Source organism: Podarcis vaucheri (assembly GCF_965113315.1).
Source record: "Podarcis vaucheri genome assembly, chromosome: 11".
In the NCBI taxonomy this organism is placed as follows: domain Eukaryota; kingdom Metazoa; phylum Chordata; class Lepidosauria; order Squamata; family Lacertidae; genus Podarcis; species Podarcis vaucheri.
In genome coordinates this window covers 64,089,622-64,335,336 of record NC_138749.1, presented here as the reverse complement: position 1 = coordinate 64,335,336, position 245,715 = coordinate 64,089,622, and the positions used below count along the sequence as shown (strand labels likewise).

The window sequence follows — 245,715 nt, the reverse complement described above, 5'->3', positions numbered from 1 at the left end:
CCCAAATTTATCTCTTCTTCTTTCTTCTTTGGCAATCCCTCGTAGCCGAGTAAGGCTGCCTTCCATAAACACGGTTTTAACAATGAGTCTGCAAGTGACTGTGGAGGCCAATTCTGGATCCACATGTCATTCCAGAGTGGGGACATTGGTTTCCGGGCGGGAGTTGATCACGATGTGGATTTGCCAAGCATGCCTTTCTCTTAGCAAGTTTCTCCCTTTTGACCGGAGTTCAAGCGTCTTCAAAGTCCATGACACCTTTGGTAAAGGCTGTTCTCCAACTGGAGCACTCGCAGGCCAGTGTTTCCCAGTTGTCAGTGTTTACACTTCATTTTTTAAGATTTGCCTTGAGACAGTCTTTAAATCTCTTTTGTTGACCACCAGGATTACGCTTTCCATTTTTAAGTTTGGAATCGAGTAGTTGCTTTGATCATCAGGCATCCGCACAACATGACCAGTCCAAAGAGTTGATGTTGAAGAATCATTGCTTCAACACTGGTGATCTTTGCTTCTTCCAGTACACTGACATTAGTTCGCCTGGCTTCCCAAGTGATGTGTAAAATTTTTTGGAGACACCGTTGATGGAAGCTTTCAAGGAGTTGGAGATGGTGTTTATAAGTGGTCCATGTTTCACAAGAATATAGTAAGGTTGGTAGTACAATAGCTTTGTAAACACGCATTTTGGTTTCTCTGCGAATGTCCTGGTCCTCAAACACTCTGCACTTCAGTCGGCCTTGCTAATCTCCAATAGGCACAGGATCAGCTATTTGGGATGTGTTCATTTGTTTTTAATATTTTGAGATTGTCTTGACTACTCTTGCTGTTTTGTCCATTGCCCAAAATTTATGTATTACATCCAGGAACCTACAACTGTCCAAATTGCAGTGTGTCTGTGTTATTTAGTTCCTGCTTTGTTAATAGTGTTTTATAGATCATAATTGTTTTAATTATGATTGATTTGTTAATTAGATTATATGATTTGTGATGCTCTATTGTGTTCTATAGAGCCAGTGTGGTGTAGTGGTTAAGAGCGGTAGACTCGTAATCTGGTGAACTGGGTTCGCGTCTCCGCTCCTCCACATGCAGCTGCTGGGTGACCTTGGGCTAGTCATACGTCTCTGAAGTCTCTCAGCCCCATTCACCTCACAGAGTGTTTGTTGTGGGGGAGGAAGGGAAAGGAGAATATTAGCCGCTTTGAGACTCCTTTGGGTACTGATAAAGCGGGATATCAAATCCAAACTCCTCCTCCACTTCTTCTTCTTCTTCTACCCGACATGGGCGTCACAAAAACACTTCACACCGTCTCGCTGATCATCCCCTATCACAAACGACAGGGGGGATGATCTGTTCCTGAACATGGCCCTCCACACCAGCTGAGACCTAGGACCAACCGGCTAAATGCCAGATGGCCCAAAATACCCCAAATGAACATCTATATGACTACATACAGGAAATTATTTACAACCTACCTCCTACTCTTTAACCCAAATCTAACTATAATCCCACTAGTCCCCACCCACCACACTCTAGATCAGTGCAACCCCATTGGTTTGTTAAACAACACGAAGTGAGAGACACAGGACAACCCGGACAGGTTGGCAGGGAATCACCCTACATAATAGATAAGCAAGATGGCTAACTTAAAAGCATTTACATTAAATGTGAGAGGGTTGGGAAACCCCATCAAAAGAAAATGCAACACCTCATACATAAATACCATGAAACCACACATCACCTTCCTACAAGAAATACACAACCCACCCAAAAGGAGCAAACTCCTGAACGACCCCCGCTTCAGTCAACAATGGGTTGCACCTGGCTTAGGGAAGGCCCACAGAGTAGCTATAGTACTCAGTAGAGACCTGAACTTCAACGCCACAACAGTCCTAAAGGACAAAAGAGGCAGATTCATTTTTGCTAAGGGGACACTAGATGGCAAAATTAAACTGACAATCGGCTCCATATATGCCCCAAACTCAAAACAACTAGAATTCTTCCAGAAGACACTAAACAAGTTCCTCTCCTTCTCTGAAGGGGAAGCAATCCTAGGATGTGACCTCAACCTAATTATGAAAGGCATATCCCTGAAAAACATTCACCTTACAACCCCATGGGCAACCTTCCTCTGAACGAAACCCCCAACAACTAGGGACTCTTACAAGTTACTAAAAATGTTAAAAAACAGGGTCTCTATGACATCTGGGGGTGAGCAAAACCCGGGAGAAACCAGCCATACATTCCAATCCGGACGCCATGGTACAGTGTCCAGACTGGACAGCATTCTGCTCACACAGGGTCTGATCCCCTCAGTGGAATCAACAAACATAGGTAACATTAAAATCACAGATCACGGCCCAGTAGAAGTCACCGTTAAAATAGGAGAGGGAATACAAACCATCCCATCATGGTCCTTCAGTCCCATCCTAACTACAAACAAACAAATTAGTCTCACAAAAACACTCCAAAACTACTTCAAGGAAAATGATGTACACAATATAACAACCCCCCTCTTATGGGATGCAATGAAAGCGGCTTTACTAAACATCTTCCAGGACAATAATGCCCACTTACACCACAAAGAAGTCATAAAACCTACTTTCAGCAGCCAGAAACATCATAACCAGACACTGGAGAGACCTGTCAGGAGTAAGCATGGACCAGTGGTACCAAATAGTATGGGAAACAGCCTTACTAGAAAAATTAACCAATAAACTGAAACTGACATGGGGACAAATAGAAGATGCCTTCACCCTGGTATGGCTCTCCTTTATCACATACACAGCCCAACAAGACAATGACAAAAATCCACCAACAGCATACAAATCAATATGGCTAACCTGATCCAAAACACCCACCCACCCACCCCCACTCACACATGAAAACAAAGGTCACTACAGCCAACCACAAATGAACAGTCATACCCTAGGCCAACCCCAACCTCTCTCACCACCAAAGGAACACAAGTGAACAGCAGAGGACCTGCACAAGTGACGCCGACACCAAACCCTACATATAGTAAGTAAAATAGAAACATCACCACCTGACCCCACCCCCACCCATCTCTCCCCCCTCCACCTCTTTCCCCCCTTTTTTCCTAATGTCTCAACAAATGAAACTAATTTGTAAAAATGTTACATTACACATACTTTTGTAAATCAATAAAATCTTTAATAAAAATACATTAAAAAAAGAAAAAAGAAAACTCTTGACAAACGCCGGCTGCCTCGGCCTGAAGCAAGATGAACGCTGCACCCCATAGTCGCCTTGGGCTGCAGGGTCCATTAGTTTACTTTTACCTTTATTATTATTGCTATTTGTTGTTTGTCATGTCACAACAAATGTGATTTGTGCACAGCTTTCTGCACCTGATAATACCCATTAATATTGTGGTACTATGCCATCTCCTCCCTGCTTTGGATAAATGAAATTGCACTATAATGCAGTTCTGTACAAGGAAGTTCAAGAACAGAGATACAAATCTGGAAAGGTTGGGCTATATGTGAGTACTTCTAGGAATTGCTGTAATCCTATTCTGAATTAAGATTAAAAAAGGATGTGTACAAAAAATGGAAAAGGGGGGAAACCACCAAAGAGGAATTCAAACAAATAGCCAGCACGTGTAGACACAAAGTCAGAAAAGCTAAAGCACAGAATGAACTCAGGCTTGCTAGAGAGGTTAAAAGCAACAAAAAAGGCTTTTATGGGTATGTTCGTAGCAAAAGGAAGAACAAAGAAACAATGGGGTCACTCAGAGGAGAAGATGGTGAAATGCAAACAGGGGACACAGAAAGGGCTGAACTACTCAATGCCTTCTTTGCCTCAGTCTTCTCCGATAAAGAAAACAATGCCCGTCCTGAAGAATTTGGAGCAAATGATTCAGCAAAGGAAACACAGCCCAGAATAACTAAGGAGATAGTACAAGAATATTTGGCTAGTTTAGATGTATTCAAGTCTCCAGGGCCAGATGAACTGCATCCAAGAGTATTAAAAGAACTGGCAGATGTGATCTCAGAACCACTGGCAGTCATCTTTGAGAATTCCTGGAGAACAGGCGAAGTCCCGGCAGACTGGAGGAGGGCAAATGTTGTCCCTATTTTCAAAAAGGGGAAAAGAGAGGACCCAAATAATTACCGCCCAGTCAGTCTGACATCAATAGCAGGGAAGATTCTGGAGCAGATCATTAAGCAAACAGTCTGTGAGCACCTAGAAAGGAATGCTGTGATCACCAATAGTCAGCATGGATTTCTGAAAAATAAGTCATGTCAGACTAACCTGATCTCGTTTTTTGACAGAATTACAAGCCTGGTAGATGAAGGGAACGCAGTGGATGTAGCCTACCTTGATTTCAGCAAGGCATTTGACAAGGTGCCCCATGATATTCTTGTAAAGAAGCTGGTAAAATGTGGTCTTGACTATGCTACCACTCAGTGGATTTGTAACTGGCTGACTGACCGAACCCAAAGGGTGCTCATCAATGGTTCCTCTTCATCCTGGAGAAGAGTGACTAGTGGGGTGCCACAGGGTTCTGTCTTGGGCCCGGTCTTATTCAACATCTTTATCAACGACTTGGATGATGGACTCAAGGGCATCCTGATCAAATTTGCAGATGACACCAAACTGGGAGGGGTGGCTAACACCCCAGAGGACAGGATCACACTTCAAAACGACCTTGACAGATTAGAGAACTGGGCAAAAACAAACAAGATGAATTTTAACAGGGAGAAATGTAAAGTATTGCACTTGGGCAAAAAAAGGAGAGGCACAAATACAAGATGGGTGACACCTGGCTTGAGAGCAGTACATGTGAAAAGGATCTAGGAGTCTTGGTTGACCACAAACTTGACATGAGCCAACAGTGTGACGCGGCAGCTAAAAAAGCCAATGCAATTCTGGGCTGCATCAATAGGAGTATAGCATCTAGATCAAGGGAAGTAATAGTGCCACTGTATTCTGCTCTGGTCAGACCACACCTGGAGTACTGTGTCCAGTTCTGGGCACCACAATTCAAGAAGGACACTGACAAACTGGAACGTGTCCAGAGGAGGGGAACCAAAATGGTCAAAGGCCTGGAAACGATGCCTTATGAGGAACGGCTAAAGGAGCTGGGCATGTTTAGCCTGGAGAAGAGGAGGTTAAGGGGTGATATGATAGCCATGTTCAAATATATAAAAGGATGTCACATAGAGGAGGGAGAAAGGTTGTTTTCTGCTGCTCCGGAGAAGCGGACACGGAGCAATGGATCCAAACTACAAGAAAGAAGATTCCACCTAAACATTAGGAAGAACTTCCTGACAGTAAGAGCTGTTCGACAGTGGAATTTGCTGCCAAGGAGTGTGGTGGAGTCTCCTACTTTGGAGGTCTTTAAGCAGAGGCTTGACAACCATATGTCAGGAGTGCTCTGATGGTGTTTCCTGCTTGGCAGGGGGTTGGACTCGATGGCCCTTGTGGTCTCTTCCAACTCTATGATTCTATGATTCTATGATTCTATTCTTGCTCATCAAAATAACAATTTTGCTAACTGCACAGATCCATAGAAATACATGATGTCATGTGCCATTTGCAGATAACTACGTCCAATGCAATGAACACCAAGAGGATCTTGTGGCAGAGGTGATTGGAGTAGAATAGACTCAAGCTTGTAAAGATATGACAGAATATATGATCAGGGGAGTAGGTACAGAATCAGGGAACAGGCAAGAGTAAATTCATCAGTTCAGGAACTGAAAAATGCTGAGTCTATGAAGCAGGAGCTTAAAAAGGAGAACAAGGCACTTGACTTCTGGCTGGCATTTGTTAGAAGACTAGGAGCAAGGTTTACAAAAATACAAAGGAAATGAGCATGTGTTCAGAAAGACATGGTTTAAATAAACATGATATGCAGTGGTTACTGGACTTAATAAGGAAAAGATAAATAAGAAATGAAGTGAGAATAAGGCAGTGGTTCTGAGGATGGAACAGGATTAATAAAGTCCACGAAATCCCGTTAGGATAGTTTGGCCATACAAAGAGGCTGCCCAAGACTGGACCATGTATGCACATAGCAGTAATAAGAATTGTAGGCTGCATTCCTACACAAACCCATTGGCTTCAATGGGCTTACTTCTAGTTACAGACATCTAGGAGTGCATTTTTAAGATACAAGGACATGTAAACCATCACGCTAGGGACACAAAGATTTGTCCACGAGAACACACAAAATTAGTAGAGGACACCAGGCCAATGAAAAAATGAACACTGAGATACGTGAAGACAGAAGAGACTGTCCTGCTTTATACATAAGCAAATGACATTCGGATCTGCTTTTCTTCTGTATTTGCAACCTAGAAATACATAACACTGACAGTGAATACTGATCTCATCTGTTTACAGGTATATAGCTACAGCAGTGAAATAAATATAACTAGCTTTTTTCATCTGCTTCCCCAGAACAGTGAAATCCATATTCCCTTGGGGTGTTAGAAGTTGTGCTACTTCAGAACTGAAAAGGGGGAGGGAACCATAAAATGGTAATTTATGCAAAAAGTATGTGCCTCTGTGTTTTCCCATCCAATTTATGCAAAGTGATTATTGCAAGGATGCCTTGGCTCAGGAGTGAGACTGCAGAGCAGCTCCCACAACAGCTCTCACCCATTGCCACTTACTGTCAGGAATTTAAAACTGGCACTCCTTTCCCTCTCCTATTCAAGACAGATGCTTTCTCTCTCTCTTGTGATGCTCATGAAGTTGTTGATCCAACCCAAGTGTTTTTGCTGCAGCCTAGTGGTTTGTTTTCACACAGACATTAATAATAGTAGTAATATTTTTATTAATAATAGACACATTTGCCAAAATATAATCACCAGAATACAACTTAGTGGAACCAACTGATTAAAAGCCAGAGTGCTGACTAAAAATAAATCACTTACATGCCTACTCAGAAGTAAATCCCACTTAGTTCAGTGGGTCTTATTTCTAGGTAAATACGTATGGGATTGCAGGCTTACCCAGTTTAAATTTTACTTAACCAGGACTACGAAACCTTACTGACAGTGCAATCCTGACTACGTATTTTTCGCTCCATAGACGCACCTAGTTTTTGGAGGAGGAAAACAAGAAAAAAAATATTCTGAATCCCAGAAGCCAGAACAGCAAGAGGGATCTGGCTTCTGGGATAGCCTCTTGCTGTCCTGGTTTATGGGATAGCCGCGCGCAGCCTCTCCCGGGCAGGGGGATGAAGGCTCCGGCTGCGCGTGGCTAAGCCAGAAGCCAGCGGGAGGAAGGATCCCCCAAGAGCCGGGCTCCCTTTAAAGAGCGTGCAGAGCGTTTGCGCGGCTCCTTTCCCCCCAGCCCTTCTCCCTCCCAGGGAAAAGCCCCCCAAGAACTGCACACACGCTCCATGTGCCTCTTTAAAGGGAACGCTGAGCAGAGCCTCCCGCCTGCATTCGCTCCATAAGACGCACACACATTTCCCCTTACTTTTTGGGAGGGGAAAAGTGCGTCTTACAGAGCGAAAAATATGGTATATCTATTCCGCAGCAAGTCATCTTGTGTTCAGTAGTTTCCTCCCAGGCAAGTGAACAGTGACAGATTTAGAGTGGTGCCTGTAGGGGAATCTGCACAGGGCCAAAGAAGTGCCAAATTTTATATTTATACAGGTACCTAAAAAAACCTGTACCAAAAGGAATTATTGTGAAAATGAGAAATATTTTTTTGGGGGGGGCACCACATTTTGTCCTTGATCACGGTACCATATGACCAAAGTGAGATTTGGAATTCAGATTCAGTTACTTTTTGAAAGGTAATCTGCACACCTTCATGTCCATTAAATTATACAATAAGGCAACTTAAAAGGAACTTCAATCTTTTCTTCTAAATGAAAATTGAAATGCAGAATGCTCTGTAGCGTAACAATAAAAAGCATAAATCACAATCTCACTGTTGTGGAAGATACAGACAGAAAGTAAGATGCCGATTTCAGGCAAGTTGCCTTATTTTTAGACAACAACTATGTCCCAGCTGAAATATGCATTGTGTGCCAACTTGGGAAAGCATTTGAGAAGAAAAACCCTGTGCACATCTCTGCAGCCTGCGCACAAGAGCCTTTTCTGCAGCTTATGGGAACCAAACATGCAGCGACCAGCAGCAGACCCTGGGTCAGCCTTGTTTCAATGTCAGGCAGGATGTCAACTAAGTCCAAGGTCGCCAAAGACTCCTGTGGACACAGGGAGAACACCTTTGGTTATAGTCTACTACAAACTAGCAGACACGGGGCGGGGGGCACATCTTTCCTTCACAGTGGATACTTTGTAGTGCACCAGCACTTGCTCTCTACCCACCCAAGGGAACCCTAGTGACAGATATGTTATACAAAGATATTCACAGGGTGAATTACCTCAGGAAACAAAGCAAATGATTTCATACTAGGAGGAAGAACTACAGAGCTAAGCATCAGCTCTATACATGTGCAGCATTTTAGCCTAATAATAGAGGTAAAAAAGCTGTAAAAACTGTTTTATTGCACATCTGTTTGCAGATAATTTTAGGTCTCTGTTAAAGAAAGTGTAAGTTCTCAAACTACCGTGTCACAGGCAATGCAGATCCATAGCTAAGCTTTGATTATAGTGTCATTAATAGACCACCCCTTGTGATGTTTGGAGCTGCTATGGGTTTTTTCCACGCACACACACACACACACACACACACACACACACACACGAGGAACAGAAATGTTCTACAACTTCCATGAGAAAGCAAACTAAACTTTAAAAATCTGCTCATATAAGTAAACCTGTTATTCCAGGGAATAGCTCCAACTTTTTGCATCGTACTTAATTATGAACGCATTACTAGCCACTACAGAACAGAGCTCTATGCAGAGACTTTTGACCTTCCTACAAAAAATATATAAAAGGAAACAGCACTAGACCAGGGTGGACATAATTTGGGAAAGTGAACTATGGACTGTGCTCTTTATTGTTCCAAGCTCTTTAAAAAAAAGAAGTTTGAAAGGGGGAAAATCTGCACACATCATATAGTTTTCATATTTAATTCCATGGAAGTGGTATACCACCACATAGGGTAACTGGATTTCATAACAGTAATAAATAAAAAATGAGTGATTCAACATGGTCAAAAGGCACAACTTTTGCAGTAAATCAGGTCGGAAAACTGCAGCTAAGGTGACAGCAAAAGGAATCTGAGTGGAGAAATTTGTAGATCAAAGAAACTAAGACTCTTAAAGGCTTCTTTTTTCAACTATGCTGTTGCTCTTAAAGGTCCAGGAGTCATATATGTATTCCATTTAACATGCTTTGATCATCTGAACACATCTTCATTGGCTGAAGTGTACATAAAAATAAAATCCAGCAAGGGGAAAAACATGCAGAAGAGCTGATCTCCAGAATTATTAACTAATAAGAATTGAAGGATTAGTTGCAACCAACTTTTCACAAGTAGGAGATTTCAGATTATTCAATCAATATTTTAATAACCCAATGAAGCATCACAAAAAGGAGCTATATCCCTCTGTACATGATTTTATTATTTACATAATACAATATAGCATAGATGCCGGGTAGCATGATTATGTGCAATACATAAATATGAACTATCTGTACACATTTGTATATCTAATAACTCAACTGAGGACAAAGTTTAAAGCAAAACCTGATGCTTTCAATGAAGAAAAACTAAGACTGAACACTGCAATAGAAGTCAGAAGTAGTGCCCTGTGTATACACAACTATTTACAGATGAGGACAGGCATTACCACTACACTACTCTAAACTGTACTTGTTTATATAAAAAAACACAAGTTTCATACATCACAAAAACCTTCCATTATAACACAGAAGTGATATTACCAGACAAGCATCAGTGAAGTATACTGCCTTTTCTAGAGTTGTTATTGTACAATGCTGTAGATAATGCAGCCCATGCAATACACCCAAGAACACTATAGTCCTACACCCAAGTACTATTAAAATAATAAAGCAGCCCTCAGAGTGGTTCCAGGTACCACTTAAAGTCTACAGCAGCCATATTGGGTATGGTTTTTCCATGCAAAATGGTGCAATCTCACTACATTTGAAAACTATAAAAATTAAAAGCTAATGTTCTTTTGAACCCAGAACACATTCAACTTAAGATGTATATGACAAATTAAATGCTTGAATACATTTGCAAACTAGGTTCATCAGATGCATGTTACTTGACAGAGCTGCTGTGGTTATGTTTATTTTTTAAATGTAGCATTTTGTTTGTAAACTGTAAAACAGTCTTGTGGTTTTGTGCTACACAAACTTATCAGCTACATAAAGAGTAAGAAGCAGACAAATCTTCTGTTGTAGGCTAGTTCCAAAAGTTCTGAAAATGAAGTTTCCTTTGGGAACCAGTTTTAATAGTTGAGCAATTTTCATCAGTTCCAAGGATTGCACTGTTCAGACTGAAATTTCTTGGTTTCATTCAGTAGGTAACCTTAAACTGCAGCTTATGGCACCTGAACACCCGTTCTCTTTAGAAAGTGGCTCCTCTGCAGCTCAGTTTCAAAACAATGAATTGTGGAAATTAAAGAGGACAAAGTTTAACTATGGTAAAAGTAGACTCATTTTTTCCTGGTGTATAATTTAATCAAGCAGGCACGTAGCACTATCCAAGGATGATATACCTCAATTACATTCCCAAAAGGCAAATCTGCTGCAAACATGCAGATTTTATGCATCTGTTTGGCACATGTGAACTAGACAACTCTGTCTTTTGTGCATGTCTGTTTTCCAGTGCAGGTCTTACTCTTTCAATTCATTTTGGGGAGGGCATGTACACATTTTAAAGGGCTGTATCTATCCAATTCTGCCTGTAACACCCACAACATCCTAAAATATCAATCAATAAGATAGACTAAAGTAAAACTCTGGAGAACATCAAAGGAAAATGGCCATGCATCTGCTCTTTAATGTTTTCCTAGGATATTTTAAAATAAAAACAAAGAAAGTCAGTCTTTTCACAGAGTAGGTTAGTTTATATTCTCTGGATTTTTTCGGCCACAACAACTGGATTCTCTTTTCTGATTTTTGCTGCAGCTTCTGCTTTGTAATCATATGGGCAGTTGTGCTTGTCAGAGTAACGGTGAAGTCCACAAAACAGATTTCCACATCGGCAATCAAACCCTGTAAAAGCACAAAAACAGCATAAAGTCCTGTTCGTTGAAGACCTAGGTTTCGTCATGTGGAATAAAAAACTGAACTCCCGTACATACATACATCTGTGCCATTTCAAAGTGTCACAAAGTTTCAAAGTATGCAAGTCCTCAGCAGTAACTATATTTAAGACTGGATAAGTGTGGATAACGCAGTGTCCAATAGCATACCTGTAAGGCCAACCTTCTTTCTGCACATAAAACATCTGTTCTTCTTTGGTTTAGGCATTTCAGGTGTTTTCTCTTCATTCTGAGATGTACTAGGCTGACTAACTGTAGGACTGGGTTGAGTAACAACTGAAAAGAACAAAACGGGCCAAAGTTGATTAGACGTGGTATACTGTAATTCTAAACTGTTTTCATCTCCACATTTTAAATTCTCTTCTTTACACACCTCAGTGTTGGTAGTTTATTTATAGAAAGAGATGCTGAATTAATTTTTGGAAGCACCTATTCCTTCATCCTCCCTGTCTCCTTTTTGTAGTAAAGAAATCATTAGAATGGTTCTCTTATTATGTTAACCTGAAAATGTAAACTTCTCTCCCCCCCCTTCTGCCTATAGCAACCTATGACCCACGAAAAGCTTCCCTGGGGGGTTCCCCACCTTTTGTGGGGCAGTGGCTTCTAAGTTGTCACAGTCCTCATCTTTTCCAGAAGTCCTCTGTACCCTTCCATATTATTCAGGATGCCTCCCCTTCAGAGACTTTTTCAGGGGTGGGGTGGTGGTGGGGATAGTAAAGCTTCATTCCATTAAGTTAAATTTCTCAAGTTAGTTTAGGATTCAAGCAATTCAATCTTGACAGAAGCACCAAGTGGAGCCAATAACCTTCTGGGCTGGTTCCCAAGTAATGGATTGGAGAAGACTTGTGTGCTGGAGATTACCAAGAGTAAAGATGCAGGTTTCGGAATGGGTTTTTTATGGTCTCACTCAAACTTTCAGCAAACTACTACTCTTGCCACCACAAAAAACATACATTGGCTGAAAGGATGTACCTTGGAGGTTCCTCTTTCCTATTCTCTCCCCTAGAATCACCATCACCTTCAAACAGAATCTGCATCAGCCCATAGCTGCTCCAGAGAACTAGGAAGGTATTTTTGGGTGCTCAACACCTTAGTGTGGTATGTTTCCATCTTTCTGTGCACACAGTATTCAGTGTTGCTGCACTATCATCATTTATACTTTTTCTTTTTTACCTAATCTATGCAGTTAAAAACGCCCTTTCATTTAATGCATTATCTGTTTACTTACACTACAGATTTAATAAGCTTACTAAAAGACACGTCTGTGGAAGATGGGTGGAACAACACACATCATACATAGGCCATAGCATATTCTATCGTTTTATATACTCCCACCTAGTTTCAGAACATTAATATGTATGCTACTTGATTCAAAGAAATATAGAAATAATTGTGCCATTTAAATATCTTTCAGCTTGCCGTCTACCTTCACATTTATCAGGAATATACATAAAAAGGTCCCCCTGATGTATAAAGCTGTTCATCATTAAGGTTGTACCTGCTGGGCTGGCCTTTTCACTTACTTCTAAATGAATCCCATGTCCAAATTCACCTTATTTAGAATTACATTTTATGATATTATACACCAGCAAGAAATACTGGCAAAAGAATCGAACCATCCTAATATCAAAGCGTTCAAACAAAATCATATAGCAAAAATACATTACTAAAAACAACTTTTAAAAGCCTATTATAAGAATAGTTCATCCAAACACTTAATGTAAATATATACCCATTGATTATGACTTCATCACAAGAACATTCAATAGTGGGAATATTGAATGCAAATTAATACAAAAACACTCATGCAAAATGCTCTATGGATTCCAACCTTGTGAACTTATTCAAATTTAGGAAATATTTCATAAACACGTTACAAGTACCAGAAGTTACTTCAAAATGTCAAGTCTTTAAAAAAGGCCTGAATAACAATGCATGGAGGTATATTATATTCAGAAATAATCATTTCAGTGAAGTTGGTATACAAAACAGATATAAAATAGGGATATAAAAAACAAAGATACTTAAAAAAACCCAACCTTGTTTGCAAGATTGTTGGATTTCTCCAGTGATCTAAAGTAACTATTGAAAGTTGTAAAGACTGGTGAACTGCAGCACGTTAAAGAATTCATTCAAAATGCTTAAGGAAAAAAACGCCAACCATTTTGTATGGTTTTCTTTAAATAAAAAAAGAATAGCACATTCTCACTACTCAATTCATTTTCGCTGACGGGACTAGCAACATTAATCTACTTATAATAACTGTTGGATGAACTCTTACAAGCAGTGAACAAATTGATCTAAGGATGATAAATCTTTTACTTTGCAATTTTGCCTTTTAATGCTAAAGAACCAAATACTAAAGAGAATATGGCATAGTTTTTCTCATTGGTTACCAAACGTCTACACCTGCCAGGTCCCACTGAACTAGCTGCACTTAAGCGACTTTAAAAAAGGCATACCTGGCTCTGTTGTTTCTGTTTTCGGAGTTACTTTCTCCTCTCTTGAAATGCTCATTTCTGTCATTTGCTGTGTTACAGGCAAGGCGGCAACAGGCACATTTCTGCTTGCATTCAGTGAAATGAGAGCAATCTGTTAGTGCTATTAGGAAGACTAACACCTTATAAAGCTAAAACTTAAAAACCCCGGGCTCTTCTTTGACAATTATGACTGAACTCACTGGTGATAAAGTTTGATGTATAGACTGTAATATCTAAGTGTCCTTGTAATCTAACCTTATAGCAAACTAAGGCATTTACATCAATTCCCTCATTGTAAAGCTCAGAGCCTTTTTGATTGCAGAAATAATAAACTCTGCAGTTATTTCCCCTACAAACTAGCTGTAGCAGAAACTGTTATAATAGTAACAGGCTTAGAGTGTCCCTTACATACTCTCCCAGAATTATTTCATTTCACTATCAGGCTCTACACAGCTCTTACCTTGATTTGTCAGATGTGCTGCCAGCAGCACCTTCACAGTTGTTTAAACTAGTATCTGCTCTCTGGACAGATGCAGAGTCTGAGGTAGGACTGTTGGAACCACTTGATGTTCCTGTATGAAGGGGGGAAATATAAGCATATAGATTAGAAATATAAACTTCGTAATATGCAGATACTACAGCTGTTAAATACTTGGAAGTCTTTTTAATGAGTTAGTTTGGCTTATACACAAAAATGCCTCAAAGTTACTAGAACAGTACAAATGTTTATATCTGAAATGTGACAGTATTCACAGCTAGCATTTCAGTTATATTATGTTCCTCCAGCACATACCCATTGGACTGATTCGGCCACTGTTTTGCTGTCTTTGAAGATGTTCTTTATAGCAGACAGAACACATTCCGTTAGTTCTAGGATTCCCGTAAAATCCACATCCTGTGCTACACAGCATGGGCCCTGGGGTCTGGTTGGTCTCCTGAGCCATCTTGTGCTGTAAATAAACACACACACAAACTGCTTTAGAAGTTGCTATAAGATCATAATTCACATGAACTAGCCATTACATAAGATAACATCACATAGCCATATTTCCACAGTGGACATTCTCTGTGTATAAGCACAGGCAACCATAACAGGAAAAGGGACTAAAGGAATCCACTCCAAACAGAGTAAGGGAGGTAGGAGGCAAAAGCCTGTTTCCACTTGAACTTTGTGAAAAGACACCACCTTCCCCCCAAATGCAGACCGGATTGTGAGCTACACCTGTGTGATTCCTTCATCTTGTAAGTCAAATTGGCAGGAATAAGCAGGAATGCCACCTCAACTGTTGAAGCTGAAGAGAGGTAAGTAGCTTGCCTATTGATTATCTTCAGCCTAGGGCCTAAAAAGGAGAGGGAAGATTGGATTCATATTCTCCAGTCCCAAATTAACCTCACCTGGATTGCTTTACTACAGAAAAAATGTTGCCTCATAGCTTAGACGCCTGAGGGCCAATGTTAAGTGCATACAGGCATCAATGCAACCTGCCCACAATGCACTGCTTTCAAGTAAGCATATGGCAGAGGTGAATCTAAATGTATGTTCCATTGATAGTCATTCGGTGCTGAAAAGACCACATCCAGAAGGATCATCTCAAAGGTCACCCAGTCCAACCCACTGCAATTATGCTCCTTTGACTTAGACTTAAGGGTCCTAATCCAGCAATCTTTACTGGAGTGTGGAAACATTCTATCTGTCTTTAACTGTGACTCCTACAACTGCAGAGCATTGGACTAGATCAGGCATGGCCAGACTTGGCCCTCCAGCTGTTTTGGGACTACAATTCCCATCATCCCTGACCACTAGTCCTGTTGGTTAAGGATGATGGGAGTTGTAGTCCCAAAACTGCTGGAGGGCCAAATCTGGCCATGCCTGGACTAGATGACTCTTCAGGTCCCTTCCACTCTAGGATTCCTGCATTTTGCTCTACCTGCTCCACTTGTGGAGTGGGATGCAACAAGAACAACGCTAGAAGCAAAATATACGAACTATCAAAATAGTTTGTGGTTCTGTTTCCCTTTATTCCTGTGGAGAAGGCAGACCAACATATGCTAATCATAAAACCCTGGAGTGTGTTTTGTCACTGAAAGGGACACAAATGTGTCCTGAACCTTTCATAGTGATTTTAAACCTTCAAGTCTATTCAATAAAGCAGAACAGTCTTATGCTTCTCTATTCATGCCTATTCTGGTTATTGCCTATCAATAGATCTCACAGCATGGGGAGTGCTTTTAGGCTCAAGAGACACACCGCTTTGTATATTAAAAACAAATTATGGAGATAAGGATGGAGTACTATTCTTGGTAGACTAGCTCAACAGGACTTGAGAACTTGGTCCTGTTATGAAAATGCTAATAAATATTCATTTTTTTAAAAAGAGAGAACTTGGGCCTGTAACCAAACCAACCCCATGCTAACTGAGAACACCATGTGTTTAAATTATTTTATACAAAATCATCTACTATTTTAATAAGACAAAAGCTATTAAGCTTTAGAGTTTCACTTGAAGCAGGCTTTTTGGAAGATGTACTGCTTAATATATTCATTAAAACAAGCCACTCATTTTACAGCAACTCAGCAAAATACCGTGACTATCAAAACAAACTTGAACAAAATTTCCTGCTTGAACACGGGTCATGTTTTAGCAACATAAACACTTCAACTTCATTACCATATAAGCTATGCAAGACTGATATAAAAATATAGGATCCATAACCTCTGCTCCCACAGCACTACATTAATTGGATTGTAACGTGTAACAATGGTCTACTAGAAAGAAAAGCATTCGAAGACCTCAACAATGGAAAGGCAGCATATAAAACTGTGAAATGAATAAAAATGAAAAATATTCACAGAGCATATTTGCATGTATACATTTTAAACAGTATGAAACTTCCAAAGCTTGAATTTACATATCCTGAATAATCATGCTTTTTCTACACAAGCATCTTTAAGAAAATCAACTAAGAATGGCTTCAGAGTTTATTCTTGTTCTAAAAGGCCTGAAGACAAGAGTCTTGTACCATACATACGAGTGGGTCACTTTTCCACAATTGTTATAATATAGCATTTTAGAAGATATGCTCAAGGGGGACAGAAAAAGAGGGCCTGTTTCACAAAACAGTAGATAATATTTGCTGAATAAATATCACAAGGCAGACTTCAGGCACACCTTCACCATAAAGTCCACCCTAACTCATTAAAATCAGCTTGTAATTTATAAAGAAACATTTGTTTGGGAGAATATGTGGTCACAAATTTGACCTGTTTTTCCTAAACAAATGTAAAATCGACACCGTAAGCTACGTAAAACTTATCTGTAAAAACAAAGCTGTGCCATTTTCATTTTTCTAGTTTCATGTAAATTTTGCAGGCATCCAATTAAAAAGCCCTAGAATGACATCATCAGTATCAAAGAAGTTTGCACCTGCAAATGACTAGCATGGAAAGCCAAACAAATCTTTACAGAAAAACAATGTTTGTTATTGGGTATGAATTTCATAATTTTAAGCTAGCTACCATTGTTTAGACCTTTAGCTTTTTTACTGGAATATTGGGTTCGAATACTATCACATGCACGTCGTCTGCTTGCTTTAATATTTCTCAGAAGCCCAAGTCACATGGTGAGTGCATTAGCTTCCGCTTGTCACAAGGCTGCAATGTGACAGGCTGAGCTAGAGGCTCAGGCAAAAGCTCGTCAACAGGGGCCTCTGAAATCAGCTTCTATTTATATCTCCAAAGGCTGCCCAGCTCCTGTGCAGCCCACAGAACTGAAGCAGCAAAAATGTACCAGCAGGAAACTATAAAAGCAGCTTAACAAAGGACACTCAATTAAGAGAAACATGTCAGGCTGATGACTATATCGAGAATTTATCAGTGATTTTAGCCCTGAGCAAGGGTAGTAAGAACAGTTAAATGGCCCAGATGACTGCAATTCTGTCACTCCAGAGCACACACTACAAACTGTATGTGCACCAGATGGTTCCTCCTGAACTATGCTTATTTGGGTTACCGCTCTCCAGCTCAAGAAAGCTGCGCTTGCTCAACTGCATGCCTTGCCTTCCGAGAACTGCCCCGTCCATGTTGGTTCCAAAGGCTACAGACACGCTGCGTGGCATTCATGCGCGTAACACGGGGAACATGCCCCATGTGCAATCAAGGCCCCAAGGCTTCCCGATACTAATGGCTTCAGTTTAAGCAAAGCTGACAAACCACGACTATGTTTACCAATGCTTCCTTCTTTTAAGTGCAATTTAATTAGGAAGGGGGCAAAAAAGGAGAGCTCCTCTGTGGAAAGTGAGGGGTAAAGGCACACAATGAAACAGCGGAGGAGAACCAGGCCGGGGGGGGGGGGCCTGGAGGCCTGAGAGGGGACAAAGAAAGGGAAGGGAGGGAGGGAGGAAGCGCCGAGGGAGGCGGAGAGAGGCCTGCCGGAGAATCCCTGAGAATCCCTGAGTCACGGCCAGGCCCAGCCCAGGGGAAGAGCCGCTCGCGGCCTCCGGGGCCCGGGAAGCCGCCTCTGCCCGGGGGGGGGGCGCGCGGGAGAGGAGCCGCCTGGGTCCCCGCGCCCCCCCGCCTGCTCTTTGTCCGCCTCCCTCCCCCCCCCTCGGAGGGTCTTCTGCCAGCCCCCCCCTCTCTCGCCTGGCTTTTGGGGCGGGGGTCGCGAAGGAGGCCCCTCTCCCCCCCCCCGAAGAGCCGAAGCCCGGCTGCCCCTTCGCGGCCCTTTGTCCGCCGCCGCCTCCTTGGCGCTGGGGAGACGCGGAGACACAGACCCCCCCTAGCCGGGAAGGGGGGGGCAGAAAGGGCGCCGCTGGGTCCGCAGCCCCCCCCCCGCGAGAGGGGAGGGAGGGAAGGAAGGAAGGAGGGAAGGGGCGACTCACCCGCCTCGAGGCTCCCGGCCAGACTCGACCCAGAGGACAAAGGAGCGGAAACCAGGAGGAGGAGGAGGAGGAGGGAGGCCGAGGAGGCCGCCGCCGCCGCTATCCCGGGCTCGGGCGGGAAGACAGCCCCGCCGCCGCCGCCGCTTCCTCCCTTTGTTCCTGAAGCAGCAGCAGCAGCAGCAGCAGCAGCGGGAGGAGGAGGCGGAGGAGGAGGAGCCGGGGGGGCGGGGGGAGCAGCTGCTTCCCGGCCGCGCGCGGAGGGCCAAGGGCGCCGCTCCCGCTCCCGCTGCTGCCGCCGGTGGTGCCTCTGCCTCTGCCCCGCCGCCGCCGCCGCCGCCGCCACCCGCCTCGGGGCCGGAGGAGCCGAGAGAGCGCCTCGCGCGCACAAACCGCCGCCGAGAGAGCCGGGCAGGGAGGGAGGGAGGGAGGAGGGCGCGCGCGCGTCGGCAGCCCAGGCGCTTCGAGGGAGGCAGGCGGGCGGGGGCGCGCGCGGTAGTGACGGGCTCGATGACGAGGCGCGGCACGTCACCAGGCCCCGCCCCGCCCGCCCCACGCCGCCCCTCCCCCTCCCCCGGCCGGGATCGCGAGGCTTCGAGGCGCCGCCGCCGCCGCCGCCCCGAGAGGGATTCCCCCTTCTGCTCCCGTCTCCGCAAAGGAAGGGATGGAAGGCAGGGGGAAACAGCTGCGAATTCCCGCGAAATCTCCCTCCCCCTTCGCGAGGAGAACCAGGAAACCCCGAAGCAGCACGGGGCGCAGCGGGACCTGGAGGCGCCTCCGAGAAGACCCTGCGCGTCCCGTGGGACATTCCCCGGGCATTCCTGCACATTCACCGAGGCGCACTGGCTTATCTGTGGGCAAACTGCGTGGTGCCCGGGCAATCTGCACAACTGTCAGCGTATGCAAACTCCCCTTTCAGGTCCACCGTGCCCTCCCACCTCATTTCTCTCCACACATTTACATGCCAGCCTAATCCCTGGAGAAAAAACAAGACTGCCAGGATACCCATAATAAGGAGATCAGCTTCCATCAAATATTTTAAAAGATAGATACAGTACATATTAAAGGGCATGCATGGCGCTTAGAGACTTTTCCTTGAGCACGGCTAGTCTTGCTAATTTAGTGGGGTCAGAAATTTCTTTTTGGATTTAATACATGCTTGTAAATTATCCAAGGACCTCTTATTGTTCCAGTTCTTGTGATTGGTGAGAAATGCAGTTTTAGTAGTGTCTTGTTTACTGAGCTGGTCTGGCTGTGGCCACGGAATCATGATTGTGCCATAGCAGTGCTCAGCCTAGGACCCCCTCAGCAGGCCAAATGTCTTTTGAAAGTGTTGTTTGAAAAAGGCTTCATCCCAGTGACGCTCTAATGTTGCTGTTGACAGCTGAGCATTTCTTGATCTTGCCTAATATTTGCTTCGATAACCAATTCCAAATTATTGTATTTATTTCAGCATAAATAAAAGTCCCTATATTACTACCTCAACACATTGTAATTATAAATATTTTCTCTTCACTGTATACTCCTGTTAAGTGGCCTGCTGTTATTCGTTAGACAAATAAAATGTGAATGTTTAAATAGACAGTAATATAAAATGAATGAAAAACAAAATGGATCTCTACACAACAGGGAGCCCAGTTGAGGCTTTGAGCCATTTGTTTTGTGCTTGCTGAACAGCTGTGACCTTTACCCTACATAAAGTTCACACAGCACATCAAGTTGCACATATTCTTGTTTTGCTGGGATCCTTTTTTCAGTAGCAATGAGTTTAATCAGTGTTAATATCTGCACGCTAGAGGGTTTTTTTTGGTCCTTTTAGTGCCTCAGACTACGAGTTTAGGCTTGTGGGCCTTGCTGTGAATGAGTAAGCTTGTGCTGCTAAGATGTAAACAGGGATAAAGCAGTTGCCTCTTTCACTCAGCTGCACTGAAGGGGCTCTCTTACACTACAGGAGGGATACGAGAGAAGCTGCTTCCCCAAGGTCAGCTGTGGTGACTGGGCAAAAACAGAACCGTACTTACAGTGAAATGTTTCGACTGAATAGGTGCAGCAGAACCTTTTAGATTTCTGGAGGCTTAGATCCTAAGGTAGGTCTGCATAAAGGGAAGGTTTTCTGTTTACACAGGGGCAAGGTGTTTCTGATTTCCTTGCCTGCTGCTTCTGCAAACTGGTTTTCAGAGGGTTGGGGGATTCTCTAGAACAGCATTTTGGAAGGTGCAAAGGAGGACAGCAGAGCTTGGGACAAAACTCCCATCTGTCTGCACAAGCAGATAAGCCCAAGCCCAGTCCAGGACATTTTTCTGCCAGAGGTGGAACAGTCAATGTCCCTGTAATGTTCTCTTTTAATGAGGATTTGTTAAAGAACTAAGTACGAACAGGTCTAATATCCTTTAGGTGCTACTTCACTCTGGCTTCTTGCCCTACCCGCTTGGTTGGGCCTAACCTCAGCTAAATATGGGAGGTGCCCTTAAAAGTAGAGTCACATTTATCCTTACAGCCCTCTGCCAAATCAAGCTGTGCAGTACTCAGGACAGGTGTTCCCAAGCTGATCCATGGACCACCCACGGTTTGCAAGCTTCATGCAGGTGGTCTAGCAAGAGTAGTGGGTGCAGCAGCTGCTCCATCATTCTTAGAGCCTGGGGGTCTGCCTGGAAGGTGAGGATCAGTACAACCAGAACCCCTTTTCTGTTTTCTAAAATTATTATTACCCATCCTTCACTAGCAGGTCCCAGGTTGAGTTGCAGCAATTCAAAATTAAAAACACTTGGAACAGATTACAATTGCAGGAATACGGTTGACCCTGAAAACATACATCTCAGGTGTCAAAGGCCAGAATAAAGAAATCTGTACATTTTCTAATACAGGCTTCCTCCACCTCAGCCCTCCTGATGTTTTGAGACTATAGATCCCATCATCCCTGACCGCTGGTCCTGCTAGCTAGGAATCATGGGAGTTGTAGGCCAAAAACATCTGGAGGGCCAAGTTTGAGGAAGCTTCTTCTAATATGTCTGTCACTGTATCTGCACTCAGCTGTGGTTTTTTATTGTGCCAGATCAGTCTTCCTCAACCTTGGCCCTCCAGATGTTTTTGGCTTACAACTCCCAGGGCCAGATGAACTGCATCCAAGAGTATTAAAAGAACTGGCAGATGTGATCTCAGAACCACTGGCAGTCATCTTTGAGAATTCCTGGAGAACAGGCGAAGTCCCGGCAGACTGGAGGAGGGCAAATGTTGTCCCTATTTTCAAAAAGGGGAAAAGAGAGGACCCAAATAATTACCGCCCAGTCAGTCACACATCAATATCAGGGAAGATTCTGGAGCAGATCATTAAGTAAACAGTCTGTGAGCACCTAGAAAGGAATGCTGTGATCACCAATAGTCAGCATGGATTTCTGAAAAATAAGTCATGTCAGACTAACCTGATCTTGTTTTTTGACAGAATTACAAGCCTGGTAGATGAAGGGAACGCAGTGGATGTAGCCTACCTTATAGAATCATAGAATCATAGAATCATAGAGTTGGAAGAGACCACAAGGGCCATCGAGTCCAACCCCCTGCCAAGCAGGAAACACCATCAGAGCACTCCTGATTTCAGCAAGGTATTTGACAAGGTGCCCCATGATATTCTTGTAAAGAAGCTGGTAAAATGCGGTCTTGACTATGCTACCACTCAGTGGATTTGTAACTGGCTGACTGACCGAACCCAAAGGGTGCTCATCAATGGTTCCTCTTCATCCTGGAGAAGAGTGACTAGTGGGGTGCCACAGGGCCCGGTCTTATCCAAGGTGTCTTGGGCCCGGTCTTATTCAACATCTTTATCAACGACTTGGATGATGGACTCAAGGGCATCCTGATCAAATTTGCAGATGACACCAAACTGGGAGGGGTGGCTAACACCCCAGAGGACAGGATCACACTTCAAAACGACCTTGACAGATTAGAGAACTGGGCAAAAACAAACAAGATGAATTTTAACAGGGAGAAATGTAAAGTATTGCACTTGGGCAAAAAAAATGAGAGGCACAAATACAAGATGGGTGACACCTGGCTTGAGAGCAGTACATGTGAAAAGGATCTAGGAGTCTTGGTTGACCACAAACTTGACATGAGCCAACAGTGTGACGCGGCAGCTAAAAAAGCCAATGCAATTCTGGGCTGCATCAATAGGAGTATAGCATCTAGATCAAGGGAAGTAATAGTGCCACTGTATTCTGCTCTGGTCAGACCTCACCTGGCGTACTGTGTCCAGTTCTGGGCACCACAGTTCAAGAAGGACACTGACAAACTGGAACATGTCCAGAGGAGGGCAACCAAAATGGTCAAAGGCCTGGAAACGATGCCTTATGAGGAACGGCTAAGGGAGCTGGGCATGTTTAGCCTGGAGAAGAGGAGGTTAAGGGGTGATATGATAGCCATGTTCAAATATATAAAACGATGTCACATAGAGGAGGGAGAAAGGTTGTTTTCTGCTGCTCCAGAGAAGTGGACACGGAGCAATGGATCCAAACTACAAGAAAGAAGATTCCACCTAAACATTAGGAAGAACTTCCTGACAGTAAGAGCTGTTCGACAGTGGAATTTGCTGCCAAGGAGTGTGGTGGAGTCTCCTACTTTGGAGGTCTTTAAGCAGAGGCTTGACAACCATATGTCAGGAGTGCTCTGATGGTGTTTCCTGCTTGGCAGGGGGTTGGACTCGATGGCCCTTGTGGTCTCTTCCAACTCTATGATTCTATGAACTCCCATGATTCCTAGCTAGCAGGACCAGTGGTCAGCGGTGATGGGAATTGTAGTCTCAAAACATCTGGAGGGCCGAGGTTGAGGAAGCCTGTCCCAGATAAATTCATTAATAAGCTATTGCCATTCTTTTATTTATTTTATCCAATAAAGTTAACAGGAGGCTAGAATTAAGATGTAAAACCCAACAGACACATCAATTGCATTAAATATTCATACTGATTTTTAATGGTATTTGTATGGCTTCTATTATTTCTTCTATTGCTTTTTATTTATTGCAGTTTGACTTCTACAGTATTCAAATTGTAACACAATAAAATACAATAGAAGAAATAATGGAAGCCATACAAATAAAATTAAAACCATGCAGCATCTAGCACAACCCATAACAATTGGCATAACAGGCAGAAAAACCATTCCATGGTCTGCCAAAACTCCCAGCAATTGTCAAGTGGTCCATGCCAGGGGGAGGGGGAGCTTTGGAAACCATTGCTCTAGGAAAATAGGAAGCTACTGCTTTGAAACACCCCTAAAAATATTGTGCACCTCAGAAGGTAAGTTTCAATTTTGGGCTGAAGAGACCACAAGTGGGACACCATTACAGGACCCCATGTTCCAAGCAAGCTGAGTTGCAAAAGCACCCAATGAATTCATAGCATCACTGTAAATATATCTGTCATTCTGCTTCATTTGTAGATTTAAAGATACAAAAGCACATCAGATTTCTTTTAGCTGTGTTGAACCAGGCTTCCTCAATCTCAGCCCTCCAGATGTTTTGAGACTACAATTCCCATCATCCCTGACCACTGGTCCTGCTAGCTAGGGATCATGGGAGTTGTAGACCAAAAACATCTGGAGGGCCGAGGGTGAGGAAGACTGTGTTAAACTAAGATGTGATTACCTCAGCCTCCGCCTCCCCTCCCCACAATTACTAATGGCCTCGGCCTCTTGCCAGGAGAGCTTTAAAAGAGGTTAATCTCTTTTACTCATCTCACCTGGATGGCAGAAAGAGATGCATTTCTAGAAGCTATTTCCAAACATTTAGACAAACTCTTACTGGCTGACACCATGCGAGATTTTGTAACACTCATCCACTGTCAGAAAAAGAAGATAAGCAGTCGCAAGAGCACCTGGTAAACGCAATATCTTCTTTCACACAAACACCTGCCATCATCTGCCAGGGATGCTTTACTTGAGACTCCTGCATTGGATGATCTTTGGTTATTCCTCACAGCAATAGAACCGGATATAAAAAGCTTGTTTCTGGTCATCAAGCACAAGGGTCACATTGATAGAGAAATACTTAAAGAATATTTTTTTAATGTAATTGTGTTTTGTGTAAATTATAAAAATTAAAATTAAGACATGATCTGTTTACAAACAAAACATTGAAATTGCTACCTTTCTACAGGTAGGACAGGGGATCACAGGAAGGAAACAGGTGGAAAGGGAGCCAGGGTTGGGAAAAGGCTGAGAAACACTGCATTCGATGACCCTTAGGGTCCCTTCCAACTCTACAATTCTATGATTCAGGGATTTGTAAATTTAAAGAAACAAAAGAACACCAGGTTCTTTCTAGAAGTGTTAAACATGTCTGGAATACAGGATTTGTTTTTATGTTAATTTTCAAGCCCAACACAAGCACAAGTTGGCGATGCTTTTCACTGTACTAGCAATTAGTCCTTGCACAGCCAAGAAACCTCCTGTCACAAGAACGTTTCCTTCTACCTTGCACACTTCACCTCCAGCAGCCGCTTCACCTCTTTGCTGGGCGGCTGCGGCTGCTCCACCCCGTGACATGCCCCCCGCTCTCCCGCTCCCTTTCCCACGCCCTGCCCGCCAATGGTGCTGTGGCTGGGACAACGGAGGTGGAAGAAGAGCAGGGCAGAAATACCTGAGAGGGCCAGGGAGAGGGAGAGCAAGAGGGAAGTGAGGCAAAATACAGGGAACCCTCGATTTGTGTGGGGGTTGCGTTCTAGGTCATTGTGCACTTGCATGAAATCACGTGAAATGGAAATGCACTGTTTTGCTCCTGCCCCACCCTTTTAGTGATGTCCTTTTTGATGTTTGTGGGTGACTTCTGGGTTTGGCACTATGTGTTTGGCACTGTGTGCACAATTGTGCACATATCTGTCATGCCTAAAATGGTGGTTGCATGTATGGGACAAACTGCATCTCATATTAAATCGGTGTGGGACACAGCCTTTGGCTGCTGGCTGGGCTTTCTGCCTTTGGCTTGGAGGGGCTCAGAAGTTGAACATACCTGTGCTTGGAAAATCCCTTATTTTGGCTGCTGATCCCTTATTTTCGAGGCTGCTGGTCCCTTATTTTCAAATCTGTAAGTTGACAGTTATGCCACAAGTGCTACGGCTACCAAGAGTTCACCTCCAATTCCAACCTCCTCTTTCATTACTCCGTAGCAGCTCCTGAGGCTAAACCTGCAATGTGGACATTTTAAAGTGGGGTTGATCAGAACAAATGTTCAGAGGTCATTTCCTTGTACTCAGGAACAGGTGAAACAAGCCACCGTTGGCAGGACTGGCAGCAACTGCAGTAGGTATGCTCTATGCAGATATTGTCTTCTCTTGTTAACTTTGCTGCATTAAATGTGCATTCTGTAGCTGACCTCCTTTGCAATGGTTAATTTTGGGTTTTTTTAATATGATATTTATTGAAAATTTTTGAATTACAGAAAAAAAACAAAGCAAAAAAAGAAAAAAGAAAAAACAAACCACACCAAACAATACAAATTCAAAAAACAAAAATACATTGCAAACAAACAAAAATAAATCCATCATTCTCAAATCCTCAACTCTCATTACCTTCTTTCTTTGACCTCCTCCTCCTCCCTTTTTTTGTATCCTGGTTAATAATTATCACAGCAAATCCTTTCCATATTTCATAGTATTCTGTCATTACATTACCTTAATCTATTTTCATCTTATCTTCTAGAAAACCTTAAAAACTTAAACCTTAAATCTTCTTTTTACCGACTTTTCACAACCATAATATTCTTATCTAATTCTTTAAACATTTTTGCTAGAGCCAAGTAATTTCGTTCCAACATTTTTCTAACATTAATTTTATAAAACAATCCTGGTAATAAAAAGAGAAATAAAAACAATCCGATCTTCATCCAGCGTCCCTTCCTCCTGGTCCCGGGTTTTGTCAGTCCTTTTTATCCCATCGATCTAGCGCATTAATCTGGTAACCTAATATCCAAGGCCCTTAAATCTCTTCCATGTCCCTTCCGCAGCTCTTCTTCATATTCTCCTTTCACTCATGGGAACTCCAGCTTGGTGATGTTTTTGACCCTTTTCAACAAATCAGCCCCTTTTCCATAGTCCAGACTCAACTCCATGTGGTATTTAAAAACATGTTTCAGAATCCCTCCAAAATTGAGAGCCCCCACAGCTCCAAACATCTCACGGCCTATTGCCAGACTCGGAAAGTCCAAACATCCCTGCATAGGGGGGTCTATCCAACCCCCCATTTCCAAACCAATCCAAACTTTATCTTTCCAAATCTGGCTTTTTCCAAGTTCATTTGTCAAATCCAAAAGCTCATGTACCTGCAAGACCGCAGCTCCCTCCATCTCTGGCGCCTAAGATTCAGCAACATCCTCTTCTCTCATCTGCTCTGTCAGGACACACTCCTGATCTAATTCCTGGGTGGGCTCCACATAGTTTCCCACTGCCTGTTCGAAAATTCTGGCCGCATTAGTCATCAAATCCATCTTCTCACTTAACTGTTCCAGTAGGGCACTTGTTTTACAGAGAGCACACAACAGAGCCTCTGAATACACTGTCCTACAAGGTCACAAGTCCTTTCCCACGATTGTAATCTGAGACAGCTGCAAGCTCCCTGGTATTAGTTATAGTTTCACAGTCTCCCTCTAGGGGGAGAACTTCTATTTGTTCTTGCAATAAAGTATCCTTTTTGAGATATTTTGTCAATATTTGTTCCTTTAAAGTGCGAAAGGAAACAGTGGAATCACTATGTTTCTCTTCCTTTAACTATCTGTCAAAAACGTTTGTCTCTGGTCAATGAGCTTCAAACGTCAGTCCTGACACCCCGCTCCAGGATCAGGACGGTGGAAAGTTACTTTACTTTAAACTCACTTCTGCAGGTTTAAACAGTCCAAAAAAGATCCCCCTTCTTCTCCTGCTGCCGAAGGGGGGTTCAACAATTTTAAATGATGAAAGCCAATCCTTTAGAAGCGATTTTCTGAGCTCTAGTTTACGTTGTCTTTGCTTTATTCTGTCTACAAAGAAACGGAAGGCTGACTTCCTGTTTAGACCTTCCTGTTTCAGTACCAAATTAAAGTGAATTTTTAAGTCCAATTCCTTTCTGCTCACAAGTCCTTATTTAAAGTCCGATTGTTCAAAGTTTAAGTACTCACGGGTGCTTATTTTAGAAGCCAAATTGTCCCAGGAAAAAGACAGCGCTCTCCGGTAACGGCTATGCGGCTTCGCTCCACGGAAATAGCAGTTGACTCACAGCACCGCGCCACTTCCCCCTCTTCACTTCGGAGCCCGTTAGTGGGTTCCTTTGCGGGTTGGGGGGGCGCTAAGGGTGCCCGCCAAGTCTCATGGCAACAGGCTTCATCCGCCTGTGATTTTTAGCAGGGTCCCTGCTTCGCTGTAGCGGAAAAGACCCGTTTCACGCAGAGCTAGTCCCTCCAGTTCAGAGGGAAGTCCTGCAATGGTTAATTTTGAAATCTTTAATATAACATTTTATTTTCCTGTTAATGTTGCTTTGAATGTATATTTGACTTTATTCAGTCATATTTTAGACTACATGGTTTTATTTGCTGTTTTAGTCTGTTGTAAATTGCTTTGAGATTTTTTTCTTAAAAATATAAAGCAGTAAAGAAATGGAATGAATAATAACAATATTAAAAAAATACCAGACCACTCCCGTTTTTGTTAACTCAGAAGCAAATAATGTGAATTAAACAACCCAAGGTATGTGATGAAAACAATTTTAGATCCTATGCAGCACAATCTACCTCTTTCTACCTGGCCTCCTGGCCAGATTTTGCCTTCATGAGCCCACCAGCAGGGGTTGCGCTCAGAGAAAACCAAGGACACAGTTTGCATTCACAGGCAAAGTCTTGAAATATTTCTGAAATGTACCATGAGGGAATTCCATAATCAGAAGACAGTCACCTCTTCATACTCGCATCTCTCTCCTCTCCTGCCTCTGTTCTGTTTATCTGTCATTATTTTTAGTTGCATACATTAACATTTGTTCATATTTGCTGTTTTGCAGGTCCACTCAGTGGCGTAGCGTGGGTTGTCAGCACCCGGGGCAAGGCAAGTAATTTATGCCCCCTAACCCGGGGCAAGGCAAGTAATTTGCGCCCCCTAACCCCTAACCTGCCACCGCTGCCAGCTTCTTCTTGCTGCTGCCTGGTCTGGTCTGGTGTGGTTCTCTCCCGCGCTCAGCGCTGCGCTGGGCGGCCGCTGCACTGTCCCTCCCCCAGATAGTCCCTCGCTCTCTCTCCGCACCGCACGCCTGGCACCCCCCCCCACAGTGGGCGGCGACCCGGCGGCTCGGATCAGATTCGCACAGCCAGCACTGCAGTGAGAGAGAGTGAGTGAGCCAGGTAGGGGCAGAGAGCTGCGAGTGCGAGTGCCCCCCCCAGATGTTGCGCCCGGTGCGGCCAGCCCCCCCTGCACCCCCCCACGCTACGTCACTGGGTCCACTATACTAAATACCTTGGGTTTTTGCTCATTTGTGTTTAAATGCTGCAGCCTTTTTAATGTCATGATGGATGGAAAATGTTGGTCTGTGGATGGATTCTCCATGCAGAGACAGCAAAACAGGAATAATGAGATGGCTTTGCTGACATTCCACAGCACAAGGAGCACCTGGTGTCATGAGCATACATTTTAGCATTTTTAAAAGCCTACTTTTGGATGTGTGCTTTGTTTTTATTTTTTAAATGAAATAAGGACAGAAGTAAAACGGTACAAGGGTTGACCATTGACTTTCAGATTGCTGCAGATTCCCTGCTCCTACCACTGTTTAATTCCTCTAGCTAAGAGCTGGAATTCTCAATAACTTTTGTATGTATGCATTTTTGTTGTTGTTCTGACATTATTTTCTTTTTTCTGATTTTCCTCTTAATTTTTATTACACTCTAGTTTTGGGCAGATAATTAAGGATGTGTAAAAGTACTGAGGCATTCCTAGTGAGCAAGTTCCTTTTGCTTATGAGCCAGCAGCATCTGTGTGTACTGTTTATTTATTATTACATTAATATCCTATTTCTCATCCAAGGAGAATGAGAATAAATTGGCATTGATTCAAAGTGTTTGAATTTATTTTATCAAAAATATAAGTGGGTTGACTATATCCTGGATACCGTTTATTTATGATCACTGGAATTTTTGAACTAGTCACAAAGTATTTACCAAGGACTGACCTGTTGTCTGGAACTACACCCTGAACCTATTAAAAATGTATGTTTCTAAGCAGCTAAAGGCTTCTAAATAGACCAGGCATGCAGTGATTGGAAGAACCCTCTCCAGCACCTGGGGCGGCGTAGCCCATTTGGACTGCGAATGTGGCATCCCGCGTGTGCGCAGTCCGTACGGGATGCCGCTCGAGCGTGGTGGCCGTATGAGCTGCTACTTGCACAGCGCCCATACGGACTGTGTGCACCCTCGGCCACTCTACAGCTGGGGGAGGCAGGGGCCATCTTGTCACCCCTCCCAGAGTGGCACCTCCACCCCCCTTACTATGCTCCTGCAGGCATGTCCAAAGTCCGTTACGAGGGCCTAATCCGGTTTAATCCTAAAAATCCTAAAAAACCTTAACTCTTCACTTCATCAAATCTGGCCCTCTTTGGACACCACTGGAGTAGACAATGGAACCTGGGAATCTAAGTGCCACAAACCAGCTAAAATGGTTATTGGGCTCTCTGTTTCACTAAAGTGAACTGCCGGCTTCAGAGCTGGAGACAACCAGTTCAACTCTACAATGCAGAAGGGTAATTATCACAAACAAAATAATAATAATAATAATTCCTTCCAGTAGCACCTTAGAGATCAGCTAAGTTTGTTATTGGTATGAGCTTTTGTGTGCATACACACTTCTTCAGATACAAGGCTGTCTTACTTTGGGATTCAGCTGGATACTGTGGCACAGACTTCCTCACTGCCTGAGGGTAAATTGATGGCCCTATATGACATTATTTTGGAGTTTTTGCCACTGGAGAAGGTTATCTTGAGACAGATTCAGTCCCTATCGGGTCATATGAATTTCGCCTGCAGGGTGGTTGCTCCTGGTTGCCCCCTTTGTGCTCACCTGTGCTCAAGGCGGACCTCAAGATGTGGCTGGAATTCCTGAAGGAGTTCAATGGAGTATCTCTGTGGCAGGATACCTTGAACCTGCACTGTGATTTCCAGGTCCATTTGGACACTGCTGGATCCTTGGGTTTTGGGCTCTTTTCCGTGGCCATTGGTGTGCACAGCCATGGCCTGAGCACTGGCAGGGCACAGTCATTGCCTGTGACTTAACGTTTCTTGAGCTTTTCCCCATTGTAGTAGCCGTGCAGATGTGGACCATGGAGTTCAAGGACCGGCGGGTCCATTTCTAGTCCGATAATCAGGCCGTGGTGGTGAGTGTTTTGGCAAGGCAGTTGTCACGCTCCAGCAGAGTCTCTGCCCTTTCGCACACGTTTGTGCTGCGGTGCGGTGCCTCAGGTTCAACATTGTGTTTTCTGCCCATTTTATTCCTGGTGCTACTAATGATATTGCTGATGCCCTATCCCATTTTCAGATGGAGCGCTTCAGATCCCTGGCTCCGGATGTACAGCAGTTTCCGGAATATTTCCCTGTTCAGCTTTGGAACCTTGGCAGCAGCTAGTCCTTAGGGAGTAGTGGCATCTGTTTCTTCTTCCACATTGCAGTCCTAGAAGAGGGCCTGGATGGACTTATTAGCGTTTCAATCACGGCACTTGACAATCGACAATACTTTGTTGCCATCCATGCATCAGGTGTTGCAGTATTTGGCTCACCTGTGGAGCATGGGGCGTGCGGTTAAGTCCATTAGAATTCAATCTTCTGCCATTTCATTTTTCTGTAAATCCCTTTATTCTAAAGATCCTTGTGCAAAGTTTCTAGTGCACAAGGCTCTGGAGGGTTGGGGCAGATTGCAGCCACCTAAGTCGCCAGGTAGGAGGACGGTCACTTTTGACCTTTTATCCAAAATGTGCAGCAAGTTAAGACTTGTCTGCTGGTCCACTTATGAAGCGAGACTCTTTTCAGCGGCTTACTCTGTTGTGTTTTTTGGTGCACTGCGTGTGGAGTCAGCACGAGGAGGCTTCTCTAGGGGCTTGCTTTTGCAGGATGTTCAGCTTTCTGAGGGGGAGCTGGTTCTCACCATCTAGAACTCCAAAATGGACCAGTTGGGCAGAGGTGCCTTAATGAGGCTGCCTGCCACTGGTAAGCATGGCCCTTGTCCAGTTAAAGATGCCAGGAAGTATTTGTCACTTTGCCCGCCTGGGGATGGTCCCTTCCTGATTCACAAGGATGGGAACCCGTTAAGGAGGCATCAGTTTTCTGCAGTGATGTGTAAGGCCATCACAGCTTGTGGTCTGCTGGCCAGTGAGTTTGCACCTCGTTCCTTTTGCATTGGTGATGCCACCACTGTTGCACACTGGGGATCAAGGGTTTGGGAAGTCTGATGCATACGGGGTTATTTACGGAAGCAGTGCTGAGGTGCAGTTATTAATGTTGTTTTGTTCATTCCTAGGTCCGTCTGCCCTGCACGTCTGGATAGTCGAGCACAGCATTGTCCACTGGGCCGGCAGGAGGGCAGCAGAGTCTGGATTCAGACCCAGGCTTGGACTTCCCGACCACGTGAGCGTCTCCTGGGTATCCAGACAAGGAATGTGTTGGGAGGAGCTTCTCCCGATGGTGCAGGCGAAGGTGTCTGCGGAAGGCACACCTGCGGCGATGGTGGTGGGGCAAGAATGATTTGCCGGAAGCTCCCGGCTTGAGATTGCGGACCTGCATGCAGGAGGACTCGGAAGAGTTGAAGGCAGCTCTTCCTGGACTCAAAATATTTTGGTTGCAGCTGTTGCAGTGATGTGTTTGGTGAGGTATCCAGTGCCCAGCTGCCACTGAGAGTGTCAGGAAGCGTGTCCAGAGCACTGTGACCAAGAAGGTTCGGGCCTTGGGCGGGACAGTGATCTGTCACCCGGGCATTACCTTCCATGATGCATGCTTGGTGGGGTGCATCTGTGACAGTGGGGTGAAGGGATTGGTTGCAGGTGTGCGTGGTTGGCGGTGAGAGCAGGTGCTCGTGTGGTGTATAGGCACTGGTTCAGGTGATAGGGATGGGAGAACGGTCTCGCCATCCCTATGTGAAGGGTATTCCGTTAAAGGAATCCAGGGACTCAAGTTGGCTTGGTCAACCCCCGAGAGGGGGTTGTGCCCGTGCCTGAGTCCAGGGGAGCATCTGGGGAGTGGACATAGTCCGTTCCCGGGCTTTCCACCTACCACAGGTGTTCACCCTTGGCTGACCTATGATAGATTTCTGGGTCAGCACTACCTGCAAGGGTGCAGGGAGCTAGTTGAACCAGAGTCTATGCAACCACTTACTTTCTGTAATCAATAAAATTGTGGCCTAAATTCTGCCAAAAACCAAAACTAAAATTTGAGTCAAATGTGTGTTTATTTAGGGGGGAGGTCTCTGGGTCTGAACACACAAATAACCGCAATGCAAATAAATGTTATTTATTTGTTTAGAAATTAGAGTCCAGTAGAGAATATAGACATAAAAGAGAAGTTAGCAAAATAGCTAGGCAAATTGAGTTCAGCAACAATACAATTTGGCCTGATACTAGTTTTGGCTACAGTATTAAAACTGTTATTATTATTACTATTCTACTTTTTATTGCATTTCTCTACCGCTTTATAGTTTAGAGAAAAAAGTCTCAAAGAATTTAGATCCTACATTAAAACATCAAATAAAACAATCCAGCATAAATTTGATTACAGAAGAAAATGAAATGAAGTATACATTAAAAGCCACATAATCAACAGGAAACTAAAATGTTATCTTAAAGATTTCAAAATAAAAATTTGCAAAGGAGACCATGTACAGAATGCACATTAAACACATCAAAGTTAGTAAAAAAAGATATCTTAACATTTCAACAGAAACATTCTGAAGGAAATCATATATAAAATGCACATTTAAAGCAGCACAATTAGCAAGAGAATAAAATATCAAGCTATGAACGTATCTGCTGCTGTTGCTGCCAATCCTGTCAATGATGGTTCATGGTGGATGACAGCTGTGGAAGTTCAGGCACTAAGAGACAGCCAAGATGGTTAGTAACATGGATTTATATTCAACAGTGTAGGAAAGAAGAAGAAGAAGAAGAAAGGGAGGAGGAGGAGGAGTTTGGATTTGATATCCCGCCTTTCACTCCCTTTTAAGGAGTCTCAAAGCGGCTCACATTCTCCTTTCCCTTCCTCCCCCACAACAAACCCTCTGTGAGGTGAGTGGGGCTGAGAGACTTCAGAGAAGTGTGACTGGCCCAAGGTCACCCAGCAGCTGCAGCTGCAGGTGGAGGAGCGGAGACTCGAACCCGGTTCCCCAGATTATGAGACTACTGCTCTTAACCACTACACCACACTGAAGTCACAGGAACTTCATTTCTATGTGAGTCATGGCCATTTCAGTAAAAGTGATAGCCAGGCATTTATTGTCCATGCCTTCACTGTAAAAACTGCCCAGTTTAGTATGAATTATTTGTGAGAAATAAAAAAAAAATTACCGGTAGGTGATATCAGCTACAGGACTTCCCGAAATCTGGTTAGCCTAGCGCAGGCTTCCTCAAACTCGGCCCTCCAGATGTTTGGGACGACAATTCCCAGCATCCCTGACCGCTGGTCCTGCTAGCTAGGGATCATGGGAGTTGTAGGCCAAAAACATCTGGAGTGCCAAGTTTGAGGAAGCCGGGCCGAGTGTGTCTCGTAAATGCTGCAAAAAGTCACCCCAGAGTAGTTTTGGAACGGACAACCACATGGAATTACGCAGAGCTGTCTCTGGACTGTGGCGAGATATTTAGAAGGACAATTTGATTTTGTCCTGTGGTAGGGCGGAAAAGGTTTTTAATTGAATTAGCTGAATGAAGTTAACACAAATACATAGCTCAGTTAATGACAGAGGTTGTCTTCCTTGAAGCTGTATTAAATCTGTTGGGAAGAAAGTAAACTGTCTTTGGGAAAAGGGTATATATTTAACATTTGCTACTAGTTCAGTAGTCAACTGCAGTCAAGTGCCAGGCCTTAAATAGCAGCTACAACTTTCTTGGGATTTTTGAGAATTATAAAAATAGCGCAAAAATATTTGACACTTACTGAAAGGCAAAAAATAGGATTTTTTATTATTGTTATTGAATGCAGTAGCCCGAAACCAAGCTTTCATTTCTAACTGCATCAGTTATAACCGCAAAGTTTCAGTTACCAGAAGTAGGATTAATATATTACTTTCATTAATCAAGAAAAAATCAGACACGGCAATCATGTTCACAACTCCCACATTCTTCCTCCTGTGAGATTGCTGTTAAAGAGCTGCAGATTAGGAAATATTCTATGTTGCCATCAAGCTATTTGGCACATAACTACTAACATTCAATTCCCCTTTCCATCAAACTGCTGGTGGTATTTTCTACTCATAAAGAAAATATAAAGGGGTTTGGGGAGGAGAAGGGCACTCAGATGTGTGTACACACCTCTCCACTCACACATGTTAATATTTGTGTTCTTGACACTGCAGTTAGTGGCCAGAGACCCAGTCTGAAGACTCACATTGCTGTCAAAGGATCCAGAAGGCCCTGATTTTGTCACTTTGAGTCCCATGTGCTATCATCAATACATATTGATTCAACTTGGCAGAAAGGTCTTATTTTATATATTTTTAAAAATAAAATTAAGCTTCTAATCCTTGTTATTGTACAAGAGTGAAGCAACTGTAGCTGTTTTTCCCCATAGCCTACTCCTTGTCCCAAGTTCAAAGAATAGTGGGCTACATACTTTGTTCACATTCTCTAATACAGTAGGCATAACCAAGAAGACTGTAAATATGTTAATATATTGTGCTAAGTAGGGCTTTGCTATGGATCTAGCTGGATCCCAAACCCAGCCAGTTGGAAGGGGGGCGGGGGGGGGGGTCAGGGCTTCACGTGAGTTGCATGGAGGCAATCCTACATCACCCTGGTTCTGGCTGGGCCTCCCAGAGTGATCTGGGACTGCTGGGGATAGGACATCATCAGACAGGAATAAACAGCTTTGCCTGTGCACACCTGTTTCCACCAGGGAAACAAGATTGAACAGGTGTAATCCTGCTGGCTTCAGGGGTCTCCTTTGCCAGAACACACTGGGGAAGCAGAGCCCAGCAGGATTGGATCCTTTGCTCCCCTTCTGCTCCCTGGCTGGATGTTTAATTAGGGAAGTGAATGAGCAGTGGTGATCTCATTGTGCAACCTGGACCCATCGAAGAGCCATGCCTTCAAATCCTCATTGCCACAATCTCCATTTTCTCCTCACCTGTTAGATCTCCAGGAGGAAACAGGAAGGGTTAGATCTGGCCAAGCAGTCTTGGTTGCTGACTTCTTACAGTAGACACGGGTGGCACTGTGGTTTAAACCACAGAGCCTCTTAGGCTTGCTGATCAGAAGGTTGGTGGTTTGAATCTGCGCGATTGGGTCAGCTTCCACTGCTCTGCCCCAGCTCCTGCCAACCTAGCAATTTGAAAGCATGCCAGTGTGAGTAGGTAGATAAATAGGTTCTGCTGTGGCAGGAAGGTAAATGAAATTTCCGTGCGCTCTGGCTTCCATCATGGTGTCCCGTTGTGCCAGGAGCGGTTTAGTCATGCTGGCCACATAACCCAGAAAGCTGTCTGTGGACAAAGACCGGCTCCCTCGGCCTGAAGTGAAGTGAGTGCCACACCCCATAGTTGCCTTTGACTGCACTTAACCATCCAGGGGTCCTGTACCTTTTGCCTTACAGTAGAATAGGCTCAGCTTTTGTACTATTACTTATATGAAAATGTCACAAAATAAAATTATGGAAATGTTGTTTGGTTTCATCTATGGGTGCCAAATTGTGAGTGGAGTTTATTTCTGAAAATGTAAAACAGAGGGGAAATGTACAAAGTTGGAGTCATACTGACTTGTGAATTGTACAGTAGGTGTGCAGCAAACTATTTCCTCAGATTAAGTTTGGAATGTATTTTTGGAACTTTTCCTGGAAGCTGTTCAAAAAAGATCACAAGCACCTGGGTGTTTTCTTGATTGTCTGTGTATTTGCATCTGAACAATGATAATCTACTAGATGATACAATTGCATTATATGCTCCATTTTTTAACCTGCTTATGAAGTAACTCATAAGACAATGAGAACTTGTTTTTCATAGTTCTACACAGGCATCCTTTGTTTGAGATGAGTTTTACACATCAATTATTTCTATGGCATTTTCTTTTGAATTGTTTTGAAAATTCATCTGGAGTTGCATTTTAATACAGCTATTGCTAAAAACATAGTAGCATTCAGAAAGAATGTCCTGACCCACCCCGGAGTCAGGCAGCTTGGATCAGCCCCCTCTGTGTTATCAAATACAGATGCCTTGATTCTTCCCAAAGGCAGCACGATTCAGGTCCCAGGTCCCCTCTGCAAGCCAGAGACCATCTGGCTCTTTACTACACATGACTTTTGTGAAGATATAGATGGAGGTATAAAATAGCTCCAAAAGGGGACTTAGTCTTGATATTATAGGCATTCCATCTTGGTTCCTTTAACTATTACTACTACATCTATGTACTGTACCATAAACAGACATATTCAGCACAGGAAAGATGCATCCTGGTTGCTAGGGGAAAGGAAGGTCAAACGATGGAGATTCAAAGGACCAAAAAATCAGACAGAAGCAGGAAAGAAAAGTGCACTAAAGAGGAGTTTCTCTTTAGGACCTCAGGGATTCATGTACTGCAGCCTGGAATCTAAACAGCTCATTGAGCAATCACAGCTGTACCTTCACTTGTTGATTTCACTCATCTCCCATAAATCACCTAGAAGGCTACCTACACATTTTGTTTCATAACAAAAAGTAAGGGCTACTTCCTTCCTTCTTAACAAAAAGAAAGAAAGAAAGAAAGAAAGAAAGAAAGAAAGAAAGAAAGAAAGAAAGAAAGAAAGTTCAGAGTCTACGTGGTCAGTGGTCTCTGGGCACTTTGCAGCAGCACCCTGTGTATCTGCTTCTTGGCAGCCTGACATAACAAGTAAGAGGAAAATGAGATTGTAAGAAATTATAACATTTAGGAATCATAGAATCATAGAATCATAGAGTTGGAAGAGACTACAAGGGCCATCGAGTCCAACCCCCTGCCAAGCAGGAAACACCATCAGAGCACTCCTGACATATGGTTGTCAAGCCTCTGCTTAAAGACCTCCAAAGTAGGAGACTCCACCACACTCCTTGGCAGCAAATTCCACTGTCGAACAGCTCTTACTGTCAGGAAGTTCTTCCGAATGTTTAGGTGGAATCTTCTTTCTTGTAGTTTGGATCCATTGCTCCGTGTCCGCTTCTCTGGAGCAGCAGAAAACAATCTTTCTCCCTCCTCTATGTGACATCCTTTTATATATTTGAACATGGCTATCATATCACCCCTTAACCTCCTCTTCTCCAGGCTAAACATGCCCAGCTCCCTTAGCCGTTCCTCATAAGGCATCGTTTCAAAGGAAGCTTTGTATATGACCAGCTCTGTCTAGTATATTCTCATAAATTTTTATTTGGGGAAGAAAACATTTCTAAGATTCACAACATAATTAAATGCCAATGTTTATGTAGTGATTTAAGAAAACAGGTTCTTGAATTGTGATAATTTGGCCAAGTGGTGCATTACTTTGAAAATAGACCAGTTTTGATTAGGTAAATAGTGTTTTTGTTCCTCTATATCAGTTGCTGTCCACCACCTGTTAAGCTGGACTTCCCTATATCTGATGCATATCCCACAGGACCAGTATGTGCTCAAAGTTGGGACCTATTTTTATTTATTTATGCTCTTGTAAATATACTGTATTCCAAACATGGTGATTCATATATGATGCAAGTCATATCAGCCAATGTTGGTAGCTAATGTGTGAAGTATTATGTGAGGTGGTAATGTTATGTTTGCTGTATTTGCTCTGTCTCAGCTGTTCCACACATCAAAGTAATGAGCTGATCTTGCAGGTGGAATTGTGAACACAAGAGGCCACATCCTAGCAGTGTGTCAGGCCCAGCCTCTGTGGTTCAGTTCATCTTGGACACTGATATTTGTGTCATATACCTAGGCACTCTGTACTGTGATCCATCTTGATGTTCCTATCCTCACACCTCACAACATACAGGGAAGGAGAAACTCAAGAAGCCAGGATCGTCATTAGCAGAGCCAGCAGTCAGTAGGGATAGGGGGCAAAGCTCAATTCAGTTTGTACTTAAAAGGAAAGTTAACAAAGATGCATTTTCTAAAACAATAGGCAAGGTGAAACACAGCTGTCCTTCAAATTTTATATATGCCTGAATTTTGCTATGCAGTGCTCCACTTCAGGTATGCAAAACTGCAACTGCAATGAGTATGAATACATTTATTAGTGAAAATACAAAAATGTTGTGTATTAGGAGCAATTGTTTCTTAAAGATGTGTATATTAGCCAAATTTGCAGGAAAAACGTTGACAAATATTCATGAAACATGGAGAATTGAACTTAAGAATGGAAAAGTAAGAATGGGAGGGAAACTGAACCTGAGAGATTCAGCTTGCCCTAGCAGTCCACCCCTAGCAAAGACTGCAGGGTAGCAGACATGACTGAATAAATACAGTATTAAGTAGCCTGGGGAGCAGGCTTCATTGGTGTCTGGATAATACAGCATGATGAGAAGGGCAAGAAACAGGCCTTGCAAAACAGCTATCAGGAAAACGAAAGGGAGTGGGGGAAGAGAGAGAGAGTAAAAATGAGCAGGTTGTATATATTGCCTTCTTCTTGGTGGGACAGCACATTGTTCTGCTTCCACACACATGAAAGGAGAACTCACACTGAACAAGGAATTCAGCAAGGCAAAAGGCGGTCCAATTGGTTGATGGCTAGAACTGCTGTTATGTTTGACTAATCTAACAATGATCTCTGATGCTTCACAGGGCCATTTGTGCTTTTGATGTACTCTGGTGTTAGACCTTCCAAGCAGGCTTTGTAAACCCCACAGGGTATGGTTGTGTGTCGGCTGTGATTAGCTTTCATTAGCAGAAATGGGGGATTTGCCAATTTCACCTCTAAATTCTGTGTATCCTTTTGGGGGTGTTGAAAGAAGAAAAATCCAATATCGGTCAGCCATTAATGTTGCTAGTTCATGGTTTTCTCTAAAAGATGTCAGGTGGGTAAATGAAAACAACTGGCTATGAAATAAGAGGGAGAAAGAGAGGCAATCCATGAACTATAAATCTGTTTTAACTCTCCTTACACCAGTATACAAAATTTTATGCAGAATTATTCTGATAACATCTGTCATGTAAAACTATTTTAAGGCTCCAGAAATCTAAATGCATACAGAGGGATGAGATGCAGTTCCATAGATTAGCTTTGCATTTCTTGCTAACTCTGTTTCACTATAGGGAATGAAATGGCTTCGAATACTGGTTTTAAGGCTTTAATCAAAGACAGGTCCTTGAATTGACTTTAATAGCCTTCATGAGCAGAGTTTCAGTTTTGTAGGATACATTCTGTTTATAGCTTTAACCCCAGAGCATTCATTTTTTGCGGTTTGTCAAGATCTCTCTATCTCCTTGAAACAAGCATCCATCTGAAAAGTGTAATATTTTACAAGTGCTATTCTTCCCTCAAGCTTACTTTTTCAGTCAACACATGTATAATCAGAGAGGACTCAGAGTAGGTCAAACAGATCTCTGACTTAGCCTGACACTTTACAGGCTTTAGAGGAGATCTAAGCCAGTTTCACGAATTAAAATAAACAACAACAACCCCCATAAATGTCCTCTGAGATCCACATGTGTTTAAAATAACACCACTGGGGGAAGCAGGGATGTGGCTGTGGGATGTGCTTTACTAGAGCTCTTTGGCCTCAGCAAGCAACTGAATTGGGTGAAGACGTGATTGGAATATGAAAGGACAACTGACCCAACTATGGTTGAACTGAATATCCCTTAGAATCATAGAATCATAGAATCATAGAGTTGGAAGAGACCACAAGGGCCATCGAGTCCAACCCCCTGCCAAGCAGGAAACACCATCAGAGCACTCCTGACATATGGTTGTCAAGCCTCTGCTTAAAGACCTCCAAAGTAGGAGACTCCACCACACTCCTTGGCAGCAAATTCCACTGTCGAACAGCTCTCACTGTCAGGAAGTTCTTCCTAATGTTTAGGTGGAATCTTTTTTCTTGTAGTTTGGATCCATTGCTCCGTGTCCGCTTCTCCGGAGCAGCAGAAAACAACCTTTCTCCCTCCTCCATGTGACATCCTTTTATATATTTGAACATGGCTATCATATCACCCCTTAACCTCCTCTTCTCCAGGCTAAACATGCCCAGCTCCCTTAGCCGTTCCTCATAAGGCATCGTTTCCAGGCCTTTGACCATTTTGGTTGCCCTCCTCTGGACACGTTCCAGTTTGTCAGTGTCCTTCTTGAATTGTGGTGCCCAGAACTGGACACAGTACTCCAGGTGTGGTCTGACCAGAGCAGAATACAGTGGCACTATTACTTCCCTTGATCTAGATGCTATACTCCTATTGATGCAGCCCAGAATTGCATTGGCTTTTTTAGCTGCCGCGTCACACTGTTGGCTCATGTCAAGTTTGTGGTCAACCAAGACTCCTAGATCCTTTTCACATGTACTGCTCTCAAGCCAGGTGTCACCCATCTTGTATTTGTGCCTCTCATTTTTTTTGCCCAAGTGCAATACTTTACATTTCTCCCTGTTAAAATTCATCTTGTTTATTTTTGCCCAGTTCTCTAATCTGTCAAGGTCGTTTTGAAGTGTGATCCTGTCCTCTGGGGTGTTAGCCACCCCTCCCAGTTTGGTGTCATCTGCAAATTTGATCAGGATGCCCTTGAGTCCATCATCCAAGTCGTTGATAAAGATGTTGAATAAGACCGGGCCCAAGACAGAACCCTGTGGCACCCCACTAGTCACTCTTCTCCAGGATGAAGAGGAACCATTGATGAGCACCCTTTGGGTTCGGTCAGTCAGCCAGTTACAAATCCACTGAGTGGTAGCATAGTCAAGACCGCATTTTACCAGCTTCTTTACAAGAATATCATGGGGCACCTTGTCAAATGCCTTGCTGAAATCAAGGTAGGCTACATCCACTGCGTTCCCTTCATCTACCAGGCTTGTAATTCTGTCAAAAAACGAGATCAGGTTAGTCTGACATGACCTATTTTTCAGAAATCCATGCTGACTATTGGTGATCACAGCATTCCTTTCTAGGTGCTCACAGACTGTTTGCTTAATGATCTGCTCCAGAATCTTCCCTGCTATTGATGTCAGACTGACTGGGCGGTAATTATTTGGGTCCTCTCTTTTCCCCTTTTTGAAAATAGGGACAACATTTGCCCTCCTCCAGTCTGCCGGGACTTCGCCTGTTCTCCAGGAATTCTCAAAGATGACTGCCAGTGGTTCTGAGATCACATCTGCCAGTTCTTTTAATACTCTTGGATGCAGTTCATCCGGCCCTGGAGACTTGAATACATCTAAACTAGCCAAGTATTCTTGTACTATCTCCTTAGTTATTCTGGGCTGTGTTTCCTTTGCTGAATCATTTGCTCCAAATTCTTCAGGTCGGGCATTGTTTTCTTTATCGGAGAAGACTCACTTGTCTCACTTCCTGAGGCAATCTTGTTCTGACTGGTAGCCATGCAACAAGCCTGCTGCGATGAGAGAGGGGAGCCATTGGCCCTGCAGTTCTCATCACCCCAAAGCCACTAGGCATGCTTGCTGAGGCTGATGGGAGTTGTGGTTTAGCAACATCTGAAGTGCCCTAGCTTAGATGAACCACAGGGAGAGAGAGGGAAAAAATGGGCAGAGAATATTCAGAGGCAGCTTCAAATACCCTTTGCCCCCCCTTGCTGTGAACCTGCTACCTTCCATCTTCTTAGTCTACTCACTGCAATACCAGGGTGATTAAAAGGAAGTCTGTAATATGCCTTCAAAACAAGACACCCCATCAGGCTCACATAGTTGGCTCTCAGGTCATTCTAGATGGCTGTCTAGAACAACATGTTTGCTTCTGCAGTAGAATATGGAAGGCATTTTCCAAGATCATGCGCTTCTGTTCCTTGGACTTGTAGATGCCAGGGGCAAAGAGCTCTACTGCAGCTGGACAATAGTGCTTTGTGTGTTCTTATTTTACGTTGGTTACCCAATGGGCGATGAAAGTTCAGGGTTTCATCCACATGAATATATATTATAGCTGTAGGCAGTCTATGACACATTATAGTGAGAAGGTTTGCTTGGAGGCAAAGGACTCTGGCAGTGACTGGACCACTTCAGTATTGACCCTTTCACTTCAGGTTCACTGTATTACTTGAAGCTTTATTAAAAGTGTGACAAATGTTTCTCTCTAACACATGCAATCAATTAGGTGTAATTATGCTAATTTTATTTAACCTTGAAGCAGAGGTTTCTTTTCCCCTGTTTGAATGATAATGAAACTGCTGAGGGCTTCTGCAGTTTAGAATTCCCTGAGAGGATTTGTTTCTCTGTCTGTTAGTTTAAACACTTGTAATTGTGATGCTGTGAGCTTGGTATTTTCTATAAATATGTACAGTAGGGCTGGGCAGTGCCCACAAAGTCTGACTTTTATATGTAGCTTTGAATTGTTTTTCAGCCACCCTGCATCTATACAATTCAACCCATTTTGGGGGATCAAATTAAACCTGTTAAAATTGAATCTCTACATCCCCTTCATATAATGTGAATCTAAAAATGGCTATGACTTTTTTTCCTTTTCACAAAGGTGGATTAAAATTGCAGGCATGGCAGAAGCTCCAGAATATATGAAGTCTGCCAAATTGTAGGCAGATATATCCAGAGTTTTTTGTCAGAGCACCTTTGTTTGATTTTTTTAAAACAACAGAGAACTATGATTGTTTTTCATTGTCTGCCAGAAATGAATGCAATTTGCAGGCATGGCCATCCCTTCTGAGGGGATGAAGCCTACCAAATTTCAGAATGATAACTGCAGTGGTTCCTGCACAAGGGCAAAACATTTTGGGGTGGGTCCAATAGGAATCATAGGAGGGCAGGTGATAATGGTGGAAATAAGAGCATACATGCCCAGGAAAGACTGAGGTGAGAAATTGTTATGCTCCAGCAAAGACTGTGTAGTAGTAGTAGTAGTAGTAGTAGTAGTAGTAATAATTTATTACTTATACCCCGCCCATCCGGCTGGGCCTCCTCAGTCACTCTGGGCGGCTTCTTTGATGGGAGACTGGCTTCTACGCTGCCACCCCCCAATTTTGGGGCATGCAATGGTGATTGCTCCATAGACTTCCTTTAGAAAAAGGCAGAGATCCACATGAAAACCAAACAGTTTTTAATCCCTTTCCCCAAATCACCGTGCTTTGACTTTCTAGGGGAAATGATTCATGTGATTCATCAGTGTGAAAGATGCTCCCACGTCTCCAGGCCCAGCCTCTCAAGCTCCGGGCATGAACTCAGCCAGCGTTCTCAGGAGGTCTGTTCCACACAGTCTAGGACCTGGACCTTTAGTGTGATGACACCTCCTTTTTGGAGCTTCCTTCCGTTACATATCAGGCAGACGCCATCTTCATCGTGGGTGTGTTACTTACAGCAGCTATCTAAGATCTTTCTTTTTCAACAAGCCTTTTTACGTAAAGGTTTTTATCCTAATGCAGAGAGGTGTCCAAATTAGGATTGAAGTTGTTGAGCTTTTTTAGGATTTTACCCCAGGAAATAAACTAACTGCCACAGGGGCTGGACTGGATTAAACTGACCAGCGGGCCACAAAATGGACTTCGGACATGCCTGCCCTAATGTATGTATAAAATTTCAATACATAACAATATTTATTACCTATGTGACACTTGTATTTATCAACATTAAAAATAGACTGTTTCTAGCCATGGATAGAGACAAATTTTACACGGAGTTCAAGCCAAATTTGGAAGAAGTTTTAGCATTAGGGGTTCATTTAATGTAGCTCGTACAACTATTACACTGAAGTGGAATTTGAAGCAGTATAATAATTTTCCTCATCTCTAGAGTATCTGAAAGCACAGAGATTTAATGCCCACCCCTTTTTCTTCTCTTGATATTGCAACACATACTGTTTATTAGATGTAATTTGGTTGGGCTAATGCTGCCTGGATAGCTCAGCTGGTTGGACTAATTTTAAATTTGACCTTATGTTAAAGCTAATTATTAAGTTACTTTCTGAAGAATTTTACTTACCAAAATGCCCTGGAGATTTTTTTTAACCCCTAAGTGCTGTTTACAGCTTAACAGTATGAGAAAGTACTATAATATAATGAATATTAAATAGTTTTTAAAATAAGCTCACTTTGAATGCTAATAGGGTTACATTTTCCTCCAGCAACCAATGCAAAACAACCACAACCTTAATCCTGATTTAAAAACAAAATGAAAGCACTCCCTCCATTGTTAATATTTTATAAAGCAGATGTGGTAGCCAACGTGACATGAGAATTAATTTAATTAATTGTTTGTCCAAAACATTGATTTTTAAAAAATCTGTAATATATGTATGTGAGCATTTTTAAATGTGTGCATTGCATATTGTGCACCATGCCTATAAATGATAAAATAATTGTAATTTATTGCTTGCTGTGGATCCTTTTCTTTGCTGAATAATTTTGCAAGTGAAGTTAGTTTTACAAGGTGAGGAAGTCAATTGCAACATCAACCGGTCACAGTACAAAGGTAGGAAGTGAAGGTGAAGGCATTGTTTAGGATGCTCTGAATGGCCTCAGCTGCCACGATCAGAAGCAAGGGTTGTCTTATAGCAACATCTATTAAGACTGCAAAGAATGCTGCCAAGAAGATGAAGATTCCTCTTCTCACAGTCCTTTAAAAATGGTCTAGACAGGCATTGGGGAATAATATGCAACAAACAATTTTTATCTGGCAGAGAGGTGAAGTGGATGAGCTAACAGCCCTTCTTTGCCTTTAATTTCTATGATTCATATTTCATCAGTCAGAACTTGCTATCAAGACAAGGGATCTTGTGCCGGCCAAATTACTGTCATTTTAAAGCTTGGCTTGCTGTCAGCAATTACTTCATATGTGCTGAAGACTGCTCAATAGAGCAGTTAACCTGTGGCATGCAAGCCCATCTGAGACTGTAAAGCTGAAATCACAGCTCCCTTTCAGGAAGGGGAGGGGGACACCTACAATTGATTTCTCAAAGCAAAGGCAAAAAGAATGTGCTTAATCTAATCCTAATTTTGTGTGCACAACACTAGTAGTTGCATAGATGTAGGCAGCTTCTGCATTGGCTTCCGTGTTTGACCTGAAGGTGACACCTGGGCTTGTATTCCACAAAGCTGCCCCATTCGTGCAAGAACGTCTGTTTGGACAAGGGAACTTAGTTGGGTACAAACTATGGTTTCTAATTTCAGTTCAGCCATGAAGCTCAGGAGTTGGCCTTGGCCCCTGCAGATTTGGCTCCTTGCCCTATATACTTCAGGGCACAGCCCACAAGACATTTTGCATCATATAAAAGGATTCAGACCTCTGGGCAAATTGTACTATGGTTGGTGACTGGAGTCCTACTGTAACTGCACTTTGCAGTACGCCCGACGGGGCTGTAAGCCAAGTTTTTTTTTTTTTTTTTTTTAAATCAAGTTTCCTAAGCCCAGAACAAAAGATCTGGGGCTCCTACCTATACCTCCCCCAGATCTTGGGCAGGCCTGTAAAGTGGCCCATGTATACGCATTCCATTCCTAACTGGTTATACAGTGGTACTTCGGGTTACAACTTCGGGTTACAAATACCTCAGGTTGCAGACTCCGCTAACCTAGAAGTAGTACCTCGGGTTAAGAACTTTACCTCAGGATGAGAACAGAAATTGCGCAGCTGCGGCAGCAGGAGGCCCCATTAATAACAGTTTCAGGTTAAGAACGGACCTCCAGAACGAATTAAGTTCGTAACCAGAGGTACCACTCGTAAGTGTCTTTTTAAAAAATTACACAAGAAAATAGGGAGTTCCTATCTCGGATATGCCCTGCATCAATGCCTTACCTGTAGTTTTCATGATTGTGCCCAATAGTATCAATACTTAAGGGCATTCATGCTTCTTCCTGTTCAGCTTTATTTCAAAAAGAAGAGAGAAATGGGTAGACTGTAAAGTGTTTTGGCACCTCCTTATTGACCACTCACTGCTACATTCAAACATGGATAATTTTCCCACATAGTACGCCTGACAGTTCTTCCTTTCTTGCAAATAAAATAGAAAAGATAATATGAGACATCATGAGATCTTACTCATCAGAGAATGGTTAGGTAGTGAAATATATTGAATAGCTAATACTTCCTTGAAATTAAGGCAATTTAAATTCAGAGGAATTTTCTACTGCTGACTCAAAGAGGTCAATAATATATATGATAAAGTCACAACAGGAAGATGCGCAGCCACATATTTGCCCATCCCTACCTGTACTTGACTTTATTAACTATAAAGGCCAAGGACTGAACTCCTATGTAAGGTTACATCTGCACTAGATCCCATAAATCACATACGGAAAAACGTATTCACCAGCACATGCTGCAATAGCTGCCCAAGAAGGAAGTTGCTTACAACTAAATCTGTTTTCTCCTCCTCCAAATTTCATCATACTTGAGAATTTTGTTTTGATTTCTGAAACCATGAGTAATGGTCCAATATGAATGCTGTTGATTGTCATCTTAATTCTTATGCCTTTTGCTCAGCGCTCAGATCCAGCCCTACCGTCTGACAGAATGAGGCAACCAGAATGAGGCAGATGCTGGGGGCAGAACAGCAGTGGCATTCTGGAAGACAGAGTTTTATGTGCCATGTAGTGCGCCCTGTCTCTGCTGCTCTCAGACGCACTGCCCTGTCGCCAGTGTTGAAACAGCATTTGTTTTAGGGCTGTGAAGGCAGTTCACCCCCCCCCCACAGGAGACTGAGCTGAGGGGCTAAAAAGTATCATCATCATCATCATCTAGATTTATATGGATAAGTACTCGAAGTTAGGCACCAGCCAGATGGGCAATTGAGATGTCGCAATTATGACTTCACAGCATGCGCAGAACAGAAGGTGAGAAGAGGGAGGGTGCCAAATAAATGTTCAGGGCACCAAAATTTGTCCTCACTTAGGGCACCATATCACCCAAGTCCGCTCCTGGTTGAAATTAAGTCTCCAGAGCCAGTCCAGTGAGTTTCTGTACATGGGATGGCGGAGGAGAGTCCCATGTTGCCACTTTGGGCAGCGGCAAAATGTTTTGGGTTTGCCATGTCAGGCCTTTGGGGAGAGGCAGTTTTGAAGGTTGCAGTTGGGAGGAAAGGGCCTGCCCGCCTCTCCCCAGCTGTGACCCCCACCTCCCCCACTACATTTACGCTTTAAAAAAGCCTTCTGTTGGTTCCCAATTATTATGTCCAAGGGAAGGGGTTGTGATTTTCCTGGAGATGGAAACTTGAAAGAGAAGATTGACTCTTGCCTCCCCAAAAGCATTCTCCAGCAAGATCAGTGCTAGGGCTGCCATATTTTGAAGAGCAAAAAAGAGGATACATTTGCCGACTTCTACTTTTAACTATGGATCGCTATGACGACTCTCATTATACATGCCCATGGAAGAGGACATGTGGCAATCCTATCAGTGTCCCTACAATTAGGGCTGGAAAAACATGAAAACACTTTTTGGGGAGAGTAGTGAGTGCGATGTTGCCATGTGCATGCATGGTTGCAGGGCTTGCATGGATACGGTGTGGGCCTGACTATGGTGTGTGCCTGATGCCCACAACAGTTTTCCTAGTTTGCAAAAGCTCCAAGAGACTGAAGAAGATTTGCAACCCCTGAGGTGCAGTATGACAGTTGAATTGATTTAAGGTGTGTGGAACAGAAAATACCATACATCAGTGTGACCACACATCATTTGCTTGGCTAGCATCAATTAATGAGTTAATGCCTAGCTTGCTGCGAAAAGCTAATCATCTCTGATTTGGACATGTTTTATAAAACACGTGATTGTTTTTATTTCAAGATCTCTTCCTTTTTTAAAACGTATTTTTTATTAAAGATTTCTTGGTTTACAAAAGTATGTGCAATGTCTATTTTTTCAAGTTACATTTTCTACATATCAGTTTCATTTGTTGAGACATTAGTGTTACATTAGGAAGAAAAAGGGGAAAGAGGTGGAGTGGGGTTTGGTCAGTGGAGGTGGGGTCAGGTGGCGATGTTTCTATTTTACTTAATATATGTGGGGTTTTGTGCCCGCGTTGGTTGTGCAGGTTCTCTGCTGTTCACTTGTCTTCCTTTAGTGGTAAGAGAGGTTGGGGTTGGGCTAGGTTGGGGTTGTTCATTTGTGGTTGGCTGTAGTGGTCTTTGTTTTCATGTGTGAGTGGGGGTGGGTGGGTGGGTGTTTTTGAATCAGGTTAGCCATATTGATTTGTATGCTGTTGGTGGATTATTGTCGTCGTCTTGTTGGGCTGTGTATGTGATAAAGGGGAGCCATACCGGGGTGAAGGCATCTTCTTCTGTTTGTTCCTGTGTCAGTTTCAGTTTATTGGTTAATTTTTCTAATAAGGCCGTTTCCTATACAATTTGGTACCATTGGTCCATGCTTACTCCTGACAGGTCTCTCCAGTGTCTGGCTATGATGTTTCTGGCTGCTGAGGTGGGTTATGAGCTCTTTATGATGTGAGTGGGCATTATTATCTTGGAAGATGTTTAGTAGGGCGAGTTCTGGGGTGACTTCTAATACTTGCTTAGTTATTTTGCATATTTCTTGTATGAATGTTGTCCAGAAGAGTTGGAATTTGGGACATTCCCACCACATGTGGAGGTATGTGCCTGTGGAGGTGCATCCTCTCCAGCATTTTGGTGAGGTTCTTGGGCATATTAGCGCTAGTTTCCTTGGTATTAGGTATCATCTGTAAGTGAGTTCTTTGACCTTTCGTTGATATGGATTTAAAGAGAGGTTTAGACCACATTCTGGTCCACTGAGTGGGGTCAATCTCATAGCCTATGTCATCCTCCCATTGTTTTTTCATTAAGTCTAGGGGGTTGGTAGGATTTTGGAGTAGTATTTTGTATATTACGGATACCATCCCTTTGCTGTATTCCTTTGTTGTTAGGAGGAGGTTTTTGAAGGTTGTCAGGGGCCTAGTTGCTGCTGATTTTACTACTAGATTGTTTAAGATGGCATATAATTGGTGGTGTGTTAGCCAGGGCATTTGGTTGTCTTTTGGTTTGTCTTGTATTTCTTGTGTTGATAAGGGTTTTGATCTAGTTCTAGTTGTGTACATCTAGTTCTAGTTGTGTACATCTAGTTGATGGCAACATGGTTTGGCCTCACCTGGGGATGTGCCTCGGCATCAAGAGACTCATACAGCCAATTCAATGAGATCCAGAGGAGTATCCAGAGGCCCTATACATTGATTTCCCTTCCTGGATCAGGACAAAAGTACAGCACATATGGTTGGAACCATTGTAGAAAGGACTGAGAAGCTCCCATTGAAGGAAGAATGGGAATGTTATCTTTATCCTTTTCTTCTTCCCTGCACAATCCCCAGTGCCATCTCCCATGCTGTTCTGGAGAGTTCTTCTTCAACCTTCTGAATCAGCTTTTCAGGGAGCGGTAGAAGGAAGGACCAATGGGAGAAAACCCCTTCCCCCTTCCTGCAAATGAACTCTGCTCATGGGAAGCTTGGATCAAACTCACAGTATTCAGACTGTTTAATTTCAGCTGCCCACTGGCTAATAGCCCTGGAGTTATCTGTGCAATTTGTCATCAAGGCTAATTTGCTAATATGTACTGCACTGAGAGAGAAGCTTCATGCAAATGATGAGAGCATTTAGGACTTTCAGATACAGAACATTTTGTTCAGAGAGTTATTCTCTCTTACCATAGGCTTGGGGGGGGGGAGATTAAATGTGTTTATTCACTGTGAGATGAAGAGAGGGCCTGTACATTGGGTTGGAGGTGTGAAAAGCTAGATCTGCTTGTACTCCACAAAAACTTTAGCCATACATAATAAATTTGCTAGTCTTTAATGTGCCACAATACCCCTTAGTCCTTCCTTCATCCCTTCACTATTTTTTTAAAAATAGCCACCCTATAACACAAATTCTCCAGGCGGCTCTACAAACCAGCACATTAATACGCCTACCATGTTTGAAGTTGTTGTATGCTTCTTCTTTAGTTGATCCAAAATAAATAACCTGATGTTTTTGTCATCAAAATACATCCCAAAAGACACTACCAAATTGGACCAAGAATGAAAGGCTGTGCTCTTGATGAGCTCTGCTGCAGCACTGGCAGCAAGTACAGTCGTACCTTGGTTCTCAAACTTAATCCGTTCCCAAAGTCCGTTCCAAAACCAAAGTGTTCCAAAACCAAGGTGTTCTTTCCCACAGAAAGTAATGCAAAATGGATTAATCCGTTCCAGACTTTTAAAAACAACCCCTAAAACAGCAGTTTAACATGAATTTTACTATCTAACAAGACCATTGATCCATAAAATAAAAGCAATAAACAATGTACTGCAGTCACACAATCAATCAATCGATCGCTGAACTGGGTTCCACACAGTTACAAAAGCAAAAACAAAAAGAGCCACAAAAACGCAAAATAAATAGCAAAAACAGAGAGACCTCAGCGTGACACTCAAAATGGAAGTGTGGCACTCAAATTGGACACGTAACACTCAAAACAGAGCACATTTGACCTCCGAAAAAAGTTCGCAAACTGGAACACTTACTTTCGGGTTTGCAGTGTTTGGGTTCCAAGTTGCTTGAGTACCAAGGCATTTGAGAACCAAGGGACCACTGTATACTCCAGGAAAGCTTGGCTGGTCAGATGGCATAGATTCCCCTAACAATATGGTCTCGGGTTCTCTTTGCCCTCCAAACTTGGCGTGTTTTTCTTTTTCCCAGCATTGCTGCTCAAGCCTGACAGATTGGCAGGACTTGATTGAAAACACCAAGGCGTCTCTGAGCTGCTCCATATATGGTTTGTATGAGCTGGTGCCGTATAATTGTGAAGAGTGTGAGGGATTCCTTGGTTCAAGTTCTGCCTCTGGCATGGTCTCAGTAGGTGGATTTATCCTATTTTATTTCTTTAAAAATGTCTCCCTTGCTTTTCTGCCACCTAGGGGACCTCAAAGCAGCTAACAGCATTGAAAAGTAATCCAGACAACATCAGGCAGGATGATTAAATATGATCAAATATTATAATAAATAGAATCTGCAGATTGTTATTTCCCAAAGGCCTTTAGCAGACACTGGAAGATCTCTCAGGCTGCCCATGGAGGGCAATGCAGAATATCAACATCTGAATGTGCTCTGATGGTTTAACAGCCAACACCTCTTTCCATGGAACTCTGGGAATTGTAGTTCTGTGAGGGGAAAAGGGGTCTCCAAACAATTCTCAACACTCTTAACAAACTACAGTTCCCAGAATTCTTTGAGGGCAGCCATGACTGTTTAAAGAGGTACAATACTGCTTTCAGTGGATAGTGCAGAAGAGGCCTTGGAGGTAGCTAAACAGGGGTATAGTCACAGGGTTGCCACTTGTCCTGTATAATACAGGATTGTCTCGTGTTTCAATGTAAAATGCTATGTCCTGTAATGATCCACTTTTGTCCTGTATTTCATCTCTCTCTCTCTCTCTCTCTCTCTCTCTCTCTCTCTCTTGTTAGGTATGCTCTCCAAATGCATGTGTTTGAAAGCGTGTGTGAACGGTCATATATTTAAGCTCTGGGTAGACAAGCACAGACAGATTTACACATTCATATGTTGGTGTGTGCATGTGTCAAATTGCACAGGGGCTATCTTGTTGGGCTGCAATAGATTGTAATAAATTGCTTCAGCACCAGATGAGAAAAGAAGTCCACCATGTTAAGTTGTGGGTGAACATATCAGACGACACAGCGATTCTTCAAACAGCTCTTGTTTATTCACAGGCCAGAACAGAACTGAACTGAAGGCTTCAGCCAGCCTGCTTATATAGAGCTCCACTAGAACGCAACAGTAACCACTTTCTGTATAACTATCCAATCACTGAACGTCACTTTCGATCCCTTATTTGCATATGTGGACCTGAACTATCTACAGTATCCCCCTGCTGGCCCAGGGTGAGAGCTTCAGTACATAACACACCAACTGCTCCGCCTCACCTTGTATTTTGCCAGAACAAAGATGGCAACGCTAGACTAACTGGTGGGAAACTACAATACCCATTGTCTGGGAAACAGATACATAGAATCATAGAATCATAGAGTTGGAAGAGACCACAAGGGCCATCGAGTCCAACCCCCTGCCAAGCAGGAAACACCATCAGAGCACTCCTGACATGTGGTTGTCAAGCCTCTGCTTAAAGACCTCCAAAGTAGGAGACTCCACCACACTCCTTGGCAGCAAATTCCACTGTCAAACAGCTCGTACTGTCAGGAAGTTCTTCCCAATGTTTAGGTGGAATCTTCTTTCTTGTAGTTTGGATCCATTGCTCCGTGTCCGCTTCTCTGGAGCAGCAGAAAACAACCTTTCTCCCTCCTCTATGTGACATCCTTTTATATATTTGAACATGGCTATCATATCACCCCTTAACCTCCTCTTCTCCAGGCTAAACATGCCCAGCTCCCTTAGCCGTTCCTCATAAGGCATCGTTTCCAGGCCTTTGACCATTTTGGTTGCCCTCCTCTGGACACGTTCCAGTTTGTCAGTGTCCTTCAATCAGCCCAGTACACGGATCAGCCCTTTTTCTATAAATTGTAGGCATGCTTCTTTGCTTCCATTTTTTATCCTCACATAAAAAACAACCCACCTTAAGCTTGGCAAAGTGGGTAACATGTAATGGTAGTGTTACAAAAGTTGGGTGTCTCCCCCTGTCTCTGCTGAGTGGTGGCAAGAGTCCATGGGGTTCCTAGCACTCACCCAGGGTCTGTTTTCTTTTGGAGAATTGAGACACAGTGGAGTCTGTTGTAGCTTTTAAGAAATATGGTTTATTCACCTATTTACACCTTCATTGTGCATGGAGGGAGTCCAGATCTTACAGCATAGTCATCTCAAGCAAGACTTGTTCCCCATAGCAGTGCAGCCCTGGAGCCCAAGGAATCTCTCCCAGTCAGCCTTCAGCCTTCCTGCCCAAGATGGATCCCAGACTTTGTTCTCCCCCTACTTCTTACCAGCACACCTTGCTCTAAAGGCTCTCTTTTCCTGTCTGCCCAAGCCCAGGCTCTCAGGTGGGCCATCAACACCTTTTGTCATGTTAGTGCCTCTATTCCAGGTGAGGCCCCAGCCTGGAAAGAAATCTTAGCCTGTACTTTTACACTGGCCTCATATTTTCCCTTCAATACTCCAAATAATCAAAATTTATTAATTTATAGGGTTTTTTTGGGGGGGGCTTCCAAATCTGTAACAGAATAATAATAATAATATTAATTACGGTAACCATTTCTGGAGTTTCCCTTCGGAAGACATCATTCACACATGAAAAGTAAAGGAAGAAAGGAGATGTCAAATTCTGTGGGCTGCAGGGATTTCAAAAAAGGGACACCAGCTATGTCCTCTGCAGTAGTGCCGTTCTGTGATAAAAGGCCATTTGAAAAATAGGAAGGCTTTTTTGGAAATCTGCAACGGGGGATTCCATTAAAGAGGCTGAAGACTGATCTGTCATCATCTGCCTGAACTGTTCTCCTTTTCCAAGTGATACTGCTTCCAGGCTGGATTGCCAGCAATCTGCTGACTCACCCAGAAACCTTCCACAGTTCGGGAATCACTTCTTTGCATGACTGAATTGCTTGTAGTGTGTGTCACACTTTCTACCTTGGCAAGCCTTTGTTGTGGTTTTTGCATTCTTAGGGTTGGGCCTGTTGTCTCTAACAATCTCCACTCCCCCAAGCGGTAGTAAGTTTCAGGAAGGGAGTCACAGTATGTCAACGGTCTATTTTGGGTGCTTGGGCGCCATTTCATTTTTTCTTAAACCGATCTGGCATCAGGATGGGCAGGGGGAAACAGCAGCTCTGTGGATGACATCAAATTATTTAGGATAAGGCAAGGATCTTGACAAACTGGGTGAAAGGGATGCACAAGGGCAAACGAGATTTTAGGGAAATATAAAATGATGCAATCTGGGGTAGGGAAAAATATTAGGTTCACATCAGATGGCATCTGAACTGATGGTGACTAACCAGGAAAGAGATTTTGGGGTCCCAGAGGCTAGCTCAGTAAAACCATCATCTCTGCCTGTGGCTCAGCAATGAATAAAGCAAATTCTGCGCTAGGGATTATTTGGAAATGGATTGAAAATAAATCTGTGATACCTCAGGATTTGGAACACTGTGTTCAGCTCTGATCATCCCATTTCCAAAAAGAAAGAAATTACAGAGCTGAAAAAGTGGGCAGAAAGTGTCGACCAAAAATGATGGGATGATTCAAGGCTAAAACATTAATAATAATAATAATAATAATAATAATAATAATAATAATAATAAATTTTATTTATATCCCGCCCTCCCCAGCCAAAGCCGGGCTCAGGGCGGCTAACAAGTTAAGATATTTTTAACTTAGAAAAAGAGATAACTATGGGGAGGGGACATGACAGGTTTGCAGAATTATGGATGGCATGGAGTAAGCAGACAGGGAAAAACCTTTTCCGTCTCATAATATTAGAACTTAAGGCCACTTAATGATTTTGATTGACAGGAGATTCAGGGCAGGCAAAAGAAAGGTGTCAGCCTCCACCTTAGGAGGTGCATCCGGACCTGCATTTGCATTCAGCGCCCAAACCACGAAGAGGACAGTCATAACAGCCAAGTCCATCCTGAAGACTCCCGTTGTGACTATGTTATTATGTAGGAATGTTGAACTATGTCTGTAGTGTACAGAGCCAATTGTCTCTTTTTTGTAATTGATGTATGTTTAGTGTATATTGCATAACTATGTGCGATAGATGGGCTTGGCTCATTACCACAATCCCAATGTTTTATATGGGCCTGGAGGGACCTCTTCCATTTCATGCCTTTACATAGGGGTATGGGGCTACCCATTACATAGGGCTATGGGGTAGGTCAACTGGGGACCACATTTCTTTGTTTCACCTGGGACACGGCATTTTGTGCCAACCTTCCCTATTTTTTATTGTTTGATTCATTTTTCATAGTCCAGGTAAAACCAGGGATGTTCCTAGGGTACCAGATTTACCGGACCATACCAGCCCCCTACCTTGCAGAAATTCACTATGTGGAATACCGTAGACTTCTTACAGTGGCTAGATTAAATGTCCTTGACTCTGCGATATTGTGGGGAAGGTACAGGGGAGTACCATACGCCCAGAGAACCTGTCATTGTGCTATGGGTGTGGTTGAGTCCACCGAACACATTCTCTTGACTTGCCCTTCTTATGCAGAGCTTAGACAAAATTTTATAGACCCACTCCTATGTCAATCTAGCTTCCTACCCGGAGAAAACCAGGTTTTACACTTGCTGAATAACGTCACTAGAGCTATACCTTCCTTGGTGGCCAAGTTTCTTTTTTTAGCTTTTAAGCGTCGCAAGACTAAAATTGACTGTATTGATATGGGGCTATCTGTTTAGCCCATTTTAGTGTTGACTAAGTTCTAAAATCTTCCTGGAGTTTTAACTGTGTACTGACAAATGTATTTTTTTACTGGCTGACGGTCAAATAAAATGATTGATGATGATTCATTTTTACCAAGGAGAAGCTTCAGGATCCATGAAAGCTTTCTTGTATATGCATATATATACCTGCCATTCATACACCTCAAATACCTTACACATATCTCTCTATATAATTTGGCATGATATATATAATAATAGCCATAACCTAGCAATTTCATTATTACTGTTGTTGAAAGGAGGGGGGAAAATCAAGAATAAGAAATTGAAGACAAAAAACAGAACACAAATAAGAAGAAGAAGCACAAGAAGAAGGGGACGACAGAGGACGAGAAGGTTGGACAGTGTTCTCGAAGCTACAAACATGAGTCTGACCAAACTGTGGGAGGCAGTGGAAGACAGGAGTGCCTGGCGTGCTCTGATCCATGGGGTCACGAAGAGTCGGACACGACTAAATGACTAAACAACAACAACATGATTGGCTTATCTTGCCAGAGACTCAAAGAGAGGGAAAAGGTAGGTTTAAGAGATCTATTTCCCCACGGGCAGAAACCCTTGTTCAGCCAATTTTAAAACAATTTCCCCCCAGTTTTAATGCACTAGGACATGAGCGTTCCTGCTTCTTGCTTCCTTAAGGAAGCAGGCTTATAAATAAATAAAACTTGACATAGATCAGAATTTCAACATCCAGATGAGAAACCAGCAACCCCACTTTTCACCAAAAGCCAGCAATACAAGTTTGGTCAAATTAGATTCCTAACGGATCTCAGCGCTAATGGATCATGTTTTTCTGCATTAAACAGAGATCTCTTTTATTCTCTTTTAGCAGCCTAACTTATGGGAGGAAACACTTTTTCGTTGTTACTATTGTGAAGCCAGGAGTGAGAAACCCCGCAGAATTGCCACAAGTCCCCCAGAGATGTGCCAGTGGATCCTCATCCACCCAGTGAGCTACTGGTATGTGTTGTTGGGGGAGAGTGCAGTTGTAGCTTTCCCAAAGTTCTCCACCCCTTCCTCTCCTGCAGTGGTATTGTTCCCCAGCATGGAGCCTCTTACTTTACCAGTCAAGGTGTACCATCAGGGTGTAATGGTACTGCCTGCTCTTCCTTCCTTTGCAGTGGTGTCACAGTGATCAGGCTGGGGATGTGGGCACCAGGCTGGGGAAAGCTGCTGTACTCCCCTGAAATCTAAAATGGCAACACTGGAGACAAAGACTGAAACGGCTTTGTGTAGTGAAGGCAGCTTCTCTTAGGGAAATGCCATTTGTTGCTGCCTACTTTATGATTACACATTTTAATTGTTGTTTTTCTTTCTGCAGGGAACTATAAAGTTAAGGTCTGAATCATGCTTTGGGGAGAAATAATCGCCTCTTGACCAGGTTACCAAGAGGCAGCAGAAGGAAACAGGGATTAAGCCCTGCTGTTACACAGCCTGGACAATAGTAGAGGGGGACTTCCGGGACGCCGCGGCCACGGAAAGGAGCGCGAGGCAACCCTCCGGGGGAGTCTCGAGCAGCACGGGTCTAAATAGGGGTCACGAAGGCTCCGTGAACCCCGAAACCGCAGGAGGATTATCCTGGGGGACAATGCACCCAGCGACACTGCCTGTGCTCGCCCTGTTGCCGGCGTTTAACAGGGCTGGAGCCGCAGCGTGAGGGAAGCACCAGACTCCATGCTGTGAAGCCTCAAGCTCCGAGGGAAAGCGGCGGATCTCCAACAGCAGCGGAAAAGCTGGGAAACAGTTTAAAAACCCTGCAGAGGATGCAGAGGAGATAAGAGGAAAATACTGAAGAAGAATTTAACCAAAATAAAATGAACTTTGATATAAGAACCCAGCGGAGACGAAACTTACGGCGAAAGGAGGAGGATTCCACCACTGGCGGTAAGATAGAAAATGGAGTATAGCGAAAGGCTGGGAGAGAGGAAGTAAGAGTTAAAAACTAGCCGCTAAGTGAGGAGAAAAGAACAACCTCGGTTACAAAGTACCAAATAGAAGTGCAAAGTATAAAGAGTCGGAGGCAAGGTAATAACGAAAACCTTTTACAATAGGACTCTTTAAGGAGTTAGAGGGGAAGGAAAGGAAGAGTTTCTGGTTCATCTGGTAGACGCTATAATTGACGGGCTTCCTGATATTCAACACCTGGCTTTGTCTCGCCTGTATACCCATTTGGACTTAAAGGGACATACGATAAAGTGGGAATAAGAGACGTCAGTAACCAGCTCTGAGTATAAAGAATATTTTGTGGCTGCTCTTCCACACCTCTGTGGAATCTTTTACAGTGGGACTCTTTAAGGAGCTAGAGAGGAAGGAAAGGAAGAGTTTCTGGCTCATCTGGAAGACGTTATAATTGACGGGCTTTGTGCAAAAGGGTTTTCCACCTCCAGACCCCTTGAGTGTGGTGCCTGAAGAGAGGAAGGAGGGAAGTGGAGGACAGAACTGTGTGCCCTTCTGGTTCGTAGTGTGGACTAGGTGGCTGGGATAAAGTTTGGGCAACTCTGCGTTGTGGTGGAGGAGACCCGGGCTTGGTTCCTGATATTCAACACCTGGCTTTATCTCGCCTGTATACTCATCTGGATTTAAAGGGACATACGATAAAGTGGGAATAAGAGACGTCAGTGACCAGCTCTGAGTATAAAGAATATTTTGTGGCTGCTCTTCCACACCTCTGTCTAGAAGAAACTCTGTGGCTCCAGATGTTCAATATATTCATCCTCAAGAATACAAGGACTTAAAAGTGTGTATAAACTTAGGTGCTTTGAGACTGTCTTAATATTTAGTACTTTACCCCTGCGACACCTCCGGTGACTTACCAACTTGATAGAGGTAAGCTGTGAACTGCGTTATATTATTTGAAACACGCTAGAGCTGCTACTCTCATACTTTATCTCTTTTTTGAGACTAAAGGAGGAAATAACATCAAGTTTTTAAAAGTCTTTAAAATGACAAACGGTTCAAAGAAGGGGGTGGCAACGCCAGCGGAAAGGAGACCATCGAGACAAGAAGAAGGCAAGGAGGCGAAAGAGATTAAAGACTATAGCAGCTTGATGGCTGAAATAAGAAAAGAATTTAAAAACAATGAACAATATATGGAGAGGAAATTACTTGAAATGCAAAATACTTTGGACAAGAAACTGGAGGGAGTGGTGGGGGAACTGACAGGGAAGGTTAAAGACCTATCGGTGAGAGCTAAGGTTCTTGAGGATTCAGTGAAAAGGGTGCAAAAAGATACGAAAGACAGTAAGAAGGAGATGGATAGGATTAGAGTGGAAGTTAAAGAGATAGAAAAGGTGCAGGAAGAGTTGTTGGATAATATGGCTATGACGCAGATGAGGCAAAACCAATCCAATTTGAAACTTAGAGGTATACCTGAGAATTTAAATGAGAATATTAGAACCAAAGTGATAAAAGAGCTGGCAACTTGGTTAGATAAGAAAGAGGATGAGATAAACTATCACTTAGTAAATATTTTTAGAATAAAAAGAAAAAATTGCCAGGAGACGTAATCGTTATGTTCAACTCGTTAGAGATAAGAAATGAAATACTGAAACAGAACCATGTTAAAAGGCTATTTATTGAAGGAAACCCAATCATTATCTTTAAAGAAATCCCTTCAAGATTTCTTCGAAGGAGAGACCCATATAAAAAACTAACAAGTCAATTGAAGAAAAATGGGATCTTGTACAGATGGGAGTTCCCGGAAGGCATTTCGTTTTACTTTAAGGAGAAAAGGTTTAAACTGTCTACCACTATAGAACTCCAGAAATTTGCAAGGAGATATGAGAAGGATTTGGGAAAGTTGGAGGGAGAAGAGGAAAGGGGGGAACAGTTGAGAGACGAAGAGGGAGAAGGGTGCGAGGAAGAGGAAAGAGAGGAGAATTCAGCAGAAGAAAGGGAAGAAGAAGAAAGGGAAGACAAGGAACAGTAGTTTTTATCTAGATTAGAGAAATTAGTATAGCATAGCAGATGGTTCTAAAAGATTTAAGTTGGAATGTGAATGGGTTGAACAATAAAAATAAAAGGAATCAGATTACACATGTACTATTGAAAAAGAATTGGGATCTAATTTGTCTACAAGAGACGCACGTAATAAACAAACATAAAAGGGTATTAAGCAATAAGAGACTAGGATTGGATTTTGTGACCTCAGATAAGGTTAAGAAAAGAGGGGTAGTACTATACATTAAGGAAAAGTACAATCCACAATTATTGTACAAAGATGAGGAAGGGAGAGTGGTTGTAGTTCAGATGGTGTTTCATGGGGGAAAAATAATCGTGGCTGGAATATATGCACCAAATGATAAAATATCAGCTTTCTTTCTTGAACTAGGTAATATATTGATGGAATGGATGGATCAAAAATTGATATTGATGGGTGATTTCAATGGGGTGGTGTCCCCAAACTTAGATAAACTAACAAAAAGACAAGAGATGAAAGATGGTAAATTGCCGCGATCCTTTTTTGATATTGTAAATAATTTGGGATTAATTGATGCATGGAGATTTAAGAACCCCACTACGAAACAATTCACTTTTTTCTCAAACCCAAATCAAAGCTGGGGGAGAATAGACAGTATTTGGATCTCGAACGAACTGATACGGAATTTCATAGAATCATAGAATCATAGAATCATAGAGTTGGAAGAGACCACAAGGGCCATCGAGTCCAACCCCCTGCCAAATCTGAAATTCAAACACGAATTATATCCGATCATAACGCGGTTACTATTGAATTAAAAGGCAAAGATGTTAAAACAGGTAGATGGAGAATGAATGAATCCCTATTTAATGATCAGAAGATTGTAAACAAGGCCATAGAAACAATTGAAGAATATTTTAAGTGGAATTTAAATGGAGAAACCCCCATAGAGACTGTGTGGGATGCAGGAAAGGCAGTTATGAGGGGATTCTTGATACAGAAAAACAGCCAACCAAGAAAAGAAAAAGAGACAAAGAAAGAAGAGACTTTATTACAGATTATGGAAAATGAAAGAAAATTAACTATTAACCCTAGCGACGAGACCATAAAACAGAATTTAAAAATATTACAAGCCACATTCTCCACAATAATAAACCAAGAGATAGAGTGGAAAATTAAATTATTGAACCAAAAGAACTTTGAATCCGCAAATAAGATAGGGAAGTATTTGGCCTGGCAAATAAGAGAAAGGAAGAAACAAAATACGATTAGCAAAATAAGAGAAGGAGAAAGAATTGTGGAAGAACCAAAAGAAATAAAAAGGATATTTCAAAAATTTTATAAGGATCTATATAAAAGAGGAAACGAAACAGAACAAGAAATAGACCAATATTTGCAAAAATACCACTTGAAGCAAATCCCAAAAGAGGAAAAAGAGGTATTAGACCAGAAAATTAGTCAAGAAGAGATAAAGAAGGCAATAAAAAAGATGAAAGCTGGGAAAGCCCCGGGGCCAGATGGCCTTTCGGCCAAATATTATAAAACACTAGGTAATCAAATATCCCCAGTGCTAGGCGAGGTGATGAATAATGTACTGAGGGAAGGAAAGATTCCAAATACCTGGAAGGAAGCATATATTACATTGACTCCTAAAAAAGATGTAGATAATATGGAAGTGAAGAATTATAGGCCAATTTCATTATTAAATAATGATTATAAATTATTCGCAGATATAATGGCAGAAAGATTAAAAAAGGTTTTGATTAATAAAATACATAAAGATCAAACAGGCTTCCTTCCAGGGAGACAACCACGGGATAATGTAAGAAATCTGATAGATATTATTGAATACTTGGATATGAAAATAGACAGACAGGCCGCTCTGGTCTTCATAGATGCCGAAAAGGCATTTGACAATATCTCGTGGGACTTCCTAAGGAAAAGTTTAGAAATGATGGGAATAGGAGAAAAATTTAGAAAAGGGATAGAAGCAATATATAAGGAGCAGAAAGCAAAATTGGTAATAAATAACACCACAACGGAATATTTCAACATTCATAAAGGAAATAGACAAGGTTGCCCCCTATCCCCTTTATTATTTATAACAGTACTGGAAATACTTAATGAGAGACTCAGGGAGGCAACAGAAGTGAAAGGAATTAAGGTGGGAAAAAGGGAATTTAAAATTAAAGCATTTGCGGACGACATCGTACTGACCCTAGAAGATCCAAAGGAGAGTGTTAAAGAAGCCTTACAAAAAATAGAGGAATTTGGGGGTGTGGCAGGATTCAAGGTAAATAGGAATAAAACTAAAATGCTGGTTAAAAACTTAAATAAGGAAGAGACGATAGAATTAGAACGAAAGGCGGAAATAATGGCAGTTAAAAAAGTGAAATATCTTGGAGTGTGGATTACGGCCAAAAACTCAAATTTATATAAGGATAATTATGAGGTCACCTGGAGGAATATAAAGAAAGATATGGAAATTTGGGGGAGGATGAAACTTTCCTTTCTAGGGAGGATAGCAGTGGTTAAAATGAACATTTTGCCTAGAATGCTGTTCTTATTTCAAACTATTCCAGTACTTAAAGGTTTAAAACAATGTAAAGAGTGGCAGAAAGCCCTGGCGAGATACATCTGGCAGGGGAAAAGACCACGGATAAAAATGAAAATATTGATTGATAAAAAGGAAAGAGGGGGCTTTTCACTCCCAGACCTGGGCATTTACTATGAAGCAGCGTGTCTACTTTGGCTAAAGGATTGGATAAAGCTAGAGAACAGAGACTTGTTGGACCTGGAAGGTTTTAACAACTGGTATGGGTGGCATGCATACCTTTGGTATGAGAAGGTGAAGGTCCATAGGGGCTTCTTGAACCATATCTTTAGGGGACCAATATATCAGGTTTGGGAGAGAAATAAAAACCTCCTTGAAAGAAAGACCCCCTGGTGGATCTCACCAATAGAGGTATTAACAATTAAGAAAACTAACATGGAGGGGGGAAATGCTACTTACGAAGATCTGGTAAGAAAAACAGAACAAGGGCCTAAACTTAAACCTTATGAAGAGATAAAACATTTATTCATTGGTTGGTTACAATATCACCAGGTGAATGACCTGTTAAAAGAGGATAAGAGGAAAACAGGTTTTGATGACAAAAAATCAAGATTTAACATAGAGATAGTAGAAGGAAAGAACAAAACATTATCCAAAATATACGATATGCTGTTAGAATGGTACACAAAAGATGAGGAGGTGAAAGAAGTAATGATCAAATGGGCAATTGACTTTGGCTATAACATCGATTTTGAAAGGTGGCTGGAACTGTGGAACAGTAATATTAAGTTTACGGCTTGTATGGCATTGAGAGAGAATGTCTGGAAGATGATGTACAGATGGTATCTTACGCCGGCGAAATTGGACAAAATGTACAGATTAAAGAATAAGACATGCTGGAAATGCGGTGAAGTAGGGGGAGATCTTTACCATATGTGGTGGTTATGCAGTAAGGTGAGGGTCTTTTGGGAACTAATTTATAATGAGTGTAAAAAAATATTAAAATACACTTTTCCCAAGAGACCTGAGGCATTTCTGTTGGGAATAATGGATAAAGAAATAAAAAGTGAGGATAAAACAATATTCCTCTACGCCACCACAGCCGCAAGAATCCTGCTGGCACAAAATTGGAAATCGGAAACTGTACCTAGCATAAGTGATTGGCAGGTTAAAATGGTAAATTACGCCGAGCTGGATAGACTAACAGGCAGATTACGAGACCAAGATGAACAGAAATTCAAAAAAAATTGGAGTAAATTCTGGAATTATATTGGAACAGACTTATAAGATGATCTGGCGGGGAAAGAAAAACTCATCAGCGACAATCCTGATTAAAAATAAATACGTAACCATAGAATTTATTAGAAACTTACCAAAAGGGTGGAGGGAAGTCAAAGACTCGACAGAGTATAAAGTATTTTTTTTATTATTATTTCTATGATTTTGTATGTTCAATTCTTGTTTGTATAGAATGGGAAATGGGAATAACAATTTATGTTAATCTGTTTGTTTATATATTTGTTTGCTCTTTATTAAATATGAATAAAAATTTAATAATAATAAAAAAGAGAAATAATCAAGTTGTGGGTAAAACCTCAGTGTCTAGGACTTGCCGATCGTATGGTCGGCGGTTCGAATCCCCATGGCGGGGTGAGCTCCCGTCGTTCGGTCCCAGCTCCTGCCCACCTAGCAGTTCGAAAGCACCCCTAAGTGCAAGTAGATAAATAGGTACCGCTTTCTAGCGGGAAGGTAAACGGTGTTTCCGTGTGCTGTGCTGCTCACCAGAGCAGCTTCGTCATGCTGGCCACGTGACCCGGAAGTGTCTCCAGACAGTGCTGGCTCCCGGCCTCTTAAGTGAGATGAGCGCACAACCCTAGAGTCGGACACGACTGGCCCGTACGGGCAGAGGTACCTTTACCTTTTTAACTTAGGCCCATTAATTTCAATGTCTGAGTAAGACTAGCATTGTGTGTTTTCTTGTAATATGCAAAATGCACCTTATAAGATTAGTAGAGTGCATGTAACTGATAATTCTACAGTAGTATGAGTCAATAATGTTTGTCAAACAGGTCTCCAATTTATTAAAAGAGAGTCTAGAAAACATTTTGACTCCCCACTTCTTCTACATGAACTTCATTTATGAATTTCATGAGCTTTCATAAGGGCTAAATTCCTTACCCTGTGGGCTGGGTTCAAGCCTATTTCATGGTCACAGCTACCAAGCAAGGAAGCCTGGCAATTATATAAATCCATTAAGTGGGCTAGAGCTCTCTGTTCAAACAGTCTCAACACCTTCTCAAATGATATAGTTTCCAAGATTCTTAGCAAAAATCTATCAGAAAGCAGCTTTTAAAATTAATTTTAGTTTGTAGCATATATGTGGTCATCATTCCACAAAATTGCTGATGTGACATAATAAGGAGGGCGTTTGCCACATGCCAACTGTCTCTCCAGGAAACTGTGGGGAGAACCTTGGGCCACTTAATGCCAGCCACACTTCCCAGAATGCAATCAAAGCAAGAAGATTTTTACCCCTCACCCTCTTTTGCAGAAATCTCCCCCTCCCTTATTATTTTTTGGGAGGGTTTCATTTTACTCCCGATGAATGGTCCAACAAAATTCACTGTTTTGGGCACTGTGTTTAAATAAAAGGCAGGAGTGAGCAATAGCTGGATGCCCCGTAATCCACATGAGAAGCTCTTACACCCTCTTTCCTGTGGCATGAGAAGGATGGACGGCTACATAAGGGGAGTCTTATCTTCTTTTTGACAGAAAAGATGCATAAGTAGGGATATGAGAAATGATACAATTTTGAAGTGATGTTTCTCTCTCTCCTAGTTGCTTTTGAATTCTCGTAACCACTCTTGGTCTGATGAAGCAAGGCTCTTCTTGTGGGCACACGGTGTGGAGGCATGGGAAAGCAAGACCACCTGAGCAGATACAGCCAGAGGGCAGGGTTTGTGAGAAATCTTCACACAGCTGAGGATTTCTTGTTTGCAAATGTTTGTAAAGTTCAACACTGTTCCGCACAGAGAGGTTTATATATTCATTTATCTTTATTTGTTTCCTTAAAACTTTTTCTAATGGTACTCTTCATTAAAATTTCCATGGAGGTGTACAACATATAAATACCAATACAACAAAAGCAATCCATTAAAATCCAATAAATACAGAAAGAATTGTAGTAGTGTGAGAGCCATGGATCAAATGAACCCAAATAGTGTGTGTGGGGTCAGAATCCTGAAAATTCAATTTCTTGGTGTGCCCTTACAATCAAAAGCATCCACTGTGATGAGAACCCAGGTCACCCAAGGTGCAACTTGCCTTGCTGCCTGTAATCAGGCCCCTTAACCATTGACACTCTTCTAACCGGCACTGCAAGGGAACCCATAAACAGACCCAACCGCAGCCACAGCCTGTGTACGGAGGAAATGTAATGGAGATGATGCTTGCAATGAGTCATCTACTCGACATATAAGCCTTATTATAGCAACAAGATTTGTCTGGTAACTGTCACCATCCTATCAACCTCCCACCATACTGCCAAATGCTCTAAGCAATGGGTGCCCTGGCAGCTTGCTGCTAATATTAGCCTGGGTTTCTTCTGCTTTATTTGCTGCTTTGCCTCGTTACACATTTGTGTTATGCCTTCATCCTGATCCCAACACAAACCACCACCATACATTACCCAAGAACATCATTCGATATATTGGGCTCTGAATTTTATGTACAAGCATGCTCCTAGGTAGCCTGTGTCTGAAGATATTTTCCTTAAAAAACTGTCCACTTTACACTTAGCACCCAGTGGGACATATTTACTCCAGATCAACATTGGGACTAGTTCCAACTATTTCAGCCACCAAGGGTTTTCAACGGCTGTTGCTATAGCTGTGGCTCAATTCAGACACAAGTTCTGTAGGTAGAGTGTCTGCTTTGCATGCAGAAGGTCCACGTTCAGTTCCCACCAGCTCTGGGGGTGGCTGGGAATGTCCCCTGTCTGAACCCCTAGAAAGATGTTGCCATTCTGTGTGGATAATCAGTTCCAAGCATCCCCACCACCTTGGGCTTGAGATGTTGATGAAGGAAATGACTGAGTTTGCCAGAGCCAGTGTGGTGTAGTGATTAAGAGTGGTGTACTCATAATCTGGTGAACTGGGTTTGCGTCTCTGCTCCTCCACCTGCAGCTGCTGAGTGCCCTTAGGCCAGTCACACTTCTCTGAAGTCTCTCAGCCCCACTCACCTCACAGAGTGTTTGTTGTGGGGGAGAAGGGAAAGGAGATTGTTAGCTGCTTTGAGACTCCTTCGGGTAGTGATAAAGCAGGATATCAAATCCAAACTCTTCTCTTCTTCCTGTGTGACTGGAACTTCAAGCTGCTACCTAGGCAATGTAGAACTGGGTAACAGGGAAGGGTTGTTTTTTTTTAAAGTAGATGTTCTTCTGCCTCAGTAATGTATAAATTGCTTAAAGGTTGTGTACTGCAGTATTTTAAATAGTATTTGTACTTTGAAACATGCAGCTCATAATGGTATTGCAATTATCACCTCATGATCAAGTCTGGTGTGAGTAAGGCCTAAGCTAGGGTAGGAAATAAGCGGACCTCTAGAAGTTCTTAGATTTTGGTTCCCATCAGCTCCAGTTGGCAAAGCCTGATCAGCGGTGGTGGGCTTTGTAGTCCAGAAGAGTCATTTTGAGTGTTTTGGAGGATGACCAGGCTGCCCCTGTGAGCTGAAAGCCTGAGTGCTCAGGCACCCACTGCCTTCCTTGTGAGCTCTGTGCAAGAGACGAGCAGAGAAGAAGATGTGGCGAGCAGCATGCGCTTGAATTCCAGGTGTGAGGTTCAGACAAGGATAGCCAAACATTCAAATTATGGAATGAAAGGAACATGGAAAAAAATTCATGCAGAAATGACACGCGGGAACTTGAGAAGCATTTTAATCATTTTGACTCGCATATGCTCAGTCAAATAAGGATAAAACATGCACCACAGGCATACATGGTTTTTCAATAGATTTGGAACGATATTTTTTTTTAGCCCTAAGGACTAGGAGAGTGGAAAGAGGAAGAATGTAGAGACTGGACACTAATGGGCAGGATGGTGTACCGACCAGGAAATAGGAAACATGGCATAGGAACAAGTGGTTGTGCCGCCTCCCACAAGCAATGGAAATGTCTTAAACTCCTCTCTGACTTCTCAATCCTCATCACACGCTGCCCACATCTTTTCAAGCTAAGTAGGAGAAATGTGCTTTTCACTTTGAGATTGCAAGATTCCAAATTCTCTATTCATATAGCTGTTCTTTGGGCAGGCTTGTCAAATCACAAAAACAATAACCGTTCTACAAATGGAATAGGGAGGTGGATGCGTCATGCAATGAAAGGCACAGATAAATGGTCTTGCAATTAGCTTGGTTCACATTTCTCATGGCAAAGTGATTCATGGGAGACTTGCTGTTATTTATCATCGGTGTGTGTGTGTGTGTGGGGGGGCGGGGACTGCATCTGCCTCCATATCATTTCCCCCTCTTGACTAGGGCATGTCAGCTTTTGTAAGTGCTGACTCAAGAAGCATCACCTACGGAATCGGCTTCAGCACAAGTCCCCCCTTCTCCAAATAATGATGAGCATTCACTCTGCTTCGCTTGCAACATTTCACGATGAGGTAAGAGCCTAAGGTGTTATGGATTCGAGCCAAAGCATTAGCAATTTAAATTATAAAGTGCCTTGATTTGGAGATTGTTTTGAAAATGAACAATGTCCCGTCTGCTTCTCCAGGCAATGTTGTTATTTAAGAATAAAGAGGTCATAAATAGACGCAATGGATCAAAGGGCCAAGTGTACATCTTGACCATGCCATGATGCTGTAGGACTGAGGGGTTGGAAAAGAGCTTCTGAGGATTGGGGGCATTCTGCCAGCCCTCCTTCTGCAGCATCATTGCTAAATAGGAGTTTTTAAATATTACATGCTCTATTTTTTAGGGTTTGTGTGTGTGAGAGAGTGAAATCACAATATACTAAAAACCTAAATAAATGCAGTTCCTAGCTAGAATAACCATGATAGCCATGTTCAAATATATAAAAGGATGTCACATGGAGGAGGGAGAAAGGTTGTTTTCTGCTGCTCCAGAGAAGCGGACACGGAGCAATGGATCCAAACTACAAGAAAGAAGATTCCACCTAAACATTAGGAAGAACTTCCTGACAGTAAGAGCTGTTTGACAGTGGAATTTGCTGCCAAGGAGTGTGGTGGAGTCTCCTACTTTGGAGGTCTTTAAGCAAAGGCTTGACAACCATATGTCAGGAGTGCTCTGATGGTGTTTCCTGCTTGGCAGGGGGTTGGACTCGATGGCCCTTGTGGTCTCTTCCAACTCTATGATTCTATGATTCTATGATTCTAACCATTCACACCATCTTGAAATTCTGCCAGCAGTTCCTATATTACATGACTAATAAATATATTTTCTGGCTGATATCTCAACATTCCACCTGCAGCACTAGCAGATTCTTTCATTTATCACTCCACATCATGGACTCAAGAGGGTTTTAACATCACATACATTTGCAGAGATCTCTCACGAATTTGGTTACATGTCAGTATATGCCCTGCATAACCCACCACAAAGAAAGTTGGTATGGCACAATAATTGATAATGGTTATATAGTGCTTTTGTGCAATAATTTTTAATGGACATTTTGTGGTATGAAAAGTAACAGAAAACTACAGTTGCAGGATTACAACCACTTGATGGCCATATCATATAACCGCCAGGCAATTTTTGTGCAAACATATCAGGACGATTGTGCAATGCATGCTTCGTCTGGAAGTGATGTCAGTTTGTGTTGAGTTGAGTTTCCTACACTCCTTTGAGTTAGTTTGTAACTTTCATATATCACAAATCTCATATGTTTTCTGATTGGAAAAAAGCAAGCCCAGAATGGCAAGCTAAGATCAGAAATATATCTGCCAGTCTTATGAATGTTCATAGATAGTACATCTTGCTGTGTGTGTGTGTCTGAATACTAAGCAAGAACAACAGCAACAACAAATGCCAAGTCCCATATTATAACAATAGACAGTATTTTGGGGTTGAGGGAAAGCGATTCTCCAATGCTTTATTATTTGGGAATGTCTGATACTCCATTGTATGAAAGAAAGAAAGAAAGAAAGAAAGAAAGAAAGAAAGAAAGAAAGAAAGAAAGAATTTTTCAGCTAAACCTTTGGCTGCAAGCTTCTAAGATGGTGGTGATGATTATCATAGGCCCCTCCCCACAAAGTTGAGGGGAATTCTCATTCAAATGGTGAGTGTGTGCTATGTCATGTGATAGATTATGTGGGGAGGGACTTACCACCCCCTCCCATATTTTGTTCAAGCTGGCACCCCTGGTGATGATGAAGTGCTTGGCCTGTCTTGTTCCTCTAAGTCAGAGGAGGAGGGTAATTGATCTGGAAACCAAGTCTTAGGAGAAACATTTGAAAGAACTGGGTATGCTTAGCCTGGAGAAAAGTAGGGAAATACTTGATGCCTTCAGATAGCTGGAGGGCTTCCACACAGAGATGGAGCAGACTTGCTTGAGGTTACTTCAGAGGACTAGACTTGAACCAATGGGTGGAAATTGCAAGGAAGTCAAATTCAGTGACACAAGATACTCAGCCGTGCAACAATCCATTGGAAGGTTGTTGCGGGCTCTCCTTCACTGGAGGCATTTCAGCAGAGCTTGAGCAGAGATGCTGTAGTTGCAAGAGTCCTGTATTGTATTGAGCAGGGGATGGATTACATGACCTCCAATATCCCTTTCAACTCTAAAAAGCAATCATTTGAAGACCTGGAAAAGCCTGGAAAAAGCCCACCTGCTACTTTCAAGATTTTGGTAATTCCTGGCCTTGGAGGATACTACCCTCTGTGTTGAAAGTCATTTTAGCTCCTTTTCTCTTCAGTGAAATATGACTTGCTATGATGCTTCCAGATGCTTATTGAGCATTAGTCCTGATTTGTTTGTAGGAAGGTTAAGTGATGTTACGTCAAAGCAAGCATTATCCCATACTTTCCACTGCGTTTCACCATCGCCTTCCTTAACAAAAGTTTGCACAATGGCTCTTGAAAACCAGGAGGTTTTATTTCTGCATTTGGCTACAGTTGGATGCCATTTTAAATCAAGGTGGTGAACTTTTCAAAACTGCACTGATTTTCTGTTTCTTAGAATTACCAAGGAACTCTGGGCACTTTGCACTAGTGAACTATAATTCTGCAACCTGAATTTTCAGCTGGGCTTCAGTCATGTACTTTTTTGAAGTTGACTTGAATATGACCTAGAGTGGAAGCCATTGAACAGGTTTGTGTAATCTTCTGATTTTTTTTGCTGAATTTGTTTTGCAAGAAAACAAAATTTGCTTTTAACTACAATATAGTAAGTATTATAGAAGCTTCAGCATTGTCAGCAATTTCCACAGCAGAAAAAAGGATTGACTGCAGAATTATAAAAGGTGTGTCTCAGTTTCAGACGATACCTGGGCTCAGATGAATCAGAAAGAAGATCAACAACACTTGGTTTAATAAAGTTGCTCCAGGAAGTTGTGTGTGTTTTTCTCCAGTGCCTGAATTCATCCTGGAAAGGAATGAACTAATCAGATATCACTCATCTTTGTGAACATGTCACAGATCTAAAACCCAATCCAAAACCAGCTTTCAATAGCATCTTTACATTTGATGCCGTCACTAGGCATTCCCTTAATTTTGAGTTCAAATGATAAAAATATATGAGTCTTCATCTCTATCTCACATTCCCTAGTCGTAAGGTTTCTGAAAAGTTATTTCTTCTTTTCCTGCTTGTACTTGTGTACAATCTAGGGTGCTTTCAAACATTTCTTAGAGCCATTTCTTGATTTATCATATGGGGAGTTCCTGGTGCTGGGACCAGACCCACCAGGCAAGGCAAGTGGCAGGTGAGGGAGGAGACACTGCCTGGTCTGGGACAATGGAACCCATATAAAAGCAGTCCAAGATATTTTGCTGGGCTTCATGTGTTGTTTTTGCTGGGCTTCATTGTTGTTAAATTTGAGGGGGGGTGGATGCCGGAGAAACTTGTAGGCTACTTTAGTTGCCTTGTAGTCCTAGCACATTGCTAAGTGTTAGGCAGCATGGCAGATGTTCTCAATAGAAGGCTTTCTGAATGGCTAGGAAATACCTGAAAGGGGGAGAGCTCTTCTCCACCCCAACTAATAGATGACATGATCATGGTGTTTGTAAGTGAGAGAAGCCATCTTCAAGTGTTCCTTTCTCCACCCAACTGACACTGTGTGCAGGATGAAGACAAGTGTGCTCTAATCACACACTCTGCCACTATCCCGTTGTCCTCCCCAAGTTGGAGGGTGACTGTCTGAAGTAGGGAGCCTGCTCCACCTTGGGTCCTCCAGAAGTGGCTCAGGCTTCTTGCTATCAACAGTTGCCCTCCAACCTGCAAAGGGCGATGGAGACACAACCATCTTCCCTCTTCTACTTGTATACAATGTTAATTGCATGAGTAATGGGATGGCTGAAGAAGGCTGCTGAGACGAGGGAGAGATGGCCAGCTTTAGGCACCTCAGGAGTGTTGGCTGTCTCCTGGGAGTTCTGATGTGAGGACATTACACTTTGGCTTTCGGTTGCAGCGTGAAATATCAGCTCCACCTCTGCCCACCCTGTATGTTTGTAAATAAACACAACTATTACGAAATGCTAACAAGCTCCCAGTGACGTCCTTCCAATGAAACCCAAGCTGGCTAAGCGCTGCACCCCCAGGACTTCCCGCCGCTTGGACAGGTGGGGTGAGGGCTAACGCTTGGCCTGGTTTTGTGCCTGGTTTTTCTGCAGTAGTCGGCACCACCACCACCACCACCACCGCCACCACCACCACCACCACCGCCACCACCGCCACCACCACCACCACCACCAGCAGCAGCAGCATTTTATTTGTACCCTGCCCATCTGACTGGGCTGTCCCAACCACTCTGGGCTGCTAAACTCTTTTTTTAAAAAAATATTTTTTATTTATTTTTCTCCTTAAAACAGTATTTTCAACAATACAGTAACATACACATTTACTTTCAGCTCTGCCAAGCCTGTGGCTTCCCTCCCTCCCTCCAGCAGGTTTTCCACTTTCAAGTCCTATCTCACACTTTAGCTCTTTAACCTATTGTCCACATTGAAGGATTTATTTCAGTCCTGCTAGTGTCTTTAATTTTTTGCAATCATTATTCAAATATACAATATATTTACTCCAGTCCCCTTGAAAATTTTGATTGTCCTGGACTTGAATCCTGCAGGTCAGTCTGGCCAATTCTGCAAAGTCCATCACCTTCGCCTGCCACTCCGCAATTGGTAATTCCTGTAACTTGCACTTTGGGGCCATTAAAGTTCTCCCTGCTACTGTGGCGTCTTTGGTCTATCTTCACAATTTCCTCTCCCATCAAACCTCGCAAGAATGCTTCAGGTTTTTTGGGAAATATATATCTAAACATCTTTTACAATTCATTGTAGATCAGTTCCCAAAATGTTTTTACTTGGTCACACGTCCACCACATATAGTGAAAGTCTCCGTCTGCTTCTTTACATTTCCAGCATGTTTTATCTCTCATCCTATACATTTTAGCTAACTTTACAGGTGTCAAATACCATCTATACATCATCTTCATTACATTTTCTTTCTGGGCTGCTAAACTCATCCTGAACTCACACAACGCCTGGCTATCCAGGTCCACTGAGGTTGGCCAGCTTGCCTTTTAAAGGTCAGTTACACAGAGCAGGATAGCTCCAGAAATCCCAGGAAGAGAAGGGATGTTTTGTTCCCTCTGGCCAGGTTTGCCCAGAGATGGGACTGTTAATCATCAAAGTTGCTTCCTTCACTCCTATCTGTCTGACGCTGAACTGCTGCTCTCTAATAACTACTTTCATTAGGCAATCCCCTTTGATTCATGGCAGTTTCAGAAAAAGAAAGCTACTCCAGAGTACACTGTCATGCTGTGAATCATGTGCTCATCTGCTCCAAGCTATATTTATCACAGACAAGAAATGATTGGGGAAAACCTTGTGAGCCAGTGTGTGTAAACATTGCGGCTCTGACTTATGCACACAGGGGTTGTTTCTCAGATGGGTTTCATGTTGCATGAATACAGCTCCTCCAGTATTCCTCCCCCCACCCCAGGCTTGTATGAACCAGACACTCATCTGTCCCATAAATGGTGCCAAAGACCCGGGTGTCACAGACCCACAAGGGGAGCGCCTATTTATCACACTCTTCTCTTTTCCCCAACCTTCTCTGCAGACACCATGCAAACATTTAGCCTGGCCATATTGAAAGCATGCAAGACCATTTTTCATGCCACAATGCCGACCTACAGGAAACAGGAGCCCCAGATAGGCTAGTAAAATGAACCCATCTCTTTAGTATAGGAGCTTTTCTGATGCATTTACGTAGGGCAAAACCAATACATTTTGCTGTCTGAGGCACAGCAACAAATGGCACTCCTCCCCCCTCCAAAACAAAGTTCATAATACCCACAACCAGTCAAGTAATTTAGGTGTCTGAGGCTGGAAATCCTGCAAATGGCTTTCACCTTCTTCAGCAGTAATATGCTAAATAACTTAGCAATTTTCTTTTAGGACACCCCAATCAGCTGCTTGGGGAAGTCACTTCTCTTTGCCTAGCAGTAATGCTTATTCTTTTGGAGCAACTCATAAGCAGCTGCTTAACTTTCTGTCATCATTCATTTCAAATAGAACCCTTTATAATGAACAATTATTATTATTTATTAATATTAATAAACAAATATCTCAAGAGGCAACAATGGGCTGCTGCTGCAAATCCCTGCTGTCTGGGCTTTGTAGCAATTATTGGTGAGCACATTCATCTAGCACAATTTGCAACAGATGGGGTTAATCATTTCTTTTTTGCTTGTAAAATGTCAAAATCCCGCTCACCACTCATAAAAGACCAAACGCCCCCTCACCACTTATAAAAGAAAAGCACATTGTTGTTTCAGCCGATGCCCTTTCTATGCTGCAATATCTGACATCACTGGATTTGTAACAATAAACGTCTGCTTTTAATGAAGGCAGTTTAATGGTCAGTAAGACTGAAGGACAGGCATTCTCTGCCTGCACTACTGATGTTGCAGAAGTCGCCTGTAGAAACTACCACAGTTGCCTCAAGTGAGGTGAGGGTGCTCATCAATGGCTCCCCTTCATCCTGGAGAAGAGTGACTAGTGGGGTGCCACAGGGTTCTGTCTTGGTTGCCCTCCTCTGAAGATGTTATTCAACATCTTTATCAACGACTTGGATGATGGACTCAAGGGCATCCTGATCAAATTTGCAGATGACACCAAACTGGGAGGGGTGGCTAACACCCCAGAGGACAGGATCACACTTCAAAACGACCTTGACAGATTAGAGAACTGGGCAAAAACAAACAAGATGAATTTTAAAAGGGAGAAATGTAAAGTATTGCACTTGGGCAAAAAAAATGAGAGGCACAAATACAAGATGGGTGACACCTGGCTTGAGAGCAGTACATGTGAAAAGGATCTAGGAGTCTTGGTTGACCACAAACTTGACATGAGCCAACAGTGTGACGCGGCAGCTAAAAAAGCCAATGCAATTCTGGGCTGCATCAATAGGAGTATAGCATCTAGATCAAGGGAAGTAATAGTGCCACTGTATTCTGCTCTGGTCAGACCTCACCTGGAGTACTGTGTCCAGTTCTGGGCACCACAGTTCAAGAAGGACACTGACAAACTGGAACGTGTCCAGAGGAGGGCAACCAAAATGGTCAAAGGCCTGGAAATGATGCCTTATGAGGAACGGCTAAGGGAGCTGGGCATGTTTAGCCTGGAGAAGAGGAGGTTAAGGGGTGATATGATAGCCATGTTCAAATATATAAAAGGATGTCACATAGAGGAGGGAGAAAGGTTGTTTTCTGCTGCTCCAGAGAAGCGGACACGGAACAATGGATCCAAACTACAAGAAAGAAGATTCCACCTAAACATTAGGAAGAACTTCCTGACAGTAAGAGCTGTTTGACAGTGGAATTTGCTGCCAAGGAGTGTGGTGGAGTCTCTTACTTTGGAGGTCTTTAAGCAGAGGCTTGACAACCATATGTCAGGAGTGCTCTGATGGTGTTTCCTGCTTGGCAGGGGGTTGGACTCGATGGCCCTTGTGGTCTCTTCCAACTCTAGGATTCTATGATTCTATGATTCTCACATTAGTAAATCATCTGACTAAAGAACATACCTGCCAGCCACTGAAAATCCAAACAAATTAAAATTAGGCTCCTTCTCATGGCAAAATATTCCCACCCTCCAAACCGATGTTGATAGCAAAGCCAAAAAAATGAGGTCAGGTGTTAAAATATGTTGACTGATTCAGATTCACATTCCTAAAGCTATGTTAAAAACAGGAATGTTAAGACATTTCATGTTGCCATATACTAAGTCTAAAGATGGACTGACTGACAGCTGTTTCCTGCAACACAGGTTTTGTTGAGTATATAGCATTTAAACTGCAGAATAGCTGAGCTGTTTTCAAGAGATCTGAGATGATCTAGCACAATGGTCCTGCAAAGCTTACTTGTCTATCCTAATTGTGAATATCAATATTTACAAAGGGCTAAGTGTACAGATGGCTCTGTTGTTTTCATACTTCTCCCTATTACAGATAGCTGTTACAGGTAACACAGGCAGCTGAGGCCCCAAGTATAGCGGGGCGTCATGACACTGCATTGCCCACAGGCCAGTGAACAAGCACCCCAAACCAACAGTCAAAAAAATCAATTCCACCTGTAACATTTTAGATGGAATTGGTCTGCCCAGGATTTGAACCAGGGACTGCAACTTCCTCCCATGCATACTTCTTAGGGGGCAGTTTATAATGTCATTTCTGATGGAGGGTTATTTTTGATGCAGTTTTCATAGTTTTTATCTGGACTTTGGCCATGAGTATTGGTCCACTTAGTATCATTTTTCTGAATTTGTCAGTTTGCAAGGCGATAATGGCCCTGGACACAGAAATATCAGAATGAAATTTTGTACACACATTCAGAACACAATTTTACATTCAAGTTTAAATACCAGCTTGACCTCCACCCACTCAGTCACTCGCCATGCTCACTTTCAAAGTGGTTGTTGGTATGTGTGTGTGGCGGCAGCGGTGGGGGGGGGAATGCAAAATAAGGTGCAATGCAAGATTTTCCTCAGAATGGAAGGTGTGGTCATGTTCAGGACAAACCTGCTGCTAGATGCCATATTCACACTCACGCCACCACTTTTCCTAGGAAAGAGGGCAGCTGTGATATCTCCACTGGAACATTTGGAAATAGGTTGGTGTGCTGTGTGTGCCTAACAACATACTGAGCGTCAAAAATTGAACGCAGCTCAAGCCCTGTGCCCTTATCAAGGGGGCCACCACCTTGCCACTGGGTTAGTCCCAACCTCACCCCACACCCAGATAGCTCCACTCCACACCTTAAATGTGATGAAAAAGCAAATGAGTGTTCTGTATAGCCACTCTCTCAGCATCCTTTATAAGTGCAGAAACCTTCACCAATCACCGTGCTCCTGTTTATCTTCTGATCTTACATGCCTATTTTTATTTATTTTTTGACATGGTTTGATAGGCCTTGATAGGACAGTGTCTTTCCTCCCACTTGGCTCAACTTAATGTTATGATTGACTGTTGTGTCTTCAGACACCTTTCAGTATCATCCATTCCTCTGACGCCTCAGAGGGGAGAAACGTGAGACATTAGACCTTCTTACTTATTGAAATCCATCCAGAGAGCAACAGAACAGCGTCTTGCATTAAGAATGCTGATCAGAATCTCCACCTTAACTACATCATAGCCTGGATGGAGACAGCCCAATGTTTTGTTTTTAATAACTATAAAACAGATGTTGGAGAAACCTTTCAACAATACTGCAATGCTAGACTTTACACCACAGCTTCACAACCGTATATTTTGTTTGTTTTGCTTTTCAGATAAGGTGTTGCAAGCACATCTGAGAAGGACTGTCTGAAACTGGATCTTCTGCAGAGAACTAAACTCCAGCAATTTAAACTGGGGCTGGTTTAATGTGACTAAGATGAAGGGAAAGTTCTGGGTTTTCCTTGACATAATAATGAAGAGATTTTATTAGTTGGGGGCTGTTTTGAGGTGGTTAAAGTTCATGAGGGTTTACCTGAGTCCACATAGCCAGAGATTATGTGCACTGCAATTCTGGGAACCTGCACTTCTCAAGTTTCACAGCTTAGTGGTAATAAATCTCCACGGCGCTTATTTAACCATTTCAGAATATAACCAAATGAGCAGGAGAAAGGAAACACCCTCAAGGAGATGTGACCTTGAATACATGTTCTCCTCACAAGGAATTAGATGGGCGCCTGAGTTTGAAACGAAACCCTCAGCTGTACCCGGAAGGCATCGGTGCTACAAACTGGAGTTTCATTCCATTGCCACAGCAGCAGTTAGCACCACAGCTCTGTTTCAGAGCATTGCCAGCTAACCTTCCTGGTTTACCTCATCAGTGCCTGAAGCATTAGCGGCAAAGCATGGGAGAGAAGAGGAGGATGAATCAGCAAAGCGTAGGAGACAAATACTATGGAAATATTCAGTGATGCCGAGAGAAATTCCAAAGAAATTAGAAGCCCCGATTATTATTATAGCATTTTTTTTAAAAAAAATCAAAACAAGAAAACCTTTACTGGCTTAATTTTTGCATGTCAGGGTGCTTTTAAACATATAGAAGCAGACCAGTAAAACATGGAAGTGGAAGAAGAGGAACGAGCTTCTTCCCACAAACCCCTTTGTGATGGCAATAGTACCTTATCCTAATTTGCTGTTGGGGGGTAGCCCAGGGAAACAACCGTCTTTCTGTTTCCAACATGGTGTAGGCATGGGCACATCTTCTTTCCTTAAAAAAGTGGGGGGGGGGGGTTTGGAGCAAACAGATTGCATGAGAAAGTGAAAGGTCACAGTTCCCAATTCACAGAAGATTAAGGGTAGTGAGCATTAGCTTTGCTTTCAGAGCCAGGGTTGGGGTTGGTGTCCAACCAAAACCCCAGCACCACAGAAAGGCCACTGCCAGCCAGGGAAGGGGAGGAATCAGAGTCATTTAATTCACATATTTCCAAACAACACACAAAAGGAACTATAATCATTCTTCAAAATTCATACTCTCTGAAGTTTGCAGTGCAATTCTCCAGCCAGATAACATGGACAAAATTACGTAGGCTATGGTAAAGCATGCATAACATACATATGACTGAAAATATACCCAAAAAATGTATTAGGTGGAATTGCTTTGCAAAAATGTGTATATAAGAGGACACTACATACCAAAGTGCATTTGTTAGGAGAAATTTGCATGGAAATGCCTATCAGTTTTCATAAGGACTTTTCTTTTCTTGGGAGCAAAGTGATGTGTATAAATATGGAGAACTGAATTTAAGATGGAGAAATGGAGAGAAGCCAAAACCGAGGCTCTCTGCTGCCAACCTTAGTTCTGGCCTACGCTGCTGCTCCTGACTGTCATCACTGCTAAACCACCCACCAGTAGCAGCATGGGGGAGGGTGTGGAATTGGCAAAAATCACCTCCTCTCCCCCCACCCCTCCTTAGCAGAGATCTCTGCTGAATCAGGAACCCTTCCATGAACAGAAGAGCAATGCTGGAGGCAAGACGTTTAAAAAATATTCAGCCCTAAAATGAGGAGCAAAGCTAGGCTTTCTGTTACCCAGGTCAAAGACCCAGATTGGCACCCCACCACATGGATGTGTGTTTGCATGCGTGTGCGCATACACACACACACACACACACACACACACACACACACACCCTCATCACATTTATTTGTAAAGGGCATAAAAAGTAGGCAATCTATCATTAAATACAAAGGAATCCTAAGAAGTATTATGACTGTATGACCAAAGGGAAAATGAGCATCCCTTCCAGTAAAAGCAAGTTGTTTCTTAAAAGTAGAACTTCCATGTGCAGCAATTGTCTATCTTAGGTCAGGTTTTGAATTGGATTTATTTGGTCACAGGATCATTAAAAGACTGCATTTCCATAAGATCAGCCAAGACCCCCTGGTTTCCTTTTAAAATGTTTTCCCTCCCCATTTGAGGCTTTTGCCACTCACCTCTCTTCCAGTGTGGTGTAGTGGTTAAGAGCGGTAGTCTCGTAATCTGGTGAACTGGGTTCGCGTCTCCGCTCCTCCACATGCAGCTGCTGGGTGACCTTGGGCCAGTCACACTTCTTTGAAGTCTCTCAGCCCCACTCACCCCACAGAGTGTTTGTTGTGGGGGAGGAAGGGAAAGGAGAATGTGAGCCGCTTTGAGACTCCTTAAGGGGAGTGAAAGGAGGGATATCAAATCCAAACTCCTCTTCTTCTTCTTCTTGGTTCTGTGGAAACCCTTTCAAGGAGTTTTGATGTGGAAATTTGCTCCTGAGTAAACTTCAACAAGATTCCTTTCAATTTTATTTTAGTTTGGTTACTCATTTCAATGATAATTTTCTAGTCATTTTAGCTTCCATGTAAGGTGAAGAAATGCTTTTTTCAAGTCTAAAGTATAAAGTGCCCTTCCATTACAATCCTAATGCAGGCGGGCTGACCAGAGCTTGCCAGCAATCTGCCTCTGGCAGGAAAAATGCTCACACACCCCTTTCTTTCCTGTGCGTAGATCATGTATAGTCTGTAAAACGAATCAACCTTAGCTATTTAAACACATTCAAAGTTATGAATGGATCAGAGAATCATGGAAGGGACCCCAAGGAGCATCTAATCCTGAGGATTCTCTTCCTCAGCTTCCCTCCAGAATTTCCTTCTCACACAGGAAGGGCTGTCTTTAGCATATGCGCCGCCGGGGTGCAAAGATCTGCCCAGTGCTCCCAAATTTAATTTAGCCCTCAAATTAACTTTTATTATGCTTATGTCAGACACAACACTTATGCCTTATCTCTTGTTGAAGGGAGGAAAAAGCAACAAACGTTTTTATTTGCTCATTTATTTACAATACACTTATACTGAAGCATACAACACCACCACACTTAAACTTATAAGTATTGTTTAGGCACCTACTTAGGAGAAACATCAGTCGTGTCAAAGGTGCCTCTGACCCCACTGCCGCATAGCAGCGCAGCTCAATACAATACGTAACATAATATTTTGATGTAAAAGGTAATTTTGTGTGCACGGCGCCATTGAGAATGACAAGCGCTGTCGCTGAGTCTGACAAGTGCCGCTGTTGTGAATGACAAGCGCCACTGCTGGCGCAGCGCGTCTTTGGTAAATGAGCGCACAAAGTCTAAGGCCCCCCTTGCACCCCGGGTAAAGACTGCTCTGCCCACAGGGGATCCCGTCTTCTGCTTCTCTGGGAGAGCCACACAGCCTTTTCCAACTCTCCCTGCATTGCGTTGTAAATGAGCCTTCTTCAGCTTGGTGAGGAAATCCTGGGCTGAATTTATATCTACTGCTTTTTGTATTTTTACTGTTGCTACGATAACTGCTTTTGTTTGTCATGTTTTTGATCTGCTTTATATTTGTTTTATGGTTCTCTTTTGTAGGTTCTTTTAGAAATAATAATAATAATAATAATAATAATAATAATAATAATAATAATAATAATATTTAAAACAAAACCCAGTTGCCATTCACTTTTTCATCTTTCTCCCCGGCTGAAGCCCAGACATGCTGGGAGCCTCAATGGCGCTCCTTTGGGGGCTTCATCTGGGGCAGAAACTCTGGCTAGACACCCCCATCCCACCTACGGCTCTGCTTAAAATGAGTAATGAATTTAAAAAGAATTGAGGGTATTTCTGAGCCACTGCCATGCTTGGTATTTCCCCAAGTCAGTGTTTTCTTGCATTCACAGCAAACATCAGGTTGCAGTAAATTGCATCACACTATAAAACATTTTGTTTGTTTGTTTTAATCCTGAACTGTGAGCAATGAATGCTATTTATCACCACCTGCTGGAAGCAGTGAAACATGCATCCCATTACACTCTTCCTCCATCCAATGCCATCAGCAGAGATCACAGGAGATGAAGCACATTCCTCTTACGAAATAAGAGCCTTGCAATCGGCCGGCACACACGCCTCATTTGGCTGTACAGAGATTCTTGGAAATTTCTGGTACACATCCATAGGAACATTGACAACTTGGGGATATCCCAACCACCTGTAACTGAAAAAATGACATTCATTTAGCAGTTCTGAGGCCCAGAGGGACCACCTGTGGTTTCTTTTTCTTTTTCCAGAAGAGTGTTTAATTAATGATATTAATCATTGTATTATTCATTTTATTAATGATATTAATCTTTTTTTCACTGTCAGCTTAGCAGCTATCAAAGGTCCTTTCCCCATGTCACTCCTTTTGCAACCAGCAAAACGAGCAGCCTAAAGGAAAAATAAACACATCTTATATTTTCTTAGGGTCACTTTCCTTCTTCCATTTGTAAACAGCAAATGAGGGGGTTACTCTAAAGTCTTCACTGAGTCCTGTCCCTGGCAGAGGAAGAGGAGTGCGGGGGGAGTGCACCACCGCCGGCAGCACAATCCTGGTGGGGTGCCATCACGGCTGCCCCCCTGCCCGCGCTGGGCACCGTGCCCCTGCAGGAGGCACACCAGGCCCCTGGGATGCACGCCAGCCCTGCCCCGCCTGCTCTCTGCCCCCCCCGGTGCCGGAGCATGAAGCTCCGCCTCTGGTCCCTGGACACCCCAGTCTCCAGAGACTGTGTACAGAAGTTTTTCTGCAACATCACTCTGGCTACACCAGGATTATTCATCTGGCATTATCCCTACTTTCTTTTAGTCTGTCATGTTCACCTGAGGTCTGTTATAAGAATTTAAAGGTCTCAAATATATAATAAATATTCATAAATGCACACATATCTAAATATATAAACAATGTGTCTGAAATAGTACAGGAGAGCAATCCCGAAGCTGTTTTGACTCTCCCAATGACCTCAAATATTCCTCTGCAGTAAGGGAGGCAAATGGGGAAAGCCTCCCCATTGTCTTTTTGCTTACAAATGCTGCCTTAAGGGTGTATCTTTTTTTTTGAACAGAGTGAGGCTGTGACCTGGATTCAGGAACTGAAGTCTTATCCATCACCAAAGAATGGCCAGGCTGCCCAGGTAATGCAATCAGTGACCAGTATTCTGGCAGACATGATTTCTGCAGTAGACTGCCTCCTATGATGCATGTGTGATGATTTTGGGGTGGTCTTTGGCTAAGGGGGTTGGCCAATGTCAAAAGTCTTTAAAAGTTCCTGCACACTTTTGTTCAGGATCTCTCCCTTCTTGGAAAGAGGGGAGGGAATTCTGTTGCAACAGAAAAATAAATACAGTGGTACCTCTAGATATGCACACCTCCGGTTGTGTATCCTTCAGGATGAGAACGCAGCAAACCTGGAAGTATTTTTCTGGGTTTTGCCACATGCACATGCACAGAAACATTCTACCACACCGCACACATGTGCAGAAACAGTCCCTCCAGTTGCAGAAATCTCAGGATCCAACCGGAGCTCCGGAACAGATCCTGTCCACAACCGGTGGTACCACTGTATTTGCCCTGCTTTCCACTGGATCCTGCCTCCATCCATTCTTCTCTGACTGGTCATGGATTTACGGGACTCAGAGTCGCATGGGGAGTTGGACAGCAAAAGCCAAACCCCAATTTCTACATCAGTCCTTAATCACAATATTGATTTGCTTCTTGCTGCTGTCTATCTATACTGCTTTATGTGTTTATTTGTGCTGCTTTTAGCTGTTGCTGACTGCTTTTGCTGCTCTCATCATTTTTATCTGCTTTATTACTAGCATTTTATTGTCCTGTACTGTATTTGAAAGCCACTGTGGGGACTGAAAGAATAGTAGAATAGAAATCCTACGAAGGAACAAATGGACCAAGTAGAATCAGAGAATTGGAAGAGACCACAAGGGCCATCGAGTCCAACCCCCTGCCAAGCAGGAAACACCACCAGAGCACTCCTGACATATGGTTGTCAAGCCTCTGCTTAAAGACCTCCAAAGTAGGAGACTCCACCACACTCCTTGGCAGCAAATTCCACTGTCGAACAGCTCTTACTGTCAGGAAGTTCTTCCTAATGTTTAGGTGGAATCTTCTTTCTTGTAGTTTGGATCCATTGCTCCGTGTCCGCTTCTCTGGAGCAGCAGAAAACAACCTTTCTCCCTCCTCTATGTGACATCCTTTTATATATTTGAACATGGCTATCATATCACCCCTTAACCTCCTCTTCTCCAGGCTAAGCATTCATGGTGTGCTGTATGCTGTAGAACAACATAACTTTACTCAGAAACGTGGTTGACTAGCAGCTTGCCACGCCCTCCCTAATTCCAGGGGCTGATGAATGAGCTGATGTGCATTGTGTAGTGAGGGAAATGCAGGGAGATACAGGCTTAGAGCTGGTTCCATGCTCATCCTTTGGCAGCTGTAGCATCAAGCAATGGATCTGCATGTGTGAAAAAGCCACCGCAGATCAAATGCCTCAGAGACAACTTTCATACTACCTCAAGCCCAAATGAGTCAGCTGATACATTTGGCTGTGTCTCACAAAGTGCTGAGTGATCAAGTGACAAGAGATCAAGTGATGCATTCAGAGCAGGACAAGTTCTTGTGCTGGTCTGATCCCCAAATGAGATTTGTGTGTGTGCCTGTAGGAGAGCTCCTCTGCCCCCCCCCCCAGATGCACAAGGGAGCAATGGTAGCGGCCTGCTAGCCTCATTTCTGAAGATGACATGTCTGCTTGTCCTGCTGCCCTGGTGATTGTGCATAGAGAATGAAGAAGGACCTTCTGTGACCCAGGTGCACATTGTGTCCTTTCTCAGTTACAGCTCAGTGGCAGAGCACCTCGTTGCAGGCAGAAGGTCCTGGGTTCAATCCCTGGCACCTCCAAATTGGCGTGAGAAAAGGCTCTTGTCTGGAATCCTAGAGAGCTGCTGCCAGCCAGTGCACATATTACTGAGCTGATAGGCCAGTGCTGTGATTTGGTCTAAGGCAGCTTCTTTCATTCCTACGCTCCACTGGGGGGGTGTATGTGGCTAGTTAGCACATTGGCATTGGGAATGGTGTGGCCAGGGGGCCTTGCCCCCTACCATGCGCTCAGTGTACATATGTGTGCAAAGGAATCTCTGAACGCTCCCAGCCTATTTGTGACATTTCACTAAGCTGGCAGGCAGGCCTGGGGATCTCCTTCATTCTCCCAGGCCCCATCCATGGCTGCACCAGAACTCCTCTCCTCTCATTCTCCTGCAGCGCCTCTTCAAGATTATGCTCCCATTGCTTCCTCCCTACTTTGGCCTCACAGTTGGGAACAAAACTTCCTCCCCCTGCTGATTGGATCTAGCTTCTTTGAGATTAATAAATTGGTTACTGAGCAGAAATTAGCAGGTTATAAATGTCAATCTTCATGTCGTGAGAACCTGCTTTTGCAGTTCAAGGTGCTCTTAAGGGCACAAGAGCAGATGAGGCTGGGATTTTTTTTTCCTGGATAGGTGGCAGCTCAAAGATTGAGGGTTTCATTTCTTGCTGCCATGACATAACAAATATATTCTGCTTGGGTTGCCATTTTAAGTGAAAAGCCATTCTGCTTTCACAATTGTATGCTGTTGGCATGAATTTAAAAAGAAGTTGGGATTCATATTTGTACCTTTGCTGTTGTTGTTTTTTGAGCACTTCTGAAAGAAAGAAATAAAGACCATATCTGTCCATCTAATGTAGAACCTTGATTCTCAGTTGAGTCTCAAGACTTGTTCATGTTACACCAAACACAGCTACAATATGTACAACATGCAGAGCTCAACTACTATGTACTTAGGTACACACCTGAATAACTCTACAAGTTTACAACTCAACCGTTAGTGTACACAGGTACAGTAACTTGACATTATTAAATAGAATCATAGAATTGCAGAGTTGGAAGGGATTCCCAAGGGTCATCTAGTCCAATCCCCTGCAATGCAGGGATCTCCACTAAATCATCCCTGGCAAATGCCTATCCAACCTTAAAAACCTCCAAGGAAGGAGAGTTCACAACACCTGCTGTTGAACAGCTCCTACTGTCAGAAAAGTTTTCCTGATGTTTAGTAGGAATCTCCTTTCTAGTAATCTGAAGCTACTGGTTTGAGTCCTACCGACCTTGATCTGGACACTATACTTCTGTTGATAGAGGCTACAATAGCATTAGCTTTTTTTGCTGCTGCATCACACTGTTGACTCATGTTAAGATTGTGGGCCACCAAAACCCCTAGATCCTTTTCACATGTACTGCTAGTAAGTCAGGTGTCCCCCATCTTATATTTGTGCATTTGGTTCTTCCTGCCTAAGTGCAGAATCTTACATTTGTCCCTGTTGAAATTCATTTTGTTAGCCTGCACCCAGTTCTCCAATCTGTTACGGTCATGTTGAATCCTAATACTGTCTTCTGCTGCATTAGCTACCCCTCCCAGTTTGGTGTCATCTGCAAATTTGATTTAATCCTAGTTGTTTATAAAGACCTTAAACAAAAGGGGGGCCAGGACAGAACCCCTCAGCACCCCACTTGTCACTTTTCCCCAGGACACTGAGGAACCATTTATGAGTACTCTTTGGGTTTGGTTGGTCAACCAGCAGTTACCTCATATGTGTGTCTGAGCACATCTTAAGAAACAGCTAACAGCTCATTCAACGCTGCTGTTACCAAATCTGAACCAATAAGAGTTTTTGACCAAAGGGGATGAAATCTTCTCGAAAGAATTTGAAAGTGACATATACTCGGAGTCGAGTGTGAATTTCATGCTCTTTATTCAGCTCATAGTAGCAATGAATGAAACTTCCCCCAAAACGTCTAGCTATATCTACATTATTTACACAATGGGCCCTGTGTGATTGGCTAATTCCGGGCTGCTCCTGCAGGCCAATCAGGTCGCTGATTCACTTCCACCTGGAGCTGAATTGGGTGGCTCCTGCGGACCAATCAGACTACTGCATTCTGGATCCTATTGTTCTAGGCTTCAGATCAGTACATAACAGAAAGGATGTAACATGAGATGAAATTACTGTGTTTTGGGAATGGATTGATCAAAAAAGGAAAAGTGTTTTCCTCCCCTCAACCTCAAAAAGAAAGATTTTGTTGTTGTTTACATTCATCATAGCAGAAAGGAAGAGGGTTTAGGGATCAGTGTTATTTAAAAATGATTTTATTATTAGGAAAAGATGTGGGGTTGTTGGTGCATGAAGTCCAATATTTGATAGGAAATAAAGCATAACTTCTCCAATGACTGTGAAATTCCATGAGCTCAGATTATTTGGAATGAGAGAAGACATTTTCCTGTTTTAAAATGTAAGGCTGCCATCATACAGCCCTCATTGGAGGATTCGTAATGCTGCAACACAATGCTGGGGCAGCAGGCAGGGGCAAACCAGGGGGCATGTTGCCCAATGGCAGTAGACCTGGCATGGAAGCTGGGATCTAGAAGTGGAAATAAGTAAAAAAAATTGAGGGGCGGGGTGGGGCAAAGAGGAAAATGAAGGTTTGAAAAAAGCAGCCTCTGGTAAGACATGGTATTTGATAAATGGAAGGTGAGGGGGGGCCCACTTCACTTTCACCAAAATTCCCTCCCCTCTTAAAGTCCCTCTTTCCTTTAAGATTCTGTATCGCAGGGGTTCCCAATGTGTGCTCCATGGGGCACCAGTAGCCCACAAGCCCCACTGCAGTCCTAAGAGAGGGTAGGACTTTGGGTAAAAAGGGGACCCGGCACCTTGATGAATATTATATCTTCTAAGTAAGTCACTGAAGTTTATGGTGTTCTGTTTTGTAATTGAGTTTATTTACAAATATACTGGTTGCACATAAGAGGAGGCAGACAGCTTAAAAACACCAGTGGACAGCCAAAATTCATTGCCCCGCCCCCACTCCTGGATGGGTGGTGGAAAGGTCCCTTTCCAGATCTTGCAGATCCCCAAAGTCAGCGGTCAGACTCTTTCTGTATGCCTTGCTCAAAAACTGATACTCTTTGTTTACTTTCATAGACACCCACACAGACTTAGACTGCATCATCTGTATGGGGGGGGTATGGACCCTGCCCCCTTTTCTGATTGGTTTTCAGAAGACACCAGAGTGGTACTATATCAAGTTGCAATGGTCTAACATTGTAGGAATGAATGGGGCAGTCCCTGCACGTTCATCTTGGTGTGGGTCTCCCGTGCAGCCTCCCGTGAAAGCAAGGGGAACCAGAAAGGAAGGAGGACAGGGATTCTGTAGCTTTAACATTGATATAGAAGAGGGAAATTTGGCCCGCACAGATTGCTATGCAAGGCTGAGAAAATCTGTACCTGCTGAAGTTTCCTGACTTGCTGGAGATTGAACCCAGAACCTTCTCTCTCTAAGCAGATGCTCTACCACTGATCTGTGCCCTTCTCTGTCCTGGGTTTGTGACACTGCACTGGAACAGCCATTCTCAAAATGGCTCTAAACCCTTGGGTGAATTGTACTCCTAGCTTTCACTTTAATATGTGTCTGTGTTCTCTTGGGTCAATGGCTAGACCTCTCTTGTAGAAATAAACACTTTAGCAATATAATATGGTTCAGCCTTGTGTGCCAACTTCCAGTGAGATTTGTGGTTCTGTAAGAAGTTTTATTCCCACCCTGCTAGAAAGGTCGGGGGGACAGGGCAAGACATACCCTCCAAACCAATTGACTCTTCTACACTACCCCTAAATGGCAAACCAAACATTCATGAAAAATGAATGACTCAGGAAATTAGTACCTTCTTATGTTTCAGAGAATGAAACGCCACCGGCACCCTTTCGCCGACAGACATAAGTATGTTGATGTGCTGGATACTTTATCTCAAACTACTTATCCTGGTAATTGCCTCAGCAGGCAGCAGCTCCAAGAGCCCTGTGAAATTCAGCCAGGATGCCTAGAAGTGAAAAGCCAACTGCCTCACCAAGGAATGGTAATGGCAATTTTAATTATACATCTTATTCCAGCATCCTTTAGGTGCATTATTCTAGTGTTTATAGCTGAAACTCCCTCCCAACACCAGTCTGGGGTGTGCATCCGTGTGTGTGTGCGTGCGTGTGTGTGTGTGTGGGGGGGGGACTTCTGCATTGTCTCTGAAATTTGCTCTTAGCTTCTTCCTTTCATTTCGGCAGCCTAGCTATTAACTTGCTACTAACTCGTAAATCAAAACTCTGTGCTGGCATTCTCTGTTTTTGAAACACAACTAAGAAAGAGAAAGAATAATAGTAAGAAAACAAAATTTTGGCTCAGTTGAGGCAGATGCCTACTTTCCCACTTATAGGACTTGAATACAATATCTACATTTCTGCATGTGACTTGAATTGTCAGTCATGAGGAGAAAACTTAACAGTTTCCCCAAGATATTGCTGCTGGCACCACAAGCCATTGTTTTGAGCCATGTTTTCAAAGATTTTCATCCTGCAATACTGGGAAGGTAGCAGCTGCCTCCTCTGTAGTTTTGTGAACACTCTCTGGGAACACTGACTCCCATTAAAAACAATGACTTTATTATCATTTTTATTTTTATTATCATCCTATAAATCATCATGAAGCTATTGGTAATAACAATATCAACAATAAAAACAATAACTACCATATGGATAAAATATTTACTTTAAAATATGGACCTAAATATGTATTTGTATATAGAAGTCATGGAATTCACATCTGAAACAGTCATGAAAACTGTCCAGTTGGTACCAGGATTTTACCATCTATGAAAAAGAATATTTACAAGAAAAATAGTCTATAGTTCTCTTGGAACCAGTAGGGACTGTCAAACCTTTTTATTATGTGGCATTCTGTCCAGGGCATGGTTAAAATGACTGGATGACCTAGCTCATATGGATTTAGAAATGTGCTATTTTCATTTATTTGTTTTCATTTCTTTGTCTTAATCAGTTCATGTGGTTGTTATGAAATCAATTCCAAAAGTACGTTTCAGATCTTTTTCTGAATTTACAGTAGTAAGACGTTGACCCCATTCATTTGGAGTTTCAGTTCAGCTGTCATTGTGGTTTTAGGGGCAGGCAATTCTTATCAAAGATATTCTTTGGTGCTGGGTTTTGATTTCCATTGTTATAGATCAACCTACAGTGTTACTTGAAAGGGCCAATTCAGTCCAATAAACAAGTTGTTTGAGTTACCATTCTTAGTCCTCAAATGACTTTTTGTTAACGTTTTTCATTTTCAGCATAAAAGGGATGGTTTCAAAGGATCACATAGGGTTGTCTTCAGTAACTTTCAGTGAAGGAGTTATGACAGTACTTGTTAAATTAAGAATGCCTCTGTTGATTCATGAAATAATAATAATAATAATAATAATAATAATGATAATAATAATAATAATAATAATAATAATAATAATAATAATAATTTATACCCTACCCATCTGTCTGGGTTTCCCCAGTCACTCTGTATGTGTATGATACTAACTGACTGCAGCTGCAAGCATATTTTATTCAGAGGCAGGCATCAGTTCTAGGGATCCTTCTAAGAGACAATTGCACCCACCCAGCCCTATTGTTCCTTTCAAAGCATTGGGAAGACCTGTGGCAAGAGGTTGCTGTGTGGGCAGGCCAAGCACGGAGGGAGCTGCTCTGCGACTCTGCTGGGACCTTCCTGTCATCAAATAAATGCTTCTGAACTACTTTTGATTAAGAGAGGCAGATATATGGGCGTAGCTAGGGGATGGGGGGCAGCTGCCCTCCTAAATCAAATAAATGAATGAATGAAAACACTTAACTAAAAGTAGAAATTATAGAAAGAATTTGACAGATTTTTTTCTGAGCACTTGGGTTCAAAATAAAGTAATTTTAAGCTACTGCTCTTGAGACATTTCATTCCGTATCTGCTAGACAGAGCCAGACAGAGGATGATGACCGGTGGGTGACCTGTCCCCCCACCCCCAACATAAATCCTGGCTATGTCCAGGGGCAGATATTTTATATGGTCCCACGGTCCCACATATGCTTATTCAGAAATGAGCCCCACTCAGTTCAGAGTGACTTGCTTCCAGATATGTGTATCCCTGCAGCTTAAGAAAGAAGGGAAGTCAGAAAGAAGGAAGGAAGGAAGGAAGGAAGAAGGAAGGAAGGAGAGGGATAGAGAAAGGCATTGCAGAAACAGAGTAACTGGATGCTGGAATGTTTTATTATATTTTGTTTCCCTTGGTTAAACCTTACTACAGTTAAAGGTAAAGGGACCCCTGACCATTAGGTCCAGTTGTGGCCGACTCTGGGGTTGCAGTGCTCATCTCGCTTTATTGGCCGAGGGAGCCGGCGTACAGCTTCCAGGTCATGTGGCCAGCATGACTAAGCCGTTTCTGGCGAACCAGAGCAGCGCACGGAAACGCCATTTACCTTCCCGCCGGAGCGGTACCTATTTATCTACTTGCACTTTGATGTGCTTTCGAACTGCTAGGTTGGCAGGAGCTGGGACCGAGCAACGGGAGCTCACCCCGTCACAGGGATTTGAACCGCCAACCTTCTGATCGGCAAGTCCTAGGCTCTGTGGTTTAACCCACAGCGCCACCCAGTTAAAGTTTCCCATTGATTCACTGTCACTCCCCGAATAGTGCCTAGAGTTCAGGAATAGGAGTAAGGAGAATTGGAAGCCAAGTCAGACCATTGGTTCCTTTAGCTCAGTATCCTCCACAGTGACTGGCACCAGGGTCTCTCCCAAGAGATACCAAGTATTGAACCTGGGACCTTCCGCATGCAAGGTCTATGCTCTACAAATGCACTGCCCTTCCCCAAGGCATTATTCACCAGGCGAATAAGCAACCTGCTTCTTCTTCACACCAACACATTACTCTGCCCATTGGATTCTCTTTTGCTTGTTAGTTATTCTGTGCCACTGTGCTTAATTAAATTCAATCAATTACATTGACGATGTGTTTAAGCCCCAGTTATGAGCAGTGTCTTTTTATGGTACAGATATCAGCATGTTGATTTCTGCAGAATATATACTCCCTGCTTTAATGGACATTCCAATGCATATCGTAGGCTGCCAGCTGCTCCCTTTCTGCCATGGTTTCATCAGGATCCTCTGTCCGTGGGAATTTTTTCTTTGGCTGAAAGTAGATCACTGAAGGCACTCCTTACAAATAAAGTAAGGTGCCCTAATATAGCATGCAAAGCATCTTTCCAAAAGTGTTTGTCTTCATCACTGCAAGGACTCCATGGCAATTGTAATGATCTTTGTATAATGTGGATCCATTTACTGCCTCCAGGCGAAAGCATATATTCAGACCAAACAAAAGAACACTCATTTTTGCGTTCCACTCTTGATATTGAATAACATTTTTGCATAATTTGGGAGTCGGGGGAGATTATGCAGATGTTGGTGGAAATTGAAATGACAGAGCATGTTACTGGCTTTTTGGAAGGAATTTCTGCTTCTTGCATATATGCCTTTTTTAAAAAATCAGCCTGCCAACTTCTGAATAACTCTTGCACAGTGAGAAAACAATAATAATTCTGTTCTTTTCTCAGCATTACATATTTTGCCATTCTTTAATCTCCCACTTTATCAAAGCAGTACTCATTTTGTTCAATGGAGTTTTCACTCAGTAAATTAACATGTACGCCATTGTTTTGAAAAAAAGATTCGGGTAGGTTCCTTCAAATGATAAGTGAAAATAGGAAACAATGTGACTGATGGAATGTGGAAAAGTCACAAAAAGCTCACCAGTGGTGAGCCTGCCGCTATGGAATTAGAACAATCTGAAGGACAAAGTTGATGTGACCTGGGAGATCTGTGATTGGGTCTCTTTGCCTTTTTTAAAAACAAAAATACTTTAATGTAGCTGTGAGATGGGTTGTGAAACTGGACGAGGGCTACAGCACTGGGGAAAGGGAGAACTGGAGTTAGGATAAGAAGGCCCATGAAGGGGCGGGGGGGGGGGAAACCTAGACATCCATTTTGTGCAACTCACTGGTGCACTCATCTTTCAAAGATGAGTATTTTTTTGTGATGTGTATCCTGACCTGCATTGATCTTAATATAAAATCTAACGTCCTGCTCAGATCAATAGTATATGAAACAGATCTCTCCCCACAAAAATTCACAACAAAAAATAAATAAGTTCACTAGCAGCACAATCCTAGACATGCCTATTTAGAAATAAGCACCTCCTCCCTTTCTCATGATTCTCCTTCATTTCTTTCCACTGGGAACTTGTTCCCTTCTTTCTGTCATGCTAAATCTCTTGCCTCTTTTTGCGATAAAACTAAATGACCTAAACTGACCATTTGTTCCATATGTAACGCCTTTCATAAGCATACATATAACCAGAACTTTTTTTCCTAAAAAAAATGTTTGGGCTACTCTCATTTTGACTCAAGAAAACCACAATTTTATAGTTCAAATCGGGAAAAATAAATACAGTAAATGGACAAAAGTACAAAATTCACAAAATGTTTAGGGGTATGCGTACCCCTGCATCCCACCCCCCAGAAAAAAGCATATAGCCAGCAGCCAGAAGTCATGTTTTGTGATTTTCTAGATGGTTAACAATTTGTTATCGGTTTATTTGGATAAATAAGGCGGTGCTGCATTTGAAAACTGCAGCTACTGTATTAATTTGTTAATGTACAACATTACTTCTTCATGGGAACATAGGAAGATGCCTTATGCTATTGGTGCATCTTGCACAGTATTGTCTACTCTGACTGGCAGTAGATCTCAAGAATTCCATACAGGTGTGTAACCCATCCTTATCTGGAGATGCCCAGACTGAACCTGTGGTCTTCTGCGTAGGCATCAGATGCTACAGCTCTGCCCCCATTACTTGTACCTCTTCAGCAATTGTAACTGATGTTTGTACGACTTGTATAGGCCAGAACTAACAGGGGCCGGGCTCTCTGTTGTTAAGGCAGAGTGCTCGATGAGCAAACAAGAATTTCCTGCTGTGCTCAGAATGCAGTGTGCCATTTCGGACTTTTTCCAGGAGAAAGATAAATTATCCAGTCATTTATCAGGAGTGGGCCATTAGCAGTAGCACAGTTCAAATTATTTTAAATGAGACAAAGCTGTCTGCAGGTGGATGCAGTTCTGGTCATGCCTAATGTCTTTATGATTTGAATGCTAGAATTGGTCTTTAAATGACTATGCAGAGATGGGAACAATCAGCAGATGCATTAAGGATCTGGGAATTAAAGAGCCGCTAAATGGACTTCAGGACACAGAAAACAAAGAGTTTTTACTTTTCCTCCACAGTGAGAATAGAGGTTGACAATGATGAAGGCAGTGCTGCTGAAAGCGAAGAAGGTAAGAATGCCCAGGATAGAGTGTGAGTGAATGAGAGAGAGAGAGAGAGTAAAAAGAGGTTCTATAGATCTCTGCCTTCAACAAGCTGGACAGGACGCACAGGCCAATTCCTCATACACAATGGTTCACACTGCAAAAGAACCAAGATGTCATCACCTACAAAGGGCGGTAGAAATTCAAGAATAGTGTCCTCTTGTTGATATGGTACTTAACAAACATGACAGCAACCATGTCACGATTATTTCAATTAACAGTATTAAAATGGCAACCATGTGTTAAATGGAAGTTTTCCCATTTTTAGGGCATACACTCTGTTCCTTAACATTCTGCTTATATTTGTGGAATATGAGTTTTATTTGTGATCTTAGGATCATTCCATATATTTCCCTATTTTTCCTCAGTGCGGAAAATGCAACTAGGAAGGTAGTTTTTAACAGAAAAGTCAACATATATGCATTGATCTTCCACAGCAAATTTTGGCCTGGCTGCTTTATGCTTTTGAAAACCTCCCATAAGGTGGTGGACCTGACTGATACATATAGTTCCACCTATATGGCCAAAAATAAGAGTACACAGCCTAAACAGTGATTGTGATGATGTCCTCAATCCAGACAATGCCATCTGTGCGTCGTAAAAAGTCCACATCTAATCTCTCCTATAAGAGGCTGATATGGAGAATAGAGCAATAGCATTTAGCACCTTCGAGTTAGTGAGCAGTTTGAAACATGGCTAAGATTTCATCTATGGCCATTTCTGATAGTTCCAATCACCTGGAGCAGGGTGGGAGCAGGGAATGGGAAGGACTGGACTCAACCCAAGGGCTCCCTTTATACCTCATAGGTGATATGCACGCCTAGCTTTTAGTCAAGTGTGCGGTTTGTTTGTTTTTGCTGTGCTTAGCATTCCTTGGAGTGGGGCCAAAATTATCCCAATGCTCTGTCCTGGATTTCCAACACAGCTCCAGTGCATTGGCACAGCAGGGGTTTGCATTCTTTGTCAGAGCTGAACACTGTCCTGGAATTGTGTACACCGTCTAGGAAAAACTTTGTTCGGTGTCATTCCAATGCTATTTATAAATGGCTGCAACTGCACTGGTTTCTTAATGTCCCATTAAGGTACTATACTCTGAAATGGGGCAGGCAAGTGAGGCACTGCAGACTTTAACTGACCACCAAGGTTGTCACAAAATTTGCTCACTTCTCCATTTTTGTTTTGCTACTTTTGTATCTGATCCTTCTGAAGCGCCCGGAGAGGCGCATTGCCTCACAAGAGTCCCCGGGAAATGCCTGGCCAGGCTGGACTTGTGTCCTTTTCACAATTACGTGGAATTAGTAGCAGTTCAGGCACGTCACACCTGTTGACATTCATCCTTCTGCATCGCTTTTAAAGGTGCAGGAGGAGCCCTGGTCACGTCTGCATCTGTCCACCCTACCTGTGAGGTGTGTGAGGCTACCGAATATGGTCCATAATGACTGAGAAGTGAGGCTGTGGTTTCTCACTGCACCGTGACTGGCCCAGGGATCATTCACTGCTTTTACTTGGCTTGAAACAATGACATCAGAAAACAATGTTTTGTCTGTGTGTGTGTGTGGGGGGGAAGGTGGCTGATATCCAGAGGGAATGTATTTTTATTCTCTGTTCTTGACAATAAAGAGCAAGAATCTGTTCAGAGAAAGGGAGCGTCAAGTAAAAAAACCAGAGAGAAATATGAAGAGGACGAAGAGGGCGAGGATGAGGATGAAGAGACTGCCGCAGATCGTAGGCGAAAATACAAAAGGCGGAGGATGAAAGATGGTGGATTAGACATCAGCGAATCGGATGGAGAAGGCTGTAAAAGCAGGAAGAACAGAGCCAACCAGATGACCAAGGATGGTGATGAAGAAGATGGGGATAAAAAACGAAAGGACAAGAAAAAAGGGAAAAAGAAAAAAAAGAAAGACAAAAAGAAAAAAGGATCAGGGTAAGGCCTTATTATGATGATCTCTTGAATGTAAAGTCAATGATGGTTGTGTTAGGCATACTGCAGCGATCTGCAGTAGTCCTAGAACGGTAGAGAGGGGAGGGCTATCAAGGGTCATCTGGTCCCACCCTCTGCAAGGCAGGAATCACAGGGAAAGAATCCCTGACAGACAGTCACCTAACCTGTATGTTTAAAAGCCTCCATTGAAGGAGAGACCATCACCTTCTCCCTAAGCTCATGGAGCCAGATCTATACATACTCAGTTCTCATAAAAATGGAGTATTTCCAAAAAAGCTCTGCAGTTTAATTTTGGCCAGAGGACGTTATACTTTTGAGTGACTGTGTGTTGTGCTCAACAGAGTGCAGTCCACTACACTGAAGGACTGTCAGGGGGCGGTGTTCTCTGTTTGAAAGCATCTTCTATTTGGGCACACACATGTCACCTGGGTGCCTTCCACACTGTGCTGAGATGCATCTATGCATATAAATCACCACATGCACATTTTCTGAAAATGAATGTCCTATTTGGCAACGCATAACTGGCCACTCCTGTTCAAAGCTGTGTTCGCAATGTATGTAAGATTCTGAGACCTCAATACCCAAAGGAGAAAGAGCCAAATTAGGCATGCTGTTTGTCATGTAGTTTGTTGCTATGTGCCTATACAGTGGTGCCCCGCAAGACGAATGCCTCGCAAGATGGAAAACCCGCTAGACCAGGGGTCTGCAACCCGCGGCTCCAGAGCCGCATGTGGCTCTTTTACACCTTTGCCGCGGCTCCGGGGCGGATACTAGTGAGGGGAGGAGGCGCATTGTGTGCCCCGACACTCGCCACTGTGGCGGGTGCTGTGCTGGCTGTGACGTCGCATGGGGCGGTGCATGCGTTAGTCACGCACCGTCCCGACATCACCTTCCCACCCACTGTCAGATTGCGGCTCCGGAGATATATTTGTTTTAAATGTCGCAGTGGTTTTGCGGCTCCCAGTTTTTTCCCCCTTCGGAAACGGGTCCAAGTGGCTCTTTTTGTCTTAAAGGTTGCAGACCCCTGCGCTAGACGAAAGGGTTTTCCGTTTTTGAGCTGCTTCGCAAGGAGATTTTTCCCTATGGGCTTGCTTTGCAAGACAAAAACGTCTTGCGAGTGTTCCGATTTTTTCCCGCTCCCCCCTTTTTCTAAGCCGCTAAGCCGCTAATAGCCTTTTAGCTGCTAATCCGCTAAGCCTTTAATAGCCGCTAAACCGCTAATAGCGCTAATCCGCTAATAGGGTTGCTTCGCAAGACGAAAAAACCGCTAGACGAAGAGACTCGCGGAACGGATTAATTTCGTCTTGCGAGGCACCACTGTAATTAGTTTTCTAACTAAATAGCCATTGCGAGGGGCTGGAGCCAGAAAAGGAATGCAGCATAGTGTGTGTATTCTCCAGGAGTTCATATGGTCTCTCCCAGTCCAACCTGGAGATGCTGGGGAGCGAACCTGGAACCTTCTGCTTGCAAAGCTCTACCGCTGTGCTGCAGCCCTACTCAGAGCTGCTTTGGAAAGTTTTGAGCTTCGCAACTCTTCCTAGTTCCCTGCGCCCTCCGCAGTCCTTCCCCAAACCCATGTATTAGTATTAAAATTAATCAAGGCATGAAGACAGCGCAGAAGCAAATGGGTCTATTTACTTCAAATATCTGGCAGAAACTACATATTTTCAGTTTTTGATTACTGCTGTTGGTGCTCCCACCAAAAATATCCCACATACATTCAGGAATCAATGAAGCAATCTTGATAATCACATTTAGTTTGTTCCTGAAAGACAGTAGAAATAATGAGGCAAAAAAACTCATATGTAGTGGGAATGTGCCAGCTATGAGATATTAATAATACTAATACTAATAATAATACTAATAATAATAATAATAATAATAAAAAATTTTATTTATATCCCGCCCTCCCCAGCCGAAGCCGGGAAAACAGTACAAAAGTACAGCATAAACAACATTCTAAAATCATTCATTATAAAATTAATTAATTCAAGCCACTGGCAACCACTGGGCCAGAGCTCCGTGAAGATTGCCAAGGGAGGGAGTCAGGCTGCGCCCTGGCCAAAGGCCTGGTGGAACAGCTCTGTCCTGCAGGCCCTGCGGAAAGATGTCAAGTCCCGCAGGGCCCTGGTCTCTTGTGACAGAGTGTTCCACCAGATTGGAGCCACAGCCAAAAAGCCCTGGCTCTAGTTGAGGCCAGCCTAACTTCTCTGTGGCCTGGGACCTCCAAGATGTTATTATTTGCAGACCGTAAGGTCCTCCGTGGAGCATACCAGGAGAGGCGGTCCCGTAGATACGAGGGTCCTAGGCCGTATAGGGCTTTAAAGGTTAAAACCAGCACCTTAAACCTGATCCTGTACTCCACCGGGAGCCAGTGCAGCTGGTATAGCACCGGGTGAATGTGATCTCGCAGCGAAGACCCCGTAAGGAGTCTCGCTGCAGCATTCTGCACCCGCTGGAGTTTCTGGGTCAGTCTCAAGGGCAGCCCCACGTAGAGCGAGTTACAATAATCCAGTCTGGAGGTGACCATCGCGTGGATCACAGTGGCTAGGTCAGGGTGAGAGAGGTAAGGAGCCAGCTGCTTAGCTTGGCGGAGATGGAAAAATGCCGCCTTTGTTATAGCTGCAATCTGCGCCTCCATGGAAAGGGAGGTGTCAAAGATTACACCCAAACTCTTAACGGACGGTGATGGCACTAATTGCACCCCCGCAAGAGATGGGAGTTTCCCCCCCAATCCCATATTGTCCCGTCCCAGCCAGAGGACCTCTGTCTTCGAAGGATTTAGCTTCAACCAGCTCCCACGTAACCCTCCAGCCACAGCTTCCAAACATCTTATTATTAAACTTCCAAACATCTTATTATTATTATTCCACCCATTTGACTGGGTTTCCCCAGCCACTCTGGGCGTCTCCCAACAGAATATTAAAAACACAATGAAACATCATCATATCAGGGGTGGAATGGAAGGGGTGTTAACCTTTTATTCCACTATGGAAAATATTTTACACCACTCATTCTTTTTTAAGCTTTATATGATGATTGCTCATAGGAACCTGCTGCAGTAGGGTATGTTGAATTTTTCAGCTTTCAACTTTCAAAATATGAGGGATGCTAAAAAGTTGTGTCATGATTTGGGAATTCAAAATATATTTTGGTTAAATAAATATAATTTAGTTTTGCTTTGTAAGTAAAATATGTGTAAAATCGCATAGAAATAATGAAAAATGACTGTCAAGTACTTGCAGTTATATAATATATTAATATTATTAATATTTATTATTATATTGCATTACCTGATCTTTTCAGAAGTTAACATTAAAATTCTGAAAGCATGTTATTTGTGTTTCTTCATCAAACATTGACCTTACCAAGCTAATGTTGTCCAATCAAAAAAATAATAGCAGATTTGAGTTCCTCACACCTAAAAACATATTTTAAAGATCCCTCACTGTCAAAAATTAAGTTTCACCCCCCTAAAATGACATGCCTTACTGCTGAAGGTCTAAGCACCTCAGAGTTATTATCCCTATTTATGGCCAGAGGAATTGATAGGACAATTTATGCTGAGCTTGTCCAGTCGGAAGATACCGTATTTTTTGCCCTATAGGACACACGTTTTCCCCTCCAAAAATGAAGGGGAAATCTGTGTGCATCCTATGGGGCGAATGCAGGCTTTCGCTGACCCCTCTTGCTCTCCAGGCTTCAGGAAGCTCTCCGCAAGCCGTGGGAGCCCGCAGGAGTTCCCATCGGGCTCCCTAGGCTTGCGGATAGCAGCCTGCATCTCGAAGCCTGGGGCGTGCTGCACAGCACGCCCCGGGCTTCGGTTCCCCAATCTGGTTTGGAGGCTGGCGGTGGGGAGAAGCACGCTTCTCCCCACCGCCAGCCCCACAAGCTCGGGGGACAGCGGGGAGGCGGAACGCCATCCCGCTGTTCCCCAACCTGGTTTGGGCTTCAGGCAGATATCTGCAAGGCGTGGGAGCCCGGCGGGAGCCCCCTGTTCTGGGGGCTGGGGTTGGGGGAAGCTCGGGCTTCCCCCGCCCCAGCCCTGCGCCTGGGGGAAAAATAATTTCCCCCCCTTTATTCCCCCCCCCAAACTAGGTGCGCCTATGGGCCGGTGCGCCCTATGGGGCGAAAAATACGGTACATTCCCCAACACTTTCTCAGAGAGGAACCTCACCTCTGGCAGTGTCTTCCTTTCCCCTTTCCTAAGGCCTTTGTCCACGTGTCGGGAGGAAGAGGAGGAGGAACTGTGCTGGCAACTTGGCCACCATTTTGTATCCTCCACAATGGGCTGCACTGGCATCGTTCTGAGATATTGTGCATGGGAAAGGGAGGCGGAAGCACAATGTTTGGAGCATTCGGAGGGTGGGAATGGTGGTTGCTAATCTGTTTTCTGTTTCTTCAAAACAAAAATAACAATACTGCAAAAAAGAAGAGCATTTTCTCAGGACAGCGGAGGGCGTGTGTGCCGTGTCCCATTGGAGCAGTGGTGCTGGCACTCGCCCCTCTTCTGATTGGAAATGCTTCCGTGGGGGAGGGGGAGGGGGAAATGGCCCTTTTTTCATCTGAGGAATGTTGGAGGCTATGTTTAAAGTCCAAGTTCAGTTTCATTATCCAGTGTCATATTGCTTGATGCTGTGCAAATTGGAGGGGAATCTGCATGCCAGGGTGTGGGGGCATGGGAACACATTATGTAGCAAGTTTAATAATACATACTTTCCAGGGGTGGGTGGAGCAGCTGCCCCCAAGCATACCAGTGAAGCTGTCCCTCTTTTCACCTCTCTCTCTTTTTAAAAGTTCTGATTCAAGTTCTGAAGAGGAGCTTACAGAGGAGGAAATAGCCAAGCTGAAGGAAGCGGTAGAAGAGAAAAAGAAGCTAATTGCCACATTAAGAAACAAGCCCTGGAATATGAAAAAGAAACTGGAAGTCTTGAAGTATGATATTGTATATGGTCACTTGTAGGGCATGTTTGCACATGTTTTAGTCATGACTGCTTGATTACTCAGTATTTGATCACTCACAGGTGAATGTGTGTACTGGTGTCACAGAGAAGCATTGGGCTGGATCCAGACTAAGTCAGCCATGACTTACTTAAGCCCCTCTGATTGCAGTGTGACCTAGATATGACTTACACTGGAACAAGCCCATTGGGTTGGAGGTAATATAAAATTCTATCAGTGATATTTGTAATCATGCATGCAATCAGGCCACCCTTTTTTGCAGCATGGAGAAGACTATGGACCATGGAGAAGACTATGGACCATGAAAGCTCAATAAACAGGTGAATCTTTAAGGTGCCACAAGTTTGTTGGCTTTTTCCCATTAAAAATTAAGTCAGTTCACACATGCAGCTGTCAGATGTGATCTAGGGATGTAACTCCATGCATGAGCCACTATAATTCATTGAATAAATAACTTTAGTTCCCAGAACTATGATAAGAAAGACACAATAGGTCCTGAAATAGGATCAAAGGTGGGATTTCTGATCCTCTGTAATGTAGTTCAGGGGTAATTAATGTAGAAGCAAGCCACAGCTTTATTTCAATTGGGGGGTGGGCAACCTTTTTCCATGGACAACCACATTTCCTCAAGGTTAATCTGTCAGGGGTTCCATTCAACTGGTGGGTGGTTCCAGAAATTCTGGATCTGGAATAAAGACCACCCTCTTCAGTGTTCACCAGAGCTACAGCAGGCTAGAAGTCCCAATTTAATGAAGTCTATTCAGAATTATGCCCTACTTGGTATGATGGGATCACCCTTAAATAACTATACAGACATTTATTTATCAGTTCAATGCAGTCACTGTTCTGGAAAACAATGAAAAGTAACTCATTCCTAACATTAATGTGCTATATAAAGCGAATCTAGAGAGGCAAGAAAGGGGAAGGAACATGAAGGAACATGAGGTAGAAAACCAACAGAATTCTTGAGGATGGCATTTAATGAGACCACATGTGGGGTCACATGTGGACCTGTGGTTTAATTAAGAAATTATTTCTATCCAGCCCGGATTATACTCCAGTCACAAGTGATGGAATTCCCCTTCCTTTGCAGCACCACAATCTGCTCTAAAGGGTTCCCTGAGCTTCTGGAGCAGATTTTCTGTGTGAACAGGGAACGGCAACGGGAAGAGGTGGAAATGTTAATCAGAGGTTGTTGCACCACAACTGGATATATCACCTTGAAATTCTGGCCTTGTTTTTTAAAATAAAATTAATCTTTTTAAAGAGTTGCCCTGGAGCAACACTGCATTTCTCTTTAATGAAATTTGAGCTGGTGCCTGAAACTATCTTGACCTGTTATTGAAAAGTTGAGCAATCCACTTGAATCCTCCTCTTCAGAAGCAACCTCTTAAGTTTGGTAATTCATTCCCCACTTTTGCAACCTTGAAACAGCCCAAGTACAGTATACCTCGCACTTTCAGAGCTGCAACCCCACACCTCCCATGAATTATTAAGCTAGGCCATTTAAGGACAATAATACCTGTGCTCATGAAATATTCATGCCCCTTGTGTTGGTAATTAGATTAATGTTTCTTTGAATTTAATAAAGCTTTCAATGGGTTAGCTAAGAGAGTACATTTTGGTCTGTCTTGTATTATCGATAATTTACATATAGGACACAATCCACTTACCTTGTGTTTTTGACACTTTTGCATCTTTGAGTAAAGATGTACAAGGTTTGTTTCTGATGTCCAAACATGCTTTATAAGAACACACAGGGAGTGGATGGTGATGTTTGAAAGTGAGGTCCTTTGCAGGTGACTGGGCAGTTACCAGATATCTTTCATAAAGTAAAATGCTTTCACTGGTCTTTTGGTGATGTATTTTCAAAACATAAGCCAAACAGATTTCACTCTCTTGTCATATCTGGCAAATTAAGGATCTCATGTTTAAAGTCATAATCAATTTATATGTGTTTTCTGTTATATTTATGCTCAAAGCAGTTGACAGGAGAAAAAACAGTAAAAATGCAGTAGTACAATAACCATAATACATAATAAAAATTACAATATCTGTACAACATAACACTAACAATTCAACAATGAACAATTTTGAATAATTTAGAAAATTTAGTGAGCATAAAGCTTACAAACAGGTCAGTTAACAAGATCCCAAAGCTGATGGTATTTTTGTACTTTGCTCCAACTTTTATACCCAGAGTGAAAAGGCCAGAAAACCCTTCAGAATGGTTCTGTAACATTCAGGGGGTTATCAGTTAGTTTCAGTGTCTTGACCTGCTGACTGTTCAGCAGGCCCTTGATCAGGGGTGGCAGATCTTTGCTGCCCAGTGGGCCAGATTCTTATCTCCCTACCTATGGCAATGTTGTGCTTTGAAGCCCCAGCTGTTGGGGCTTCAAAGTGAATCATGGGAGTGTGTGCAGCTAAACCTAGCAGGATTTAACCCATTGGAGTGATCTCAGCTGATTGGCAGGTGGATATGGCTTTTAAAAAAGCTTTGCAGGCCAAATTCAACCCCCAGGCAAGCCAATGTTGGCGCACAGGCTAGAGGTTCCCTACCCCTGTTGTAGATGGCTGATATTTGATGCAGCAATCTTTAAGTACTTGTGAACAGTGAGCTTGAAAGTGTGGTGTAGCATGTTGGACTTGGCTGAGGAAACCTGGGTTCATATCCTTGATCAGCCATGAAGTTCACTGGGTCGATGACTTTGAGGCAGCGAAGCCCAGCCTACTGAACATATGGAGCATGTGCCAGTCCTCCCATCAAATTACACTACAGCACATCTGCAAATAAAGTTGTTGTTCTTTCTGTGAAAGAAGTGCCAGGGCTGCGCTCCTTATGTTTCTGTCTGACTATATCTAAGGTAGGAAAGCTGAGGTGAACAAAGGATGAAGCCCTCTGCAGCAGTGGATGGCTGCAGCAGCACAGAAGGCTTTGTTTTAATTCGCTCATTGAACATAATAGTATTTTGTGTTCTTTGAATCATTACCCTCTGACTATCTTCTGAGATAGTCTACTCAAGCAGCAGAGTTGCTTTTCATAAGTTTTGTTTTTAAGAAAGATCCACTGGGAATACTTCCTAAAACCACAGCATTATTGAGATGTGTGCTGAAGCGCCTGTAAAATAAGCTATTTGGATTTATCATGTAAATAGTCCATGAGTGGTACAGATGTCAGTTGCTGGGGAATACAGGTACTTGACAGGGGCCAGTAAAATGACTGTTGTATTTTCGTATTGTTTTATTTATTTATTGTGCGTGTGGGTAGAATACAAGTGCTGGCATCCTTTTTTGTTTTGCTTCCTACTACTACTCTTCCTGGGATGGCATCTTCACATTAGGGTTATTCAAAAAATCCTCTTTTGCTACAGAAACAGCGCTAAGTCTGCTGGCCACAGCCCACAGCACACCATCACAATCCCACTATAAATGACCATATAGACAAATGTAGAATTGTTTTGCTTGTGGGTGAAGCTTACAGTTCTCTAGGGGGCCGTGTGGTCCTCCAGATGTTGCAGAACAATTCCTCCCCTCATCGCTGCCTGTTGGCCGTGCTGGCTGCAGCTGATGGGAGTTGGAATGCAACAACATCTGGAGGCCCATAAGTCCCCCACTGTTGCTACAGAGAATCATAATGAGTTTAGAATAATCCAAGATAGTGCGCAAGAAAGGCAGGTAATGAAACAATAAAATGAAACATTTTATTGTGAAATGGCATGTCTGTGTTTAGTTTCTTGTTCCGTGACATCCAATAGTAATTTTCTTGATGCCTTGATATTCTATGTGTCCTTATCTGGCTCTACATCATTGGCTATTGCGGGCAGTGGGTGGGGAAATATGGCGTGTCATAATGCCAGGACATGGGCAAACTGTGCTTGAGGGGACGAGGAAATAAGGAATGTGGTTCCCATGTTTAGTGGAAGAGAAAGTGTTTGGCATAACATGTCATTGGGATGCTCAGTAATGTCAAGAGTGTCTCAATGTTTCAGCAGAAGAGAAAGTGAGAGGAAAGATGCTTTCAGATAAATCCACAAGCACTTCTTTATTTTTATTTTTCAGAGATGCTCAGCAGTTTGTGGAAAAATTTGAAGGAGCCCTTGGCAAAGGGAAAGGGAAGAAATTTTATGCATATAAAGTGATGATGATGAAAGTAAGGACCATCTCTCATTATGGCTTTGAATTGGCTCACTCAGCCTTTTTCAAATATCTCTTCCAGAATTAATGGTTTCACTCTCCTTTTGGATTGCATTTACTTTTAGCTATAAAAAGCAAGAAGAATTTCCTGGGTATCTTAGTTCTGTAAATGCTACAAAACTGCTAATGTTCTCTATTAATCCTTCAAACACATTTGTGCCTTCAAATCATAGTAATCAAAAAGATTCTGAGCAGTCAGGTATGGCTCACAGTCAGTGGAGCACAGGTGAACATTCACAAAAAATAAACGAAGGTATCAAAATCAGATGATGCTTAGGGAAAGGATACTGCAAGTAATCCAAAGAAATACAGATAGGCTGAAATCATATTAAAACCAATCCTTCAGCGTGACTTGGTGCTGCAGACCCAAGTAAACCTACAAGAAAGGCACAGATTAGAAATATTATATGTAAGTTAGTTAATAAATGATTAAAAAATCTCAGTGAACCTCTGGCATTAAGATTTGGAGATCATTTTGGCACTTGGATGGAGCTGAAGTGCAGCTGAAATGATGGAGAGAAATAAATGTGGAAGTGGGATATGGAAGGCTGCTGAAGAACCTTCTGTTTCATATCTCCTCCATTTAATATAATGTAGATTTTCAGATTTCCCTTGGTGTTATTGCTTATTGTATTTGTTGATTGCTTTTTACATGACTGTGTCTCAAAGTGACTTACAATGTAAGAATAGAAATAGCAAGAAACATTTAAACCAACCAAAGCAGGAAGACATAATGCTCATTGACAAATATTTATAAACATACAAAACCCACCCCTCTCCTCAAAAGGATGAGCACAAAAAGAAGCCAAAGGGAACGCAGTGGATGTAGCCTACCTTGATTTCAGCAAGGCATTTGACAAGGTGCCCCATGATATTCTTGTAAAGAAGCTGGTAAAATGCGGTCTTGACTATGCTACCACTCAGTGGATTTGTAACTGGCTGACTGACCGAACCCAAAGGGTGCTCATCAATGGTTCCTCTTCATCCTGGAGAAGAGTGACTAGTGGGGTGCCACAGGGTTCTGTCTTGGGCCCGGTCTTATTCAACATCTTTATCAACGACTTGGATGATGGACTCAAGGGCATCCTGATCAAATTTGCAGATGACACCAAACTGGGAGGGGTGGCTAACACCCCAGAGGACAGGATCACACTTCAAAACGACCTTGACAGATTAGAGAACTGGGCAAAAATAAACAAGATGAATTTTAACAGGAGAAATGTAAAGTATTGCACTTGGGCAAAAAAAATGAGAGGCACAAATACAAGATGGGTGACACCTGGCTTGAGAGCAGTACATGTGAAAAGGATCTAGGAGTCTTGGTTGACCACAAACTTGACATGAGCCAACAGTGTGACGCGGCAGCTAAAAAAGCCAATGCAATTCTGGGCTGCATCAATAGGAGTATAGCATCTAGATCAAGGGAAGTAATAGTGCCACTGTATTCTGCTCTGGTCAGACCACACCTGGAGTACTGTGTCCAGTTCTGGGCACCACAGTTCAAGAAGGACACTGACAAACTGGAACGTGTCCAGAGGAGGGCAACCAAAATGGTCAAAGGCCTGGAAACGATGCCTTATGAGGAACGGCTAAGGGAGCTGGGCATGTTTAGCCCGGAGAAGACGAGGTTAAGGGGTGATATGATAGCCATGTTCAAATATATAAAAGGATGTCACATAGAGGAGGGAGAAAGGTTGTTTTCTGCTGCTCCAGAGAAGCGGACACGGAGCAATGGATCCAAACTACAAGAAAGAAGATTCCACCTAAACATTCGGAAGAACTTCCTGACAGTAAGAGCTGTTCGACAGTGGAATTTGCTGCCAAGGAGTGTGGTGGAGTCTCCTACTTTGGAGGTCTTTAAGCAGAGGCTTGACAACCATATGTCAGGAGTGCTCTGATGGTGTTTCCTGCTTGGCAGGGGGTTGGACTCGATGGCCCTTGTGGTCTCTTCCAACTCTATGATTCTATGATTCTATGAATACTTGATTACCCTCCAAGTTAAGGTAAAAGCCCTGTTCTTGTGTCACCACCCTCTGTACCGGCCTTGGAAGGGGTAAGTAGAGAAGGGTCTCATACGGCAAATGCAGGGTCCATGCTTGTTCACACCGAGAGAAGCAGTCCTTGGGTAGGAAGATGGGGACACTAACATATCAGCTTGCTGCAGAAAGATGTGGAAGACAGAAAAGTGTAGGACAGGAAGCACATTTGCATTTCCTGTGCCTTCAACAGAAACACTGATGCCAAGGCCACTCTAACAACCTAGAGTGCACACAGATTTTGGAAGCACAGAGGTTTAAGATCGTCAGACAGATTTTTAGTTGAAAGTGTTCATTCTTTTCTCATTGTCCTAATGTCCTATTTTGCTTTTGTAATATTTATTTCAGAAATGGATGAAATTTCAACGTGATTTTGAGAATTTTCGGACAGCCTGCATACCCTGGGAAATGAAAATAAAAGAAATTGAAAGTAAGTGAGAGAGAAGAATTAAGTAATTTTCATCTTCCTGGGAGACAGGCTTAGGGTTCCCCTCCACTGTTGCATACCATTGCTCCTTTCATTCCGTAGCTTTTAAACAGCAATAAATACATTGCATATCAAGGATTGCTGGAATTTGTAACATATATTTGCATACGAACCATGCATATACGAATGTAAGCAATAATTTACTATGGTTTTACCAGATCACATCAATAGTAATACATGGTTAGGTTTTAGGATGGGAAAGTGGCAGCCACTGATTTGTGGTGTGTTAAGCAAGCATAAATATACTGATTTATATCTTATTTGAAAGGACAAAAAAGGTGAAGAATGATTCATTTGCCCTTTTATCTTGCTTCATGTCTTGTAGGTCATTTTGGCTCTTCTGTTGCCTCCTACTTCATATTTTTGCGATGGATGTATGGAATAAATATAATCCTATTTGGACTGACTTTTGGTCTTGTCATGGTGCCTGAGGTGGGGATAACTACATTAATATGCGCAGCCTGTCTTGCTGTTTCTCCTTAGGCCTAAATGTCACACAGGAAAATGGGTTAAAGTTAAGACCAGAGGAAACAATGGGGGACTGGGCATTTTGGATAAAATTCCACTGTCAGGAAGATCAGAGCTAGACTGACGTTTACAATCAGTAGGATTCAAATGATGTTAGAGATCTTTTGTTGTCCTTCAGACGTTTTTTATCTTGTTAATTCATGCAGCATATGCACTGCCATATTTACCAGAGATGATTCCTGTTTTCTGTCTATATTTACTAGAGATGGTTCCCTGGTGAATCACTTTCTCTGTTTGGTCCCTGCCTTAGGGAGAGGAGATGCCTTAAGAAAGAGGCAGCACTCATTCACCTGCACTAACCACTAGTCCTTTACCTTTTCCTCCTCTTCCACTTGCCTGCTGTAATTTCACAAAAACAATTTAAACATTAAAATTAATATTAAAATTAGCAGTGGGAAAACAAGAAATAACCTTGAAAGTGAGCTTCCCCAATGTTTTTTTCATGCTGATTTCTTTCTTTGTTTTGGTTGTGTTTACAATTACAACTCTGACTGACCTACGTGCGAAAACAGGCATTGATGGGGAAACCATACGGAACTTTACCTAGAAAAACTGTGCCCAGAGCAGAGGAAGCGACGGCAATGAACTTTGCCACTCTGTGGGATTTCAGTGTAAGTTGTACTTTGCAAAAGCCATTCCTTAGGCTTTGTGTTTTGATGGTGTGAATGTTGTTTTCTGTCAGCAGTTCACTGGGCAAGACTACCAATTTGGGATACGTAATTTAAGTAGGTAAAATTGAAAAGATATAAATTCAAATTGTTTTGGGGAAATGGGATCAGATGTGGCACCCCAGATACAGTGGGACTTTCTGATGTCATGAAATAAGCTCTTGCATTGACTTGTCACTGGGATTTCTGATATGTACAGTAAGTTAAAAGTGAGCAAGATGAAGAGTAGCTCAACATGCAGCTGAAAAACGGTCATTTTGCTTTATATTTATTAAGTTTACATGCCATATATAATAGATCCCCAAAGGCCACCATGTTGAGCCATCACTGATCAATTTCATGAGGTATAAAAGTACTGTAGGTGGATTTGCTTCACTGGCGTTGCCCTGTGGGATTCATTTGGCCTTTTGAAATAACAAACCTGCAAACAGGCAACGGCAAGATAGTTAAAGAAAGATAGATGAAGGTATTGAAGAAATGAGCTCCTAGTCATGTGTTTCACTGCCTTTTCTACCCTTGGGGATCAAGGATATTGTTTGCAGCAGAGCTACTGTTGGATTTAGAGTGAGAGACTTGATAGCGCATGTTAAATTACCGTGGGAACCTCTTGCAGTAGTTTAAAGTGCTGGGGGGGGGGGAGCTGTTTCCTATGGGAGACAGGCAATTGCAATTCCAGTAAATACTACAGTAAATACTTGCTGCAATCTGCCTTAACTTAAGGGTGGAGAAAACTACCCAGTCGGTTCCTTGGTGTTTGCCCTTGTTGGCAGATGAAGAGAATGCAGGCCCCTTTGGTTTTGTTCACAGAAGCACCATGTAAAACCACACAATGTGAAGGATCTAGGCTTAGTCATGCTTAGGCAATACCCAGTGAGAGCAACCTGTAGACATTTTCTTCCCCGAACGAGGGACGATTCAGGAGGAAAGAAACACAAGCAAAAAAAAGGGAGGGACAAGAACAGAACAGAACATGGAGGGAAATTCTCTCATCTATTCTTCACGATTACAAATATTGAACTTAGCTGTAATGCCCAGGAAACAGCCAAAGTCTTGACAGCCAGTTTTCTCCCATATAGTGTTTTCCTTCAGTGGAGGGAAGCATATACCTGAAAAATGTTGTGTCAAAATGAAAAATCCATATTGCGGGAGAGATCTGGGAGCAGGAGCTGGCAGGAATTTAATAATCTGTTTACAGATCTGCCATGTAAAATTCACATTCTGATGTAATCTCGGTCACATCTGTTCCTCTGTGGAGTAAAAATGTTTCATCAAAATTGGCACCTAATTGCACATTAAGCAGATATTAATGGAAGATACACACCAGCAAGAACACCATATGGGCAGAAAACCATGGTTTAAGATAAATCTGTGATGGGAAGATCTATGCATACATTATTTTATTTATCTCTCCCCCCCCCCGGCAATAGTGGCTCCTGCATACTGTATTTCATGCTGCTTTCTTAAAATCAATGGGAGTTTAAAACACCCTTTGTGATGAGGGCAGGATGGGGGGTGGGGGAGGGATAGAGTGCAATTTGAAAAAAGAATTCAAAAACATCACAGTGTACATGCTAGTGCAACTCACTGTGCACACACAAGCTCATGTGTGCATATGAGGAGAATTATAGCCATTGCTTCTGAAATATTTGCATTTATTTAACACAATTTACACAACCACTTTATCAGCATAAGAAAGTGGACCTCTAAGTGGACCTTTTAAAATATTTACCAGATAAACCTGTAGTCCCCATGAAACTGGGCAACCACTCTCCGAGAAACCAGTACCAGCAGCTTCTGGTTGGCTTCATGGGACAAAGCAGTGTGATGGGACTTTGCCCTGGGAACTGCTTCCCCTTCAATCCATTAGGTCTCAGGGGAGTCAGAGCTTTGTTGGGTGCTTTCCAGAAGACCTGTATCCAAGTTTGTTTAAATATTGTTTAAAACATACACCAGTTTTCACCATGTAGCTGTCAAAGTGGCTTACAACAATAAAATATATGGCATGTAACAGTTAAAACATAAAATTCACTTCCAGAATTTAAACCTCAAGGATTTCAAATTGAAAGGATGTAAAACATCTAGGACATTGAGAGTGCAAAGTGCTTCTGAAATAAACTGTTTTGACTGGCATCTGAAACAGTGGGGACAGTGCCTGTCTCACTCGTGTACTAAATTGCATGGAGATGAAGATGGAGGGATGGAGAGAGGCAGTTGCCTGCGCCCTGCTTGTGTCTTTGAGTCTTGTGTCGATATCCTGCACCTCCCAGTAGCCCCCCTCGTGGGTTCTTCCCCCACATGGGGGCATTGTGAACTATTATGAAGTTCTGTTTAAGAATGGCACCATTTCCATTATTGATGAAAGTAAAAGGACAAAGTTGAACTATCTTACATAGACCATTCCCAAGAGCAAGATTACAATAGGAAAATCTTCTTAAACATGTGTACCTGCAATTGAGATTAACCCCCCACCCCACCAACAACTGAATGTGAAAACAATTATGGAAATTACAGGTGGGTGGGATGTGTTAGACTGCTTTTTTATGTATATCAGTGTTTCTAGCTTTTATTTTGTTTTAGATTTATATTAGTTTTTTTTTCCTGCTACATTGTACATCTCCTTGAATTTCCATTTTGTAAAACAAGTGAATAATCAGTCTAATATCAATGACAGAGAGAGAAATTCAATTTTATCAGCATTTTAATGTGAAATATCTAATTTGCCATTCTCAAATCAATATGTGAACTGGAACACAGCTAACTTCACATATCTCCAAATACATGAATATAAGAAAGCCTATATTAGGCAAAAGTTTATCTAAAAATTCACATATTAGTGAAAATAACACAGAGAATGCATAATCTTAGAGGAAATTGTTTGCAGAATCCTTTATAATTGTAAAATTTACATACAAAGTGTGTTTATTAGAATAAATTTGCAGTAAAATGTGGACGAATATTTATAATGATTTTTTTTTCTAAATTGCAAACCAGTAGAGATATGTGGGGAACTGAATTTAAAATGGGAAAAATGAGAAACTGGGAGAAGTGAAATTGATGGGAGATTCACCCATCCCTCGTCACAACAGGCATAAATGCAACCCTTTCTTCCCTTATTACAGTCCTGCTGAAAATCTCTTCTCTGAAGCTGCATTGGGAGTCAACAGAGATTTCCCTCCTTGGTGTCAGTGGAAATCCCTTCAGAGGAGGGATTTTCCTTAGGATCACAGCTGGGAAGGAAAAGGTGAAACCCCCTTCATGTCTTCTGTGATGTCCAGAATTATCAGTACTGCTACTGTAGTTGCATTTTTTTAAAACCTGTAAGTTGAATGTAAGGGGTCACATTTGGTTCCCTGCTCAGTCAGAAGAGAATAGAGGGGAAAGATTGAGACAGATGAGCAGAACTTTGTGTGCCTTTTGAGTGAGTCCAGGGTAATAATGATTTAGGACAGTGGTACAAGAGAAACAACAAAGGATACTGGGCAACCATGTCTTTCACACACCACCAATGTTCTGCAAATAATTGAACCACGCAAGAGCCCCATAATTCCCCCACAGTGGAGACAATGTCAGCTCTAAGGAAACTGAGGAAATGGATTGATAGTCATACCACAAATCTAGTCATATTTACTTGTCATGTGTTAATATTTCATTTTCACCACAGCCAAGATTGCAAATGAGGCTTAGCAGGCAGAGTCTGTGACTTGTCTCGGGCAGCCTAGCCATCACAATACATCAAATGCATGGCTTGCGATTAAATGAAACAGAAGGATGTTAGCCTATTGACATTTTAATCTACTAATGGTTTACTTTTAAGAAATAACCAGCAGCAAAACAGCAGAAGGGAGGGGAAATATATGCATGAGGGCTAAGCCTCTCCGCATTACCACAGTCAATTAAAACCCTTTCCAATTGATCCGCAGGCCCTTGGCAGATTACAAGGGCACACGCTGAACTCTTGGTGTCTGATTTGAATTCATTATGGCCATTTGCAAGCTTTACGGCTATCTGGCCCACCTCAAGAAGCGGTTTCCAGCAGAGACAGATGTTTGTTGTAACTAAAAGACTCAAAGAAACCCTTGTCCAGTTGTGTCACTACTTCTTGTCAGCCATCACCAAACATTTGCACCCCATTACTTAATTTTGGAAAGCAATAACACTGGGGAGACACCCTTAATAAAAAAAAAATATTTTTTTGGAAAGCAATAGTAATTTCATTTAGCAAATCAGAATATTTCCTAGTGGTATATCATTTATTAGATTTAGGTATTGCTTTTCCAACACAACACAAAGCCATGGTTTTGGTTTATAAAGCCCTTCATGGCCTTTCACAGGCTGCATCCCCACTTAAGTTCCATCACAATATTTCAGATGACTCACATCTCAAAGAGGGTTGAACTGTTATATCCCTTACATGAATAAAATCTAGTGACTGATTGATATAATGAACTCCCGGGCATATGTTGGTTTCTAATACAGAGGTTAATCTCCACTTAGGAAATACTGCATCTGCTGCCTGTCACATGTGAGATGTTGTGTGTATTTCTTACACAAGCACCTGGATGGATGATGAGAAAAGCATCTGTGCTGTGTTCAATATGCTTTACAGCCTACTCCATCTTAAGGACGTAAGGAGAACCTTTTGGATCAGGCCAGTGGCTTATCTAGTCCAGCCTCCTGTTCTCACAGAGGCCAACAAGATGCTTGTGGGAAACCCACAAGCAGAACCTGCGCACCTGAGCACTCAGCCCTCCTGCACTTCCCAGCAAGTGGTATTCAGACCACCAGGTGGCCTCTGACCATAGAGGCAGAGCTGAGCCAGCCTGGCCAGGAGTCACTTTTTCTCCATGTTGGCTGGCCATCGCTGTGTCCTGAGGGAGCAAGTTCCATTGTTTAACTGTGCTCTGCACCAAGAAGAACTTTTTAATCTTCCAACATTCAGCTTCATTTGGTGCCCACGAGTTCTAGTGTTATGAGAGGGAGAAAAGCCTTTCCTGGTCCACTTTCTCCATGCCGGGAATAATCTTTGAGACTTCATCCATCTCACCTCTTTGTTGTTGTTGTTTAGTCGTTTAGTCATTTAGTTGTGTCCGACTCTTCGTGACCCGATGGACCAGAGCATGCCAGGCACTCCTGTCTTCCACTGCCTCCCGCAGTTTGGTCAAACTTATGCTGGTAGCTTCGAGAACACTATCCAACCATCTTACCTTTTCCCTAAACTGCTCATAGGGCAGATGCTTCGTCCCCTTGATTATTCTGCTTGCCCTTTTCTGAACTCTGTTATATCCTTTTTGAGGTGAGACCATTTATTGTGTGTTTTGAATCCCCCCCCCCAAATATTTCTATTTTGATGGCAACCTCAGGCGTTGGCTAGAAGTTGTGTTTGGGGATTTGGGCAGAAGGTGGCTGCCATCTACTCACTAGCTCTACACGCCACCCTTTCCCCTTGTATCTTAATCCCTCCTCTTCTGTGTCAGCTTCTTGGACCCCAACTCAATGCATGAGTCAAATTAGTTCAGTTTAAAAGTATCCCTGTGCTTAAGTTGCATTTGTTGTTGCTTGAAGTTAGAGGACGATATCTAAATTGTTATTTGTCGTTGACATTTCAGGGTCTTGCACAGTATTCTGTCCTCTTCTATGGCTATTACAATAACCAGAGAACAATCGGGTGGTTGAAGTTCCGGCTGCCTCTCTCCTACTTTTTGGTGGGAGTTGGGTCCATCGGTTACAGTTTCATGGTTGTCATCCGCACGTAAGTTTCTTCTGATGTTGATGAAATAAAGGATGGAATATATATTCACAGACTGATCCGTATTTCTACTTAGTATTTATTGCAGTCATACCCTGCTTGTCTTCCAAGATGCTTGAGGCAGCATGCATGATTGTCCTTACCTTGTTTCACAAAACCTTGTGAGGTACCGTAGGTTAGCTTGGGAAATTGTGACTAGTTCAAGTTTGCCTAGTAATCTGCATGGCTGAGTGGAGATTTGAGCAGAGACTCTCCAACCCTAGTCCCATACACTAACCACTGCACTGCTCAGACTCTGTCCTTCTTGTCTCATCCTCAATGCTCTTGGCATTCAGAACTTACTGAAAAGCTAAATGCATAAAATCAATTCCAGATGAGGTTCCCTTTCCATCCTGTCCCCCTCTTAGTACAGATCCCACCAAATCTCTAAAAATTAAAATTAAACCATTTCCCATTGTCAGCTTAAGTCCAGTTGCTGTATGACAATCTAAAATGGAAGGTTGGGGTGTGGGGAGGGCAAGGATGTTTCTCTTGAATTTGATTGTATTGAATCCCTGGTGCAGCACCTTCAACAGCAGGATTAATGAATGTAGGGTTTGGGGTGCGGGGAGAAGGTGAGCAGGAAATCCTCAACTACTTTACTGTTATTTAACATTTTACAGCAAATGTTTATTTTATTACTCACTTTGGAACAAAGGCAGAGGTGTCCTAAACTAAAATAGCACCACATTTTCTGTACAGCTAAGATGTGTGAAACAAATGTGTAACAAAGGGAGTTTCTTTTTTTGTAAAGTGTTCCAACTAGCATAGTGCTAAGTAACACTCAGAAATTACAATCATTCTTCCTTATCTGGCCTTGCGGGCTGGAGATGGTGGGGAGAAGAGAACAGGAACATATGGTTAGGAATCCAAATATGGAATAAATTGTAAATGGTTGTTCACAAGATGGCAGTGGTTTTTGTGGCCATTGCTACTAACTGTGAAACTTGAAAGCCTCATCTTTGCTGCTGCTTTCTCTTTGAGAATCACACACAGAGCTTGGCCAGTTTCAGGCCAGCCCAACCTTTGGTGATGCTGAGAGACAGGGAGGGAACTTTGCTGTGCTCCATGCAGACTGCCCTGCATTCCCTAAATTAGCCTGCTGCTCTCAGGCCCTTTGATAAGATACCATTCCTTTACCAGTGTTAAACTAAGACTCAAATGCCTGTCTGGTTAGCTTTTGTATATGGAATGCCCTTTGCCTCAGGAAGCAAAATACCTTGGGCTGGCTGGCCCTCTCTTTTCTTTGCACCAGCCTCCTGCTGCATTCAGTGCCCCAGTCTAGGACACCTTCCCTGAATGTTTCAATAGATCAGCCGCAATGAAGGTGCTGCAGGTGCTGCAGGTTTCTATGTTCACTTCAGGCATGATAAGAAGAAGGGATATAGCAACGATAGAGCCCATCCTTTGCATGCTAAGGGTCCCAGGTTCAGACCCTGGCACCCCCTGGCAGGGCGAGGGAAAGGTCAGTCAGTTAGCTGACGGTAATTTATTAAAGGATGTCACACCCTCCCCACTGTTTAATGCTCAAATCAAGGTGGGCACAACCCTTCCTTACACACTGACTCAGGGAGTGGGATGGCACTGGCTGGCCGCACACCCTGCCAGTCCTATATTATGTTTCTGTGACAATGGGCTCTGCATGCGTAGGGCTCCTCAATGGGAAGAGCACTCGTGATTGGCCCAGGATTCCCCTTCATGTGAGGGAGCCCCAAATGCATGCACCCCCATTGACACACATGGGGTCCATCCTCACTGGGGCTGAGCAGTGCAGCAGAACCAGCTGGGCTGCCCTAAATCTGCCTCTGGCAGATTCCTCTTTGTTCCGTGGTCTGCATGGCCAGGATACAGCCCACTGTGCAAATGTGAGAATCAGACCAGTTACTCCACTCTCCTTTGTCTCTAGCCCAACTCCCACTAGTCTGCAGCTTGCGGAAGCTTCCCCACAAGAGAATGCTGCCTTTGGGCTGAAAAATGTTGCCCACCCCCATTCTAAACCCTTGAAGAAAGCCATTTATTTTAGTCTCTTCACTCCCAGAGTATGCTTGATTAAGGTACAAAAGATTTCACTTCAGAAGTTACCATTTTGTTTTAACCCAGTTAAGAGGGAGCCATTAAAAATATTTCTTTGATACTGTATTTGTGAAAAATCTTCCTACTGAATCCTCTCAGGGAATTATAGCTGAGTAGCTGCCAGCCACCCACTGGGGTTCTCCCCACCACCAAAAAATCCTTGCAGCACAATCCCTGGAGGCAAAGCAAAGGGAACCCCCTGGGGTGAACATGCACTGTGTGTGTTAAATTTCCATCTGGCCACGAGATAATCTTGATCTATATTTAGGTAACCTTAAGAGCAAATCCTCTTATATTCTTTGGCTTGTTGATGATTTCACAGAAAACAATATGATAAGTGCAAAATCCAACTGTAACTGTGAGCTTTTTGTTTGCTTGGCTCTTTTTTATGGTAGTATCAGGGGATGATTAGCTGCTTGTGCTTAAAATGGTGCCCCTTCAGAGTTTGTGCGGCCCCACAAACCTCTGTGTGTGACAGAGCTCCTCAGACATGTCTGCTCTAGTCACTGTTAGAGTCCGACAGTGGCTGTTTGCGGAAACGCCTCCAACAAAGAAGTTCCTTAACGGAAACACGTCTCCTGGACTCACGACGTGACAGCTTCCGACGAAGCATGGGTCTCCCTGCAATTGCTTCTGACACCTCCCCACTATTTTCACTGGACGTGTCTCTCACCCCTTTCTCCCCCCTGCTTCCTGCCTGCGCTGCTGCATCTCTCTCAGTATCCCTGAGATCCTCCTCCAGAGACCCCGCGCTCCCCCTGCTGGTCCCTGCTTTGGCTGTTGAGTCTCTCCCAGTCTCTGGGAGCCCTATCACCTCCTTTCCCTCTGATGTCAGTTCCCTGACATCCACCTCCCCTCCAGGGCCCCCTTCCCCCCCGCCCCCTCCCTCTCCTCTGGGCGGTGAGGAGCTGAAACCCCGAAACGAATCCTCTTCATCTTCCGACGTCTCGAACATCTCCCTCCATCGGTCTTTGTTCCGACTCGCTGAATCCTCCTCCACCTCGGAATCAGAGAACCCCTCCAACTCCTCTTCTTCGTCTGTGGTGGCGAAGTATTCCCTCCGGAACCTCGCCACTGGCTGGGGTTTTCGAGGGAATCTCTGATGAAAAGTTTCAATTAGAACCTCGTCATCTACATCCTCTGCCCTGACCCAGGTGTTTTCCGACTCCGGTTCCCCTTCCCACATTACCAAATACTCTACTTGCTCTCCTTTCCACCTGGAATCTAGGATCTCCGCTGCATGGTAGCTGTGTTCTTTTTCCTCCATCGCTGGTCCCCTATTGACCCTCCCCTCTCTGTCCCCTATATACGGTGACAGCAACGATCTGTGGAACACTGGGTGCAACTTCATGTGGTTCGGTAACCGGAGTCTGAAAGCCACTGGGTTGACCTGTTGCGTGACTTCAAATGGGCCCAGTCTTTTGGGTCTTAACTTCTTACAACCTCCTTTAAATGGTAACCCTTGGGTGGACAGCCACACCTGGTCTCCCACCCTAATGCTTTCCCCTTCCCTTCTGGTTTTGTCTGCCTGCCTCTTATATTCCTCCTTCGCCCGGTTTAAATTAAGTTGGAGTTGGCGATGGATCGCTTCCATTTCTTCAACGAACTGTTCTGCTGCTGGAACGCTCCAGTTCTTCCCCTCCCCCCCTGGGAAGGCTCGGGGATGACACCCGTGATTGGCCAAAAAAGGGCTCATCCCCGTGGACACGTTCTCTGCATTGTTGTAAGCAAATTCTGCCAACGCCAGCTTCTCCACCCAATCATTCTCTCTGTCATTAACATAACACCTCAAATATTGCTGGAGGACACCATTAGCTCTTTCCGCCTGCCCGTTGGTTTCTGGATGACGGGCAGTAGAGAAATTAACCTCTACATGCAGTAAGCTCATGAGCTTCCTCCAGAACCTGGAAGTAAATTGTTTCCCTCGGTCCGAAACCACCCTCAAGGGGGCGCCATGCAACCTAAACACATTTTCCACAAACAATTTGGCGGTTTCTTCTGCTGTGACCGCATGTGAGCAGGCTATAAAGTGGGCCATCTTGGTTAACAGATCTACCACCACCATAATGGCTGTTTTCCCTTTGGACCTGGGCAGATCAGTCATAAAATCTATTGCCACTGCCTCCCACGGTCTTTCCGGCGTGGGTAGTGGTTCTAATAAACCTGCCGGTGCCCGCCTCTCCCCCTTGGCTCGTTGGCATCGGTCACACCCTCTCACATATTCACGCACATCTTCCCTGACCTTGGGCCACCAGAATTCCCTGGTAACCAGCCACATGGTTTTGTGTTGCCCAAAATGCCCTGCTGTGGGGTTATCGTGCAGTTGCTTGAGTACCTTTTCCCTCAATTCCCCTTCAGGTATGTATAACGCTCCCTTGTAGTACAACGCCCCATTTCTCTCCTCAAAACCCCCGGGTTTGTCTCCCTCCCTCCTAAGACTCCTGAGTTTGTCCTGGGCGTATTCATCCTGCCCCGTTCCCTCTACCAGTTCCCTTTGCCCCACCAATGCCGCCCCACACACCCAGCGGTCCTCGGGAATGACATGGGTCTCTTCGGGTACACCCTCTCCCTCCAAATATTCAGGTTTGCGTGAGAGAGCGTCCGCCCTAACGTTCTCCGGGCCTGGTACGTAACAAATCTCAAAGTTAAATTTGGAGAACTCCTGGGCCCATCTCAACTGCCGTTGGTTGAGCACTCGTGCAGTTCTCCAATACTCTAGATTCTTATGGTCCGTGCACACTTGCACCTTCTGTTGTGCACCAATTAGTAGGTGCCTCCATCTCCGGAAGGCCTCATAAATTGCAAGAAGTTCCCGGTCGTACACCGTGTAGTTCCTCTCAGACTTGTTCAGCTTCCGCGAAAAGAAGGCACACGGTCGCCACTCAGACCCCTCCTTCCCCGGCTGCAGAAGAAGCACCGCCCCTATGGCTCTGTCCGACGCGTCTGTTTCGACCCTCAGCTTTTTTTGTAAATCCACATGTAGAAGTTGTTCGTCAGAGGCGAAGGCCCTTTTCAGTTCCTCAAACGCTCGCTCCGCCTCCCCCGTCCAAACAAACTTCTTTTTGCTGCTGAGACAGTCCGTGATGGGCGCCGTCAGGTGGGCGAAGTTGCGGATGAACTTACGATAAAAGTTTCCAAACCCTAGGAACCTCTGCACATCCTTCTTGGTCTTGGGTGTTTTCCATTCCAGCACCGCTTGAACCTTGCCGGGGTCCATGGCCAACCCCTTATCTGACAAGCGGTACCCCAGGAATTCCACCTCCTTGGTATGAAACTGACACTTCTCCAGTTTCACCCACAGTCTGTTGGCTTGCAGCCTGCTCAACACTTCTCTGACGTCTCTCACATGTTGCTCCTCATTCTCCGAATACACCAACACGTCATCTAAGAAGGCCACGCAATTCTTGTAGAGCAAAGGCCCCAGTACGTGGTTCATGAAAGCTTGAAAACACGCGGAGCCTGTTTGTAATCCAAAAGGCATAACTAAGTATTCAAATGCCCCCAAAGGGGTGAACATGGTGGTCTTCCATTCATCCCCTTTCCTTATACGTATCAGGTTGTACGCCCCCCTTAGGTCCAGCTTTGTAAAAATCTTTCCCTTCCGCACCCTGGTCAAAATATCATCAATCCTGGGCATAGGAAAAGCCGCCGGCTCTGTCACTGCATTTAGGGCCCGAAAGTCACATACCAGCCTCGGCTTGTCCGTGTTTTTTTTGTCCACAAAAAACACTGGGCTACCCCCCGCTGCCTTGGACTCTCTGATGAAGCCCCTCTTCAGGTTCTTGTCAATGAACGCTCGCAACTCCTGCATTTCCCTGTCTGACATGGCATACAACTTGCCTACAGGAAGCTGTGCTCCAGGGAGTAAATTGATCTGGCAATCAAAGGGTCTATGCGGAGGTAGTTGGTCAGCTTCCTTCTCGCTGAACACGTCGCTGAGATCAGCATACTGTGGTGGCACCTTCCCCTTCTCCACTACTTCAGTCCCTGCCAGGGTGGCTTGGGCCCCTGCTGACCCCTTTTCCCCCCTGCAGTGTTCTAAGCAATGTGCGGAACCGAAGGAAACCACTCTTTGATGCCAGCCCACCAGCGGATCATGTAGGGCTAGCCAGCTCATTCCCAAAATAATGGGAGCACCTCCCAAGGTGGCCACATTAAACGCTATCAGTTCTGTGTGCCTTGCCACCCTCATTATCATTGGGATGGTCTGCAAGCTGACTCCTCCTCCCAACAGTTCCCTGCCATCGATCGTGGTCACCTGCAGGGGGTTGCTTAAAGGGATAGTCTGTATCTGGTGTTCAGCAGCAAACTCCTTGCTCATAAAATTGCAGGAGCTGCCTGAGTCCAACAGTGCCTTTATTTTTAGGGGGTGTCCATTTTGCAGCTCTAGCGACACTTCAATCACTAGAGCCGGTCGAGGAGCTTCTGGCACTGGCACTTGGGGAAGGGGCACTTTCACTGCTCTTTGGCCTGGCTGCAGTGCCCTGATGGCAACCAGGCGTTGGCTTTTACCTGCTCCGTTTCTCCCTGCTCTTTCCCCTCAACAGCCCCCACCATTCCTTGCCATTCCTTCCTCTGGGGGCAGACTCTGGCAAGGTGGCCTGGCTGTTGGCAGAGATAGCATTTCCGGGCTCCCTTTCCCTCCTTCTTCGCCCCCTCACTGGGCTTTGAAACTGCGCGCGCGCGGGCTGTTCCGATTTCCATCGGCTCTGCCGGCGGGAAAGCTGGCTCAGGAATGTCTGGAATGCGTAACTCCTTCCAACGTTCCCCTCTCCCTTCCCGCCTCTCCAAGGCTCTTGCCTCCTGGCGCGCTCCAATGGTCAGCGCAGATTTGGTCAGCTGATCCATAGACACCGCCCTGGGGCTCCTGGCCAGCTCGTCTTTCACAGCTGAAGAAAGACCTTCTTCAAATAGCATCTGAATGGGTGCTGCCGATAAATCCCATCCCAATCTGTGAATCAGCATGGTAAATTCAGTCCAGTACTCACGGACAGATCTGCTTCCCTGCTTGCAAGCCATTAACTGTCTGCGCACCACCCCTTCCTCAATGTCGCTGGAAAACATGATATCCATTGCACGAAAAAATTTCATAGTGTCCTTTAGGATATCGTTGTGCGTTGCCATCAGGGGTCGAACCCAGTCTCGCGCGCCCTTCTCAAGATGCCCAATTACAAAAGCAACTCGAGATTCCTCATCAGGGAACTCATCAAACTGGACATTCAGGGCATATTGCATTTCAGTCCTAAAGGCATGGTAATCCTTGGGGTCCCCCCCAAACTTCTGCACCAATCCTGGTACCTTTCTGGGGAACTGAGTGGTTCTCCCCTTCTTGTCTGCATCTTGAGCCCTCCTCTCCTCGAGCCTCGCCGTCTGCAGCGCCAGTTGGACCTCCAATGCTCGGCATCTTTCTTCCAAGCTTGGATCAGCTCCTCCCCCTGCTCCTCCGGCTCCGGCTGGGTCGCTCATGATGCTTTCTCCTGCACAGGCAGCGTACAGAGACTGTCGGACTGCTATCAGGGGATGATTAGCTGCTTGTGCTTAAAATGGTGCCCCTTCAGAGTTTGTGCGGCCCCACAAACCTCTGTGTGTGACAGAGCTCCTCAGACATGTCTGCTCTAGTCACTGTTAGAGTCCGACAGTGGCTGTTTGCGGAAACGCCTCCAACAAAGAAGTTCCTTAACGGAAACACGTCTCCTGGACTCACGACGTGACAGCTTCCGACGAAGCATGGGTCTCCCTGCAATTGCTTCTGACACCTCCCCACTATTTTCACTGGACGTGTCTCTCACCCCTTTCTCCCCCCTGCTTCCTGCCTGCGCTGCTGCATCTCTCTCAGTATCCCTGAGATCCTCCTCCAGAGACCCCGCGCTCCCCCTGCTGGTCCCTGCTTTGGCTGTTGAGTCTCTCCCAGTCTCTGGGAGCCCTATCACCTTCTTTCCCTCTGATGTCAGTTCCCTGACAGGTAGTACCTAGAAAGGCATAACAACTGGGGAGAGAAAAGGGAGAATGAAATTGGTATGACATTTACAGAAATTATCAAAGTACAAATCAGCCATCAATATTCCCATCAGTCCATTTTTTAGCTCTTTGACCAAGTTACCTGCTGGTCTTAATGGCCCCTCAGTCATCCTTTTTATTGTGCATTCTTGATTATTTGTGTTCATGATGCTCTGTGGGCAGTCATATGCTTTCAGTTCCATCCGTGGGTGGCCATACAGCTTCATTCTGAGTCAGCACATATCCTGTAACTTCCTGCTAAAATTAACTTTTCATAAATGCTCTTGGGTTTGTTTGGTTTTCTGTCCCACTTTTGTTTTGCTATTGCCCCTCTGGACAGCAGTAGTGTGCTATAGCAATTGGCAACTAATAAGGCAAAATAAACCCACAATGAATGTGCTATTAATTGTGTGAAGAACGTGTTGTAGAATACACCCACAAAAATACACCAATCTGGAGGACCCTAACTGTGGCAATGCATAAAGTCACATTTTGGAGCACCATTTTCTCCTCCACAATTTCAGTGAATCTCAATGACGTCTGAGCAGGAACGCTGCTTGGTGTCGCAAACAACCACAGAGAAGGGCCACAGGCCATGCTGTTGGGTCCAGTGAATCCCAGAGGGACCACAGCTCAGTGGAAGAGACTCTGCTTTGCATGCAAAAAGTCCCACAGCCCTTGCGACCAGTGGATCAGGTAGCAGGTGATGAGAAAGACCTTTGCCAGAGGTGCTCACTCGGATGTAAAGCAGATTCCTAAGTTCCTTAATAGAGAAGTAGGCCCCACTTTATTCAGTGTGGATCACTCTCCAGAAAATGAGCATTGGATTGCAACTAAGAATTGTTTAACCTGCAGATTATGCAATTAAAGCTTCTTTTTTTAATGGTGTGACGTATGTTTGTTAAATTGTAAGTTATACTTCCTCAGTTTCTTAAAGGAGCACCTGTATATTGAGATTCTGGCAGTATGCAAATTTAATTAAACTTGATTGACTGAGTAAACAATTAGAAGCATTTGACCAATAATCAACTAAAATGTTTTAATCAGTTGACAGCCCTTAGAAAATAAAGCGAGATTTACCCCACCCACCCCCCTGAGATTTTCTGAGAACTGTTTCACACATTGGTTTGCATCCAGAGCTGAGATCCGCAGAGTCCCAGGGGCACCAGAGGAAGAAGGAGGCGCTGCTCTCAGGGAGTCCTCCTTTCCCTGCAGCCCTCTGAAATGCTGCTCAGGGGGGGTGGGGAGGTGGCACTGGCACTGGGAGTGGGGGGTTTCTTCCCTTGGAGTGACTTTGCTGAATCTCAGATCCATCTGTGATGGGGAGGAGCAACTCTAGGCCCAACCCATTACATTTTTAGCATGTTAAAAAATACTCCCCCCCCTTTCAGAATGGCAAAGAATGCCCATGACGATGGTGGTGGAGATGATAACAGTTTTAACTTCAGCTGGAAAATGTTCACGAGCTGGGATTACTTGATCGGCAATCCTGAAACAGCAGATAACAAATTTGCATCAATAACAACTAGCTTTAAGGTAATGTATAAAGTCTGGCCTCAGGTATGAATGTCAGCGAGGTTCATATACTCTTTGCAGACAGAAAGTACCACTTTCAGTCCCTGGTATCTCCAGACAGGGCTGGAAATGTCTTCTGCCTGAAACCCGGGAGAGCTGCTGTCAGTCAGTGTAGACAATACTGGGGTAGATTGCTGCATCTCTGACCCAGGGAGGGAGGTTGGCTTCCTGAAAAAAGGAGGGAAAAGAGACTGAAAGGCATTGGAAGAGATCTATGAGGCCTGGGGAATGAGAAGATCCTTGTCAACAGCCTGTAAACAAAGGTGGTTCTTGGATTCTTACTACGCAAACTGATTCTGAGGGAAGAGTCCTGGAAAAAGAAGGCCTGGCATATTCCTGCAGCTGGAGAAGCTGACCACTGAACTGGCAAACGCAGACGCCGGAGCTGGTTGGCTTTCAGCCCAGTTTTGTTGTGCCACAATATGGTTGGTTGCAAGTTTCTTTGCTTACATATCCCATTAAACACCTTGCTGCTGTTAGTCACGCATCAGGGTCAAACAATGTGTTATGCATAATGTGTAAAGTGAGCCACATCTCTTGTTTTTTAAAAATTACTTCTAGCCCTGCGAGACACCAATTGCTATGTGGATTGCAGCAATCTTGGAGGGGAGATTAACCCGATCTTTCCTTCTCCAGCCATGACTCCCTGTTCCTTGTTTCAGCCAGCCAGCCTCTGAAGGATGAAGGACACGGAGGAAAGCCGTGTCCCTTATGAATGGAGTGAGTGGTCAGGCTTATACTGGCAGAGATGGATCTTCAAATAGTCTGCATTCATGGACAACCTGTTGACCTCCAGATGGTTTGAACAGTTCTGCTGGCTGGGGCTGATGAGAGTTTAGTCCAGGCACCAGGTCGGCGGTGGCTAATTTAGCCGAATGCTATTATACTTCTTGGTATCATGAATACTGATGAATGTTTTTCTTGTTTGTTTGTAACAAATACAGGAAGCAATTGTGGAGGAGCAAGAGAGCCGGAAGGAAGAGAACGTCCACTTGACCCGATTCCTGAGGGTTCTCGCTAATTTCTTTGCCTTTTGCACACTAGCTGGGAGTGGCTACCTCATCTACTTTGTTGTGAGGCGATCCCAACAATTTGCTTTGGAAGGCCTTGAAAACTATGGCTGGTGGGAGAGGAATGAAGTTCGTACCAGCATGTTTTGTTTTCTAAAACAGATGTATGTAGGAAGGCTGGGTTGTCTTTACCGAGCAGGGTGATGTAGGGCAGGGGTGAGGGATCCTGCCCCCCTTGTTGAGAGCCACATTCCCTCAGGAGTCATCTGGACTCAGGGCTGCATGCTAGTGGTGGGCCGGAACAGTGGTTAGGGAGGCTTCTCTCTCTCTCTCTATCACTCAGCACCACCATTTTGCTGCTTGAGGTGGAGTACAAGATGAAAGCCGCTCCCACTTCCACATACTAAAAGTGACCATACTTGCAGTTTAATCTTGTGTCAACACTGGACAGCATATTCTCCTCCACTGTAAAGCAGCAAACCCAACTCTGTCCTCCAATATCTTGCCATCACTTTGTGTCTCACAGCACCTGCTGCTTCAGACGCCTCACTCTGCCTAATGATCGGACTGGCTGTCACCGCCTTTTCTTCCTCCTCCCCTTTTCTGCCATCTCTTTTCTCTCTTTCTCTCCCCCATCTCCTATCCCCTTCTCTCTCTCTTTGTACAGAAATTGCATTGTGCTTTGTCTCTCCCTCCTTCCCATAATGGATGGCAAAAGCAGTTTATGTGATTGTGAAATATTCAGATTTATGAATAAAGCAACCAAGTACAGGTGGCACCTAAGAGAAACACATGAGCATAAAGTATACATAAGAATTATACATAAAAATAAAAACTTGAGCTATGCAATAAATAAGAAACACATAAAAAACAGAATCTTAAATCTTGAGGGAGTTTATGATATGGCATCACATAGGGTTTGCTCTTTCCAAAAACATCCTATTCACTTAATGGGCAAATGCAAGCCCATTTGGATTCTGGCCAGTATTGGATCTACACACTCTTTAACTGGCCTGCCATCATTACAGCAGCAGGACAACATCTGCTAGGGTTAAAACTGTTAATAATAATAATAATTTATTATTTATACCCCGCCCATCTGGCTGAGTTTCCCCAGCCACTCTGGGCGGCTCCCAATCAGTGTTAAAAACAGTACAGTGTTACATATTAAAAACTTCCCTAAACAGGGCTGCCTTAAGATGTTGAGGCTCTTTTGTTCTTCTTACCTTGCAAATAAGAAAGAAGAAGAAACGATTTCCGACTATATCACTTTTGGTCTGATAGCTTCCATTCAGTCGGATTTCCTTACAATGTAAGACTTACGTTCTCTTCCTCTTCGCTTCTCCGTTTCCCATTGTTACATGTTTTACTTTATATATTAGTCTGACATCATTCCTATAGTGTAACAGGAAACACAGTCAGCTTGTCTGAATAGAGGACAAGGGAACTGCAGATTCAGCCTTAAGGAACTACATTACGTAGTTGATGTACCTTGAAATGCCCACACAGCTGAACAAGAAGCCTGCCAAAGTCTACAAGGATACTAACAGTCCATAGCTTTCTTAAAGTGGATATGTGATAGCACATAAAAAAGATTAAGATACATATTGCTTCTTGTATCAAAATGGTCATGAAAGCCTAGGCTGCACATAATAAAATAGCTGACACGTTTAAAAAAATATTTCCTGTTATTGTAAATCACATTCTTTTACAATATATCAGAAAATGAAATAAGACTTGTGGAATAAATTCTATGTTAAGACATAAAGAGCTATACCTGACTAACTCATACTCAGAATTGACTCATTGCAATCAGTGGGCTTGACCTAGTTGACTAACTGAAGTCCATTGATTTCAGTAGGCATACTCTGAGTATGACATAATCAGGTACAATCTAGTACCGTATACTGTATATAAAAAAAATAAAGCTGCCATTTCATTCAAAGCTGAAGAGACCCATAATGATCGCTTCTCTATCAGACTACACAGAATGGTTTTGCAATGATGAGATGACATTGATTTTATTGGTGTTACCAAACAGTTCACGCAATGAAGTTAAGATGGAAAATCAGGTTTAAAATATCATTAGCAATGATGTTGAAGGCAAAGTTCTCAGCACATCTAAGGGGGAGAAATCTCCATAGCATTGACCATAATTACTTAGCAGTATTATTTGTTTTCTGGTTTCCAGCAGGAGGTGTTTCAGTTCAAACAACAGAAAGACATGATGGATGCCAGTCAAATATTTAATTCTGCTTGCAGACACACTGAAGCTGTGGCAAATCATTTTGCTTCATAGGGTGGTGCTAGGGATTGCTTTTGAAAGCAACAGACTCTTTCTTTGTGAGAAAATGTATTCCCAGTTACAAGTCTGTGGAAATCTGTATATCATTGATCGGTTGCATTAGGAATATAAAAGGGCAATAAGATGCCCTAACAGCTGAGCCAAAATATCTACCGTACTTAGTTTTGGGATTTCTGTTACCATTACTGAAAAACAGTATGTTTTTCCATGTGGTTTAAAGTGCTGCCCTCCACATTTTGTCCCGGACACTAAAAGGCAGCTGTGGAAAAGCCCTGATGGACTTTTGAAGTGCTGTGCTGCCCCAGATGTTGCCTGCATGCACAACTTAGGGAAGTTCATGACTCTTGGGGGCCCTGTCCTGACCACAGAGGGAACCCACGGGGCATAAGGTAGGCAGCTTTAATTCAGGCCTGTACTCATCTGGAACCAAGACAGCTCCAGTTTTCTGTCTCATGTTCACTGACAAGTGGACACCAAGGGAGTGTTCGGCCCCTGGTATAGAAAGGGCTGGTCCCTCAGAAGTATCTCTGTGGGGGGCTCTGTTTAGAGGTCTCAGTTAGAGGAACCAAAAGGCTCCAGTTTGGGATGACCACCCCTGCAGATTCTGGTGGGTTTCTTCTCCTCTTAGCTGCTTCTCAGAGGGTCATTATGACATTAGATGCAGTTCCTGCACTTTAGCAAGCTCTCCTCCAGCCAATATGAATGGTATTAGCCACCCCCAGCTCGGCCTGCATCCCAGGAGTGATGTTCTAGAAAATATTTTAGTGTCATAAGAATTGGAAGTGACGTCTAAGGTCGTCTAGCCCAACTCCCCGCACCCTGCCAGTTCAGGGAAATTGACGGCTCCGGCTCCCTGAGAGGTGGTTCTCCAGCCTCTGATTAAGGACAGCCCATTGCCTCCTCCTGCTAACCAGCTCACACCATCAGGATGCTCTTCCTAAGGTTTAGTTGAAATCCCCATCTTCTAATTTTAGCAGTGTTTTTTATTATTATTAAGGGTATTGTTTGTGTTAGGTGTTTTATTGTAAGCTGCCATGGTTTATTTAAAAATTAAACGTAGGATGTAAATGCAAAAAAGCCCAATAAAAAAAAAATTGCAGCAAATTCAGATAATGCGGCAGGATTTTTCAATTTGTTATGAAATGTATAGCTGACATCCTGAGTTATTCAGCAACTGATCATTTTGAACTCAATAGTAAATTGCAATAAATAACAAAATAGCCCATTCATCTCATTGTTCTGCTAATTATATAATAACGAAAACATGTTTCCATGTAAGAAAACTTTTATTGTTGCTTTCTGCAGCGAAGATGTTAGATTACCATCATGGCACAATCAATGGGTAGCCAAACCATGATTTGTATGCACTAAACTGTTAATTCTTAATGAAAGTATAATTTTAATAGCAAGCAGTCAAGATTAAATATTCTTTATGGTGCTGTTATGCCAGGGAATGCTTAACACTAGAGTTTAGATTTGGCTGTAATCTAAGCCTTGTTTACTGAAAATCATAATACCACACAGAAGCTGGGGAAACACAGCTGCTTTATAGATAATAATTTTGCAGGTTTCACAGTCTGGTGCTAAAGGTTACTCTTTAATGGCAGTTAATCATTCTCTCAGCTGTATTTTCTTGTTACTAGTTTGTTGCTACTAGGAACTAGAGGTCTGATGAATGGAATGAATGCATTTATTAATTTATTAATCACAACTACAGAATCAGATTCTTTTATTTACTTACACTATTTTTATACCGCTCTGGGGCAACAAGAAGACATAAAAATATAATATCAATAAATCAACAAAAAAGCAAATTGTATGTGTATGTGTGGGGCAGCAGGCACATTGTATAACACAGTATTACTAAGAGCAGATCTAAAATTCCACACATCAGTTTTTGCACATCCAAAAAGCCTTGGAAAATAAAAAAAGGTCTTTAGCTGGTGCTGAAAAGAATACAAGTATGTGGGCACACATACTGTCCCATTTCTTGTTCTGTGCAGATCAAGGATGCCATGATCTGTCAATTGCAATTCGCTCAGTTTCTCATTCTCCTGTCTTAAATTCAATTCTATAATCTACTGCAGCATCTGCAGTATTTTTAATAATCATTAATTTTTTATCATTTTACTGTGAATTTCACTGAATATGTGGTTTTGACTAATGTACAGATTTTTGCAAGCATTTTTGTATGTTATTTTCACTAATATATTCATTTTTATGCACATTTTGCTGTGATGTTATGCATCTTTGTAAACATTGTTTGTATGGAGAATTACATCACAAAAAAACTGGGAAATGTTGTAAGAAGCTTTTAAATCTACTTTAAAACAAAAACAAGGTTTGGTGATCCACTTTCTTTGTACACTAGGTGTACTAAAGTGATGCCTCTCAGGTTGTAGACTGGAATTCCCATCATGTCTGCCCATGGACTCTGCTGGCTGCAGCTGATGGGAGTTGGAGAACTGATGCAAAACATCAGTGCTGAAGGGCCCCATGGCGGCTGCCTATGTCCTAAAACTGCTAGCAGGAGAGCATAGGTAAACTTCTTAAACTTGTTTCTCCCCTCCCTCTCCAGGTAAACATGGTCATGTCCCTCCTGGGAATGTTCTGTCCCACTGTATTTGATGTCATCAGTGCTCTGGAAAACTATCACCCTCGAATCGCCCTCCGGTGGCAGCTGGGGCGCATCTTTGCTCTCTTCCTGGGCAACCTGTACACATTTATTATTGCTCTCATGGATGAAATCAATCTCAAGGCAAGTTGGCTAATTTTTATATGTCCTGTTTATTTGCAGCTTTCTAGAAGAAGGTTCCAGTTTGAAGTCTTGAGCTCCAGAAGGTTACAAAGATATACTTCTATATTCCAGTCCAGCTAAATTAGTCACAAATAAGTCCAATGGAAACCAAGAGAACAAGTGAGCTTCCTTTGGAATTAACCATGACTAACTTTAGCTGGCTTGGGGACATGGAGTTTGATTCAGAGTAAAAGGTAAACGGTAAAGGTAAAGGACCCCTGGACAGTTAACTCAGTCAAAGGCAACTATGGGGTGCTGTGCTCATCTCACTTTTTGGGCCGAGGAAGCTGGCATTTGTCTGCAGACAGCTTTCCGGGTCATGTGGCCAGCATGACTAAACCGCTTCTGGTGTAGTTGAAGGGGCCAAAACCCACGGGAGGAAAGGACTGGTGGGTTTTGCTGGTTCACCTGCCCACACTGTCCTGGAGGGCCTCCCACCCTTTTCAGGGAACTGGGAGCAGGAAGGGCAAGGCTCAGTTGGTGAAAATCACCTCCCCACCTTCCTCTAAAGTATTTAACTATTTCTGTGTGGCTAAAATGGAAAGGCTACGGGGGGGGGGGCTACTAGTGGTAACAACAACCACCATAGTACATTTATATAGTGTAGATCAGGGCAGTCCAACATTTCATACCAAGTGAGCCACAAGAGAGAGAGTGTGTATTATATATATATATTACACTAGAGGTTTTCAACCTTTCTGAGTTCATGGCTCCCTTGGCCAACTACATTCTTTCTGCGGCTCCTTTGTGGGGCTCAGGAGCCCAGTTAGGTCCCCCCTTGCCTGCAGAGCTGGCAGCCCTCAGCCCTTTTTGAGCAGCTTCCCTCAGCCTCCTCTCCTCTTCCTTCTCCTTGGGAGCCCCAAAGAGCGGGGTCTCCCAGAGGCACCATTCGCCTGCGGAACGTATGGCCAGGGCTGCTGCAGTAAACAGCTGCGCAAGCCTTTGGGAGGCAGAGATGCAAGAGGACACCAGAGGAGGGAGGGAAGGAAAGAGGGACACCCCTGCGGCACCCCTGACCATCCTTCAAGGCACCCTAGGGTGCCACAGCACACTGGTTGAAAACCACTGTATTACACAATTAATAATGTATGTGCTTCTGTTAACAACACACGAGACCAAAATAATAATAATATTTTTTAAGTGTTTAAGATGTTTCTTCTTGAATGTTGCATAGGGCTGCCAAAAATGGTCTTGCGGGCCAGACCACCTTGGTGTTGATGCTTCACGCACATTATCTCATTGGTTCTTACAACACCCCTGTAAGGTTGTGGTGAATACTATTATTTCTGTCATAAATCAGTGGCTTGCTTAAGGCCACCTACTGGGTTCATTGGAGAAATGATCTCTAACGATTGACACTAATTAGCTATTGAGCCAAAAGCCCTAAACAACTTGGGACCAGGACATTTAATTGTTTGTCTCCTCCTGTCAAGATGAAGCCAATCTTGAATGCCTTCCAAGGAGATCTAGTTGGTCATTCCAGGCCCAGTGAATTGCCCTGGCTGTTCTTGGCAACAGCATGGAAGTGGGTATTCCCAGGAATGCCCTCCCTTGGGTGGTTTGTGAGGTGGAGTCAGCAATGACTTTGAAATGCTTCTTAAAGACCTCTGTGTTTACCCAGCCATTCCTGGAATCTGACTCTTACTTTTTAATTATGTTTCATACACTGTTTTGATATATAGTTGTGTTCCATTTTATTTCACTTTTATGAAATATTATTGTCTGTTGTTATATTTTTATTGTCTTTATGTAAACCACATAGAGATTTTTATTATATTAAGTGGCATAAATTTTTAACAAATAATGATCTAAACATTGGACTCTGGTTTCTAGCCAGGTCTGTAGCTACCACATTCCCCCCTACCCCTCGCTGCAGCCTCTCTGTAATTTGATTTGTGCTGTTGAAAAACATCTCCTTTTTCCCAGCTGGAAGAAGAGAAGATTGTGAGGCAGAACATGACAATTTGGCTAACCAACTTGTACAACGGGACCCTCCCTGAAAACGTCACTGGCCCTCCCCCCCACGTGAGCCTTGCGGATGTCCCGAGGGGCCCCTGCTGGGAAACAATGGTTGGTCAGGTAAAGCCATTTTGGGAAAAAAACAACAACACCCAAAGCTTCTGGAACGATGCTTGCTTGCTGATTCATTCTTAATGCATTCTGACCTCACAGTCTTAACTTTCAGCCCGGAATCTGAAGGAGGAAGGATATTTTGTTGCTTTGATTCCAAGTCCTGGCCCCAAGAAATAGACGTGGATGAACCCATATTTCTGGGAGCATCAGCCTCCTCCTAGTCTGGAGTGGGGTGGAAATCACAGCTCACTCTAATAGAAGGGATCTATGGTTCAAAATTTGGGGTCTGCAACGAGACTGCTCTGTGTTTTGGCAGCGTTACTAAATCACTGAGTCATGAAAGTCTTGCTGACTTGAATTACAATCCTCCTCCTCCAGCCAAATCCCTGATCTCTACCTTGAAGTAGTGTCAGGGGGCAGCAACACAAACCACAAACTTAAGGGAAACCCAGTAGATGGAGACATGCCCTCCTGTGGATGGATTATTTGGTTTGGCTAGAGGAGGCCTAGTCTATAATTCCGTCTCAACCTTTACTGCATGGTCTTAAGCAAGTCATGATATCACAGCTGGGCTATCTCCCAGGATGCATCAAGCTCTTTTTGCCATGAAATATACAATATGAATATATGAGAAACAAAACCCTGACCTCTTTCCTAGTTGTTTAGAGCAGATTGAGAATGAATGATTGGGAACATCCACTTAAGTCTTCACAATGATGAAAGGGATTCCATTTAATAGTGTGCCTGAGCTAGGTAGCATATTTGGATATATTCACACAGTAAAATTAGCCAAGGATGTGCATTTTTCCTTCTGTATCAGAATTTGGTATTTTATATTTTTCAATTTTTAAAATTATTATTGTACAGTGGTACCTCAGGTTAAGTACTTAATTCGTTCCGGAGGTCCGTTCTTAAACTGAAACTGTTCTTAACCTGAAGCACCACTTTAGCTAATGGGGCCTCCTGCTGCTGCCGCGCCGCCGGAGCCCGATTTCTGTTCTCATCCTGAAGCAAAGTTCTTAACCCGAGGTACTATTTCTGGGTTAGCGGAGTCTGTAACCTGAAGCGTATGTAACCTGAAGCATATGTAACCCGAGGTACCACTGTATTGTTATTCTTACTGTACCCCACCCTGCAGTGGCGTAGCGTGGGTTGTCAGCACCCGGGGCAAGGCAAGTAATTTGCGCCCCCTAACCCGTGGATTTGCGCCCCCCAACCCTAACCCCCAGATGTTGCGCCCGGTGCGGCCGGCCCCCCCTGCACCCCCCACGCTACGCCACTGCCACCCTGGGATTATTTTTTTGCAAAGTGTGGGTAGTAATTTTTTTTAAAATAAACAATCACAAGCAAACAGGTGATATTCCCATATTGTGTATGCATCATACATTTAAAGCATGTTCCAAGGAATACTGGGAACTGTCGTTCGTCAAGGGTGCTGGGAATTGTAGCTCTGTGAGAGTGTAAGCTACAGTTCCCAGGATTCAATGGGGGGGGGAGAGAAATATGATGTAAATGTGCATTAAAATGTATGGTGTGTAATCAGTCTCTATCTACACATGGATTGCACTTTCCTCCCTAAGCAACCAAGAGCTTTGTGGCGCCGTTAAAGTGCACAAGCCTGTTGTTTTTGCTGCAGCAGACTAACACAGCTTGCCCCCTGGAAATTCTTTTCCTGCACATGACTATTCCTTTAATAAATCCTTTCCCTCTGGAAAAAGTGGGCAAAGGACCCGGGGAATGCTCTGAACACTGTATTTCTGAAATTTTACAGAGGGGCAAAAGGTGTCTGGAAGGCAATGGGCAAGATGATTCAAGATGATTCTGCTGACAAAACACTTTAGGACAGCATCCTGCTCCCCATTTAGCATGCGTGCACAATGTAAGAGTCCTCTAAGTGTCTTCTAAGTGTTCCAATGGCCCATTTTAAACAACAGGAGTGAATGGCAGGAGGATAAGCAGCGTCGCTTCCTTGGCGTTTGCCAACGCTCTCAATAAAGAAACAACCCAACCCTTTGCTTCTAAAAAAGAAAACCTTGTTTCTGCAGGAATTTGTGCGGCTGACGGTCTCTGACACTGTGACGACCTACATCACAATTTTAATTGGTGATTTCCTAAAAGCTGTCTTTGTCAGGTTTTTCAATTACTGCTGGTGCTGGGACTTGGAATATGGCTTTGTAAGTATTTGACTTCTTGCTCCTCCTCCTTTAAAAAATGAATTCTTTCTGAAATAATAACAATAATATAATGTAAATGTTCCAGTACTTGACACTGTACTATGCTGTATTATACTATACTAGCAGTCCTACACGATACTGTTGGATTTATGGAGAATATATGGGAAATGCCTGGTTGAACAAACTACCATAAACTATCTTTAGAAACGTAATGCTGATAATGCCTTGTCAATCTTATCTTTGTCTGAAGAGCTCCATCTACAGAGTCCACTCCCAAGAAACATTTTGCATTTGATTTATTTTTCATAAGGAAAAGGAACTCAGGGGATGCCATGCTGAATGAGACTGAGCTTCACCAAGTCCAGGATTCTGTGGTGGCAACAGCAAACATCTTGGATATGTCTGAAATCTAAAAAGAATGACACAGACAAAACATTCCATAGTAGGGCAGTACCTCTTTAGTCCAACCAAAATGTCACAAGATAGGCAACAAGCTACGGCCAGGTCTTCAAAATGCAAGTATCCACCTAGTTCTCTTTAGGCATCCAGTCTCAGCAGAAAATGGCCCAAAGTGAGGATGGGGCAGCGGCTCACAAGCCGGGCCCCCTCAACATCATGTGCGCAGGCTCCACTTCAGATCTCGCTGATGATATTTCATAAGAAAGAAGGCAGCACCCTCTTTGTATATCATGTGTGTATTGCCTGCAATTTGTACTGGGCTAGCAGCAAGGCATTTGTTCTTTAACGGTGCCAAGTGAGCCAAGTATGATTGATTGATGTCTTATTTGAGATTTAATGACTGTGACTTGTCCAATTTTCTAACCTCGCCATTAAGGGAGCACTTTGTATCCGGGGATTCTAATGGGCTTTGCGCTGGTTTGCCAACACAGAGCATCTGAGGCCAGCCAGACGTTTTAGGTTTATAATGTAGACAATCACTTTTTTGGCTGGGCTCTTGTGCTTTCAACAGCTGTGTGACAAGCAGGGATTCAGCATATGGAGTTTCCCCCCAGCACCTCATCAGTCAGGAAAATGTCTATTGGTTAATTTAAAAATATATATATTTTCTGCTTAAAGTGCAGCTGTTAAAGACATAGAAGTCACTGCCAGCAAAAAGTTTATAACTATATTAATGAGTGCTCACGCTTCTTTAATTTTAACTTTAATTTTTTAAAGGGAGGAATTCAGTGTAGTGCTGAGCAGCTCACTCCATCAGAGCCAGCATTTCTGCTTTCCTGGGAGAACGATCTGCCTCTCCTCTCCCTGGTGCGCTTCCAGGGGCTCTTCTGACACCCCCCAAACCAATTGGGGGTACATTAGGGGAAGGAGGGAGGGGAGAAAACCCCATAGCGCTAGGGGAAGTTTTCTGCTGGCAGGACTACAGTGGTACCTTGGTTTACGAACCTAATCTGTTCCAGAAGTCCGTTCTTAAACAAAAGCGTACTTAAACCAAGGCGCGCTTTCCCACAGAAAGTAATGCAAAATGGATTAATCCGTTCCAGACGGTGAAAAGCAACCCCTAAAACAGCAACTTCACATGAATTTTACTATCTAACAAGACCATTTCTGGGTTAGGGTTAGGGTTAATTTTAGGACTGGGTTAGGGTTAGGGTAAGGATTAGAATTAGGGTTAGTTCAGGGTCAGTGTTTTATGTTTCCTTGTGATTTTGATTCATTTCCAGTTGGCTTGCTGGGGCGCGCCTGGCAGGGGCTTCCGGGCTGCATCCCCCCTCCCCGACCCCAGCAACTCTGCAGCCTGGCTGCGTGTAAGCAGGGGCGGGCCAGGGATATCTCAGCTGTGAATGGAGGCTCCACGCTGCCTATCGGAGCAGCCCCAATCCCAACTCCTACCTGCGTGCAAGCAGGAGGGGGCAGGAATTTCTCAGGCAGCGCGAAGCCTCCCTTCCCATTGGAGCAGCCCCAATCCCAACTCCTACTTGCGTGCAAGCAGGAGGGCACGGGGATCCCTCAGCTGGGTAGGGAGGCTGAGTGACAGAAGGCTGTGCCAACAAAACAGAAGTGTACCCCCGAACGTCCGTTCGTATGCAAAAAACCCCCCACAACCCCCCCACAAAAAAACCCAATGCAACCCAGAACACTCATTTCCGGGTCTGAAGTGGTCATAATCCAAAATGTTCATTAACTAGGCTGTTCGTAACCCGAGGCACCACTGTACTTAGTTGAGTCCAGACCATAACTTGGGTGCTGCGCCCCACTTTCTGCCCCCATAACAATGCCCCACATTGTGAATACAGATAAAATCTCAACCTAAATTAGAGGCACGTATGTAATTTGTTATTTGTGGATCTTTTGGACTACAGCTTCCATCAGCCCCAGGCAGCAGAGCCAACGGTGAGAGATCATGGGAGTTGTAGTCCAGCAGGGCACCTGGTTGGGGAAGGCTAGAGAAACTGTTTCCATATGCTACATATTTTGGTTCAGTGAAACAAAGCATACATAACAAAGTTCAGTTTTTATTTTTGTAGAGTTTAGTGTGGGGTTCAGAGGCAGAAGGGGGAGAACAGTTCTGTGTCTAATCTTGAACTTTCCGACAACATCTATGACCTGAAACAGAAAGAAACACTGGTTATTACTTGTTTTGTACTTAAAAAAACACTAAATCTCATTTTATTATTTAAAAATCAACATGTTAGATTCTATTACATCTATTATAGTGCCATGCAGGCCTAGAACTCTATATTAAAAACTCTACAGTCAGGTGTCATTTAAATATTATTTTGCATATGTGTTTCAGATTATATTATTGCCCCGGTTCTGGAGATTTGTTCATTTGCTTGAGGAAAAACTGTTCCTAATGCAAAATGATCAATATGCAATCTTTGCACATTGTTTTAAAGCTTTGTTGCAACTCTTAAGAGAATTCATTATGCTTTCCCTTCAGCCTTCATATTCAGAATTTGATATTAGTGGAAATGTGTTGGGCCTGATCTTCAATCAAGGCATGATCTGGTAAGTGTGTCTTGGTGGAATACTGCACGAGAGATCTTGTAGAAGTGGCTTTACATAAGGTTAAGGTTTTCCAATGTGACTGAATTATTCTGCTTTGCTTGTCAAATCTCTGATATAAATGTGGAAAATCACACTTGTCACCTCTGGTCTTGATTCTCCACTTCATTGTACCAGCTTTACTGTGGTGTGACTTCACTGAAATCATGCCTGGACGCTGTGAAATAAGCTGTTATAAATTGAGAGTAACAAATGGTGACTCAATCATGAGTCCTACTCTGAAGACATAGTCATGTCGGATGCTACCTTTCAGGTGTGACAAATTCAGCTATTGCTGTTGTCAGACTTTTGGAATATACAGGAATATACAGGGCATATACAGGGCAATCATTATTAGTTTCTTATTCGGTGTTGCTTCCTTGCTCCTACATTTGGCTCCTCCAATGTGACAAAAACACAGGAGGCTATAAATATCGTGGCAAATCATGAATGTGGGAGTTGGTGTTTACCTTTCAAGAAAGATCCATGCCTTCGCACTCCACCATTGGCAAGCACTGCTGTGAATCCCCCTGAGCTCAGTGCTACACGATAGACATGTTTCTGCGTTTATGCTGTAATAAATTCAGTTTGACCCTTCAGCTACAGCAGTCAGTTATTAATTTAGGAATAAACTATTCAATTATGAATAAAATAAACAATTATAAAGAAGCAGGAACATAGCTTCAGAGTGGTTGGTTGGCATCCCTGTCTTGGGACACAATGGAAGAATGTGCCTTTGGAGGTAAAGTCAAACTATTGGAAGGTTACAGCACCTGTTGTGGCTGTAGAGACCGATACATGGGAGAGACATGCTTGAGAGAGTTCCTCGTAGATCCATCCATGCCACTGGAGGTGTAGAAGTTTGTAGTGGCCAGGAGTGCACTCTTCCAGTTCCCACTGGTACACCACCTACAGCCAATCCTGGAAAGGACGCAATAGTGCAGGCCTTGGTAGCCTCTAGACTGGACTACTGCAGTGTGCTCTGTGTGTGCTGCTCTTAAGGTTGATTTTGAAATTGCAACTAATGCAGAATTCTGTGCCCCAACGTTTGCCCAGAATAGCTCCACATCAGCATATTACACATGTGGTAGTTTTGACCTTCCAGCTATGATATTGAAATATTACATTAAGTTGGAGAATAGTGAAATACCAGAAATCATTTTTTCAAATATATTACTCACCCCATTTCATTCAAATATTAATTTGGGGACAGGTGGGGGGGGGGCGTGCTCTAACATCAGATTTCATATGCATTTCATATGCATTCCCAGAAACAGATGACATCAGCTTTCAAAGCAAACTGAAATTTGCATAAAATTTGCAGAAAAAATCTGATAGTTACCTCAAAATTAAGGTCATACGTTGTCATAATGTTTCTTCTCTTTTGTTTGGTATAATTCCATTTTAGCTCTGCTAGATCCCAATTCAGTTTAATCCATTCTATACCAGGCAGAAGAGAAAACAAGAGCAGAGAAAAACTACATGAGCTCCCTATAGTTTAATCTCACGCTTTTGCAAATACCAGTAAGCACTATCTGTAGGGATCGCTAAACAATCACACTATGACAAAATGAAATACACTTTGATTCAGGAAACAATGCGAACAATCTGGCAACTGTAATAAATGATAATAATAGATCAATCCAACCAGGTTGGGGGAATAGAGTAGCAGAGGAGGATGAACTGTGCATGAAAAATGCATGCATTTTTTCAGGGGGGCTTATCATGTTTATTATTGTGTACCTGTGATAAGATAAGAACCATATTAACTTAATCTATATAAACATGGCTGTTTTGAAAGCACCTCTCTCCAAATACGAACCAATATGGACTAGCAGAGTGTTGGGAGGGGCAAATCCTTAGAAGATCCTAAGGGTTTGTGGCTGGGAAAGCAATGGGAAATAAAAGCTAAAGAGTTACTGCCTTAGAACCCCCTTTGTAGATTTTTATGAGAAAATGGCTTATTGAATGTTCATAGGATGGGCTCTTTTTATGCACCATGTCTGCCGGCGATCAACGTCATCCGTCTCCATACATCCATGTACCTGCAGTGCTGGGCTGTGATGTGCTGCAATGTTCCCCATGAGAGAGTCTTCAAAGCCTCACGATCAAACAACTTCTACATGGCCATGCTGCTGTTTATTCTCTTCCTCTCCACGCTGCCAGTTGTCTACACAGTTGTTTCCGTTCCTCCATCCTTTGACTGTGGTCCATTCAGGTTTACTGCATATTATATCCATTTCTTCAAAGTCAGATGTAGGATTACTGAACAAATAACTATAACATTGGATGCACTTTCGTGAAAGATAGGTGTGACAAAGACAGTATACATACTATACCTTTGAAGCCCATTTGAAGCCCATTTTCCCCTTCAAAGAATTCTGGGCACTGTAGTTTATTCATTATTGCTGGAAATTTGAACTCTACGACAAGTATACTACAGTGCCCAGAATTCTTAGAGGGGGGAAATGGGCTTCAAATGTGCTCTAAAGGTATATTGTGTATGCCAACAGATAACAGGGTCACTTATATTTAAAAATTAATAGTTCCAGTCCAATGCAGGGCCTTTATGTTAGCCAGAGTAAACATTTTCCCCTCAGCTTTTGTCAAGGACAGATATTTAAACATCCCCAGAAACATTGCAGATGTTCTTTGAATGTACCAGACTCTGCAGAACATATTCTTTTCTACTATGAACTTAATAAGATATACTTCTGAGTAACTATGTAAAAGATGCTGCTGCACAGGGTACCTGGACAAGGCAGTGTCTCAGTTGCGCTTCAGATTTGCATTCTACATGTAGCATTTATTATGTTGAATGGGGAAAAAAGTCAGGAACAAATATATACCATATTTTTTGCCCTATAGGACGCACTTTTCCCCCTCCAAAAATGAAGGGGAAATGTGTGTGCGTCCTATGGGGTGAATGCAGGCTTTCGCTAAAGCCTGGAGAGCGAGAGGGGTCGGTGCGCACCAACCCCCCTCTCTCTCGAGGCTTCGGGAGAGCCCCACCGCCAGCCCCACAAGCTCGGGGGACAGCGGGGAGGCGGAATGCCGCCATCCCGCTGTTCCCCGACTTGGTTAGAAGGCTGGCGGGGGAGAGAAGCCTGCTCCTCCCCGTCGCCAGCCCCGCAAACTCGGGGGACAGTGGGGAGGCGCAATGCGCCATCCCGCTGTCTCCCGACCTGGTTTGGAGGCTGGCGGAGGGCTTTCCCCTCCCCCAGCCCCGCAAGCTCCCAGAGCGATGCCAAAGCTGCATGCAGCTTCAGCATTGCTCTGGGTCGCGTTCTGGGGGCTGGAGTCGGGGGAAGCTCGGGCTTCTCCCACCCCAGCCCCGCGCCTGGGGAAAAATCCCCCCCTTTATCCCCCCCCCATCTAGGTGCGTCCTATGGGCTGGTGCGTCCTATAGAGCAAAAAATACGGTAAGTGGGATACAATAACTGTGGGGGAAAATAATGTAGGAGGGGAAAGTACAGGTCAAATTGAACTAGATGTTAATGTGGGATTGTTCCTGATTTTTAAATTTCTACGTCTCTGAAGGGACTATTACTCATGCCTTGTTTCAATTTCCAGAATTATACAAAATATTTTGCTTGCCAAAACAAATCATATCCCCATAGATCTATGGCATTTTTAAAAAGAGAATATGGCCTGTTGCTTTATTTGAATGAACAGTGTTTGTGAATTTAGCTGGGTCACATTGTCCTCAACTCTCTACACTGACTTCCCATCCCCTTTGCATTTCCAGAACAAGCTATTTGTCTTTTCCTTTTAAACCTCTTTGGAGTTTTGTTATTATTTGCCCAGATCCTCCAAGTGTCCCTATTTCCAGGGACAGTTCTGGATTTACAGAAGCCGTCCCGGTTTCTGATTTGATCCCGGACTGTCCCGTTTTTCCTTAGGATGTCCCTATTTTCGTAAGAGAAATATTGGAGGTTATGGAGTTATGTGACCCCTGAGTCATCTGTAGGAAGTTCTGTGTAGGAAAGTTTATGCCCAGAGTGGCTGGGGCAACCCAATCAGCTGGGTGGGCTATAAATAGTAAAATGATGGTGGTGGTGGAATAGGATGTCCCTACTTTCATTGGAGAAATGTTGCAGTGAAGGATATGCCACTTCTCTGCTACTCTCTGTGTCTTTCTGCTTCCTTCCACAACTGTGCATATTCTCCTGCACTGCCTGGCACAGGCCTGTTTGGCCCGAGAGACTGTTTTTCTCAGATCATACCCACCTGCCCCACATCTGATGTGATATGTGACATTAAGTTTGGGGCAGACATTAAGGACATGGCTACAAAGAAACTATTGACAACTTCAAGTGAGTTCCTGATTGTTTCTTTGGAAGCTGGGCTGGCAGATAGCAAGCTCCACTGGGATTGGCTAGATGAGGGATATTTATGTTGGAAAGATAAGGATAGAGTAGGGACAAATATGGATTGTGGCAAACATTGTGTGCGCACTGCTTCTCAAACCAGCAGTGGGAGTTCACTGGATGCAGAGGAAACTGGAGCATGTCCACAACCTTCAGGTCCTGGCCTGCTGGCTAGATCTAGTATCCCAGTGCTGGCCTAGACTGCTTCCCCAAATACTTAGAATGCTACCTCCCTATCTCTTCCCCTTCCAGTTAGAGGCAGTGCTCCCCTCTTTGCCGCCTGAGGTGAAACAGGAAGCACAACCCTGCCCTGGCACCGCCATCCCACCAAAACACCCCTCACCTGGGTTGCACAGCAGTGCCATGTGGCTGTGGGTCTTGGCAATATCTCACAAGTTTGTGCTTTTCTTACTCAGCAAAGGGCCACTGATGTAAACAACAATACCGGTAATTATTACTGAGCTGTGTGGAGACTCAAGATAAGGCCCAGATTCATTAACATGCTCTTTTGCTTCAAAATCTGGAAAAGACCTCAAGAAAGTCAATAGCTAGAAAACAGGGGGTGCTGAGGCACGCTAGTTTTCATTTGTAATTATGGAAAGCCACGTGTGACATCTAGAGGTGGATCTGTATCTGTGCAGCCCCAGAACTTGTGCAAGGATATAACGACCCTCCTGTCTCATTAACTGCTTCCACTCTTGCACTATTTTGTAAAAAGCGCACATGAAACAACACATGGCACTTTCATGGACAGCCCCATAACAAATGAATGTGTAATACCCTCCAGGGCTCTTTTAATGTAGGAGGGTCAGCAGTATGAAATTCTTCTCCAGATGTTCTCAGGATTCACCTGAGTTGCTTGCAAATGTGGGTGCCCCTGCTTGAATGTCAGTGAGCAGGAGGGAAGTGAACAAGGCCCTGCTCTTCTCCCTCCTGTGAGCTGCTGCCTTGCCACTTGCCCTGGGCTGTAGGAAGGAAGATGCGCCTGCTGCTCCCTCAGCCCTGTGGAGAAACCACTGCTATGTGTCCCACTTGATTAGAGAGAATGCCTTGACTTTTGGTGTAAGCTCATGCACGCCTAATTCCAACATACAGAAAATTAACGTATCAGTGAAAAGGCTAGGCTACAATCTTTCTCTGTGAAATCTAATTTTCCTCGTGGGGGGGTTGAAATATACTTGGAGTCCTGTAGTGATTTCATGCTCTTTATTGCCGCTTGTAAAACAGCGATTGAATTGCGCCCCCAAACCTCAGGCTTTTATATACATTATTTACACAATGAGTCCCGTCTGATTGGCTGATTCTGCTTCCCTCCTGGAGCCTGATTGGTCTTTTCCTGCCAGCCAATCAGTTGTTGCATTCTAGGATCCTACTTGCCTATTCTAGGATCCCGGCTTAGTACATAACAGGGGTATTTGGGGAATGGAAGAGCCCCCCACCCTTTCTGAAAAGACGAATAGGCATTCAGTCGTGTGAACTGCCACATTTGCACTACGTATACATTTAAAGCACTGTTATACCATTTTTATAGTCATTGCTCCCCCCCAAAAAAAAACAATCCTAGGAAATGCAATTTGTTAAGGGTGCTGAGAGTTGTTAGGAGACCCCTCCAAAAGCTAAAATTCCTTGAGTGGTTTAATATATCTGGTAGCAATAAAGACTGATTGGGTTATATTCTGGCATTACTATGGTTGTGAATTATTCGTGGTTTTTTGTAATTGCTTCAGCTACACAAATAAATAATATTTGTATTTGTTATTAGTATTACTTTAACAAAAACACTATTTACATTCCCACTCTTTATCTCTGTGTGTCTTTGCACTAACAGCGGGAAAACCAGGATGTTTGAGGTCATTGGAGAAACTCTGGAGCATGATTTCCCTTCCTGGTTTCGGAAGGTTTTCAGACTTCTCTCAAACCCTGGTGTGATCCTGCCCTTCATACTACTGATGGTGTATGTACAGTACACATTTGTATGCTTAAAAATAAATACATCCCCATTTTTTTTAGACATACGTAGAATGCATTCACTACCCAGTGGAGGCAGGAGGGCTAAAGGGATGGAGGGCGGGGAAGGTGGACTTCTCTTTTAATGGCCCCTGAATTCAAAGCTGGCTCTGTTGTTAGGCAGATTGAGATAATTGCCTTGAGGAGCAGAAGCTGGCAGGGGGCACAGCAACATCCCCCCTTTCTTCCTGATCCCACCAGCTGTTCCCTTCCTCAGTTTTGTGTGCCTCAGGCCTGTCATACGCTCCCTAAACTTGCTTGTTACACTCAGGTGTGGTGGAAGATGCTATTCCACTGCTAGTGTTAGAAGTACAATTCATCTTTCAGGCCACTTGGCTCCTGCCAATGGAAGGAGTGGGTGAGGGGATGCCATATTGTCTTTGGCCTCAGGCAAGACCATCTCTTAGGCCATCCCTGCCAGAATTCTGAGATTATTCATCTCAGAGTTCCTTTAAAGCAGCTAAACGGGGGTGGGGGGGTGGGGGCAAGGGAGATGCCTCAAGGATGAAATAGCAACTAAAGGATGTGGTTGTGTAAAAGTAGTACTTGACACAGCGTTGCAAGGACTCCAGAAACATCAAACCATAGTTTTTGTCTAGGGTGCAATTCACTTGCATCTGCTTCTCGTAGGGAAGATGGTTGTTATATCACTCTGCTTAAAATAGAGATGCATGAATCTGTCAATCTGTCAAAAGAAATTTCTTCTTATATATTGCATTTTGTACATTATTTTCATTAATATATGCAGTTTTATTAACACTTTCCTCTAATATCCATATTGTCATTAGAGAACTATATCAAAATATTCAGAGAAGTGTGAATTTCAAAAGCTAGCCTCTTTACCCTGGACTTTGGCACATGAGATATTTATTTTAAGATCCACCCTGTTCCCTTGACAGTAATTAGTTTTAGCTGATTTTAATATTATATTTGTTGTAAACCACCCTGGGACCTTATGGTGAAGTGCAGATAGGAAATAAAATAAACTGTTTTGGTTCAAAATGCGAACTGAATGAAATTTCTCCCTATTTCTACTTTAAAAATGGTTTTTAATGGTTGTAATAATTATGTGACATAGCATATGTGGTTTCCCCCCATTTAGCCTGAGTATCTACTACCTCAACGCTATATCAAAAGGGTACCAAGATATGAATCTCGAGCTCAAGAAGAAATTGCAAAATGTAAGGATGCTGCAAAAGATTGTTACAGGGTTTTTAGTTTGTTTGCTTCTCATTAGATGGTGATTATTCGTGAGACTAATTCTGGGATGTTCACTTTTGTTCTTCACATTAGCAAGCTGAGGAAAACAAAAGGAGGAACAAACTAAAGGCACAGCAAGCGCGGGGGGAGGTTGAAGAAAACCCCTTTGAGACAGCGCCCAAACCCAGCAATCCAAAAGAGGGTCAAGGTGAGGAACACTTTGAAAGCCATTACAGGAAGCTGCCTCCTCAGCTGTCAGTGATGCACAGAGCATCATTTCCTGCCAGGGATTCTGGGACTTGTATTTTACAAACTGCAGGAGAAAATGATATTGACTTCGGTATTAAGAGAAGTGAATGGAAGGGAATTCACAAAAGAAAACTTTCTTTTTTCCTTCTCTGCACTGCAGCCATCTGTGCCCCTTGAAAAGCCTTTGCAGATGGCTGTTCTGTAGGATGTGGGATGGGTAGGAGGATTGTTGAAAACCAGGTGAAGATCACCTTAGTTTAGGAGAACCCTCCAGAAACTCAGCTTTGTCCCATTGTTCACATACCCTCTAACATTTCGAAGCAAAAAGTTGCAGTTCCCTATCAGGATGAGGAGAACTGCACAAAGTCCAATGTCTTATGCCTTACATACTGTACCAAGACCTCCTAGCTGGTTTCAAACTACAGTGGTGCCTCGCAAGACGAAATTAATTCGTTCCGCAAGTTTTGCCGTCTAGCGAATTTTTCATCTTGCGAAGCACAGTTTTAACGGTTTAACAAAGTCGCAAGACGTTTTCGTCTTGCGAAGCAAGCCCATAGGGAAATTTGTCACAAGAACTAGTTTCATTTCTTTGTTTCTGTTACACAGTTTTTAGTCTGCTGTCCATATTGCACCCCCCCAAGACCACAGGCCTAGAGCAGCCTCAGCTCCAACCTTTGACCACTAGGTGCCAACCACAGAACCATGTCTTACATGTGCCATGTTTCAGTCCAGAATTTGCATTCTGGCTTTGGGTTCAAAAAATAAGTCCTGTTTTCCCCCCCAACAATGTTTTCAGATAAAGAAAAAGGAGCAAATGAGACCAAGAAAAAGCCAGGTGAACAGAAGGAAGGAAAACCAGGTATTGCAAATGGAAGCCAACCTCCCCGTGGCAGAGGACGAGGTGGCCCTGCGCCTCCCCCACAGATAGCAGTGACCCGGCCAGCGGCTCCAAGGTAAGGTTACCAGATGTCCCCGTTTCCCGGGGACAGTCGCCAGATTTTCAACTCAGTCCCCATACAAAATCCATTGAAGTTGAAAAGTGTCCCTGGATTCATTGAAAAAAATCTGGTAACCTTATTCCAAGGGTCAGTGGCATGAATGGATACACTCCCAGAAGCCCACACTTTGCAGGCATGTCGCCAAGGATGCCAGGACCACCTCCATCATTCCAATTTTAGTATATGTGTTGCCGAAGTGAATACGCCAGGCCCACCTCCAGATTACGGTCTGAGGCCAGCTTATAAAACACACTTGGAGGTACAATCCCAGAAGGAAAACAAACATTTGAAACAATGTACACCAATAAATTTAAAATTTATAAATGCAATAAGCGTATAGACACTTAAAACTTTAGGATAAGCTACCACAGAGAGATGACCCAGAGTCACCCATGGAACCAAGTTTGGGGATTATCTTAACAACCTAGTTTGGGTCGGGGGATGGTCTGCACCTACAGATCTGTACGCAGAATCTGGCGACCGTCGGGTCATCTTATGATCTATGCCTAACAGGAAAAGGTCAAAGTTTTGCTTTTCTGTGAGGTCAGCGAGCCTCACCAATAGGGGGTCAATGGTCTCACTACGTGCCTCTTCATAAAAGGGACATCTAAAGAACAAGTGTTCTGGGCTTCCTATCTCCCCCGATGAACAGGCGCAAAGTCTCTGAGCATATGAGGACCACCTCCAAATTACTGATAAGCAAAGTGTTCCAACTTGTAGTGGGGTATGAGTTACTCGTGCGTAAACTGCCGCCTCTCTAGGCTTAATTGCCTTGGTTAAACTGTTCTGACTGCACAGCCCATCTCCATGTGGCTGTCTCAGTCGCTGGCAGAATCTGTCTGTGGGCGTTTCTTAAACCTTTTCCAGCATAAAAGTTGTCTGACTCCCAGTCACCTCCTCCTCTCACTGCGCAGGAGTCTTCTGCGCAGGGAGGGCATGGGTAGTGGAGGGCCTGTGCTCTCCTCACTAATCTCCAGAGAAGAATCCCGGAGCTCTTCTTTCGCTTCCCCCATTTGCCCCCCTTTATCCCTGGTGTTGCGCTAATTTCCTTCCTCCTCTACCGAGCTGCTTCTCCCCCTGGTGCTGGGTCCTTCGCCCGCAGAATCTGGGAGCCTCCCCTTCGCCTCTCGCTCTGATGTCACTTCCCTGACACAACTCATTAAACAACATTAGACACGTACTTGTAGTAAAGGGAAGTATCCAATAAGATTTTTCACCCTCACGGAAAGATGCAGGGGTTAGAACAAGCAAGAATTTCAGAGGTGATATGGCTGGGACCTAGCTTCATGAGCCACGGTGGCCACGATTCAAGTCCAGGAGAGAATGGGGGCCAGTGTCACTGACTGGCTGGCAGTAGCAGGTCAAGCCAGGTGCAAATACACATTAATACAGAGCTAGAAGTCTGAAAGTCAAGTGGCTATGTAACTTATGCCATTAGAATGTAAAGAAAATGAAGTCAGTGTGCTGTTGCTTTGAAAATATTTGTGTAGAAGAGCTAGCATTGTGTAAAACCACAAACAAACCTGAATACTTTAGTGACTTTCAAATCTTTGTGAATATTTGTGGATCAACTCTATATATTTTAAAAAAATTAAAGCCTTCCCTCATGGCTTGAGTTCAAAGGTTGTGTTGCATGTGTGAAAAGCTCTCCTCATTTGGGGTTGACTTCTTCCTACTGTTCCAGAGAGTCTCCCCGTTCCTCAGGAATGGGTTGGGGTAGTGAAGGAAAGGGAGAGGCACAAAAGCCTTTCGGGGGGAAGCTGTTAGAATCCAAGCCAATGTTGCTTTGAAGTGAGTTGTAGAGAAGGAATGCTGACTTCTAATTTGAGTGCTTGTAGATGGCAATGCACTTTACCCAACACCTTGGTTAAAATGCAATGGGAAGTTCTCCTGCACAAGCTCATGTGAAGGTATTGGAGCACTTTAGACATACTGGTGAATTAAGTTTCCAAGTTTCGTTAACTTAATTGGGATGTAATTTGGAGAATATTACAAACTGTACTCTCTGTAAATATTAAAGACTGCAGTATGTTTTCTTTTTAAAAAATACAAAGATATTTTTGTGTGTACTTCAAGGGTTTTTAACTTTATAAATTCTTATCTAGATCGTTTGGGGAAATTAATCCTGCCGTTCAGTCAGCGCTTCCCCTGACTGATGAAAAGGAGTGGGTAGGAAAAGTTCCCTTGATACCAGTGTGATCACTGGTCCTGCTAGCTAGGAACGATGGGAGCTGTAGTCCAAAAACAGTTGGAGGAAACACTGCTTTATACAAAAATGACTTGTTATGAACAGCTCACTGGTTGTTTTTTTTAATGTGCCTTCACTTCTGTATGTAATGAAACCACAGAACCACCAGAGGGCAGCTCTCAACTTGGCTTGGCTAAGCTCACTGCTCCATTTTTATTCGTTGATACCTTGTTGACATAGTCGAACCAAGATGCACATAGCTTAGATGGCTTAACAAACACCACCACCCTGACAAAATCTTGGAGGATATGTAACATTTATTTAGGTCAGGCAACAATACTTCAGACAGGATGGCAGTTTACTAACTATTCTTTGCCTGAGACAGCAGAGGCTAGCTGATATAAGATCCACAGGCTTCAGGTTGCCCTGATCTCTGCCCCACCTTCTAGGGAGATGACAAGTTTCCTCTTGCTAGAAGCCCTCGGAGAATTGGTCTGGCAGTAATCGTTTGTAACAATGTGCTTGCACAAAATACAGATGCCAACTATTATGAACTTCTATGCTTAGGCATTCTGTTTATTTTATTATTTATTTATTGAATTTATATACCCAGAAGTATCAGGATGGTCCATAGAATAAAATCAAAATATAAAGCCACAAAATACATAATCAAAATAAAAACAACAACCACCCAATAACCCCCCCTAAAAAAGAACCCCACATTTTAAAAGGACATACTGTTATGTTTTATATGCCTGTTGTCTTTGTCCATGGAGTTTGGTGGCCAAAATCACATTCTTGATGGCAGAAAGTCAGGAGGAATTAAAGAGCCTTTTCATGAGGGTAAAAGAGGAGAGTGCAAAATATGGTCTGAAGCTCAACATAAAAAACCCGAAGATCATGGCCACTGGTCCCATCACCTCCTCGCAAATAGAAGGGGAAGAAATGGAGGCATTTTACTTTCTTGGGCTCCATGATCACTGCAGATGGTGACAGCAGCCACAAAATTAAAAGACGCCTGCTTCTTGGGAGAAAAGCAATGACAAACCTAGACAGCATCTTAAAAAGCAGAGACATCACTTTGCCAACAAAGGTCCGTATAGTTAAAGCCATGGTTTTCCCAGTAGTGATGTATGGAAGTGAGACCTGGACCATAAAGAAGGCTGATCGCCGAAGAATGGATGCTTTTGAATTATGGTGCTGCAGGAGACTCCTATGGACTGCAAGAAGATCAAACCTATCCATCCTGAAGGAAATCAGCCCTGAGTGCTTCACTGGAGGGACAGATTGTGAAGCTGAGGCTCCAATACTTTGGCCACCTCATGAGAAAAGAAGACTCCCTGGAAAAGACCCTGATGTTGGGAAAGATGGAGGGCACAAGGAGAAGGGGACGACAGAGGACAAGATGGTTGGACAGTGTTCTTGAAGAAACCAACATGAGTTTGACCAAACTGTGGGAGGCAGTGGAAGACAGGAGTGCCTGGTGTGCTCTGGTCCATGGGGTCACAAAGAGTCGGACATGACTAAATGACTAAACAACAACAGCTGTTATGTTTAGATGTGCACCATGTTTAGATGCAGGGCTTTTTTCAGCTGGAACTTGCTGGAACTCAGTTCCAGCCCTTCTCAGATGGACACCATTGCCATTCTAAGAGAATGAGAGATGTGTTCATGGTGAGTTCCGGCACCTCTTTTTCTAGAAAAATAGCACTGCTTAGATGGGGCTGGTTGGAGTCCAGCAACATTTGGAGGGCCACAGGTTCCCCATAGCTGCTGTACCAGAAGCATCATCTTTACATCTTGTATATGAGGTTCCAGAAATGTCATATTGTCCACTTTTGGACTAGGTGGACCTGATCTAGAAATGTTGATCAGGCATTGTTGAGCACCTGCCAAGACCCAAACCCTTGCAGCAGGGTGCATTTGCCATTCTGTGGATTCTCCTGGTCCAGCAGTTTCTCCCCTGTTGATGCCTGTTCACCTCTGAGCATGCAAGAAATGACAGGAGTAGGGAAATGGAGCTCTTCTGCTGCACAGTTGTGCGGTTTTGGTCCAGAGGGAGATGGCAAGCAGGTGGGCAGTGGCGCCTTGGAGAGGAGGGCATCCCCCACGTGACAGCATGCAAGATTTTTGCAGCATCCACGTGACATCCTCCTCATCAGAACACCATCCCATTATATCCAGATTTACCATTCCTGCTGTGATTTATCCCCCCCCCCCCAATCTGGATTAAATAGGAAAATGATGTGGATGGCGTTGAGTGGACATTGCACAAAACTTGCATGCAGGAGCAGCATTGATTCCCCTGCTGCATGCTCTGCCTTAGTGAGATGTCCCCATGCACCAATCCTGCATTGCCCTGTGCCTGGTGCTGGAGCATCATCAAGGGGACAGGGCTTATAGTACATGCTGCTGCAGACCACGTGGTTCATTCAGACTGAAGGCACGAAGAGGGCTTAAGTCATTCACATTACAGATTTACCTGCAACAAGGACTCAGTTGCGTTGAGACGTTACACACCTGTGAAAACGAATCTGCTGCCCTGAGCAACTTTAGCTGCTCATCATGTAGAATGTTTTATTAAGTTTATCTTGCCTCTTCTGCTGTGATCAGCTGGTTAGTTGTGAAGCATTTGATCTGACACTGAGTCCCTGCATGGTCAATATATCTGGCCATTTCACAATAGCAACTGATTCCCCCTCAAGCTGTAATGAAGAAAAATTCAACAGATGTTTTCTATTTATTTGCACAATGCCTTCCTTAAACTATGGGGATTTTTAGCTTTAAATATTTAGCTTGTTTCTGGATTCATCCTGTTCATGGGCTCTTGTCTCTGCAAAGATTTGTGTTTTGGCTTCCCGTTTGTTATACATTTCCCTGGTGTCTGGTCTAGGGCTGTTATTAAATGTTTCACCTTCAAAATAAATAATTTATTTTATGAACATCCAAAGGTGACTGTTTTAGGAAGAATAGCTTCGTATGTTTAAAAAGCAGACAGTCAGTGTGAATCTCCCCAGTTCTCCGACTCTGAGATCACTTTGCAACTCCAAGTGATTTTGAGGAGTATATAAAACCAAGGTTTAGGACAATATACTGAGTCCTTTAGCAAGGTTTATTATTATTATTATTATTATTATTATTATTATTATTGAGCAGTTTTCATGAAATTATATAGAATATTCAGTAAAATAGTGATAAAAACGGACTTTAAAAATAGTGGACATAATAAAATTTTCAATACTATAGATAAAAATCAAGATCTTTCTTAAAAAAACCCTGAATGTAATAAGATTGCATGTCAGGTTAGTCTTGCCTAAACAAAAAAGTGTTTTGCAGTTCTGAATATGTTTAATTACTTATTCAACTCCCTGCATTCGAGAGAAGCCTCAGAAATCCATTGCACAAATCTCCACTTGCCAATTTTTCCTCCTCAGTGCTTCTGTTAAAGGTGCAGGATCTCTCTCCTTTGCACCCAGTCCCTCTGTTTCTGGCTCACTGTTTCCAGCACCTGCTGAGGTTGACATCCCAGCTGGAGTTGGGGCAGAACCGCAGCCTCCTTGGCCTTAACCGCACATCCTCTCTGGTGTCACTGACTGCTAACCTGTCCCCTCTAAGGAAGCAAAGCTCACCTTTCACTTTCTCGAGTGACTGTAGAGTTAGGTCCCATGTGAGATGGTAAACAAATGGGCATTGGCAACAGGAGGGAGGAGGAGGAGGTCATCTTGCCCCTCCACAAAACCTGGTCTGGTTGGTGCATGGTATTTTGAGCTACATTCAACCATGGCTAGCAGCCGGCGAGGGGGTGCAGGTGGAACACCACTGCTCTTTGGCTGGGGTGGTGCATGGTGGCTCAGCGGTCGCACACAGCACCGGGCCATGCCTTGCCCTCCCCTCTCCCTCTTGGTAAGGGCCAGCAACCCATTGCGTTGGGAAGCTGGGACACCTACATCCTCTCACTTGGGCTGCTGTGCTGTGTGCGAACCCTGCTCAGCCGCTCTGCTATGATCTGAATGCAAAAAAAAAAAGTTCGTGACTAGCGTTGGACTCCTTCAAAATAAAAGCCTGAGAAGGCAGCAGTTTTTGAAATATCTACTAAATGGTCAGCTTATTTCCAGCTCACAATAACAATAGGAAGCTGAATTGGATCATAAGCTCAGTATTGTCTACTACAGTAACTGGCAAAGGCTCTCCACGATTTCAGGCAGGGCTCTCTGCTAGCCCTCATGGGTGCAGCTGGGGGGGGGGGTAGGGGGCAACTGCCCTCCCATCAATAAAAAGCAATAAAAATACTTAACTAACTGAGGTTCTGCTGCCTCTAACAGAATCCTGTCCCCACTCTAAGAGATGCCAAGGGTTAAACCTGGGATCTTTTGTATGAAGAAATAAAGGTTGATCCAGTTTCTCTCAATGCTCCCCTGGTCTGCCAAAAGCAACTTTCTTAATCCATTCCTGGGCTGAAGCAAAGAAGCACCAGTCAGCTACCAGCAGGTGTGTTTTGGGGTGTCTAGGGGTGAAGCCTTGATTAAAAACAGCAGTTTCCTTTGTGAAATTTCTTGCCATGATTTGAGAAAATGACCTGTCTCTGATCATTAAGGTTGGAAGTTGATGGAGCTGAGCTTCCAAGTGGGTGCTGCCCAAGCACAGAAGCACCTGGGCAAGAAGCGGGGGCACCTTGGGTTCCTTCTGCCAATGCTCCCTTGCCGTGGTTTGCTTTGCGTGACTCGCAGCTGCTTGAGTTTTGTCAGGCTCTCGCTTCATGGTTCTGTGGTTGTTTTGGTCAGGGTGTTTCCATCCAACGTTTATCCCTAGCTGTTAAGCAGCACTTTTCCGGTCATGGCTTAATGTTCTGTGACATAAAACTACACACCTAGGACTGCTTTCCTGGGAGCAAATCCACTGAATTCAATGGCACTTGCTTCTGAGCAAATGCCTATAGGTTCACAATGTAACGCATTGTAATGCTTTTGTACACCCCAGCCCTAGAGGATTTAAAGCTGACTTCTTCATGGGCCTTTCCACATCTGCCTGCTCCACCCCCTCCCCCAACAAGATGCCGGTGCTGCTTTTAAGCACTTCACCATAGACAGAAATTAAATTGGTGCAGCTTTCCTCTTTGCTACCTGGCCATGTTGAGAAAAGCTGCAAGGAAAAATAATCATTCCTCTATCTTTCCCCCCAAAGGCTGGCTGCATCTGCCCCCTGAGAAATTATCACATCACTAGCAATTACTTGAAATTAAGACTGGTTGAAAGTTCTAACAGGAATTCTTTTGGTGATTTTATTTTAAATGCTGTTTTTGTGTGTTTTCCAGATCCTGGGTCATCACAGCCCCAGCAGCCCCAGCAGTTGCCACTTTTCCTTTCATTTTCTTTCCCATGAGCCCCTGGGGTGAATGCAAGACGCATTGCCCTCACTCTCCTTGGCTTCATGGAGTCCCAGTATCCACTGTAGGGACTCATGGGAAACATGAACTTCCCCTGGCAGTTCCAGAACCATGTTTTCCCAGTGGTATTGTCTGCTGCTGTTTTTACTTCCTTTAATTCCCACTTCAATGCTCCCTTTCCCTTTGCCCATTTTTGCAGAACGAGAATTTGGGTGGATAAATTGATGGAGGGGTGGGATACATTTCACAAAAAGCCTAGTAGGTAAGTTTACAAGTAAGAACAAGAAGAAGTTGAACATGGCCTCTGGACCCCAAAAGAGCAACTGAATGTTGGAGTGTGACCCCTCCAGCAACCCCATCCAAAGTATGTTCTACAACTACTCTAAGATCACCAGAAACCAAGCCAACACTACATTCACATCATAATTATGAGCATCAGTCATTGGTTTGTTTACCTTCATTTAATCCAAAAGTGATACAGGACACTGATTCAAGACTTCCTCTGCCTCTCTGGGATCAGAAGATAGAAATCAGAGAGGAACATGACCAAGTCATTTTGTTATCCTACAAAGGAGGGTGCAACAAAAATGCCGATGCTTCAAGCAAAAAGAAGACACACAGTGCATGGAAAGGATTCAGATATAGCCCATGCAGCTATATAAAGAGACCCAGTGGACAATTCCGAAAGACTGGGCAGAGAATACAAAATCCAATAAACCTTTATAACATTCTCTATACAGTACATGATTAGCTCCTGATTGTCACATGTGTGAAGCTTTCCTGCAATATAATTGGATAACAGAACATGTGGACAACTCATGTATACGTTTTCAGAGTCATGGCACCTCTGAATTATGGCACCCAGGTATCAGAGACATGTACTGTGCATGCAGTTACTGAGGATGTGAGCATAGGTGCATGCAGTGGTGTGCTGTGCTGTCTTGACATCTGCCCCAGATTATGGCATTCACCTGGGTCCCAGGTCATGATACCCAGGTATCAATTTCCTATAGATGTTAAACAGCATAGGAGGCAAGTTGCATCCTTGTGGCAGCATCCTTGTGTCAACCTTACCAAAAACTGCAGCAATCTCCTACCACCATCTCGTCAGCCCATCTTCCCTGGAAGGACTGAAGTTAGAACAAAATGGTCCCACCAAGCCACACTCTGGCTAGGACATTTCCAATGAAGAGAATTGCTCCCCTTCTCCACCTCCTGATGAAGATCATCCATGGCGGTTCCTGTTCAAGAACTAGACAGGCAACCAGATTGGAAAGCACCTAAAAAACCAATTTCATCCAATAAACTCAGAAGTTGGGTGACACACTACATACTTAAGCAACTTGCCCGCACACTGCAAATGTGCAATGTTCAGATCAGGCAGGTCAAGTGCTAGTCTGCTTAAGACTTTCAGGAGTGTCAGAACCACACTCTCCCTTAATATTTGTAATACCTGCTCCTCAGTGCCCTAGTTGCTTTCCAGCAGTCCAATAAGGGCAAGTAGCATCAATAATGTGCTGGGAAGTTTTCCTCTCTCCAAATATCTTGTTTACATCTTCAGATTATGCAATCCGAAGAGTAGACAAAGAGAGCCCACCCCATGGCCACACCACAATGCTCTTGAATTTGAGAACCCTGGATTCCACCCCCTTTCTATATTTTTCTGAAATGGCCAAGATTATTGAAATGCTGATAAACTGAAAAAACTGCTCTGGTGTTCATGAGCTTTTGTGCAGTCCTTTTTCAAAGTGTAGTTTGGGCTCAGAGATGTGGAATGTGGTTTTTGGCTAAATGGGTTGTTTGTCCCTTTCCACATCTTATGATGGATCCTGCTGAGTTGCTGCTTTTCTTCCTTCAAGCATATCTCAAATGTTTTGAGCAAACACTAACATGTTCAGTCTTAGGCTGGCCTAAATTGACAAAAGGTGTATCTCTTTGCTTTGGCAGGACCCATGGGCAAATTCAGCACATCAGATTAATAATATAGAACAGGGCTTGGTTTCAATAGAGGAGAAAAGAATGTAGGCTGAATTGCCCTTTGGATGGAAATGAGGAATCTGTGTTTGTTTGTAGGTATTAATTCCTATTGCTAAATTAGCTCTTTCAACACCTGAAATACTTCCTGTTCCTCACCCCCTTTGAGCTCCCAATCTACATCATTGCCCAATGCCTCTGAGGTGGTTATCTAGTATACAAAGCCCTTAACAACTTGGGATCAGTTTACCTATGAGACTGCCTTAACTCACATGTGCCCACTTGACTGCTTTGATTGGCAGAATTGGCACTATTACAGGTGGCACATAAGACCTGTTTTGCATTTGCAAGAACTCAGATGTAAACAGGCCCCAAGCTGTTAGGGCTTTAGACACTAACAGTAGCACCCAGCGGAAGGGGTGGGGTGGGGGTGGTCTGCCCCGGGTGTCATCCTGAGGGGGTGTGTGACAAAATCCCCCTGGACGCAATCACTGCCTCGCCAGATCGCCCCGCCCCTGGGTGCACAGCATGTGCGCCACTCCGGGTGCCCGAGCGGCTAGTTCCGCCACTGGTAGCACCTTGAACTTGGCTGGTAGCAGGGTCTGCTGTCAGCAATCATGCTGCAACAGTCTGCACTAACTGTAGCTTTGGGATCGAGCACAAAGGAAGCTGCACATAGAGCACTGAAGTAAAATCCACGAAGTGATGATGAATTTAAGATTCTTGGGGGGGGGGATGAGAAACAGAGATAAACTGACATCAACAGAGACAGGGCCTTCTTCATAGCGATGCTCTGGCCCCAGTTTTCTTTTCACAGGCAGGTTTGTCTGGTGCTGAGCTTGCTATATTTTCAGTGCCAAATGAAAACCTTTCTTGTTTCTCACGCCATTTAGTTTGCATTCCTATATTCACTTTTATGGGAGTGAGTCCCATTGAATTCAGCCGGACTTAGTTCAGAGTAGAACATTTGCTATGTTTTAATTATTTATTTATGGCATTGGGTATATGGGACCGATTAGAGATTCTGTTGGTTTACTGCCTGCCTGGCTGCCCAGCAGTCTCCCTGCCTGAGCCGGGGAACCTGGTCTTGGCGGCGATGTTCAGGACTCCCAGACTGTTGGTTCTTGGGAACATCAATATCCATGCCAAGGTGGGTGGCTCAGGACTTCATGGCTGCCATGACAACGTGGCTGTCCCAACATGTCACTGGTCCGACACATATGGCTGGTCACACTCTGGATTTTGTCTTTTTGACTGGGCCAGAAGAGAGTGATCTGTAAGTGGGGGGTATTGACACCAGCCCCTTGTCATGGTCAGACCACTTCCTGTTGAGCTTTAGGCTTTCAACACCCTTTCCCCTCTGCAGAGGTGGGGGACCTATTAGTATGAATGATGGATGCACGTGGTTTCCAGGCGACTCTGGGAGTTTCCCCTGCTGATATGGCAGGCACTTCCGTTGAAGCCCTGCTCGATCAGTGGAACAGCTGTTGACACAATCACCCCGAGTCCCCTCTCCTGCTTCACGGAGTCCGTCTGACTACGTGGTATCCTCTCAAACTTAAGTGAAGAATCAAGCTGAGATACAGCTTGAATGCAAGTGGAGGAAAAATCCAGACGAATGGCAGTGGCAGTGAAGGCAGCAAAAAAAGCACACTTTGCTGCCTCCATGGCATCCTCCCTATGCCACCTGGCAGAGCTTTTCTGGGTAGTTCAGGGACTTTTGTGGACTGGAGGTGGTAGAACTGAGGGTAGCTTGCTCTGACTTGCTTGCCAAGCATTTGGAGGGTAAAGTCACCTTGTCTCTGCTGTAGTAGCATTTGAATCTCAAGAGACGTCCTGAGCATGGTGTCCAGTTCTGTTTCGTTAGATGAATTTCAGTTGCTGTGATTTGATGATGTGGACAAGGCACTTGGATTGAAATGAAATGAAATGAAGTTTATTACGGTCCCAGACCAGATTCACATACCGTACTAAACAAACATGAAACACAATAGAATTAAGTTTGAATTTACAATAGAATATAACAATAAACAATATGAATATGACAACCGTTAGAAATGTGGTTTAGGTCTTAGTCTCTAAAATATTATCTAGGGTTTGCATCTGAGGCCTTAGTCTTTGTAATGCACAGCTTGTCCCTGAGTTTTATGGCAGCCACGCAAAATTTGGCCACCCTTAGCGTGATCTCTGGATCCTTATATTCTATCAGGGATTTTAAGCATTGAGGTTCAGACCCACTTGGAATTTTCTGTATAACAGGGGTGATGAAGACCAAGCGTATATCCTCTTAAAAACAACATTGTAGCATGAGAGACACTTGGATTGCTTTGGAAAACTATCTGCATTCTGGACCCTTGCCCCTCTTGGCTGATAAAATCCAGCAGGGAGGAGACAGCCTTCTGAGATGGGCAGGTGGTCAGTGCTTCTTTATGAGAGAGGGTGGTTCTTGTTTGTTTGATGGATGCAGCGAAAAGACCACTGCTTAAGAAACAATCCCTAGATTCTGAGAGCTACCAGCCAGTTGCCAACCTCCTTTTTTTTTTTAAAGCAAGGTTCTTGAGTGAGTGGTCACTGACCAGATCCATGAGTTATTGGAGACTGATTTTTTAGATCCATTTCCGTTGGGGTTTTGGCCTGACTTTGGCACAAAAAACTTCCTTGGTCACCTTATATGATGACCTCTGTTGGGCAATGTGTCCCTGTTAATCCTCCTTGACTTCTCAGCGGCTTTCAATGCCTTTGATCACAATGTCCTCCTGGAAAGGTTATTAGAGTTGGAGGTGGGTGGCACGGCTATGCAGTGGTTCTGGTCCTACCTGGATGGTCATCTTCAGTGGGTGATGCTTGGGGTGTGTTTTTCGGCACCATGGGGCCTTCAGTGTGGGGTCTCTCTGGGTTCAATTCTATCCTCCATGAAGCCACTGAGTGAAGTCATCCAGAGTTTTAGAGTGTGTTTTCAGCTTTATGCGGAGAACACACAGCTCTAATTTTCCTTTACATCTATAGATTTGGCAGTGGATGTGCTGGACCAATGTCTTGTCCCAGTAATGGACTGGATGGGAGCCAACAAACTGAAGCTCAGTCCAGAGAAGACTGAGGCCCTGTTAGTAGGTGGTTCCCTAGACCAGATGGATGGAAGATTGCCTGCTGCTGATGGGGTTACTCTCTCTGAAGGAGCAGATACGTAGCTTAGGGGTACTTCTGGAATTTCTGCTATTGCTTGAGACTCAGGTGGCCTCAATGGCAGAGAGTGCCTTCCATCAGCTTTTTGCCTAACTTCTGTGGCCTATGCTCTGGTAACCTCCAGGTTGGATCACTGCAAGGTGTTGTGTGTGGGGCTGCCTCTGAAGACAGTTAGAAAACTTCAGCTGGTGCAAAATTTGACAGCCAGGTTGCTCATCAAAACGAGATGGTTTGAGCATTTTGTATATCCCTGATGCTGGCCCGACTGCACTGGCTGCCAATTAGTTTCCAGTCCCAATTGAAAGTGCTGATGCTGACCTATAAATGCCTTAAGGACCACCTTTCCCCATTCAAACCGACCCAGACCCTCCACTTGTCATTTGAGGCTCTTCTTTATGTCCCCCATCCCAGAGAGGTCCAGCGGTTACAACACAAGAACAAGTCTTTTCTGTGGTGGCTTCTCATCTGTGGGTGCTGGTGCCATCTTTACATGTCTTTAAGTGCCAGGCGAAAACATTCCTCTTTACCTTCAGCCATTAAATAATCTATGGCCTGTTAAATGTGGGGCAGTATTTTTATGATTATTTTATTATTATGCTGTGTATTATGTCTTTATTATTATGTTGCATAAATTATGTTCTTAATGTTGTACACCACTCTGGGATCTTTGGATAAATGTATATAAATGGAATATATAAAATATATTTGTAGATGGGGCAGGATAGGTACCGGTATGTCTTATTACCAACTGAATTAGTTTAGTTTTCAAAGCTCTGCATGTAGAAATTCTCAATGTCTTAATGACAAAGCATAATGTCTTATGGTGTAATGCCTTACATACCTCTGCCAAATAAGCCTCATTGTGTTTGATGGGTGTAACTCCCAGGGAATTGTACATAGATTGTGTGTGTAGGATACAGCTTTAGTTTGTAATGGAAACAGACAACTGAATGAATAACAGTAGAAAAGGATAGATTTTTAAAAGTTTACATCCAAAATGCCTCTGCACAGTAGTTATTATGAACAGAATCAAAGTTACAACATGTACCAGAAGATTGCTAATGATTTTTGCTCTTGATTACAAAGTCTCTATTAGATAGCCATATTTAAATACTTTTGCCAAGCTCTTAACAAAGAAAGAGATGACAGCTTATGATTCTATAACAGCACACTAAAGCAAATTGTGTAAATATGATATGTTCACAATTTTATTTCCCATAGCACTACAGATATATTCAAATATATTCAAATACGGGGGGAAATAAAAATTGATTTTTCATCAAAATTCAAAACTTGTTAATTAGATTCAGACATTAAGATTTCCCTTTCTTAGTTAAGCAGATTTAAGATTTTCTAAATGACTGTTAATTGCTAAACACATTTGTTTTTACAGATAGAAAGAAAACCCAAATTACATGAAAACATCTGCTACAAAATGTTCTGCTCTATAGCTGGCCTTGCAAGTCTGATTAGCATCTGATGTGGTCAAGTCCTCCTGTTCCCTGCAGTGATATTATGAATTCTTCTGTGGAATCTTGATGGTGACTGTCTTGACTTCTGTATACTCATGAAGGCCATATTCTCCACTTAAAGAGAGAGAGAGAGACCATCAGAATAGCAACAATATTTAATATATCTGTGATCCAGCATGTTCAATGTCCAAGAGCTGCAAATATCATCTGACAGTGTATTTTGATCAGATGTTACAGGAAGCTTGGATAGCCAGAGATGTCAGTCTCTGTGACAGCCTTTTTTATGATGACAGACAGAGCCTGGGAAGCTTTGGCTTGGCAACTGAGTGGCTAGGAGTGGAATTTGAACACTACGGTCAATGAGCTACTTTTGAAAGTGAAACCATGTGCCTCCTTCAGCTTACACTGGTTGGTTGAGGGGGTTTCAAATGAGAACTTGGCAGTGTCAATTGGTTGACTGATAAGGGGGTGTTTCAATCAAGTCTGACAGAAGCCATTTCCTGTTTATGGAAGTGAAAGGACCAACATTCTAGTACAATTTCTATTCATTGCCATGAAGCTTCAAGAGAGTCTGACAAAGGGCGTATTTCTAGTGACTGTGTCCAAATTCTCTTAGACACAACAGCACCCAGCCATGGACTCTACAGAAATTATTGTCTTCCTCTGAGGCCTAATGCATGATCTGGGCTAGATAACATTTCAGAATAGAAATCAGCTTCTTCGCCAAAAAAGGCTATTTGCTCACCAAGAAGGCACAGAGGCTTGCATTCTGTATGGATCTGTGCTATCAAATACCATTTTATGACATCTTTAAATGGAAGTTTGGAGTAGCTTCAGGCAATATTCTAGTGGCATTTGTTTTCCTGCTAGAATGGACTGTTTTGTAAAACTGAAATGAATTGTACATTCACATTTTTTCATTTCAGTTTTACAAAACAGTCCATTCTAGTAGGAAAACAAATGCCACTAGAATATCCAACAGGGCAAACTTCTGGATAGAAAATGTAATTAGCAATGTTGAAGAATTCCAATGAAAACAGAAGCAAAAGCTACTGATGTTCACTTATTCACACCATGCCCAGAATAGAAACCAATCCAGCAAATACTGATCAGTTTTTGCTGTTGTTTCTCAGTCCCAAAATATATATATAATTGATTATGGTTCCCACCCCCACCCCCATTTTAGATTGTGTTGAAATGAATAGTGTGGAAGTAATTGCATCATTCATTATGTTAAATTGATAAATAATTATGTAAATTATATTAAATAGTGAACAGTGAGATGTATAACTTGGCATTTGGTGGAAAAGAAACCACTGCAAAACAGAAACCGCGCAGGTTATTTCCTTCCTAATTGTAACTGATATGGACAGCATAGCATAGGATGAGTTAATACAACCCACAGTTTCTACAGTGGTGAATGTTCCTTTCCTGTCTTCCCTGACTGGTTACTCATTCTTATAAGCCAAAGCAGCGGAAATGCCAGGAGAGCAAAGGCAGACTTCCTGGAAATAAGAATGTTGTAGTGGTGACATTTTGTGCAAATACGAACTTGCTCAGATAAAATCTCTGAAATCTGTATCTGAAACAAATCCCCACTGACTTTACTTACAGCTCTCGGCCATTTCCTGACATTTTGAATCCCCCGAAAGGAACCTGAGCAGCCACTGCACTATAGCAGTTCACCCTGAAGAAAAAGAGAAGATGGAGCAACTTAGTCATGGGCAGATATTCTGCTAGGTCATAAGAGCTAGCTGAGTTTCTTTACAGAATCTTGTACTATGTGCATACTTTAAAAATCAGAATAAACATGAATTTCTTTCATGTCACAAAAATACAAGTATGCCTTCAGAACTGCTGCAAGCTCTTCTGTATGTCTGCTACCTAACAGTAGAAATTGTTGAATTATTCAACCCAATTCATAGAAAATACAGAAATATAGTACTGTCTACATGTGGAGTAGCATGTTGTTCATGTCTACATGTGGAGTAGCATGTTGTTCAGTGATTAGTATGTATAGTGAGCTTTCAGACTTAAATCCCTGCTCTGATAAGGATTCCTTGGGTTGTTTGCCTCTAAATTTTTGCAGTGTGTCAGCTGGAGCTGGTTTACCAGCTACACACTTTCCTGAAGAAGAATGGCCTTGTCACAGTGATGCATGCCTTAGTCTACTACTCTAATGGACTGTAGGTGGGGGTGCCTTTGGAAAATATTCAGAAAATGCAATGGTCTTGGTGATTCACCGGCTTAATTGGTTCCCAGGCAGTTACTGCACAAAAATGAAAATGTTGGTATTATCCTTTGAAGCACTAAATGGTCTGCGTCATCAGACCCTAAAGAACACCTGCTCCCATTTGTGCCTACCTGTGTGCTGAGATCTTCCTCAAAGGCCCAACCTCATGTGCTCCCACCATTTGCAGCACGGCAGATGGTGATGTGAGTTAGCAGTGGCACAGAAGCCGTAGAACTGCATCCCTTGAGAAATGTTTTTCAAAATTGTGCCTAACTCATGATGCCATCCAATGGGCAGGGTTGTATTTTGTGTTGGCTGCACATGCCTGTTATTGGAGCAGGATCCGTCAGCTGATAAGCAGAGGTTAAACCTTGCTCAGTTTCACAGGAGTCCATGCAAACCCCTTCTTGATTCAGAACGGCATTTACACGGAAACTGCTGCTAAAACTAAGCCGTTTGCCTGGAATCTCTTGCTAAAATGGAGGAAATAACCAACTTTGGGACCTCAAAGCACCTTGCATCTGATGTCATTGGGATGTCAGATGATTGACAGGTGGGTGGCATGTGATGCCAATTCTGATAAGGATATGACCCCTGAAGCAAAAAAGATTCTTTGTTAAAACTACAGTCTAAAGATGTAGGAAGAGGTAGCAGACTTAATAGGTTCATGTCTCAAAGATGCTATTCAGGTTTGAGGTTACACAGCTTTTGTCTCTCTTCAGGTACTCTGTGTGCCTTCAGCTCACAAATACCCATTAAATCGTGCTGTAAGTCTTCTATGTAAGGTTAATTTGGGTAAAATAACAACACCAAGGGTACTTACCAGACTGTTCCAGCCTGAAGAGCAGCTGCAAATGTCAGAGCTTTGTTAATGTCTTTGGTAAACACTCCAGCTGCTAGACCATAATGAGTATTGTTTGCTCTTTTTATAACTTCATCAACAGTCTTGAACTTCATGATTTGCTGAACTGGCCCAAAAATCTGTTTGAAATCAAAAGAAGCAATCAACAATTAGCATGGCAAAAATTAATAGATACTTTCTTGCAAAGTATACTTTCCCTATTACATAGGTCTTAAAGTATTATTCTCATTAGTGATCAAATCAGTGCTCTTTGACACAGTGATTACTTTATAAGTTTAGACCCACATTTTCCCTATGAAACTTACCAACCTGCCTGCTCCTTCCCTATCACATTAATCTTCATAACTCCATTAAATGGAACACAGAGATTCTCTATAGCATGGTTCATGGAGATTTCAGATTCAAATAAATGTAGGATCTCCTATTATAGCTATTGCCTTCAGAGGAGAACTAGAAAGATGTTCAGCAGTTTGGAAAACAAGTCCTCCAAAGAAGTATCGAACATTGGTCTGAGTATGTTTAACCCAGAGAGAAGACTAAGAGAGGAAATGATAGCATTCTTCAAACATCCAAAGGTCTGTCACACTAAAGAAGTTTAACACCGGTTCTCTGCTGCCTGAGGATGCAGGACAAGATAATTTGCTGTATAATTCTGTCTACCCAGAACTACTGAATTCAGTGGGGCTGACTCCCAGGTAAATGGGATTAGGATTGTAGCCTTAGGGCTTGTCTACTCAGAAGCAAAATGTGGGTTTGCAGCTGTAGGATGTAAAGGCAACCACAAAGCACGCACCCCATCACACTGGACCTTCCCTTCATTAAGCATGGGTTGTTTCAATCCTTAAGGTAAAGGGACCCCTGACCATTAGGTCCAGTCATGACCGACTCTGGGGTTGTGTCGCTCATCTCGCTTTATTGGCCGAGGGAGCTGGTGTACAGCTTCCGGGTCATGTGGCCAGCAGGACTAAGCTGCTTCTGGCGAACCAGAGCAGCGTACAGAAACGCCGTTTACCTTCCCGCCGGAGCGGTACCTATTTATCTACTTGCACTTGACGTGCTTTCAAACTGCTAGGATGGCAGGAGCAGGGAGCAGGAGCAGGGACCGAGCAATGGGAGCTCACCCCGTCACGGGGATTCGAACTGCTGACCTTCTGATCGGCAAGTCCTAGGCTCTGTGGTTTAACCCAGAGCACCACCCGCATCCCTAGTTTCAATCCTTAGAAAGTGTAAAATAGCCAAGGGTGAAACACACATACATTTAAACAGGGGAAGGTCCGGGAGGACTTTGTGAAGATGCCCCTCAATTAAAGGGGAGATAGCTTAACCTAGCTAATAGATTTGCCTAACAGTGAAAACAGTTTGAAAATGAAACCAATTGCCTTGCGTGTGCATGTGTGCTTTCCTTTGCTGGAGATTTTCAAGCTGAGGCCAGACAGCCATCTGTTGGGGGAGCTCCAGCTCTCAGTTTCCTGCATTGCAGGGGATGGGACTAGATGACTTTTAGGATCCTTCCCAATTCTACAATTCTGTGATTCTGTGAAATCACCTACCATGCTCTCTCTGATGCCATGATTTACACAGTGGAGAAAGAAACCTGCAAACCTGAAACTTCTTTCACAATGCCTGCACATAGAAGGAGGGGTGGGGTGGGAAAGGAATAGTTGAACTGGGGATGGAGAATTCTATTTATACTTTATGTCACTTTCACACATTTTCACACTCTAATAAGTCTGCTCCATTTCTTTATTAGTCTGGGTCATTTTTGGGAGGGGGGAACACCTCATATTTATACTTGGATTTTAAAGCATCTTGTCTAAATACATCCTTGTGATGAGTGTGCAAGTAAATTGTTATTAAACTCCTTATTGTGTGCTTCTATTTACAAATTAAGAACACATTTGTGTTTTCATCTCATAAATGTTTATTGGAGATTTGCTTATCTACAAGTTTCTGCATAAGTAAGAAAACAAAGTTTAAAAATCTTTTCATTCCTTTTGTTTGTTTGAACTATTGTTACAAGAACACATTTCCACTAGACTCACCATTTTATATAAACATTGAACCATTTGTGGCCCTCATCATTTTCATCCCGATGAAAAAGTACAATATTTTTGTTTCTAGAGTTTGTGTGGAGAGAAATTCCCACATGAACTTTTTGTTTATTCGCTGAATTCAAGAAAAGGCAGCTTTTTTCCTAATCAGAATGTAAGGAGTACCAGGCCGGGTCAAACCTTTCCTGGGAAGAGGTCAGTGTGGTGCAAACCAGGATCAGAGAGACCTGGGTTCAACTCTCCACTCGGCCACAGAAGTGATATTGGACCTGTCACTATCTCAGCCTCAACTAGGGTTGCCATATTTCAAGAATACAAAACTTGCCGCCCACAAAAGGCAAAGGGTTATACTCAAACACACACTTTCTGGTTATGTTGGCAAAACCCCAGGCATTTGCAGATTTTTTGAAATCCCCCCCATGCTAATTTTGCCAGGCATATGGTACCCCTTGCCTAAACTATCTCACAGGATTGTTATGAGGATAAAATGGGCAGAGGAGAACCAAGTTTGCTAACTGGAGTTGTTTGGGTGAAGGGCGGCTAGAAACACACACACACACACACACATGCAGACGCAGAGAGAGCAGCCAGAAGCAACAATAAAGATCACAAGGCACCCTCAATATCTCCGGAGGTTATATTTCTAGTTTTCACATCTGAGGGCATTGAGACAGGCAACTGCTTTTAAAGAAAGGTGATAGTCTGGAAGAAAGCTCACTTCTCACACTTTCTATTGTCACACTTTGATCACTGGTCAACCAGGTTTTGAAGTCCTTGAAACAATACAAAACATGCAAAGCTTGCTTAGCAGAGGTAACACTGGGATCCATGCACACACTATGGGCAATTCTTCTTCTGCATAAGGTAGTTGAGCTTATGCATCAAAGGCAGTTGATGCATAAGTTCTCCAGGTTGAGACACCTTCTGGTCTGGTTCATTTGTAAGGTGCTTACCATGACTTCCAAAATCTATACTTTCTCTCTAAGTCAGTCATCGTTTTATAAACTGCCACATTTATCAATGTCTTTGGTAAAGACAATAGAGCTGGAAACCAGCCTCCCACCAACCAGGCACTCTCAGGATTTTGGGACTACAACTCCTATCAGCTTCAGTGTTGACTGCAGCAGATAGGAACTGAAGTCCAACTACACAGAGGGTGCTAGGCTGGTGAAGGTTGTGTTAAACCAGGCCTCGTTTTTCTCTGCCCTCAGACCCTCTGCATAAACCCTTTATTTGCACAGAAGCTGAAACCACAGGACAATCCCATGCAAGTTTACGCAGAAGTGAGTCCGACTGTGCTCATCTGGTGCTTAGTACTAGTACTGCAGGATTGCAGTCATGCAGTACCATCCTATATACAGTAAAACGTGCTGAGCTTGTGACATGCAAATACTGGCTGGTATTCAAGTAAGTTGTACTCAGAGACAACTCTTCAAAATGAATGAATGTGACTATGTTAGGCCCATTAATTTCAGTGGGTCTGCTCTGAGTAAAATTTAGCTGAATGCCAGCTACTCACTTTAATTTTATTTCAATTGTTACAACAATCTATAGGAGCCAACGGAGCCATTTCCATATATTGCCAGAATATATTTAAACAATAAATGTCACCGTTTGTACAAATCAGTATACAGTGCTCCAGGTCTAACTGTTTTTCTTTTCAAAAGCACAAATCCACAACCATCTTAGAATTTGCTTGCAGGAAAAATTAGGAGGATGGCCTCACCAGGATTATCAAGCCCTGACTTGCATTTCCTTGCTGCTTGACTTCAGTTTCCCTCTTTGTTTCAGGACATGAGTTATGGACATGAGCAGCTAGTCACATATAGCCACTGGTGGCCCCCCATTTGGATGTGCCTTCTCCATCACCTCAGAAGATGCATTTTGCCAGTTCAGTGAGACTCAGATGAGCATCATTATGGGGAGTGTGCATCCCGATGTGTGTCAGCAATAGATGCAGGAGGAGGGGTATGCCTGTGTCAGATCCATGGCTTTTTGCAGTGGAAGGGGGCTTGGCCAAGCCTGTCTCAGTGGGGGCCCTCATTTCAGAGGAGGCCACTTCTCCCCCTCCCCACTGTTGCTGCTGCCAATTTGATTTTCTCTCCTAATCTACACCAGATGCAGACCCTCCAAATGTCCCTATTTTCCAGAGATGTCCCTGATTTAGATTTGCCATCCCAGTTTCTGATTTGAATGTCCTGCTTTTCCTTAGGACGTCCCTATTTTCATGTTGGAGGGTATGACATCACCTCCCAGAGGGAAGGAATAAGAGATGCGGAAGCTACTGCTCTTTGTCATGGCTCCTCTGACCTCTTCCTTGCTGAGGCTAATGGGCACTACAGTAAGGAGCAGCAGCAGCAGCAGCAGGGACAGGAGTCTCCAGAGACAAAGTGTGGGCCTCTTATTGGGGCTTGGGCCTTGTCAGAGAATGCTGGGAGGAAGATTTTCACAACTGTAGCTGCCCTTCAGCTTCTTTGGAAATCTGGATGTATTTGATGATTGCCAAAAACATCTGAAAGTATTAATTCCTGCTGACCTGTTCTATTTAGTTGACCCAAATTAACACACATAGCTGTAAAAACGTAGCTTTACACAGCCTAGATTGGGGCTGGGTGGGAAAGGAGTGAAAACTAATCTTCTACATGCTTGATTTTTAAAAGGCACATCTTGCATGGCAATTGAAACATAGAATGTAGTCCAACACGCAGAATGTTCTGAATCAGCTTACCTCCTCTTTAGCAATGCGCATCTCATCTGTAACATTTGAGAAAACTGTAGGCTGGATGAAGTAGCCTTTGTCTCCCCAGGGGCCTCCTCCACATTCCAGTTTGGCTCCTTCTTTCTTCCCACTCTCAATTAGTGCCAGGATTCTATCATACTGCTCCTTATCAATCTAAATAAGAAATATTGCACTGATAAGTCACTCTCCCAGATATTTCTTTGGCCTTAAGATTAACAAAGCAGAAACAAAAACTCTACCAGCAAGAGATGGAGCAAGAAGTTGCCTCTGAGTGGTTGGATCTGTGCCACCTTTCCCCATGAAGTTCAGTAATTAGGACTTTAAGCACAAAAGAATTTTTCTTTTTTAAAGCAGCACTGCTTATACAGCCTTCTCCTTTTGTCTTATCCAATTTCTGTTAAAAAATATTTTTGGATGGCATTTTCAAACCAATGACTTTTCAGAAGTGAATTCAAAACTGATTTCAAGACTGCAATTACATGCAGTAGTTAGCAAAAGCTAGTCAGTAAAACCGATTATAAGCTGATTAGAGAGGAAACCCTACTGCTTAATTTGTACTATATCTTCATTTCTGGCATTTTCTGCACCAAAGAAAAAGTAGAAGAATTATGGACTTGGGATTTTTAGTGCAGAGTCTTAGATCCTTGACATATCCCACATGAGGGTTATAGAAGATCTCCAGGCATAGGACAGTATATAAATTCAATAAATAATAATAATAATAAAAAAGGATGTTTCCAAATGTAGGTGTTGGGTTTGGGCTGTGTTTCAGAACAGCTAAGAACTGATTCCAATGTCATGGCTATGAGATGGAAACGGATGAAAACCTTTGAAATAAGGCTAGTGTAGAATGCTTGAAAACCACCCACAACACTGATGACCCAGATTGTGGGGAGAGTCTTTGCAATCCTTCTTGTGACTGGATACCTTCATGAGAACGCAAACACCATATTGTACTTATAATTGGCAGCAGGAGCAGCCACACGCTTCTGCCCTGACCCAGTGTTGCATCCCTGTTTCCGTAACACCCCCAGACTTTGTGTGTTGAGTGTAGATGTTTGTAAAGGGAACATGTCACATGAGCAGTTGCTCATGCTTAGGAGTTCCATGTGATTTTGAACTGTGTACAAATACAAAAGGTTTTCTTGCCAGAAAGCACATTGAACATTCAGCTGTAGGCTGGAGACAATGATGATGGGACCCTGCTCCTTCAGCTAACACATGTGTGTGGCTTGAACAGGGCTAACATTTGCACTATATTTACAGCAGTTTCACATCCTATAGATTCAGATGGAATACGCCAAGGTTTTGTACATCAACACTTCCTGCTGCCCAAAGCCTCAAAGTCATATTGCCCACTTAAGCATTTGAATGCTAAATGCAGTTTATGAAATTTAGTCCCACTCTGTGAAAGTTTCTTAATAAATAGTTCCATGTTAATCTGAACATCCTAGTTTCACCACAAGCAGTTAGACTAGTATTATTTGTATTAAATATGTCTGTTTTGTAGGAAGAGGACTGTCCATCCATGAGCAAAATCAGAGTCAGAAATGCATTTTAAAATAAAAACCCAGATGTCTAATAAACAAGGCAACCCTCATTCCTAATGACAGGTGCCAAAGTATTTGAACCTGTTTGCCAAAGTGTCATACATTGGGGTGATGTTCAGGGCCCCCCCTGCAGGGTTGGGCTGACTGAAAGGCATGGCAGAATTGTTGGTTAAAAAGGAGGTTGAAATCAGTTCCTTAAAGGCAGCCTGGACAGGTGTGCAGAGGAAAACAGGGAGAGGAAGCTTGCCTTGACCAGAAATCAAGAGAGTCAGGGAATGCTTCAAGTGGGAGTCAAGAGAGTTGCACACAGCTTTGATTTGATGCACAAAGTTTGTAGACAAGAAAGACAACTTATATAGGGTCAGAAAAGGGCAGGAGCCAATGCAGTGAAGAAGGGGTCACAAAGATCCTATAAAGCTACTTTGGCTCAGAAGGGTTTGTGGTTTTCTGCAGACTTGCAGTGGCATAAGAAGAAATACTCCATGCCATCTCCCAGGATGCCTGCATTTTGAGTCCACCTGTGGCTGACAACACTGACCCAGGTGATAACCCTGACACAAAACACCGTTCCTTACCTGAGGACCTTGATTTACTCCCGGAGCCAGTGGGTTTCCAAGTACATTTTTCTTAGCCCTCTCAACACTCCTACGTACAAACTCATCATATATTGGCTCTTCCACAAAAATTCTAGACCCAGCTATGCAGCATTGTCCCTGATGGTAAAACAGGCCAATGTGTGCAAATTCCACAGCACTGTCCACTGCGAAGAAAGAGACACAGAAGAGGCCAACATTGAGCATCTCAGTCAATACTGTAAATCAAAAACAGCAGTCCTTGCAACGTAATCTAACAACCTGGTTTTTCACTTGCTTAGACACCTCCCCAAACTAACATTAAAAAGCTTTGCAACACAGTGGAAGGGGGCGGCTTTGAAGACAAGAAATCTGAGAGAAGCATGTCACTCACAATCAGCATCTGCAAATATGATATTGGGACTTTTCCCCCCAAGTTCCAAAGTGACTCTTTTCAGGTTGCTCTTCCCAGCAGCTTCTTTGATCATCTTGCCAACCTAAAAGAGAAGACACAACTTGAAACTGTGGTGTGTAACACCATATTTAGACTGCGGTCATTGCTTTGCAAGAGGTTCAGGCTGACCTCTCTTGTCAATTTGAGAGTGGAAAATAGACCTCCAGCTCAGTGGTTGGGCACATGTGGTGCATGCAAAATGTACCTCTAGTTAAAAATACAGTAACTGTAATATGCAGAGTAGAGAACTTTTCTCTGTCTAGGAGACGCTACTAGTCAGGCAATACCGGCCCCAATGGACAAACAGCCTGACCTGGAACAATGCAGATTCCTATGATTAACAGTGCTTTACTAATGGGATATATTACAAAATATCTGTGTTCTGCAAGCTTTGGGGGACTTCTCACACAATATATCAATAATCCTTGGGGTTCAAATGATGGCTCCTGGAAAGTCCATGGGAGTCCTGCCACCCAGATTGGCCAGGCTGTGTGGAGTGTGTGAAGTGAAGGGGTTGGGTGGCATATGAGGTCAGCTATACACCTTTCTCTCACCAGCCCAAAGTGTGTGTAAGTGAAGGGGGGGTGAGTTCCCGGGGGAAAAGCCTGGATTGTGAAAACACTCTGAGAAGGTTAGCTCTGTGAGGGGAAAAGTGGCCTCCTAGCACCCTTAACAAACCAGCAGATCCCAGAAGCCATGACTGTTTAAAGTGGCATGATATTGCTTTAAATGTGCAGTGCAGATGGGGCACAGCCAATTCAATAGCAGCTTCAGTCTAAGAATATTAATATCAAGGAAAGTGTCAGGAGTGGAGCTTAACAGTTGCTTATATCAACTTTTGGGGGCTAAAATGTGGCCAAAGTGTACAGATGCATTTTTGTCAAATACCCTGCACAGTGAAAAATATCTCGGTCCCCCTCCACACTATTCTTCATTAAAAGTAGTCCTTTCTAAAATACGAAGCATGCTCACAATGAGGGAGCTAAGCTACCTATTTTTGTAGAATGCAACTTTCTGTATAAAAAAGAGAGATGAAATAAAAATGTGTATTTTTATTTTTAAACTGAAATTTGAGGGGGGAAACAAAAGACTATGCCAAAATCCAAACTTCACCCTCTCCTCAGCTTTGAAGAATCAATTTTATATCCAAAAATTCTTTTGCTTGAAGAGATATTCTTTCAAATCAAACACTATGTAGATGTGTTTGAGGTAGAGTATAACAAGCAACAAATCATTTCTGCGACATTGTTTAGGAAGCTCACAGTCAAAAAAGGTTAACATAATTACACAACCTAGGCATTAAATCACTTGTCAGAGTCTGTGTGGGTGGGTTGAGGACTTTTGTGGTGTCATTTAATCACAGGGTTAGGCAAATACCTCAGTAGAGCCGGTGAAGGCCACTTTATCTATGTCCATGTGACTGGAAATGGCTGCGCCAGCCGTGGGTCCATACCCTGGCACAATATTCACTACTCCAGGTGGAAATCCTGCCTGAATATCAGAGGGGAAAGAACACAGTTGTACCTCTCAGTCATACAGTTACTGAACCTGTGTTATTTACAATATTTCATCCCATCTGTTCTCAAAGAAACTCAAAGAAAGAGTGCATACTCCTCTCTCCCCCAACCCCCAACCTTCACAAAACCTTGTGGTAAAATGCATGCAACACTATTGTGGTGAGTGAAAAGCTAATACAGTGGTACCTCAGGTTACATACACTTCAGGTTACAGATGCTTCAGGTTACAGGCTCTGCTAACCCAGAAGTAGTACCTTGGGTTAAGAACTTTGCTTCAGGATGAGAACAGAAATCGCGTGGCGGCGGTGTGGCGGCAGCAGGAGACCCCATTAGCTAATGTGGGGCTTCAGGTTAAGAACAGTTTCATGGTTAAGAACGGACCTCCGGAACGAATTAAGCACTTAACCCGAGGTACCACTGTACTTGCAGAAGACGCCACCTCCCTTCCAGAGGCAGCATGAGAAGAAGCTCTGTCGTTGCTCTGGCTAAGGTGGCTGTCAGGGGTTCAGAAGCAGAGACGCAGAGAAGGGTGGAAACAGAGAGCGAGGGGGAGGAAGCCGAAGGGAGAATGAGTGATGATGACGACCCGAGATCTCCAAGCCTAAGCAGTGAGTCAGAGGACTCCCAAAAGGGAGCCCCAGTGAGCAGAGCAAGGGGGGGATCCGGGGGGACACCCCAGGAGGAAGGGAACAGAGGAGATTCAGAGAGCAGCAGCTGGAAGTCGGGACCCACGCTCAAGACTGAGAGCAGCAGGGAGGAAGGCAGCCAGGCATCGGGTTCCGGAGGCCGTCAGCAGGAGGGAGGGCACGAGTCAGGGGTGGTCACGCCCTCCTCAGAGAGCGAGGCAACGGTCAAGAGGAAAGTAGAGAGTTGGGCGCGCGCGCCAAGTTCAAATGCAGCGGAAGCTGGAGCAGTAAGCAGCCCGGAGAGTGAGCCAGGTCCCAAAGCCCGCCGAAAGGAAGCGGAAGGATCAGGGGGGTCAGCGTCAGAGGAGAGTAGAAGGGAGGAGTCCCAGGGGGGCAGAAGGACCCAGAGACGTAGGGAGAGGCGAAGGAGGTGGAGCAAGGCTAGGGTATTAAGCTGGTGTGCAAGAGGCGGGGACTCAGATGGGTCTTCGCCGACCTAGGGCAGAAGGTGTAGAGCTGCACGCTGCAGTTCGGAAATGAAACCTGTAACTCAATAAAGACTCTTTTAAAGTGGAAGCTGTGTGGCGTGGTCCTATGTGAGCTGGGACCTGGAAGCAGCTCTGACAGTAAGACCCATCTCATCAAAGCTTCAGTAACCTGAAACCTCGCAGCGGGAGCAGAAGCCGCTAGGGGAGGAAGAGGGGTGTCTGTAAGCAAGCTCACAAAGGTTAGCAAGATGACGGAAGAACAGAGGATCTCCGCGCTGCAAGAGGCAGTGACCCAGTTGTCCTCAGAGGTATTGGCTTCCAAGAAACGGGAGGAGGAGACTACAGCCGCCTACAGAGACCTACACGCCAGGTTTGAAATGCTTGTTAAGCAAGGGCAACCGGGACCCAGACCGGAGGGCGTGGGATTGGCACGGAGAGCAGGAGGGCTTGTGGCTCACTTCGATGGGACTTTGCAACAGTACCCTAATTTTAGAGCAGACGTAATGTGCGCACTGCAACTGCTGGCAAAAGACTTTAGAGATGAGGAAGAGAAGGTGGGGTTCATATTGTCCCATTTGCATGGGGATGCCAAAGCCTGGCTGCGCAATTTGTGGAGGGATAAAGATCCGGCGCTTCAGAATGCAGATGCCTTTATCAAAGCGATGGATGCGTGTTTTTTGTCTACTATTGATGTGGATCTTGCCAGACGGGAGATTCATGGACTAAAACAAGGGAGGGCGAGCGTCCGGCAGTATCACGCCCGATTTTTTGCGCTGGTCAGTGCTTTAGAATGGGATCGGGATTCGCCCCCTGTCAGAGACCTCTTCTGGGAGGGTCTAAGTTCTGCGGTTAAGGATGAAATTGCAAGGGGGGAGAGGCCCCGAAGCACGCAGGAGGTGGTCCAAAGGGCGCTGACTGTGGGGGTGAGGCTGGAAGAACGTCCATGGTGCAGAGATGAAGGACGTGGAGGGCGCGAAGCAGCGAGAAGTTTCTCTTTCGTTCCGAGGGAAGCAGCGCGTGCGCAATCCACACCTCCGCCAGGAGGGGGAGGGGAACCGATGGAGGTTGGAGGTGCAAGGGCTCAGTCAGCAGCCAGAGCCCTAGCACCGGCAGCAGTGAAAGCGAAGCCTCCTAGAGGGAACAGGAAGTGTTACATCTGCGAGGATCCAGGCCATTTGGCGAAGGAGTGTCCCCGGAGGCTCCACAAGCACACTGCAGCCTCAGCAATGGTGACTGCAGCAACGCAGCAAGGAGAACCACAGCAGGGAAACGACGATGTCTGGCTGGAGACGGAGGCACTGGGGCCCAGCCAGACGCATCTGTGAAGCAGCCCCCAGCGATATTGCAACCCACGGATCCCCTCCCACCCAAACCAGTGGTGCAGCTCACAGCGTCTCTCCAGCTACCCAACGGCGTCACTATCGAAGTGCCGCTTTCTGTGGATTCTGGAAGCAACGCGGACTTTATAGCGCAGAGCTTTGTGGAGCAGCACGCTATACAGCTATTGCCTGCCACTCTGCCCCTGCAAGTCGTCACAGTGGATGGCAGAGAGTTGCTAGGGGGGCAGGTGGTGAAGCAGACGCCACCAATGGTGATGCGCCTTGGCAACCACAGGGAAGTCATCAGTTTTAATGTCACCCAACTGTCGGACACGCCCATTGTGTTGGGCATGAGTTGGCTGGACAGGCACAGTCCGACACTGGCTTGGTACCAGAGACAACTGATCTTCGGCTCCTCTTATTGCGCAGAACACTGCATCCTGCCCCGACGGGAGGGAGAGGAGGAGGAATCACAACTGCAGTTGGGAACGTTGCAAGCGGTACCCCACAAATACGCGAGCTTTTTGGAGGTCTTCTGCGAGAAGGAGGCGGACAAGCTACCCCCTCACCGGCCATATGACTGCAAGATTGACCTCCTACCGGGGGCGACGCTGCCGAAGGGGCGGCTATACTCCATGTCTGAAGATGAAATGCAGGAACTCAAACAGTTCATCAAGCATAACCTGGAGCGTGGCTTCATCAGAGAGTCCAAGGCAGTGGGGGGCAGTCCCGTTTTCTTCGTGAAAAAGAAAGACACGCCCCAAAAAAGACTCGTTGTGGACTACCGCCTTTTGAACCAGATGACCAAACCGTCTGATTACCCCATGCCCAGGATTGACGACCTCCTCGCGACGGTGCGCAAGGGACGCGTGTTCACCAAGTTGGACCTACGAGGGGCGTACAATCTCATCCGCATGCGGGAGGGCGATGAGTGGAAGACGGCCATGTTCACACCGCTGGGCACCTACGAGTACAGGGTTATGCCCTTTGGATTACAAAATGGCTCTCACTGTTTTCAAGCTTTTATGCATCACGTGTTGGAGGGACTCCTCTACAAGACATGCGTCTGCTTCCTGGATGACATCCTGATTTTCTCGGACTCGCAGCAAGCTCACGACCGAGACGTGAGGGAGGTGCTCAGCAGGTTGCAACAACATAGACTGTACGCCAAGCTGGAGAAGTGCCAGTTCGACACGAAGGAGGTGGATTTCCTGGGATACAAGTTGTCGGACAAGGGGATAGCCATGGACAGCACCAAGGTTCGTGCGGTATTGGATTGGAAGAGCCCGCGCAACCGGAAGGAGGTCCAGCGGTTTGTCGGCTTCGCCAACTTCTATCGCAAGTTTATCAAGGGGTTCGCGATGCAGACGGCAGCAATTACGGACACGCTCAGCTCCAAAAAAAAGAAATTCATCTGGACGGAGCAGGCGGAGCAGTCCTTTCAAGCGCTCAAGCGTCTCTTCGCATCGGAGAAGCAACTGCTGCATATCGACCCCAGTAAACCGTTGAGGGTAGAGACAGACGCGTCAGACAGAGCCGTGGGAGCTGTTCTGCTGCAGCGAGACCCGCAGGGGGTGTGGCGGCCGGGAGCGTTCTACTCCAGAAAGCTCAGCAAGTCGGAGCAGAACTACACCATCTGGGACAGGGAGTTGCTAGCCATTCATGCAGCTTTCAAGGCGTGGAGGCACTTCCTAATCGGCGCCAAGCACACGGTGCAGGTCTGCACGGACCACAAGAATCTGGAGCACTGGCGCACGGCTCAGTTCCTGAACCAGAGGCAGATACGTTGGGCGGAGTTCTTTGCTGACTTCAATTTCCGAATAGAGTACGTCCCAGGCGACACCAACATCATGGCGGATGCACTGTCCCGAAAACCGCAATACCTAGAAGAGGTGACGCCAGCGGCGGCCATGCACATCTTCGCACCGACGGCGTGGGCGTGTGCCTCAGCTACAGTAGACCTGGATGCGGTGCGACGTGCATTGCGGGACGACTCATTCGCACAAGACAAGATGGCGGAACTGCTCAGAGGCACGGCTACCACGGACGAGTTCCAGGTGCAGGACGGCTTGCTCCTACGCAAAGGGGCTGTCTATGTACCAGGAGACGACCTTCGCGCCAAGGTACTGCAACAGTTGCACGACGCACCCACGGCCGGTCACTTTGGCACAGAGAAAACGATGGAATTAGTCGCGAGAGACTTCTGGTGGCCCAGGCTGAGAGGGGAGGTCGCGGACTACGTCGCGAGGTGCGACACCTGCCAGAGGGCCAAGCCGGTACACAGACCACCGGCGGGACTGTTAGAACCGCTGCAAACGCCGTTTGAACCGTGGGAGAGGGTGGCCCTGGACTTTGTGACGGATTTACCCAGCTCGAGAGGCAAGACAGCTGTGCTAGTGGTGGTGGACTTGTTCACCAAGATGGCACATTTCATTCCGTGTGCGAAGGTGGCCACGGCGGAACAAACCGCCAAACTGTTCATAGATCACGTGTTCAAAGTGCATGGCCTGCCACGGTCTATCCTGTCCGACCGCGGACGCCAGTTCATCTCGTCTTTCTGGCAGAAGCTGATGGGTTTTCTAAATGTCAAGGTCAATCTGGCATCAGCAAGACACCCGCAGACCAACGGGCAAGCAGAGAGGGTCAATGCCATCATGCAGCAGTACCTGAGATGCTATGCCAATCAACAGCCTGCGACGTGGGTGGATTACCTGCCGCTAGCCGAGTTCGCTTACAACAACACGAAGCACGTGTCCACAGGAGTGACGCCGTTCTTTGCCAACAATGGGAGGCATCCCAGAACCTTCCCGGGACTGGAGAGAGTGGGGGAAGGAGAACCACAGACGGCGGACGCGTTCGCGTCAGAGCTGCAGGCGGTCCACGATCAACTCAGACGGCAGCTGGAGCTAGCTAAGCACGCCTACAAGGTGCAAGCTGACAAGCACAGGCGGGTTGGCGAAGTGATCCAAGTGGGAGACTGGGTCTGGTTGGCAGCCCACGCAGTGCCGACCAGGTCACTTGCCAAGAAGAAGTTGGGGCACAAGCAGATCGGTCCGTACCAAGTCGAAGCGCAGATCAACCCGGTAGCCTTCCGACTGGCGCTGCCGGAGGGTTCCAGAATGCATCCGGTGTTCCACAGGTCGGTGCTCACTCCCTACAAGGCACCTCACAGGTTCCAGGAGCCAGGGACGGCGCCAAGTCCGCTCCGGGAACGGACGGAGACGCGGGGGGTGAAGCACCAGGACCACATCAACGAGGTCACGGAGATTTTGGACTCCAGATGGGGGGAGGAGGGAGTCGAATACCTCTTAGCCAGAGAGGGCACCCGGGCCAGCGCCAATAGCTGGGTACCAGACTACGCTTTGGAGGAACCCCTGCTCAAGGACGAGTTTCATGCCCTCTTCCCACACAAACCCATGCCAGCGAGCTTCTTCGACGACTGGTTGTTCACACCCACACTTTCTTCCAGCACGTTCCATGGATTCGACTCAGAAGGGGAACCCGCACGGAGCACCCGTTCCCCAGAAGGTTCACCGGCAGGTTCGGCATCAGGCAACTCGTATTGGTGGGACGATCGACCAGAGGAGCAATGGCGCAGAAAGTGGCTGGAGATGCCAGGTCGAGCGACCGACGCAGAGACTGACATGGACGTGTTCGGGGAGGACCTCGGGTTCGAGCACGGCGGTACAGAGATGGAAGAGCAACAAGTCAACGTCGACGACCGCGAGGGGGAAGACTCGGAGGTTTTCAGTTGGCGGCCACCCACGGGGAGCGACCTGTATCCAGCATTCCCTCCCATGATGATGGAGCACCCAGCACCCACACCTGACAGCGGGGAGGGGGGAAGGGGGGGCTTCGAGGGGGGGATGGATGTCAGGGGTTCAGAAGCAGAGACGCAGAGAAGGGTGGAAACAGAGAGCGAGGGGGAGGAAGCCGAAGGGAGAATGAGTGATGATGACGACCCGAGATCTCCAAGCCTAAGCAGTGAGTCAGAGGACTCCCAAAAGGGAGCCCCAGTGAGCAGAGCAAGGGGGGGATCCGGGGGGACACCCCAGGAGGAAGGGAACAGAGGAGATTCAGAGAGCAGCAGCTGGAAGTCGGGACCCACGCTCAAGACTGAGAGCAGCAGGGAGGAAGGCAGCCAGGCATCGGGTTCCGGAGGCCGTCAGCAGGAGGGAGGGCACGAGTCAGGGGTGGTCACGCCCTCCTCAGAGAGCGAGGCAACGGTCAAGAGGAAAGTAGAGAGTTGGGCGCGCGCGCCAAGTTCAAATGCAGCGGAAGCTGGAGCAGTAAGCAGCCCGGAGAGTGAGCCAGGTCCCAAAGCCCGCCGAAAGGAAGCGGAAGGATCAGGGGGGTCAGCGTCAGAGGAGAGTAGAAGGGAGGAGTCCCAGGGGGGCAGAAGGACCCAGAGACGTAGGGAGAGGCGAAGGAGGTGGAGCAAGGCTAGGGTATTAAGCTGGTGTGCAAGAGGCGGGGACTCAGATGGGTCTTCGCCGACCTAGGGCAGAAGGTGTAGAGCTGCACGCTGCAGTTCGGAAATGAAACCTGTAACTCAATAAAGACTCTTTTAAAGTGGAAGCTGTGTGGCGTGGTCCTATGTGAGCTGGGACCTGGAAGCAGCTCTGACAGTGGCCAACTAATTAGAGGTTTTAGGCTTGTTGTGTTATACCAACAAAAGCAGTTGAAGTTCCTTCTTGAGATGCATTATCTTTTCTTCCTAGAAGGCTAATAGCTCTCTTTTGCAACACAACCCTGTGGGGTGGGGACTGGGGCAAAGTCAAATAGCAAGTTTTGTGGCTGAGCAGGGATTTGATTCTGGGTCTCCCCACTCTTAACTCCAGCCCTCTAGCCATGACCTCATGCTGGCTGTTTAGCATGGATGTGCTTTATTTCACATTCCCCTGTGACTCTAAAAGTATGCACGAAACATTCACTTCAGTATCCTTATTGTTAGGTGGCAAACTGTTCCTGATGGGAACACAGTGCAATCAAAGCCTGATTACTTGGTCAAAGGTCTGATTCACACATAACAGTTGTGGCAAAAGTGCCTCTGCCATGCAGCCAGATCCCTAAGTGTCCTAGTAAAGATCCCTATATAGGAACCACAAGGGCTGGCAATTATTACCTGCATTTGCATCACTGGGAAGGAGAGGCCACCTCGGAAGCAACCATTTCCTGCCCACCAGATTTCCTGTTTGAACTGAAGTTACAACCTGTGGGTGTCGTGAGGGGCAGAGCCATGCCAAAGTGGATTCTGTGCTGCTGCAATTAATTTTAGCAAATGCATTGGTCTTGAAAGAGGCTCTGTTGTGAAGAAAAAATATTTGACAGATTGCCTTATAAAGCAACCTGTTGCCTTCTCAGCATATAGTCTGTGATGAAAAGGGCATATTTATTATAAAATGTGAGGCTTTTTTTCTGGCCTAGAACATGCCACTAGTACCTGATAGTCTTTGTTTTCATGCCACTGAATATAGCCCAAATGAAAAATCGGTTGTACTAGTATTGTCTTTTAAGCTGAGTGAGTACATAGGTTTTTAAACTATGTGGTTTGACTGGCTTGTGAATCAGAGGTCCTGTGATCTGTCATGTTCTGGTCCAGGTGCTCTCCAAGTCTTACATACACACACATGCACAGCTGCATACTGTATAAGGATTTTGTTCACTTGCTTCTTGGAGAGTTGACCAGGAATGGGCTGGGGACTTAGAAAGTACAATAAGCTTTGAAGGGGACTCAAGTTCAAAGGTAGTTGGTGAACCTTCTGGTAGCATCAAGTCAGAACTTTTCTGGAACTTTCCAGATCATGGATCATTGACTCACAAACAAGTTAAACTGGAGGCACTTGATATTATTCAACAGGTTTAGTTTAAACCCTGGGACTGTGTGTAAGGATCTGAAGCCTAGACCACTAATCCAAGACTGGCATTAGAAAATAACTAGAACCATGATCTCAGACTCTGTCCTATCAGCAGCCAGTGAGGTAAGAGGACAGAAAACACTCCGGGCCTCTCTTCCTTTCCATGGTTATTCCGTTTTGGTGGCTGCAAAACTAAACCTATTCAGCTGGAAGAAAATTCTCTGTCTACTACAGAATCACTTCCTTTCCCCTTCCCCTTCATCTTGCCCCACCCTGGAAGGCTGCATTGTTTATGTTCAGGCTTCATTCAGCAGAAGGGCTCCATCTGTTTAAAAATCTGTTAATATCCATAACATGATCGACACCCTTAATATTAGAATGTTGGTCTTTAAGGATTCATTTATTGACAATCTATGACTTTTGAGCAGACTCTCATTGCTTTATGAAAAGTGAAGAAGAGAAATGCTAGTGAATACCAAAAAATAAAATGTGAATTCCAAATGGTGATTTTCAGTATGAGTCACCCGTTGCAGGCAGAGTTACTTGTTGACCCATAACCATTTAATTGCAAGTGGCATTTCACTGTTTGCTCACTTTTGCTGAGTCACTGTTGCCGTGGTAAGAACAAGATATGCTGAATCACTTTTGTTAGTTCTTTGGTTGGTTACTTATTAGCAACACTTGCCATGACCACAATTATCTTCAGTTTATTTTCCTTTTGTACAAAAGGGGACAGGGAAAAGATTTTAGTTTCAAACCTAACCTCCTACATGAGTAAGCTCCATTGACTTCAACAGGACTTGCCTTTGAGTAAGCATGGTAAAGACAACCACCTTAGCCTTAGCTCCTCCATGCTGGGAGTATTCTTAGCTTATTTTTCTGCTCAGGAACCACATAAGATTATTCTTCACTCCAGGTTGCATAGCAAATACCATTGTGCTGAAGAATCCAACAGAATGCTTAAAAATGATTGTACCTGTTACTTTCATACAGCAGTTCTAACTATGTTTTCTAGAAACTTAGGGCTTACCCACACTTCCTCTTGTTTCATGGCTTTCCTGCAGGGAAAACTGCTCCTTAGTGCTCAGTCGGTGCAAACAGCAATTCACGTTTTCTCTGGATTGACATTTGCTCCAATTTAGCACCAAAGAGCCAGTTTTCCATGGGAGAGTTGTTGGGCAAGGGGGAAACTTCTCTGATCTGTGCCTAGGAGGCATGGGCCAAGTGGAAAACTGCTCAGATGTGTGCTTTCCAGGCATGGGACAAGATGAGTCCTTAATGCAGCCTGATTTCTACATGCAGCAGAATGGAGTGGGAGAGTGTACCAAGGTTAGAAAGTGGGCTGTCGAACTTTGGATTGCAGGTGGCATATCCAATTGTTCAATGCTTCTGCACTAAAACAAAAACTATTCCTTCCCTGCAAGAAGAAAACCAGCAGATCTATGTCTCCCTTTGTTACCATCTCATTTGGCTGCATTGGTACATCTAGCCTACATCCTACTGATCTGAAGGAGAGTTGCTTCTAAGCAAAGACATTTTGCATTACAGCCCTATAAGGTGTGCATTTATCCTGGGCACACCAAGCATGATGCTTGTCAGTTTTGTGCTTGGTAGGGTAAATATTTCAGTCACAAAGTTAAATTAATATCTCAAATTACAGACAAGAGTTTCATTACTGAGATACTTGCATGAAAAACCACCTCCCCCGCCCCCACCCTCCAGACCAACATTCTGCTTTTCTGAGCTCTTGTTTGCTTTTGCTTCCAGAAGGCCCTGATGATTGCCAAGATGTTCAGTTTGCTAAGCTGCTAATGATTTGTTTTCTGAGCAATTTAGACTGGAAAGCTATGTGAGGCTTCATGCCCTTGACTTGCTTCAGTGGTTTGCAGTGCATTACAATTCCCCAAGACAAGGTTAGACATGCTGCAAGCGGCACCGACACAAAACAGAACAGCCCTCACTGTTCAGAAGCCCTGCGAAGGTAAGGGCTCACTCACAGTCACATTTGGGAACATGCACATGGCAGCTTTGCTATGGCAACTCACCTCTTTAATTAAAGACCCCATGTGAAGAGCCGTTAGTGGAGTTTGCTCTGCCGGCTTGACGACCACGGTGTTTCCGCAACAAAGAGCAGGGGCAATCTTCCAGACAAACATAACCAGTGGGAAGTTCCACTGAAAAGGCAGCACAAGAACAGATGACCAACAAATCACAGCAACACATTCTCCTATCTTTCATATTCTCCTCACATCCTTTATGCTCCCTAATGCTCTGTGGGTCTTGTGCATTTTCAGATTCAATAAGCGATGAAGTGAGCCCAAGTGGACTCTTTGTCTTTTCAGTGTGCTGGCTCGGGGCTTATCTCATGGACTGACCCTGATGACAGAACCATTGCCGCCTGTGAGATCTCCCCATTCTCTGTGTGGCAGTGGCCTAGGATGACGCTATCTTTGCATCCCTGAGAACACCTCCTGGGCTTTGGCTATGACACCTGCTAAGCAGACCCACCCTTCCAGTTCATGGAAGATAAACTCATTCTTTCCAAACCCTGAAACAACTTCTGAACTGGAAGTGTGTTAATTGAACTGATAAACAGCTCCCTCCCCGATTCCCTTTGTTAAATGGACCTCTTGCAGGAACTGAAGCAGGACATTGCAGGTTGCTTTGATGGTCACAACAAAATAGCTCCTTTTGGGGTCTCAATCATATTACAACACAATTGGCTGCTGAGCTGCAATCAGTGTGTAAGGTCTTTATGATTGCGAGTGGCCTGTCTATCTAACCAAGAGAAGGCAGCATCAAGGATGTGACAATGACACATGTACTCTGCTCATCAACACATGGAAAACTTAGATAACATCCACACCATGGCTCTGCCCCTCCCAAAAAAATGATGGGAAGTACTGTTTGTTAAGAGTGCCAGAATTGTAGCTTTGTGAAGGGTAAACTACAGTTCCCAGAATGCTTTGGGTTTCTGGGGATAAACTGCAGTTCTCAAGATTCTTTGCAGACCTTCTTGTTTGCAATTTGGCTGATGTCCACAGTTTTCAGACTGATTGCTCACAAAACATTAAGGGATGTTTAATGATTTCTATTTTACCCTCCATCATTCTGAAATTTGGCAGAATTCAGAAGGAGCAACCATGCTTTGAAATTTAATCAAATTCAGCTCCCCACAAAAAAGTTAGAGAAGGATTACCGTATTTTTTGCCCCATAACACTCACTTTTTTCCTCCTAGAAAGTAAGGGGAAATGTCTGTGCATGTTATGGAGTGAATGCCTGCGGGTGGCGGGGCGATCTGCTGCAGTCGTGAGCAGAGGATCCATGGTTCCCCTTCCTTCCCTCCTCCGTGGTTACAAAGCATGGATCCACATGGATCCTCAGGATTTTTGCATTGGGCTACTCCAAACTCACTGTCAGATCACATGTCTGTGGCCACAGCATGAACCACAAAAATCATATATCCACTATTTTGTTTAGAATATTTTTTTTCTTGTTTTCCTCCTCTAAAAACTACGTGCGTGTTATGGTCTGGTGCGTGTTATAGAGCGAAAAATACGGTATTTTTGGAGAAAGCATATTTTAGAGAACAAAAGCCCCTGGACCTATTTGTTAGCAATTTAGTAGGCAGGCTTTATCTACTCTGAAGGGGCTGTCGTACCTGGAAGTTTTATCCACGTCTGCAGAAGTGGGGGGAAAGTTATGTTATTTTTAAAAGAATCAACATAATGCTACTTAAAAGTTCAACATAATGCTACTTAAATAAAAGACACACGGTTGCTTCCAAAATGCCCTTCTGTGAATGGAAGGAGTCCTTCTGTTTGTAGACAAACATTTGATTTAGTAGAGGCTTCTACTAAGGTAAGTAACAGTAGCTTTTTTTGGCAATTCTTCCTCTCCACTATGCCCTTAAAATCTGCTCCAGAGGGTTGGGGACCTTCAAAAAGGGCATAGACAACATCACCCCACCTTTTCCATTAGCAGAAGCCTCTGCTAAACAAACAGAAAGACTTCTGCTTTTGCAAGGTCAATGTTGGATGCAACCCATTTTCTCCATTATATCAATGGATCTAACTTACAGGAATAATTTGTCCACATACTCCAACAGGCTCATGTCTTGTAAATGTGAAATAGTTTCCATCTAAGTAAGATAAGAACACATGGGTAAGATGCAAGCATAGCTAAGGAAAAGAAAATGTCTCACATTATTCAGCATTGTTCCATACTATTATAATATGATACTATCAAAAGAAAAGGTAAACATATCTAGATTCGATCAAACATATCTAGATTCGACCAAACACATAAGGTTGGAGGGCAGAATGAATGCTCCAATTCTATAAGCGATCATGTAGAAGAGAGGTCTCTCAGCTCTTGTGTTTTGCCATAGCACAAGGCTGCAGAGTTTCCCCCCACTTTGATAATTTTAACAACACAAACATAACAAAATTGCCATGGCAGGGAGTTAAAGTTACTGCTCACAAGGAAAAAACAGATAGATGGGGAAAGGCAGAGAACAAACTAACCAATTGGCAGCTAGTCAGGAGGGCAGTGAAGCATTTAAATTAGCCCAGATGTCCAATTAACCAGCTGTAATATCTGAATCAAGTGGGATGGATGGAATCAATGGTGACATTTCCTGTTAGCAGGACCACCATGCAGCAGAAATCCTAATATAAGGATCATATGCAAACATGATATAAGAATTGGCTACTCCTAAACATGACCTAGGGATGGAAGAAGGGTGATGACTAAGACCTGCTGACCTCTTTTTAAAAATTATTTCTGTCAGGACTCTGCCATTTGCTGCAGCTGTAGGAACTTCACTAAAAAGCATTATGGAACTAAGTAATACAAAATATGTCAACCATGTTTTTTTGGTGGTGGTGGTTTTTTTTAAAAGAGGCAATATTGGCTGATAAAACTTTACCCACCACAGCTCTGCACTTATGTAATGGATTTTTAAGGTTACACTTTTCTCAGATGACATTCATGTAGCTGAAAAATGTTACTGAACATCTCATCCAAATCAGCTCTCTGCTCAGAAACTTTTTATCAGAATGACTCACCCATTGGGATGGTCCGTCCTTGGATTTTGTCCGACCAGCCTGCACAGTAGCGTAAAGTGTTAATGCAGCCGCCTAAGTCCATTAAGTAGGAGGTGGGGAAAAGCTTACCCCCATTAAGGCTCTCCATTGTCTAGAACAAAATAGGTTGAGTAATTAATCATTATAAATAAGTAAAACAATATGGTGGTCTATAACCATTGAGTGCTCTAAGCATTGTGCAGTGGGGGGGGGGGGTTGGGAACCAGTGACCTCCCATCATCCCTACCATGGGCCATGCTGGCTGGGGCTAATGGGAGCTGGAATCCAAGAACATCCAGAGGGCTACTGTTCTGCAACTCTGGCTTATAGGCCTGGCATCTTGTTGACACTAAGGTGGGCATTGAAGATAGCACTGGTAGGATCGCCCTCCGTGTGGCCTGTAGACGCTAATCTAGTGTATGCATCAAAGTCCTAATGTAGCACACTAACCTTACGTTCAGAAATACAAATAAATGACACAGCAATTGGTCGTTGTATAAGGCATGGGCATGTCTTGCACAATAAGTGCTTGCAGAAAAATGAATCTTTAACTCATGACAGACCAGCTCTTGGCAACACCCACTGGGCTTCTTTTTTAAGTGGCTGATCCAGAATGGCTGCTTTGTGCCTTGTGATCAAACACTGCAGGATGAAGTAAACATTAAGGTCTGCCAATCTTTCATTACACAATTCTGACAAAGGATGTTACCAGAAAGATTTCTAGAGTAAAATTTGCCTCTTTGTAGAACAAAAAAGGAGTGCATGTTGAATGAAGTCCCAACCGAGTTGTTTATGACTTTACTTAGGCTGAACACTTAGGCTGTACAAATCCCATTGACTTCAGTGAGATTTAATAGCTTAACGGTGCAAGAGAATTTGCAGTCATAAACTTTTAATGTGCTCTCTTCCAAAAGGTTTACAGCAGCTGGGAAAAACAAGTATATCAAATATACAAAAAACAAAAAACCACACACACATACCACAAAAAGAAGCATTGTTCATCTCTGTCCAAAAAGTATCTTTTGGCATTGAATGATAGGTAATTTATAACCATTTATAAGCCCAAATGTGGTTAGATGTTATTTTAGTTCTGTCCCCTTCCTCTGAGCCTCAATTTTTAGTCTGATCCTGGAATCATTTGGTTGGTGGCCTCATCCTGAATCAAAACATCACCTATTCACAATGGCTTTTCATTTTTGAACCCCTTGGGGGATATGCAGGATTATGAATCCAGTGGATCCAAAGCCATCATTACTCTGCTTATTTTGAGGCTTTACCCCTAGTTCTTGCTGGTAGGAGAACCACTATTGGTAGCTTCCTGGCCTGCTAGGCTCAGTGGGGGAATCTATAGCATTTGAGTCAGGTGGAGGGCCAACATGGCCTTATCCTGACCCCTCCAGCAGCACAGATCAGTGGGCTTAGGAGTGTACTGTAAGGCTGTAATCCTATACACAATTACCCAGGAGTAAGTCCCGTTAAACTTAATGGGGCATATTTCTGAGTAGACATGCGTAAAAATACACTGTAAGAATAGACAAACTACCCAAAAATATTGAAAGGATTTTAATGTGTAGTGTTTGAAGTGCAGAACTAATTCAAAACAAGAAGATGGGCCTGCTTGAAAGAATTGTGATTAGTAAGGTATGTCTTTATGGAAAAATAAACATATTTTAGCCTAACAGTAGATTTGTTGTTCTTGGCTAAGGAAATAGTAGAAAAGAAATGATTAAACCCAAGGTTAGTTTCCACTGCCGGCAAATACATCCACTTTATCTGAGATAAGCCCACGAGTTTGTTCCATTTCTGCAATTTCCCCCTTCTTTGGGAGATGATAATCTCTTTCTCTCAGGTTACAGGGCCAAATATTTTTTTCAATTATTATGTAGTATTTAGACAATAAATATGTTAGTAGTGATCATTCACATTAAATATAACAGGTTAAAATTTTAAGAATGGAATTGAACATTCTATGTTTGATTATCAGACACCAGAGAAGAGCAACTGGAGATGATTTTGAGATATCTGAGGCTGCAGTGTTGACACAGCACCACACGGATGAAGAACTCTGGGAGGACATAGCAACACTGGTATCAAACCGAAAATTAACATACTTATATATATGCCATATGGGACGCGGGTGGCGCTGTGGGTAAAAGCCTCAGCGCCTAGGGCTTGCCGATCGAAAGGTCGGCGGTTCGAATCCCCGCGGCGGGGTGCGCTCCCGCTGCTCGGTCCCAGCGCCTGCCAACCTAGCAGTTCGAAAGCACCCCCGGGTGCAAGTAGATAAATAGGTACCGCTTACCAGCGGGAAGGTAAACGGCGTTCCGTGTGCTGCGCTGGCTCGCCAGATGCAGCTTTGTCATGCTGGCCACGTGACCCGGAAGTGTCTCCGGACAGCGCTGGCCCCCGGCCGATAGAGTGAGATGGGCGCACAAACCCCAGAGTCTGTCAAGACTGGCCCGTTCGGGCAGGGGTACCTTTACCTTTACCTATATATGCCATAGTTCCAGATTTTCAGGGGAGGGAGGGGCTGCAGTTCTCCAGATGCTGTTGGACTAAATCTTCCATCAGCTCCAGGCAGCATGTTGGTAGTTGTGAACTATCTAGATGTTGCTCAACTACTACTCCCATCACCCCTAGTCGTTGGCCACATTTGTGGAGGCTGATGGGAGTTGCAGTTCAGCAATGTCCAGAGGGCCTAAGGTTGTCCACACTTGTTGTAGACTGTAGTCAAACAACATTTGGAGAACCACAGTTCCCCACCCATGGTCTAGATGGGTATAGAAGTCAAGAGTCAGTTGGAAGCACACTGACTGATTTGGCGCAGTGGAGGAGATGTGTGTCTGCTCACCCATCCCAACTTTTGCTTTCAAAGTGACTATAGGAGCTCTAATTGACAGTTTCCTTTTATTCTTCTTCTACAGCAACAGTGGGGAGACATGATCTTTAAATGGCATTAGCCAACTTGGTCAGTTTTGCTAAATACAGAAAGGAAGGCAGTAGTCTAAATCCAATGTCAAGCAGAACACAACAACAAGCCGTTGTTTCTGAGGATGGGATTGTTTGTGGTTAGATATTACTATGCCGTTTGATCAGCTGAGGTATCTTAGAATGAATGTTCATCCCTACCAACTTTCCCCGACTTTCTAAAACAGATTTCGGAATTTGCCTTTCACAACATTGAAGCAAATACTCAATTGTGTTCAGAATAAGCCAGTCTCCAAATATTTCAATTGCTTAAAATGTGGTCCATGTTTTAGACTTACAGCTAAGAGGAGACGATCCCTTTCAATTAAGTCAGCTAGTTTGTTCAATAGCCTTCCTCTTTCTGAAGCATCCATGGTTCGCCAGCAGGACCCGAGTTCAAACGCTTTTCTTGCTGCTTTAACAGCTTTGTCGACATCTGCCTGTACAGAAAATCCATTTAAATCCAGTAAGTATTAAGCATATGATGCTCAATTTATTTTGACTGAACCGTATCAGTGGTACATGAATTCTAGTGAAATCTGAAGCTGGAGTTCCCATGAGTGAAAGGAAAATATGAAGAAGAGCTGCAGAAGGGACATGGAAGAGATTTGAAGGCCTCGGATATAAGATCACCAGGTTAATGTGCCAGACCAATGGGATAAAAAGGACTGACAATCCCGGGATCGGGGGGAGGGGACGCTGGAAGAAGATTGGATTGTTTCTATTCTCTTTTTTATCATTAGAAATGTTTTATGAACGTTGGAAAAATGTTGAAATGAAATTACTTGGCTCTTGTAAAAATGTTTAAAGAATTAGGTAAAAAAGTAATGGTTATGAGAAGCTGGTAAAAATAAGATTTAAGTCTTAAGTTTTAAGGTTTTTTATAAGATAAGATGAAAATAGAGTAAGGTAATGTAATGTCAGAATATTATGAATTATGGAAAGGATTTGTTGTGGCAATTATTAATCAAGATACAAGAGATGGGAGGAGGAGGTCATGGAAAGAAGGTAATGAAAGTGGAGAATTTGAAAATGATGGTTTTATTTTTTTTCTGTTTTTGTCTTTTTTCTTTGTAATTTTGTTTTTTTTCTTTGTAATTTTAAAAAATTCTTTTTTCAATAAATATCATTATTTAAAAAAAGAAATCTGAGTAGTGCATCTCCAGCTTTACATATGCCACTGCCAGTGTAACCCTGGGAATACCACATCCTTGTTGCTCCATCCTGCCTTCTTTTTCCTTGAAAAACCATGGATGTAATATAGGTGCTAAAAACTGTGACCCAGTGCTGACATGCAGACATTATTTACTAGAGGTGTGTAGTAGCAGGTGTGAGGCAGAGGATGCTTCCCCTTCCCTCAGCCAGTGTGATGCCAATAAACCCCCTGAGCTGGATCAGGGCCCCACAAAACCTTCTCTCACTCTGCTGTTTATATCCTTTTCTGAACTTATATCTGTTTTTTTCTTTATCTCTGTGTTTCTCTAGGTCCATGAGCAAGAGGCGAGGCTGTGCTAAATGTTGCCTGTAGAACACTTAAGAATTCTGAGACTTTTTGTTGTTGCTGTGAGTAGCAGAGGGTTTTTGTTCAAAGTTAAATGCTTGATTTAAGTTTTTTAAAAGTGTCCTGTGTTGATAGGTTTTGAGCAAACAAACTCCTAGAAAGGCATAACTAGGAGTCCATTTGAGGGAGGGGCAACTGTGCCTCCTAATCCCCCATTTCTAGGCAGCAGCAGAATTTTCCATTCTCACCTACAGACCTTCCTTTTTGCTGGTGGGGAGGGAGGTCCACACACAGTATTCTATGACCCCTCAGCCACAGGGAGTGCAACCCTAGACACATTTTCCTGGGAGTAAGCACCATAAAACTCATTGAGATTTGGTTCTGAGTAGACATGCATAATATTAGACTGTAAATGTACTTTACATCCCATGGACCATTTTTGAAATAGATGCAATCATGCTTTAAGCCATTTAGTCTTAGAGAGCGCAGACTAAATGAACAATCTAATTGAAAGGATACTGTTTCCCATTCCCATGTGTGTCTTTGATTTGTAATCCCCTTTTGATTTTCCAAGTTGTTTTTTTTAAAGTAATGCACAATTCTTTGTTAGCGCTATTGAACATCCAGATTAAAGTCTTAAAATCTTTTGGCTCACTGCCTAAGTACTAAGCTCTGAAGTTTACAATTACTTGTATAATTAGCTGATTTTTTTTTATAATTTGCTGGATTCAGGGCCTACTTAATTGTCAATCTACATTAGGATTTTTTTTGTGGGTGGGGGAAAGAAAGCTCAAACAAATCAATAAACGGTTTGTAAACCTTTCTTTTTTAAAACCTTATGAGAGCCCCAAATGTTGAGTAAATCACTGGCACAGTTTAATTCAAGATTGCTCAAGCAGCGGACCCACCTGATTTGTAACAATCTTTATCTGGGGAAAGAAGCTGGTGATAAATGGAAGTGAGAGTTTATCCATATTTCTTCTTTAGAAATTTCTCTGGGATCAAGGTGGGGGTAGTTCGGATGATATTATAGGCACTAGCCAATCAGCGCTGCACGTAACTAGCATCTCCTACACACATTCAGAATCAGGATTTATTTTTAAAAAGAGCTTTTTAAAAAGCTCACTTGGATTGGACACAATAATCAGGAGTCCAAACAGTCCTCTCTGTTTTAGGGTTGCCATATTTCAAACAGTGAAAATCTGGACAATTGTTGAGCTTTTTTGGCACATTCACACCCCCCCCCCCCGCTAAAAATGACACTGCCAACATGGGTTTCCATACATGCCGGATATGTCTGGCAAATTCCGGACATGTGGCAGCCCTACATCTGTTCAAAACATGTTGCATTTGTCTTCTTAGAGCCCTTCTTCGGTTCTCTGTTGTTTCAAGGATGGTGCTCAGCTCACTCATCTCGTTAGCAGGCAGCCCATCCTGGGTCAGGTTAGTCCCATTCTTAGGACTTTTTGCAAGTGAGCCAGAATGCCCTTACTTACCTTGGCTACGTTCACATCAGGAGCTTAAAATGCAGCAAGGTCACCCCCTCCCCAGCTGAATTTGAAATCACATTTTTACACTGCTGTACACACTAGAGAGGGGGAAGTGATGGCTTCATCCTATGCTTATCACCTGATTTATTTCCCCATGCCTGCAGCCCCTCAAACTCTTATTCAATGAAGCTGTCACCTGCACCTGCGTAATGGATGTTTCAAATGTACACACCTCAGTTTAGCTGTGGCTTAGGTTTCCAAATTGGATGGAAGCTGGTTTAAGAGAAAACACATCAAACAACAATATTTATCAAGAAATGTAGTTTATGGCAAGTGTCATGTGTGCTTGGGTTTAAACACCAGTGATTCGAGGGCAGTGGAGTCGGAGTCAACGGTAATGTGCACACAGCCCCAGAATGTGGCTTTGATTCTCCAGTCCTTGGACAATTGCCACACCATGTGACTGATTTTATAGGATTGTGGAGTTGGAAGGGACCACAAAGGTCATCTAGTCCAACCCCTTGCAGTGCAGGAGACTTTTTGCCCAACGTGGGGCACAAACCCACAACCCTGAGATCAAGAGTCTTGTTCTGCCAAGTGAGCTATCTCTCAGTGCCATTATTTCTTCTCCCCTAGATAGTGACCTGCGGCAGAGGTTTACACCCAATTAAAGATAAAGTCCATAGAAAGGAAAGCTTACCTTATCTCCTTCTGAAACATCACAAATTTTCTCTCCAGTCGCAGGGTTAAGGACTGGGAATTTTTTGCCACTAGCTGAATCATGCCATTCATTGTTTATAAATATCTGCAAGGGAATGGAAGACAGACAGATAAATTGATGACATTATGTGACTCCTTATCCCATTTCCATCCATTGCAGTGTTGCAAAACAATGCATCTGATAACCAAAACAGCATCCTAGCAACACTATGAGTCGCTATGACTTTATTGAAACGTATTAACTGTTTTGATTAATCTGTTGCTGTAGTTTTGTTTTATTTATATGTTGTTGTGTCTGATATCATAATGATTGCAATGTTTGGGGTTTCTATAAATGTTATTGTTATTATTTTGAGCCACTTCGAGTCCAACATTTGTTGTTGGAAAAGCAGAATACAAACATTAAATCAAAATAAAATCAATCAATATTTTTATTTTTCCACCCTGCAAAACACACAACTTTCTGAAATGAAAAAACAACACATAACAGTCATGCTCTTGTTTAAAGAAATGTCATAACCAGGAACTATTTAGAGAGAGAGTTCAGAACTACACAAGTATATCCCCCTGTCACAATTTTTTTAAAAAACACAAAGAGAGTGCTAATCCCTGATATCTTTTTCTTCCTGGCTCATGTTGAGTTGCACTGAAAATACTGGTAATGCCATTAAAACCAAGTTTGTGTGTGTGTGTGTGTGTGTGTGTGTGTGTGTGTGAGAGAGAGAGAGAGAGAGAGAGATATTCCTGGTTTCTGAAAACAAAGTGGTTGTGTAAATTGATCCTAAGGCTGCTTGGTGGAGATGGCAGACTAAAGAGATGCACAAATTATTTGTTTTACACTGAGGAGATGGAATTACAAATATTTTTTTCTTGTCAATATTTTTTTAGCCACTCACTTGACTTCTAAAGATCCCCATCCCACCATTCCACTTGCTTGTTAAAACCACCTTCTATTTCCTCCGCCTTCAGGGTACCCTTATGGACCTCCTGACAGCACTCACACCTCCTCACGCAGTTGCAGTTGCCCCCCTGCCATCACCAGGGCAACAGCAGTACTGACTGCCCTCCTCCCCAGCACCCTGGATGCCATCTTAGAGTGGGGCTGGCAGTGGTGCCTAGCCTGACTCACATCTGTGTGGCTGCTGCCATTTAAATTTACCCAGGGCAGCCCAGCTGAGTCAGGCCAGTGAGGGATCTTTCTGAGCAGGTGGGGCCTTTGCCAGGCCCCAGGCAGACGGACTGCTGGCCTGTTTTCTCTCTTGCTCCCACATGGTGCCAATACAGACAGAACCCGCCTGTCATGTGCAGCATCCCAGGAGGTGCTTGATAGCCTTGTTTCTAGTTCCTTCCTGGGGCAGCAAAAATCAGGAAGTGCTGTCAAGCACCTGGAAGGTCACAACTGCCTGTTTGGATCCCATGCCTTCCTTATACTATTTTTGTTTTACATCGGATGTCTCACTGCCGCCACCCAAAGCTGCTCCCCCCACCCCCCCAGTGTCATTCAAGTCCTTGTCATGAGTGAAGCATGTTGTCTCACTTCGTATTTACCACAGTTATTATTATTTACATTTATATACTATCATTTCCTCCAAGGAGCTCAAAGTGGTGGTTCTCCCCTCCCTGCTTTATCCTCACAACAGACCTGTGGGGTAGGTTGGCTTGAGAGACAGTGACTGGCCCAGGGTCACCCAGTGTCCTTCAAGGCTGAAAGAGGATTAACATTCTGGTCTCCCAGAGAGTGGTCCAACACTCTCTTATTCCACACTGGCTCTCAGCTTTGCAGTAGGATTTGCACAGGATGTATTGTGTCGTAAATTACTGAAATACTATTCACGAAGTTTCATAATTCATCCTTTCATTCATTTCCGTGGAGCAGTCAGGAGTCCTTGATGGTGCCGTGTTCCTGAATTAATGTCAAAAGTGGATGGTGCTTCTCTTCAGCTCCTACGTGAGGCCCCAGGAACCAAGGCCTCATCTTCTGTCTGCACCCATCTAGCCAGTTCCCCCTCTCCACTGTAACCAGATCTACGTTGATACAGAAGGAGGAAGGGGGGGTACCCTTCCTCTCCACCACTTCCTGAAAGGGCCCGAGGCGATGACCTCGACAGTGCCCCGCTCTACCTGAACCCTCAGCCCCCACACTGTTGCACAAGCACCACACTATACCCCTGCCTTATAAATAAAAGGCTCTCTTTCCTATCTTCGTATGGGCAAAATAAGCCCTGTTCTTTTATATGTCTTTCTCTCGCCCTATTTCCAACGTGAGTAGACCTTGCCATATTGTATCTCCATTCACTGAAACGAGTCGCGCCTTAGCCAATCACAGCCTTGCATTCGTCCTGTAGGAGCTAGCTCGCGGACTTTGCACGCCTCATTTGACCTCCTGACAAGCTACTGACGGCCCCCCGCAGCGAGAACAATGGAACCGAAACCCCGAACCTCGTAAAACTGTCAAAGCCTAGATACAATGTATCCACTTCGCTTCCGCTTTGATCCTCAGTGTATATTTGTCCGGCAAAGCGGGGAAACTTTGAAAATCTCTATAAAATCAACCACGACTCCGATTTTTCCCATCTTAGTGCCATTCAACTCAGTTTCCTCTAGACTCCATGATGCTATCCCTACTTCCATAATCCCTGAGACGACAAGTCACGTACACAGGAACTTTCTAATCCCTTCAGATCACACCTCCGGGCAATGCCAGGTGTCAGACCATGCATATCTCTGGACTATTGTCTTGTTACCACCGGTACTCAGGAAGTCTTTATCTACGCATATCTCCCACTCTGCATATTTCCCCCTCCCTTATCTGAAATGTTAATTAGTGTAACCCCACCTTTCTTAAATATATTCATGACGTGTGTAATATATTCATGACGTAATCCGTGAAACCCAACCTTCGCATAATGTATTCATGACATTTCTTGCACTGTATTCTGGGACTTGGAGGGAACTTTTAAAAGTTCATGTCACCCCCTTTCTCGCTGTTCAATCTCGCCTTGAACCTATTGCGCAATAAACGTTGGATCTCCGCATCTTGCTCCTGTGCCCGGCTGAGCTTATTTTTCTCCGCTAGGACCCGCGGACTTTGTCCGACGTGCTGGGTGGCAGGGCAACCCCGCACCCGGGATTTTTTCCGTAACATTTGGCGCCCAACGTGGGGCGGGCGGTTCTCCCGTGCTGCTGACCGGGGGCCCCGAAGTCTTCAGCCGGCTCCGGGCCATTTTGCCCAGGAAGACCCACTGGACCTCCGGCCATCTTCCGGGCGGTAATCAAACGTCCCAAGAGTTCAGCCGGGGAGCAAAGGGACATCCCGCCAGCTTCTCGATCCCGGGATCATCACTGAAGACGCGTGAGTATAGGAAACCCAGTGCACTGGTGGAAACGGGGGGTGGAAGTCTCCTGGCAACTGAATTCTCTGCCCTCCTCTCTATCGCTCCTTCTCATCTGTCTCTTAGTCCAATTCGTGAGAGAGACCGTGGACTGCCGCTCGGCCCGAAAGGGGGGCTCTGAGCTCTATCACTTTTCGTCTCAACTCTCCAGTCAGCCGCACCAACTGAGAGTCCGAAAATAAGATGGGGAGACCCGGCTTGAAAAGACAGCCGACTCTCTGCAACGGGCATCTCAGTTGAAAGCAAGGGGTTGGAGTTCTTCTTCCGAACTTCCCGAGCGCCCTTACGGCGCCCTTACGGAGGGGGCAGGAAGGGGTCTTGCTTTCCTATCCGAATCCCAGCCGCACCGGTCGGGCCACGTAACACGTGTATCGTGCGTGAGCCCGCTTCCGATAGCAAGGGGGATTTTCCGTCCAAAACTCTATCAAGGGTCACCCGATCTGGCACCGCACGGCGCGGGCGTCCAGTAGGGCCCCTCTTCCGAGATCGTAACGATAGGTAGGAGGTTGCCAGGAGGGGTAACCCGAGAAGAGTTGGGTGGGATTTGGCAGAGTGGAAAGAGACCCCCGAGAAGTTGAAAAGTAGGAAAGGAAGGAATAAGGAATAAAAGAATAGGCAGGAAGAGCTCTCTAAAGAAACCCGTTTGGAAGTTGCTAAGCAGCTAAAACTTTCCCGATAAGCCCAATATCCCTAACGACCCCTCTCCCTTCTTTTACCCAGACACGCGTGAATAAAATGGGTACCCAAGCTTCGAAGCATGAGCGGACTCGCTCCGGGAGGAAGGCTTCTAGAAAGCCATCCGAATCCCAGAGAGACCCCGACTCTCCTCTTGAGTTTGTCATCTCTTATTGGAAGTCTATTCCCGGGCACAAATTACTATCAAGACAGAAGTTAGAAGATCTCTGTAGAGACACCTGGCCCGCTGGAACTGCCTCTGCAAGGCCAGAGTTGCGTTGGCCAAAGGGAGGCTCTTTTAACGAAGGACGCCTACAATACCTTAGGAAATACTTAATGGAAGAGAAACCACGTCAATTAGAATATCTGGCTACCTTTGAGACAGTCAGAGAATTGCTCCAAGTCACCAAGAGAGCTACGACCTACCAACTGCCTATCTTAAATCACGGAAGGTCGCCTCCGCCCCCCCCATACGAAGGACACCCAGGAGATGACTCCATGGAACAAGCGCTCATTCCCTTCTACTATAGACAAAATATTCCACCCGCCCCAAGGGAGAACTCAGATAGCGATGGGGATACAGAGGAACCAGGGGCACGGGGGGGGGCGCGAGCCCGCGAATAACCAGACAGCGAGCTAAAGAGATACAGAGTGCAACCTTAGAAAGTTCTAACCTCATATCTCTGAGACAGCGAGCCAAAGAAATACTAAATGCCACCTCAGAATACTCAAATCTCCTTGAAAGGTCAAAAGAGACCCAAGAGGGACCTAAAGAGACCCCGGGGACATCCAAGCAGGCGGACCCTAATCAGGCAGGCTCCGTAGCCGTACAGATGCCCTTAAGGGCCCTACCAATCCCACCCCTGCGACCGGACGGACCTCCTCGGATGGTATACACTCACCAACCATTCTATACGGCAGACCTGGTAACCTGGTCAAATCAAATGCCATCCTTAAGGGACGACCCGGATAAGTGTCACCGTCAGGTCAGCGCTATTTTCTCGACCCACAAGCCGACTTGGCCAGACGTTCATGTTCTCCTAAATGCCCTTTTCAACGAAGCTGAAAAGGCAGATATTTTAGCTAAGGCTGGAGAAGCAATTGAGCTCCCGAATTACCAGGCAGGACGCCCACAAGACGTCGAGGCACTCACGGCCCAATGCCTACGCACCGAACCAACCTGGGACTATAATACCACAGATGGAACATGGTGCTTAGATTTATTTAAGAGGGCAATCTTGGACGGCATTAAGGCTGCTGGACAACGCACGGTCAACTGGACGAAGGTCCAGACCGTGTTACAAGGGGCAAATGAACACCCATCTGATTATTATACTAGACTGGTCTCAGCTATCAAGACCTGGGGAGGGATCGATCCCGACAACCCCCAACACGAAGTCATAGTCAAAGGCTTCTTTAAGGACCAAGCCTGCCCCGATATAAGAAAAGCCCTAAACTTACAAATAGGGTATGATGGCAAGAGCATTAGTGAAATCCTCTCTATTGCCAAATCCGTCTATAATTCACGAGACGAGAGGAAGAGAAAAGATCCCAAACCTGAAGTTGAACAGATCCTTGCTCTAAGCATGGACTTAAACTCTAACAAAGGCAGGGGCTTCAGCCGAGGAAAGGGGATCCGGGGAGGAGGAAACCCCAACACCCACAGGCCATGGGGACCATCCACTGGAGGATGTTTTTACTGTCAGGAAGAGGGACATATAAGAAGGTTCTGCCCTTACCTCAATAATATGGCTTACGGAACACCACATCTCAACGCGACCCAAGAGTACGGGAACCAACCACCCCTCACCCATATTCCTCAACCAGCCCCTGCCTCATATAAACCTCAACTACCTCCGAATGCATCTGCCCCAAACCAAAGGCCCCTACCAGGACCGAGAACCCAGATGCCCGCTGTAACCCCATCCGCCCACCCGTGGGCCAACGCCACAGCACCTCCATTTCACCCCCCTAACCAACCCCCTCCTGAAGATCAAGAGTCCTATTGACAATTAGAGGGGGATCCCGACCAAGCCCTAACTATCTGCCCAGTTCTCACGTTATCCTCGGAAGACCCATTCTGCACTATACAAATCGATGGCCATCCCTACCAATGTCTCTTAGACACTGGAGCCACATATTCCACTCTAACCGATAGCCACCTGAAACCAGGTCCGGAGACCAGAAAGGTTATGGGTCTGGATGGGATACCCCGCACTTGTCCACTATCACGTCCTACCAAGGTTACTCTCGGACCGCTACTAGCTGAACACACCTTCCTCTTAACCAACAGTCCGGTAAACCTCTTGGGAAGAGACTTGCTCTGTAAACTAAATGCGACCATTACATGTTCCCAGGAAGGCATCTATCTATACATGCCTGAAGAAGCCATCCCCGCTTTTCAGGGAATAGTTGAAGAGGCAAAAACAGACAACCAGCTCCCAAACCTTCCCCCGGAATTGGAAAACGATTTACCTTCCTCTTTATGGGGCACCGAATCGACCTCAGTGGGTCTCTTATTATCAGCGGTCCCAGTAAAAATTACCTATAGGACTGATTTACCCTTTCCGTGCACGAAGCAATATCCCTTACCCAAAGAAGCCATCGAGGGACTAACTCCTATGATTGAGGACTTCCTCGAGAAGGGAATCTTGGTTCCTTGTGCATCCCCATGTAACACTCCGGTGCTCCCAGTAAAGAAACCATCGGCGGAAGGAGCACCAGTCCGATATCGCTTTGTGCAGGACTTGAGGCTCGTGAATCAATTTGTAATACCCCGTCATCCAGTGGTGGGAAACCCAAATTCCTTGCTGAACGCTATACCTGCAGAAACTAAGTGGTACACTGCCGCAGACCTCTGTTCTGCCTTCTTCAGCATACCCCTAGATCCAGCCAGCCAATTTCTTTTCGCCTTCACCTGGGGACCCAGTCAATTAACTTGGACGAGATTGCCCCAGGGGTACGTGGAATCACCCGCCATCTTTTCGGCTATCCTACACCAAGATTTACAGGACATACATCTCCCTGCCGGTTCCGCCCTCTTACTTTATGTAGATGACCTCCTCCTTTGTTCCACTAGCGAGGAAGCATGTAAAATGGACACTAAGCACCTCCTGGCTGAACTAGCTAGAAAAGGACATAAGGTGTCGCCAAAAAAACTGCAATACTGCAAACAAGAAGTGAAGTACCTCGGGCATATCCTAGGAGTAGGCACCCGAAGCTTAGCGACAGACAGGATAGAAGCGGTCACTAAGATTCCCCTTCCCAAAACAAAGAGACAGTTAAGGGGATTCTTAGGAATGGCTGGCTTCTGCAGAGCCTGGATTGCGGGTTATAGCGAAATAACTAAGCCCCTGTCGGCTATGACCCGCCAAGACCACCCAGACACTTTAGTTTGGGAAGAAGAAGCATTCAAGTCCTTTGAGCGATTGAAACGGGAATTGAGGTCTGCCCCCGCCCTCGGTCTACCTGACTACAGGATCCCCTTTAACTTGTTTATCCACGAACAAATGGGGGTAGCCTCCGGAGTGTTGACTCAACCTTTCCGGGACCAAGAGAGACCTGTGGCATACTATAGCTTGCAATTAGACACAACCGCAAAAGGGGCAGTAAGCTGCTTAAGGGCTATAGCGGCCGCAGCAATCCTCCTTGAAAAGGCACAAGAGACAGTCCTGGGACACGAAATCACCATCCATGTGCCTCATTCAGTCTCTACCCTCTTAACCCTAAGGGGCTGCCACCACTTTTCGAACTCTCGACTAAATAGGTACGAAGCCCTCTTATTAACTCCATCGAACGTGACCATAAAACGAGTCAACTCCCTAAACCCAGCTACCCTTCTCCCACTCCCCGACGATGGAACCCCACACCACGACTGCGCCACTATAGTCCGGCAGGCTGAGAAGCCCAGGGAAGACCTAGACCATTTACCTCTAGAAAACCCAGACATAATACTTTATACAGACGGCAGCTCGAGGGTTGTGGAAGGGGAAAGGAAAACAGGGTACGCCGTGGTCACTGAATTTGAAGTCATAGAAGCCAACCCGATAAATCCACAATACAGCGCCCAGGCTGCAGAATTAATAGCCCTCATACGCGCTTGTGAGATCAGCGAAAACAAGCGGGCTACAATCTATACGGACAGCAAATACTGTTTTGGACTAGTGCATACCACTGGCCAAATTTGGTTACAAAGAGGCTTCCTAACAGCGGCTGGTTCAAAAATTTCACACGCGGCCCTCGTAGAGAGGTTACTGACTGCCATTCACCTACCCACTGCAATCGCAGTCGTCCACTGTAAGGCTCACACCCGAGGTAGGGATCCAGTCTCAAGGGGTAACAGGCGAGCAGATAAGGCGGCCCAGTCAGCCGCACTCCGCCTCCCGAACAACGAGTCTGAATTTCAAGCTCCACAAATCCCACTTAACATAGATCCTACCCAAATTTACAAAGAAGCCCCCGAGGAGGAAAAGACCCTCTGGCGCTCTGTAGGTGCAATTCAACAGAATGATATTTGGCGTCTTCCCGATGGCAGGACTGTCCTCCCAAAGGCTTGGGTTCCAAAATTGGTGAGGGTCCTCCATCAACAAACACACTGGGGAAAAGGGAGACTGATAGAACACGTTAAGAGGTCCTGGTACGCTCCCGGACTTGCAGTCGCGGCCACAGCGGCATCAAAGAACTGCGTTGCTTGCAACTCCTATAACCCCAAACGACAACCCAGAGCGCCACCAGGAGCCAGACCATGGGCATTCGTCCCATTCGAAAGCCTGCAGTTAGACTTTATCGACTTACCGCACTGTCAAGGTTTCAAACATGCCCTGATCATAGTAGACAAACTCTCCTCCTGGGTAGAAGGTTTCCCCTGTAGAAAGCCCACTGCCTCGGTAGTAGCCAGAGCCCTCCTACAAGACATTATCCCTCGATTCGGAATACCCCGACGCCTAGACAGTGATAGAGGAACTCACTTCACCGCTCAAGTAGTACAACTGGTAGCCAAAGCTCTACAAATAAAATGGGACCTCCATACACCTTATCACCCACAGTCTTCTGGACAGGTAGAGCGGATGAACCAAGAAATTAAGATCCAGCTAGGGAAACTCTGCAAACTTACTGGACTAAAATGGGTAAATGCACTCCCGTTGGTCCTCCATAATATTCAGAGTGCCCCGACTGGACCATTAAAGCTGTCTCCGTACGAACTTTTATTTGGGAGACCCCCTCCCGTCTATAACACTCTATTCCCACTCTCAGAACTTGAACTAGGGGAAGCAGAACTTACTAATTATGTCATTCAGCTCCAGACACAGCTTCAACGCCTCCACCACTACGCGGCCATCGAAGGACAAAGCCTACCCATTGACGAACAAGCCCACTCTTTCCACCCTGGTGACTGGATCCTCGTCCAGGTATACCAGAAGGAACCCCTCCAACCTGCGTGGGAAGGTCCCTACCAAATCCTCCTGACATCACCGACCGCCGTGAAAGTAGGTGAAAAGAATTCGTGGATACACCACACAAGGTGCAAGTCCTCACCTCCCCCTCAAGAGGCAGAGGAAAACCTCGGTGAGGACTTCATCTTTTCGACTCCACCCACTTCACCAACCTCGTATATTGACGACGACGAAGCCCAACAGACCGGACCAGATCGGGGTCAGAATCGGGCCCAACAGACCGGACCAGATCGGGGTCAGAATCGGGCCCAACAGACCGGACCAGATCGGGGTCAGAGTCGGACCCAACAGACCGGACCAGATCGGGGTCAGAGTCGGACCCAACAGACCGGACCAGATCGGGGTCAGAATCGGACCCAACAGACCGGACCAGATCGGGGTCAGAATCGGGCCCAACAGACCGGACCAGAGACCACATCAACTAATTGGACGTCCGCAATCGTCTCCGATCCCAACACCATCAGACTACGCTTCAAACGCCACTGACAACGCGCTTTGACAGCTCCTTGACAGCTCCACTGACAGCGCGTTTTGACAGCTTCCTTGACAGCTCCACTGACAGCGCGCTTTGACAGCTTCTTTGACAGCTTTCCCGACAGCGCACTCCCATGACCTTCCGACGTTCCTATACTCCTATGCTTTGCCACCCCCAGACTCTAACCATGAACTTCCTTATCTTCCTCATCTACCAGACTTGGACCCAATCCTCAGCCACGCCAACCGATCATTGCACTGGCCTACCCACGGATTACCATTTCCTAGACTATCACCGACTCGAGACTGGTGGAAAGTCAAATCCCGATCGAATGGGGGACTTTGAGTTTTGTCTCCCCGAGTCTCGGACTTTATTGCGCCATTCCCTCGTACCCCGATTAACTGACAATGACTATTGGGAACTCTTTGTCCGAGACCAAACCCTACGTTGAATTGGGTCAGCCGCAGTCACCCTCGACCATTCTTATTACCGCCTTAGCTGCAGGAACGGGACTCACTTCCTTTATGGAAACGGAGAACTCTTGAGGAACCCGAATTGGACCGAAATCGAGAAAGGGGGGGCCACACCATCCTACACTGACGCCACAAACCCCTCCGATAACTTGATTTTCGGATTCCAATGTCTCCTCATGACCCCGGAACCTAAGAAACCCCAACTTCAAGGACTATGCCTGAGAAGGTTCTGTTGCCTTTGGAGCCTCAGAGTTGCCCACGACTGGAAAGGGGCAGAGTACCTAGAAGGCTGGTACCATCCGGCACATCCCTCACGCTCCCCCACGTGGGATAATGTAGGACCTCAGAGATGTGGGGGCATAGCCAACGACCGGCGCCTCCTAAATACCACCGACCCCCTCCATCCGCTCGGCACGGCACCACGGCAACTCGGCACCGACTCCTCGTTCCCGGGAGAAGACCTCCTTTCCTCCTGGGGACAGAACTCTTACATTAAACTCCTTAGCCAGGTGGCCAAGGAGGCACCCTACCCTGAATGCTGGATCTGCGCCCATGCACCCAGCCACCTTCAACAGAGCCTTCCCCTCGTTCCCGTCCCAGTTACCATAGAACAATTCCGCTCTGGGGACATCGCCTCCTGGAACTTGACTGCGTTAAACTTGACCCACCAATACCTTTACCTCACCGGCCCGACGAAAGGACCTCTTTGTCGTACCTTCACAGGAGAAGGGACATTCATTGGGTCCAGCACCTGCATGTCCAACCTGGAACTCTTACCCACCGGCCGCGTCATTATCACTAACATGACAGGATCCCGAGACTTTCGAAACCTCACACTCGCCTGGGCCACGGTCATGAGATACCCTCCAACCTGGCAGCCTCAACTCGCCGACTCCATGCTACTGCAGGCCTTCGCCTCAGGGAGAATGGAATCCTACCTTAGTGGCTTATTTTGGGTATGCGGCCATCGCGCATATACCTGGGTGAGCCCCCACATGTCAGGATCCTGCTTTGTAGGGTACATCGTCCCCGGCATAAGGGTAGTACCTCACCTACCCCCTGGGAGACAGAGGAATAAAAGAGAACAAAAGGGACTATCGGACTTATCCGACGTCGCTGCAAACGGTGAGACCGTCGGCCGGGCACTCTTCCCTGCCTACGGGGCGGGATCTAACCATGTAGATATCCTTCGGCTCACCGACATCCTTCTCAAATTCATGCAAGAGGCAACCGAAATCACGGATTCCCTGATGTCGGAACTATCCGAGGTAAGACAGCTGAGTTTACAGACCAGAATCGCTACGGACTTCTTGTTGTCCAGTCAAGGAGGGACATGTGCTTTAATAGGTGCCGAGTGTTGCACATATGTGACCGATCAGACTCTCAATATAACCGGACACTTGAATAACATCCACAAACTAGCAGGGAGGCTAAATGAAATACAACATGAAGGACTGTCTGATGTGGACTTGTGGGGATGGTTGCCCAAGCTGGGTTGGCTCCGACAGTTGCTCAAGGCTGTGCTGTTTACGATCCTTATTGTTGTCTTTTGCATCTCAGTACTCTGCTGTGCTATACATTGCGCCTCTCCTTGTTGCTCTCTTTTCCGCTTCCCTGCTCAATCCACTCCTCTCTCTTTCCGAGCCTATTCCCGCTCTCGCAACACTCCCATCTTCCCTGAATACGTGCAAATGAGACACCTGGGAGAAGGAGAGTACGAAATTACCGGGGTATAGGGTGCGGAGAAAAGATTTGCAAGTTCTTACCGAACTTTAACGCAAATCTATCTCCGAATGGGGGACTGATACGGAAGTAGGAAGGGGGGGTACCCTTCCTCTCCACCACTTCCTGAAAGGGCCCGAGGCGATGACCTCGACAGTGCCCCGCTCTACCTGAACCCTCAGCCCCCACACTGTTGCACAAGCACCACACTATACCCCTGCCTTATAAATAAAAGGCTCTCTTTCCTATCTTCGTATGGGCAAAATAAGCCCTGTTCTTTTATATGTCTTTCTCTCGCCCTATTTCCAACGTGAGTAGACCTTGCCATATTGTATCTCCATTCACTGAAACGAGTCGCGCCTTAGCCAATCACAGCCTTGCATTCGTCCTGCAGGAGCTAGCTCGCGGACTTTGCACGCCTCATTTGACCTCCTGACAAGCTACTGACGGCCCCCCGCGGCGAGAACAATGGAACCGAAACCCCGAACCTCGTAAAACTGTCAAAGCCTAGATACAACGTATCCACTTCGCTTCCGCTTTGATCCTCAGTGTATATTTGTCCGGCAAAGCGGGGAAACTTTGAAAATCTCTATAAAATCAACCACGACTCCGATTTTTCCCATCTTAGTGCCATTCAACTCAGTTTCCTCTAGACTCCATGATGCTATCCCTACTTCCATAATCCCTGAGACGACAAGTCACGTACACAGGAACTTTCTAATCCCTTCAGATCACACCTCCGGGCAATGCCAGGTGTCAGACCATGCATATCTCTGGACTATTGTCTTGTTACCACCGGTACTCAGGAAGTCTTTATCTACGCATATCTCCCACTCTGCATATTTCCCCCTCCCTTATCTGAAATGTTAATTAGTGTAACCCCACCTTTCTTAAATATATTCATGACGTGTGTAATATATTCATGACGTAATCCGTGAAACCCAACCTTCGCATAATGTATTCATGACATTTCTTGCACTGTATTCTGGGACTTGGAGGGAACTTTTAAAAGTTCATGTCACCCCCTTTCTCGCTGTTCAATCTCGCCTTGAACCTATTGCGCAATAAACGTTGGATCTCCGCATCTTGCTCCTGTGCCCGGCTGAGCTTATTTTTCTCCGCTAGGACCCGCGGACTTTGTCCGACGTGCTGGGTGGCAGGGCAACCCCGCACCCGGGATTTTTTCCGTAACAACGTGTAGGTGGACAACCTGTGAATGTCAAACCCAATGAGTGTTGGCTGTTTTCAAAGGTGTGCAGAATGGCTGGGGGGGGGAGGTGGTACTCTCCTGCTCTCATATGTATGGGCTGGATTGAGGAGAGGGGTCACCTGATGCACCTGGACTTTCCTCCTCTATCTCCTGTTCCTTTCTCAATCCTCCCTTTGCCTCCTAGGCTGCAGATGCACCATGAAAACAAAGACGAGTAATAATATTATCTTAAACATATCCTGGTTCTGAGTAACCCAGAGATCATACTCATTTACTCAGCAGCAGATGTAAGATAGCTAAAAGTATCCATTTTCAAATAGTTGGAAAGCATTTTGCCTATGCAGTTCTAACCTTTAAGCAAGCAGGAAGCGGATGGTGGCCTAAATCCTTTCCAGGGAAACCGATAGCCAAGCCCAGATGTAGATTAAAAAAACATAAGGGCAGAACCATGATCTGTTACGATGAAAACTAAATTTGGCACAAGAAGATAGCAAGCAGAGTGTCAAATAATGAAAACCCACGCTTGGCAACAAGGTGCGCTCCCAAAATGAGAGAGTGCGTGAAACGTAAATATTAATATAACAGTGCCATGTGATGCAAGGGTAAGTCAAATTCGTATCTGTTTATGAAAAAAGACAATTGTGAAACATACCTTTTTTGGAAGTTCTTACTGCTACGTTGAGGCCACTGACTCAAAGGCTTTTTATATCAGGTACAGCATGTTATTTCCTCTTCTCAGCATCTCCAAATGACAGCTTGACTGCAGCACAGCCAACACGGGCAAAACTAGATGACATGCTAGCTATGTGCCCTTAACTGCAGGGTTTTTTAAATACAGTGGTACCTCGGGTTAAGTACTTAATTCGTTCTGGAGGTCCGTTCTTAACCTGAAACTGTTCTTAACCTGAAGCACCACTTTAGCCAATGGGGCCTCCTGCTGCCACCGTGTGATTTCTGTTCTCATCCTGAAGCAAAGTTCTTAACCCAAGGTACTGTTTCTGGGTTAGCGGAGTCTGTAACCTGAAGCGTCTGTAACCCGAGGTACCACTGTAATAGGAAAAAATAATAGGGGATGGGACAGGCAGTGCGGGGGCCTCTGCCTGAGAGCCTGGAGGATAAACAACACTGAGCAAAACAGGCAAACAGTCTGACCTGGTAACTGTAGAGCATAAGAAGAGCCCGACTGGAGCAAGTCAAAGGCCCATCTAGTCCACATGCTGTTCTCAAAGCAGTTGAGCAGAAGCCTAAGGGAAGCCCCCAAGCAAGGCCTGAGCGCAACAGGGCTCTTTCCACTTGTGATTCCCTGCAACTGATATACAGAGGCTTCCTGCTTCTGTCGGTGGATGCAGAAATAGCCACCATGGCTGGTAGCCATTATTAGCATGACCCTCCATTCAGACAACTTCCTATGATCCCAAGAACTGTGGCTTCCCCTCATGTGCTTGCAGGGGGGTGACAGAGAGGTAGGGAACTCCTAGGCTGTTGAAGTGCAGGGAATGGGTCACGCTAGCACCCTCATCACTTTTCTTTCTAATAAGCCTTCCATGGAAGCTGAGCTCCCTTGTGCTAAGGCAGAATGCATGCCATTGTGAATGACATATCATAATTGACAGGCAGAAGAAATGAACAAATAAGCAAGCAGGATCATCATCAACAGCTGTTCTGGGCCTGTCTGAACTGGTCCTCTTTGCAAGAACAAGTATTCGAAAGCACAACATGGATGAGGTGTCCTCTATGGTGTTTATTTTGCTAATTGTGGGTTTAGTTTCCTCAAAGGGCTCTCTTGTACAAGTCTGTGACTCACTGAGTTTGGATTTTGGTAAAATGAAAACATGTTCAGAAGACTTTGTGTGCCTAACATTATTCAAGTATGCAAAATGTTTGTGTGTCTTCCTATCCATCTATAATAGGCGGCTTACATTTGTCTTCTCCAAAGTCCCTTTCTCCTCTGCCCCTTTTGATGGCTGGGATGCCATACAAGCAAAGGTGCCCCAGCTCCACTGGTTGCCATTGGCTTAGTTGATCCAATGTCACAGAAGGAAGCCTTGTCCAGGAAGCTCACCCCTAGGAAGGTGGCCTTGGGAGATCCTTGAATGCAAAGTTCAAGGTCCATGCTGAGCAGCTTCTGGTAAATGAAGCCAAGCAAGTCTTTCCCAGACCAAGCATAGCCAGTTGATGCTCCCATGATATGGATATGGCTTACAGAAGCAGAACAGTTGTTTTTGACCCTCAGTGGCTTTACCAGATTTGAACTGTGTAGAAAAAGGTTGCCAATAATTTAACTCATAAAGAAAACAAAGAGTTTAATGTCAGAGTTCTTTCAGACTTAACACCATGGGCATACAAATGACCACCTTTCACAGCATATTGGTTTAAGAGTCTTATATTTTTCTTTCTGCTTAGTAAATAATACATTTATGTTGCCTTTCAGCTTAGCTTCCCAAAGGCAACAAAAAAGGTTTTTTTCAGTCGCTCTACATAACTACAAATTAGTACTGTGCAATGCAACCCACAGCAAAAGGAAGTTCCACTGAATTCATTGAGATTTACTCCCAGTTAAGCCTTTAAAACATTGCAGCATAAATTATTTTTAATTGTTTTTAAAAAGCTAGGTTGAAAGTGTAACAGAAAAATTCAAAGGACAACATTATTAGTTGAATAATCATTATTTAACTCCGGAGCATAATCAAGTAAAATATTTACTAGTGTATATCAAAGGCCATTTCCTGAATTCCTTACTAACCCAAAACACACATGAGTCTTGTTAAGGGCTTTTACTGGCTTTTAGTATGAGTTTGGGGCATGGAGAGACATCAGGAATAAGCCCTGATTTTGGAAAATGAACTGAATCTAGATTCTAGATGAAGTTAGTTGTGCTTAGTGCCCATTGAAATGAGTGTGAAAAGGCTGTTTGTTTTAACATAAATTCCACCTCCATGCTTGCAAGTGAGAATACATGGAATTAAATGGATTTCAGCCCAATTCTTATGCCCAAACTGCTGTGGCACATGACAGATAGACCTATCCATGCTGACTTTAGGTATGTGATGAAGTAGCCAGGCAACTGTTTCATTGTACTTGCCATCAACCCTGGCATATCAATCATAGCTGACAAATAAGGCTCCTCTTTTTCATGCCTGCCTGGGGCTACAGCATGGGGTTTGTCACTAATATACAGGATGCCACTAATATATGGGTAGTGTAGCCTGGACCCGCAGTTCTGGCTATGGCCCAGAGTCTGTTCAGTACTCTTGCTTGCTTCTTCCCTGCTTGTCCTGATCCCCAGGCCCAAAGGAGGGGCCGTGTGATGCCCAAAATGACAGAATGGTCAGCTCCAGCGCTCTCTCAGAAGAAGGTGCAAACTGTCAAAAGTTGGCAAAGCCTTGCTCTCTTGACAGAGAATGAAGACCAAGGCAGCAGGTGTTTGCCCGTTCATCCCACAAATGTAACAGCCAGCCCAGCAGTGTTTTGTGCGGCTGCTGGTGAAATTTCGTAACCATCACCATGAGCACGCCAGGTGTGAACGCTGTTCACCTGCGTTGGTGGGGCTGGGGCAGCAGCAGCCCCCGAGGCTGTTTCACTTTAGACTTCACCAAAGGATGTGCAGCCTCCTCCTTCCCTCACTTTCACTACCTGAAGGCAATCCCCCTTCCCCATCGTCAGTTGAGGTGCTATCCTCAGCTTCAGGATCCCACCCTGATGGTGACCAACCTGGTGGAGCAATAGCTTTGACCTCAGGGTGCTGCAGCCGTCCACTTTTGCGTACATATCAACAAGCAAAGGTGAGCAACTGCTTTTCCTGCCTCTCTAACTTTCCAGCTGAATCCCTTACAATGTCACAGGCGGTGGCTTGCATATATCTTTCCAGAGAAACATCAGTCTCTCTAGCCTTCACCCACCCCTGCAAAGCCTTTAACTCATCTCCCTGAGTTTTCAACACAGACAGAAACAGCCAGCCTACTGTTGCAGCTGCTTCTCTTTCCTCCAGGCTTCAGTAACATGTTAAACTCAGCCCCTTGAGGGCAGCAGTTATGGATTTACCTAGGCAGATGATCAGTCTTGGGGAGCTCCAAGCCTGTCCAGAATCACCGCCACAGGTCCCCACTGCCCCTCACTCCAGGCAAGGATTCAGAATGGCTGGGGCAAGTTCCACAGGGGAGAATGCACTGAGACACCCAATCTCAGTGATCACAGGCAGGAGGAGGAGCTACGCTAAGACCAGACAATGAAGGCAGGTTTAGTTGTTGTTTGAAGACTACCCCTGCCTCCGGGTCTGGTCTTGACCGGAAGGATATTGGAATCAACAAGGGAGACCCACATGGCCTTAAGGTGCTGCTGTGCAATGTCAGGTCAAAGATTCACAAGACAGCTGTCATGGATGGAGGACTTGATCTGGTAACAGAGACTTGGCTGGATGAAGCAGATGGGCCTGTTCTTGCTGCTGTTTGTCTGCCAGGTTTCTCTTATGCATAGCTACCCGGGTCATATGGGTGGGGAGGGGGCGTTGCAGTGATTTATAGGAAGTCATTAGCTTACACCAGGCGTCCTATTGGGAAGACCCAGTTTTCTGAGTGCATGTTATGGAAGTTGGATGATAGGGGCAGTACAGGATTCCTTTTGGTTACCGACCTCCCCGCTGCACCTAGGATTCCCTGCCCGAGCTGCATCAGGTCGTGGCAGATGTTCTCCTGGAGACACCTAGTTTGGTTGTCCTAGGGGATTTTAACATCCATGCCAACATGACCTTACAAAGGGCCACTTGGGACTTCGTGGAAAGCATGGCCTCCATGGGGCTGTCCCTGAATAAGTTTGACCCAACTCATAGTCATGGACATGCCTTACACATGGTGTTTATCTCTATGGATGTGGATTATTTGACACTAAGTAAAAGTGAAACAAAAGAAGTGCCCTGGTTGGATCACTTCCTGGTGCAACTGGACTTCTCCACAACCATTCCTCTATGCATGGAAGTGGGACAGATTCGAATGGTCCGCCCCTGCCACTCAATGGATCCAGAGGGTAGGGGATGTTTTATCCCATGTTGATGGCCTTTCATCTGATTCCCTGGTGGTCCACTGGAATGCGGAGTTAGCCAGAGCTATTAACTGTCTGGCTCCAAAGTGCCCTCTCCGACTGCATGGAGCCCAGACAGTGCTGTGGTTTTCCCCAGGGCTGAGGGTGATGAACAATTGCCGAGACGGCTAGAGTGCTGGTGGTGGAAAAATCATTCTGAATCAGACCGGACACGGGTTAGAGCTCAACGCTGAGCCTACCAAGTGGAGATAGCATCTGCAGAAAACAGCAGCAGGAGATTCTTTCAGGTGGCTCACAATCTAACGGAACCACCTTTGCCATCGGGGCCCAACATCTCCTACAATAATTTTGCAAAGTTTTTTTGCAGATAAAGTGGCTCAGATTCGGAAAGAGGTAGACTCCACCGTGGGAGCAAGGCCAGGGCGGGAAAGTGCTAGAGCTCTGTCTAGTCAAGTTGCATGGGATCAATTCCAATCTGTTACCTCCAAGGATGTGGACAGGCTGCTTGGACGCATGAAACCAACCACCTGTCTCCTTGATCCTTGCCCATCCTGGCTCATAAAAGTGAGCTGGGAAGAGCTGGGGGTGGTGAATGCTTCCCTCTCTGAGGGAGCCTTCCCAGACCTGCTGAAAGAGATGGCCATTAAACCACTTCTTAAAATAACATCTTTGGACCCAGCCAATATGGCCAACTATCGCCCAGTCTCAAATCTTCCATTCTTGGGCAAGGTGATTGATTGATTGATTGAGTGGTTGCTGAACAACTCCAGGCATGCCTGGAGGATGCGGACTATTTGTGTCCCTTCCAATCAGGATTCAGGTCTTGGTCACGATGGTTGATGATCTCGAGCGGGCTAGGGACAAGGGTGAAAGCTGTTTCCTAGTTCGGCTGGATCTCTCAGCAGCCTTTGATACCATCGACCATGACATCCTTCTGGACTGTCTAGAGGAGCTGGGAGCTGAGGGCATTGTTATACAGTAGTCCCACTCCTTCCTCCTGGGCAGTGTCCAGAAAGTGGTGTGGGAAGATGAGTGTTCAGACCCCTGGGCTCTCATTTGTGGGGTTCCTCAGGGTTCCGTCCCCATGCTTTTTAACAACTACATGAAGCCGCTGGGAGAGATCATCAGGGGGTTTGGGCTGGGTGTTCATCAGTATGCAGATGATACCCAGCTCTATCTCTCTTTCAGATCGGAACCAGTGAAGGTGGTGAAGGTTCTGTGTGAGTGTCTGGAGGTGGTTGGAGGATGGATGGCGTCTATTGAGGTTGAGTCCTGACAAGACAGAAGTACTGTTTTGTGGGGACAGGGGGCGGGCAGGTGTGGAGGATTCCCTGGTCCTGAATGGGGTAATTGTGCCCCTGAAAGATCAGGTGTGCAGCCTGGGAGTCATTTTGGACTCACAGCTGTCCATGGAGGCACAAGTTAATTCTGTGTCCAGGGCAGCTGTCTACCAGCTCCATCTGGTACGCAGACTGAGACCCTACCTGCCCACAGACTGTCTTGCCAGAGTGGTGCGTGTGCTTGTTATCTGCCGCTTGGACTCCTTCAATGCAATCTATGTGGGGCTACCTTTGAAGGTGACCCGGAAACTGCAATTAATCCAGAATGCAGCATCTAGACTGGTGACAGGGAGCGGCTGCCGAGACCATATAACTCCAGTTCCTGAAAGACCTGCATTGGCTCCCAGTACATTTCTGAGCAAAATTCAAAGTGTTGGTGCTGACCTTTAAAGTCCTAAAGGGCCTCGGTCCTGAAGGAGCATCTCCACCCCTATCGTTCTGCCCGGACACTGAGGTCCAGTGCCGAGGGCCTTCTGGCAGTTCCCTCATTGGGAGGAGTGAGGTTACAGGGAAACAGGCAGAGGGCCTTCTCAGTAGTGGCACCTGTCCTGTGGAACGCCCTCCCATCAGATGTCAGGGAAATAAGCAGCTATCTGACTTTTAGAAGACATCTGAAGACAGCCCTGTTTAGGGAAGTTTTTCATGTTTGATGTTTTATTGTGTTTTTAATATTCTGTTGGAAGCTGCCCAGAGTGGCTGGGGAGGCCTGGCCGGGTGGGCACGGTATAAGTAAATAATAACAATAAGCCCTCTGGCTGCTACCTCTGCAGTGCTATTGCTACATCTCCGCCCAACACACCCTCTGGAATCTGGCTGACTATGCTGGTTGTCCTGAGCAACAGCTGCTCTAGAAGGGGTTTGTAAAACAGAATAGATATATGAGAAGTGTTGCATCAATATATAGCCAATTTGGGACAGGAAACATGGTGGTTCCAAGGGTTTGGGGGTTGGGGGGGGTAGCACCACTCATTAATGATTTTTGTCACAATTATAGCAATAGGATTACTTTTTGTGTGTTGTTTTGTGCATTGCTGTGGATTTTGCTTGGAGCTGAGTAGCAAATTCACCGCACATCTTTGTGTAGAACCAAACTGTGAAAATGTTTCTAAAGGCCTGTAAATGCCATCTTGGTAGGCAAGGGAACCCCGGGAATAACTGTTATTGGCTGCAAGAATGAGCTCATATATGTTTATCTGCTTGCTTTGATATATGCTCTTTGGCTTGCTTTGGTGCTGTGCTTATCTGTGGACTTTGGATGCTTGGCTCTTGGCCTAGGGAGGGGAGCTGTCCATGAGGCTTGGCTGCCTGCCATCCCTGCCTTTGTGAGCCAGGCAGGCCAATGGGGGTTTCTAACCAAACTGACACATGATGTTTTCTGTATAAGCAATGCACAAAATGCTTGCCTGGGGGCAGGCAGTCATGATGAATGTTTGCTGTTTTCGTGTCTATCCTGAGTCTGTAAAGGCAGTAAGGTTTCTGGCATTGCATTGAAGTATTCACCTTTTCATAACAAAGCACTAGAATGAATCATTTTGGCAGTTTTGACATCCTTTTCTGGAAACCCTGATCTGTGGATCAGGACAATGGTATACTGCTGTCTGCGCCATCATTTATTCGATCAGAAGCAAAAGCATCCCAAGGAACGGGATCAATGGGCTGCAGGCTGCATATGGATGAGGGACACACTGAAGTGGAACTTTATTGTGCATTAGACTGAGTCGTGGCACACCTGCCCCCTAAATGGCAGGCTTGGCTATGCCTGACACTTAGGGGCTAAGTTTTTCATCCCATGTTCACACTTCAGTATGCCTCTGGAAAGAGAAAATGGATTAGGATTAGCATGCTAAATGTGTGCCCATCTTTCTTTCTTTTTAAATCATTAAAAACCCATACAGAATCAGTCACACAATTCCAAAAAAAGCTGTGCTAAGCAAGCCGATATAGAATTTTGTGGATATATCAAATTGCAAAGTCCCAGGTAGGGAGAAGAGAACAGAAGCTACTACAGGTCTTCCCTGCACCGTTTCAGGTCCCATTTCCCTTTAGAGGCACTCAAATTAATTTTGTTCTTTACCTCTGCCAGTCTCAGCTAGTGGCAAATACCGGTAAGTTGCTGAAATTAGAAGTTGGGTGCTTCAGGTTCAACACTGGCTATCTATTTATTTGGATCTGGGGAGCCTTGTCAATGCCTGTATTGGTTTCATGATCACTTCTGTCACCATCACAGACAGTAAAATATTAGGCAGTTAGCTGGCATTATGGAAATATCAGATGTGGTGGTTAATCTGGATTTGGACATAGCACATTTTAGAAATTCCTATGCTGACTAAGTATTTTATTTTGGACATAATTCAAAGGGAAAGCCTGCATTTTTCACCCTTCCTTCTTTTTTAGAGAAAAGAAGTAAGAACCTTATACCTGCAACATAAACACCCCCCCCCCCCACTTTTCTGGAGTGTTTTATCATCCTGAAAAGCTGAACACTGCTGCCAGTTTCTGAAACTTGTTAAATATTGCCAAACTCTCACCACATCTCTACTGCCTTATCAAAGAAATGCAAACACCAAGATGGGCAGGAGCAGGCGAGGAGGCTGCAGAATTGGGTCCCTCCACACGGTGTTTCTTCCAAGCATTTACCAAGGGGGAACGATCAGATTTGAGAATAAAGTCACAACTCCAGACCTTTCCCTCATTCTTTCAACATTCCAGAAGAGGCCCCCCAAATTTCTCCTTCTTTTCTTTGTGAAATATTATGCCTTTGGGGCTGTGATCCAGCCAAGCCTGATTTCAATGCGAGAGAGTTGAGCACATGCTTAAAGGTGAGAAACTGTGGCTTAGGGCTGACAGGTATCTAAGGGAAGGAGGGCGGGAGGGAGCCCACCCTGATGTACCTGCCCTTTTGCCTTGCACAGCACTTCTCTGTGTAACTATCAGCATGTGATCCTTCAGCAGCAAGGAGATGAACTTCCATCACCTGCCAGAGTTTGCACACCCAACTCCTGGGAAAGGCACAGACTGGCTGGAATGCTCAAACGCCTGCTGTGTCCTACCTGCCCCCAACTCACAGCAATCTCTGGCCAATAAAGTGATAAGCAAAGGGCCCTGCTAGTGATTCTCTTAATTGCACAGCTATTTTCCTTTCTCCTTCAGATGACCTGAAAATCTTCAAAACGTTTGCTGCCAATCTGTACAAAGTTCAAAGATACTTTCTATTTTAGCAATTATGTTCTGATGCAAGGAATAGCAACGTGCTGGTGGTAAGATGAGAGAACTACTTTAGGGGTTCGATAAGATAATACCTTTCTGCTTATCCGTTTGTTTGTGCATAAGCATGGAAAGAATTTGCTATGATATCCTTTGCTTCTATGGCAAGCTTGTTTGCAACATGGACTTTTTTAAGGCAGAGGACTTAGCTGGATATATGGAAAAAACAACGAAGAATCTTGTGGTCCCTTAAAGACTAACAGCTTTATCACAGCATAAGATTTTGTGGGCTACAGTCCACTTCATCAGAGATATGAAGAAGTATCCTCAGTTTCAGGTACTTGATGGTTAGAGGAGGTAAACTGTCAGATCCAAAGTAAGTACGGGTGGTGGTAATTTACATTGTTCGCAGAAAAGCGGGGCTGATAGCACAGACATCCTGGCACTGATAAACCAACTAACTCATGTAGTGTGATAAAAATCCATTCTGCTGATTCAATCCACAAGTTATAGCAGCCGGTGTACCAGGTGGAGCTGGTAGAAAGTTTCCCTGGTCACAGAATTGACCCGCGCCTCCATGGTCAGTTGTGAGTCCAAAATGACTCCCAGGCTGTGCACCTGGTCTTTCAGGGGCATGGTTACCCTGTTCAGGACCAGGGAGTCCCCACACCTGCCTGCCCCCTGTCCCCCAAAAACAGTTGGACTAGGTGATCCTCAGGGTCCCATCCAACTATGATTCTATTCTATTCTATTCTATTCTATTCTATTCTATTCTATTCTATTCTATTCTATTCTATTCTATTCTGTGCAACCCTTGAGATTCATTCACCTGATCAGCTTCCAATGATATGCCATCATCTGCCAAAATGGCACTTCTGAATTCTCTTATAAGACAAACAGGCTTTTCTCTACACAGCACTTCTCTAAAATGGCAATATAGAAAAAACAGGAAGAGGCCATTTTAGCTTCCAATGACACTGCAACCAACATAACGTGAATACGGGAACTTCAAAAGAAGACTGCAGTGTTGTTAAGTGCTGTCTTTTCTGGACTGAAACTGCAGAATTGATTTTTTAATAAAAAAATCATTTTTTAAAAAAATTGTTTTACCAAAGCCAGGATGTATGTGTCTGTCTGTATGAAAGGCCCAGTTAATAATTATCACCAGCATACTTTTCTGCATTTTGTTTTCTTTTGACTTCACTGTTTACAATCCTTTCCCCATCCTGCATTCACACATGCACGCGCACACCTGCAGCGTAGGATAGCATTTCATACATGTCACCAGGTAGATTGCAGTCCTTTAAAGCTTATCCCATAACAGATGTTAAAGTGCCACAAGACTCTTTGGGTTGCAGTCAGTGCTGCATGTTTTGAGTGGTGTTCTGCTCATGCAGTGTGATTTCCCCTTCCTTCACACTCCCAGTATCTGCTCCAAAGGGTCTCACAGCCCCCTCAGGCAGATTCTGAGGGTGCACAGGAGCTACATGGGAGAGGAGAGGGGGGAGTTTGGTTGTGCAAGTGGAAGTTGTGTGAGTGGAATGGATACAACCCACTGTTGTTTTTCTTTCAAGAGCTTCTGGAAACTGGATATACAGGTTTATTATGTCCTTAGAATATAGGAAGAACATGAAAACAATCTAGTTTTATTTTGAGAACCCTTCTGCTTCCTAGTACATTAATGCCTGAATACTAAATATGTTAGCTTGAGTCTAGCTGCAGCCAGGCCCTATGCAATCAATGATTCAAGAGAGTGGATTGGGCTGCACATTTCCTTTTGCTCTCAAGGCAGATAGGAATGTACATCCCCTTCCCACATGTGCAGTGCAAATACAGATTTCATGAGGTGTCCCTCACCCAGATTCCCAAGCTTGCTACAGAGGAACACTTTTGCTGAACTGCAGCCACTATGCAACTATATATGTAATGTGCTTGGGGCTGTCTTTTCTTGCACAGCATTACAGATGACATGATAACACAAGAAGATTTTGCTAGATCAGGCCAAAGGCCTATCTAGTCCTGCACCCTCTTCTCACAAGGCCCAACCAGATGCCGCTGTAAGCAGAACCTGGGCAACATGTTCAGCTCAAATAAGATTATTGCCATTCTGTGCACTCCTGGAGGTTGAGTCATCCTGCTGCATCCAAGTCCTCCAGCTTAGCTGGCTAAAGACAAGCCCTCAAGCCAGGGACCCTCTTATTTCCCCCAGCCCTTTGCCTTGCCTGTCAATGCCTTTTTTAGATTGTAGAAAGTCTACTAGCAAGGATTGTCCATCTCATTATTGCTCTCAAGTGGCTGGCCTGCTTTTATGCACTTCTCTTCCAGGTACGTAGGCGATGCATGTGTGTTGTTCACATTTCAACAATTCTGCTGGATTTCCCCCCAAGAAACTGTGCAACCCTACACATGTCTACTGAGAAGTGAATACCATTGTGCTCAGTGGTGTTTACTCCCAAGTAAATGTGCAGAAGATTGTAGTCTACAGTGGTGCCCCGCAAGACGAATGCCTCGCAAGACGAAAAACTCGCTAGACGAAAGGGTTTTGCGGTTTTTGAGTTGCTTCGCAAGACGAATTTCCCTATGGGCTTGCTTCACAAGACAAAACGTCTTGCGAGTTCTTGCGAGTTTGTTTCCTTTTTCTTAAAGCCGTTAATACAGTTGCGACTTGACTTCGAGGAGCAACTCATAGAACGCGGTGTGGTAGCCTTTTTTGAGGTTTTAGGTGATTTTTGAAGCTTTTCCAAAACTTTTCTGACACCGTACTTCGTAAGACGAAAAATTCGCTAGACGAAAAAACTTGTGGAACGAATTAATTTCGTCTTGCGAGGCACCACTGTACATATTTTAGGAATGAATTGTAATTATAAATCAATGTTACATTCCCTAATACAGTAACATATTCTGATTTTCCCCTTTGCTGATTGTATCTTTCTTTCTGTAAACCATTAATACTCTGTTATAATCCAGTCCTGGAAACACCGCTGTGGAAGTAATGCTATAATTCCTGCAGAACTTGTTCCTAGCCATCAGTCAAATCCTATACACATCTCCCAAAACAAAAAAGCCCCATTCTCACGCATACTTCCTTCAGAGTAGGTGCCACTGAACCCAGTGAGGCTTGCTTTGAGTAAACATGCATATGATCCAGCTGTTAGTTGGATGGGGCTTCTCCCAAGTACATATGCACAGGTCTACAAATAGTACCAGGGTTAAGGCTGAAGCCCTAAAATGCTTTGGGCTCACAGAATCATAGCTTCAGACATAATTCACACAGAGCAACAATTGCAACCGTTCTGAAACAGGATGGCCGTCAGCAGCCACACTCTGCAGAAACAGGGGAGAACATCAGGGAATAAAGCTGCAGTGAGATCCATAGGTAAAAACCGGCAACAAAGTTCTATGCACTGAGATCCACCGCTAAAGTGAGAGCTGCACAAACCTACAGCAATAAGACACAAGGAGATTGCCTCAGTGGCAGAGCTTGAGGGAAGTTAAGCCACATAAATATAACTAACCTTAGTATACTGAATCTTCAGATCCTTGAGGGGCTCTGGCAAAGCCGGGGTAGTTGACATGTTTGGACTAGTTCCTGAAACACAGGTGAAAGGAGGTTGTAAGAAAAGTTCAGTGATATTTGCCCTGACTGAGCACTTCGATATAATTGTGCCTTTTTATCTGAACTGGCTATAGTATATTTGCATGCAAGAGTATGATTGGACGAACAACTGCACAGCACAGAGAGAGGGGGGGAACTACAGCTAATGTGCAACACCTAGAAAAGCAAGCTGTGTACTACTTGGGTGCAAAAGTCCATATGAGGTCGTGGCATTCTGTATGTGTGCAAATAGCAGCCTGCTCCTTTTCACCTGCAAGAATAACATACACTCAGAAACATCAGTATAGATAACCTAAAAAGAGTTCTGAAGACATTTCAGTGCTTTGGAAATTTACACAAATATAAACTGTATGTTGTTGTTGTTTTTTTTTAAAAAAATAGTTCCTGTCTTTCTAGCGGTGACAAGACAGGCGAAAATCCAACAGGTTCAGCTTTTCCTGGCAGGAATTGCTGTGATAATATTGAAAAGAGTGTTTACTTTGAATATGTCAAATCAATGCATTTTTAATAACTCTTGGAAACATTCTAGGAAGCAGGAAACTATGCTGGCTTTTGCAGCAAAACCAACTAAGTGCCTTGCAGCACTTTTAAAACAATCAGATTTTGTGGTTCATCAATAATATCTTCAGGATGTATTATTCTTAGTTAGATATACAAGCGTGTGCATTCCAGAGTGCAATGCTATGACTGCAGTGTCAGAGTCCACTGTGTGCACCTGGCCTGTGAGGGGGTAAAGCATTACCCATGGCTCCAACCTTTAGGTAGTACTGCCATCACCCTGCTTCTAAACTTCCAGGCTAGTGGGTTGCAAACACACAGTCTTCAGGCTATTATTGTAGGAACTGGGAAATCTCCCATTGGCACTAGAAGAAAGATTCAGACCATCTTCTCCATGTTTCCTGTTTGCCAAGATCTTGGAGCACATGACTGGAGCTAGGCTGCAAGTTAGGTATGGGCAGCATATTTGGTTTAGTTTAGATTCTTGTGAGACCCGACCTAATTCACAGTTCCTGCTGAAACAAGATATGAACTGAAGCAGGTATACTTTCTGAAATTTTGTGAAACTATTCTTCTAGCAAATAATAAGCACAAAAATGTGTGCATAGAAAAGTATAAATGTATTATTATTGAAAATAATGCCATATATAATAAAATAAAACATAACATAACATATAAAATGCATTGTATAAGAGGAAATTGCTTGCAAAATAGCATACAAAAATGGATATGTATTAGGAAAAAAATCACACTAAAACACTGATAAATTTTCATTTTTATCATTTATTAAATTAATATTAAATTCCAAAGATCACAGGGTAGTTCACACAGCATAAACATACAAAATGAAAACACGAAATACATAATAAAACAAAAGCAAACCAATAACCCCCACCCCACAAACACATTTAAAAGGCTATACTGTATAATGTTTATTCAGCCCAAGGCCTGGTTATAGAGAAATGTTTTCACTGGGCACCTAAAGATCTGTAATGAAGGCGTCAGGCAGCCCCCCCTGAGGAGAGCATGCCATAAACAGGGGGCCACTGCTAAAAATGCCTGTTCTTATGTTTCCACCCTCTGAGCTGCTCATGGAGGGGTCACACAAAGAAGGTCCTCAGATGGGCTGGTTCTTCAGGTATTGTGGTTCTGAGCCATTTAATGCTTTACAGGTCAAAACCAGCACTTTGAATTGGGCCTGGAAATTAATTGGCAGCCAATGCAGTCATTGGCATTATATGCTCAAACCATCTTGCCCTAGTGAGCAACCTGTCTAATGAATTCTTACACCAGCTGAAGTTTCCAAACAGTCTGTAACACTTTGTATAACACTTTGCAGTACAGTGTTACCTCGGGTTAAGTACTTAATTCGTTCTGGAGGTCCATTCTTAACCTGAAATTGTTCTTAACCTGAAGCACCACTTTAGCTAATGGGGCCTCCCACTGCCGCCGCGCCACCGGAGCACGATTTCTGTTCTCATCCTGAAGCAAAGTTCTTAACCCGAGGTACTATTTCTGGGATAGCGGAGTCTGTAACCTGAAGCGTATGTAACCTGAGGTACCACTGTAATATAACCTAGAGGTGACCAGAACATAGACAGCAGAACTTAGGCTATCCCTGTCCAAATAGTTGGGCCACCAACTGAAGCTGACGGAAGGCACTCCATGCCACCAAGACTACCTGAGCCTCAAGTGACAGCAAAGGATCCAGGAGTACTCCCAAGCTACATACCCACTCCTTCAGAGGAAGTGTAACCCCATCAAGAGCAGGCAGCCTCTCAGCCACCCGGTCTAGGGAGCCACCCACTAACAGAGCCTCAGTCTTATCTGGATTGAGCTTCAGTTCGTTGGCTCTCATCTAGTCCATTACCGAGGCAAGACAATGATCCAGCACTTCCACTGCCTCAGCTGCAGATGTAAAGGAGAAGTAGAGCTGCATGTTGTCAGCAACCTCCTCCAAACTCTGTTTCAGGTTAAACATCATAGGGGATATAATTAAACCCTGGGGAACCCAATGCTGAGGATTCCACAGAGCTGAAGAGCATTATTCAAGCATCACCATTCATGTAGGACCAGAACCACCACAAAGCAGTGCCAGAAGGATGCTATGGTCAATGGTAGGGTGGATCTACACACACGGAAAATGCCCCCACTATAAATAAGTCAGAAGTTAAATCATTATAACAAAAGAAAAAAAATGCTATATAAAATTTGCATAGATTTTTTCTCTCTCTCTGGTGCCATCTGGTGTTGCATGTTTATAACAAATTCAAAAGATTGTTTTTGGACTAATGTAGCTGAGTCCTTAGATTTCTCTGAATCCATGGAGGACTTCTTAAGGAGTGGTCTTACCACTGCCTCCTTCAAGCAGGCAGGGACCACCCCCTCTCATAAAGAGGCATTAACCACCTCCCTGGCCCAGCCAGCTGTCCCCTCCCTGCTGGTTTTGATCAGCCAAGAGAGGTCCGGGCCCAGAGTGCAAGTCCCAACTGATCCAAACACATTGTCCATGTCCTCAAAACTTACTAACTGAAATTCATTCAACATAACAGCACTAGAGAGTGTTCTGGACATCCCATGAACAAACAATAATCACAAATGGATTGCAGAAATGAATTCGAGATCAGGAAAATGGGAAAGTGAAACCAAGAGATTTGTCCATTTCTCATTGCAGAGGGGGGAGTCCAGTCCATGGGAGGGAACCTAGGGCAGCAGCAGGCAGGTCATGTATGCAGGAGACCTTCAGAGATGGGTGCTTGGGGCAATTGTCACTTTGCCAAGGTAGGAGAGGTGGTGTCCACTGGAAGGATTTTGTGAAAGGACAAGCAGCAGTTGTGCAGGGCATTGTGGCATCAGGTTAGTATACATTTGAGAGTTCGTTCCTTAAAGATGCATAAGACTAGGCAGTAAAGGTCTGGCAAACAAAAAAAAAACCTTTCTCCTGACTATACATTGCAAGTAAAAAGGCACCTAGTTCAGTCTCCCCCACCCCTCCCCCAAAAGAAGACCCAAAAATATTTAGGAAGAATGCTGCATTAACTGGATTTCTGCCACTTAAAGGGAGGGGGGAAATGGGGGTGGGGATAGAGATGGCAACCTTCCTTGTGAAATGCATGCCATGTGGATTGGGCTGCCTTGCCTTTCTGTGCAAAATGTTCTCCCTCCCTCCATGACTGACAATTTTTTGGTATAAACTAGATGCAGGGTGTGGCAATGCTCAGAAACATCAGCAAAGTTTTGAAGTGCTCAGCCTTGCCCTTTAGCCCTGCATATTGCAACACAAGATGACTGGCACAGAGCTGTTCGCCTTATAACATATCTGGCGTCTCTTAAAGATTTGTATCTAATATATAATGTTTCATAAAAAGAGATGGACAAATCCAACCTTGTACTCATCCATGGATGCACCACTGTGCTGTGAACATATACTGAAGAACACACACACATCAGCCTCTGCAAGGCTTTATTTTCCCTGTTCCTGCATGTAGCTAGAAAGCAGAATAATATATCCAGTTTATGTGCATTTGAAAAGCATTGCTTTCCATGAATTCACTTGCATAAATATTGTGCCGTTACTGGCTCTGCTGCTTTGCCTTCATCAGCAACCTAAAATTCATGGTGTCCAGAGCTAATGACAGAGACAGTTCCACTTGCTTAATTTGTCCTACCAGGCTGCTGTGAAAGACAAAGGAACGGGATCAATAAAAATGGCAACCCTGCTGTAAGCTGCAAGTCTTTTCTCATTCAAAAATTGAAAAGTGGATGCAGTCAACTGGAGGTGAAGAAAAACACTCTGCACAAGTCTAGTTGGCACTTTATTTTTATTACTTTATAAGCCCCAGAGCTGCACTGTGAGAATGAAACCAGATTCAAGGTTCACACCCTGCAAATACCTCAGTCAGGAGGACCAAGGTCTGTTCACCTGTTGAACAAGATGGCTAGCTGCCCAGAACGCTTCAGCTACACCACACCACTAACCTGTCCTGTCCTGTCCTTCCAGTTTAGCTCAAAGCCCTCATAGTTTTGCTTGTTCCAGCAAATCCTTGGTAGTGCCAAAGCCACTCCGGAAATAAGCCATGGGGCACATTACAAAATACATACTTCAACTGTATAAAGGCAAGACAGTTTCTGTCTGAAAAAAGAGTGGCATCGGGTGAAAAGCATTTCATTCTTGGCTACTACCACAATCTGGGTTCAGTCCCTAGAAAGATCTTCAAGCCTGTAACCTTTGAGTGTTGGAGTGATGGAGCTCCCTGGGGCGAACCTGCCCTGTGTCCCCTAAGCTAGTTTTCTCCCCTCAGGTGTGGTGCTGGTTCTGTCATCAATGCTGAAGTAAGATTCAGCTTGTCAGTCTGTGAGAAAGGGGCAGGAGGAACCCTATCAGCCTTTGCCTCAGAGAGCAAAATGTCTTGGACTGACCCTACCATTCATGCAAGGAACAAAGCAGGACTTTCCTCACACTGTTGGGATGTGGCAATACCCCAAATTGCAAAAGAATACATAAAGTTAAGATTTTAAATGAACATATTGTATTTCTATAACATAGATATGAAAAGAGTTAAGAACTTTACAAAGAATATGTATGTGGCCTATGGCCAATAGAACATACAGTAAGCAAATAATTGTAGTTTCACAGCACTGAAAAGCAGACACTGTGCAAATGTTGACAACAATTGTCAGGGAACTGACATCAGAGCCAGAGGCGGAGGGAAGGCTCCCAAGTGATGCTGGAGAAGGACCCAGCAGGGAGAGAGGCAGCTCATTAGCTGGGGAAGGAAATCAGCGCAACACCAGGGATAAAGGGGGGCAGATGGGGGAATTGGCAAGAGGGCTCCAGGACTCCTCGCAGGAGACCAGCGGGGAGAGCACGGGTCCTCCGCTACCCACACCCTACCTGTGCAGAAGACTTCCGCGCAGGGAGAGTAGGAGAAGACTTGGCGTCAAACAGCTTTTATGCTGGAAAAGATTTAAGAAACGCCCACTGACGGATTCTGCTAGCGACTGAGGCAGCCACGAAGTGAAGGGCTGTCCAGACAGAAAGGGTTTAACAAGGCAACATAGCCAGGAGTGGCGGCAACTTATGCACGAGCAACCCCTATATTCATTACAACAATATATCTCTCTAGCCGCACTGACTGGATGTTATCTTCCCATGCTGACTGTACCACAGCACAAAGATATGGTTGTCCAAAACCTTGACATCCTGAAGAAAGACTGTGGTGTAGTCAGCATTTGGAAGATATATCCAGTCAGCATGACTAGATATGACAGAATACATTGTTGTGATAATATGTGCAGTGTCTGCATTTCAGGGTTATGAAGTCACGTGAAACTGTTTGGTTAGTACTATATATAAATGGTTTGGTTAGTATTGCATCCTCCTCTGAATGCACCCCTTCTGGAGTTAGGGGATGCATGGAGTTTCCAGTTTCATGAGCCACATGCTGCCATATGAGGCCCCTGCCAGCAGCCCCTTCCCGCTCTGCAATTTCCCCCTCAGTTTTCAGGGGTCTCTCCAGGTAGAGCAGGACATAAGACCCAGAGCAATAGTGGGCTCAGTCCTACTTGCAGTCTTCCTGAAACCACTTTCCATACTTAACTGCTAGACACAGGTTGCTGCAGTTATGGGGTTTTTCTGCTTCAGGTGACAAAATAAATTGATTAGCCTTGGATGCTATATACTTTGATTTTTTGAGGGTTGCCATTTCCTGCTTTGTCTCAGGTGGCAAAACAGCTAGGGCCCGCTCTGCTTATGAATGCTTGCTTTGGCATTTTAAAATTTTCTTAATATATAAAGCATCCAACAATATTACTGAATTTCCACTTACTACAAAGCTTATGGGTTATAATAATTGTGCCAGCAAACAGATCAGATTCCACCAGGACAAGTTTCCAAACAGACAAGGGAGGATTAATAGAAAGTTAGGTATTCTGGAGTGTCACTGGAAGAAATGGAATGCAAAGACTTTATTGTCTGACAGATTAGAGAACTGGGCAAAAACAAACAAGATGAATTTTAACAGGGAGAAATGTAAAGTATTGCACTTGGGCAAAAAAAATGAGAGGCACAAATACAAGATGGGGGACACCTGGCTTGAGAGCAGTACATGTGAAAAGGATCTAGGAGTCTTGGTTGACCACAAACTTGACATGAGCCAACAGTGTGACGCGGCAGCTAAAAAAGCCAATGCAATTCTGGGCTGCATCAATAGGAGTATAGCATCTAGATCAAGGGAAGTAATAGTGCCACTGTATTCTGCTCTGGTCAGACCACACCTGGAGTACTGTGTCCAGTTCTGGGCACCACAATTCAAGAAGGACACTGACAAACTGGAACGTGTCCAGAAGAGGGCAACCAAAATGGTCAAAGGCCTGGAAACGATGCCTTATGAGGAACGGCTAAGGGAGCTGGGCATGTTTAGCCTGGAGAAGAGGAGGTTAAGGGGTGATATGATAGCCATGTTCAAATATATAAAAGGATGTCACATAGAGGAGGGAGAAAGGTTGTTTTCTACTGCTCCAGAGAAGCGGACACGGAGCAATGGATCCAAACTACAAGAAAGAAGATTCCACCTAAACATTAGGAAGAACTTCCTGACAGTAAGAGCTGTTTGACAGTGGAATTTGCTGCCAAGGAGTGTGGTGGAGTCTCCTACTTTGGAGGTCTTTAAGCAGAGGCTTGACAACCATATGTCAGGAGTGCTCTGATGGTGTTTCCTGCTTGGCAGGGGGTTGGACTCGATGGCCCTTGTGGTCTCTTCCAACTCTATGATTCTATGATTCTATGATTCTGCTGAGTTCCTATCGATCCCAGGGAGACTTTGGCACCCCTTTCTTTGAATTGTTCTTGTTGGACACAATCCAAAGCACGCATGGTGGAGTTTTCTGTTAACTTCTGTTATGGGAAAGGCTCTGTGCACAGGTGCACAAACAGTTTTCCTACTGTTGCACAGAAAAGGTTTTGCTTGCAGGGGAGAGTTCCTACCGAGGCAAGACATGTTTTACCTATGAGGCTGTGTGATGCCTTGGCAAATATTTGTCTAGAGTTACAGTGTTCGCACTCAAACACTGTAGTTTGGGAATGGCACAATGTGTATTGTGGTTCACACCAAGCAAATCACATCTTAAAAAATATACACCCTCTTGTGCAAGGGGTGAATTTCTTCTTTGCGTGCCCAGGCGGAGACCCTCTGACCCCAAGAGACCACCAGAAGGAATAATGACTCATGACAACGTGTTATGGAATTAAAAATTGGCCACAACTTTATTAAACCTTTCAGATGTAGGAAGACCTTGGCTTAGGCATTGGGCACGTATCCCTCCCAGCCTGCAGCTGGGGAACGGGGGCTCCTCAGGGTGAATGGGATATGGGAGGGTGCGCTGCAAGACGCTTCTGTGCGCAGGCAGCCCATCCCATATCCCCGCAATGCAGGGGAGTTCACTGACAACCTTTCAGTGCATGGCCAGTGACTTCCTATTTACAAACCCCTTTAAGAGGGGACCCTGGAATCGCCGCTGTGGGGGGTGTGAGTCACTACTTCACGCCTCCCCCCATATACGGAAGATAGGCTCCGTCTCCTATTTATGCAACTGGCCACACCTCCCAAAGGTGCTGATAGGTTAACTGGGGTTCGGCGGGAACCCCCAATGACTATCACAAGGAAGAGGGCCAGCCCAACCAGCTGGTGAGTCCTATGTGGCCAGAGGTGCCGCGTGCGGTCCTGCAAAGGGCTCCCACAAAGAAAGGTGTGAGCACTCATTATTACACATTGCATCTTGGAAAAGAATGCATACAGTGTCATGGTAAGCAAAGTATGTGGGGCATTTTAAGCAATCACTCATAGTAAGAATTTGTGCTGAGTCAAAGCATCACCAAGTGAAGACTTTAGAATGAAAGGGGGCACTGGCGGAAGAAGAGGAGTGCGGGGGGAGCGCACCGCCCCCAGCAGCTTGATCCCAGTGGGGTTCCATCATGGCTGCCCCCCTGCCTGCGCTAGGCACCCCACCCCTGCAGGTGGCATGCCCTGCTCCCAGGACGCACTCCCCCCCACCCCCGCCTTCTCTCCCCCCCCCCAGTGCCAGAGCATGAAGCTCCACCACTGAAAAGGGGTTTGTGGTGTTCAAAATACCCTCATATAAACTTCACATATACAATTAATTCATGTCTTCTGTGACTGCAAACTTTACAACCATATAAGAAGAAAGTTGTGGCACAGTGCAGGGTGGGCTGGATGAGTCACCCAGCTGCTTAGACCTCAAGCTGAATATCCACTCAACTCTTCAGACGTGATGTAGTTTTTGCAGCCTGACATAGCCCCTCTCCCCATCTTCATTGTCCTGGCTCCCAGTCTCTGGCTCCAACAGCCATTGAGAGGTGGCTCTCCTGTCTCTCCTTGCAGCTGTGTGATTCAAATTTGCCCACCTGCAATTTGGCCCAATCATAGCTGGGCTTGGAGGAGTGGCAACGGGGGTGGACCTGAGGCAGACTTCCTGGTGGAGTCTCCCTGGGTACAACAACTGGTCTGGGCTTCACCTGAGACCACAGTTGCCTGCAGATCTCCCTCCCCCCTCCCACCCATATCTTCATGGTTTTCACTGTTCTGTTGTGCAATTGTGTGGTATTTGGTTGCCGTATGTGGGGTTAGGGAGGAAAATTTCTCATCAGAAGATCTGGCCTGTTTTGAGGGCTTCGCCTCCCTCACAGCAACCATCACAACATGTGCGAATATGGCATTGGGTAAGTTCCTAGTCTTTGGCAGAGGGGAAATTGTGAAACCTCTGCTTCTACCTCCTTGGTGGTGGGGAACCCCGTTAAAGGGATCCATGGGGAGGTGCTTCTGTCCATACGTCCAGGCAAGGGCTGAGGACCATAGCACTCTCCAACGTGGCAGGTCTGTGGGAATTTCACCTATTTGATGTATGTCATAGGTGAACCCCAAATCAGTCTTGAACCCTGATATCCCTCCAGCAGGTCAGCTGGAGGAGATGGTAGCTACCCAGCGCCAAGCCAAAACTCATTTACATCTGCAATCAATAAAGTTGTGGCCTAATTTAAATCCAAGAATGTTATCGGTGGTTCTTGGTTTTTCTGCTAAGTCTAGATGGGGTGGGTTCACTGCACCCTGGCAGTAATGTCCCTTTCTTTCTGAACTGTGTTGCAGGGATACACAGGCTGCCGTGTACAGAAGGAAGAAACAGAAAGTGGGTGATTCTTCCTCACTTCCACCTCTGGGCTGTGACTTACATGCATTATAGTGCAGGAAGAGAAGAAAGTATCCTTGCTTTGCCTGGTGAATCAGAAAGAGACATTCCTCTTTCTTCCTGTACAGTGTTGTAATTTCTAGCAGAGCACGGGAAGTGACCTCTTGTTGCCTAGGCAACAAAAGCACACCCTACCTCATATTTCTAGCATAATGCATGAACTTTATTTATCCTCAAAGTCCCCACTACCAATAATCTATAAGAGGGAGATGCTTTAAAACGCCAAACGAGGTTGCAACAGTAGGACTCATGGGTTAGAGACAGACGGTAGACAAATTTGGTTCAGTTCACATTTAAAGGTGAACCTTTAAAAGCATAAAAGCATAAAAGCTCAAATATTAGTGTAATAAAATCCAAAACTGCATTATATTGGGGAAAATTGCTTGTGAACAAGTGAATATTAGGTAAAATTGCACACAAAATATGTAAAGGGAAACTATTACTAATTTTTACGAGGACATTAAAAAAATTGCAATCAGATGTGGAAATGTGGAGACTGGAAAAACGAGAAACAGGAATTTGACAGATTGTCCCATCCTCCTCTGCCCTAGTAATAATTCACAATGAAAGATGTTTGAAGGGCTATAATAAATAGTCCATAGTCAAAGCAATATATGCTGAGCTAGACATGCAAAATAAAATAAAATAAAAATAAGCTAGAAAATCTAATGCCACTTCCATTGACTCTTGTCAGGGTTGGTGCCAACTAGTAAATGCAAAACAATATATGGGCAGAATTTTATTTCAAGGCCAAAGGCTGAAAATCACTGATAAGCCTAAACTTATTACAGAGGAAGTTTGTATCATCTGAGCAATGATTTAGCAAAGACTGCATTGTGCTTGTGTACAGTGCTGATCTACTGAATTTTTTCAGAGCTTGGTCAAGATAGGTCAAATAAGGACATGCACATCTTAAAAGCACATGCCTTAAACAAATTGCCTGAAATATATCAACATTTTTGATAAGCCCGCTCACCCCTTTTCGTGCGGCGGCATTGCGGGACGGAGGATGCTTCACTGGGGCCCCGACGAGGGATTTCAAACTGTAGTCCCCTCCCTATCAGGAACAGGATCCTGCCTGCACCCTGCTTTGGCAAATGGGACATGGGCTGTGCCGGGCGTGGAGCCAATGGAGCCAACGGTGGACTTCTCTCGGATCCGCCCCTTGCCCATTTAAGCAGCCAGCACCTGGGGTCTCAGCCTGTTTGTTCCTGTGCCGGGTTTTCCTGCCTACCCACCCTCGGTTTAAGCTGATAGTCAATGCCTTTGCTGTGGCTACGGTGGTCACCGTCCTTTAAGGGGCTGGGTAGGAATTTGCCCACTGGGCTAACTGGCATTGACCCAGTGGTTTTGCCTACCTCATAGCAATCATCACAGCTGGTTGAGCATTGGGGCTATCCTTTGTTTTGGATGGACGGGAAGTTGTAGTCTCCGCCTGCCCCTCCAAAAGCTGGCATATCCCGTTAAAGGGATCTGGGGGGAGTGGCCATGTCCGTGTGCCCTGGCAGGGCCAGGGCCGAAGGCACTCCCCCAGACAGTGGCCCCTGCGGGGGTCATCCTATTGGATGTAAGTCTAGGAACCCCCACCTGGATTGACAACGCGTCACTTTCGGTGAGCAGACCAGAAGTATTTAGATTGCCCCCTGCCCAAACCAAACCTCTTTCATCAGTATTCTATAAAGTTGTGGCCTGTTTTGACCCCAAACCCAGTCTTATTGGTCTCTTATTGTACTGGGTGGGGTATGGGAAGTCTGATGCCTGGTCCGGCAATGGTCCAGGGGCTGAATCCATATGAGGGAAGTGCCACTGAACTTTCCATAGGCATGATTGGCCACTGTAAGAACAGGATGCCTTTGCCTAGATGGCCTTTTGTTCTGAGCCAGAAGGATCAGTTGAATGACCAGATTTATGTTCACACACGAGATCGTCACTTTCTTTCCCCCTGCATGCCCCCCAAATTTACTTTAGAGCCCCCCGCCCAACCCTCAGGGGTAGATGTTGAGTGTGTGCAGGGAGAATGAAAAGAAGGTGAAGTTCCACAGTGTGAGCAGACCTCCATTTTTTCCCACACATGGGCAGCATTGCATACAACCACATATATTTAATAAAAAGCACACTGAAGTTGTTGTAAGACATGCAATCAGATGAGTTCCATAAGAGATTCAAAGGATCTTTTGTTGAAAGGAGGATGCACAACAAAATAGCAAATGTGGTTTGGTGTACATATATGTTAAGCATGCACAATGGGGCAAAAATAAATAAATCCTAATTTCACATATTTAATGATGGCAGTGATTGACCAGGAAAGAGAGCTTGGGATTGTGGTAGGTTAGCAGCTCAGTGAAAACATGGTTAGTGTGTGGCAGTAGTGAGAAAGGTAAATTCCATGCTTGGAATTAGGAAGAAAGAAACTGAAAATAGACCAGGCAGCATCATAATGCATTTTTATACATCTATGCCGTGGCTGCAACTGGCACCTGGTGTTTAGTTCTGATCACCACATCTCAAATATGAAACAGTAGAGCTAGAAAAATAATAAAAAAGCAATCAAAATCATCACGAGTTTGAAGGAGCTTTCCTATAAGAAAAGGTCAAGTGTTGAGTCCTCATAGTTTGGGGGGGGGGGAGGGTGAGGATGGACTGACATGATACAGATTTATAAAATAACCCACGGTGTGGATACCATTTCCTCCCTTCCTTTCCCAAGAGTCATGCAATGAAGATGGTTGTTAGAAGATTCAGAAGAGAGAAAAGAAGATGTGGTGATGACCACTAGTCTCGATGTCAGGGACTGCACTTAAATTTATGGAGGATCAATATAGGCAACGATTCGCCCCACAGATGCCCTGCAGAAAGACAGAGGCATCTTCCCTCTTAGTGCTTTGGTAGTCTCAGTGCCAATCTTATTATAATGTTAGAAAGCAGAATGTGATATTGCAATAAGGAATTGAAATTGCCGGGGTGGGGGCTTACTTGTTTCTTTTTTAAAAAAGAAGGAAAATTATACTGTGGTGGTGGAGGGAAGAGCATGCACCCATCAAAAGACAACCCCTCATGTTCTTTTTTTAAAAAAAACACGTTTCATCTCTTTATTTATTTTAACCAATTTTTAATTGGTTTCTAAAGAAATACAAATACATTAACCATTAAACACTTTCCAGCAGTACATCTAATGGTGTTTGTTTTATCCATTGTCTCTAGACATACAGTGTTGTATTGCTAAAGGAGAAATAGTAGCCTCATACTATGGGACTACATCACGCTCACTATTGGTTAAACAAAGACAAAAAACCCCACCACCACCTCCTGCAAGAACTGTTCCAAAGTGTGTCCAAGCAGCAGGTCTCTCATGAAAACTTTACAACGGAGGTGACAGAAACACTTTCAAATCACAATGGGCTCAGAAAGGGCCATAGCTCAGTGGTAGAGCAGTGCAGAAGATCCTAGGTCTAATCCCTGGCATCTCCAGAGAGGGCTGGCAAATGACCCTTCTCTGAAAGCCCAGAGTGGGCAATCCTGAGCTCAATGGATCAGTGGCCCATCTTGGTACAAGGCAGTTCCCTTTGTCCTTAACGCTTTCTGGAGTAGGGCTTTTAAAAAAAATCTGCAGGTGTTTGAGAGGTGCTATGAACCCCCTGAAAACCCAGTTACAAGTAAAGTTGGGGCTCTTGTACAGCTGGGGGAATGGAAAGATACAAGTCACAGATAACAAGATCCAGGTAAACTGCACAAACCATTGAAGTGGTAATCCTGTCTATGTACACTTACCTAGGAATACGCTCTGTGGAACAACTGAGAGTGGTATTCAAAGTTAGTGCTACACAGAGTAGACCCAATGATGTTAATGGACACAAACAGTGGGTTCATTAATTTCAACAAGTCTACTCTGAACACAGCAGAACACATTGTAAATGTGCATAAGATCAGGTGTTAGCGTGTTTTAGATCATAAAAGTATCAAGTACAATTTGGGGTGAGGGGAACCCCCCCCCAAACCTCTTGGCCTTACTTCCATGTAAATGTGTTTGGACCTGGAATGCCCATCCTTAATATCCTTATATCAAAGTAAGCACCATAGAAACAGCTGATAGTAACAAACTAATAATGAATGCATTCAGGGTTAGGGTGTACTGTACTATTATCTGCAAACATTCTTCTGTGCAGCTGCAAACTGCCTGTGTAAAATCTATATCCAACTATTTAAGAACAGAAGTGAAACATTGGCTACTATTCAGCGATCTGCAGCATGAATATTAAAATGACTGAAAGGGCAGGAGTCCCAAACCGGGTGGAATGAAGCATTCTCAAGGAGAAAATCTGGCAGGATATGGTGGGAGCTTTAATTTAAATGGGGGTTATAGTGGACCTTCAGTTTAGAATTAGAAAGTTCTATTAGCAAATTATTGGTACATACGTTAGATCACGGTCAATGTTCTTAGGATTAAGATTAATGGGACTGTCATCTACATCATCTAGAAATAGCTGCACAATCCTAACCTCGTCTTCTCTTAACTATGGAATTCAATGAGGCTTATTCCCAGTTTAGCAGGGTTAGAATTGCAGCCTTAGTCTCTGTTTTTATTTAAATGAGATTGCTTCCAAAAATGTGCTTAGGGTATCATCCAAAACAGAAGTACATTCTGTTAAAATATTGGCATTTACTTCCAACATATTTTATAACTGATATGTAAATCATCTTAAAGCCTAATATTTCAGTTGAGTTTGGACAGATAAGAGCATGATAAGAAAATCAACGAGATGCTATAAAATGAGACATTTGTATTGGAAGGCTCCATAAAATTTTAACCCAGAGTAAATACTATGCCTAGGTTATTAAGTATTAAATAGTCAAGTGGGTGAAAAACTCAAGAATGATTATATTTCATTTTATATGTGTTTATTTCAAAAAGCAATGAAACATACAAAGGCAAATGGCAAAGCAAAGCAAATCCTTTAAAATACTGTTCTAGGATTGCAAAATAATCACAAATGAATTATTTGTAGTGTTGTAAACTAACATGCTTCTGTTTGAACTGTGAACGTCAAAGTCATCAAAGGTTAGTGCCTCTGCCTTGACTTTTCAGACCTGCAATATCTAAACATGCCTAGTCATATTATTTATAATAACTCATTTTACTTTTAAATATATTTATTTTAATCTAGCCGACGTTCAGACTTGCTGGTTAAGCTTGAGATGCACATTCAGCTGGGGTAAATTAATCTGTCAGGAGGAATATTAAAATGTTGCAAAGAAGAGCAATGAAAACTCCTTCACAAAGAAGTTGTTTTACAAGCCATATGTTGATTAATATAATATATGTTGATTAATCAGAATCTTCTCCCCTACTTCCATGGATTGTGAGGCAAGGCAAATGAGATGAGTGATTTATCAAAGAACATGTATTAAAAGTATTCCAGGTTCTTATGACAACCATCACTAGAACTGTTGGGACGTCTGGTACATGAACAAATTTGAATATCTGAATTTAAAACTTTAGTCTAAATTATAACAGGGCAGGGTTCTTATCATTGCAAATATTATTCTGTCTTTCTTTGTATAGAAGAAATCTCCTACAGTAGTTTACATTTTAGAAAGCTGCTTTGCTTAAAACAAAAATGTTGCAATCCATTTATTTCATTTTACTTTTTTATGTAGCACGCCCCTTAAGACATTAGATTTACTAGCATCTTTCGCTGATTCCTACCGCTGGTGAATGCCAAAGTCTAATTTGTTTTCTTTTGAATCATTTCAAAAGCTACATTTTGAACCATTTGAATCATTTCATATCTGCATTTCAAAAGCTGAAATGGAAAAATAAACCACTTAAAGGCTCACTTGATTATGTTATTACATAAGACGTCCGCCTATCCTTCAAGGGTTATTATGCAGGATTCTAAGGACAGTTAGGAGAGAGTGGCTGTTTTTGTAATAAGTGAATCCTGTTTCAACTTCAACATCACTAAAGTCAACAATACGTTGTCTGCATTTGAGTATGTTCTGCCTGGCCTGGATCGCTTTTAGGAACTCCAGGAACGCTTCTGAAACATCAGTATCTGGGGGCATTTCTAAACAGGGCTTTCCCCCCTATCAGCTTTACTAATTTCATCTGATATAATTACACATATGCACCTTGGGGATCATCAGCAACTCACTTTTTCCTATTTCAGATTCAGCCATTTCTAATGAGAAGTATAAACAAGCAAGAGATCCTTCCTAATAAATATAATGTGTATAATATATATAATGTATATAATATAATTTATTTCCTTTTATTTCATTGGGTAGTAATTCTGTCTGCTTCCTTTTCAAGTGTACTGTAAACTATCTGCATGATGGTTCTGTTTGCTTTTCACTTTCAAAGAAAAACTGAACAGACCGTCTTCATATATCACACCATTCACTGTTGTGTAGATGCATTTGGAAGCCAACATCTACATACTGCAATTTTATAGCATTGCTGTTTGCATTGCACGTACAATTAGAGCATTCCTAAATAGGCAGTAAAGGATCTTCTCTGAGATCGCTCCAAAGTAAGCATGATTTAAGTGCCAATTTCAACCAATTCCCCCGCAAAAGAAATATATAAAGATAATCAAGAACCCCAGCTCCTACCTTTCCCTGTGCACGTTGAGTTCCTAGATGGGATGCACTTCGCTCAAAAGCACACTGCGTCCTATGGTCTGTGATCAACACTACAGTCAAAGCATCACGCATGACCTCTCTCTATATATGCACACAGCAGTCGCCGCAACAAGTGGCTATCGAGAGTCCTACTTCACCCCCCTGTTTATCAAGTGAGGTTACTCATAGAAACAGATCCTTCAAGCAAACACTAAATCTCCATTGGGAGGAAACTGAATGATACACTTGGAGGAGGAGGGGGAGGAGGACCGTATTTTTGACATAGCAGATGAAAATACCCACAGCTATTGCACATACCATTTATTCTGTTAACCATGTAATATACATTGTCATTTTGACGTCCAGACCATTTCTCTTCTTCCATCACCTCCATGTCAATCCAATTCACTCATTCTTACCAATGATGAAATGGGGGCGGTGAGAGGAAACATGGACAGATTGTTATCCTAGATCCTGTATTTGCAGGACGTTTTAAAACCAGCCAGATTAAGCATCGGGAAGATGTTAGCCTTGATAAAGGAAGCCCCACTGGCTTTCTGTCTCCCTGAGACAATGAAATCACATAGTTGTGTCTGTGTGTCTTTCTGTTTGGGATTGTTCTGTTTTAACACATAAGAGATTGAAGGTCGACTACTAGTCTTAATTAACTCAAGTTAAACTAATGAGGGTGGTGGGAGGGAGAGGGAGAGATTGAAGGTTGGGGGAGGGGTGGCTACAGAAAGAAAACGGATCATTAACCAAGAAGGGTTCAGTTTCAGCTAAGAGTTAGGTGGAGGAATGGATACAGCCAGACTCCATTCTTAGCAGGGGGAAAGTTTGCTAAATGATATTCTTTTGATGCTGTAAGTAAATATTTAACTTGCATCTGGGAGAAGCCATCAAAGACCATCTGGAGTTAAATTCCAGTTCCTATTTTCATTTGGATGCATTTCAAACTAGATTCCAAAGCCAAAGTCTTTCTACTATCCCTACTCTGCCCATTCTGCTTCACTTCAACATATTATTGTCCTTATGTGGAGGCTGTACAGGTTTATTTAAGAGCCATAACATCAAGCCCTGCCTGGTTATGGGCAACTTCTGTGATACATCCAAAGCCTACAGCACTGGCCTCCACTAGAAACCTCCAAGAGCGGTGTGGTTTCTCCACAATACCTACTATCCATGTTGTCAGCAGCATGCCTTGTTTTGGCCTCTGAACAGAAAAAGAGAGAACTATTTTTCAGCATCCTTCATGCAGAGTGGCAGAAGATATAGACTATATATGTAGAATATACATATAGTTAAAAATTTAAATGGCATTATTTCCATACACTCTTGGCTTTGTTTTCCCAAGATAGTCTACGCAACACTGGATTTAGGGCTGTGTGTGAGGTTTCCCCGTGCAGGCGCTGAGCCAAGGGCTCTCAGAACGGAAGGTGAGAGGGAGGGGGCATGAAAATATGAAATATTGGCCAGGGCACCAAATTTTGTCATTGCTCAGGGTGCCATATTACCAAAGTCCTCCCCTGGTCTAAGCTAGTGCATAGTATATCAGACGTACCATTCTAAGACCTGAGAAGAACCATTCATCCTATGAGATCTTTGTTGATAAAAGTACCTGCTGTGTAAAGATTTGGCCTGACACAGGTAGAAACCCATGGTGCAATTATAGGGTGGCCTGGAACCCATGAGTTCTCAGGCATCTCTCAGTATCCTTAAGCAATGATATACGCGTTGCAAAGTATGGAATAAAATGGGCCACTTAGCAGCAGACATGGCACCCACCTCAGCTTTGCCCTTCAAGGTGTGATAAGGCTCCTGACCAAACAATTCCTGCTTTCTCCTGTTTTAATGCACAAACCACTTACATGACTGCAGCCGTGCCAGCTCACTAAATCACATAGTTTTGCTGCTTGCCTCAGATTTCCAATGGACCAAGCCTTGGACAGGTTGCATGTCTGGAAGGTTTGAGTTCTTTTTAGTAGGTCACAAATTGTGTCAGCTTGATTTCATACAACTGGTAGAGGAATTTTCTGCTGTTCAAATAAAACATAAAATAGTAAAAGGGGATATTTAGACAAGGTTATAAGAAAACCAATGGGCATCAAGTTTGGGGTTATCCCAAAGGATGTGGCATCTGTGGTCTCCCCTCAAGTAGGTTAGTGGGGCTGGTTCATCAGTTGTGCCTTGTGGCTGCTGATCCTTCACAGTGCTGTCTACTGAGGATCAGCAGGGATCAGCAGATGCGATCACGTAAGAGATTTCTGTATCCTGCTTAATTAGCACTTTTGCTCCTCCACACCTCTAGACTAAATTTCTTTGAGAAGAATCTGAACCTGTTTCACCACACCCTTTTCTTTCTTTCTTTCTTTCTTTCTTTCTTTCTTTCTTTCTTTCTTTCTTTCTTTCTTTCTGATTTATCAGGATGTTTATCTTGGCAATTGTGCCAAAGAAAGGCAGCTTCCAAGATTTTGATATGGGTTAGAGTGAACAAGCTGAAGCTTAATCCATACAAGATGGCGGTACCGTGGGTAAAGAAACTGGCTGAGGGGTGCAACTGGTGTGTGTGCAGGGGCCATATTCTCCTTGAAGGGCCATGTTTGCACATGGGAGTCCTGGTATGCCAGCTGTGACCCAACCTAGAAAAAGTAGACCTAATAGTGGATAGACATGTCCTTGTTACACCCATACTAGACTCCATACATGGGGCTGCCTTTGAAGATTATGTGAAAACTTCAGCTGGTGCAGGAAAGTGGTTGCTAGTGGGACCAGGTGGTCAGATTATATTACACTGGTGGTTCTGTGCTGGTTCTGCTGGTTACCAGTGCATTTCCAGGTCCAATTTGAAGGGCTGGCTTTGTCCTTTAAAGCCTTAAGTGGTTTAGTGCCAGGCTATTTGAGGGGCCACCTGCACCCATATGAGCCCACCCATTGGAAGCCCTGAACATAGGCTCATCTTTAAAAATTAGATGACTGGGCACTCTGGTGCGGTATTCAAAGTCTTTAAAAACTGTTTAAAATGGCTTGCAACTGATGTGTTTGATAGGCTGCTATTAGATAATTTTACTGCTGTGGTTGGAAATTGTTTTATTCTGGTTTACATTTTAGTGTATTGCTATTTTTATATTTTGGTGGTGTTTATATATGTGTGTGGTACAGTTGTATTGTTGCCACCTTGGATGGACATGGTCTGGAAAGATGGCTTATATATATATTTATTGTGTGTGTGTATGGTACAGAAAGGCAAAAGTCATTGCCAGTGGAAAACACTGTAGCAAAGACTAGTGCATTTGTCTACTAATTAATTAATCAGAGGCAGAAGCCTAGGCCAAGAATTCTTTGCAACAATTTACAAAATGCCGCTCCTCAAAGGCAGCAAGTGATCTCATGCAGTGGGGTTTTGGTTAATTAAGAAAAGTAGGAGGAGTTTCAGCAGGAGGAGATCTGGGACCCAAGGGGGCAGGAGAAGGGGAGGATGGGTCGTAGGTTCTCTGTGTTTCAGGTCAGTTACAAAACGAAAGCAAAGCCTTTGGCAAAGCCTTTGTTGTCTATACATGTGTATCTCTCTTCATCAGCCTTGGCCTTGACCGGGGTTAATAAAAGCACTGCTTGCTTTAGGAAAAGCCAAGGGAATGTGACAGGTAACTGAGAAGGAAACTGCCGGCTGCCTTTGGCTTTGCTGTCGTTATTTGTGTCTAACGAGGCCAGCTCGTCGCCAGCCTCTTTGCAGATGAAATGAAGCGATGGGCCTAGCAAGGCAAAGGAGGCGCCGTGTCCTGACAGGCTGAGGTGTGACCTGATGTATCCTAACCATCCCAGACAATGTCAGAAGAACAAGGGAGAAGAGTGAAAAGGTGGAGGGGTCCAAAGTCCGGACTTGGGGTACCCAGAGAAAGGGAATGAAGAAGGAGGATGACAATATGCAACACGTCATGAAAAGGTGGGAGATAAATTATTCTCCTCCTCTTCTTGGTTACTACAAAAGAGTCTATAAGCAATTGATAAAAAGGTTAAAAGCTGAAATGGCATCACATATAAAATAATATGTTTCAACAAAACCATTCCAATAACACACAAGGAAGCCCAGCAGAAAAACAGCACTAACTCCAGCAGCAAGACTGTTCCATTCATCAGCCTGTCATCACACAGCTAACAGACGCATGGGAGAAAAGATAAGTTTTAACCTCGTGTCAAAAGGATGTACTTGATGGCACCAGGTGGGCCTTGCCAGAGAAGAGCATTCCACTGATGGGGATCCACAACTAAAAAAGGCCCTCTGCCTTGGGAGACAAGCCTCAGGTGAAGACTGAGAGGTCCACATAGGGACCTATAGAGAGAGGTGCTCTGAAAGGTATTGGGATCCTGAGTCATAAAGGCATAAGGGGCCTTATGATTCAAAAACAGCACTTTAAACTGGGTCCAGAAACACCTAAACATTGAGATCTGGTCAATTTTATCCATATGCTTAAAAAAAAAAGGAGAAAATGCTTTTCATTTTACACTGCAATCCAAACCTCTCTGGAACTGTCCCTCTGCCTGCCCTGGTGTTCTCCACCAGCCTCCACATGTGCTAGAAAAAGCTTCCTTCTGAAGAAGAAGGCAGGTGAGGGGGCCAGCCCGACTCAACCTAGGATTCACTGGATCTCAAGCTGGCCCAATTGCTTTCATGGCAGTGATGGCATAGGCCTGATTCAGAACCACTGGATTCTAAGCTCACTCTGCTATCATCACTTGAGGGCATCAGCCCCACACTTGGTCCAATTGCTGCACCAATTTTGCTGCTGCTCACCTTTCACAATGGCGAGGGTTATTCATTTGCGTGTTCAGACCCAGAAACCTCCCCCCTAAATAAATTCATACATGACTCAAATTTTGGTTTGGTTTTTGGTAGAATTTAGGCCACAACTTTATTGATTACAGAAAGTGATTGGTTGCATAGGCTCTGGTTTGACTAGCTCCCTGCCATACAGGTATCGCTGACCCAGGGCACCAGCATAGCTCAGCCTAGGGTGAACACCTGGATAAGCAGAAAGCCAGGAACAGGCTAACTCCACCACCCAAATGTCCCCCTGGACTCAGGCACGGGCACAACCCTCTCTCAGGGGTTGACCAAACCACTGAGTCCCTGGATTTCTTTAATGGAATACCCTTCACAGAAGGATGGCGAGAGTGTTCTCCCATCTCTATCACCTGAACCACAGCCTATCCACAGCCTATCCACAACCTTACAAGCTGTGACGATTTGGTACGTGGCAGGCGAAACCCAAATGGCAACAGCCAATCAGCCAAGTGGGGAAAATTCCTGCCATGCCCCTGTCCCAACGACAGATGACACATGACGGCATAGCAAGGTCATAGAATCATTGAATCATAGAGTTGGAAGAGACCACAAGGGCCATCGAGTCCAACCCCCTGCCAAGCAGGAAACACCATCAGAGCACTCCTGACATATGGTTGTCAAGCCTCTGCTTAAAGACCTCCAAAGAAGGAGACTCCACCACACTCCTAGGCAGCAAATTCCACTGTTGAACAGCTCTTACTGTCAGGAAGTTCTTCCTAAGTGCAAGCCCTAAAAGTAGGGAGAGGTGGGCGGGTGTTCTGAATGCATGCGCTGAAACAGGAAACTCTGGGTCACGTGCGTGGGCACAAATAGGTCCCTCGAACCGTTTGGACTGTGTCCCATTGGCCAGCTTGAACCCAGCTTCAAGGGACCTACCAATCAGGTGTTGTGGCTGACCAATTGTACTCACCCACAACACAGGGTGTTAGTTGTCCAGGTCTCACCGCAATACACACCCTCTTTAAGGGAGGACCCGATTTATTTTGAAAACAGTTCCAAGAAGTGGTACACCAAAGGGCAGAAGCAGTCTCCATTGGTGTGCGCTGGTATGTCTATCATGTAATCCAGGAGAGCAAAGGATTTGTTGCACTTTTAGTCAGCTTTCTAAGTAAAATAAATATGCCCACTGAACTAACTCTTCATGTACACATCCATGTCCATGCATTTAACGTATTCATACCTTCCAAGGTCCCGATTTTCCAGGGACTGCCTCAGAATTATGAAAGACATCCTGGCTTCTGATTTGATCACAGAATGTCCCCATTTCCTCAGCCGTGCCGCCGCCACTGAGCTCGGAGAGGAGGATGAGCAGTGGCAGCAGCTGCATGGGAGCAACCCCTCCCCATGGCCTCCTCCCTTGGGCAGCTCATAGCGGTTGCTGGAGCAGGCAAGGAGGAAGAGAGGCTGGCGCCACTGAGACCCACCCTCTGTAATGCGCCAACTCTAAGGGACGAGCAGAGGGCAGGACTGCCGGGGGGGGGAGAGAAAGGGGGCATGGAGTGGAGCACAAAGTCATGATTTAAAATAAAAATGCTTTGTGCATCCACATCTAATCTAAAAATTTATAAAATGTATTTATTTATTGGTGTGTGTTTTTCCTTTTGTAAATCTACTACAGAAGAATAAAATAAAATAAAATCAGGACAGTGCAGGCCGTGTGTGCTGTTGGTGTCATGGTGGCGCCACTCTCCCTTCTTCTGATAGGAAATGGGGGGGGGGCGGAATGGGGGGTCAAGGAGGGTCAGTTAGGGGAGTGAGAAATGTCTCTATTTCCATCTGAGGAATGTTGGAGGGTAAGGCCTGAGAGGAAGGACTGTATGGAAAATATGCAGGGCCACAAACAGCAGAATTTCAGTACAGGCCAGTCTCTTCCTGGCAATCTTAATATACTGTTCTGAAGATGATTACTTGCACTGACTTTGAATGTTTAATATTTCAAATTTAAAAAATGTATTTTGCATATTTGTATAGGTTTCTATAAATACTTGACTTTCTGATAGACATTTCACTTGGAGATCTAATTTTGCCAGGTTTCTCTAAAGCACAAAAGCAAGGGAAAGTGTGTTGTAACAAATGTTACTGCATGTACTAGTTAAGAGCATTTTGTTGCAATAAAGGTTGCATTCCTCATTCCTTTCTCACTGTAAATGCAGTATAGTAGACCTTAAGCGACCTATTTCTCTCAGTATTCCTTTATTTTCACCTCCCATCTTTCCCATTTTACTGTATATACATTGTCAATTTGGTGATCACTTCAATGGTCCATGCTTTTATCATTCATATTATAAATTTCCACTTCTTTCCATATCATGAGTTTGTAGATACTATTCTTATATTTTTGAAGTAGAATTGAGTTGAAAATCCAAAGGAATATTAAATCCAGTAATTTCTGCATAGTAATTTCTTAGACATAAGGAGACCTTGCACATTTCCACTATAGCTGAAGAATAAACTCTTTTTAAAATTCACATCAGTCTTTACCCTTGCATCTTAAGTTTAGGTGATAAAGCTTGAATACACCAAAAACATGGACATTTTACTCATAAACACTGCAAATAGGTTCTACTAACTTCCTTTGATTTTTAGTTCCTTTTGAAAACCTTCAGATTATTATTTTTTGAAGGGTAAAGCTATAATCTCATAATTGTATTAGAAAGGGGAGGGAGAACACAGCAAAACATCCCGCTGGATTTAGGAAAACCATAAATGGGGGCTCTTTGTGCCACACCAGTGATTATATTGCTACCATAATAGTTTGTATTGCTGGTTGTATGGTAGTGAAAGTGGCTGGGTCCTCTGTAAGAAAAGAAGGAAGATCAGAGAGAAATGATTTCAAGGAAACAAAGAGTTTCACTTCGTCAACAGAGTATAGAATAGTAGATCTTAATAGGAAGGACGAAAGTCTTTTCTAGGACTTTTATGAGGGCATCTTACGCAAAAGGGATTTCCAGTGTTACAAATAATTCATCACTGATTAGCAGTGAACTGCTGTAAAAATTAACTATTTTGCTGGAGGACAGGTTAACCGTTGAAGGCTGAAACTCTGTAGCTAGACTCCTGCTGTCCAAACAAAATGCTCCTCTTACGGCATGCCAGTATTTATGCAATCCACATAGCTCAACTCCATGCTGCAAATTAGAACCAATGGGGCAGGTTGTGTTTCAAAAATACCTGCATGTACTGGGGTAAACTTCACTTATAACCCAAGTTCCAAAATAAAGAGAGAACATTGTAAGTAGTTGCCTCAGCAGCAGCAGCAGCCTATGGCTGACATTTAGTGTTAAATATTGCTGCTTGGATTGGTACATTTTTCTTGAAAGTTTCTGTGCCATCGATAGCTGTGTGATATGTAAAAACCAAACAACAAAAAATCCCGCTTTTCCTGCCATCGCACATCCATGTTAAGTATTGCTAGACTAGCTGACTTTCTGCTTGTCACATAGCTGTGAGAAACCGGGGGAAAGACCTGCCTGGAATAAGCGTGAATGGTGGGATGTACACTGGGCATCTTAAGTAAAGGGATGAAAATTCAAATGGCTAAGAAGCTCACACTCAGCAGTTCCATACCCAGCTGCAACCCCCTTACACCACTGGCTCAGGTGCTTGAACCCTTTCAAGAGTCTGGAGGAGCTACATCTTACTAAAGAATTTCATGTGGATGAAAGTAGCTTTGAAACAATTGTTTTGTGATCTGTAATCAATTAATTTCCCAATATCATTCTTCACTTACCTACATTTTGTGTGGCCTTTTGAATTTTTTTACATTTTTGGAATGTTATATATTATGCACTGAAATTCACCATTACTGTACCTTAAGGCAGTGTTCCCCAACCTTGGGCCTCCAGCTGTTTTTGGACTACAATTCCCATCATCCTTGACCACTGGTCTAGCTAGCGAGGGATGATGGGAGTTGTAGTCCAAAAACAGCTGGAGGCCCAAGGTTGGGGAACACTGCCTTAAGGCACCTGCCATTCAGGCTACTTACTCCCCCCCTTCATATATATTTCTTTAACACGTTTTGCCTCCTTTACTTCAGAAAAAAAGGAATAATTAAGTGTTGTCTTAAAATAACAAAAGAAAATAACACAGAACAGAGAATGTTGGTTGGATTAAAATAAAGGAAAAATATTTTCCCATGTGTACCTGAATTCTGCTAGTTAGGAAGTCACAGATAATGGCAGGTGTGAGGTCTGTGCTCCTGTCAGTTGCAAAAGCTTTGTAAATTCTACTCCTGAGTACTTTACTAGCACACCTGGGGAGGGGCAGTGGGCTGGAATGCATTTAGGGCTCAACATTTGTTTAGCAGTATGCATTCCCTTTCCCCACTTTGTTCTTCTCTCTTTGCTCAGTCCGCTCCTTGGGAACAGCTCTGCACAGCAGGTCTTCCTCATAACTAGCAATTAGGGTTGGGCTAACTTGGCCCAGCAGTTCCAGTGCTGCTGAGCTGACTCACAAACATTTGCACATTTGGGCATTTTCAGCTTTATCCTTCTGTGCTAAGACTGCTTCTGCTCCAATAATAAATTTATTTTCTGGTTCGGTATTTGTGAGAGTTTATCAGGTTTCTAAGCAAGAGGGCTCAAAGGAAGATGTTGTTCTTGCTGCTGAGTGACTGACCAGTAACCCATGTGAGTAAGCAGATTGCTTGCTGATTGTCAAGTATGATACTGGTCAGTGTTCCCTTGATAGGAGCAAACAACCGGGGAGGTTTTTATTGGATGGACATCTGCAGAATTGGGTTTGTAGTCAGGGTTTCCATAAGCAGGTTCTGTGGCACTTTGCAGCTTGAATCTGGGTTGTGGCACTGGGAGCAGGAGAACCTAAGACGACACGAAAAACCCTGCAAAGACCCATCTGAGTCCAACCAGGTACTTATGGGACCTCTTCCCAGCAAGTAGTATTCAGAAGTTCATTGCTTCAGACTGTGGAGGTAGAACATAACCATTGTGGCTGGTAGCTATTGATAGCCTTATCCACCATGAATTTCTCTTTTAAAGCCTTTTAAGTGGGTGGCTATCACAGTATATTATTGGAATGGGTCCTACTGTTCCACTATGCACTTTGTGAAGTCCTTTCCTGTGAAATTCCTGAATCGTACAACATTCAGCTTCATGAGATGGTACTGAGACTTAGGCTGGATCTATACAAATATTTTAAATGCTATTAAAAAAACTACAGGAAAAAAGCTCCCAAGGCAATCTGCCATCAACTTTGGATTCTGCTCTACAGCACCATCTAGTATCA

The 245,715-nt window shown here is 44.2% G+C and overlaps 3 protein-coding genes across 5 annotated transcripts; 1 reads left to right on the top strand and 2 right to left on the bottom strand.

The window, feature by feature from the left end:
* Positions 1–9,496: 9,496 nt before the first annotated feature.
* Positions 9,497–79,814, bottom strand: ZFAND5 (zinc finger AN1-type containing 5). Of its 3 annotated transcripts, none has more exons than XM_082241677.1 (6): positions 79,790–79,814; positions 14,465–14,621; positions 14,132–14,243; positions 13,654–13,757; positions 11,342–11,467; positions 9,497–11,141 (listed from the first exon to the last, which is right to left on the bottom strand). In XM_082241677.1, exons 2-6 carry the CDS (start codon positions 14,613–14,615, stop codon positions 10,993–10,995), a joined length of 642 nt encoding a protein of 213 aa, XP_082097803.1. In that variant the 5' UTR covers positions 14,616–14,621; positions 79,790–79,814; the 3' UTR covers positions 9,497–10,992. The 3 variants fall into 3 exon arrangements, with proteins under 3 accessions (XP_082097803.1, XP_082097802.1, XP_082097801.1); XM_082241676.1 differs by lacking the exon at positions 79,790–79,814 and adding an exon at positions 18,550–18,747; XM_082241675.1 differs by lacking the exon at positions 79,790–79,814 and having other exon boundaries at positions 13,654–13,754.
* An 8,066-nt stretch (positions 79,815–87,880) lies between these two features.
* On the top strand, positions 87,881–146,583 carry TMC1 (transmembrane channel like 1). Its single transcript, XM_082241534.1, has 20 exons — positions 87,881–88,610; positions 93,899–93,949; positions 95,603–95,909; positions 100,725–100,862; positions 104,949–105,039; positions 107,468–107,549; positions 107,932–108,038; positions 108,647–108,745; positions 114,409–114,551; positions 124,049–124,193; positions 125,177–125,371; positions 130,126–130,305; positions 132,271–132,423; positions 134,463–134,591; positions 137,494–137,561; positions 139,576–139,815; positions 143,796–143,921; positions 145,077–145,155; positions 145,268–145,382; positions 146,220–146,583. The coding sequence occupies exons 1-20, from the start codon at positions 88,571–88,573 to the stop codon at positions 146,378–146,380; spliced, it is 2,649 nt and encodes an 882-aa protein (XP_082097660.1). The 5' UTR covers positions 87,881–88,570; the 3' UTR covers positions 146,381–146,583.
* Positions 146,584–160,120: 13,537 nt separating this feature from the next.
* ALDH1A1 (aldehyde dehydrogenase 1 family member A1) lies at positions 160,121–235,757 on the bottom strand. Its single transcript, XM_082241607.1, has 14 exons — positions 235,623–235,757; positions 219,151–219,224; positions 192,638–192,742; positions 189,246–189,386; positions 185,962–186,091; positions 184,972–185,033; positions 182,937–183,065; positions 172,461–172,574; positions 171,024–171,126; positions 170,633–170,817; positions 168,496–168,660; positions 163,678–163,835; positions 162,234–162,308; positions 160,121–160,735 (listed from the first exon to the last, which is right to left on the bottom strand). Exons 2-14 carry the CDS (start codon positions 219,208–219,210, stop codon positions 160,663–160,665), a joined length of 1,500 nt encoding a protein of 499 aa, XP_082097733.1. The 5' UTR covers positions 219,211–219,224; positions 235,623–235,757; the 3' UTR covers positions 160,121–160,662.
* Positions 235,758–245,715: the final 9,958 nt, after the last annotated feature.

What these genes read in the sequence shown, in the direction of transcription:
- ZFAND5 (XM_082241677.1), bottom strand. Translation starts at nt 14,615, where the DNA reads ATGGCTCAGGAGACCAACCAGACCCCAGGGCCCATGCTGTGTAGCACA. An exon ending in TGGCCGAATCAGTCCAATGG is followed by an intron (nt 14,244 to 14,464) that starts GTATGTGCTGGA and finishes CCCTTCATACAG; the next exon opens with GAACATCAAGTGGTTCCAAC. An exon ending in AACAGAAACAACAGAGCCAG is followed by an intron (nt 11,468 to 13,653) that starts GTATGCCTTTTT and finishes TGTTCTTTTCAG; the next exon opens with TTGTTACTCAACCCAGTCCT.
- TMC1 (XM_082241534.1), top strand. Translation starts at nt 88,571, where the DNA reads ATGCCTAGAAGTGAAAAGCCAACTGCCTCACCAAGGAATG. An exon ending in ATAAAGTGATGATGATGAAA is followed by an intron (nt 105,040 to 107,467) that starts GTAAGGACCATC and finishes TATTTATTTCAG; the next exon opens with AAATGGATGAAATTTCAACG. An exon ending in TCAAGAAGAAATTGCAAAAT is followed by an intron (nt 145,156 to 145,267) that starts GTAAGGATGCTG and finishes TCTTCACATTAG; the next exon opens with CAAGCTGAGGAAAACAAAAG.
- ALDH1A1 (XM_082241607.1), bottom strand. Translation starts at nt 219,210, where the DNA reads ATGTCAACTACCCCGGCTTTGCCAGAGCCCCTCAAGGATCTGAAGATT. An exon ending in CCTTCACCGGCTCTACTGAG is followed by an intron (nt 171,127 to 172,460) that starts GTATTTGCCTAA and finishes CTTCTCTTTTAG; the next exon opens with GTTGGCAAGATGATCAAAGA. An exon ending in TCAGGAAATGGCCGAGAGCT is followed by an intron (nt 160,736 to 162,233) that starts GTAAGTAAAGTC and finishes TCTCTCTTTAAG; the next exon opens with TGGAGAATATGGCCTTCATG.